This window comes from Colius striatus, chromosome Z, assembly GCF_028858725.1.
Source record: "Colius striatus isolate bColStr4 chromosome Z, bColStr4.1.hap1, whole genome shotgun sequence".
Taxonomy (NCBI): Eukaryota; Metazoa; Chordata; class Aves; order Coliiformes; family Coliidae; genus Colius; species Colius striatus.
Genome location: NC_084790.1, coordinates 76,608,111 through 76,893,164, shown reverse-complemented (window position 1 = coordinate 76,893,164; position 285,054 = coordinate 76,608,111). Strand labels below are relative to the sequence as shown.

General features: G+C 50.4%; 1 protein-coding gene across 1 annotated transcript; it reads left to right on the top strand.

Moving 5' to 3' along the window:
* Window positions 1-48,773: 48,773 nt before the first annotated feature.
* On the top strand, window positions 48,774-260,187 carry CNTFR (ciliary neurotrophic factor receptor). Its single transcript, XM_062018915.1, has 10 exons — window positions 48,774-48,809; window positions 70,986-71,068; window positions 107,079-107,183; window positions 176,145-176,226; window positions 202,916-203,146; window positions 239,635-239,752; window positions 241,012-241,178; window positions 247,684-247,847; window positions 258,832-259,012; window positions 260,042-260,187. The coding sequence occupies exons 4-10, from the start codon at window positions 176,145-176,147 to the stop codon at window positions 260,185-260,187; spliced, it is 1,089 nt and encodes a 362-aa protein (XP_061874899.1). The 5' UTR covers window positions 48,774-48,809; window positions 70,986-71,068; window positions 107,079-107,183.
* The last annotated feature ends 24,867 nt before the right edge of the window (window positions 260,188-285,054 follow it).

Here is a 285,054-nt window from a genome sequence, read left to right as displayed (position 1 = left end):
AATAAAGCCAGTGCAGCACTTTACCTTCCTTAGCTTGGGAGAACCAGACTGAAGATCTTCATCTGGCTAAGATGGGAATGGGCAGCTTGGCAGACAGCGCCATTGTGTGTTGCTGCCGTTATGGATGTGTACCGCAGCGAGGAGTCTGCTCTATATCAGTGCCACTGAGCCTTCTGCAGGAGCCGCCTTGGGCTGGGCAGCCATCCCACTGGCTGTGCTGCATGAGTTAACACAGTCCCTCTGGTCCCTGCGGGAGGGTGTTGGATCTGTCTGCAGGACAGAAAGCAGCAGACTGGTGGCCACCGTATGACATTTACTGCCTGGAGAGATGCTGCAGCAGCAGAACGTATTTCCTCCCCACTCATCAGAAGTAACACAGCCCAGACCCCCTATATGAAAACCGTGAGCTGCTGTCACTGCTGGCTTCCTACTATTTTTGCATGCTACTGCAGAGTGATACTAGCTAGATTAGCTAGAAATGTAAGCAACTTAGGACATGTCTGTATGTACTCAAGAACATAAAATCAACTCCAAGGGAGTGTTGAGAGGGTCAGCTGGGAAACTGGAAGCAAGTAACCTGACTTAGCTTGTCATAGCACAAAACTATTTAGCCCTGTGCTGTGTTGCCTACAATGATGCAGCCTCTGGCTCCAGAATGAGCCGCACTGCATGATCCATGGGACCTGTTATGTGCAAGGCATGCTCCAAGCCAAGCCTGCCCCCAGCATGCATTTCCTTTAGCGTTGCATTTAATTAGTCTCTCAGCCACTGTGTTATCCCCTCTGTCTCACAAGGCTGCCTCTGAAGCAGGCCTATGTGATGGTTTTTGAAGGGCTGTGCAGGCTGACATAAAACAGATACAGAAGCTTGCTGTACCTGAAGAACTTGCCAGCTGTAAACTTTTCCTTGATACTAGCCTGCCTGGATGGTTACTGAGTTTTCATACCCATTTTCGGTAGACTGAGCACCATGAGAGATGACTGAACCAGCATAAAATGGCAAAGCCACTGAAGCTTTCAATGGGGTCAAACTGAGCATCTACAGCTAAGAGATACATAAACAGGGCACTAAGGATGCATTTAAAGGATTACCTCTGCTCGCGATCACAGGAAGTTGCAAAGAGGAGAGATTTCTCCAGCTTTCCTTCTTTTTCATATGATTCCCTGAAACTCTTCTTTGTGTGAGGAGATAGCAAGTCCTGCAACAGGTGCGGGGAACACAGCACATCACATCACATCAGTACTTGAACAGGACTAGTAGCAGACAAAGGTTCATGCTGTAACCCAAGTGCAGGTTCATTAAAGGCTGGCAACTCTGCTGAGTGCTAATTGCTGCTGCACCTATCTGGTTGCAGTGGTTCTGGTATCCTTGAATAGGCATAGATGCAGCCTCTCAGTAGCCCTCACTCCACCTCTCCCTGCTCACCACCTTGCTTCTCTCTGCCCTTTGGTAAATCTGCCCTGAACATTTGGAATGATGAGTTAAAGCTCCCAAAATGAAGAGGCTTTGAGCTGGAGTTGGTTCTATTGATTTGTCTGCTGGCCTTTCAGTTGGCGGGGTTCACATCTTCAAGCTTAACCATGAAATCACAAGGACTATAAATAAAACAAACAGGCTGAGATTTTTCACAAGACTCTAGTTGCTAGCAGCTTTAAGAAAACAAAGTACCAAGTAGTATAGAAGTCCCCGGGACGTACACCAAGTGAGTCAGGCTGCAGTCCATGAGCACTTCTCTTATCAGCTGTACAGATGAACACATCTCTCATTGTCTCCTCTGCCTCCAGTGGCTCTTTCTCCCCTCTCTGCACCATTTCCCCAGACACTTTTGGACAACTGATTGTGAGGCCAGATGATGGATTGGAGCTGACCTGGCTTAAGAATAGGTGTTTATTTTTTTATTTTGTTACGCCTATAGGCAGCTTGCTTTCTGTCTATTCTCTATCTGAGGCTATCAGAAAAGGAAATGCCTTCCCATCATGACCACGATTTGCCATGAACAATCACTGTGATCTGTCTAGCCCGCCCTTAAATCACTAAAGCCAGAGTCCTCTATACTTTCCTATGGAGAAGTTTTGATATCCAGAACCAGGTCTCTCTGAGAGCGCTCCTGCCTGATTGGTCTTCAGCATAAATTTCCTTTTGCCTCTGTTTTTTGCAAGAGAGTTGGGTTACAACGAGTGTTTTATTTGTGACAGATCTTTTAGACAAACTGTCCAGAAGTTAAAAACAGCAAAAGTGGCTTGATGCAGTGGCAGAAGCTGCAGAGAGGGAACCGAGGGTGGGCTTCCCACTGTGGTAGGGGCTGGTGATCTGGGGGAGTCATTAGTGCATGTACGGGGAGCAACCTGGTCTTTTACAAGAAGAATGAATTCAAATGAGCACAAAGAGACAAAGCTCATCAGAATAATCTACACCAAGGCTGGAAAGCAATGTTAATGGCAAGGAACAGTTTCATGCCATGATTCTGAAGGCAATGGGAAACTAATAAGAGGTGTTGAAGATCACCTCACTTAACCTTCCGTTTCCATTGTCAAAAATATTGCTAAGAGACAGATATGGGTGAATATTTTGGCCAGGGATCCTGGGCTGCTCCCTTGAGTGCATTTTATCAGGTTAAGTCAGCAGAGCAGGTTGGTTTGACTCATCAGGGCATTGTATGATGAGTTGTGTCAGCTGAGAGAGGTGCAGCAAGGCTTTGCAATCGAGCTTCCTTCTCCCCAGCCTTTGCAAGCTCAGTGCTGCGTACAGGATATACAACCAGGGCTCCTGCATTTTGGTAAGGTGACTTTCCCGTTACTCCCACTGGGCTGGAGAAGCGGGGCTTGGATTTGCAGCTGAGTGGGTTCTCCTTTGGCTAGTAAGGTGTGAGCACCATCACAGGGCCTTTCTGTCTACAGGAACATTAACAGGATTTCTATGTGACTTGATGGAGGTGAACCTGCTTCTACAGGAGGGTTGGACTAGATGATCTCTAAAGATCCCTTCCGACCCCTACCATTCTGTGATTCTGTGATTTCCTTTTCTCCACTTTGTCCCAGAGGCTTGTCTTTTTTCTTGTAACCTCTCTCCTGTCAAATGGGTTGAAACTAGTCTGCAGTCTCCTAAATTGAGAGGGGAGGCACAGCAGACCCCTCATCTATGCAGAGGCTTTACTTGAGCAGACACCTGTCTCAGAGGAAATTGGACAGGACAGTGCAGTGTGCCTTGGTCTGGGGAGCTGGTGTCCTCTGAAGGGGTGAAACTTGGCAGAGAAGGTACAAGGACAATTTAGCAAGGCAGGTGGTAAAATGTAAATTCAGAAAAAAAAGAGAGACTGAAAAAAACAAATAATTTGCTAGTTTGCAGTGCTTTGGAATGCTTAATTTTTCATCTTCTCTGAAGCATTTGCACAATCTTGTGTGTGTGTGTGTTTTTTTTTCTTTTGTTTTAGTTATTTGATTGGGATTTATTAATGAAATCTTTCTTGTCTATGCTACCTTGGCAGCCCCTGTTTAAACATCAACAAAACATTCTGTGTTTACCGTCATTGGAAAACACCAGTGAAAGCAGCAGAACACAACACTTCCTGTGAAGCTCTCAATGCAATTACAACTAACATCTTGGAATGGCGGGAAGCTAGGTATGAGGAGGTCATCACTCTCTGGAGCCACCATCCCCATGGAGCAAATCCTTCCTGCACCCAGCCCCACCTCCCAGCATGCATGCACGTATCCTCAGAGTATCTCCTCCTTGCAGGACAATCATGGGTCCCTTTGTCTTTAAAGCCCGTGGCTCTGGATTCAGACAGGGGAAGGTTTCTAGTGTTCTGCAGGTGGAGGTGAGTCAGACAAATCTTGCTTGTCTTTGGCTCATTCAGCATTTCTCCTGGTCATAAGGTACTAAAACAGTGAGTGAAACACTCTGTCCAGAGCGTTTCACCTAGTTACGGAGATCTCTCTGGCACATTGTCAGGCCGAGAAGCACAAGCATTGTCGAAAAAAATGGAGAAATGTCATTTAGAAATTTTGCTGAAACCCAGCATTCAGCCTTCTCTGCAAGAAAATGTCATTACATATCCCCTCTTTAGCTTGGAAACACTTGGCAAGTTTAATCTGAAAGTTCATTACACTCTCTCCCCGCACACATTTCCCAATAAATAAACTATATATCTCCCCTTATCTAAAACAAACAAAAAAAGTACAATCTGTCCCTTACTGTAAAACCAGACTGCACTACTCATGTTTGGGTACCAAGCCAGAGTTGCTCTGAGCCTCTCTGTTGCCCTGCACACCCAAAATTGTGCTGAAAATCTCCAAACAACTGGCTTTCAGTCACCTTCTGGGAAAGGGAGAGGCTGGTCTCAGAAGGAAAATTGAGTTAAATCATCAAAAAAGAAAACCAAACCAAGCCAAAAGCTCTTGGGGAAAAAAAAATCAGCAATCTTCTAGCCCACTGGTTGCCTTGAAGCACAAGGGAAGCAATCCTCGATGGCTAGCACAGAGCTATCCAAGCACTTCAAGTCCTGATCTCCCCAGCCTTCCTCCTGATGAGGAATATTTATTCTGTGTTGACAGAATTGTGCTCCAGGGTGTGAGCTAATATTAATTATATGACAAACACATCCTTGGGCAGTGATTTGCATGCAGCCTTACATCAAACAACTCAAGGTCCTATAAAAGAGGAGCATACTCTGTTCTCGCTCCCTGCTGCACGTTGAATGAATCCAGGCACGACATTTGACCACCGTGACCTTCTAAAAGGCGTGAGCCCATTTCCAGCCCCTGCAGACCCACACAGGTGACTGGCTTTGTGGATGTGGCTAGCACAGACCTGGCAGCCTCTCCCGATGAGTCTGTTCAGTTTGTTTTGAGGACTTCTTGTGAAATATTCACAGGGGGTGCAAAGGCATGCGGTGTCACAACCTACAGGCTGCTTCCTTAGACCAGCATCATATTTACAGCTTTATCATCTGCAAAGAGCAGCTGGTGCCTCATCCTGCTGCATACTCTGCAATGTGACTGTCTAACTTGCAGGTTGATTTATGTAGTGCGTCTTGCTTTTCTCAGAAAATAAATATAAACAGCACCAAAAATAAAAGCAGGGGAAAAAAAGAGAAAATAAGAAGTAACAGGGTCCCTTCACTTCAGGCTCTGCCATCATAAATGACAGGCAAAAGGACAGATGGGAAAATACCTGCTGAGAATGAAGGAAGATCTACTAAACAGAGATCTATCTCAGTTCCCCATGAGGTTATCAATGCCTTGGTGATCAGAATATGAAAATATCATACTGCCAAAGGCAGAGGAACAGCAGAGGAATAACCCAGCTACACAGGGCCTCGTAAAGAAACAAATCTGGGGTGTTTGGAGTGGCCCAGCCAGGCGATATCTGATCCCGGAGCTGTCTCTTAGTGTGCTTATCCATTTCATTACCCGTGGTTGCCTTTTACTGCCAGAAGACTAGGAAACAGCACCGTGAAATCCTCTGGCTCAAGGGGATTGGCTTGGAGATGTTTGGGAAATCTTATGATTTTTCCCCTCATCCAAAAAATAAATAAATTCTGATTCTCAAAACCAAAACTTGCCTTGGGAGATGGTTGGGATTGATGGATTTTCCAACTCTAAAAATAATTGTTTCCAATACCTTTTGGAATTGTAAAACTAAGAGTCTCTGACTTCTTTCAGTGCTCACTTATAAATGCAACCCCAGGGTAACAGAAATGTTTGTGTGAGACAAGAGCAGAGCAGTCGGCAGTGACAGGAGTGAAATATTTCGATTGTGCCAAACGGGTCTTGAAGGATTATTATTCCTGTTCTAGCCCTATCTGAAATAGACATTTTGTTTGTTTTCTTTTTTTTTAAATTCTTTTTTATTATTATTCTTTTCTTTTCTTTTTTTTCTATTTTAAAAATATTCACAGCATGGGAAAATAACTATGGGCCAAGCTCCTGTTCTGACAGGACAGCACTGGTGTGGGATTGCATGGATATGCTACAGGTAGGAAACCACTGGGGGTAGAGGATCAAGGAGGTCTCCAGGCACAAACAATCTGAAGCTTAGGAAACCCCTGACTAAAGGAAGAGAGAGGGAAAGTGAATATTCATCAAACCAAGTGTGTCTTCTGAGTGGTCCAGCACTGTGTTGAAACCTTAGTGAGCTGAATTATAAAGCATTTTTGTGGAGTGCCTGAGAGGAAACCCTTTCAGATGTCTGTCACCCAGAAATGAGAGCTCAGTGGCTTTTTGTACCCCTATTTTCTTTAAACTGTTTGCTTCCAAAATCAATATTTGCTGGTCTTTTGTTTTGCTTTTAAGTTTCCCTGAGCTGCAGCTGATGGGAGCCAGCAATGAAGCTTGTCCAGGCACGCTTATCCCGTAACTCACCCAGAAAGGGCAGAGTGCTACAGAAATAACCCTCAGGACATGGGGGTATTATCTTTTCCTTGCTGATATAGAAAAGCCCAAGTTATACAGGAATCTCATTTCCTGGTGATCCTGAGACAGGGTCCACCAAGGATGGAAACAATTTAAGGGAGGCTGCAGAACAAAAAGGAGGGAAATGAAGGGAAGATGTTGCCTGATGGTATGAGCACTCTGGAAATACCAGTATCAGGTGATAGATTATAGGAAGGGGAGGTTGAAAGGTGGAGAGCAAAAAGAGAAAAATCTGAAAGAGAACAGCAGATGCAGATACAGTGTGGCTTTGATGGAGAAAGGATATACACAGCTGCCAAGTTGGTTTTATTCCACCTTCATGTGTCACAATTCATGTGAGTTGTTTAATGAGTGGATTTACATATTTTCAAATAATTTGCAGTTTCCCCTTCCATCGCTTCTCATACTGTTACTGTTGCCAGAAGCTGCTGTTAATATCAGAGATGTTGTAAAGCAAAATCTTGTGTAAGGTTTTGCAAGAGATGCCCACTGAGATATTGTTGCCCCTTTCAGGAACACACCAGGAGAGGGAAACACCCAGGAAAGCGACATGATTTCTCTTAGGACCCACACTGATGTCCTATTTCCCAAGGAAAACATAACCTTTTACAGACTTCATGCTCCTTACCATCTGGGATGGGAGGAAGTGGAAGATGAGCTTGCAATGGCATGAGGACCAGAGGAGTTACAGTGTGAGGAGAGATCAGGAGTCTGTGTCCCCCTTATAATGGCAGGCCAAAAGAAATTGTGGTGTATTAACAAAGATTGGGGATGGTTTTCTATAAATACATCTGGAGACTAAGCACCATGAAGGGAAGAGAGCTATTTCAGCCAAAGGACAGTGCTGGCATGAGAACAAATGTATATAAACTGGCCCCGAATAAACTGGTCTGGAAATTAGTTGAGGGCTTCGAACCATTAGAGCAATTGGGTTTGGAGCAGCTTCCTAGTCAGAGCCACAGGGGCAGAAATCCAAACAGATTTTAAGAGAGAACGGACTCCAGCTCCAAAAGGGCATTGTGATGTGTTGCTGCAACAGCAGGGACTGGATCTGGCAGGTCTGTGAGTCCCTGCCAGCCCCATGCTATTATGTTTCAAGAATTTGGGAGGTTTGATTTCTTTTTTTGGTGGATAAATATGGCTTTGTGAACAAAAGCAAATGAATTGCTGCTGGAAAAAAAAAAAATATTTGAGCACTTTTCAAGATATTTTGAGACAAAAAGAGTTGAAAACAGAAGTTGAAGCCAGCTCTCACCTCTCCTGTTGGTGCTGTGACAGTGTGGAGTGTCCTGTCCCAATAGGAGAAGATGAGAAAATAGGACATTTTGAAATGTCACCAACGTGTGGGCTCACAGGAGGAATGGAGAAGGGGCATGTCCCACACAGTGCCTGCCAGGCTGCAGAGAGATTGCCGAGTCTTAGGCAGCAAAACTGTCCCACTAGGGATTATTCGATACTGTAAAGGTTTGAGCTCAGTTTCTGTACCAAATTCCTCTTCACCAGTGTCTTGACAGCCCTCTCATCAGAGGTTCTGGTTCATGTCCCAAACCAGCAGCAGATTTCCTGTCCTGCCCCAGCCCATAGTTTTTATTTGCTAGTTCTCACTAAGATGTGGGAATAGCCAAAGGCCAACAGCAAAGCCTAAAGAAGTAAACAAGGAGAAGACCACTCTCCTGGACATCTCTCCTCAGCCATTTCTGGCATCCTTGTAGCTAACAATCACAACAAATTTACCCACATATATCTTTTACATAATTTAATCCTGGACCCCTGTAAATGTTTCATACCAACAATATCACAGTTTGTGGATCAACGACCTCATGTGCCAATGTGTTGAGGACCACCTACCCACAATGCAGAACAGGCCTTGTGGTGCTGCTAGACACCCAGTTGGCAATAAGCCATCACTTTGCCCTTGCCACAGAGACGGCCAATGGTATCCTAGGCTGCATTAGGCGCATCAGTATAGCCAGCAGGTTAAGGGAGCTGATCCTACCTCTCCACTCAGAACTGGTGAGGCCACATCTAGAGAGTTGTGTCCAGTTTTGAGATCCTCAGTATGAGAAAGATATGGATGTACTGGAGAGAGTCCAGCAAAGGGTGACAAGAATGGTGAAGGAACAGGAGCATTTCTTATGAAGAAAGGCTGAGGGAGCTGGGACAGTCCAGCCTGGAGAATGCTAAAAGAAGATCTCAGCAATGTACATAAATACCTGAAGGGAAGAGAGGTTTCTTCTCAACATTAAGAAACACTTTTTTGTCGTGGGGGTGACGAAGCACTGAAACAGGTTGCCCAGAGAGGAGTCTCCATTCTTGGAGATATTCACAAGCCATCTGAACACAGATGGGCAGAAGGGCTGCACAGGGTGACCTCCAGAGGCCTCTGCTAGCCTTAGCCAGCCTTTAATTCTGTGCAAGGAGTTCCTCCAGCAAATGATGTGTTGTTTTAAAATATTATACTCCTGAGCTCTCCAGTTCAAGAGTGAGAGAGAACTTAGAATCATAGAATTGTTTCAGCTGGAAGAGAACTTTAAGATCATCGATCTCAGCCTTTGTCCCAGCCACTAGAGCATTTCCCTAAGTGCAACATCCAACTGTCTCTGAAACACCTCCAGGGATGGTGACTCCAGAACCTCTCTAGGCAGCCCGTTCCAATGCCTCACAACTCTTGCAGGAAAGAAATTCCTCCTCATATCCAGCCTGAACTTCCCCTGGCACAACTTGAGGCCATTTGCTCTTGTTCTTTTGCTTGTCACTAGGGAGAACAGACCTTCCTTGCTACAACTTCTTTTCAGGTAGTTGTAGAGAGTGATAAGCCTTCTTTTCTCCAGGCTAAACAGTCCCAGAGCCCTCAGCTGTTCTTCATATGAGACATGCTCCAAAACTTTTACCAGCTTGACAGCCAGCCTCTGGATCCTCTCCAGCACCTCAATGTCCTTCTTGTAGAGAGGGGCCCAAAACAGGACACAGTATGCGAGGTGCAGCCTCACCAAAGCCAAGTACAGGGGAATGGTCACCACCCTGCTCCTGCTGACAAAGAGTCCTTTTGAAGAGAGTCCAGTGCAGGGTTACCAAGATGAAGAGGAGACTGGGACAACTCTCTCATAAGGAAAGACTGGAAGATCTGTGTCTGTTTAGGCTGAGGAGACTGAGGAGGGGTCTTGTCAACACATAAATACTTAAAGAATGGATGTTGAGAAGTTGAGGTCAGTCTTTTTTCTGTAATGTCCAGTGACAGGACAAGAGGTAACTGTCACAAGCTGAAACACTGGAAGTTCCACTTGAACATGAGGAAAAACTAAGATCTGTGCAAGAGAAAGCTGAGATCAAGTTTGGTTGGGTAATGAGTCAGTAGCAGAGTAAAGTTCTCCGTCTCCTTTGGCACTGGTCAAGGGTGTACGGTGACACAGGTCACTGGTCCTCCCTCTCTCCTTCCCTCCCTAACACATTGCTTTCCTCTCACTCATAAAAAGCTGAATTGACAGGAGAGGAGAGGATTAACCTTTGCCACCTGTGTAGGCTGTTGCGTACAAATATTTCTCTCCAAAACATCAAGTAATAAATGAGTCTTCATCTTTGTCAAACACCTTGGAGTCCATTTGCCATGTCTCCCCAAAGGCAGCACAGCAGGGCAAGGCAGTGTGTGAAATACTGGAGGACTATAAATCTCTCCAACACTGTATGGGCATTTTACAGCTTGCAGTTTTCACTGAGAAGTGGTTGTAAATAATAGAGGAGGAAATCTGCCACCTGTCTCCAAGGGAGAATTTATTTGGGTGTAAGTGCTATAGATCTTCATATGTATGCTGCTGCTGTAAATAAGTGAAGTTTAAGCAGTGACCAGGGTCTCTCTCTCTCTCTCTCCCTCCCCTACCCTTTCTCTTGTTTCACCTGTTTGTTCCCTTGTCTCCCTGCTGTTACAGACTATATCTCCCTCCTGAGGTGGGCATATGCCTGGAGAATCACTAGAGGAGGAAGAAAGTGGGTTGCTGTGACTGAACATACATTTTGTTTTCATGTTCCACCCATGCAAAGCATTTGAGGGGAAGGGAAGCTGATAGGATTCAGGACCTTCTCCTATATACTCTTCAAATGCTCCTTTGAGTTCTTGGTTCAGGATTTTAATGATGCTGTTGCTCTTACGCAGAAGCATATGGTTTACTCCAGCCTTTGCCATTGTTGCAGTGCAGTGGGCCCCTGTTTCAAGTCACCATGCTCAGGGAACTGTTGAGACTATCTGGAGGGAAGTTTACTCTTTGAAGACCTCCTCAGACACTGAAGCTGCCCATCCATAGGACGTGCTGGGGCCACTCCTGTGCTGTGACATGCACACTGGCTGCCATAGCCAAGAGGCTCTGTAAAGGACTGACCCTGTCAGGACACACCAGGGAGACATATCTCTCAGATGTATGGGGCCCAGTTGCAAGGAAAGCCCATGCATGTGTAGCTACACTTGTAGGGATGGTGAAGGACCCAGAGTAGTCACTCCAGATGGACATAGTGGAGCAGCCCACAAAGGAACCGCAGGTGTAACACTTGGTTTCCATCAGCCACCTACAAACCAGTTGGTTGTTGTCCCCTGAAACCAAGATCCAAGCAGAAGGTGACCTATTGCTTAGGTTGTGTCTGAGAGCAGAGAAGCAGATCTTGGATTACCTAGCTATAGACTGCAAAAGGCTGCCCTCAGGCTGTGCCTGCTGTGTTGGAAGAGGAGCATATGGCCTATGGGTTTTGCCCTTAGGAGAAGGTGTCTGTGCTGGCAGTGTTGCAAGAAACACACTCACCTGAAGCTACCGGTCACTGGCAGTTCAGAAGGACCTTCCTTCCACACCTGGCTCCACATGTTCCTCAAGAAGCTCTCCAAACTCCTTTCACACTCCAGAAGAGGAAATGCAAACATACAATCAGAGCCTCCCAGACATTCAGAGGCCCATTGATGATACATTTGTAGCTCGTATCAAGCCAGAAAGAATCAAGAAATCCTATGAGTAACAAAAATAGTCACCCCACTGATGTGGGGTGTGAGCAGATGTCCACTCCCTTTAGCCTGGAAATGCATACACATGCAATAAAAAGGCAGACCCAATTCAAAACAGCTTGTAGTAGTCTCTGTGGTGCAATATTGAGTACTGACCTTCCCTTCTCCTTCAGTATCTTTATAGATTCTACCCTCCCTTCCTGCCCGTGCAGTGTCTCACTGAAATCAGAGAAGAAACAAAGAGAGAAACAGAGGACAAGGAGACCTGGCATCCCGCAACAAAGGGCTCTGCTGTTTCTTCAGGAGATCCCCATAGCGCGATTAGCATCTCTTTACAGCAACATCATCTCTCCTTCTTTTGTGTCCCCAGAGGAAGATAAAATTGTCACTAAGCACCAGAGAATGAAGGTTGATGAATACTGAACAGACATTCACGTGCAATCTGGGTTGGGCTGGTCCCCGACAGGGACTGGTGGGCGACCATTCTTAATTAACATTTTCAGAAGCTGGGATGAGAAGAAGGAGTATCAGGGGTCAGAGCTGCAAGAGAAGTGCAGGGAAACAGGGCTGGCATTAATGAGGAAGGACAAGTGGTACTATCTGAAAAGAGACCTTGCATCCTATGCCAGGACACATGTCCTACTCCCCTCTGCTCCCATAGACTCAAAGCAAAAATGGTTTCAGCATGGTCAACATGAGTAGTGGGACACAGCCCTGCCCCAGGGCACTCTTCTGGGCTACCACACCATGCATTACTCTAGTCGTAAGTTCGGGTGCTGAATTGTGGCTTCACCTTGTTCTTTGTAGAGACAAGGAGCTCCCAGTCATCTTTATCATCTTCCATGTCTCCATAGAGCAGAAAACCTTCCAAGGGAGGCAACAGAATTTCTTTTGCTAATTTTGTGTCCCTTGGCTTCGGTTTGTTTGGTTTTTGTTTTTTTTTTTTTAAACCAACAGCTCTCACAAAAGTGTTAAAGGAAGTTGATTTTATGAAGTGTTGCTGCTGAAGATAAATTTGCAGTCTGTTTGTGGGCAGCTTTGCCTCTGGCTTGTCCCTTCCCGTTGACTTCTCACATTGATGTTTCTTATAGTGGCTCTGTGTAAGCACCCTGAATGACTGGAGCAAAAAAGGCTCAATTACAGATGGATTCTGCTACAGGTATTGAGAAATTACAGTGGTTTAAATTGCTGCCCAGCAACCAGGAGCTAAATTACAGTGCTTCAGCACTCCTGGCAATTGCTGTTTCTCCATTCACATGCCAGGAACAGATGAGTCCAAACAAATTGAAAGGAGAATAGGAAATGCATAGAATAGCCATGGAGTACCTTAGTGACACGTTCTAGCCCTCCTATCACGTGGAGTCTCTGTTGAACCCCAACTACATCATGCTTAGGGTCTATTAGAGGTGAATTTGAATAGGTCTCTCTCTGGTCCCAAAGGGACAGGCAGTTTAACAGGATTTGGCTGTCTTATGTGAGTGAGGAGATACAACCTTAGGACTAATTTAGGAGGTCTATCTGGAGCTTCTCCACAAGGGTGATTTGCCTGGGGGAACCAAGTAGGCTCAGGATCTCAAAGCTGCTTGACTATCAGCTCATCAGTCAATATTGCTTCTCTCTGGTCTCCATATCCTCAAATTCATCTTGTATATATGTCTGGGGCCTATAAATGCATTGCATATGTATTCTGCTGCTTGTGGGTTGAAACTTGCCAGTTCTGTGACGCTCCCCCAGTGTGAGTAGCTTTGGGAAAGATTTAGAGAAAGGCAAAAATACCAAGTGAAGCACTAGAACTGCAGCTGTGTGTAGAACAATCAAACAAGCTAAGTGGAAGATTTGGTGAGCTGATAACCAAAGTGTGAGAAAGGTCTGCAGAGACTGTGAGGTGGAAGAGAGGAACAGTAGTCAGCTCTTTTCTGTTCCTTGCAACAGAAGGAGGCATCAAATCAAAACTGTAGGTGACAGACTGGAAATAATGTAATCATAGAATCACAGAATGGGGTAAGAAGGGACCTCTAGAGATTATCCAGTCCAATCCCCTGCTGAAGCAGGTTCACCTCAAACGGGGCACAGGAACACATTCAGGTGGGTTTGAAAACTTCCAAAGAAGGAGACTCTTCACCCTTCCTAGACAGCCTGTACCAGGGCTCCCTCACCTGAACAACACCTTAGTCCTACAGGAAGGATACTAATGTCTTCACTTCTCTGCATCAGGTGGGATTTCCTGAACCCTGCTATTAGAGAAGACTTGCAGGTCAAAAGCATGCTTGACACTCAATGCCCTGAAATCTCAGTGTGGCTTGTTCTGGCACAGTGATCCACAGGAGCAGCAAGGCTTTTCTCAAACTGGCCTTCACAGTGTCTTAGCCTAGCTTGAGGCCCCACAAAACACATCTTCTCATTCTCTGCTGGCAGTGCCAACAGTATTGCTCTAAAAGGTGATCTAAAGGTGATCCCTGTGAGTGGGGTTGAGGCAGAGAGCCAAAGTGGTGCCAGCAGTCTACAAACACACTGCCTTCTCTGGATAAAGACAAAGATCTTCAATCTCCGGGGCTGTCAATAGAGTGCTTTTCAGAAGCACTAAATTCTTGCTAAAACTCGAACCTGAAAACATAAAAATACAAACACAGTGTAAAAACACACACAATAAAAATATAATACCAAATATATCACTTAACTAAAACCGCTGATCCAGCGGCTTTGATGTTAATGCATTGTCTGTAACAACGTGGCATTCCAGCTGAATACTAACTGGCTGCAGAGCCTCAGCCCAGCCTTGCTTCCAAGGTTTCTGATTTTACTACCCTGATTTCTGCAGTCAGGCTTCATCTCCTGGGGTTTATTAGGTCTCCTCCCCTGCCACGATCAACTAAGAGCTGTTTTCACTTTCTCCCCAGTGTTAATTAAAGCTGGGGTGGAATAACCCCCAGAAGACTCATCAGAGGAGGAGGAGGAAGAGGAAAACTGAACTCAGCATGATGGCAGGCTTTGACCAGAGGAGAGCTATGTTAACAAGAGCCCTATGGATGTGAGAGGGATGAACAGTCAGTGGGGAAGGCAGGAACAGATGGTACCCAGCTACATGCAGCGTGGCTCCTGGGGTCTGCAGGATATGCAGAGGTTTCTGCTAACTGTACAAGCTGCCTTGTGCCTAACAACAGCACCAGACACAGACTCTGAAGAGTCATCTCTACCTATTCCTGTATTCATGGCAAGGAGATACCACAGAGGAGATTTCTCCCCATCCAGCTCTCCCATGCTGCTAGCATGGGGACAGACAGAAGTCACTGACTCCTCTTTCATGACATGATACAGAGGTGTTCCTGTGCAGTTCTGATGTAAAAGTGGTAACTCTATACAGTTATTCAATGCCCAGGTGCAGGAGAAAGGCTGAGTGAAATCCTGGCACAAGGCAAGACAGAAGGAGAGCCTCCAGTTAGGGACAGTGTTGAACTCTGAAACCTGGAGACACATCCTCTGTCTCATACTGGAAGATGTATCAGATGTATCTTACTCCAAAAGATTGAAGTCATTTTGTTGATGGAAAGCCCGGTGTGGCTGAGCCCAGCATTTTAATCTCATCTGCTGTGGTCAATGCTGGCCACTGCCAGTCAAAGAACAAGGGACAGACAAGAGTAAGGATGCCCTCCACTACAGTAGTAGTTGAGGGACAGGAACTAGGGCAGGACACAAGCTGAAGGGCTTAACCCTGAAGACTTTCACTGAGGACAATCTAAAGATGCTGTTTCAACTACAGCTAAAAGTGCCAATCCCAGAGATTGATGGCCCCAGGTGTCCCTGACCCGGCTATGCTGCTTGCTGAGACAGCATTTGCCAAACGGACAGCTGGGGATAGCTTCCACTGTGAGCCCGTACATCCACAACATGAGCAGATCCAGCCATGCTGTGTCCTGGGGTTACAAAAGGTGGAGTAATGTGAAGCAAAGTAAACCAAATTTTTCGTTCCTGGAAGGTCATGGTGACCATTCTCTCTTCAAAGGATAGTATCCCATCTGTGCATTGCTGCTTCATGCTGCAGAAGGCAGGTGGTTCCTCGTCTATCCCTGCCTTAGCCAACATTTACTTCCACATTCAAGCCTCTTCCAAAACACATTTTTATTCTCTAACATAAATCCTAAGACAAGCACCATCAAAACTATCACTGTGTTCTGTGGCTGGGCTACATCTCCCTGGAACTTTTGCCTTGGCCGGTTCCCTACTGCTGGAAGGAGGACGTGTCCTTCACTTCTCCAGCTTCATACCCTCCTCCTGCCTTGGTACAGATGGTAGTGCTGGGTTGAGGCCCATGGTGAGCAGATGGAGATGTGTTCACTTTCTTTAATCACGTGGCAGAGAATAAGAGCAAAGCTGCAGCTGGGACTTGTGTTGGCAGCAGTGTGGCCTCTTCCCAGCTCTCTGGGAAATTTGGATGCCCAGCATGGCTGGCCAGTGGGAAAAGGAAGGCACCAGTTAGCTGAGATAAAGAAAATCTATTCTGAGTCAGGGGACAAAGTGTGCCACTTGACCTACTAGAATGAGAAAGGAAGCTAAGAAGGGGCTAGAGCAGCCAAGGAGAAACCTAAACATTACATACAAAATTGATAGTCTGTTTTCGGAATATTTTGGCAACTTGCTCATCATTGCAAGTTGCTCTTGCTATAATCTAGGTTTTGGCCTCAAGTGACCCAACCTACATGAAGCTTCTCTCACACTGTAACACAATGTGCCTAAAATCTGTGTAAAATACTTTCATTCCTCCAGGTACCCCAAAGCATTGGGCACTGCTGCTGCTGCTTGTCAGCAAGGGGTAATGTGGCACAGGAGGAGAAATGTTTCCCAGTAATAAGTGGTGAGTAGGGAAGCTCCTTCAGTAAGTGGATCTGTCTACTCACTGGTGTCATAGAGCAGGAGAGAGACTCCCAACAGTCTCCCATCCAGGCTGTGATGCTTATCTGCCTCTCACCCAGCCCTGGATCCGGTACTGCTTCCTGCAGCAGCTTCTGGAGCTGTGGTCCCACTCTACAGCCCATGTGCCTCCTTACAGCTGCAGAGGATTGAGATGACCACCTCCTCTCTGCTCTCTCACATTCCCTACTCCCATCAGAAGTCTGAGAGGAGCATAATGCTCTCCAGAGGGCTCCAACCTGCCTTGCTGTGTGTTGTCTGCAATGTCTTGCATTGGAAGCACTGGAATGTTGGAGCCCTAGCACAAGTTTCTCAGGGAAGATGTTAAGTCTCCTTCTCTGGAGGTTTCCAAATCTTTCTGGATGTGTTCCCGTGTGACCTGATCTAGGTGGACTTGCTTGAGCAGGGGAGGTGGACTAGATGATCTTTCGAAGTCCCTTCCAATCTTTACCACTCTGTGATTCTGTGAAGCACTCCTTAGTTTTAATTAGGGCTTTGAGGACCCAAGTCAGGCAGAAAGAAGAGAAAATGCTAAGAACAGCTAATTTCTTAAACTGCTCTCTGGCACCTTTTTAAACTTACCTCATGTAGCAAATTAAAAATGCTAATAGATGGCCAATAAAAAAAAAAAAACCCAAACCCCTTTCTTCCTTGTAATTTGAGTGAGCTGAGTGGCTCTGTGCATCAATTAGTGGTGGGAAATTAGATTTTCTCCACTGGGGAAGGACTGAGGTAGAGGCACAAATCCACAGGCTGACTTCTGAAACGGTTCACTCCAGAATATCTTCAGCAAAAGCACATGAGGCCATGCTGAGCTGCCCCTCTCAATTTTATAACAGTTACAGGCTTATTACTCCTTATTATTTTTTTCTTTCAAGGCAGATTGTAAGTCTGGACACTTGGATGGAGATGAAGACTTGGAGCTAGCACACTCTTTTGTTTTTCAGAGGGTTTGATCTCATCTGAGTCCCACTTTAACAGCAGTAATTAAGAGAAAATCAGAACAGGGACATGTAGGTGCTACCCTTGTATTTCCTTAACTTGTCTTTGCAGAGATGCTGTTATGTTTCCCAGCTGCTTACTAGCAGCACTCACGGCTACAGTAATCTCAGCTTTTGATCATAACAGCTTTTTTAGTTTAGAGACCAAGTGGGTTTTGAAGGCCTTGCTGATCTTAAGGTTTCAGAGATGGGGTAAATCTGAGTTCTCTCCTACCCACTCTCTGTCATGACAAGATTGCGAATGAAAAGTATATATCCTCTTTTGCTCCTATCAGAGACCTAAGTACCAGGTTTCTGGTGGCCAAACAATAATTATATTAGTCAAGTCCAGAGAGCTTTGAAGGAAGGACAGAGATTGCTGAATACTGAATGATTTACCCAAAGCAGGACAGCTACCAGAATAGGAAAGGCAAAGGACGCCAGCTGAAGACCCTGTGTCACGTGTACCTGCATCAGATACGAGTGAATCAGAGGACGGATCGACCTTGGGTCCCCACACCCAGAAGACTGCCCAAACATCAGGATGACTGTGAAACATGTGAAAAGGTTTGCAGTCCCCTGAATCCTCCAGATCATGCATCATTAGTGTGTGATTCCTCCTGGAGAAAGAAGGGGAACTACGCTACCTCTACTCAAGAACATGACCTTATGCTCTTCTTGCACCAATTTCCACCTGTTTCAGTCTTGTCTCCCAGTTGTCTTTTTTTCCAGAACTACCTAGCAGTGAGCTACATCTTGGAGGCCTTGGCCCAAGACAAGCACTCAGTTAAATACACAATCCCAGCATATTGATTTTACAGGTCAGCTGGAACACCTCAGAGGTAAAAAGTCCAGGGAGCCTGAAGGAGGTCATGGACAGCCTCACAGTCACACAATTTGGCCCATATCCAGTGGCTCTGTACTTAAAAGCTTTCAGACAACTAAAAGCCACCTTGGAGCACCAGGTCTGAATAATAACTCTTGAGCATGGTTAATGAAGCTTCTGGGTTTGATGTATTTCAGCCAGATCACATGTTCCTTCTCCTTCCACCCTCCCATTTCAGCAGCAGAGCAGATGGGAAAGGATGAGAAAATTGCAAGTGGAGGTTTCTGCTTTCCTTCTGAAATTGTCTTGACTTTTATGTCCCTCGAGGGCTATGTGAGTTTGTCGCACAGCAGGCGCAGCCAAATGAACAGTGACATCTCTGTAATTGCACAGGGCAGGGGATGCTGTTTGCTGAGAGCAGGGGGAGAGGACAATGGGTTCCCAGGGGTCCATGACCTGCTTCTTCCACCGTCACAGCAGGAGAAGATAGAGTGGGGATATAAGATAGCATTGCAGGTCCTGGAGGAACAGAGAACATTCCAAGCAGCAGATGAGGTTTGAGCTCAGCTATCACACACCAGGTGCTTCACAGGATCTGAAGGATGTCGTGGTCACGGAGCCTCTGTGCAGTAGCATAAGGCAGGAGAAAAATCTGTATGGCTGGGAAGACAGGCTGTTCCTTCTGCAGGGCAGTGTCAATGCAAAGGAAGGGCTGCAGCTGGTTTCCTAGTTGGATGCAGGTAGATTTGCAGCCACTAGTCCCCAGGGTAGAGGGAAGGAAAGCTGTTCAGATTTGGTATGTCAAATATTTCTTCTCCTCGTGACCAAAAGACAGGACTAATCTCTCTGCACTTGAAACTCCCCAGATTTAGTGCAGCACACCAAACACTACCCAAGGGCAGGTCTCCATGAGAGCAGAGCTAGCTTCCAATGGAATGACACCACTGTTTTTCTGCAGTTTTGTATTAAACATGCTTCAGGATCACCACTAACTTATTTACATTCATAAAGGGCAGGTCTTTAGCTCCAGTTGTACACAGTAGAGGAGACAGAGAATTGGACCCTTATGATCTGCGTGTCAGCAAACAATGGCTGGATGGTGATGGCATTTTCCAGTACTGGAGAGCACAGCCATGTGCAGTCAAGCCATTTTTTTTAAAGTGGTTTTGAAGCTTCATCTTCATTCATGGTAGGACATGGTGCTCTGGCTAGACGTCAATGGCTAGGCATTGATGACTTTACAGTGGTAGCTGATGTTTAGATAGTTGCCTTATTTCTGGGCACTTGCAGACAGAAACTGTCTCAAGAGAGGTGGGTTTGATTTCTAGAGTCTGAGCTTTTCATCTGTCACTACTTTCCAACCCTACACAGCAACACAGGTGTCACAGCCACAAGGATCACTCTGCCTAGCTAGGCATCCTGGGCAGGACAAGCTTCTATGGTGCTTAAAGTGCTTTCCTTTTTCCCTGCAGAGAATCATTGCCTGAAACTTGTTGAGAAGGCTATCTCTCACTGATTCCCTGGTGAGAGATGGTTGCACTGCAAGCATGCCATAGCTGGGCTGTCAGTAGCTGCAGCTGAGAGCCCAAGGACCAGTGCCCAAAGAGGAGAGGACCATGCTGCCTTAGGAAGTGTCCATAGGGAGCTAGAACCAAGACACACAGGGCTATAATGTTTTTATCTTACACAAACATTGAATTAAATTGAATACAAAGAAGGGGAAAAAGAGATTTATATCTGCGGGATTCTTTTGTCCTGGGACACAAACTTAATTAGAAAGACTGAAATGTCATCATCTCCTGAAGGAGGGTGAGCATCTTTTTCCAAACCCTAAGCATCTTTTTTGGAGGCACTCACTGGCCAAATAAATGTGATCCAACATTTCTTAAATGACAATGTTTTATTGTAAAGAGCGGAGAAATGACACCGTGGGAAAAAAACCCCAAAACTAATCCTCTGCTCATCTTGTAGTCCATTTAGGAAAAATTATTGGTATGTCCTAGCCTTAGCTAGATTGTGCAGGTTTGTCAGGGAATCCCAGACCTAACTGTGCTTTTGCAGCTATGGAAAGCCCGGGGGAGAGTTGGAGGCATAGCATCTCTGAGCTGAGCGGCTCCCGGCTGTAGCAGCAGCTGCACGCAGGGTAGAGAGCATATGGAGGAACACAGGTCAGTGCCTCTTGGTGCCTGCCTCAGCTGCGCAGAGCATGAGCTGAGCAGAGCCGCAGTGACAAGCAATGATCTTGTACTGGCAGATGCTGACATCTCCAAGAGGCCTGTGAATTTTGCAAGTAATTATTTAATCTAGCAGATGATGAGCAGTCTGGCCTTGCCTTGATCTTTCTAACGGTGTAGGTGGTACCCATTCTTGCAGGGTGTCAGGGCTGTGGCTCTCAAATGGTGACCTAATGTCTACAGCACGGCAAGAAAGTCACAGCGCAAGACCTGCAGTTGTCCTCAGGAGCTGTACGAGTCAGTATTTCTTCCTTAGGGGTACAAACAGCCTTAAAACATCTTGCCTTCGCCGTGGGACAAGAGCCAAGGTCAGACTGTTCCCATGGAGCAGCCAGGTCACAGCAACATGTTTGTGCAGTGTTTTTTGTTTTATGTTCCAGCTCTGCTCCACTCTTTGCAGCATCTTCCACAGCATGGGGAGGGTGTGTGCAGGATGGAAAATCAGGAGAGTGTGGAGTATAAGATAAAAGCAAAAACAGTGTGGAAAACAGGGTCTAAAGGAGCTGAAGCACGTATTAGGAGGCCGGGGGATGGAAATGGCTCTGGGGCTGGAAGCTTGATTTAGGGAGATGTAAGATTTTGGGAAAAGGAAAGATGGAGATGGAAGGCGAGAGGCTGGATGTGTAGGATAACCTCCAGATCTTGGTGGCAGTTTGCATTGTCTAAGGCCTGGTCCTATGGGTCAAAATATTTGAAAGTAAATTTACAGGGAACAACCAGACAGTGTTGATGGAAAACAGAGAAGATGAAAGTTGAGGACTTCTCCAGAATTGCTTGATCCTGCCTCAGAGGGAGGGAGAGAGGGAGAGATAAGATTACTCCATGAGAAACCTTTATGACCCCAGGTCATGCAGATCTGACAGGAATTCCTGGCTTTCAGGCAGCTTGGAGAAGGATATGATATGCAATCTCCATAAATAGATTTGCATTCAGAGATAGACAAGCCCCTTCTCCTAAGCAGGACTCTACTGCCTGGGACCTCCCAATCTCCCGGCCAGTTGAGGTGAGAGCAATTGTGTCTTACCATAGCAGGGGGATAGTATGCCACAATCTCTGGAGCACCATGGTGTAATAAGACAGAGTCTGTGAGCTGCTGGCCTCCATTCATTGTCTGGCTGTGCCAAAGCTTTGTAGAGCTCCACTCTTGTTGTGCTTTTGCAACACAGGCAGTAGGAGCTGCCTGAGCCACCCTCAAGTACCTTATGAAGTTGCTGACATTGTTCTCCCTGGGCTGTCAAAGAGCCACTCAGTGAACCTCATGGCAGTGGGGAAAGGCTGTGCCAGCACTGGGAGTGGAGTATCTCCTGCTCCATGTTGTCTGAAGGAATTACGAGATATATGGAGGCAGGCTAACTTGGAGCAAGGTTCAGCTTGACCTCTCTCCAGGTCACTCTGGAACACGCGCTTATTGATGACTGATCCCAATTTGCCTTGATGACAAGTCAGCCCCTGAGCCCTGGTATCCAGTCAGATTGTAAAGAGAGCTGGTCACAGGTGTATGCCAATGCAGGAACCTAGTCTGGACATGGACATGAGACAAGGAGCCCTTTTCAGAGAGGCGTCAAGCTGAACAACACAGACAAGAGGCTTCCAAGGAAGGCTGAGGGTACCTCTAGTGCTGTGAGGACATGTCCTAAGCCTTCTGCCCAACAGCAGTGGTCTCTCTGCCCCAGTATGTCCCACAAAGAACAATCTCCTACCAGATGAACCCCATTAAACCATCAATTTCTCAGTTTCCCCTCAATTACTGAGATCAATGACCCCTTAGCTCTGCTTTCCTCCATACATTTCCTGCTTCTTCCAAATGTGGAGCAGTTAATTGCTGTTCACTGCTCATCCTAATGTTTCCTCCCTCGCTCACTTTCTCTCTCTCCTGTAATTTACTGACATTTCCTAAGCACGTTTAGGCTATGTTGGCAGCTGGATTCTGTGATAAGGTTTTTTGACATCTAGTGATTGTTGGTCGATAACATTTCTATCCCATAATGAACAGAGGAGGGGGAACAGGGAGGGGAAGAGCAGAGAAGGAGCGATCTTCAACAGTTAGGAGATGAGATCATTATCTCCTGGAAATATGGGAAAGGCAGAAGTGAGAGGAGAGAGGCGAGGCTGTCATCATAGCTGAGAACAACCTAATAATTGACTTTCATGGGGCTGGCATTGCTCGATACACACACAGGTGCTCCAGATACTCTCTGCTCTCCTGAGTCCAATCATAGGACACCTTGGGGAGAGAGTCTTGATCACATTGCAGGAGACTTAACCAGGGAGGGGTTTTGCTTTCCTTCCAGCCAGCAGTATTGCTTACTGTTGTGTTGGCCTGTGTTGTGTACTCCTGGGTGCTGGTGGGCAGCCAGCTTGCTGCTGGGATCTGCAGAGTGGGAGGGTAAATGAGCCTTTTCTCCTAGCTCACTGGGAGACCCCATCTCCGTTTGTCTCCCTCTCTCTTTGATCAAATTTAAGGCCACATCTGAACCAACAGAACTGTGCTTGCAAACTCCAGCCTGGACGGTGAGCTCAGTGTAGGCTGAAGCAACAGGGTGTGGAGCTCTTTGTGTCTAGACACTGTTCAAGCAAATCAAGCCTGATAAAAGTCAGGATTTGTGTGCTTGGTTTATCAAGACCAAGCTGTGCCTGAGCAGAGATGGCAAAGTGGCAGAGTCCTCCACAGTGTGATGTGGACTTTCTGTTTACAGTCTGTCTGGGCTCAGATCTCAGCACTGTGTTGCAAGATGGACATGTTCTAAACAGGTTGAACGCACCTAGATGCAAACGCTGTCTCTGATGAAGAGGCCAAAGCATTTAACACAGTTGCTCTTCTGTGGCTTGGAACCACGGATAAGGAGTTATGTTCTGTCTGTGACACGGGCACTTTGTGTGGAATTGGCACGAGGACTCTCTTAGTCTTTCTTTTGTCTTTCAAATTGCAAAGTGATGATGCTTTATGGTCAGGACGTTCCTCTGGCCAAGGGCTGCCTATTCCCCGCCTGTCTGGAACACCAGAGTTTTCTCCTGAGCTCCCAGGGTGATTTTTTTTCAGCTAATATCAAAGCTAGAAATGTCTTCATAACCCTGGGCTTCTGGTATGGCTCTTGTGCTGCTGTTTGAGCCTTTCTGAGCACTAATCCATGCCTGTAGCACTTTGGGATGTGTGGGCTGAAACTGCAGCAGCATCTTGGACTAAACAAGGAGGTGCCACCCCTCTGGGAAGTACACGGTGCTTGAATGTGCACGTGGAACAATGTGAGATGAGAAAACACATTGCTCCTGACTCCATGCCCAGTTGGATTTTCATCTGGAAGACATCAGGTGACATATATAGCACGCAGAGGTTCACCACACAGCTGGGCATCTCCCTGACACTGTCTAATTTACAGTCATAAAATTAGTGACGGAGTTGACAGACACAGAACTACTTGGTGCTAAGGAAGTCCCAGAGCAGCAGATTGCTGGTAGCACAGAAGATATGAAAAGGAAGAACCACTTGTCCCACTGTATGTGTTTGAGGTGGGTGCTCCTGGCTGCTATCACAGACTTCTGATGAGCCTCAGTACTGCCATCTTTATCATCCACTCTCTAATGGTTCCTCCATCTCCACTGACTACAGAGAGGGCTGAAAGCAATGGCACATCTTGTCAAGGAGACGAGCTGCAATGCAGATAGGGTGATGCTGGATGTGGGTTTCTTCTGCCTTTTAATCGCTGCAGCCTAAATAATGCTCACCTCTGCTTCTGCTCATGAGCTAGCCCCATCCTTCCCCAAATTTCTACCAAAGACAAGGGTCAGAACCAGCTGCCTCCTCCCAAATTTGCCCTCTGCCACTTCCCACTAGTGAAAATCTTGAGAGGAGGACAAGAGACAAGGCACATATGGCTATATCCTCTCTGGTCTCTCAAGATGGTATCTTTGCCCTTAATAGCTCTTGATGGGATATTTTTTTTTTCAACTCACATTGCTTTGTTGCGTTTGGAAACAGTCAGAACTCTTGTCTTCTGCAAGATCCGCTAGCAACAAGCTTCACAATTTAAACACATATTGAAGATGGGAAAAAAAAAAACCCCAAACAAACCACTCTTTGTGTTCATTTTAAGGCTGCGCATGGTGAATTTCCTGGATGCCTCTTTGCCCTTGCCTTGTAAGCAACAGCAAAGAGAAATACTTATTTGCTACTTTCTTTTAACCTGTCAGGTTTCTCTCAGCATCTCCATTCAGCTCTTTTCTCCTGAGCTGCAGAATCCTAACCAATTTAGTCACTTTGTGCCCAGAACTGTTCCGTGGCTCTAATCAGTCCTGTCACCTCTCCCTCTGCTGTTCCCAGATCTGTGTCTTGTCTGAGACAGAGGTCGAGGCCACAGAGGTCAAATCTGAGATGCGGCTTCACCATGGTCCGCGCAATTGCAGAGCCAGCTTCTCCACTCCTCTCCTAACAAGGCACAACTCTGTTTGCTGCTTTGACTGCTAATGAACAGGAAGCCAAGACTTTTGTAAACCTCTTCACACCAAACCCACTTTCAGGAGGATAACTGCTTGTTCTCTGTTGGATACCTCTGTGTGCATCTCCTGGTTTTTCTCTGGCTGCATCAGTTTGCATTTGCACAAGCCATGGTAAGAGCCAGCAGAGCTACAGGCTGTTCGTTGCAACCTTCATAACCGAGCCAAGCTGTGCTATGGAAGCAATAACCTAATCCAGCTGCAGGGTTTCTGCACCCGAAATCAAGCAGAGTAAGGTGGGACAGAGCTCGCTTTGAATTAATAAAATATTAATGTCTACTGGTTCCTAAGCTGGTTTTTCAGGCTGTCTTAAGATACTCTCCTCTTCCTGGAAGACACCTTGATACACCCTTTCCTCCTCTTCCTCCTCCCATTGCTCATTAATTTGATCCCTCATTTATTTGGTCAAGGAAAGGGAGCATCTCATATGTTCTTACCAGACACTCTAGATAAAATTAATGGGATTTCAGGCTGACAAAACTCTGAAAAGGATATTTCATCTGACTGAGAAACATAACCACATGCACCAGACTAATGAAGAATTACCTGTTGAGAAACAGAAATGAACGAGAGGAGCTACTGGATGCTTTCTTTAGTTGTTAATATCATCCAACTTGTAAAACCCCTTACTCTCCAGATTCTGCAGATCAGCTTCAAAAAGAGTTGCAAGATCTGAAAAATGGGAAGCATTTGTGCTTTGCTATTTCAGGAATACAGTGCCCAGCTTTTCTCTGCAACTAGGAAAGTGAAGATTCTACTCTCGAAACTGAAAAAAAAAAACCAACAAGCTGAAATTTCCTGGAAATAGCCCATTTCCACCATGGGAGAGGATTGAGGGAAAATTAATACTGTCAAACTAATTAAATGGAAGAAACATTCTTGTTCCATCTGTACAGCAGGACAGCAAGGAGAAAGGGAAATAACACCTGGGGAAGGATATTCCTGGAGGTGCTTGTGGGGAAGATGCTCCAGTCATGGAACATCTGATTTTTGCATCCTCCTCGAATGGGGAAAGGAACTCAAAGGCTTTTCTTCACCGTCCTCCCAGCAGAGGGAACTATCAGTCCTTGCTGGAGACAGGTCATTTGGAAGCTGTAAGATTTTGTAGATCTTCAGGACACAAGTATGGGAGTAGCTGCAGTATGCATTGGGTGACAAAGTGTGCTGACCTGGCAGGAGATGTCTGAAAACTCACAGGACTGTTTCATCCACCTGAACTGAAGTCCACGCAGAGGCCAAGCCTTGACTCATCTTGGGTAGGGGGATGTTGTTTCCTGCTGCCTCTCAATCACCTCCTGCACCAAGATGGTTTTCTCCCCGTCTCTCCACCCATATCCCTCTAAGAAAGCAAAGGGAAGATAGATGCTCTGCCTCTCCCCTATCACAACCCCTGCCTGTAGAAATCCTGATGCCCAAAGCCCTGTTGGCTCTGCTTTCCTCCCACCCTGCAAGTATCACTATAAGGTGCTAGACTGCTGCACCTATAATATAACCTAATTTTTATTTTAGAGCCAAAAACCAAAAATCAACCACACAAAATCCCCAAATCTGTAAGGGAAAAGCTGTATCTAAAGCAGCAAAGTAAAAACTCCATCAGATTTGCTGTTGCTAGAGTACATATTCTGCCCCTTCACACCTATGCTTGTCTTTTATAGCACTCAAATTTACTATCCTTTATAGGTCCCCATACTTCATTTAATCGAGAGGGTAGATGCATAAAGAGGACAAATTAAAGTAGCCCAGATAATAATGAATTTTCCTTTTCCCAGTTTTTGCCCGCTTGACCCTGCAGGCTGAGGAATGTACTTTGAGAGCAGTGCTTTATGCGATGCTGCTGTTGCTGTGCACGCAGCCAGACACACACACAGGCACAGGCACACACACACAGAGGGATGCCACGGCCACTCTCGCAGCGCAGGCAGTGTGCTGGGGGTCTGCGGGGAGGGGAGCGGCTCCCAAAGAGCAGATTATATCTCTCTTCACAGGCACGTGAAAACACTCAGCGAGCTTCAAGCACAGGCAAATGGCTAATGAGAGGAGGAAGCTGGCGTTTTATTGTGCAGTATAATAGAACAGCAGAGCAAAACACAATAAAAGGCAGACAGCCATATCCCCACAACATAAACCTGGCTGAGCTTTAGAGCACTTGGGGTCTATTATATGAAGCTCCACGGCCTGGAGAAGGCAGAGGATTTCAGGTCCATTTACTGACACTAAACAGGCTGCTGCTGGCATCGGTTCACCCCGTCACAGGCACCTGGCAGGCTCTCCTGCGAGTTGTCTCTCCCTGAGATAGATATCCCTGGAGTCATCTCAGGATGCTAACCCAGGATTGCGGGGTGGTCCTGTAGATGCCACAGCAGTCATGCCCAGTCCTTCCCAGTCTGACTGACTGTTGTCTTTTTTTAGCACAGCTTTTGTTCTGTCCCCAACTCTGCCTTGCACGTGTCCACTTGTAGTCCAGCCCCAGTGGATTAAATCTCCCCAGGCAGCTGGTACAGCCCAAGTGTGTGTGATCTCACAGTGCTCTGGCTAAAGGCTCTGTTTGGTTTGACTTCTTGCCAGCCTGGTTCAGAAGATGGATAAGATTTGTTAACCAGCAAGTAGCTCCAAGGAGGGGACCAGAGGGCTAACATATATGCCCAGAGCCAAGAAACTAGGTTGTCTTCTGCCTTCTGCTTTGATGTCTTGTCATGCATGTCACATCTTAGAGAGGGAGACTCAGAAGTCTGCAATTAGGGCTCACTCTTTAGCATTCACGAGGCATATATCACCCCTGAGCTGCAGGAGCTCTGGGCCCTTTCAGACTGTGCTACTTAGCATCTCTGTGAGCAAAATCTTTTTCTGTTTTCTTTTCCCAACCTGATGTGGTCCTCCCCCTCTTCTAACCATTCCTTCTCTGATGCTGGGTTGCTGATGGACCTTGACACCTCCATCAAAGATGCAGGAGAAGTCCCCAGCTGCACACGAGCTGTCAGGGCAGAGGTCACCTGTCCTGGGGAATTTGGATTTGCTTTACTGCAGGGACCTGCCCACAGCTCCAGAAGCAGTGCAGATGTCATGCTCTGCTCAGATAAACTTCACATCCCCAGGTATTCACAGGCTGCCTCCTTCCCCTTTCACCCACCTCTTCTGCCACAGAAGAGCCCCAGCTCAGGTAGGTGCTCCCCATCCATAAAAACAGCCCTCTGCTCATCTTTGCCAGTATCCTCTAAACCTTCTCCACCTTCATCTCACTTGCTGCTCCACAGTAGGCTGCCCCAGGCAGAGGTGTATGTGGCTCTATCCTGCACCGTAATGGCATCAGCAGATCCTTCCTAATAATTCCTGCATCTCTTTTTGCAGTTTTCATCACCACAGTTCACCAAGCTGACAATTCACAGAGGCGTCTGCAGCTGCACGGTTTTGTTCCTGAGTAGCAATCCCTTGATCAGAACAAAGGAAGTGCTCTGAAAATCTAAGGAAGTCTTTTTAATATTCTTCCAGACGGCTGATAGGGCAGTGAGAGGACTCCTGACTAACACCTGTTGCATAATATACATAAGTACAGGCTCCAGAATCTACTCTTTCATCCTACTGTCTCCCCATTCCCCACAGCCAGGTTTCACATGGAAAGCAACGCTCTCCATAAACTGCTCCAAGCTGCAAGGACAAAACTTCCCAGCAGGACAGAGTTTGAAATCAGTTGATATTCTCCCATATTTTTCCCTCCCTGGGAGCAATGAGTCCTCCACAGTGGTCCATGCCTGTGTGGGTGTGCAAGAAGGCAGCGAAATGCTAACAGCAATGCTCACTGTAGGAAGGTGGCTTTGCAGCAGGGCTTCTTGGAGCAGAGTCCCACTGGGAAGCAAGAGATGTGCAGGGAAGAGACGTCACTGCTCTCAGATGTGGCATATGAAGCCCAGGAAAGAGGGGGTAAACATCGTCCAATGCTTTCCCCAGGCATCCTTGTGGAAGCATCTCACTATGTGTTGTCCAGAACCTGTCTTGGCACACCTGCTGCCCCACAGTAGGCTGCAATGTCGTATTAGAGAAGCACAGCTCCACACATGACACCTGAAGGGTGAAAGGCAATGGATTGGTTCTAAATCAATGAAGCATCCATAAAAAATTCCATATCATGGATGAATGTGAATGGGAGAGTGGAGGCAAGGCTGTGGGAAAGAGCCAGACAGTAGCTCAGGCATTTGCTTGCTGAAGTATCTAAGGAGCTGGCTGCCCTGAAGACCAGTAGTGAAAGGAAGCATGAAGCCTCAGAGACGAGGATGGGGACCAGTTCAGATGTGCCCAGATAGGCAACGGTAACTAATAGGTTAATAAGGCAGAGGCAAAGTCCTGCCTAAATATAACCACCCCGCTGCAGGGTGGTTAGGCCGTGTCCCCAGCAGGTCATTCCGGTCCTAGCCTGACCCAGTGGCAGGGACACGAATAGCCATCCGTGAGTGTTGGTGTGGAAAATATTACTAATTAAAATTAAAAAAAGGAAAGCAAAACATCTGTAGTCGGCAGCATCTGTCATTCTTGCTTCTTCAGGGCATCGTGCTTGGAAACTTTAAGATGAGAGCGTATTTTTAGTTTGAAAAAAAATTAAAAGCATAATTTTAAAATTAAGGAAAAAAAAAAAACCAACCCAACCATCTTTCTTTCTTTCTTTTTCTTTCCCCCCAACCCCCCCGCCATTGCTTCCTGTGCAGCTGTGGAGAAGCTCTGTGAGCACCCGTGGAGGAGCTGAGTGTGGGGAGGGAGAGGAAGGGTAGGGCTAGGACTGCCAGCCCTCCGCTTCGAGACCTGATTTGCTTCTGCAAACAGGAGAGATGGCTGAGTGGGGATAAGATCTGGCTCCAGGGCTGCCTCTGTCCCTCAGCTTGCTGATGGCGTTACGTGGGTTAACAGCAGTTTTGTTAATTAGGGCAGGGCTGGGTGGAGGCAGGGGGAAACAAAATGGGTAACTTTAAGAAGTCTTCTCTGCTGGTATAATGGAAGCAAATAAATAAACAGATGTCCATAGCAAGCCAATGAGGGACACTGTTAATTTGGTGGAAAAGACACTGGGAGGTAGAGAAGCAAGCAGCTGACACCAGCCAAGGGGTAGGTGTGCTGGTGCTGCCAGGGTGGTCACAGCCCCACAATGCTCCCCTCATGTCCTTCCATACTCCAGTGCCATCCCAGAGCCTGGTCCTGGGCTGCTGTCCTGCAGTGTCCCTGTCTGAGGCACCATGCACTGCCTCTAGCCTCCAGACCTGTGGAAAACAGGAAACAGAAGCCGAACTCCTGCCTAAGCATCATTCATCTCCTCCAAATACACACATGCCCTTGCCATCCTCCCTTTCTCCTGCACTGTAGCTCTCACTGTCTGCTCACAGGAGCCTCATGCTTTGGGGGAGGAGGGCCACTTGCCCACGAGACAGTCCCTGACCAGTTCTGCAGGTCAGTTTGATTCCTGCAGCGTCTGAGTTGAGCTATCTGGGAAATAGCAAGGCTTTTCTAAAGGGTAAAAGAATTGGTTTTGGTTTTTCTCATGAATATTTTCTAGATTGATAGGTTTTTTTAGCAGATGGTAAAATTACCCTAGGGCTTGTGTGGTTTCCTGCTTTAATCTCTGAGAGTTTTGCAGTTTTTAATTGGGAACCTGGAAGACTGTGAATGAAACAGAAATCTGGAGACACAGTCTGGAGAGACAGACCTGCAGGAAGCACAGAAGGCATAGGAGACAGGGCTGACAGTAGGGTTTGGGCTGCTCTGTAATGCCACTGAGTGCTGCAGGATGCTGGACCAGGCAATGAGTCTCTGTATTGTCCAGGCTATCCTGTACCCCATAGATCACTTGCTTCCAGGAGTTTTACCTGTGGTGGTTGTGGCCCTGGCCCTTGAGGCTCATTTCTTGGCAGCTAACAAGATGAAGGGCAGTCATCCATCCTCTCCACCCAAGGCTAACCTAAAGCTAGGGAGATCCAGGACTGATGATTGGATTGATGCAAGGACCAGGCCTAGCATAGTTCCCTCCACCTGTCAGCCTTTCTTTATCAGGTAAGTGCAAGAGAAATGATTTTTAGGAGCAGCCTGGAAGGTACAACTGGATTTTGTACATATTTAAGTGTCTACATGTGCGCTGGAGTCCAAGTGCCACTGTGGAAATTCCAGAGAGATGTTTTCTTCCTGGGAGCACAGTGGGGACTTGATCAAGTGTCTCCTATCCTGTTTCCCTCCCAGAATAATTTTCCTCTCAGAAGCAGCATGCATTTGCCCTGTGTCCTGCCCATCACCCTTGCCATAGCTGTCTTTGCAATGAACAGGCAGAGGGGGACTATGGAAGAGCAGTCAGGTGTCTCGGGAGTGCGTATCTTGACCATTACTGCCTCCAGAAGACAAACAGAAGAGACTTGCCTCCCAAGACGCTGGAGTGCTCTGCCCTTCTGCAAGATGCAATTTGCCTGTCTAAGTCAGGAGGGAAATGAAGATGATAATTCAAGGCATGGGCGATGGAAGGATGGGCAGCGAACACAGGGCAATCTGTGACTCCAGAAGCCTTTGCACTTCCCAGACAGATGGCACTTAGTAGAGGCTGCTGCCATACTGCTTGTGCTTGAAGACTGGACTTGGTTTTCTGAGGGAGGGCAACCTGTGGAGGCGAAGTCATGAATGCTCCCAGCCCCAAAGTCTCCCTGATGTCAGCCTAGAGCTCTGCCCAGAGCCATAAGATGCAAGGACTATGCTGCACTTTGGGTAGCAATCACCAGTTTGTCATTTGTCATAGGGTCTCTTGGGAGCAGACGGAGCAAAGGCAAGGCAACGTATGCAGGGACACATGGCAAGTGCCAGAGGGGAAGGTCACCGAGCTGTTCAATCTCTATTTCACAACAGCTCACATGGAGTGGAGCTGCAGCTCAAACGGTTTGGGGATTATTGCTGATTTCTCAGAGAGTTTCCAGTGCTGCCTGGCCAAGGAGCCAGGGTGTGCCAGGTGTGCGTGGGCACGAGCAGAGGCACCGTGCACACAGAGCTGGGGAGCCGCTGCAGGGACAGCAGCGTAGCCCCACGTTGCCTCAGCTGCAGCCCATTAGCTGACCATGCTCTCTGCTCCTAAATCATTTCCTGAAGGGCTCTTTTTTTTTCTTTTTTTTTTTTTAACCTAAAAGGGGAAAAAAAAAAAATCTCCTTCAAGATAGTAGGGGGGCAAAAGAAAGAAACTGGTGAAAAGTTCAAACCCAGACTGGTGTCCTGGAGCTGCTTCGTCTACCAGGACATTACCCATGTGTGCAAAAGGTAAGGTGAAGCATCAGCAAACCCTCCCCTCCACGGGGGTGGGAGCCCAGGGACCCAGAATGAAGCTTTTGTCCTTTTTTTCTAGTCTTTCTTTTCTTTTTTTTTCCCCCCCTGCTTGTGACTTTTTAGCAGTCCTTAGGGGACATTCCAAGTATGTGGCCAGGCATGGAGATAGTTTAAAACACATTAAGTTCACGGACAAGGTGTCATTAGGGCTTCTTTGGAGGGGGAGAGCGGGAGGAATTATTTGAAGTTCATTTGCCCAGAGGGAGTGTTCTCTGAAGAGGAATGGTTTCGGGGCACGGCGGGTCTGTTTCAGGGTTTTTGCTCTTCCTGCGACTTCGAGGAGCTGTTTCTTTTGAAGACATGGGCTGTTATGGTGCAGGACGGGACAGGGAACAGAAAGCATCAAGCGTATTTCTCTTGCTCTGCCTTTAAAGTTGCTCTCCCCAGACTGTCTGGGAGGAGAGGGTCGGAGCCCCAGAGCCCAGTTTCGTGGGAAATATCGACCTCTTTGTTGTTGTTGTTCCAAATAGGAATGAAAAATGTAAATTTCTGGTCAAGCAAACATTCCTCAGGGCTGTTCTGGAAAATTGAAGTGACACTTTCTCAGCATTTTTGTTATATTAAAATTCAGCATGCAAATTGGGTGTGTGATATATATTACATAACATATTGTAAGCAAGTTGCAATAGAATAGAATGTATACATTTAAGCTTCAAGTTGAATGGTTTCCCCTAAATATGCTACCAAAAGTATACCTTTCTGGCAAAAGTTTTAGACTCTACTGAAACAGTTTCTTCTCCTTTTGTTTTGGAAAACTTGTCTGTTGCAAATAAATCTGAGCTGTGTGCAGGCATCGACCCAAGCCAAGCCTGCCTTTCCTCTGGGCCATCTTTCCATCAGGGTCATCTCCTCTGGGAGGAGGAAAGGGCTCCTTCCATCGCTCTGGCACAGATTTTGAAAGAGCTTCTTTGTGGCAGGGGCTGGACTTTTACCTGGTCTGCTGGGCTCTGGATACCTGTCACACTCTTTCTGGAGGAGGCAGGAGAGAATTGGCTGGAAGAGTTCCTCTATTTCTTTTCTGTAATAAGCCTGCAAAAAGTCCTGTAACAGCTGATTTGTAAGGGGTTGTTTTTCTTTTCTTCTGGTGCTGTTGTTCATTTGAGGACTGATGCAAGAGTACAGAGCTTTTCCTAAGCCCTCCCAAGCAGAAATGCTACTTCAATACATCCACTAAAATGTGTTCTAGGTACTGAGGAAGATGAGGAGGGTGGGTAAGCCTGGGCTGGCAGTCCCTGGTGGTGCAGGAAAGGCTGTCAGAAGCCTAGTGGACTTGACAGGAGCTGATTCAGCTCATTACACGAGGTGATGTGCAAGCTGACGTTCCAGCCAGACCTCCAGCCAGTGAGCCTTTGCTCTGCCCTGTGAGGCTGGAGCACTAGGCACCAGCTCAGCATGATTTGCCTGGGTGTCTTACTTCCATGAGCCCTGCTGGATGTCGTCATTATTAAAACACAGATACAACAACAAATCAACAAAAAATGAATGTGGACATTGCCCTGCTTCCTTCAAGATAGGATATGGACTTATTTGGGTTATAAACTGTGGAGACCAATAAATCTGCTTGCAAAGACTTTATTCATGCACTTCCTGGGCTGGAGCAATAATAACCCAGCCTACAGCTCAGCATGCCTTGTCAGCACTGGAGAGGGATGGCACATGGGGACAAGGACATAGCCCCAAGAGAGGACCAGGCTGGGCTAACACTGTGTTGGCCAGTGCACCTGGCTGAGACTCAGCAGTTCTCCCTCCTGTACGTGCCACTGAGTCTCTGTGTGGACTGGGACATGTCCTGTACACAGCTCTGCCTCGCTTCTCTGCATCTGAGACACAGGAGAGGGAAACCGTGAGCCTGCACAAAACCTTTGGAGAAATACTGTTGCTAGAGCATCACTGAGAAGGGGTTTCTACCTAGCCTTGCTCAGGAATGTCTCTGATTCTCTAGAATCATAGAATCACAGAATCATTTCAGTTGGAAAAGAGTTTTAAGATCAAGTTCAACCACTCACCTCACACTGCCAGGCCCATCCCACGTCCCTCAGCACCTCAGCTACATGGCTTTGCTGTATGTCCAGGGATGAGGACTCTACCACCTCCCTGGGCAGCCTGGGACAGTGCCTAATAAACCTCTCACTGAAAAAGGTCTTCCTAATCTCCAACCTAAACCTCCTCTGGCACAACTTGAGGCCATTTCCTTTTGTCCTGTCACTCATTAATTGGGAGAAAAGGCTGACTCCCTCCTCACTACAACCTCCTGTCAGGTAGTTTTAGAGAGTGCTCGTGTCTCTCCTCAGCCTCCTCTTCTCTAGACTAAATACCCCCAATTCCCTCAGCTGCTCCTCATCAGATTTGTGTTCCAGACCTTTCACCAGCTTCATTGTCCATCTCTGGACATGGATTTAGGTGTCTATTCCCAGACAGACTCCTGTCTATTCCCACGGTCTTGCATCAGTCCTGCAGGAGAAGGAAAAGGCAGTGCTGGCCCAGAGGACACCAGCAAGTTGTGCTTGCTCTTGCCTCTGGGCAGAACAGGCCAGTGGTAGGCACAAGTCCTTGAGGCATACATAGCAAGATCCTGATGGGCTTGTAGCATCACCAGCACCCTTCATGGGATAGCACTGAGCACAGGGCTGGCATGCCACGGGCTGGTTGCATTGCTCTGCCTTGCCTCAGTAACAGTCTGATCCATAGCAGTGCCCAGGGCTGGAAATAGCCCTGGTACACGCAAAAACTCAACAGAAGGCAGCAAAGGGTTGTTTTGCTAGTCATAAATGAAGGAGAGTCACCTGGAGTCACTTGGAGTGACATCTGAGAATTCCACACAAGTACTCTCCCCAGAACTTCAAGAAAGAAAAAAAACCCCAGCTTTTAGAGGCACAGCTGACTTGGTATTTGCATGGCACACGAGATTGACCATAACTGATGTGACTCTGCCCCAGGCTCAGAGGACACACAAAACTGAGCATTGCAGGCTGGTACTGCTCTTCCCCCTGCATCTGAGTGAAGCTGAGGGGACGTGGTTCCATGGGGAAGGGACCTGGTGCAGGCTGCAGTGCAGAGCTTAAGCCCACCTGCTGCGGAGCAGCTGCAGGGCTCCAGAGGTGCCCCAAAGAGGGAAGGAGCACGCCAGCTCCCCCAGCACCTCTCCCTCTTATCCATCATCCTGCTGGTGACACAGACAGCATATGAGACAGATCTAGAAGTATATTTGGTTGTCTTTTTAAATACACAAAGGAGTGAGGAAAGCAGGGCTACCTGTGTCTGCGGTTGTGGGATGCTTTGGAGAGTATATTTTTCAATGACAATCACTCAAGTGAAGGCTGCAGGAGAAATTCTGTCCTTTGCCTGTTTTTTGGTCCTCCCTAAGTAAGCCACCAAACTGGCAGGTTAACTCTGTGGCAGGGTAAGGTGTGCCTACAAAGCTGGAACTGAGTGAGGCCAGAGCTGAGCCCGAGCTCTGTGGGAAGGAGAGGTGTTAGCTCTGCTCCAGGAAGGCACTGGTTTAAAAAGAAAATGTAACGGCAAAGAAGAAAGCAAGAGGAGTGTAGGGTGTGGGGTCAAACTGTCTGTGATCAAAGCCTCACCTAAAATGCCATTAAACAGCTAAACAGTGCTTGGATGATGTGCTGTTCGTAGAGAAGCAAGCAGGTCTCCCCAGAGCAGACATCACCCCCAGCTCTGCAGCACTCATGTCGCAATAGCCTTGCTGTTGGTGGGGCAAACCATGCCATGGAAGAGACAGCTCAGTCACCAAGCTGGTGTCCACAACGTGGAAACAGGTCCTGTGCCTCTCCATCAGGTCTCTCTCCAACATGCCAGGGCAGAGCTAGCAGCTATGAAGGTGCAGACCTCACATAGAGCAAATCCTTGCTAGTCTGCTGTGTTACAGCCAGCCTCGCTGAGACAGAGGCTACAGGGAGAAGGGGAATGATGTTAGTTAACTCCATCCATTTCTAAAACCAGAGGGTTCAAATTGTTCCCTTATCTCTGCCAGGGAGAACATCTAATCTGATGGGTTTACATGGGGAGGGTTTACATTGCAGATAGAGAGGACCAACAGGTAGCCAGGAGATAACTATGAATAATGTGACAAAGCAAACCACCTGCACATGTAGGAAGAAGGTGATTTCATTGCTGTGACAATTCAAGCATCTAGGCAAAACCAGAATTTAAGGGGAATTTAACATCTTCTTAACTATTCAGTAAAAAAGAACCCGTTTTGGGGACACACCCGACTTTTTCCAGGTCTCAAATACATGGAGCAAACTTCAAAGGCAAATGCAAATGGAGAAGCGTGGTTGGCAGTTTAATTGGACTTGTTAATCAGCTAGACTGTTGGAGTGAAGTAACTTGACACCTGCAGCACAGCGCAGAGCCTGGTCCCTGCACCACCAAGCTAAGGATGCAAGAGCACAGGCAGCTCAACAGACTGCATCTGATCGACTTGGGAAAACAGTTTTGAAATCAGAAATATGGAATAGAAAAAAAAAATCTGGCAAATTACCCACTCACCTGCCCTGTTCAGGCAGCACATCCCCCTGAGGACAGGGGCTGCCTGGTTTTGCTGGTGTTCGTCCCCACTGGGAGCCAGGGACATGGCTTGGGTATATGGGAAATGGCTGCACCATAAGGAGCTGTAGAACTGAGCTGGAATGGGATGGGTGGCCTCATGGGGCATTACAGACAAGCCAGAGGTGACCAAAGATGAGAAATTTCCATTCTACTGAAATCTCAGATCTTTCTCCAGCAGAGGCATCAGAGACCTCACTGAGCTGTTGCTTTGAGGAAAATCTGCTGCAGGAAATCAAGAAAACACCCTATTTCTGCTCAATGAGAGCCCATTTGGGGATTGCAGCCCCAAGGCTGCTGATTGAGGGATGAAGAGGGATTCGTGCCTGGCACTCCTGAATAGAAATAAGCATGTCTGCCTGCAAGGTGGGAGAATCACAGAATCTTAAAGGTTGGAAGGGACCTCGAAAGATCATCTAGAACAGGAACAGGCAGCTGTAAATCCCAGAAACACCTGCTCCAGATAGGGAATTATGTTGAAAAGCTCCAGTTCTGAAAAGCCTGACAGTCTTTCCAAGTCTGAAGTACTCTGTTTTAACTTCCTCAATTCATCCCAAGTGTCTGGAGCTAGGTTAGCATCTCCTTGGAGCTTTGAGGGTGTTTCTCTTTGAGAGCCCAACCCTTGTTGTTCTCACTGAGACCTTTCCCTGTCTATGGGCTTTCACCTTCCAATGTCTCCCTGGGTCACTGGGAAGCTTTTCTGGAGCAGTCTGTGCTGCACTGTGAAGAACAAAGCTTCTTTTGGGGAAAACTATTGATGCCATAGGAGACACTAATTCACCATCTCCAGGAAATGCAATCCCCTGTGGGACAATGCTGGTAGATTTACAATTCCTCATCCCTTTTGCACAGCAAGAAAAGTTGCAAGACAATGTCTTGCCAACCTTGAGATGCAAATCACTGGCATTTCTGGAGGTAGCTGAGGTCAGAGCTTCGTGCTGGATTTGTGGTAGCAGTGGCGGTGCATGAGTGGCAGGAACTGATTTGAATAATTGGGTGTCACATCTCTATTTTTCTTTCAGTTTAGCTACATGTGCAATTAATTAAAATAATAACCTAAATGCTCTCCTGCAGGGGTTGTGTTTGCTGCTTCGCTTCAGTCTGCCATCAGCGCTGCTGAAAAGAGTTTTATCGAGAGATGCTTCTCACTGAGAGGAGCTCAAGCAGGGGAAGGCTCCCCCAGCAGAAAGACCTTTAATGCTTGTGGTGTCTGTGTTCTTCCCACACATGTTGTTAGGGTGGTGGATACAGAATAAATAGAGCTTTGCTGTATCGCCTCCCACATCCTCTGCTCACCCTGCACTTTGCCTGGCATGAAGAATTGCCTCATCCATGTCATGGGAGATGGGGTGTTTATGCTGCATCCAAGGCAGCCTGGCAGTGCTGCAGGAGGGCTTGTGGGGGGGGTGCTTTGAAATCAAGGCCTCTCAGTTGTAAGCATAGGATAGTTCTGCATATATCTGAGGACAGACACAAGGCAGAGGAACACAAGAGCTGTGCTGTTGAGAAATCCCCTAGGACCATCCCATTGACCATCAGCGCACCCAAGGCTCTGAGCACTGAAGTTTTCCTGTATGTGTCATCTCCTCATCAAATTAACTATTTGCACAAACTTATCACATGCAGAGCTGCCTCCAGAGCCCATCTGTACTATTTTGCTACCTGTTTCCAACGGCATTCCCTTCCTCATCTCTTCTCTGCAGCAAAAAGCTGGCAGATGCCTTCAGCAGCCTTTGCAAGAGAAGAATGCTCTGGTCCACGAGGAAACCATCAGAGCATCTTTATTCATTCACAGTCTTCCCTAAGTAAAGGCCAAGATTTTGATATGTGCTGTGCTGACCATATCCCTTGCAAGATCATGGCACAGCTTATGCTGGCTGCTCCCACACTGCAGATCTCTGCAGAAGAAATGAAATTACCTGGGAAACTGTGCTCCCACTCCTCACACTCCTCCCAAACACCCTTTATCTGCAGGCACGTGCTGCTACAGCAGGAGTAGAAGCATACTTTTAAAAATCAGGATGTTTATATCCAAAGCCTTTTCCTGATGTTCCATGTTCATTGCTGGTACAAGAAATATCGTTCCTCTGCAGCTGAGTGCATTTACAACTTATCTTGCTTCTTTTCCAGTTCTTTTTCTTGCCTGGCTGATTCCTTCTCAGCAGCCCACATTCATATATCCCTGGCACTCCTTTCCCTCCCTGCTTTAGTTTTAAGGATGTTGAGCCTACAGGTTGTTGACCATGGTTGTGAGCATGGTGCTCACCGGCCCCTCACTCCACAATGCCTGCCTTCTGCTGGTAGAGCTGACATAAGGTCTGGGGGCAAGCTGGCAGGCAGAGCTGCCTGTCCTGAGATGGCCCTTTTCATCTGGATTTGCTTGGAAAAGGCTGAAGCAGCCTGAGCTAGATGGGCAATGGAAGACAATGTGGGAGATTAAAGCGCCTGGCTGGCAGCAGGAAGGTGATAAACTTGTCCAGAAGAAATTGAATTGGGATTTAGCTGAATAGGAAAGCAATCAAAATTCAAAGGTTTTTTGCTTAAACCAACTGACCGAAGCAGGGCTGCCAAGCCTTTAAACAGCATTCATAAACTTTAAGGCCAGCAAGGACCTTTTTCATCATCTGATCTGGCTTGTTGCTTAGTGCAAACCTGGTCCCTTCTGCCAGGCTGACTGCTGCATCAAGCATGGGACTTCTGTACCTCTTCTAGGAAAGTAGCCCATACTGATACAGAGAGGCCAAGAGAACAGCAAGCCTCCCATACTCTCCTGTGGTCCATAAGGGAAGGTTAAGTTGACTTATCAAGTCTTTGAATAAAAGAATATTTCATGCTTCCCCTAGAGATAGTGGGGACCCACTTCTGCACCCAATTCAGTGTGCAGGGCTCCCAGAGCCTGAAAGATGTACCAAGATGGAAAGACAAAACACTGATCCAGAAGATAAAGAAAAAGAAACATTCCTCAGGGCTGTTCTGGAAAATTAAAGTGACGTGATCTTCACTGCTTGGCAAAATGCTCTCACTGCTCTCCTCTCAGGCCATTACCTGAAAATAAGAGTTGATGTGCTTTTGTTTCCAACCCTACTTCAATTAGTGCTGTGGGGACAGCCATTAGTACCCAGCACACCTCACCCAGAGCCCTGACCTCCACAGAAGCCTCCAAGTACAGCTGTGGTCTACAGGGGAGGTCACTGCAATTATTCATCACTCATTACCACAGCGAGTGACATGGCAGGAGCTGTTACAACCTATGAGCTGGGGTCACAGCACTGTTCATAGTATGGACTTGAAATGCTGTTGATTGGTAGCGGGCAAAGGTATCTTTTTCTCTGATCCCAAAAGGATCGGGTGCTTGGGAGGTGCTGAGAGGCAGAAAAAGGCAAAGACACAAACTGGGATTCCTTTCTCTGGCTGGCTCAGAAGCAGCAGGATCCCATGGGTATCAACCTATAGGATGAACACACAGGACACTGCTGACCTGGGTATAGCCAGAACTGAGTGGGACCACTGATGTGGGCAAGCTGGAATCTGGCATATTGAGATCTCAGCTGTTTCAGCCTTGTGAGGAAATGTGGCTGCCTTTCTGTTTCGTAATCTTTCCTCTTGCCTCTTCCTGACTTACCTGATGGGCTGCATATCCTTGGGGGAACACTGTCAGCCTTACCAGCTGGCTAGAAAGTGTCTACTACCCCTCCACAATTGTCCCAGGGCCATTTCACATTGGGAGCCAAGTCCTGAGTACACTCCTGTGGCAGTAGCCAGATCTCAGATGAGAGCCCCTACACTCCTAAGTATGCACTCTCAGAAACAAAACTCATGCTCAACACCTCCAATGGTACAAGAGCCACTTCAAGGGCGGATGCTTCTCTACTCTTCTCCTCCTCCATATCACTGCAGGTCTCCTCCTCCATATCACTGCAGGTATCCCAGGAGTGCCTGCAGAGCCAAGGACCCACTGTCAGATAATTTGCAGGCACGGGAGAAGGATGAGCTCTTGCTTCCCCACATTGCTGCAGAACAGGCAAAACATAGGGGAAGAATATAGAGACAGCACACAGACACCTTGAGAGATTCCCAGGGACATTCGTGTTCACACCACCCTGCAATGACCAGCATCAGTCCTCCTCTTTGAGAGGAAGCCTGAGGGGAATTTTGTCTCACTGACAGGTAAGGCATCTCTTACATTAACACAGGGAAAGGTCTGAGAAATATGGAGTATAGTGGGTTTTGGGTTGTTTTTCCCCTGCAAGCTCAGCCTCTCAGTGCTCAGCCCTGCCACCGGATCCACCCGGGGAGAGGGGAAGCAACTCAGCCTGAGCGTTGCCCTCCCCGAAATACATGGCCATCCTGTCGCCCGCAGGCGCCGGGCAGGCGAAGCGCATCCGCAGCCGGTCCCCAAGCAGGCCCTGCCGGGAGATGGCACTGCAAGCAAGGAGAAACATCCCGCGGCGCACCGACGGTGAGGGGCTGACGGAGACCGAAGAGGGGAAAAAAGGGGGGGGAAAAACCACAAAAGAGTCCTTTTGTTTGTATTTTCCTCTCTTCCCCTGAGACCCTGCTGGGAAGATATTCCTCTTGTCACCCGTGATGGCTGCATCATCGCCGCTTAGTAGCGTTTCTTTCACGCCAAACCAAACTCGCTGCTAACGAGGCAATGGGTGTGAGAGGGATGGTTGGAAACAGGGGACACATCTCTATCAACATACGAGCAAAGAGGGACGGGGAAGGGACGAAAAGGTTTGTGCGTGCCCTTAGGGGATGAAGACAGCCCTCTCCATGCAGGGGATTTGCAATCTCACACCTCACCTCAAACCCTCCAGAGCATCAATACTCCAACTGCAGCCTTCCCCAGCTCCAAAATCACCCAAAACTTGCGTCAGAGCTTTTTTTTTTTTTTCCTCCTTTTTTTTTTTTTCCCTTTCTTTTTTTAGTTCAAACAAAGAATCTGTGCAAGTGATTTCCCTCCCTAGGTGGGAAATTTCTGCTAAAGCGGTTGTCAGGGAATCCAGATTTACGGCACCTGAAGTTTCGCTAACTCGCTGTTCTGCATCGAGGTGTCAGGGGAGATGCAGATTTCCTTATTGCTCATGAGAGCTTGATTCTCCACCTGGGCAGAACTGAGAATATTCGTCAGCTTTTGAGATGCTGGTCCAATTTCCCAATGAAATTTCATGGGCTTTTCTGCACCCTGACAGACTTTTCGACACCTTTCAGGAAGTCACAGCTGAACAGTTTTGGTCAGGATAATTTTGTGTTTCAGAGAGAATATTTGGATCATTAGGTCTTCTCAGCAGATAGTTGCTAAATGCTCCCAGGACCCCTGCGTTTCTGTTTCTCAGCAGTCTATTGTCCCAGGCAGCAAGGTGTTTCCAAAACAGGCAATACCATGCAAACCCAGTGAGAGGATACCCATTTGTTCTCTTGGGAAAACAGATGTGTTTGGGCTCAGATAAAAGTCTCCGACTGAGGCTGTTTGAGACGGGGTTTTTTTGGGGCGGGGAGCGGGGATGCTTTTCAATTGGAAATCTTCATAACTGAAGTTTTGGGAACAGGAATGTGTTGATGTCCTTCCCATCCTGAAGAGATGATAAAAAGCAGTTATGCAATTTGTCTTGATGTCCCATTCTGGCATTTAAAAAAAAAAAAAAAAGGTGGTGGTGGAGGGGGAAGTCTGCCTCAGTTTTAAGCAGCAGTCAAATGAATCTATACTGAAAAAAAAAATCAATGTTGAAGGGTCACAACTGAAATATTTCAAGGTGGGGTAAACAGGCAGATGTGCTTAACACTCTGTGGTTTTGCCAGGTCATTGGAGAGAAAAAACAAACATTTATCCAGTTCTGGTCTTGGCAGCAATAAGGCTGAGGGAAGGGGTGGCTGGGACATGGCTAAAGGAGAGTACATGGAGGAAGAGGAAAGTGGCAGAGGATGCAGGAGCAGCAAGAATAAGGGGTAATTCTCTTCTGCTACGTAAGGGCTGTATGTTGCATAGCTGTGTCCATACTGTCTTCGTCGGTGACCACATGAGACACATATCCTCATGGTATAGACATGACACACATAGAGACACTAAGGAGCTATGGGATGAGGATGGCGTAAGAGCATTTCACTTGTTCGGTTGAGCTTCTGGGCTGTGAGGAGTTTAACCCAAGGAGGAGAAAACCAGCAAGTCATTACAAGAAATGCATTTTTGAAAGGTTAATACTCACTGAGAGCCAAATACCAAGGGCATAGGAGTGGAGATGGTGGCGGCTTCTCTTTCTAGGCATCACATTTGGGATGGTGGTTTCCCACTGTGGCTCTTATTCCCTGAATGCAGCAAACAAAAAGTATCTCATGGGGGCTGCTGGCAGCAACCAGCAGCTCTCTCTGCTTTCCTTCTCCTGCTCCCCGCACCTAGTGCTGATGTTTCCTAGGTGTTTCTGATTTGCAGAGTTTGAAACTGAGTCACCTTTGATTTTTCCTGACATTTCCCAGATTTTTTTTAAACTGCAATATTATATTTACCCCAAATGTGTGTTTCTGGGGAATTGTGCTTTTCAGCTAAAGGCAAATAGAGAGAAAGTGAAACAAAATTAATCTCCTACCCTCAAAAAAAATCCCCTTTTGAAAATCATGGGGGCGGGAGTTTGCAAATTCCTCTCCAAAAGACATTCAAAAAGCAGCTCTTTCACTTTTTTTTTTTTTTCCTTTAAACCTGACCTTTTCATGCTAAAAACTTCAAACTGGCTTCTAATCCCTGGCTTCTGTTTTCTATGCAAGGAAGACGATTCGTGATAGAAGCCAGTCCTGCAAACAGAGCAAGGAGCCACGCTGGAGCAGATGCTGGCCTGCCTCAAGGTGTTAATCCCCAGGGGGATAGTGGGGGATGAACCAGCAGTGCCAGCATGGGCCACAGCTTGGGTTGGGCTCACACGAGGCTGGCAACTTGTAGGGTTTTGTGGCAGGAGCTCCTAATCCAGGCAAGAGCAACAGCCATCAGGATTCTCAACAGCAGTGAGAGCACTCCTATCGTGTAAAAGGCTGCAGATCCTAAGGTGGTTTGGGTGTAATCCTGTCACAGGAGGGGCTGGAGGCAGGATGCCTTGGTCCCCTCCTACAGACCTGCCCTAGCCTGTGTGTGCCTCATGATAGCCCCATCTCTCTGGACACTTCCAAAGCACCCAGCCCTGACAGTGGGACAGCACTAGCCCACTACTGTAAGATGTCTTGATTTAAACGGCCCACTCGGCAAATACATGGGATTATGGTGCAGATTTCCCAGCTCCAGGAGCATTGCAACACCCATCCTGTAACTCAGGATATCCACAAAACAGTGATGCAAAACACGTCTGTTTGTAAGGTCTCGGTTCTTGCCTGAGATTACACGGTGTTGTGCTTATGGCACCAAGTGAAAAAAGAGTGCCGGGGGAAACCTTTTCCAGACCCCTCTCTGTTGCTCCTCGCTCAGAAAGACATATGTGAAAATGCATTTTAAATATGGCTTTCATTCCACGCTGAGCCTCTTCCGAGTGAGGAGCTGGCAGCAGCGGCCATGTGCTGGGGGGTGATGGGACGGACGTTATTTATAACAGGTGTCAGGTGATACTTTGTCATCGAAATCTTACCCGGCAGTAGCAGCGAGGGGTCTCACCATATGCCAATCTCTGTTTTCCAAGAGCGGTTTGGTAACAGAGTGCACCAAACCCCACATCCCTGCTGCACGTGGAAACTTTACTCAGCATTTTAGCTGACTCCCGGGACCTCATTCACCCCTCTGCATCCCAAATCATGCTCATCACTCGTGTCTGAGCCGCTTGGTGCCTGTGACCAGGGTTGCATCCGAGGACAGGACTTTCCCCCACGCACGTATGGCCACGTTGCACCCTGCCCAGGCTCTGGGAGGTCCCCACCGCCTCTCCTCGTTTGCACCTTGCTGTGTGCACACACACAGATGCTCACCACCATCAGCCTTCCCAGGAAAATGGGTAACAGGCTGGAGAGCTACCGCCAAGTCCTGTACTTATTATCTCCATCTTTGTGTTTCGCACGCACCTCCCGCCGTTCCCCGCTATCTGCACAGGAAGAAGTTTGGCAAATGTAATAAAGACAAGGTGAAGTTTTACATAAAATAATCTCTCCTGCCATGAGTCCTGAGGAATTTTAATCAGTCCAGGAGTACCGGCAGAATTCCTTTGCCTGCAATCTTTTCATGATCTTGCTTTCCCCTCTTGTTCCTCGTGGGGAGCATTTGCTGAGAAGATGATTAAATCGGGCTGGTAAAAAGCTTGTCGGCTCCATAGCTCCCATCTTTTCCTGCGTCTTTGCAAGATCATTTGTACTTTTTTTCTGGCCTGTGGCATGCCAGGTCAGCTGCTTTCTTTGCCTACCCTGTACGTTTCCTCACCATTGTTGTGGGGTTTTTCCCCCTCTGGAGAATCTCTTTTGTGCAAAGGAAAGAGACAAGGCTTCTAGCTCAGCCTGCTGTGTTGTTGTTCGCCTGAAGTCCAGCAGGAATTCAAGGAATGGTTCCCCACGTCTCCTATTCACCTTGCTCCTTCCAGTGGCAAGGGGTCGGGGAGGGGGCGGATCTTTAGGGGAGGCTGTGAGCGAGGAGCACAGACTTGCGGCTGATGTGAACTCAGGGATTTTGGAGGACTGAAACTCCTCTACATGTTTCCTGCAAGTAGTTCAGCATAAGAATTTGGGCATTTTGCTTTGAACAAATGATTCACCAGTAACTGTTCAATCAGCTCCCCCGGTGGTTGAATAATCTGTGAGTAATTTAGTCAGATGTTTGCCACGAAGTATCGAACAAATGGTTTGAAAAGACACTGGCTCAGACTCTCACCTTATACATACTCAGCTTTGGGATACAACCAGGCATATGCTGCCTCCTGAGTGCTGGCCCCGGGTGTTTGAGTGATCTGTTTTGCTTTACAGCTGGCCAGGTTCAGCTCAAAAGGTTCAGTATCAGACCATCGCTCAGCCCTGCTGTACTGTCACCAAGCAGCTGTGAAGCATCGGCTCTCCTGCTTGGGGTACCACTGCTGCAGGAGGCAGGTGAGCAGCACATCATGGTGTAGAGGGAGGTATTTGGTGCTAATCTCCTGGTCAAACATCAATATACAGGCTTGTGATGAGCCCCTTCCTTTCTCTGAGTGGCTCCCACTAGGACACAGTGGATGAGGCAAGCAGCCCACAGCGTTGGCCTGATGCTGGCTCATAAGGTAGAGGAATGTCATTTCCCTGGGTCCAGGTCTCCTCCTGCACCTATTGCTGCTGCAGCACCTTTCCATCCCTATCTCCACAAAACCACCTGCTTTCCTGAAGTGATTCCCAGTGGCACCTGAGGGCTGCTGCCTCCCATGCAGCTCTCAAACCTTGTTTTTCAGACCTGATCCTGGCTGACAGCAGTGCTGAGGGGGGTGAAAGCAAAGAAAAAAGGGTTCAGATTCTCTTTCCTCTTCTTCCATTTTGTGACTTTCTCAATCTGGTCCAGATTCTCTGGGCAGGAGAGTAATTCTCCCATGTCTGCTGCACTCTCCTCTGCTGTTAGTATTTCCTTCCTGTTCTCTCAGGACTTGCTACTACCTATCACAAACTCTCCTAGAGTCCCAATGTGCTGGTTATTCTTCATGGACAAAACCAGTAACAATAAGCAGATAATTTATTATGGACCTTCAGCTGAGACAAAATATCATTATTTCTCTCCAATTAATAGTAGCTTTTAGTAGCATCAATGAAAAAACAGTCGAAACCTGGCTTCCACCCAGCCCCCTTCTCTGCCTGTGTGACATTGTCCATGCAAGGCCAGGACTGCAGGGAGAGCTGGCATCTTAAATCTGACCAACGTTAGACCCAGTTGGAACAAAACAGATCAGCTTTTGTAGGTTTGCCCAAAGACTACCTTCTCCTTTTGTCTGCTTTCTTTAACAGGAAGATCAGGAAGAATATTTTGGTGGTGTTACTACTGTTGTTTTCTGCAGCCCAGGAGAAGTCATGGGATGCCAAGGAAAGTGGGAACATGCCAATGGGAGTATTTCTCCCAAGTCCTCTCTGCAGAGTTTTCTCGCATGCGTTGTTTCCTGAGTCACGGGGATTTGTGCTGGGAAGGCTTGGCTATCTGGAAGCTGAAACAGCCCTCACTGCCGACCCAAATGCTGATGTGTGGGGACCAGCACCCTGGCCTTGCCATAGCCCCTGGGCTACAGGTCAGGGCTGAGGAATTCCATATAATTAGTTGTAGGGCTCTGCAGGGCTTCCCAGAAAGCCCTTGTCAGCACCGTTCTCTGCCCCTCACTAGCACCTAGCCCCTGGCACAGAGCAGGATATTTCTCCATGGGCATTTGTCTCTTCCAGTCTGGGGAAACAGAAGTATTTATCTGCACGTTGGCAGCCAAGCAGGGAATGTGGCTGGGAAGGGATATTCTCCCCCCCAGACCCGCCAGCCCAAGGCACTCTCCCAGCCAGTGTCACCACAGTGCCTATCAGCCTCTCCCCAAATCCCCATCACGAGGTGTTTGCAATTGCCTGTGCAAGTGGCAGGAGCTGGAGGGAGGCAGGAGCCCTGTGAGGGTGCCTTCTCTTCGGCCTGCTGCCCACCCTGCCCTTTCTCGCCCTGAGGCCGTTCGGCTGTCCTTGCTCACCCTTCCCTTTGGCTTCTGCTCCTTTGGCCTCGCTGCCGCTTTAATTTTAGCAATTCCTTGGAAAGAGTCATTTTCCATAACTCAGCTCGCAGCAAAGCCCTCTGCCTGCCAGCTCTGCCTTCTCACACGTGTTGCTGGCGTGCCCCAGCAGCACACGCCTGCACCTGCCCAGCCAGGCCTGCCTGTCCCAGCTTTTTGCACACCAAAGCCTCACACCCGGCTCCCGTCCCCTCTTGGCACGTTTCATCCTGGCACTCCCGAATTCCATCATGCCATGGCTGGCACCCTGGCCTGGCAACCCTGGCTCGTCTTCACGGCCACCCCTGTGGCGTCTGCCTCACCAGGAGCTGTTGTGCACAGCACAAGAGGACGCCTGTCCTCTTTGTTCTGCAGACCCCCACTCTCTCAACCTACATGTGTCAGAGCTCACGTTTTTTGCCTGTGATGGGAAATGGAGTGACCCTATAGGCCATGGAAAACCCCACAGCTCTGGGGGTGGGATGGATGGACAGTGTGGGCTTGTTTGGTATGGAGGTCACATTCGAGTGGGAAAGGTGGGTGTGCAGGTGGGTGGGCTGCCTTGTTCATCAGTTGTGCAAGAGGGTGCAGGAGCAGAATTTTGGGCTCTAAGCTGGGTGTTTAGTTCAGCAGCTTGCTTGTGCACAAGGGATGAACGTGGAGCTTTTGCTCCAGTTCCCTCGTGCACTCTGAGAAGGTGCTTGTGGTGCTCACGAGTGGGCTGTGTGCAAGGACATGCACTAGAAGTGGAAATGTTGAAGCACTGTCTTCCTTTGGGTCCGCATCTCTTGACTGGGCGGAGTGTGCAGAGGGTGCATTGTACCAGATGAGTGTGTGCATGGGGCACATGTGCACGTGTGTGTGCTTGTGCGTACTGGGGGTGCTGCCTTCGGCTGGGTCTGCACCTCGGGATGGTGGGGCGGGGGGGTGTGAGTGTGGCACGGTGTCCCCCTGCCCGCCCACCCACGCCGGGGCTGTGCTGTGCACGGAGTGTGTACACGGCGCCGTGCTTCCACGAGCGTGCATTCGCAGAGGGGGTGTGGGGGTGTGTGTGAGCGGAGTTGTGTGTGTGTGTGTGTGTGTGTGTGCGCTCGGTGCCTCCCTCCGCCTCAGCATCCGCGGGGAAGGTGGAGAAGAGGGAGGCGGCATGCCCACAAAGGCGTGGGCGAGGGCTCACGCGTGTGTGTGTGAGGGCGTTTGTGTGCGAGTGTGTGCGTGTGCGTGGGGCGGGTGCGCGCGGCAGGGCCGGGAGCGCGTCCCCGGCGCTGTGCCGGGGGGTGCGGGCTGAGCTCATCGCTGGCTCCCCGGCGCTCCTTACCAGTGGCTTCTGCGGTCACATGGGTTATGTGCTGGAGTTTAAAAGAGCTTATAGCCCCCGAGCCGGTGCAGAAGCAGCCGGTGGTTGCATGGGGTAACGCCGGGGAGCGGCGGCGAGGAAGGCGCCGTGAGTACCGGGCGGACGGGGGCGGAGGGCGGCGCAGGGTGACCCCCTCCCTCCCCCTCTTTCACTCCCACCCGCGGGACTGGGGAGGCGGGCGCGCGGGGGGTCAGCACAGGCGAGACCCGCTGCCCGCCGCCGAAACGCTGCCGCCTTTCTGGGAGGCGAAAAGGGGGAAAGGGAGAGGGGGCGGCAACGCTTGCTCGCCCTTCGCCCCCTCCGTCCGTGCTCCCTCCCGCCCCGCAGCCGTGCACCTTTCCCCAGCGCGCCCACGCGTGTCCGCGCCCCGCCGTGGGCCGCGCGTCCCGCCACCGCACCGCACCGCACCGCACCGGCACCCACCCCACCTCCCCGCGGAAACAATTTGGGCAACTTAGTTTCCTGCTGCGCCGTGCGTCCGTGTCCGCCCCGGCCGGGCGTTCCCGGCGGGAGAAGGATGCGGAGACGCGGGGCTGGGGCGGCCCCGCACCCCTCACACCGGGCAGCGGGTCCGCGCTGGGCAGGCGCGGCCGAACCCCCGTCCTTCCCCTGTATTTCCCCAGCGGGAAGGGCATCGCGGCCGCTGCGAGAGGCATCAGGTTGAGGGCTGGGAAGGGATGAGCCCTCCTGCCTTGCTGCATTGCATGAGCAGGGCTGGAGCCGAGGTTGCAGGGTGGCTCTTTGTAAACCGGAGCCCGTGGGTTTCTTGGGTGAGAGAGGGGACTTTTTTTTCTTCGTTTCTCCGAAGCCTCAACCAGCCCCTTGCTCTGCTGTGGCAGTGCTGATTTTTTAAATTACTCTTATGATAATGATTATTATTTCTTTTGAGGGGAGGGTGTGATTTTTATCAGAAAAGCGTCTGCATGGCGCTTCTGTGGAACTGCTCTCTCTGGGCTAGGCAGTTCATCCCGAGCGTGAGTACGAGGGCTGCTTTCCAGAATTGCATAATACACACCGATCCCTTTGCTGCACAAACTCCCTGACATTTCCAGATCTTGGTGACTTCCCCAATGCAATCTTAAAACCGGACTGGGACTCCAACCAGCGCGTGAGCTAATTTGTGCTGCCTTCGCTGGGGACAGAACCTAGTCTGCATGCTTCGGCTTCCCTGGCTCCTCTGGCAGTTGTTTCTTAATCCACCAAACTTTTTTTGGTATAAAGACTGCCACTTCTCCTTTACTCTCTTAGAAAGCCCCCTTCTCCCCCATACCATGCTTATAGAGGTATGTGGAGGGTCTGTACAGAGACCAGGTTTCAAAAAGGGGATTGCCTGCAAAGCTATTTGATTTCTTTTCACGTCTCTTTGTGTTTTAATTTGTGGGACAGTCCAGGAGGTCCTTTCCTGAGATTGCTTTTTGCTCGGCAACTTGCTGACTTCGGCTAGGGTTTTGCTAATTTAACTCTGACTGTGCCTGCTCTCAGTGCAGGCATGCTGTTGTTCTACCTCTGTGAGGGACAGGACCCGCACACGCCACTGCCAGTCCTGCTGGCCAGCCGTGTATGCAGACAGCTTGGCAGGGACACTGTCTGCTTCCTGAAAAACGTGCAAATATGTGGGAGCAGCCGTTCCGGCTCCATGCTCCCTACCCTGCCACTCTGTGCAGAGTTAGACCTTTGCCGTGATGGCTGGAGATGCACAAGGGATGCTTGTGTCTGACCGGGCATCAGGCTGGGACCAGGTGCAGGGACCAGAGCTTGCTGGGGAGGGTGGACTTATTTTGAGTCAGGCCATGCTTTGGAAATGAGAGTGCTGTGCCTGGCAGACTTCTTTGCAACAGCCCTTTAGGATAAACTTCATCACAGCCCCTGTTGTCAAGGCCAAGCCACGATCTAATGATTGTGCGTTATCTTTGGTCTGATTTACACTGGGAGGATCCAGTCCTGCCAAGGTGCTGCCCCCCGGTATCCATGGAAGGTGCTCAGCACCTCCCGAACTTGGGAAGGAAGAAGCCCAGGTACCTCTGAGAGATCCAAAGGTTGCAGTGCACATGGACATGAAAATAACTGTGCAGCCAAGACTCAGCTTTTGGAGACGTGGCTGACTCTCTGAAGCCGGCAGCAGGAGTTTTGTGGTTGCAAGCCCCAGCTCCCGGCCACTCTCAATTAATTCCCCGGCAAGCCGGAGGAATGCATCCTGCTCCAGCTGAGGCTGGGGCTTGGTGTGCGCCTGGGGAGCCTGTCTCTCGGCTCTGTCGTTTATTATTGCTGCCGCTGCCATTATGCCTGACAAATGGGAGTTGCTGAGTAATGTGCTGTTTGTGTGTAAATATCTGAGTGCTCACAGCTGAGCTCACTCCTGCGACTTTGCAGGAAGCCATCTCAGCACCTTTCCTCCTGTGAAGACCTGGGAGTGCAGTGGCATCCTTCAGTGAGGACCTTCTCACCACTCCCAGCAGCGTTACCCTTCGCTCTCAGCCGCTTTTCCTGCAAATGTGAAGCCTCCATCCTCTCGGGTGAGCATGGAGGCCCTGCTGCTTTCCTGAGTGGGAGTCAGGGTTGGGAACGGGCCCTCTGTGTGTGTGTGTGTGTGTGCGTGTGTGTGTGCACACCTTCTTAGGCGCCGAGGCATGTTTGCTCCTAAGGGTCCTCATCCTAGGCAGAGAGAGTTTGGAGGACTTTGTGTGTTTTGATAGAGACAGTTCTGCACAACTAGGAAAGGAGTTTTATTTTGGGTTGGTTGGTTGTTGGGGTTTTTTTTGCCTACCTTGCTCAGCCCCGAGTTCCTCTTAATTCCATCCCATTGCTGCTGAAGATGCTAAATTATTTCTTCCTATATTGTTTTCATCCCATTTGCAGATTAGCATCCGACTGCTTCTGTCAGTACTTGTTCAGCCCAGCTAGACTGATCGCAGCTCTTTTAATCTCCCCTTGTAAATCAATCCCTTCTGCCTCCTGATCATTTTTGTCGCTCGTTTTTCTGAAATCCCTCCAATTTGTCTATTTTGTGTTGGTGACGTATGCCTGGCCCTAAACATGATCTATACCAGGCATGGCAGCGTGAGGGAAGGACACCTCCTCCCCTTCCACCCCGCTGGGGCTTGTGATGCTTTGTCAGCACTGAACTGAGTTACTTCCCCATTATTCTAAGCTATAGTCCCTGCTCGGTGTTGCAGAAGAAAGCAGCATACCCAGGTCAGTGCCTTGGGGAGAATTCCTCCAAATTTTGGTGATGAGTTGCCGAGGTTTACTTGCATGCTGCTAGCACATGCTGGAAGGGGCTGGTGCTCTGGGTGCTGCCCATGGGGTGCCTCCCACAACGAGAGCTAATAGTTGAATGAGGAGGGATGAGCAAAGTAAGAGAGGCAAATAAGAGGACAGACAGTGAAACTGAGGCATGTGCACAGACTCAACACTACGTGTCCTATCCTCCAGTTCAGCACATGCCTCTTATTTAGGTGCTCTGTGTGTGAGGTCCTATCCCTGTTGCACCCATTAGCATTGCAGTCAGCATGAGCATTTTCACAGGAGATACTGTGTCTTTGTCGCTTGGTCAGAGCCCGCAGGCAGGCAGGGATGCTGCGAGGCTTTGTGCCTCGCTTCTCATGCAGATGGCCAGAATTCAATGCCACAGGTGGACTTTTGCAAGGGCAGTAGTTAGTGTCGTGCATTCGTGCACTTTGAAGTTTTGTGATCCCAAACCCTGAGCTCCTAGCACCAAGCATTCCCACTCCCTGGAAGGGCCATGCCCTTCTAGGGACCATCTATTTTTAGGAGGAGTTGTATTCTGGACAGTGTCCACAGCAGATGCTCTCTGCCTCCTCCTCTTGGCCCCTCGCCAGGGACACTGCTCAGGCGATCTGCCGGTGGGTCAGATCTTGCTGAGGCTCTACAGGAGCATAACAGAGGTGGCACTGGGCACGGGAGCACTTGAGGGGGCTATCACTGCTCCGGGGGTGCTCGGGAGGGACAGCGAGCTCACACTGCCCTTTTGCTGAACTGTTGGAAATGGCATTTAACTGTGCTGTAGGTACCAGCAGGAGAAAGTGCTGGCTTTACTGTGGGACAAGGCTCAGTCCGGGTGGTACCCGGTGGTACCCGGTGCCGGTCCCTTCGCCAGGATGACACTAGGGGGCACGAGATCTGCTGGAATCCCTTGGTCGAGGATGAGGACAGAGGATGCCGAGCCACTCTTGACCCTTCAAGCCGGTACATTTTCCCCCCTGCACATTTTGCAGGAACGCGAGCGTTAAAGGCCAAGGAGGTGCCCCGGGTAACTGGGTCCTGCGGTGAGGGCAGGACGTGGTTCTCCAGCTGCTGAACTGCCGGATCTCTCGGCTTCAGGATCCCTCTGGGAGCAGAAGGAGTGAGGATGGGAGCGCTCAGCCGGAAACATCTCTGAAGCAAGGAGGAGATGGACGCAGACAGTGTGCCAGGGAGCCTCTGGGGCATTTTGGAAATCCAGGAAAACACCCAGCATGGTTTTAATTCCTCTCCAGAAGCACTGTCCAGAGCAGGGATTAAGTTAGATTCAGGGATGAGCTTCAAGATGCACTGTGTTACAGTTTCATTTTCTGCTGGATGTTAAGTTCACGTGTGAGGTGTCCTCAGGGTCATGTGTTCCCAAAGCAGCAGGAACTTTAGAGAGTCTGATTTTAGTGAATGGTTCTGATCGATCTGAAACATGGTGGGAGCGTGTATGTGTGTGTATGTATATATGCACATAATACCTATTCATGTGTTCATGTATATGTCTGAGTAGGGTGCAAAAATGTGTTTTTGAAGGTATGTTTATGCATTTCTGCATACATTCAGCTGTAATATTCAGCTGTCTTCTGTCCTTAAAATCTATTATTCCAGCTGTGAATGCGTGTATGTATATTAAAACACTGTATACCAGAGTCTCTCTCTCTCTTGTTATAACAAACCTCCCGAAAAGCAAATAAAGAGACATTGTTCTGAGAGCAGGCTTGGAAGGACTCAATATTTATCTTCTATGAATTTTGATAGTTTTTATTCAGCGTGTTTGCAGTTAGGATGGTGGGTGTAGAGTTGTTTTGGGTTTTTTTTCACCTATTGACTTAAAATTTTATGCTAGTGGGAAACTGAAAACATTCAGATCAGTTCAGTTTGTTCATTACTTAATGAAAACAGAAATCAAGCTTCTGGATTGAAATGCTGATGCTTGGTAATATTCTGGCATATTAATTTCTAAATGGTTAGGTTTTTTTAATGCCTTCTCTTGCCAGATACCAGGCTTCTTTGCTGGAGCACTGCTCCTCTCGCAAGCCCCCAGGCAATATCTTTAGCAGGACACAGACGCATTGCTAACACTCCTGTTCTCCTAGAAAAGGCTTTGGTGACTGTTGTTGAAAGTATCACTGGGATAGCTGGAAATGAGAGATCAGAGAAGGACGATGCTGCTGCGTCAGTGCATTCGCTCTGTGCCTCTGATGGAGGTTTTGTGTCCAGCCGTGCGGGTGTGAGGACAATTCCCCGGCTGGTTTCTGAGCCAGGGCTGAGGACAAGGGCTTTGTTTATTTTGAAATGCCTTGTGAAGTGGAAGGAGGTCGGGGGGAAGAAAGTGCTGGAGTGTAGTGTTAAGTCAATTAGGGATCATATCCGAAGGCGTGGTGTGGTTTGAAGAGGAGAGAGTGATTTGTCTGAAGGTGTTGCCTAATTAGAGGGTATAGTCAGGGCTCTAATTAGCCGTAACACCCTAAAGATGTCATCAAAGCCCTCTCGAGGCACTGCTGACCCGCCCGGGTGGCTGTGAGCTGTGTCTGGGCAGCATGGCAGTGTAGGGCCAGAGCTGCTGCCCTCCATCTAAGAGGCAGCCCAGATGCCAGTGCTAGAAGAAGCTGTTTTCTTGCATGTGACTCGCAGTGCCCTCTGGGGCTGCTGCCAGCATCGAGTGATGTTCGTACAGTTGCAGGATGAAAGGAGAGCTGCAGCAGTTGGACGAATTAATACTGGTGCCCATTATGTGGGAAATCTCCTGTTTCTTTTACCCAGGGGGATTGCTTTCTGCTGCTCCCTGCTCAAGAAGGGGCTAGAGGAGGTTTGCAATAAATGAGGCTGTACTGCAGTTGTGGCTGCATTAGCAGCAGCTGGAGGAGGGATCGCGACCCCTCTTTTAGTGTTGACTTACAGAGGGGACATGGGATCAGCTGAAATCTGGCTTGCCTGGACCTGGTTGCATTTACATACTATGCAACACACCCTGTGAGGGGGGAACTGGTGGGGGAAGCAGCACAAGAAATGCTGGGTAAGAGGGAGAGGCTGCTGGGAAAGCTTTGCCTTGATGTGGGAGGTGACTCGCAGCCTGGACCTCTACTGGCCCAAACCTGGGTGGTGGGTGATGGGATCCCCTCTGAGAAGAGGTACTGGCAGCTGCTCCAGGGCTGCTCTCACTCCCTGTGTTTTTATCCATAGAGTGGATTGGTATTTACCGAGTCAGTTCATTCCACTCAGTGAGAAAAGTACAAGCCACCACTGGTGCCAGGAGCCAGGTGGAGCCGGGGAGCTGGCTGGTGGATGAGTGTGGAGTGGAGAGCAGGGCTTGTTGTCCTTCCCAGCATCAGTGAATGAAGGCGTACTCTTGTCCATCAGGAATGAGGTCTCCACCGCTGTCAGAACCGTCTGTATTGCCAAGAGAGTTGAATCCTGCCCTTCAGCACCCAAATGTCCCCTGAAGGTAATGCTGACCTCCAGGAGTAGCCATACATGGCTCAGACCTCCTTGGGAGGTAGAGGCTACCCCCATTTTGATGGGAAGAGAAGGAGATCCCTGGGGACTCCACAGGGTCAGCTGCATGTACCATCGGTGCTATAAGCAGCCTCGCTCTGAAGAGGGACTGGTGGCCTGCTTTGCTTTTGTAGGTAGTATCACAGGCCCCCTAAAGCAAACACACAACCAGGCACATCCCTTTGCTAGCTGTTACCGAGGGATGAGCCTGCTTTTAATTATGTGGGTGTTAAGCCAGTGAGTGTGTTTTGTTCACAAAGCTGCAGCCTGGTATTTTCCTACTTCTCATGGTCTCTGGTGTCTCTCCCACTCTCTGGGTAAGAATAACTGGGAGACTGGACTTAGTAACTTGCAGGACCCTGCCATGGCCACACAGGGCTGGCCCACCAACTATCCCCACTCCACACTATTTCCACAGCCTCCCAGTGCTGCAGAGGGACATTCTGCGTTTTAGGGTACCATGGTGCCATGTTTTAGGTGATAGATGGGGAGATGCAGAAGGTAGCTGTTTTTTTAATGACTACATCTCTTTTTTTTGCAGAAATAGCTCCTTTCAGGGTGACCACCAGAGCTACTTGCTTTGGAAATGCCAAATGCCACAGCACAGCTGTGGACAAGCCAAGCTGAGCCCTGCCCAAATCCCGTGCAGGCGCAGGAACTGTTGCATGCTGCATGGGATCATCTGGGAGAGGTGTAAAGCTCCCTTTGCTGGAGCTTTGTAAGCTGATCAAGGCTGAAGGAGGGATCTGCCACAGCTTCCTGCCGGCTTGGAGAAGGCAGGCTGAGCTAGGTTCCTCGGGGCCATGCACAAGCGTTCGCTTGTGAAATTAAACGATATTACAAGTAATAAAACAACCTTATGTCTGCGTGGAATATAGGTACACTCTCTGTACCATAGTCCTTTTGTTCATGGCCTAAAAAACGCTGGTGATAATGAGAACATATCCTCTCCTGTGGTTAGAAGGTTGTTCTCAGATGCAAAGGGCAGGCAGCCTGTGCCAGGCTTTGCCAACGTGTGATTTACCCTCTTCTGTGCATCTGAACTGAGGGCTGAAAAATGAGTACATTAAAAAGACGGAGAGAGAACAAAACGCTACTGCTGCTCTGAGATTCGATCAAAAAAAGCTCTGCCTGGTCCTCCGGGTTTCTTACTTAGCAAAAATCTCTAGAAATAACAGCGTTACGGCAACGGTGCACCCAGAAATAATGATGGGGTTGGGGAGGGGACGGTTTTGTTCTGGAGGCACAGCTGGGATGGGTTTTTTTGGCTCCCAAAAGGGTAGGTTATTCTCGCTCTCTGAATGTGAGGCCTTTCAAAGCCACTTGGGATTGCTCAGCTTTGAAACCCTCATCTAGCCTGCCTCGTCTCTCCCTGTCATGTTAAACGCCTGTATTGGTGGGAGGCTGTTTGATTTGGGAACGTGGACGAGGGTAGGGGGGAGGTGGGAGAAGTTGCACCAGATAGCATCCGTGTCTTCTCACAGCTCTCCCGCTCTGCGGTTCTCCCACAGCGGTTTCCTCTCATCCCATACCCCGGACATGTGCGTGGCGGCCGATTCCCCACACGTGTTGCACAGACACATTTCCGCACTGGCTCTTTGTGCCTGCCCACCTATTTGCAGCTGGGGGAGCTGAAGCCGCTCTTTCTTGTGATTCACAATTAAAAAAAAAAGTCTCTCTCTTCTCTCTCTCTCTGGATCGAGTTGTCTGTGCTTTTATTGACCTGGTTCCGGGAACGACAGAGGCTTTTCCGTCTCCTGGATGCACGATTTCTGCAAGGGCTCTGGAGCAGGGGCCGACTCTTGCTGCTGGTGTGTTTCCAGTCCTTCTAACATGATTAGTTTGACAGGCCCATTGGGTATGTTGGCAAGTCTAGTTTTTATTTCGTGCATGGAAGTGTGATGGGGCACAGAGCATCAGCTCATGCTGAGATCTACGCGGGAGGGAGCATATTGGCCAGACAGTATTGCTGGCCGTGCCACAGATGTGTGATGCTACCTGGCAGAAAACCCTTGCCCTTTCAAATGGGCATTTCCTGACTACCAGAACATTTTGAGGGCTCCTTATTTTTGGCCACAGCTGGGATTTACTGTGCCAGGAGAAGGTGTAGTAGAAGGAGCTCTGTGAAACCTGAGTGTTGTGGGACAACCCAAGCACACATCTAGGCAGTCGCAGTGAGGATGTCCATCTTTGAGAAGTCCACCAGGCTGCCATCAACCATTTCCCATCCACTGACCCTGCTTTCTGGAATCTGCCATCTCTCACCAATGCTGAGACATAACAAAGTTCCTGGGACTTGTTTAGATGGGATGAGGACTGGGAGGGCGATTATGGACGGTGCATATCCCTGCTTTGCGCAGTGTTTTTTCTTTGCTGCATAGACACATCTGCTGCAACCCAGACCTCTTTGCTTTGGGTCAGCTATTTCAGGTTCACCCTAGCTTGCTCCTCTGCAAAGCAAGGACAAAGAGTAACTTCTCCAACAGCCATGGTGGGTCCTTGACTTCAAGGGCACATGGTATTTGCACTTTCTAGTTTGGGCACATCTTCACCTGCAGTAAGGCCAGCAATGCTGGCTTTCTTCCAAGTAGGACTGTCTCATGCACAGGGGAGAGACAGAGGTGCACTGATGGGCTTGCTGTTTCCCCAGGGCTGGCAGAGGGAGGGGTCAACAGAATTACAAAATTAGTTAAGCTAGAAAAGCCCTTGGAGATCATCAAGTCCAACCATTAACCCAGCATTGCCACAGCTACCACTAAACCATGCCTCTAAGGAGAAGATGATATGACTCTCTCAGGTCAGCAGTGCCTGTGGCCAAGGAAATGGCTTGGATGATTTTGACATTTGCTTTTACAACAATGAATTGGGATGGTCTGACCTGTCTATGGGTCCAGGATCCAAACAAAAGGTTTGGCTTATTGCACATCTGCATTTAGGCTTGGAAGGGTCCCCAAGGCTGCTTGCTGTATAGCACGTTATCAGGGTCAGCCTTTAACCTTGCCACCACCTGAGGCTGCAGAGAACCATCATTGCAAAGAGGGGAAACTGAAACCTGGAGTGGCTTTGAGATTTCCTTGAGGTCCCAGAGCGGAGCTGGTGGCAGAAAACCAGATAACTTGAGTTGCTCACAGCTCATGCCAACTGCAGGACACATTAGTAAATACTCTGCATAGAACAAAGCAGGGCATCCGGCTCTCTGTGCAGCACTGTGTACTCATCTGTCTGTCTGTCTCTAGTCCTTCTGGCAGCCAAACCCCCGAGATGACATTTAAAGGCTTTACATTTTTTTGTCTCTTGCCAGTTCCAGATCAAATTTGCTGAGTTGTCAAGCTGAAGACGCTTTTCTTCTAAGTGCTGGCCCTGCAACAGCTTGCCTTGCTCTATCCCTGCCTTGGAGGAGTCCAGATGGGTTCCTCCTGCCTCTGCTGTCACTGGCAGTAACGCTGGGGCCTGCAGCAGCAGCTCAGCTGGTGCATGCGTGAAAAGAAATAGATTTTAGCTTCCTTTTCACCCTGTTGTTCAGTCCATGCTAGGATCAGCTGGCAGTGGGTGTTCAGAAGCAGCTGGAAGGACAGGGCTTGCACTAGAAAAAGAGGTGCTGGAATGGAGAGGGCAATAGTAGGGACTTGAACACAATCCTCACCTCCTCCTCCTCGAAACTGCATCTGACCTAGGTCTTAGTGGTGAGCATGCATGTAATGAGCTGGCGGGTTCTCAGCAGAGTCCCAGCAGGCTGGGTGTCTGCCTGGAGACAACCAGGATGAATGATACCGGTCAGTGGCTCACCTTCTGGATTTCAGCAAGGAAAGTGAGCACTGGTCTGTACACAGTAAGTAAATTTCTCTCTTGTCCCCAGAGGCTGTCACTGCTGTACTCTTTAGTACCAGAGGATGCCTCTGTTCCTGCTGTCCACCTTGGGGACATAGACATGTGTCTCCAGCTGCAAGTCAGCTTGGGGAGAGGAGAAACCTTCCCAGAACATGCAAGCTCTGGTGTATTGTAGTCCCTCCTCATCAGTCATAACTTTTTCCCATTGTGTAAGCTGGGAGGAGAGGTTGCTGGGCTCAGTGCCTGTTTCCTGGCATGAGAAAGAGATAGTGTCACCTCTGCTCTGGAGCAGCTGGTGCAGAAAAGCAGGGATAGCTGCAAGCCTCCTCCCTGACCAGACCTAATGATGCCGTCAATCCTGAGATAGTTGTAGTTTAACTTTAACTTTTTTTGCCAGGCTCTCACCTCCCACTTCATATCCACCAGGCTCTGCATAGTGTCTGTCAGGAGCTGTCTCAGCTGTCCCTGAGCAGCATTTTCCAGGAGTGATAGCAATCCAGAGAATGCCACATAACTCAACATGAACATCTGCTAGTCAACAAAGACACATGAACTGGCCTACATCTGGGCTTTTAAGGGCAGAGTCAGCACATGTGGATGCAACAAGGCTGTGACTCTAGCAATTAACAGTGTTGGCTTCAATGACCAGAAGCCTGAGGTTGCTCCCAGGCTAAGAGATGGAGGAATTCAGTTATCATTCTAACTTCTTCCAGGAGTAGCTTGGATACCTGAGCAACAGTCAGCTTTCTTTTTATCAAATCTTGTCCAGTTAACCCTTTGAGTCATACCATGCCCAGATGGTGTGACTGGGCTCCCTGGAGCTCAGGATGATCTGAGACGCCTTTGGGCACAGCCATGTCTGCAGAGCAGCAGAGTAGCACCTCCTCTTTTCTGCAGAGAGGAGATGTGCTCTAGGAAGGGCCTCTGCCTTGGTAGTGCTTGTTTTCAAAGCCCTGCCTGCTCATTGTCCCCTGCCGCCGTGGACATTAATTTTTCCCAGATTTCTGCTTCCCTTTGAATATCTCTGCTATGGATCATTTTCCTTGCATATGTTAGCTGATATTTTCCCAAAGTTTAATCTTGTGCTATTTCCTGCCTTGCTGTTATTTTGCTTGCTCTCTCTTCTGATATTCCCAAACCCACCTTGGTCTTTGTTACTTCTGAGAGGAGACTATTCATCCCCCTTGTCCTACAAGATTGTTAGAGAGGAGGATTTGGCCATTTAAAAGATGAGAAGTACTGTTCACTTGTGCCTTGTTTAGCACCTCTCCAGGTGTAGAGAAGCAACCCAAGTCTCATGACAGCCAGGGTGGGAGGGTAAGGTAGGTGTTTCAGAGGTGAGGAGGGCCTTACAGGGCAAGAACAGAGGCTAGCTGCAGTTTGCAAGGGCTGCAGGGTGAAGCTCCTGGCTGCAGTGGCAGTCAGAGATAAGCTCAGAGCTTCTGTGCAGAGAATTTGAAGGACTAAGAGGCAGTAGGTGTGTAAAAGTGAGGTTGCAATGGACTAAATCAGTGGCTGCTCTCTGGTGTTGTAGGTGGGACTTAATGTTGGGGATACAGCAGCATGAAACTAGTCATCTTGTCCTTCAGCAGTGTTTTTCCATGGTTCTCTGTAGCTTCCCAAGTGGAAGTTTATCTTAGGCTTGAAGTCACCCCTATGCAATCTATTCCTCTAGCTGTATGTGCTGCTCAAGCTGAGTCCATGTGTGGAGTGTGTGATAACTTTTTTGTGGCTACTTGTTTTGGTCTTTACTCCTTAATTGCTAGTTACAGCTATTTTCTTCCAGCTGCCACTCTTTTTTGTCTCTCCTGAAGGTGAGTGGGACTGTAATAAGTGGGGCAGGTTAGCTGCAGATCCCCTGGCCCCTTCACAATGTGTCCTGAGCTGGGGACAGAGCATCCCCAGTGTTGAATCCTCTTGCTTTGCCCTGTAATCATGCAGCTGGCTGCCCTGTGGTACCTCCAGAGGGGCTGGGCAGCCCTGCTTGAGGGAGGAGGCAGATACAGAGAGGTTTCTGGGAGGATGGAGTGCAAAGGATGGCTTTTTGCACCTGTACCAATGATCTTACTTATGAATCCTTTATTTTAAACCTTGTTTTCCTCATACCCTTTGACAAAGTAATAGGACAATGCTGCTTTTCCCAAAGCCAGGTGCCAGTGGTCCACTACCTTGTGCTACAAGCTCAGGAGCCAGACAGCAGCTTGAAGACTAAATATATCTGCTGCAGCTCTTGGCTTCTACAAAAATAAATCTCACAGAGATAACTTTTTGCTATGCAGTTCTCAGGGCTGGCTCTGCTGTGGTTTCCACTGAGATAGCATTTGGCTAACACAGCCAAACATGAGTGGAACAAGCCTGGAGCTGTACAGAAAGTGATTAAGATAAGGCAGGGTTATGATTTGTCTGTCTGATCCTGAAGCTTTGTGCATTATTTAGTGTGTGTAGCAGGAGGTCAGTAGCTTCCTGATAATGTTCATTAGATTAGTCGGGCAGGATAATCACCTGCTCAAGAAAACCCAACTTGACACTCTCTGTTCAATAGTTGGGGTTTAACTGAAAATAAATAGTCTTGTAATTATAAGGACATTGTCAAGGTCAAGAGGCTCAAAGACTCCCTTTCTTTTTTTCCTCTGGTTTGTTTACAGAGATCCTGCAATTCTTTGTGAGATTTATTTATTTTTCCTCCCTTAATTTTAAACTGAGAGCTTCGGTGCTCTTAAAGGAAATTCAGCACTTCCACAGGGCTGGACGTGAGTGGTGTTGCAATAGCCAAGTGCTGCTTGTGCCCTGCTGCAGCTGAGTGACTCCATGCTAATGACCAGGCCACTCCTGGCTGAGCAGGGAGTGCCAGTAGACCAAGCAGACCTCACTGGGCCAGAGATGCTCCTCCCCCCTCATCTGTGCTAGCTGTGGGCTGGATCCATCCCAGAAGAGCAAGCGGTGCATTGTTCCATGTTAATGTGGCAGAGGGTATCCCTCCTTGGGAGAGCCCAGCCCACTTCGAGTGCCATCCTGTTGAAATGAGAATGTGAGCTAGCTCCTGGGGGTAATTTGACTGCTGTAGTTAGCTGCTGCTTCAGAGAGCCCAGGAAGGATGAGGTGGAGTGATGCTGACTCTAATGAGTCCCTGCAAAGGGGACTCTGCAAAGGGAGCAAATAGGTTATTAAAGCTGGGATTGGTGTTTTTGCATTTCTAAAATGCCTGCCCTTTTCCACCCTAGAAGTGGCAGTGCTTGCTGCTTATCTTTCTCAACCATGTGCAAAAATAACGCCTGGAGGGATCTTTGTAATCTTCTTATCTGTCTGGCTGCAAGACTGGTGCCTGCTGGGTAAGATCTGGGCACCGCTTGCAGGTGCCCAGGGCAGGCTGGGAGACGGTCGTGCCCAAGGTAATGGAGAGCTCACAGTGCTGGGTGCTGTATGTGGTTCCTTGGGAGTGCACTGTGGTGGCAGGTAGCCTTGCTTTGAATCAAGTAGTGGTATGGAATATATATGTGGGAAGCTCTCAGCAAGCTGTCCTGGGCTTGGCCAGGAGTGCTGCTGCTGGCTGTGTGGGGAGACTTCAAGCCCAGTAACCGACATGGTAGGAGAGGCAGTGTTTGCACACTTGTGCCAGCTGTGTGTTTCTCTGCCATGGAAAAAGTGAGCTGCTCACGTGGCCAGATGAACTAGTGCATCGAGCCCTTGCTACTCCTGAGTTTTGTTTTTCCCCAGCCTAATGGCTCACCAGCAGGGATTCTCATCAGCAGAGCTGGTGGGGCTCGTGCCCAGCCCGCCTCTAACAGGCGTCTGCTGCTTTCGTTCCCTGTCACAGACTTTGACAGATGCCCAAGGGAAGGCGAGGGCACGGCTCAGCCTGATGGGCCGAGTGAGTGATGGTGTGGTCCGATGACTGATGCCACACGTCTGTGGCAAGCGCACGGGTGCTCCCTTGCTCTTCCTCCGTGGGAGATGGGGGCAGAGGGGGCTGCTTTGACAGCTTGTTTTGAAAGCAAAATTACTCCAGGGCTGGATTCCTTGTTTTTCCTTTTTTTTTTCCCTCCTCCTGACATCATCTCCCCCTACCTTTTTCTTTTTTGCTTGACAGAAAAAGCATAACTTGTCTTTGTTTAATTGGTGCTTTGTGCCTGTCTCCTGCCAGAACTCAGTGGAGAGGGGGCTGGATGGATGAAAACAGCTCCAAGTTGGGAGGCTATTAAAAGTCTGGCCTGCCCATTTTAAAACAAAACCAAACCAAAAAAAAAAAAAAAATCAACTTTTATTTCTGCCCCCTGCTCCCAGTCACAAGCCAACTCCTTGTGCAAGCAAAGCAGGAGATGCTGCTGCAAGCCCTGAAGCAGGGGAGCCCTGTCACAGACTTTGACAGATGCCCAAGGGAAGGGCATCTTCCTTTGTGTAAGGCTTCAGACTGTTCTATGGTCTTACAGATAAGATGTGCCAGTGCCTTAAACACAAAACAAATGTGTGGTGGATCAAGCAGAGAAACACCCTATACTCCTTGGGCAGCGCTGCAGTATGCTGGTAGTGGGGTGAGCAGACCTGGCCGTGCTGCCTTGTTTGGCAGTGCTTACTACGCAAGCATGGCAAAAGCAGGGTTAAAGATGTGCCCCTGGCTCTCTGGGAGGGTCTCTTCAGTCACCTTGTTTTGGTTTCCATCTCAGTTGAAGGTCTGTGATGATGTGAGGCCAGGTAAAACATCTCCTTTGGGGTGGTGGGAGGAGGTCTGTGCCCTTGTGTTGTCTTCAAGCTCTAACTCTGGCAGAAAATCGCACAGGGTTGCCTGTACTGTGAGACCTGCTGGAGCCTTTGCAGGCTGGGCTCGCCCTGGTCTTTGCAGAGCAAAACCAGCCACATAGTTTGCTGCAAGGTGTCCCTCGTGCCTGGCTGAGCACTTCTCCCTCCAAGGGGCTCCAGCTCCTCTCCTGGAATTCTGGAAGGGGCTGGAGATCTCATAGTGCTGCTTGTTCTAGCCCTGCCTTTTGGGATGGATGGGTTTAGAGCCCTTTCCCCGTGAGGTAGGGCATGAACTAGGTGTGTCCCCTTGAGGCCCTTTGCAGATGAGTATGTGCTTGTGTTAGGGAACAGCAAGAATCTAATTGCCAGAATGGGGCTTTTCTTTGTCTCCACTGTGTAGTTTGCAGATGCTTCTCTCCTTTCCCAGCCAGAGGCAAGTGCAAAGCAGAAACTTGCAGGTTGTTCTGGTCTGGGGGCATGGCCTGCTCCTGCTGAGCTGTGCCTCTAGCTCTCTGCCTTGTGCAAGCACAGGTAGCCTTTGGTGCAGACCAACCCTGGTGTGTGTGGGGCAGAGGAGATGGAGGTGATTGCAAGTGGCTCCACAGCAGTTACTGGGTCACTTCTGTAGCATCAGAGCAAACCCAGTGTTGGGGTGATGCTTCTGTAGGTGTTTCTCCGGCTCCTTCTCAGGGTGATGGGAGCAAAGCATAAAGTACTATAATGTGGTCTTCTTGGGAGTCTTGCTGGAGGTAGTGCTTTGCTTTGAGGGAAAGAAGATCCACAGCTTGGAGAAGAATGCAAAGAGTGGAGTATTTGCTGCTGGAGGCTGGTGAGATCTGAGTTGGGCCCATTTGCCTGAGGAAACACAGCTACAGTAATTAGCATGTGAGAAAGTGGGAACTTGGTGATGCTGGGTGGAGCTGGAGGGACAGTGGTGTTACGGCTGATGTCATTTGGCCAGGGAGGTACTGGGGTGAGTAGGTGATGGTCAAGGTGGGAGTATAGTTGCTGTGGAGGCATCTGGAGAGAGAACTGGGAAACTGGCTTTTGCTGGGCTGAATTTGAGGTGACAGCCATGAGGAGATGTCTGAGTGATACCGCTACAACTTTCATTGCACAGCCACCAAAGGGTTCTAAGTGGGGGCATCTTAATGATTGGTAGATGCTTGCCTACACAGGAGGAGGGAAAGAGCTGGAGCTGGACTGATGCAAGTCCAGTTGCTTTACTGCCAGTGGTGAAAGTTGCTGCTACAATGATCTTACCCCACTCTTAAGACAGGCAAGGAGGTGAAACACCATCTGTGAGAGACCGAAGCCCTGATGGGCTGCACATGTTGTGAGAGATGGAGATGTTTAGGTTGTGGACAGGGCTGGATGCCCAAAGGAAGAGTTATTTGAGGAAAGCAGACCCTTGGGGCTTTTTCCTTATTATATCTTCTATGGGAGCTTTGGACACACTTTATGGGAGCGAAGAAAAAAATAAATAGCAGCGTCATCACAGTAGAATCCTGACTTGCCAAATCATCTTGTCCAAGACTGCCTGCAGTCTGCATACAGGATTTTTCTTCACTTTTTTGAGGGCTGTTCCAGTCATCCTCCCATCCATGGCCTGTCTTGTTCCAGGCACCCAGAGCCTTTCCCAGCTTGTTCCCTGCTCCAGGCTGAGCGAGGCACTGATGCTTTGAGTTAGTATTGCTTCTGAATCTATGGAGTATATTCAGCAGATCACTATTTCAGACCCTCCCTCGAGCTGGCTGTGTCAATCTGCAAGCATGGGGGAAGCTGACAGCCACTTTTGTTGGCCACTTCTCCCCAGCTTTTAGCTCCAGGTCTACTGTTGGCAGGGCTCTCAGCCCACCATGATAACAGCTCTGGTTGCCCTTCTTGGGGACATCTGGAAGGGATCAGGGCAAGGTGCTCAAACTGGTAGTTTAAAGGGTAATGCAATGAGCCTTTTCTGCTTTTTCCCTGCTGATCCTCCTTCTACCTCAGTGTTAGTTACTGTTTTCTTGCCAGTTGAAAATAACTGGTATATACCTATTCTTACCTTCCTGAGGAGCCTTAACCTTATTTTTAGGCTGGAAATACCATACTCCATAGGGCAGAAACTGAGGGCTGCAGTAACTCCAGCATTGTAGCCTCTGTGGAGCAGCCTGCCACTTCCCTGGGACAGATGCTTTGTTGATATCTCCTTGTTTCCAGGTGTGTGATGGACAGTGGCTCCTCTGTCTGGGACATGTTCCTGTGCACTTTGATCTAGGTAAACTTAGTTTTGCAGGGGACTGGACTGGATGATCTCTAAAGGTCCCTTTCAATCCCTACCGTTCTGGGATTTGGTGAGTTCTGGGGACAGGGCTGTGGGGAGAGAGAGAAGTAGGAAGGAGCAATGACTTCCAGGAAAAGAGATTTGGTTGTGCCTTGCTGTTAGGACCAATCTTCTGCTTCTTCAGCTTCATGAGAACTCGACCTGCTGCAGGCCCTTGATGTTTGTGCCCTTAAAGGTGGAGAAGGTGCAGGAGGCAGAGGAGGATGCATCCTTCTGCTCCATCAGGAGGGTTCAAAGCTGGGGTGGGCGTCCCTTTTGCAGAGGTGACTGGGGAGCCCTAATTGTCCCTCTTCCCAAGGCTCCCATGTGTGTTAACAACCTGTAATGGGATGGGCTGTGTTAGCCTATTAAGCCCCAATGGGGTTCCTTGTCGACTTAAGTGTGAGGAATTTCACTCAACCATGTTAAAACATTTCCACCCCCCTTAATAGCTTCATGCACTGATTTAACCCTATGGCAGCTGGGGTTGTTTGCTGTGGAAAGCCATCTGGCTCTCCACAGCCTCCTGTCCTGCCTTCGTGCAGCTCCTTTGGCCAATATTTTGCATTTCTGGGGGATCTTATTAGCAGGAGGGCTGCTCTAGCTCTTGCCTTTGCAGTCCTCCCAGCAGCTGGTGTGGGAAGCAATTTTCCTTCCACCTCACTGAGCGTGGTCTTGCTTTGCTGCTTTTAATGAGAGTAATTTTGCCCTGGCTTGTATCAGCCGCAGCCCACCTGTGCTGCCAATTACAGCGGCAGATTTGGCGTGACCTGCGGAGCTGGGATCAGGGTGTCCGAGGTTTAAGTGTTTCTGAGCTGCAAGGTGTGAAAAATCTCACCAGTGTTGAAATGGAGAGGGGTTGGGGAGGGGAGCAGCTTTCAGGGTTATGAAAGACCTAAGGACATGCCGGTGGTATCAGGTGCTGTTGATCTCTGGGGAATTTAGAGAATCAAGGGCTTGCTAATTGCAGGAGTGTTGCCAGCATGCTGGGAAAGAAATTCTCCTTAATCAGAGGCTGTGTGCCTGAATATTTTGTGTGTGTGTGTGTGTGTAATTGAATTAGTTAAATGTGTAGTGTAACACCTCGGTGCCTGGGTATGCAGGGAACGCTCCTGGTGTGCACCTGAAGTATATGTGCCTGTATGCAAACACACCAACGAGGCTCCGTGGGAGCGAGAGGGGTGGTTCTGCTACATGAACACGATGCATCTGTCACATGTTTCCCATTTCTGGAGATACAGGCATGCAGGTCAGCGTGGGCAAGGCACCCAGGAACCATCCAGGATGGGCTTTCTGCAGTGTCCATGCAGCAGTGACTCCCTTCTAGTTGGCGGCTGGTGCTCAAATTCATTCCTATTCCCAAGAGTAAAAACTGTTCTTGTTATTGTCACGGTTTCAGTTGCTGCAGGTTGGGTTTGAAGGAGAATATTGTCTGGATGGTGTCAGCCTGTATCCTTTTAGGGCTCCAGGCAAAAGGCAGTGGTGGCTGTGTGGAAGTCTGGGTACCTGTAACACCAGGGAGCTCCGTCCTGTGGCTCAGTGCTCGTCCTGTGGGGTTTTTTCACCAATGGCAGCCCCTATGTGCAAATACACTGATACCTCAGGCATCCACTTAAAAGTTTGGCTAGTTCAAGATGCTAGGGCCCAGCATCTCTGAGGTTTAGGAGGAAACAGTATTTTGGAGGCTGTGAGAAAAGAGAACATTTTGGAGGCTGGCTGGGCACTGCAGTGACTTGGAGGGTGCTGTGGTCCTGCCCTAGGGCAGAGCAGGAGGTGTAGCCTGTGGGGATACTGGTCTCTGGCTGTGTGGCTGCATGTAAGGTACCTCACAGCAATAACAACTGCATCAACTCTTACTTTGTAGAGGTTCCTGGTGTGGGGACCAGCCTGTGTTGTCGCTAGCAAGCATCGCTCAAGGAGCTGCCCACGAGGGTACTCAGTGAATTCTGGGGCAGAAGGCGTGCTGGCTGTCTCCTTGGTGTGTCATTCAAAAGTGCTGTGCTCTGTAATACCTTCTGCACTTAGGTGCAGGGAAGAGAGCTTCAGATTTTCAAGGTGTGGGCAACTGGAGGGAGAACTGCAGATGAATGAGGAGAATTCAGGCTCTGCCCTCAAAGCAGGGGAAGGAGGGCAGTGAGAATTGATGCACTTTGAAGAAATGTTAAGATGCTGTTGATGAAATGAAGGTATACTTCTATTTCAAAAGGCTTAGACCTTTTCTGGACTTTGTGGTGTATCGTGGCCTGGATCTGTTCTTTCTTGGCAAGGATATTCTTGTAAATGGAAATGCTGGCCTGGGTGACCTTCTGTGTCTGGCTGTTGAAGGAAATGTACTGAGCTGAAACAAGCCTTTCCAGTTCTGGGTTCTCAGGCTCTGAGTCTGTTGATCTCCCTGCTGAGATGCTGGGGTTGGCAGACCGGCTGCAGTCCTTCCAGAGTGCCTGGGCTTGCTCCCAACCCATCAGGCCCATCAGACCACTTGTGATATGAGCTTGCTTCTGACTCTGAAGGTCAAATGGCTTGCAGCAGGGTGACAAAGGAGTCCTTGATCTGAAAGCGAGATTGTTCTTGTGCCTCGCCCCAGGAGGGGTCTCGTGGGCTGGGATGCGTGCTGGCTGAAAGGAATGCTTAAAATGCTCTTTCTTTGCTCCTGTCAAAAGCCCTTGCAAATGTGAATCAAAATATCTGCCCCATTGCTTTCCTGCTGCATGCTTCAGGCTGGCTGATTCCCCGAGAATGGCTTGATCAGTACAGCCAAATGTCCTGGGGTCCTGTCCCTGACAGCAGACAGTGGTGGGCATGCAAGGAAAGGCATAAGAACAGGGTGAGAATGCACTGTGCCACTCCAGCCTCTGACAGCCTGTGGCTGAAATGTCTTCAGCCAGAAGTAAAGAGATTTATTTATTATCTATTTATCCATTTATTTATTTATTCCCTCTGGTGTGATACTATTTTTTACCAAGTGCATGGGTTCAAGACAGCAAGTGCTGATGGCCCTCAGCATCCTCCAGCTGGGTGTCCCACCTCTCTGCTACATCTCTTGTGAAGAGCTGGTCTTTTCCAAGTTGGGAACCTGCTGGTGGCTGGCTCTATCTCCTGTGCTGTGAGGGGCTGAGTAAGAGAATCGTGCCTCCCACTACACCCCTGAAAGCCCTGTGCTTGTACTTTGAGCTCTGCAGCTGTGAGATATCTTCCAGCATGCCTCTGTGCTATAAGGAGTCTTGTGTGAAGCTGTGCACCCCAGCCACACACTGCATCCCCTCTCTGCCAGGCCTTGTCAAGTGTCTCTAGGCACACGTTTTGTGCTGTGCCACAGATGCTTGGTTGCTTATCTCCAGTGCTGATGTGTGACAGCTGAAAGGTCAGCTTGCTTCTGCAGGGCAGCAGTGACTGCAGCCAGATGTGAGTTGCTGCTGGGATCCCAGTGAGCCTAGTGGCTATGCTGCAGCTGGGAGGCACATCCCAGCCACATCTCTCCGAGATTTTCCCTGGCTCTTTCTGTTCTTGGAGCTTTGTTCAATTATGTTTTGGCAATAAAGCAACTGAGGGCTCTTCATAGTGGGCAAATAAAATGTCAACATCTCAGCCTGAAAAAATACCTCATAAATTTCTCTATACACTTTTAAATTACAAAAAGAAAAGCTGTGAACTGGCAGCACCTATTCTGGTAAGCCTTTAGCAGTCTCCTTTTGATCAGGAGGAAAAGGGACTGGGGTGACTTTTGCATGGCAAGAAGTTGTGCTGGGGCAGGAGGGAGGCTGTGATCACTAGATTGATCATCCAGTCTTAAACATGGGCAGTGGTGTGTTAATTACTGTCATCATGTGTTAATGTGACAGAGTAGGGGAGACTGTCATGCCCTTTGCTTCTTGCAAGCAGTCCTGATGGTGACTGTCATTCCTGTCACATAAACTGCAAGTTGAAAGCACTGTGCAAGTTCTTGTGAGGCAATGAGTCTACTTAAGCATGTTCAAGGGTTTACCAGTTGTAGCAGCATGGCCATTTGTAGCCTGTTTTGCAAGCTGCTTGTTTTGTAAGCTTCTTGCTCGGCTTCTGCTGCAAGTGTGGCTTTCTACCATCTGCTTGCCCTTGAGCTGCAGCACATGGCTCTTGGATGGTGCAGTGATGTGCAAGATTGTTTGCAGAGCAGGAATTAGCTGACTTGTGCCAAGAGGGCAACACCAGCAGGAAAGATGCTGGGAGCTCCCAGTTGTACCTTGTGCCTGTTGAGCTTTGCTGGAGTGATGCTTAGGCTATTGAGAGCATTTGACTTGAGCAAGGCTTTTGACACTGTCTCCTATAACATCCTCATGAGAAAGCTCAGGCAGTGTGGCTTGGATGAGTAGATGGTGAGGTGGATCAAGAACTGTCTGAATCTGCTGGTCCAGGTGCTCTTCCTTGAGGGACAGGAGCCTGCCAGAGGGCACTTGTGCTTTCCCTTACAGTTTTTCCCCACAATGAAGGACATTCAAATAGAAAGCTGCTAGGTTTCTCCAACATCTTCCATCTGCCGGGGGACAGGCTAGTCCCAGCGCTACCTGCAGCCTACCTGCCTGGCCTCAGTGCCCCCCTGGAAAGCCGAGGAGCATAGGAAAGAAATGACACAGGATGCAGAGAAGCTGGCTGATATAATCCTCTCTTCTCTTAAACAGATCGTGCAGCTGACCAGAAATCCTGGCAGGATCCTTGTTCAAGCAAGTCACAACTGAGAGGTCAGGGCTCAAATCCAGCAAAGGTTAGTGTCATGCTGGCCTCTCCCAGGTGATATGGGTGGATTTGCAGGAGGATATGGGTGGATTTGCAGGAGGATATGGATGTTGTGTGGGCAGTGGGGCCAGAGTTACTGTGATCTCTTTAACATGACACTATCAGAGACACTTAAGAATTCGGTCTCTGGCCTCAGATACAGCACTTGGTGCCCTGTTGTCTCTAGGCTGGGCAGAGGACAGCCTGGAAAAAGGTTACCTCGTGGCAGAGCAGAGTGGGTTTATCTGAAATGCTAAGGAAGGAAGGCTCCTCTCCTATTTGTTTCCAAATCCTCTTGTAATCGAGTGGATTAGGCTGATTGTCAGCATGGCATGGCTGTGACCGTCTAGGTGACAACTACAACTTCTTTTAGTTACCAACAATGGAAAATAACAGGAAAAAAAAGTCTATTTGCAGGAAATTAATTAAAAAAACCCAATTGCCTGATTTTTTTTTTCCCCCAAAGCTGGCTCTTTCTCATCTGACCTTTGGTTGTACAAGAGCTTAGACCAGTGGAACCTCAGGTGGAACAAGCTCCCATTTTGGCACTCTAATGCATAAAGACAACTTGTCCTACTGTTAAGGCCAGAGTGTGGGTACATCACCTGTATCCCTGCTGCATCAGGGAAGCAATGAGAGTTTTAAGGTCCCATTGATTATAAGGCTTCTTTCTTTCCTGGTCTTGCTGAGGCCAGGAAGATGTGAGCCTTCAGGGCAGCATTCCTTGACTTTTAAGGGATACCTCACCTCTTCTGAGAAACATCCGTAGGCTGTTTTTGAAGTGTTGCAATGTTTCCCTGCTTACAAACTGCTGCTGTATGGGTGTGAGGTTTTGCCTTTGCAGCTGCACTTGGGCTGCTCTGTGATGCCTTTGGTATCTCAGGTTGAGAAGTGCTGGTCTGAGGAGCTCCACACTGCTGCATGGGGCTAAGAGGGGAGAGCAGTGTCGGGAAAACCTCTCCTCTCAGCTTTTTCTCTTCTTTTATCAGTCAGTAATGCCCGACTGAGCTCATCTTGTGCAGGAGAAGTTTGTTTCTGCCTTGCTAGCTCTGAGCCTTTCTAATACACTTCTGTGGGCATTTATTTCTGTGCTTTCTCCAGAGCTGTCACCATCTCAGAGCACAAACCTCTTCAGTATTGTGTTACCATTTGGAAATATATGAGGGAAAAAAGGTTTTTCTGGGGGATGGTAATGATCTTGTGTTTGAGGTCAATGAAGCATCAAGCTGCCCCTGCCAGTGTGCCTATGGCTCACTCTGTGTGTGAAGCCGAGCCCTTTCTTTCAGGGAAGGATCTCTTGATTGGTCCCATCTTCCAGTGCTATCTGCATCCACCAACCTCCTGTGATAGGTATTCATCTTAGGAGATGAACTTTTCTTTGATTCAGTTATCTTTGTACTAATGATATTTCTTATTAGGAAAAGATGTGGAGAGAAGGGAAAGAGCTTTCTTTTTTCCCCCAACTCAAAACTCAGGCCTTCAATGTTGAAGCATCCTGAAGTCTCTCTAACATCTTGGATGCGTTTATGCTGAGGGTTGCAGGTGATTCATGGCAGTGTGCCTGTCCTTGGCTGCTCCTGAAAGCCAGAGTCCATAGTTCCAGAGTCCAAGTTCAGTCTGGGATCCTGCTTGCCTTATGAGCTGTGCCACTAGCCAGCAGACTCCAAACCTGGTGGTCCATTGGGGTGCAGCACAGGAGCTTCTCTTGGCACCTGCTGCCATGATGTTGGCAGCAAGCCCTGTGGTGTCTGTCATCTTGCTTGAAGAGGATAGGCATGCTGAGGGTTTGATCTTGCCAGCTGCTGGCAATAGCTCATTTTAATTTCCCTAATGGACCTAGTTCCTGTGGAGATGGTCTGGAGAGAGATAATTCACAAGACTTGGAGAAATGGGGGCACCAAGTTAAGGAAGAGCCCACCTAGTTCCCATCCAGTTTCTTCCTCTGTCTCCTGTCTTTGCCAAAGCAGACCTACTTCCTGTGGTCCTGGATCCTCTCCAGTATCTTTAGTTTACCAGGCATAAATCACACTTGGAAGATGCTGAACCAGAGAGTTTCCTGATCCTGATGGGATCAGGGAGGAAAGAAGATGAGCAAGAAGGGCTGACAAGGGGAGGGAGCTGAGGCTTGAATGAGTGGGAGATGATTTCTGTGTAAGGGTGAATATTAAGCAAGCAGGAGTCTGGCTCAGCTTGCACTGAGGCTGTCTGGAAGGAAAGTAGTGTATTGATGCAGCATGTCACTGCTGTTTCACATCACTCTTTCCCCACCTGTCCCAAATGCTCAGCATTTGGCACAAGGGTTGCAGGAGATGGCTTGGAGGTGGGTGATGGTTCCAAATCTGTGCATCCTGCTATCAGGAAGAGGAGAGCAGCATTGCTGTGGAGTAGTTCTATATGCAGCTATTCTGTGTCCAGGTTGGTCAGAGATCTTCTGCTACTCTGACTGAGGCTAACGCTGTAAAAAAAATGTCACTCCAGTCTTCAAAAAAGGCAAGAAGGATGACTCGAGAAACTACAGGCCGGTCAGCCTCCACTCCATCCCTGCAAAGGTGATGGAACAACTTATCCCAGGTGCCATCTTAAAACACATGAAAACCGATGGTCATCGGGGGACTCAACATGGATTCAACAAAGGAGAAATCCTGACTGAACAACCTGATGCCTTCTATAACTGGCTGGCTAGATGAGGAGAGAACAGCAGATGTCATCTCCCTTGACTTCAGCAAGGGACCGTCTCTCATAACATCCTCATCAGAAAGCTCAGACAGTATGGCTTGGACAGCGAGGTGGATGGAGAGCTGGCTGAATGACAGAGCCCAGACAGTGGTGATCAATGGCACAGAGTCGAGTTGCAGGCCTGTGGCCAGTGGAGTTCCACAGGGATTGGTTCTGGGGCCAGTCTTGTTCAACATCTTCATCGACAACCTGGATGAGGGGACAGATTGTACCCTCAGCAAGTTCAATGATGGCACCAAACTGGGAGGACTGGCTGATTCCCCAGAGGCTGTGCTGCCATTCAGCAGCATCTTGACCAGATGAGAGATGGGCAGAGAGGAACCTCATGAGGTTCAACAAGTGCAGAGTCCTGCATCTGGGAAGGAATAATCCCAGGCACCAGTACAGATGACCTGCTGGGGAGCAGCTCTGCAGAGAGAGACCTGGGAGTGCTGGCTGATAATAAACTAACCATGAGCCAGCAATGTGCCCTCGTGGCCAAGAAGGCCAATGACAGTGGGATGCATCAAGAAGAATGTGGCCAGCAGGTTGGAGGAGGTTCTGCTCACCCTCTGCTGTGCCCTGGTGAGGCCTCATCTGGAGTCCTGTGTCCAGTTCTGGGCTCCCCAGCTCAAGAGGGACAGGGAACTGCTGGAGAGAGTCCAGCGCAGGGCCACCAAGATGATCAGGGGACTGGAGCATCTTCCTTGTAAGGAAAGGCTGTGGGAACTGGGGCTGTTCAGTCTGGAGAAGAGGAGACTGAGAGGGAAACCTCATTAATATTTACAAATGTTTGGAGGTGTATGTCAAGAGGATGAGGTGACACTTTTATCCTGCTGTGTACACTGACTGGACAAGGGGTAATGGGATGAAGCTGAAACACAAAAAGTTCCATTTAAACATAAGAGAGAACTATTTCACTGTTCAGGTGAGGGAGCCCTGGCCCAGACTGCCCAGGGAGGGTGTGGAGGCTCCTTCTCTGGAGGTTTCCAAACCTGCCTGGATGTGTTCCTGTGCGACCTGATCTAGGTGAACCTGCTTCTGCAGGGAGGTTGGACCCGATCTCTAAAGGTCCCTTCCAACCCCTATCATTCTGTGTGCGGCATGGCTTCTAGAGCTTCTCTCCACACCTCTTCTGGAAAAAAAGGACTTGCAATGTGCTGCCAAAACAAACTGTTTTTCAGTAAGACTTCCTGCTTATCTACTCTTTCTCTGCCTGTCTACTGATGCCTTCTGCTCTACCCTGCTTCCAGCATTGCTGCGCATAGGGTCTTTCTGCAGCGAGATAGTGAAATGTGGTCCCTGAACACCTTTTTGAAGATCCTCTGAGATGCCAGAGGTGGGACAGTGAGTGACTTGAGTTCCACATGTCTATCTAGTCACGGGCTGGGAGGGTTCAGCCTGCCATAGCAGAGTAGAAGTAGCCAAACTTTAGTAGTAGAGAAGACCTCCCCTGTGCTCATGCAATGGCCAAAGAAGATCCCAAACCTTAAAAACAAATTACTGAAGAGGAAGGAAAACGTCCCATTTCTAAGTTCTCTCTTTCTTAGTCTGACCAGCAAGGTAGTATTGCCAAGGTGAGGAGGCAGGAGAAAACCCATGCAAGGCAATAGGCAGATGGGAATTGAGCTCTGTCTCTGGTGCTCTGGCACTGCCCAGTTAAATCCACTCTTCTGCATAAGCTCTAGGAGGCAACTTGGGCTGTGCAAATGACCTGGGGCCTTTTATGTCCTGGCCTGAATACAAGCCCATGTATCTCTGTGGCTGCGGGTCCTTCAAGAGCTATTAAGTGCCCGAGTTCGGTTTGTAGCATTCTCAGCAGCAATTGTGCCCCTGTGCTACAGTCTTTCCTGTTTGCTTGGAGCTGGTGGAGGCTGGAGCCAGCTTCACAGCTTGTAACGAGCATGGATAATACAGATCAGCAGTGCTCTGGGAAATGATGTTTTCCTTCAATTATCTGTGCTTGTTACGCGTGGCAAGGAGAGGAAGTGCCCTTGAAGGTTAAGGGTGGGTTGACATCCTGCAAAATGAAAGCAGCCTTTTCTTGGCTGATGCTTCAAGTCTGAATCCCTCCCTCCTTACTCACACAGACATTTCTTCGCACTGACACCTGAAAGCCATGCTTGTGCAAAGATGTTTGAGCTGTTTTTCTCCAACCTCCTCCAGTCCTGCAGAAGTGGTTGCAGATTAGCACTTCAGGCAGTGGAGAAGGGGGGTGCAGCATGATCTGCTCAGTGGCCTGCAAATTCTCCCTTTCTTTCTGCTAACCTGTGTTTTTGTTTGTTTGTTTGTTTGTTTTTACCCCCACCTGCTGTATCTACATAACAGGCTGTACATCTTTCCAGGCAGAGCCTCTTGCTGTGCATATGGTGTTAGAGCTACTGTCTCAGCTGGAGGTTCTGGACACACTGGAGACATGAGAACAAATGGATGGTGGGGACAAAATGGCTTGTAACTGCCCCATCTGATGCAGTGAGTGTAGGAGTCTGCTGTTGAGATGATGGTGTTGCAAGCAGACAGATGTCTGGGGACTGAAGAACTTGTATTGGTTCTAGCTGCCTTCAGGAGAAGATGATGAAGGTGGCTGTGACCCAGCAGTGAAGGACTATTATGTGGTAAGAAGTCTCTGGAACATGATTCTTGCTGGGAGGCTGTAGGAAGCTTTATAAGCTCAGAATACCTTGCCCAGTTGTATTTTTTTTTGGTGAATGAATCAGTACCTGAGGAAACTGAAGTAGATGGTGGGCTTACAAACGACATACTCTGGGAGGTGTGAAGTTGGCCCTGGAGGAACTTGTCAGGGAAAGAACAAGGAAAGGGAGAAATTTGGGAAGCAAATGTGCAGCAATGAGCAATGTGAAATGGAGAAGAACAGAAATGTGCTCTTATATGAATTTCTGAGGACACTGGGAAGAGTGGCCAAGGTATTCAAAATGCGTAATGTCTACAGGGATGCTGCTGGATGCCAGAGGAGAGGAGTGTCGAAAGCTGGACCTTGTTGAATGCAGCAGGATGAATCTGTGATGTGGAGATGTCTGAGCTGTATGATCTCAGCCCTTCCAACTGGTGATGGAAGGAGGGAGAATGGCTTTTTCACGGTACTGACAGTGAGAAGAAAATACAAGGGAGACAATAGCTCTATTAAATAGACCAATTTCTTTTCCTTTCTCAATGAGTGAGATCCACTGTCAAGATTAAAAAAAAAAAAACCCAACCAAAGAGGTGTGGGAGAGACTGGGAACAAAAGATCTCTCTACAGAAACAGCTATTAAGGAAAGCTTGAGGATACTTTGCAAGGATCTCAAATGCTTGGCTAACCTCAGTAAATACTCTTCAGGGCATTAGGGGAATTAGTGATTGAACGCAAATAACTGTTGTCCCTTTGCTTTAAAAACAGAGAGGAGGCTGGTGCCAGGGCTATTGACGATGCACAGTGGGTACCAGTCTGCAGGAGGAGATATGTTCACAGAGGTTGTCCCAGTCCCTGCAGGAAGCAGTGTGATGTCTCTGTCTCTTGCAGCTTGACTCTGAGATGCAGCTCTGCTATGGGATTACAACTCCAGTCTGGCAGCGGCTGATCTGTGCCATTTATTACTCAGCTCAAGGAGGCATCCTGGGCAGCCTTGCTTTAAAGGTGAAGTGAACACTGTAATTGGAGGGAGGAGTTGGAGAGCAGGTTTCAGTGTTGCAGCTGGATTTTAGAGCGGTGTTTGATGCAAGGCTTCCCTAGTGAAAATTGTTTCAATATGGAAGCAGGAATGAAAGGACAGTGAAACTTCAAAGTGCAGCAGAAGCACATAGGATGCCTGCTCTGACCTCTTAAGGTTGCTGGTCTGTCCTAATTGATTCTCTTCCTGATCCAGTGAAGACAGCTGACTTGCATTTTATAAACAACATAATCTTCCTTCCTTTTTTTCCAAATGACAATTGGCCTGACTGCTTCTAGTGAGAACATGATCTGTCTCCTTTGGTAAGCCTTGGATAGGAAATGAAGGGCTAAAGGAAGGTGCAAAGGGAAATCTTGGCATGGGCTGTCAATAGGTGCCCTCAGTGTTGCTCTGTGTCTTTGCTTCTGTTTCATCTTTGTGGCTGGTCTGGAGAGAGGGGACCAGGGCACCTCCACTGCTCCTTTGCTCTCCTGTTACAGCTTGGGGCTGAATCCTGGGGTAGCCTGCAGTAGGAACCGAGACCATAGCATATTACTTCAAAGCACAGGCTAGTTCGATTACTCCCTTATAGTGACCTACAAGCTGAGTTGTCTCCTCTGCCTTCACTGTGTGGGATACAAGTGATTCCACTGCCAGCATAAATATTCTCCCTGGTACTTTTGCAGAGGGCAATTAAGTCCTCTCCTGATTGTCTCTTGGCTTAGTTGAACCAAATGAGCACTTGAGCCTGTGGCCTCACAGCAGGCTTTCCAGTTCCCAACTCATTCTCCTAATTCTTCTTGGAAGCTATTCCACTTCCATGATCTCTTTTTTCTTTTTTTTTGGGGGGATGGAGGGGAGAGTGCGGACACCAGCACTGAAGGCAGCAGCCAGGAATAGTCTCACTCAGGTCCAGCAAGAGCAAATACTAAGCTCATGCTCCTCAGGGTGCTCCCTGATGCATGCAGAGTATTTTTCCCCCTTAATTATACCACTGCCCTTGAACGTTCTGACTCGTGTGTAGAAGCCACAGAGGAGATTGGGAACTGCATTTTAGGATATATGGGGCTCATTTAGATCAACAAGTGTGTTGCAGTATTTGGCTGTGCTGCGATACACAGTGCTCAGACTGGAAGATGAGCAAAAGGAACATGACAAGGGGAGCTAGTTGCCCTTGTGACACTGGGTTTGCAGCTGATGCAGCGGAGCAGGGTTTTGCTTGTGTCGTGGCCTTGCATCCAAGGGTAAGGATGAAATAGTGATGATTATTTGGGAGGATCGGTTTTCCGCTGAGCAAGTAGGTGGAAAGTCAGGCAACAAAATTAGCTGAATACACAAACAGTCTGGGCTGGAAGAGGTTCTCTCCCTGGAGAGAGATTAAGGCATGTGGTGTCTTACGTAGCAGTGATGGCCTGTATGCTCTTGCCGTGCCTTGGCGCTCTGAGCTGACAGTTGTTGAGCTGTTGGCTTTGTGTTTTGTCCTCTGTGCTCCCAGCTCCTTTCCAGTGACCATCTGGGACAGAATATCTTGTGACACATGCTCAGTCCTTCTTGCTACTCTTTTCCTGGAGGTGGTTGGGTGCTCTTCCCTAAGCCCTTACTCCGTGGGACACTTGAGCTCAGTTTCATGTCTTGCCTGGATCCATGTATGCAACCCTCAGGGTGTTAGTGGTGCTGTGGGACAAGCAGGGCTCTGCAAGCACTGTGCCCACAGGTTTGTGACAATTTAACAGCAGGGTTTGTACCTGTGACCATCATATTAATCTTCAGAAATAGTTTTGATTGTGCTTAGACAACCTCCCTGAGCTTCAGGGTGCTAGTCAGCACTTCAGGCCCTGAGCTTGGAGCAACTGGCGTCTCTCAGCCTCTGCCCTGACACATGGGATTGCAGAAGGAAGAGGCTGGGTGCAGTTGAGCATAGCAGTAAAAATTTGCAGGTCCTTGTTTTTTTGCTCCTGGAGATACAGAAATCAACAGGATGCTGTTGGTCCTGGCAACAGGCCGGTGTGCAGCAATTTTCCTTGGCTCGCCATAGCCGTGGCCTCTGTGGGAGGCTGTAGCTGACTAGGGCCCTGCAGGCAGTAGCTCAGTTTCCTGTGAAGGTTTGGTAACATCCTACCCAAATTCTGTGAAAGGAAAAAACAATCAGTTGTTGCACATTTTTCCTGTAAGTGGGTCATATCTGCTGTTCAGTGTCAAAAGTGCTTAGCAGGTAGAAACTCTTTTTGCAACAAATTTGATGGAGGAGCCAAAAGTTATCAGCAAGTTCTCAAGATTGCCTTATTTCTGAGAACTATGAGAGCTCTTCTCCCATTGTCTTATTTTTGAGAAGGATGAGAACGTTTCCCTCAAATCTACCCAACAGGATTTAGATAAACACTTGGCAAGGTCCGGAGCTAAAGACCTTCGATGGGTCAGAATTCACAGTACAGTACGTGGCAAGGCAATAAGAGGCTTGAAGGTGTCTCAAATGGTATTGCACACAATTTCTTTAATTCTTCTTTTAATTTATGTCTGCTAATAAGCTGGGAGGAGTAGCAGAAGTCTTAAATTCTGCTCATGCAACTTGGAAAAGAGTTTGGACTAGATAATCTCTTGAGGTCCCTTCCAACCCTTAAGATTCCGTGATTCTGTGAAGAGAATGAAACTTGAGGAGGTGCCAAAAAAATAGCAAGCATTTTGGAAATGAAGTACAGGGGCCAGGTTTTCCTATGCAGAGCTTGGGGTGCCCTGCGCTGGGTTCCTGTCAGCTCCCTGACTCCAGATGTGCAATTGTCCTGCTCAGGCAGGAGTAGGGATGGGAGGAGAGCTCTCTGGTGTTCTCTTCCTTTGGTGTCCATCACTGGGAATTCTCCCTGCCATCCTCTGAGTCTGCAGAAGCTGATATTGTGTGAGTCTTCCGGGTTCTTGCAGGTAGCAGCTTGGCCTGGCTCTCCAGCTGTTGTTGAATAACAAGGCAGCTCTTGACTGTCATGCTACTTATTTGGAAGCATTTATCACAGGGTCAATAGCGTTGGTGTCTTGTAGCTCCTTTGCCATGGATGTATGTCACCGGAAAAGAAATAAGAAGGAGTAGGGAGCATGGGAGGATGTGGTGGTTTAGCCAGGTGTCCACAAAGTCATAATATCACTTACCCTTCTAAACTGGATGAGAGAGAGAGAGAGAAATACAACGAGCAGTTTATGTGTTAAGGATGGAGAAATCACTCAGTGATTATTGTGACCGGCAAAACAGACTCAACTTGGGGAGAAAAATGTTTGATTTATTAATGGAACAGTAAGAACAGGGAGATGAGAAATAAAACTGATTCTTAAAACCTCTCTCCCCTACCCCTCCCTCTGCCCAGGACTCTCCTTCCTTCCCCCCAGCAGTGCAGGGGATGGGGGATGTGGTCAGTTCATTACAGATGGACTTTGCTGCTGCTGCTTCTCAGGGGGAGGCCTCCTCACACTTCCCACTGCTACACTGTGGGGTCCCTCCCACAGGAGACAGTCCCTGAAGAACTTCTCCAGTGTGGGTCCTTCCCACGGGCTGCAGCTCCTCACACACTGCTCCAGCACAGGGCCTGTCATGGGGGCAGCTCCTCACACCCTGCCCCAACATGGGTCACCCACCAGGAGAACAGTCCTTCAGGAATAGACTGCTCCAGCCTGAGTCCAAGTCCTTCACAGGATCACAAATCCTGACAGCAAACCTGCTCTGGCATGGGCTTCTCTCTCCCCACAGGCTCCCAGGTCCTGCCAGCAACTTGCTCCAGGTTGGGCTTCCCACAGAGTCACAGCCTCCTTCAGGCATCCACCCGCTCCAGCGTGGGCTCCTCCACGGGCTGTGAGTGGGTCTCTGCTCCTCATGGTCCTCCATAGACTGCAGGGGCACAGCTGCCTCACCATGGGCTGCACCACAGGGCACAGGGGAGTCTCTCTTCCAGGGCCTAAGCACCCTCCTTCCCCTCCTTCTCCACTGACCTTGGTCCCTGCTGAGGTGTTATCACATTCTCACTCCCTGTTGCTGCTGCAGTTCAGCAACTGCTCGGTGACTTCTTCCCCTTCTCTAATACGTTATTCACAGAGGTGTTAACCTCAGTCACTAATTGGCCGGGCCTGGGTCAGCTGTGGGTCCATCAGCTACAGGGGAAGCTTCTGACAGCTCTTTGTTTAAAGAAGCCACCCCTGTAGCTCCCCGCACTGCCAAAAAAACCCAGCCCAGGCAAAACCACTGCAGAGGGGTTTTCTGTACCCTCTGTTTTGTCGCAAACTCCGCCTGTAAAACCTTTAGGGAGGTGTCTTGAGGTGGAAATCACATGCTGCAAAGGACTTGAATTATGTTCTGCAGGGCCTGAAGGTGGCATGCGGCTCAGACACCAAACCACACCAAAAAATGGGCTCTCAGAAAAAACAGGGCTGTACAACCAGGGCTTACTTTTGCCCTGCCTCCCCCAGACCTGCCAAATGCAACAGGGCTTTGCAACCAGGAGCCAACAATTTGGTCTCTGTCTTCTCATGGTCAGTGTTGGACAAGGCAGATGTGGAGTTGCATGTCTTCTCTTCCATCTTCACCTGAAGACCTGTGCGGCCTTGGATAGTAGATTACCAGCCTAAACTTCTCCACAGCAAACTGTAAGGTAAATAAAAATTCTCTTTTCGAAACCTCTTTGCCGGTTAAATTGACCCCCTTGGTACTTTCATGCATTTCAAGAAGTCGGAACAGTTCCCAATTGAAAACAAGCAGAGTTTAGCTCCTGCTGTGAAGGGAAAGAGTCAGGCACCAGAAAGCCTGTCATTTTAGCCATGTTCTTACAAAAGACGGTGTTACAGTAAACTTGCTTATTTCACTGAAGGAGAATTCAGCAGGCTTGATGGAAACCGGATGAGACAGGCATGGTAAATGGATTTTTTTGGCCAAGTTGAAAGCAAAGAAACATGCGTGTGCAGTGGCTGGTCAAGAATTGACTGTATCTTGCAGAAACCAGGAGTGAATTAGGGACAGAGAATTAGAGAGCCCTGAAACAACATCTTTCTAGCTGTATTCAGGGTCCTCTTCGTCTGTGGTATGTTTCCAAGGGCAGTTGAGTGCAGTGAATGGGGTGGCTCAGTTAACTACCTTGCTGCCTTTTAGCTCTATATGTGTGCTTAGAAAGGTTAGAGGTGCCTGCCTGGGGTCTGCTCAAATGGTACCGTTGAGCCCCAGCAAGCTGTGATGTTGGTGTAAGGCAAGCTGAGAGGCCTTTGTTTGGATGCAGCATCTCATGTATGAGGCCAGCACTAGCTGCCAGAGGTGGCCAGGGGCCAGTGGAGACCACTGGGTTAGAGCAAAGGAAAAAGGTGGATGTCTCCTGGTCTCAGATCCGCAGGGGAACTGTGATAACCAGCCTTGCTTTGGGACTGGGGTTCCCAGTGTTTCACCATCTTTTAGGGGGTTGATTTAACTCCCCAGGGAGCACTGCGTAAGAATTGAAGCTTTTCACCCCTTGTTGGCAGAAATCATTTGCTCCCTGTTCTTGATGCAGCATCAGCAGGGAACCTTCTGGTGAACTGAGTCTTATCCTGCCTTACTGACAGCTGTGGAGGGCTGGGGAGATTGAGAAATGGAGAGATGTACACCATCTTATCTGTGGCCTCTTCAACGGTTTACTAGCAGCAACGCAGGAGCAAGTCTCTGGTCCTGCAGGCTTTCATCTCTCTGAGCAAAGCTGCTTGTCGCACCGTTATACCTACCAAAAAGGACTGACACCGTGTTCCCTCGCAGGCTTGGGGAATTAATTGGATTTGCCTAACAAAGCTTTGGTAGCAAGAGGCTACAGAGGTGGCCTCTGTGAGGAGCTGCTAGAAGCTTTCTCGTTGTCCAGCAGAGGCAATGCCTGCTGGCTCCAAGGCAGACTTGCCTGCCAAGGCCAAGCCCATCAGTGATAGCAGAAGCACCTTTCGGATAATGTGTTTAAGAACGGGAAAAAATACCTGTGCAACAGTGATTGCAGGCAGAAAGAGGAGTGAGAATGGGAGAAATGCCTCGCAGACACCAAGGTCCCTGAAAGAGGAGAGAAGGAGGTGCTGGATTCTCCTGCAGCCCGTGGTGCAGCCCCTGGTGAGGCCCTGTCCCTGCAGCCATGGAGGCCACGGGGGAGCAGAGATCCACCTGCAGCCCATGAAGGACCCTACACCAGAGTGTGTGGATGCCTGAAGGAGGCTATGATCCCATGGGAAGCCCAAGCTGGAGCAGGATCCTGGCAGGAGCTGTGAACCTGTGCAGAGAGGAGCCCAGGTTGGACCAGGTTTGCTGTCAGGACTTGTGACCCTGTGGGGGACCCACACTGATGCAGTTCATTCCTGAAGGACTGCACCCCATGGAAGGGAACCACACTGGAGCAGTTCATGAAGAACTGGAGCCCATGTTGGAGAAGTTTGTGGAGGTGTCTGTGTTGGGATGGACCCCGTTCTGTAGCAGGGAAAGAGAGGAAGGATCAGTAGATCCTGTGATGATCAGTAGATCCTGTTTCTCGTACCCCCTGCACTGCTGAGACAGAGAAAACTATGAGTAAGGAGAGGTGGGGAAGGTGTGTTCAGATCTGGGGTTTATTTCTAATTACTGTAGTCTGATTTGACTGGTAATAAATAAATTTCCCCGAGTCACACCTGTTTTGTCTGTGACTGTGATGGGTGAGTGATCTCTGTCTGTCTTTATCTTGACCCTTGAGCCTTTTGTTAAATTTTTTTTCTCTCTTTTGTTCAGCTGAGGAGGGGAGTGACGTAGTGACTTTGTTGGAACCTAGTGTCCACCAAGGGTTAACCCACTGCAGGGGACTCCTTTCCTCATGGGGCCTCTAAGCTTCATCCCCTGGCAGTGACCAGCTAGGAGCCAGGCAGGGTAGTGGGCAGCACTGTTGGGTGTCCTCTGCTCCCCTCATTCAAATGAGGGGAGCCCCATAGCTGCTGGTGGCTCTGGTTAGTATGTGAGGACAGCTACAGAAAAACAACCTTTCTGGTATTGCCCTAAGGTAAACCAGCTTGGCAGGGAAATGTCCAAATGCCAGGATGAAATGTTCTCCTTAATCCCACCCCAACATATTCCTTTAGCCGAGACTCTTTCTGAACCAGGAGTGAAATTGGCCAGGTCTAGTGCACAGTAGAGGGCTTTTGTTTAGTAAGTCTGACCCAAAGTGTTAGGAAGGTGACTTAGTTCTTTCACGTTGCCTCTCTTGACACCCCACTAAGTACTGGGGCAGAAACCAGCTCATTAATTAAAAAAAATGCCATGCTCTGCCTCTCAGTAGTGGTTCTGTTTACGTTTGTTAAGTGAAGTTATATTCTTCCTATAAATCAGGAAGAGTTGCCAGTGCTGTGTCCTTTGGCAGCCTGCTGAACGCCAGCTAGAGATGAAGAGCAGAGGCACTCAAAGAGTGGGCTGTTGTAAACAGCTGAAAATTGAAGAAAGAGGCAGGAATTCTCTAGATTTGGGAGGCTGCTTGGATACAGGTGGCTTGGGAAGTGCTTAATAAGCGCCTGTTTAACATGAGACGGATACATGCTACACTGTACCCCATGGTGCATTTTGATCTGTGGGCTGATAGTCCAGAAATGGCTCTTGGACAGTTGGTTTGCGTTTTTTGTGCATTTGAAGTCAGAACACCTGGAGTCCATCTGGATCACTGATCTTCTTTATGAGGTGCAAACTGGAGATGTGCTTGAGCCCAAAGCCTTGATTACCTGGGTCTTACTTGCTGTGTTGGAAATGGCAGGGCCAAGAAGCCTCCATTTTTACTCTGGATGGATGCTGTCTGTCTCTATGTGTTGGTTAGTGACACAGACTGGCTCAGCATCTTGGTTGATGTTATGGTTAAATAGAAGTTCCATAATTCAGGATGAGGATGGGGCTTCTGTTGGATTTTACACTCGTCTCAGTGGCAAGTCAGTGTCCCTCCTGTTTCCAGGGTAGCTTGGTGCTACGTGTTTCTCTGTTGTCCCACTACCGTGTTTCTCTGCTCTTGTCTCACACCAGACTCCTCTGTGCACCCCAGACACCATGGCCAGTGCCCAGCTTTCCCCTTCCCTTCCAGGATGCTGCCTGCATCCCCCTGCACCTGGCTGCCCCTGAATGGAAATGGAGCTTGCTTCCCTGGGGCTCCCGGGAGACTTGAAGGCAGGTGATGCCTTGGGGAGCAGGAGAGTTATCACTTTCCAGCTGCTCTCATGTGAGAGCAGGCTTGCTATGGAGCTACAGCTGCTGAGGTTTTCTGTCTTGCTGAAGGGTTTGTTTTCTTTCAGCAGCCCCCTTTCTGGCCCTGAGTTAAAGCCATTGACCTGATGAGGTCTTGAGAAGCTAGGCTCCTCGAGAAGTATTTTCCGGGAAGGGGACCTCATGGTATTGGGTTGTGGCTGCTTATTGGGAGGTAGTAGCAAGATTTTTACCTGTTGGCAATGTGCCCAGGTTTGGCAGCCTGACAGGAAGTTGCTTGAACCCAGAGCTGTGCTTATCCAGCTGGTCTGGTGGCTTTTGCAGCTTCTGTTGAGCTCTGTGCTGCTGCCAGTGCCGGAGGGTGCTGTATGGGTTGGCAGAGCGACAGGTGGTGGTGCGTGGCTGTCAAGTCCTGTCCTCACCCAGTGTCTGTCTCATGGTTCCTTCTGCTACAGCAGAAGGACAGGCAGGGACCAGAAGACAGATAGTGTCCCCCAGACACTGAAAGACCAGCGTGTTTTCAGTGTGAGATCCCTCTGTGCCCTTCAGTGACTGAAGAAATGTCATACTTTTCCTGTTAATGCTCTCCATGCACTTCCTTGTTATCCAGCAGGTCAGGACCCTGCTGCCTCACACCTCCTGATTTATCCTCATCACCTGCCCATCGCTTAGCTTAGATCTCCCACCCCAGCCTGGCAGTACCGTGGGGTGAAACAGCTGTCTGGGAGCAGGTGCCAGACAGCGGTGGGGGTTAGCAGACATCTCCTTGGTGCATCCCATCAGTGCCAACTGCAGATGTCACCATCCCCTGCCAGCCAGATGCTGCCCATGGGTCCCATCTCCCATGGGTGACAGGAGGCAGCATCAGGCATGGGGAGGCCGCTGAGTGCCTTTTAGCAGGGGGGGCCAAGGCTATTTCTCGAAGCCAGAAGGACAATGAAGGCGCTGAAGCAGCCAGAGCAGGGCCGGGGGGCAGAGGGGGACAGGCAGGCAAGGGGAAGCCATGCAAATGGAGACTTTGATGTGACTTCGAGGAGCAGGGCTGGAGCATTGTTCCTATCACATCACATCAGTTTCACATTCCTCATGCAGGAGTGATCAACGCTTTCAGGGCCAGACAAAAGAGCGAGGAGATGAACAAAAGCGAGGGGGGGCTTTACCTACTGCAGAATAGAGGCAGAGGATGAATTGCTCTCTTGGCAAGCCATGGAGATGGGCTGGCGGTTGCTCTGCTTTAAAGCACCAGCTTAAAATTTTTCTCTTTTATTTAGAGGAGGAAAAAAAAAAAGGTGAGAGAAAGGGTTTCCTGTGTGCAGGAGGGGAATAAATAAGACAGCATGACATGTGTCTGTGGTCTCCTTGCGTTTCCTTCCTGGTCTCTGCAAGTGATGACTCTCAGCTTATTGCAGAGGTGCATTGTGTCTCTTGAGATGAGGGGCTGGCAAACATGGGTTTGAGCCAGACAGAAAGGTGAGGCTCTTTTTAAGGGAACCTTCTCCCGAAGTTAGCAGTCTAAGTGGGTTTGGAAGGCTACAAACAGCTGAAAAGTGGGCTTTGCAGACCCATAGAGAGGGTTGTCATCAGCCCTGGTAGAGGGAGAAAAGAAATGTTGTAAGGAGGTGTGTTATGCCCGTCTCCCCTAAGCTAGGGTGTGAGCAAGAACAGGGTAGAGATGAAGGCACTTCATTTTCTCTACTGGCTGTTCTGGGGATGCTGCCTGTTGCTGCAGGGGAAACTTGGTGGTGTCCTTTCACTGGATTTTGCTGAGGCTGGAGAGCAGGAATGGGGCATAAGGCAGAATATGGCACAGGGTGCACATGTCCAGATGTGCATGCTGATGTGCGTGTTTCCATGCTGCTGTCTCAGCCTCCCTGCAGCCTCAGTGGCTGAGCCCAGGGTCACTGCTGGCTTTGCCCCCTTACTTTTCTAGCTCTGATCCCTCTTGGCTTTTGCCTGTCACTGACCCTGCTCCTCTCTCTGAGCCTGGAGTCCTCTTTCTGCCTTGTCCTCAGCTCCCTGCTTTTTGTGTACACTGCTCTCTACTTACCTCAGGAAAAAGTGCATTAAACAAGTGTCTTTTTTTTCTCCCCCCTTCGTATGTACTATATCTGCAGTTTGTTTTTTTGCCAATGTTAAGTGGGACTGCATCTCACACGTATGCTCTAGTATTTTTCATCCTTCTCTAGAAACCTTTCTTTTGTGTATGCACAAACCTTGAGCACCATCCCCACCTCACAGACATCCCCTGCTCTCCCAGCGCCATGCATGGCTCTGTCTGCCCCCCCTTAGCCCTGACCCATGGCCCCCTCCCCTCCCTGCAGCCTCTGGCCTCTCTGCTTGAAAGGCTGTCAATCAGGCTGAATTGTCTGGTGGTTTTGTGATGTGGAAAGACTCCCACCAAGGAGTCAAGGGCCAGGCTGAGACCTTTAAACTCGATCCTATTTGTGTCTTAAATCAAACAGGAATCCAGGTTCTGGGATGGAGGGGGAGGTTTACGGGGATGCAGACACTCAAAAGCCACCGCTACCCCCCTGAGTTTTCCTGGAGCCCCTTCGCCACCTGCACTGTGTGGAGCGGAGATGTGCCCATGGCCCTGGAGTTCAGGGCTTGTTTCCCTCTCTAGCCCTTTGCTGTGGGACTGTCTCAAGAGTCTGGGAGTTGGCAGCAGTGATTCCGTTAGTGCTGGCTCTTTGAACAAACCCTGCTGCTACCTGGGGCACATGGCAGGGAGGGCGCTCTGCACTAAGCCGGAGGGTGGGCTGGGGGATGTGCTGGGAAATGCAGACTCTGTTCTGGAGAAGAGGAGGATTCTGAGATCTGCTGTTGAGAGCATGTGGGGCTGGTAAGAGGAGCAGAGCTGGACTCCCAATGTTTCTGGTCACACCAGCTTGTGGTGGCTGCTGATGTGTGGGAAGGTGTGGATGCAGAGGACAGATCTGTGTCAGGCTGATGTCCTGCAGATGGTTACAATGTTAAAAGCAATGTTTTAGCAAGTTTGCCCTACTTGGACTGTTGTCACCGCAAAGGAGGGGAGTGCCCTGCTCCTGTCTTCGGTATGCCCATGTCTCAGTGACTTGAATCACACAGTGCCTGGTGCTGCAAGTCATCCACTGGTGCCCTCAAAGGAGGGTAAAACCACAAGACAGCATGTGAAGTGTCCTGAATTCCCAGTCTACTGACAGAATAGGACATCAGGGCAGGTGAGGAGGCTTAAACACCCTCTGTGTTGTCCTTACTGTCTATAGAGATGGGCTCAGTCTCCTGTCTGCAGAAGGAGCATTCTTTTAAATGCCAGGTTGATCTTTCTCTTTTTTGTTTTTTTCCCCATCTTGTGGGAGTTGCTGGGGGCCTTTGACCTAGTGCTGCTGGAGGAAGGAGAGAGAGCTGGGCTGGATGAAGAAGCAGCTTTTGCAGCTCAACTCGTGGCTTGCTCTGCCTGCTCATGAGCAAAGAGTTTGCCTTTTTATTTTTTTTTTCTTCTTCCAACTTCTTTCCAAAGTCTATGTAGATAAGAGATTTCATTTTGTCTTCCCAAGGGAAAGTTGCAAATCTTTCTTCCCCTGACCAAGCTGCGTTTTCAGGAGAAGCCTGGAGCTGCTTCAAGACATGTACAAGCTCAGAAATGCAGTGGCTGTGTTTGTTTTTGCTTTCTGGGCAAAGCCAGGGTTGCTGCCAGTCCTAAGTAAATACAGAGCTACCCTAATGAGTGACTGCAGTAGCCAGGGCCATGCTTTCTGCCTGTGTGAAGCCAGATGGGTCTATCTGGGGACTTGAACAGCAGCCTTCTTGCAGCTAGCAAAGACAGAGCTGCTGGCGTTTGGATTACCAGCTCTCCTGTGCTTTTAACAGAGTACCAATGTTTGACAAAACCATTAAGTTAAATTAAGCCCTACACATTTCAAATGGATTCTGAGACTTCTGGCTGACTGGCTATTAGCAGAGCTGTCTCTTCTCTCTTTCGTCTTTCCTTTTCTTCTCCTTTTTTGTTTTTTTTTTCTTTCTCCTCCTCCATTTAATTCCCTCTGCGTAGTTCGTTTTACTGCTGACATTTAAAAGCAACATGCTGGGACTAAAGGGGAGACTTGGCATTGGGAATGGCCCTGCTGTGAGCTCAGGCGTGCCTGGTCCTGCTGTGGTGTGCAGGGAGGGTGCTTGGAAGGTGTTTGTTTGGGGCCAGCCCCATGTCCCACAGAGCCTGGGCATGGGTTGGGCAGGGAGGCTCCACTCTTGCCCATTGCTAGTGTTATTTATGGCACAGGCCACTGATTTGCTGGGCCTTTTCCAGAGAACACAGAAGGATGCTTTCAGCTCCAAGGGCCTCACAGGGTAAAGGCAGGGGATGGCAGACAGCATAGGTAGGAGCAGCAGCAGCAGCAGCACAGTCAGACCAAGTCACTTAACTTGCTTTGGGCAAAAGTGAAGAGCACAGGGTGATGACTTTGCAAATGGATGCATGATCCATCTGCTCCCTTGTGGCATGGACTGCTTTGTGTCCCTGATACAACTCTTCATAGCTGTGGGGAGTTGGTGGGGAGAGGGTGGTTGATGGGGTCTCATTTGTACAGCTGCATCTCACAATGTGTGACTGACACGTGGGAGGGAAGGGCTGGCACCCAGAGGGGCCTGCACAGGCCTCAGAGGTGCAGCCATGAGAACATTGTGATGTTCAGCAAGGGCAAGTGCGAGGTCCTGCATGTGGGTTGGGACAATCCCAGGCACAGATACAGGCTGGGGGATGAGTGGATTGAGAGCAGCCCTGCAGAGAAGGACTGAGGGTGCTGGTGGGTGAAAAACTGAATATGAGCCATCAATGTGTGCTCACAGCCCAGAAAGCCAACCGTATCCTGGGCTGCATGAAAAGCAGTGTGGGCAGCACATCAATGGAGGGGATTCCTCCCCTCCACTCTGCTCTGGTGAGACCCTCCCATGCAGTACTGCCCATGGCTCTGAGACAGCAACATCAGAAGGACATGGAGCTGTTGAAGTGAGTCCAGAGGACGCCACGAAGGTGATAAGAGGGCTGGGGCACCTCTCATGAGAGCAGGCTGAGAGACTTGGGGTTGTTCAGCCTGGAGAAGAGAAGGCTCCAGGGAGACCTTATAGCACCTTCCAATAGCCTGAAGAGGCCACCAGGAAAGCTGGAGAGGGACTTCTAAAAAGGGCTTGTAGTGATAGGACAAAAGGTGATGGCTCAAAACTGAAAGAATGTGGACATTAGGAAGAAGTTCATCCCTGTGAGGTTGGTGAGGCACTGGCACAGGTTACCCAGAGAGGCTGTGGCTGCCCCATCACTGGAAGTGTTCAAGGCCAGGTTGGACGGGGCTTGGAGCAATCTGGGCTAGTGGAGGATGTCCCTGCCCATGGCAGGGGGTTGGAAGGTTTGGAATGAGATGATCCTTAAGGTCCCTTCAAACCCAAACCATTCTGTGATTCTATTGTGCAAGATCTGCTGGTCACTGGTATGATAAATGCTGTCACGTTCCTCCTGCCTGTCTAATGTAGCCTTTCTTGGGTCAGGAGAATCCCTGTGGGACCTCAGTGTGGCAGCCATTGGAGAAGCTGCTGCCCCAGAGCATATTTTGGAAGTGGGCTGTGAGATTAACAAGGGCGATCAGAAAGCACAAAAAGGTGAGTGTGGGGCACCAGATCACTGATGTGTGGTACGTGGGTGGATGGATGGCTTCTGCTTGGGGACCTGCATCACTGCAGCTGTGCTAGAGTGTGCATGGGCTCAGGAAAGAGGGAGAGTGGTGGCATGGAGTGGGCTTAAAGGCCAGGAATAGAGAAGCACTGAATGTTACAGTATAGAAGTGAAGGTTTTCCAAGTAGTATGTGTGCTGAGGGAGACCTAATAGAGCTCATGGGCTTGGGAGAAGATATAGCAGTTGTATGGTAGACCAAAGCTGGAAATGACTTGCTGGTGTCTGAGGCTTGCACCACTGTTCTGCTGCACTGTAATCCTGGTCTGTGGAAGCATATTGTGCCAAGTGCTCTCCTGGCAGACAATGTCCCACATAGCAGCTCCTGTTGCTCCGCCTGTAAGTTTCAGAATATTAATTGCAGATGATGCGGGGACTGCCAGCTTTGGAGAAGCTGGACTGCACTGCTGGAGCAGCCTTCCTGCTGAGAGGGTTGCTGCTCCTTGCACTTGGATGCCCTCAAGGACCTCTGCTCCTGTGCACCTCTTGCCCCTTGTGTTTGCTACCTTAGCTCTATGTTTATCCGGTCACTCTAAGATGTAGTCTCTTGTGTAGCAAGCTCTCTTACCCTCTCTGTCACAGCTTGCCTGGATGGGAGCCAGGAGCTGCTGGAGGAGAGACTTCAGCAGAACAACAACATGGTTGGTCTTGCATGTGCAGATCTGGACTGTTAAACTGTGGGGAGTGCCTCTGGGTGAAGACCTGGATGAAGTTCATCACTATGGAGCCCAGTCGCATTGGCACCTAGCACAAGATGCCTGTAGCTATATCTTCCTGCAGGTTTCAGCCCACACCACCCATCAGTGTCTTGTTTCTCTGGGTGCTCTCTTGTTGTTTCCATGATCATTAATGCTGATAAGGTGAATTGCATCATCTCGTTTCCAGGGATCAAGTTCCTTCATTTGCATCCCCACTGCCTAGCTGTTGCCCAGGCAATGCCAGGTGCTTTGACATCATTACCCATCCGACTGGCATCCTCTCTGCCCCATTAACCCTGCTGTAATTGACTTCAAATTGAAGGAAGGCAGGGGTAGGGAGGGGGAGCTGTGTTGAAATTGCAACTGTTTGCGTGGATGTGGAGCAGAGCTCTTTGTTTTTTTCAAGGGAAAACTGTGACAGTCACTTATGGCTGTGTCTAGCTTTAGGAAGGGTTTCTTGCTCTCTAAGAAGCTGCACAGACTGACATGCCAGGCACTGTTTGCCCTTCCTGGTTGTTTGGGCTCCTTGGGGAGCCTTTAATTCCCCCAAGGTCGCTGCAGCTTCACGTCCTGGCAGGACCATCCCCTCACAAGAGCTGCCAGCTCCTGGTAGGTCTTTTCACTTCTCTGCTCCCAGTGCTTCAGCCTCTCAGCCATAAAAAACAAACCTTGCTACTGCCACGTGTCCCGTCAATTGAATCAAGGCTTTTGACACTGTCTCAATAACATTCTCATCAGAAAGCTCAAGCAGTGTGGCTTGGATGAGTGGAGGGTGAGATGGATCAAGATCAACGGCACAGAATTGAGTTGGAGGCCTGTGGCCAGTGGAGTTCCACAGGGATGGGTTCTGGGGCCAGTCTTGTTCAACATCTCCATGAACGACCTGGATGAGAGGACAGAGTGTACCCTTCAGCAAGTTCCCTGATGGCACCAAACTGGGAGGACTGGCTGATTCACCAGAGGCTGTGCTGCCATTCAGCAGCATCTCGACCAGAAGCAAGTTGGGCAGAGAGGAACCTCACGAGATTCAACAAGGTCAAGTGCAGAGTCCTGCATCTGGGAAGGAACAATCCCCTGCACCAGTACAGGTTGGGGATTGACCTACTGGAGAGCAGCTCTGCAGAGAGTGACCTGGGAGTCCTGGCTGATAATAAACTAACCATGAGCCAGCAATGTGCCCTCATGGCCAAGAAAACCAATGGCAGTGGGATGCATCAAGAAGAGTTTTGCCAGCAGGTCGAGGCAGGTTCTGCTCCCCCTCTGCTGTGCCCTGGTGAGGCCTCATCTGGAGTCCTGTGTCCAGTTCTGGGCTCCTCAGCTCAAGAGAGACAGAAAACTGCTGGCAAGAGGCCAGTGCAGGGCCACCAAGATGATCAGGGGACTGGAGCATCTTCCTTATAAGAAAAGGCTGTGGGAACTGGGGCTGTTCAGGCTGGGAAAGAGGAGACTGAGGGGGGAACCTCATTAACACTTACAAGTATGTCAAAAGGTGCATGTCAAGAGGATAGGGCAACACTTTTTTCTGTAGTGTCCAGTAATAGACAAGAAGTAATGGAAAGAAGCTGGAATACAAGAAGTTCTGTTTAAACATAAGGAAGAACTATTTCACTGTTCAGGTGAGAGAGCCCTGGCACAGGCTGCCCAGGGAGGATGTGGAGTCTTTTCTCTGGAGATTTTCAAAGCTTGCGTGGACGTGTTCCTGTGTGACCTGAGCTAGGTGAACCTGCTTCTGCAGATGATCTATAAAGGTCCTTTCCATCCCCTACCGTTCTGTCATTCTGTGAAGCTCTACAGTCTGACTTGGTTTGCAGTATTTCTCCAGCACCATCTCCCAGGGGAATGTGATGTCAAAACTTGTTGGTGGCTTTTAGCAGGAAAACCGAGGGTATGGGGATGAGAATACTGGTGTCAGAGATGCTGACAACATTGAGTCTGTGCAGCTTGGGGAAGAGAAGGTGAAGCAGGGTGTTGGGGAGGGATCTTACTGCTGTTTTGAGCCCCTTGATAGATGAGATGCAGGAGATGCAGTGATTTTTGGAAGCACCAAGGAACAGGGCACCAGACAGTAGCCCATTTTTGAGCATCTGGTTTGCCTGTCAGGCACTGAGGAGTATCTTGTCCCCGTGAGTGTGGTCAAACACTGCAACAGGAATAAGAAATAGGAAAGGTCCAGCCTGAGATGCGGCAGCCTCTGTGTGACCTGAGCTTTGACAGTCATGCTCCTCCTGCATGGCTTTAGGTTGAGATCTGGGCCAGCCCACATTATTCTATGTTATTCCATTCTATTCTGATCCTATATCCTCTCTGGTAACTAGCAGTATTTTCTTTCTTCTTCTTGAAACTCTTTGTTGGTTTTTTTTAATAAACTTAAATGTTGAAATAGCATAACCCTTCTCTGATGTTTTTCCCATTTAAAGGTAGAATTGGCTTTTGTCATGTTTTCTTATTGCCCCCTTTTGAGCCAAAGTCACCCAAACAGATGCTTCTCTCCAGGATCTCTGTCACTGAATTGGCATCTTCCAACAAGCTTCACTGTGAAGTTTTCTGTCAACTTGAGTCAATTTTATTTATTCACCTTCTGCTTGCACAGCACTGTGGGCGCCAAGTCTTCCTGCACTTGCTCGTGTCTTGTGCTGGATGTAATTCATTAGGCTTAATCGAGCTGCCCAATGAAAAGGATGGTGTGAGAGCGGAGGGATGGAGACTTCGGCATCAACTGCTTGATGGCCAAACACTGTGGAACTAGTCCTGCTCCTGCAGAGCCCCTGGATGAGAAGGGTCTGTCCAGCATGGGCAAGCACTGCTCTCCCCTGTGCAAGAGAAGACCTTCCCATGTGCTTTAAAGTTGGGGCAAAGGGGTGCAAGACTCCAATCTTTACTGTCTCTTGTTAAGGAATTACTATTCATTATTTATATTACTATTTAATTACTACCCTTTACTTATTAAGAGAGGGGGTAATTCTGCACTGTGTTTCTGAACTTTTCAAAAGGCAGAGCTGAGAAGCTTGTGGCAGGAGAGGTTTCTTCAGCTCCAAGATTTCAGCTAGCCAGGTCTTACCTCTCTGGCACAAATTGATACTTCCATTGCTTCTGTTCCTCATCCTCTGCAACATCCAGGCGAAATGCCAGTCCCCAAGCAAAATGGGGACTTGTTGCTGTACAAACCTTTAAGTGCTGCTGGGATGTAGTGATATTCATCCCCTCTGAGCAAGGAGACCTATTCATCCCCTCTGAGCAAGGAGACCTTTTCTTGAGGGGAGCCCTGGGAGTGTCACCTCCAACAACCTTATAGAAGTTTTGCATTATAGAAGAAGTCTGGTGGAAACAATTGCTGACACTTGTGTTGACTTTGGATTTATTCTTGGCTCTGCCCATCAGCTGAGAGAGGGTGTTGGGACCTTTGATTTTAACAGCGGTTGGAGGCAGGTCAAGGCTGGAAGAAGTGAAGTATTGAGAGATCTGTGGGCTGGTGACTGCAGCTTTCCCAGGGAGCTCAGGTCCCTCGTATCACAGCTGCAATCAGTGAGACATGGTATGATGGGCAAAGCTCTGCCTCTGTTTCCCCTAGAGCTAACAGAGTGTAGTATCAATTAGCAGCTTAATTTGTAATTAATAGCTTTCTTTTTTTTTTTCCTTAAATGAGTTGTGGAGGGGGCTGACACAAGGGGCTCACACAGCCTGCAACATGCAACCATCAACTGCTGAGACGCATCCTGAGATTTGAGGGAGTGAGTTTGGTTACAGAGGTTGTTGGAAAGCAGAGGGATGTGATGCAGGCTGCCCTGGACATGCATCTGCGGGGCTCAGAAGTTTAATGCTCTTCTTTGTATCTAGAAGAGCTGGCTGATAATCTGAGACAAATCTGGCTTTACTCTGTGATGCCAACCATACAGGGATCCATGCTGGGAGGGTTTGGACTTGCCTTGGGTGTCAAGAGGGGCATGCAGAGGAGCCTGGGTTCTTCACTGTCCTCCTACCCTTGCAGTGCTACTGTGACAGACAGCCCATCAGTGCTGGAGGTTGTCTGTGTGTCTGGCAGGTGCTGTGAGGGGCTGTCAGAGCCTCTCTCAGCATTGGAAACTCCTCCAGCAGCATACGCTGTGTGCCCTGGAGCTGCCATCCAGCTCAGGATCTTCCTTTCTGGGGTTGACATATGTCACCTCCCTTGCAGCTCTTGGTGGATTTCCCTTCCCTGTCCATATGGCTTATTGCTTTCCTGGCTGCACCAGCTCACAGTGGTGTGTGAGGACTCCAGCCTCATGAATGCCTTTTGCACAGGGAGCAAAGGTCACTGCAGTGAAGAAATTGGGGCTGCACTACCAAAAGTGGTAGTGAGTGAAGAGAGGGGCAGCCCAAAGAGATGCAACCAGCTTAGGGCCACCCAGCAGGGATGAACTTGGCCTTCCTCCATACCCTTTGGCTATCTACCTGCCACGTTGCTCTCAAAGTAGCATTCCTCATACTCTCCTACAAGGAAAAGCTTGATGTGATGATGATGATCCCCCTTTTTCCTGCTCCCCATTCTTCTCCATCCTTCTCTATCAGGCCTGCCTCATGGAGCAGTCCAGAGGATTCCTGCCTTGTGTGTTCCTCCCCTGCATGGTCTGTCCCTCTCACTTTTCTTGGTGTCTGTACTCATCATAGGACAGGAGTGCTGTATTTCTTTCTTTATTTATGAACAACTGGTTCTTGCTCCATTTTCTGAGGACTCAAAAAAAGCAACTGTGTCTTGTACAGGGAGAAAAATGCTTCTCTGCTTCACCTTGCAGAAGAGATGGCACAGAAAGCACAAAGTAAGAACCATCAGAGAATCGTGGCAAGGTGACCGTGCTGGGGAATGCTGTGTGTGTTCCAGGTTGGGTGAGACACCCTTGTCTGAGGGGCAGCTGATGTGGTGTCACTCTAGCCTTGCCTCCCACATACGAGTGATGTAGCTGAGTTTGAGCTGGTTTTCTTTTTTCTCCATTTAAAGGCTTCTCAGTGCTCGGCTCTTTGAGCCAAGTGTTCCCATAGCATTTTCGTGCAGGGAAAGATTTGCATCTGAGTTGCTTGGCATTCATTTGCCATCCAGTGGATCTGATGTCTGGAAAGGTCTGCTGTCGGGGCAGAAGCTGAGTTAATTTGCACTGGAAGGCAGGCATGCTTTGTTTTGCATTTTAGCTTCTTCTCACAGGAATCCCATTTGAGGTATTTGTTCTCTTCTATTATTGAAGCCATGTTAGAGGGCATGGCAGCCTCCCTGCAAGGCTGGGAAAAGAGTAAGCATGACTGAAAGGTACACATTAAACCTGTGCTCTGCTATGAACAGCTATTGCACTGTTAACATGGGCCCTTCTCCAGAGTTTTGATGCTTTCTTCCTGCAACTGAGGAACAAATGCTCACAGAGACAGGTTTGTGGGAAGCAAAGCAGGCTCTACAGTTTCCAGCTAGATTGGATGAAATGCTTCTAAAATTCAGGGGAAATAAGTGCCAGAATGTCTTTAACTTGAACTCAAATCAACTCATGAAATGAGCATTCTGGTACAGCTTGTCTAGGAAGAGGGATGCTTGGGAAGTGTGGATGGGTTCCTCTGTGACCTACTCTAAGTGGTCCTACTCTGGCAGGGGATTTGGACTAAGATGATATTTTGTGATCCCTTCCAACCCTTAAGATTCTGTGATTCTGTGGCTGGGTCTGAGCAGTTCTAGTGCTGCATTGAACAAGGTGGGAGTGTGGGGAGGTGGCTGCAGCGCTGCACAAGTTGGAGGTGTTTTGGCCAGGAACTTCATTACACAAGAACTTTGTTCTCCCTTACCTAAGTTGCCAGGCTTGGAACCTGTGGGTCATCTCCTCTGTCCTCCCATGATTGCTTTCTTCTGGGCTTGCCCCAGAGCCTGCTGCCAGCTCCCATTGCTCCCAGCTCTGTGCATGCTGGGGAGCTGTTGTCACTGACCATAGTTGCAGTGGGAAGGCTGGGGCAGAGACTCCTCGAAAACATCCCTGTGGGGAAGGAATCTTCAGCTATGATTCTGGAGGAAATTAACACTGGGAGAGGCCATAAACTCCAATCACTATTAAGCAGCTGCTGGTAACTTGCTGCTCCTCTCTGCCTTGGAGATGCCATTTGCACAAACCCCAACTCACCCCAACCTGCAGCTGCCACTGAGGCCCCAGATACTTCTTTTTCATGCCCTGCAGCAACATCATCATGGCTTTGACAGGTAGAAGGTGATTCGCTGTGGGCCGGCATCAGCACTTGAGCTTTCCTTCACCTTCCCTTGCTCCCTGCCCACCCTGGGAGTGAGCTGGGACAGGCACTTCTCAGTGGTACTAGGGCTGTGCCGCCTGCGGAGGGGCTGGGGCGGGTGGGGAGCTGGCTGTGGGCTGCATAGGGTTAAGCTGACATTGACAGTAAACAGGAAGAGAGGACAAAAGCAAGTCTGCTGTAATTATGTAGCATTTATTATTAATACCCTGGAATTGCTGGAAGCAGCCTCTGTAATGTGAATACTGATACAGAGGTTCAGAAGACAATTTAGCTCTCATCTGTCTGTTTATTAGCTCCCTCAGCTCTGGCAGGCAGCAAACTAAAGCCTCATTTGATACTGCCTTGTTGCACCCCCTCCTTCTACCCCCAGACTCCTCTCTGTTTCCATAAAGAAACCTGTTCTTTGTTCATCTTCCCGCCGGGCGCTGCAGCGATGCGTGGCATGATCCCAGCTAGCAGGGCGGACTTTAATCCTTGACCAGAGCCTTCCTGATTGCAAGGCAGCGCCTGAAGTGCAACACTGGGCTGTGCAAAGCTGTTACCTTTCTGAGACAGGCATAGCCATGGCTGATGTTGGCTTGGGGTGTCCCAGCTCCCCATGCACAGAGAAGCTTATCCTTAGGGAAGAAGCTTTAGCAAGACCACATTGCATGGGCTGACACAGCTCAGGGTCCCCAGTTCATAGTGGGGTTGTGATGAGGGCAGAGGGCAGGTGACCTAGGTGCTCCTTCAGGGAGCTGGCCAGGGAATAATTAAATGCTGCTGAGGTGAAGAGAGCAAGAGAAAGTTAAACCAACTGTCAGGTGGTGCAACAGGTTTCCTTTTCCTTTCATGGCTTGGTAGGATGTGTCATTCTAGCTTCCGTCAAGTTTCTGAGCTTCAGCCTGGGTTTTTTCTACATGTCCCAAGCACATAGGACATCCATTCCCTTATGCATTATACAGTAGTTTAAAGAGGATTAAGACAATAGCTAATCTAAATGATGAATGATGTATATTGCTCAGCCTGTGAGCCACCGGGGTTTTTCTTGCACAGAGATTAGTCAGCTCAGTAGCTTAATATCGGGGCAAACAGTATAAATCCATGCAGATAAGCCTTTCTGGCTTGAATAGGATAGAAGGATTTCAAAATGGGCTTCAACACCACTCTGTGTCTTGTCACAGCAGCCGCAGCCGTGTCAGTGACACAACAGATGGGGAAGGAGGCCCAGTGGCAGCTATTGCACGGCCCGGGTGGCTGAGGAAATAAAGCATCCAGTGCTCCTCAGTCGATGTTGTTATCAGATACAGATGGTGGCGGGAGAGGGAGAGGATCAATGCTGTTTGCCTCCCTGCCACCAGAGACGGCTGTTTGCTTGTTGAGCAGAGAGGGTCCTGATCCAGCCTTGAAGACAGCAGCCTGCAGAGGGATAGCATGGGCTGGTGAGTTTTTTACTTGCATGAACAGGCTGGTATGGCTGGTACCTGCACTCCATCCCAGCCAGGATGGTGCTGGCAGCTCCATGACCCATAGGATAGGCCTTTTACTGCTATGGGCCTGACAGTAGGTTTCTCTTAAGCTCTGAAGCAGAAGGGTTTAAATCTTTTATTTATATGTCTGGTCAAGTCTGTCAAGAGTTGTGTCAAATATTTTTGACAAGCAAAAATGCCATTTGCTTCAGCTTAATGAAAAACGATTTTTTTTTGTCCCTAGGAACTAGGAGAATTGTAGTTTCAATTCAAACCCAAAAAGCTCCTCAGGAAAAAAATCCCACAAAACAAAGCCAAAAACCCTTCCTGTTGTAGTGAGAATTGGCTTTTAGAAGAGACTTTCGGATGGTGTTTTGGGTCTGTGTAGAATGAGGGTCTGGAGAGCTCTCAATCATATGGTATCTCCTTTTATGAAGCTTTCTGGGCATATTATTCTAATGATGTTTAATGGCACTGATTTCTTCATCTTAACTGAGTGCTTCTCTTCCCAGTCCCACGTCATTTTAATTCATTCCTCTTATGACAAGTGTGAGAGCCAGGACTGGCTTGACTCAGTGCAGACGAAGAGCTATCCCAGTGCTTGTCTTCTCCCTCCCCATGGGGATGCAGTCCGCCCAGCATCTGGCTGGCTAAGGCTGAGAGTTGTGTTGAGGGAAACTATGGATCAGGACCAGAATCTGTCAGAGGACCTGTACTCCTTGAGTTTTGCCTGCTTCTCTTGAAATCAATTGTTTTCTGCCGTTGAGCAAGGATCTGTGGGAACATCATGGTTTGGCCAACACTGTGTGTCCAGTTCAGTTTCCTCTCCCTTCCGTTTCCCTTCTCCCAGGCTGAAAAGTCTTGATATGCTTGGTGTGGACTGATGCAGAAGCTCTTTTGTTCCCCTTTCCCTGTACCTCTTGTGGTCTCAACACTCCCTTTCTGAGATGTGAGCACCACAGCCCTGTGTGGTGTCCAAGATACAGTTTCATTGTAGACTTGTACAGTGGAAACATGGTCTGGTTTGGGGCTGAGGGGTGGTAGACATTGTGTGACAGCTCATTTTCTCTGCAGGACATGGGTACAAGCTCCGCTCAGAAATGCAGGGTGGACCTGTGTCTGTATTTTATCTGTTCTCCACACTATGTGAGGTTTGGGTTAAAATTCAGACTGGGTCATGACTGTCTGTGGAGGAGATCCAGGTGCCACAGTGAACCTACCAGCTGTCTGAGTACTGTGGAGCTGAGACATAAGATGTTGCAGGTATGGGAATAAAGGCCTTTTATTAAATTGAGGGGTTTTTTTTCCTTCTCCTGAGATTCAGGCAAGACTGGCTTTACCTGAGGCCTCCTCTTTGGAAGCAGATCTCCTTTCTCCATAATGTAATCCAGGGGTCAGTAAGGGAGACCTTTGCTTGTGTATGAGCTGGCGTAAGGCAGTGAGACAAGCCTGCAAACACTCACCACTCATCCCGTAGCTGAAAGGTTTGTCTTGTGCATCCTGAGTCAGGATCAGGCTGTGTCATAGCCCAGTCCCCTGCCTTGTGGTGCATCCCCTGGGAGCTGTCAGGAGACTGCCTGAGTTGTGCAGTAACACGGGTCTCAGGGATGCAGGCAAGGTCAGATGTCTGCTCAGAAATGAGATTGGTGATGATGCTACCAGTGCTGACAAATGGCCTGTCATTAATCTCTGACTCATGGCGACAGAGAGGGCAGTGGTGGAAGAAACCCATGAGGTCACTCGCAGCCTCCCTCCCCAGGGAGCTACATACAACTTCCACCCTGAACCTTTCCAGACAGGCTGGGTGCCCATCCCCAGGGATGGTGAAACTCTTCCTACGTGTCTGCCCTGAGTGTGTTTGTGTGCAAGTGAAGGTACATGACACAACTCCAGTCTAGCTCCAGGCAAGCTCCTAAGTGTCTGGGAACCAGCCTCATGGTGCAAATAGTGTGAGCCCTCCAGATTCTGCTGGGGACTGGGTTCTGCCATGTGACATAGCTGTGGCTCAGCAATGGTGTAAGTAGGTTGAAATAGAGGTTGTGTTGTCATCAGTGTGTTACAATACTGTTGCAATACACGAGGTGCAGTTCTGCTCAGAGATGCTGCAGAAAGTTGGCAGATACCAGACATGGGATGCTCAAACCCTGGCTGTGCTGCCTTGTGCCAGGGCATGGCAAGGAGCCAGCTCTACTGGGGTCCTCACAGAGAAGACTTCATCTCCTCTCTTGCTTTTTTTGTTTCTTTCCATGCTTTTTTATGGAAAAGAGGTATTTCCTCTGTTGCAAAAGCCTCCTTGGAGGTTGTAGCCAGAACAGCCAGGACCTCCCATGGTACTGGAGCTGCATAGCGCTAAGCTGCATTTTGGGGCTGCCATTGATGCTATGAGTACAAGCTTTGTGTTCACCTGGGAAACAGGTGACTTTCTCCTCTGAATTATTTGGGTGTTCTTTAATCTCTTTCAGGAAGAAAGGAGACACAATTATTCCACCTATGACTCCCTCCATATGCTGGATCCTTTCAGCTAGCACTGGGAAGTTTGATGGGTGTCAAGACACAGGGACACGTGGGGTGAGGCTTCGTTGCCTTTAAGGAAGGAGGAGAAGGGTGCACTGATGGGAATGAGGTGCTGGTTTCCAGAGTGTGAGAGCTGCCACCAGCATAGGCTGCTGCAGCCACCACACAGCCCAAGCTGTGCCTCCAGGATCCTTCCCTTCTGCCACTGCTGAGCTATATTTTCATTTTTCACTTCTATCCCTTCTTTAACTGGAAGAAGTCCTAAATAAAGTTGCTGTCATTTATTTATGGGCACAGGGGAAGAGGCAGACAAAAAGCCTGTGTGCTCCTGACAGCTACAAAGCAGCTGGCTGTTTTTCTTCTCTCACATTGGCAAAGCAATCGATCCAGGCGCAGGTGAGCACCCTCCTTGGGTATGTGAGGGCTCCTGTGTTCCTCTGACTGGGGCTCTGCATCCTGGCTGCTGGGCATGCAGCTATCACAGGGCCAGGCTTGTCCAAGAACACCTGTCCTCAAGTCCTGGACCCCCAAAAATACAGATGCTTGAACTCTCCTACATGAAAAATCTGTCACAGGCTGCTTGTATCCATCTTGATTGGTTCCAGCGAGGTCAATTTTTTTTAATAACTCCTGGACTTCGGCAGGGAAAACTATTTCCTTCAGGAAATAATATAATTAAGGTTGCCTGACACTTCTGATTATAAGCCCCTGTCTTCAGTTGCTTGAAACTATGCCAGCCTTTAACCATTTGGACTGAAACTTCACATGTCTCTGCCTCCGGCTGAATTTTTTTGGAAAATTATAGCAAAGCGGGTTTTAAGCTGCTCTCAGAACACAGTTCGGGGAAGGAAAAAAAAAAGGCATTAGTTTATCCACAGCTTTAAAAAAAAAAAACCCAAAAACAAAACTCAAGAAAAATTCTTGCAGTTGTTGTGCTGAAGACACCAGTACCTTTGCACTGTGAGACTGGGTCCGATAGTTCTGGGGAAGGTTTTCAGCCAGGTGTTAGGGATCTGCTTGTTGCTGACGCCATGAAAATCTACCTTCCCTGCGCCAAGCTGAGCGAGCCTCTGAAAGACGCTGCTGTGTGGGTGTATTATATATAGTGTGTGCGGGGAGGCAGCGGCCGCTCTGCTCCCACGGCAGGAACTGCGTTGCTTCCAGCACGTGTGAGCGCAAAGCTACGTCCCAGCTCTTGCACGGGATGCCTTGCTCCTGGGAAACTGTGGGCCCCTTATCTTGGTATGGGTAAAACTCATCGATCCCTGATCGACATAGCCCTGGCTTGTGCTGAGGATTAAGATTTTTGACAAATACTGTGTGCTTGACTTTTTAATTTCAGGAAGTGCTTCAGTTGTCCCTTAAGCCCTTACTGCAGTGTGCAGAGGCATTGTGTGGGACATGCAACATGCAGTGGGTGCTGGGCTTCCTTCAGGATTCTGCAGGGACCAGTTTTAAACAGTTAAGTGCTTTTGCATGGCAGTGATGGCAGGTTCCTTCTAACTCAACTTGTTGCTACAGAAATGACCCAAACAAGAGTGTTTCTGGAGGGCAGCCCATTCAGACCCTACGAAGCAGGTCATACTGATGAAGTGTCTTGACCGTGGCATTTCTGGTCGTCAAGTCCTGGTAATGTGGGGTGAGCTCAGGACTGGTGCAAGCTCTCCTGCAGAAATCTACCCATGACTTGTCCCTGCTCTGTGACTGGTAATGCTTATAGAAGCATAGAATTGTTTCAGTTGGCCAACTGCTAACCTAATATTGCCAATCCCACCACTAAACCAAGTCCCTCAGCACTTCATCTACATGGCTTTTACATATCTCCAGGGATGGGAACTCTACCAATTCCTTGAGTAAGCTATGCCAGTGTCCAACACCTTTTGCAGTGATTTTCTCTTGCAGATTTTCATGATACTCAATCTAAACCTCCCCTGGTGCAACTTGAGGCCATCTTTTCTTGTCCTATCACTTGTTTCTTGGCAGAAGAGACTGACCCCCAGCTCATGACAACCTCAGGTAGTTGTAGAGGGTGCTCATGTCTGCCCTCAGCCTCCTCTTCTCCAGACTAAACACTTCGAGTTCTCTCACCAACTCCTCATCAGACTTGTGCTTCAGACCCTTTCCCAGCTCCAGTGCCCATCTCTGGACACACTCCAGAACCTCAGTGTCCGTCTGGGAGTGAGTGGCTCAAAACTGAACACAGTATTTGAGGTGCAGCCTCACCAGCACCAAGTACAGGGGGACAATCACTGCCCTGGTCTTGCTTGTCACACTGCTTCTGATACAGGCCAGGATGCTGTTGGCCTTCTTTACCACCCAGGAATGCTGCTGGCTCATGTTCAGGTGGCCGTCAACCAACTTTTCCTCCAGGCATCTTTCCAGCCACACATCTCCAAGCCCATAGCGTTGCCTGGGGTTGTTGTGACCCAAATACAGGACCGGGCACTTGGCCTTGTTGAACCTCAGACCATTGACCTCAGCCCATCAGTCCAGCCTGTCCAGGTCCCTCTGAAGAGCCTTCTTGCCCTCAAGCATACCTATGCTCCTGCCCTACTTGGTGTCACCTGCAAACTTACCAAGGATGCACTTGATCTACTTGCTCAGATCATTGATAAAGATGTTAAACAGAACTCACCTCAACACTGAGCCCCGGGGGACTGGCTGCTACTGGTGACCAGCTACCAACTGGATTGAACTCCATTCCCCACCACTCTCTGCACCCAGCCATCCAGACAGTTTTCACCCAAAAAACAGTATGTTTATCCAAGCCATGGGCAGCCACTTTCTTCAGGAGAATGCTGTGGGAAATGCTGACAAAGGCTTTACTGAAGTCCAAGTAGACCACATCCACAGCCTTCTCCTTGTACACTGAGCTCCCCTCATCCATGTAGGCTCCTTAGTGGGCCTGCCTGAGCTATGATCAGGGCTGTCCCTTGTTTGTGAGGCAGTCTAGCTTACAGACCTTCCCACCAGCTCAGCAGTAAGCTCATGCCCTAAACCAGGACCTTCAGCTGATGACCTGCTTTGGGCATGCTGAGCTCCTCTAAAACCCAATTTGACCTCCATTTGGGGTCCTTTAAAAGTAAATCCATGCTTCGACTTCATGGGGAAAGCTGGGCTGCTGGACCTGTGGCATAGCTGACTGGTCCCATCAGGACAGGGCACAGAGGAGGCAAGGATCTTTGGTATGAGCATGTTCCAGGGACAGCTCTCAACAAGCTCAACAGGATTTTGAGCTTTGTGCTCAGCATAATGCACTGTCCCTGCAAGAGTCACGTCCTTACAGCTGGAGCAGAGGATGCTGCAAAAACCTCCCCAAGGGTGCTTGATGCTAAAAACATCTCTCTTGTCATATCCCTGCCAAGCTGGAGCGACAGCCCAGGCATGTCCCTGGCAGGCAGTGACGAATGAGCCTCGCTGCTCGCTGTAGCCTTGTCTCCTTCGTTCTACTTCGTCTGCAGGTGAAAAAAATCAACCTAAAAGTTTCATTGTCATTGCAGATCAAGGGAAGGCTTGGTGGGGAGGAGCCCTGTCCCCCCGCCTTGCGAGTCACTTGTCAGATCTGGTGTGCCTGGCACAGCAGCTTTTGAGTGATGGGGTGGTGTGGTTGTTGGACTCGGGGCAGCTGGAGTTAAATTTCTCGGTGTCTGACACCTGACAAGCGTGATAAATTGCGGCACACTGTGGCTGCCGGCGTGACAAACAGTCTGTTTCCCTCATTTTAAGCTCTGGGAAAACTTTTTAATTATTTCCCAGCACTTTGCAAATGAGGATTTCTCCATCAGGCACCCGGTGTAGGATGGGGGCTGCTTATTTAGCTGTTTATATTTGTACATGTTTTGTAGGTGAGTGGGGGGATGGAGGGGGTTTGTAGTCTGGGTTTGTGTAGCATCCTCCCGCTCACTCGCCTGGGGTTTGGATGGAGTCCCGGGAAGGGCTCTGGTGAGGCTCATCAGCTGAGAGTCTGGTGCTAATTAAAGCACGTGTTCCAGGCTTGGAGTTGCCACTTGGGAAAACATCTCCATAGGAGTGACTCCCAGACTTTCCCCTTGCCAGTGCAGTTTGGGTCCTATTTTTCATTTTTAATAATGCAGACCCATAAGCCTTTTTTTTTTTCTTCACCTTAAACTCAAAAGCATTTAAAAAGGCGAGAGGGAGTGTGTGTGGAACAACACAAACTCAGCCGCAAGAGCTAGGTAGTGAGCACAGATCTTGACTCATAATTTGTTTGTCTAACACAAAAGGCATATTTACCACTGTAACTGAAGGCACTGCTGGTTACAGTAATGCCTCAGACTCCATCTCACTAGGCAGAATGTCAGATGTAGCACAGAAAGTCTTTCCTCTTTCCAGTCCTCAACGTCCATGCTTCAGAGCTGTATGTGCGTGCTTTCCTCTTCGCACTCCCGGGTTCAGTCAGACTGGCCTCTCCCTGCATGGTTTAACACGTGTGTAAGGCTTTTCAGGATTAGGGCTTAGGCAGCACAAGACCTCATGGTCAAATGCCATAGTGTTGGGCTGACATTTTAGTGCTGCTGTACTCTTTTGGCTGGGAAGTATTGCTATCTGTCTTTAAAGAAGATCAGAGATGCCTCAACCTGCAGTACTCTTGCTGTTTCACCTCTCCCCTTTCATGTCTCAAAGTCAGAATAAGTAAGCAAGTGTGTGGTTTGGGGCTGGATTGTGATGCTCACGTGGGAAGGTTCTTCATCTAAACTAGCTTCTTGTTTACATCAGTTATACCCAGCCGTCAGGGCTGAAAAACAGATGCAGCCCTCCCTCACTTGTTTTCTAAATGGGAAGTCATGCCAGAGCTCCACCTGGTAACCTGACAGGTTGTCTCTTCTGTTTTGTTGAAGAGAATCCTAGATCTGAACGGCCAGAGACGGTCAAGCAGCCCGAAGAATCCCCTGGACGTTGATGAGAATTTGGGGACACCCCAAGGACTCTGAACTGGTGGAGAGGTAAGTGGTGGGTTAAAACACTTTGCTCACCTGGTTTGTCCTTGGCTGTGTGCTCTGAGTCACCTGGCTGTGGTGGCAGTTTGTATTTTGGCTAGGATGGCGTTTATTATGGTGTGGAAAGAGACTGCTCCTGGTTCTGGCACGTGAGCAGCCCCATGGCTTAGAATAAAGAATCTTTGCTTCTGTGCAAAGAGAGCAGATGCTGACAGTGAATATTTAGGTTATAGAAGACCAGGTTTGGATGACCATCTTGGAAAATGCTTGGGCTGCAAATAGGAGGTTTCTTCATAGAGAGCCCTTACACTTGAAAGCCCTTAGGACAAGTCAGGGATGCATGGTCTAACTGTGGTTGAAGAGGTCCTGTGGTGGCTAAACCACTCTGGAGCAGATAAGTGTCATCCAGCTTTGCTTTGTGGTGGGACATAGGTGCCACCTCTTACAGACAAGGACAACTTCAAGTTCTCAAGCCTGCTGGATATTATTTCTACTTTCCTGCAGTGGGTCTTGCAGCATCATGGATGTGATGAACTTCCCTGGGCTCTGCTTTGCTGAATCGAGACAAGGGACCCTTAGGAGACCATCACCATCGCCAGCCATGGTCAAGGGGCTGCCCTACCTCTGAGACCTGTGCATGTGTGCTTTGTATGAGACTATGATAACAAAATGTTGCTTGAGGAGAGGTTTGGGGTCATCTTCTCCAAACCACAGGGACTCTGGTAGAGCATGGAAGGGGTCTGTGGATGGGGCTGCTCCATCTGGAGATATAGACCCCATGTAGCTGTGCTGGGGAAGCAGCTGCTTGCTGGTGTTGTGCTTGAGGAGTGAAAATGATGAATTAAAATTTAACAAGGACATCTTAAGTAGGAATTGTCGCTTTTTGACTAGCGCAGCCTCCCACTTAGATAAAACTGCATGGCTTTAATTACGTTGATCTTGGAAAAGCAATAGCTCACACTGAAGAGGATTTGCTGTTAGCTAAAATAACATGAAATATTATGAGTTTTCCCTGTGCAGCTCCCCAGCCCTCTCCCTCTGCATCATGCTTCCCAGGGGTGTTTTGCAGCCCCTTACACCCTGGGTTGACATAGTCCTGCATTCTCTGAGCCACAGGCAAGAAGAGAAACGTTCCCCGTATGCAAGGCTGAACACGAGCTCTGGACTTAAAAGCTCAGGGTTAAGGGGCTACAGGGGTGAGCAGCACCTGACGTAGCCACAGTGGGGAGGGAGGTGGGGTCTCAGTGCACAGAGATGCTCTGCAGGAGCACGACCCTGCCCTCAGCATTGCCTGGTGGTGGCACCCATGGACTGGTGTGGGATAAAGACTCCTTCCCTCCCCATGCTTGGTGTGGACCAGGCCACCCCGGGGACTCCTCACAGCTCTGCAAATAGAGCAGCTCGAGGAAGGTACGTCGCTAATAATACCAATTACTGTTACATGCTGGCTACAAGGTACACTGGCAGTAATGGGATCCAGGGGGATGAAACGAAAGCTATATAATATGGTGAGATAAATTAGCGTTGTAAAATTAGCCATGGGTCTAGTCAGGGATCTGACAAATGTGTTGCAGCTTCCATACAAGCTCTGAGCACTGCTGAATTGGATTTAGTGGCCCAGAGCAAAGCAGATGGGAGCGAGGGAAAAAAGAGTTTATGAGGGGTCTCCGTACACACATGCTAATGGCTAATGCTGCTTGTTTCTTCCTCATCTTTACTGAATGATATGTCTCCCAATGCCTGCTCCTGAGCAGCAGCAGAGGAATAAAAGCCCAGCCCCATCATTGGAGAAGCTTGGGCCTGGCAGAGAGATGAGAAAGGGGACTGGAGAAGCAGACTGGTGATGCCTGGTGCCTCATCTGCCAGTTCTTGCCCTGCATCATGCCCACTGACTTCCTCATCCACATTTTTTCCCAAAGGAAGCATTGATGCAGTTTGGGTGGGATGTGTGGCAAACATTTGTGTTGGATGCACAACTGGGCTCTGAGGCAGAAGGATGTCTGGAAAGGGGCATCCCACAGCATGGAGGCTTTGCTTGTTCAACAAGGGTGTGCAGCCAGCTCTCTCCAGTTCAAAGACACGTTATCCTTCTCCCTCTAGGCAGGGAGTGAAAGCCAGGAGGTGCTTTTTTGTGGCTCTTGGAGGCTGGGAAATAGATGCGTTTGGTTCCAGTGAGATTGGCCTTCTGGTGGCTCATCAGGACAGGCTCTGCCAGAGGTACCCGAGCAGTCCTGCCTGTGATTGATGGATGGTTGAGGAGAGCCTCTCACAGGTCTGTAAATGCAGCCTAGTTGTATGTTAGTGGGTGACACATTACAGAGGATCCAGGGAGGGGCAGGTATGAGTTAGGTCTGGTTTGGTAATGCTTGTCATGTGGCTCACTGAACGGTCAAAAAAAATCAGGAGGAGAATTCTAGATGTGCTTCGTAGTGCTCTGTTGTGGAGCTGGGGGCGGGCACAGAGGGCAGAGGGCTTGCAAGGAGTCTATGCAAGGCCTCTCCAAATTGTGCCACAATGATAAAACAGCTCTGGTGGATACATGGCACACGAGTCTGCAGGAGAGGCCTGACTTGTCACATCTCTGTGCATGATATTGCAGAGGGCAGGCTGCTGCCACGTGTAATTCTGCAACACCACCAGGCTGAGCAATGAATCCCAAGCACTGCTGGGGGCATCCCAAGAGATGTGAGTGAACTTCCTAGAATCATAGAATGGTAGGGGTTGGAAGGGACCTTTAGAGATCATCCAGTCCAACCCCCCTGCAGAAGCAGGGTCACCTAGATCAGGTCACATAGGAACATGTCCAGGTGGGTCTTGAAGACCTCCAAGGAAGGAGACTCCACAACCTCTCTGGGCAGCCTGTGCCACTGCTCCCTCACCTCAACAGTGAAACAGTTTTTTCCTATGTTTAAATGGAACTTTTTATGTTCCAGCTTCACCCCACCACCCCTTGTCCTGTTGCTAGCTACTATAGAAAAAAGGGATGTCCCAACCTCCTGACACTCACCATTTAGATATTTGTAAATGTTAAGACTAAACAGCCCCGGTTCCCACAGCCTCACTTGTGTGCACAGACCACATGGATGAGGAGATGAGCTCCAAATATGTGCCTGGCCACCACCAGCTGTCCCCCTATCCTTGTGCTGCAAGCAAGGCATGAGGTGTGGTGGTGACACTTTTAGATGTTGGCACAGCTGAGGGTCAGGTACCACGGGAGGTAGGGGATGTCCATGCTTAAGTTGTGTGAGTGCTCAGCTAAACAACCATGCTGATCTGATGTAACATAGGTAGCTGTTCTACTCTGGAGATTTCTGAGGTTCCCATGGTTCTACAAAGATGCAAGAAAAAGATGAGATTCTGATGATCAGACTTTATCTTAGCCACTGACTCCATGAGCACCTACAAGACCTCTCAGTCACTCCATTCTTCCCATCTGAAAACCAGATTCCTACTTGGAGGAAAGACAAAGCCCATCTAGAAGTAGTACCACTGTGGGCTGTGCCTGGAAGGGATGCACCTAAGACAGAAGGTAGAACAGATTCTTTCAGCCCCAAACCCTGCTAAACACTCCAAAACTGCATAACCAAGTGACAGCAGCAGAGTATTGGCAAGACATCTGTCCATCTATAAATAGAGCTCAACTGTGTGTCCTTATCGCAGGGCTTTGATGCGTTTCAGAGAGTATTTTTTTCTTCTTTGCCGCCAAGTCCCAGGCAGCACAGATAATGGGCTTGAATCGATCTACCTCAAGTATTACTAAACTTCCTACCACGGTGGCAGCATGCCAGCCTCAAATAGGACAAGAGAACATGTGTCTGTTCAGAGCCAACCACAAGGAGCAGGCAGAAAATTGCTTCAGACTTTACAAAAAAACACAAACCTAGGTGCTTTTTGCAGATTTGTAGATCAATCCACGGTGTATTTTAGAGGTTTAAGAAAGTCAATAGAAACAAGATATATCATTGCTGCACAAGAACCCAAGGAGCTGTATTTCCATTTATACTGCTACTACCACTCCAACTGCGGGCACATTGTCCTGCTGCTCTCTGCCACTGTCCCACGTTGCTGCTTCTCTGGCAGCAAAGTTGGGGAAGGGGCTCCCTCTGCCACTGAAGTTTACTACTCTGTTGGTTTTGCCAGGATAACTCAGTCCTGGGGCTGGCTGGGGTCTGAGATACCCTAAAAGTGTCACTACCACACCTGATGCCTTGCTTGAAGCAAGAGGACATGGGAACTGCTGGTAGTGGCCAGGCACACACTGGAGCTTTTCTCCTCCTTCAGCAGATGCTGTCAGTGACAGTGGACTTGAATTGGTACCAGCCATGCAAACTGCATGTTTGGAGTGGTTCCTCAGGCTTGCAGCGTATGCCCACACTACATCTTCAGTGAGTGTATGGTTTTTGAGAGGATGGTGGCGAGTGTGGTGTGAAATGAGTTACCGACTCCAGATTCAGTTCCTGCCATGAACCTGTGCTCATTTGGTAGAGTTGCTTCCATTTATTTCCATACATTGTTCTGCCACAATAGTCATGAAACTGGTAATGGGAAAAGGGCAAAGGCTTTACCCTGTTTAGCTCTGAGTGTTGTTGTTAAAGGTGCTATGTTGGTTTTCCCTTGATCACGACCCAAGGAAATAGTAGCCTTATGCAGTGTTGCAGCCACAGTTTTTCACCACAAACTTACAAAACCAACTGGTTCCACCTGGTTTGGAAGGAACCCTGGAGGTTTCAAGTCCAGCAGACTCTACTCTGAGTAAAGACTGTGATGGGATGTGGCTGCTCAGGGCTTTATCCAGCCTGCCCCTGAGTATGGAATGGGCCTAGGCGGTTTGGGCCACTGTTCAGTGCTGGTGGGCTCTCGAGAGGGAAAAAGTTTCTCCTTGGATCAAGCGAGAACCCTTTTTTTTTCAGCTGCTGCCCACTGTCACTCATTCTCTTGCTATGTGTTGCTGGAAAAAGCCTGTCTCAGTCTTCTCAACAACTCCCCTGGCCACCTCAGCGTCCCCTGCTGAATTTGCTCCAGCTAATCAACATGTGTCTTGCCTGGGGGCTCCCAAAAGTAGGAGCAGAGTCTTGATGTAATCCAAATGCTGTGTGAGCTGCTGGCTGTGCCACTGTTCCTGCAGCCCAGCATGCTGTTGGCCCCCTTTGCTGCCAGGACAGGCAGTTGACTACCACGGGGCTCGTTGCCCCTATCCCCGAGCCCTGCATCACACCATGTAGTGGACTGGAGATTTTACTGTGAGTGCTTTTTTTTTGTACCAGGCTTCAGTGGATTATGGCTGCAGGAGGGAGGGAGTTGTCCATGGACAGGTTTGGGGACAGAAAACACCTGACTTCTTGTTTTTTTCCCCTTTTTACACATCCTCTGGCTTCTGGCTGCTTGCCATTTGTGAGCCTGGGAGAAAGGCTTCTCTCCAGGGCGTTGATAATGTGTTCGTCTGCACAGCTCCAGCAGCGCGCTCTGAGCATCCCTTGCTCTCCGCTTGGTTTTAGTCTGTCTCCAGGGTACTGCTTAGCTTTGCTCATATATTCCTCTGACGAGGGCAAGACAGGAAGCAAATACCTTTGTTACAAAACCGCATATGGGCTTTCAGCGGGTGATGACACTTCCCCAAGCTATCTGTCTAGTGAATGCACTTTCCCCTGCTTGTTTATATTCACAGGAGTGTTACTTAGCTGCTCAGGTGGGCCATAGATGTCAAGAAAGATGTCAGTGTGAGGAGAAGGCTTTAATGCAAGTCTTCCTGCTGTTCTGTGTGATGGGTGGTGGATGGGACCCCAACGTGCTGAGGACTGGGAGAGAGACTGTCTACTGGGTCTGGCACAGGAGCTGTGGCTCTGGAGAGAAGCAGCGGTAGTACTGGAGGTGGCTTTTTACAGTTGGCCCAGGGTGAGCTGCAGTGTGACCAAGATGATAATTGAGTAAATGAGAGCTCTGTTGAAGGCAAGTAGTGGTTTCCAATTGAAAGAAAGAGGGGCTATACTCCCTTTGAAAACATTTGAGATGATGTCACTGCTGCTGTGGATCTCGTGGCTCCTAGAGGACCACAGTGATGAAGGCCCTATGCTCTGCAGTACAGCTGGGGTCATGGGGCCACAAATGTGGGATGTGTTTGCCTGGGGTGGGAGCTGCCTCACTGAGTCCTGGCTCTGAGCCGTAGGGAACCATAGGGAACTGTTGTTGTGAGGTGGGCACATGACTCACTAAAGCAGGGATCCACTGCCTCAGACGGATGGAAGAAAGGTGCAAACCTGCCTCTTCCTGGTCCTCCATAATGCCCAAGAGGAGTGGGTGCAGGTGGGGATCCACTGGAGAAGCTGTTCAGCTGCAAAGGTAATAGGCAGGATCCCATGTCTGGCTGGGAAGATGAGCGAGATGCTCATCTGCAAACATGTGGATCCCTTCCGCGGAAGTGGTCCTCCTAGGGTCAATGAGGCTGTTCATACGGGAGGGAAAGTGCAGCACTGATGGCATCCCTTAGCAATGTCTATTGTATTGTTTTTCTATTTAGAATGACTCCTTCAAAGCTCTGGATAGGTCTAGGAAGCCTCCATTGAGTCCCCATGTCTCCAGGGCAATTTACAGCTCACACCAGCCCCTCCACATTTGTTACAGCCCCTAATGAGGACGGCTCAGTGCTGCCCTTCAGTAAGATCACATATTACCGCCTCTTTTTTCTTCCTCTTGCCCTAAATTGTTGCACTTTACATCGAAAAGGAGGGGCATGCACGTGGGGGCCAGCACAATTTATAGATTAGAGATTTATACGCTGCTGCAACGCTGTATTTTTTCTCCACAGTGACACTTTATTGCCACAAATTACCAAACAGGCAAGGTTATGCAAGTGACAGCAGGCAGAGCTGTAAAGGACAGGAACAAACGGCAGCAGGAAAAGTACCCAGAGGAGAGGGGGAGGTCGGGCACCAGGCAGAAATTAAACAAGGCAAGAGGCAGGACAAACTTCAGAAATCAGCTTGCCTTGCTGTGGGTGCGTGGGTGAAGCCTGGGAATCAATGTGCCATCTCCAGTGCATGGGCATGACATGAGGTTGGGAGAGCAGCTGGTGGTCTGAGTTTGAATGCTGTAAATCTTTGATTTTTTTTTTAAACTGGCTTTTTTTCTTCCCCCACAAAGTTGCCAGGTGTTTCTGCAGGCTGCTTTTTGCTGGGGAAATGGTGAGGGTTTAGTTGCTGAGGTTTTTTTTTTTCCTTTGTATGCTGGGTGATGTCAGCAGGGAGAAGCATCCTTAGAAAGTGAGATTTTTATCTTCTTTCTAAACACCCTTCATCCCTAGCAATGTTTAGCTCATGGTAGGGGTACTTGGGGAGGTGGTGATGTCTCTCTGCTTACCTCCATATCAGCAATCTGTAAAGTCCTGAAGTGACCCACACCAGTCAGAGCAGGCAGATCCAGCTCTCCAGAGGTGCAAAGCAGCACTCTTGTCTTCAACTGGCGGACGTCCTGTTGTCATCTCAACCACAGCACTGGTGTATTGAGCCTGGGCTTCTCTGGGCAAATCCCAGAATCATTGTGATTTCCCCTGAGAAAGTAATTTACAGTTTTGTTTTGTCTGTTTGTTTCTTATCACACTGCCTGTATGCTGCAGGGACATTTGGTCATGTCCTGGCTTCATTTGGACATGACTCCATGATCTGGAGGCTGAAGTCTAGTGGCATCAATTTTTCTGCCTCCTTGGTAGAGGGAGAGAAATGCTGCTGGGAATAGGCAGAATTCAGAGGGTTAATACAAAGTGATCTGCCTCAAAAATGGTTGCTCTGTTTCCTTGCTTTATATTTTAATGGTTGCTCTGCTTCCTCACAGGATAGAGGGAAAGTCTCAGGTTTGTCCTTTGGTGGGACAGGATGGTCACAGAATCACAGAAGGGTGGGGGTTGGAAGAGACCTCCAGAGATCATGTAGTCCAACCCCCCTGCTAAAGCAGGTTCACACAGGAACATGTCCAGGTGCGTTTGGAAACCATCCGAGAAGGAGACTCCACACCCTCCGTGGGCAGCCTGTGCCGGGGCTCCCTCACCTGAACAGCAAAGAACTTTCTCCTCGTGTTCAAGTGCAGCTTCCTGTGTTCCAGCTTTTACCTGTTACCCCTTGTCCTGTCACTGGGCGCTACAGAAAAAAGACAGGCCCCATCCTCAATACATCCACCCTTTAGCTATTTATCAGCATTGATAAGGTTCCTCCTCAGTCTTCTCTAGGCTGAACAGCCCCAGTTCCCACAGCCTTTCCTCATAAGGAAGATGCTCCAGTCCCCTGATCATCTTGGTGGCCCTGCACCAGCCTCTTGCCAGCAGTTCTCTGTCTCTCTAGAGCTGAGGAGCCCACACAGGGCTCCAGATGAGGCCTCACCAGGGAAGAGGATAGGGAGAGCAGAACCTCCCTTGACCTGCTGGTCACACTCTTCTTGATGCATCCCAGGCTGCCATTGGCCTTATTGGTCATGAGGGCACATTGCTGGCTCATGGTTAGTTTATTATCAACCAGGACTCCCAGGTCTCTCTCTGCAGAGCCGCTCTCCAGCAGGTCAATCCCCAGCCTGTCCTGGTGCATGGGGTTGTTCCTTCCCAGATGCAGAACTCTGCACTTGTTGTTGAACCTCAGGAGGTTCCTCTCTGCCCAACTCTCAAGCCAGTCGAGATCCCGCTGAATGGCAGCACAGCCTCTGGGGAATCAGCCAGTCCTCCCAGTTTGGTGCCATCAGGGAACTTGCTGAGGGTACACTCTGTCCCCTCATCCAGGTCGTTGATGAAGATGTTGAACAAGACTGGCCCCAGAACCCATCCCTGTGGAACTCCACTGGCCACAGGCCTCCAACTCAACTCTGTGCCATCGATCACCACCCTCTGGGCTCTGCCATTCACCCAGCTCTCCATCCACCTCACTGTCCACTCATCCAAGCCACACTGCCTGGGCTTTCTTGTCGGGATGTTATGGTTATGACCATGGATATCAGTGCATTTAGCACAGGTGGGTGGTGTGTGGGGGACGAGCAGTGGCCCTTGGGTGGAAGGGCATCTGCCGTGGTGCTACTCGGCTGCGGCAGCCCTGCTGCAATGTGCTTCGGTTTTTTTGTTGAGTGACTCCATCTGCGCCCACTCACCCGAGTTAGATCAGCTTGACTTCAATTGAATGTTAAAACTGAAAGGCTCAGGATCAGCAGAGGTATTAAAGCTGCCTTTGAGCTGGAGATGCTACTCAAAGCTGCCAGGGAGCTGTCACTCTATTGTTCTTGTAACAAAACATGACCGGAGGAGTTGAGAGCCGCAGAGACTCTGGAGCCACTTCCAAAATTGCATTTAACTAGCAGAAATGTACTACAGCCATGGGGCTTGCAACATCAGCCCTAGTAACAGCCAGCACTGCCATGGGCCACCCTCCCTTACAGCAAGACAGAGGGAATTCAGGTCACCTTTGCACCATGATGAACCATTCCACAAGGCAGTTTGACTTGTCTATTCTCGTGCTTGTAAAAGATAATTTCCCTTGAATCCCAATGCCAAAAGCCAGGTATTTAATCTTGCTTGAAGGGAGCATGTCTAAGGCACACAGGGCATCACAAACAATAGTAAGCAATCAATAGGCTAAATCCTTAGGTCTCTTACCCAGACTTTGCTGGAGTAAAGGTTGACAAACTGCTGAGTAGTTACTCGAGACTTCAACCCTGCACTGAGGGCAAAAGAAGTGATTGACTGATTTATTGATGATGCATTTCACTATGAGTCTAGCCTGTCTGTTAGTCACAAATGCTCATTTGAGCATAAATCCTGGGCTGCAGTGAGCAGATAGCTTCTCCTGCGGCAGAGCTAGACAAAAAGGATTTCAGATGAATGGCTTATTTGGTGAAAAATAGTTTTGGATCAGCGGGAATAGCTTGTGTTTCTGTGTTGTGCTTGGCAAATAGCCTCAGCAGAAGAGAGTGAAAGCCCACTTGTGAAAAAGATCAAGCTCTGAATTCTGTCACGATGTTTAGATCTCCTTTCAAAGAGGTTTTAGGTTTTCTTCCCAAATCAAAAAGCCAAACGAGTTTCAGAAGATTCCTCAGAACCCCTTTTTCCTCACTCCCTGTGCCTGCCTTCTGCAGTGAAGCAGAAAAACGTGGCATTTGTCAAATGTGGCACTTGTCAAACCTGGTGCTGACTTGCTGCGAACTCATAATTCATTTATTTTCAGTTCACTCAGTGGCAAGAAGGCTCAGAGTCAGGTTTAGGCTTAGGCTCGGGCGGGCATTTGCTTGGTGCTGCCAAGCTGGGGCCTAGGACGTGTTTGCCCTGAGTTTGTTCCCATGCAGGGAGACTGGGCTTATCCTGTCTCCCCAGACCTTTGGAAGGCTCAGGATGTACAGAGCCTCATCTCTTGAGCAAGGTTAGGTAAAACGTTAACTGTTTCTGCAGCAAAATTGTGTGCAAGCCTTTTGGAGGGGTCCTATGGAGAAACCCTCACTTCAAAGCCTCAGTAACTGGGACATGGCTTACTTGTCCCCCTGTTCTTGAATTACCGCATGTTTTTTGATCCCTTAAATAAAGTAGTTTCCTATTAACTCAGGAATAGAGCCATACTATTCTAGCACCATAGATGAGAGGTGTTTCTGTGTAATGTTGATTCTTCTTTGTTTTGAGGCTGGCTGCTACTGGCTAACTGCTGCGGCTCCTGGAGCCTATGCTCACTGTTGCAGCACATGGATACGCCTGCAGTAGGTGCCATAGGAAACCACTCAGACAGATTTGTGCGTGTGTATATGCCTCTCTAAGTATTTCCCATTAATTAATGGACACTGGAGTCTGACGTCTGTAACGAGCGCTCACTGGTGGGTGATAAATTGCTTGTATGACAAGATGGCAGTGAAAGCTGGACAAACTGTTGCTGTGTGCGCTCATTTTAGAGCGAGGGGCAAACGCTGGATAAGAGGAGGGATGCCAAAAAGCCGTCAGCAGCTGATTGCAGGATCCTCGAGGTATCCTGCCTGCTTGTGCTGGAGGAGCCCTCGCTGTGGGCTCCAGCAATGCTGCACCCATGATTACCTGGCATACCCTAGTCTCATTGCTGGTTTTTGACATGGACGGAGGAAGACAAAGGGGCTTGCACTGTGGTGGCCACTGCTATTCCACAGAGATGCTGGCTGGAGCTCATAGGGGTACATTCAGAGCAACTCATCCCAACCCACACTAGGTTTTGCTGCCTCCCACATCCCAGAGAAGGCACTGTGTGCCAGGGCCTGGGATTTGTGCTACAGCAGTGCCACAGCTTCCATCAGGCTGTGCTTGGTGACTGGAGTGCTCTGCGATGGTGCCAGCACCAGACATCCCTGGCAGGTCTCATCTGTTGGCACATCATACAGACAGTGGCACAAGGCTTGGCAGGACTCCTCTGTGAGATTGCACCGCTTTTGGTGGCCTCACTGGGCAGCATCCATGGAAGTAACTGTGTCTATACCACCAGCAACTAGGTCTCAAACTACCAGAAAATGGTGGTTAAGGTGCCGTGTCAAAAGGCTATTCCTCATGGATGCGCTGGAGTGCAGGGCTGGGTGGATGGATCAGAGTTGCTGGTGTTCACCGCCTATTAAGTCATAGTCTGGTACTGAGCCCAACATCTGTGACCCATCCTAGGGAAACAGCACCAAAATCTCCATCCTCCAGAGTGACAGGCACAGACTCAGGCTGCTTCTTGCTGCTGATGCCCGCTGCAGCCCTCTGGAGCACACCAAGCAAGCTGTGTGCTGTAGATCCATCTCTATTTTGACTGGCACCGTGAAGCTGAGGTTCACTCACCTGTTGTGCTCATTAGGACTACAGTACTCAGAGCAGGGATGGACAGTGTGGGCACTGGGCACTCTGTGGGATCCCCCATCCCCTGGGACCTGTCATTCTTGCCACGTTGCAGGGGGAGCAGTCTGCTTTTACTGGGGAGCTGAATTATCTGCTTCCCCAAGTGGGGAAAATAATAATAATAAAAAAAAGTGCCTTCCACTAGGTCATGAGCCATTACCTCGAGGGGCCCTTCATCAGCTGATGAATTCTACTTAATAAAATAAATACTGAGAGAAAATGTAATTGGATTTCATTTATTACCCAGTTCCGCCTAGCAGCCCCAGATTATACAAAAGCAATTAGAGAAAGCTCTCCATTAATAGCTATCTTCAAGCCGCCCAATGGGCTCATTCCATCAAACCTTCTGGCTCGTGTAATTTCCTTTCTTGGAGCTCGCTTCTGGCTGGGGGAGGATGTGGGGTGCGCAGCACCACTGCCAGCGGCCTGTAAACAAAGGCAGCCCTGTCTCTAACGCTTCCACTGGCATTGTCTGCCCGAGTGCGTGGCTCTGCCAAAGGGTCTCCTGGTTTGGGGCGAGAAGCCAGAGCACCTGGGAAGTTTGGCTGCAGACTAGGGCTTGGTTGTTGCCTTCCCTGGGCCGGGAGCATCCTTCCTCTGCTTGGCATTGCCATGCATTGAATCTGCCTGTGCTGCTTGGCAGTGGGTATGTGAAGTCCCGCAGGGATGTTGGGTATAATGCTGTACCCCAATGCCCCAGGATGTGTCTGGTTCTCTGGTGGTGATCTTTCTCCTAGTGCCAGCAAGCTGTGTAGCAGCTTCTGTCTATGCCAGCCTCCAGGGGCACAGTAGAGCACTTACTGCTTCCGTGATTTTGTTTTTGTTGCTAGGAGGTGGAGGAGGGCCTGGGACAGCTTGCCAAGGTTGAGCAGAGGAACACATCTCTCATAGCATCCCTCTGCAACACAGTCTTACAGCATCACAGGGTAGGACGTTTGAGGCCAGTCAGAGGGCAAAGACAGATGTCTGTCACATTGTCACTGAGGACAACATGCAGGTTAATCTGCAGGAAGGGTTTAGCTTGATGTCATTAGTCCTAATCCCTGTTTACAATAGTGGACGAGGAAAGACAGTTATGGTGGAGATGGCTTGTGAGGGGAGAGATGCTGACTGATCCTGGCGCGTGGTCAGTAAGGAGTGGACCAGTCTGGAGAGTGAGAATAGGAAGGGATGTGCAGTATGTGTACGTGCAGCGGTGAGAAAGTGCAGCCATCTGGCACTGTACACTTGCAGCCCTGGAGGGAAGTTGTCCAGCCATGCTGCCTGCTTTTGGGTCAGTGGAGTGGCCTCTAACAACCATCACAGCAGACCTAGAGCTGGATGGAGCAAAAGGATTTTGAAGGTTGGTCCCTTTGCAGTTTGAAGAAGTAGGATAGGCTTTAGGGGCTAGGACTCTAGGCTCCTGCCTGGCAGTAGCCTTGCCTTCTCATCCCAGTTATTGTTACCTCAGGGAGAAGTCAGAGCCCTTTCTCAGCTCACACAACGACTGTTCCAGCTGCTGGTTTGATGGAGCCGGAGTGGCTCAGCAGGGTTGTGCTAGACCCCCTCGTGCGTGGGAACCTGCACTCAGCTCTGACGTCTTTGATCTCCCCTGCTGAAAACGCACTGTCTCCCTTGCTGCCTCTTGCTGTCACCTTTCCTGACTCAATTTTCATTCTCTCCCTGCCATGCCTCAGTTGGCCTTACCATCCTCAGCACGGGGTATGGGCGAGGGGGAACAGCACAAACAGGAAGGAGCTGATGTTTGGATTCAGACAAGAAACAACATAAGGTGTAATGCAACCGGAAAGCTGCGGGCAGATGGAGGGGGGGCCACAAGAACATGAGGCTCTTTATCTTCATTATGAGGCTTGTGTCTGTGGTCTTCCTTCTGTGCTGCTTTTGCTGGCAAGACAGAGATGGCCAGCAAGCAGAGATGTGCAGGGAGAGTTTTGTTTGCAGGCAGTGGGGCTGGTTCCTGCTGGATGGTGAGGCAGAGAAAAGTAAAAGGGGATTTATTAGGGGAAGTGGGTGTGGGAGCAGGGAGATGCAAGAGGGTGATGTCTTGGAAGACCCAAAAGGGATAAAGAGGGATGCCCGGGAAATACCTTGCAAGTGCAAGCTACCTGTTCAGCCTGAGCACTCTGGCGAAAGGAGAAGTGAAGGGGGTTTGTTTGAGAGCAAGAGGGAGGATGGTTGATGCTGATACAGCTGCAGAGGCAGGGGATTTGTTTCAGCTGGTGAGACAGAAGGTGGTATGGGGGCTCCTTGCTCTGAGAAGGAAGAGGTAGAATGTGAGATGATGAAACTGCAGGTCTGAGAAGAGGGCTGAGGTGTGGAAGAAAGTGGAGAATTTTCTGGCACAAAGAGTGTGGAAATATCAAACACAGGCTGCTGGGCTCCCTCCTGCCTAAAGCAGCAACTTGTCTTTAGCGTGGCAGAGAGGAGGCTCTGGGAGGTAAACCTGGGCTCGGCTCTGAGGTGACAGGACAAACTCTGAGAGAATTAAATCCATTTTCCAAAGAAAAGAGAAGACCTCAAAACTTTTTTTTTTTATACCCCAGAGCCAACCAGATGCGATGATCACATGAAACCTTCCTTTTTCTTCTCTTTGTTTGTTTTTAACAGGGGGCTTTTATTTATACCCTTTAACATCTGTGCTGTTAAAGCAGCCTTATTAGGATGCTGCCCTTCACGAAGGAACTCTGCTCTCAAAAAAGAGCATTAAAGATTCAACAAATAGCTGAGAATTGGGATTGATCCTAACCTCCCATAAATGGGAGTACCTTCCCCCATTAATCAGCCTTGGTTTTCACTTACAGGATGATGGCCTCAGTACTACACTTCTTCAGGACTAAAAGCACGTTAAATATTTATCACAGCTGAGTATTCACTTCCCCCTCTATTGCCAGCTAAGATCCACTGCTTAAGCCTGTGTCAGCTTGACAGGTTGCATAGCGAGGTGGCATGCCATTAGGAAGACTCTTGTGCCAGTGTGCTCCACTCATTTGCTGTGCTAAGCACAGAGAGATGGTGGCATCTCTCATCTTGAAGCATGGTCAGCATGGGACTGTATTATAAAGTCTTTCTGCTGGCATTTGCGCTAGTAAATTAAACATGCTTGGCTTTGCTCTCTAGCAGAGGCAGGAGCATCCAGATACCCTCACTTCTCCTTCAACCTCCAAAATAGGATGATTGTCATTGAAACCACTACAAGGAAGCAGCCCCTGGTCTGTGCTGAGTCTTTGTCCCATGCCAGGGACCACATTAGCAATTTGGTGCGCAGTTGCTCGTGTTGCAGTGCCTGTGGACGTTTCCCAGCTTACGCCCATGGCTCCTGTGCCATCCTGGTGTGCTGAAAGGATGCCAGCGGTGCTCTGCGTTTCTCTGGTGTGCTAAGAGAGCTCTTACTGCTTTGCAAGGCTTGAAGTGACAGCAGGTGCGTCCTCAGTAATTGTGCCAGGTGTGCCACGGCGTTTCAGAGAGCAGCTCTTTTAAGGAGCATCTCTGAAAGCTGCCTTTCCTCTCTGCTGTCTGGTCTTGCACTGACATTTCTCCAGAGGTATCTCCGACTTTGAGATGTTACTGATAACCTCAGTGCTTGGAAGAGGCATGGGTTGCTCTGCACTGGTGCCCTGGGATGCTGCTGCGAGCAAGCCCTGAGCCCTCCCAAGCAATAGCTCTCCCACCCTGTGTAGCTGCTAAGGAAAAGCTCCCTGGGATGCTGGAGGGAGTTTTGCTTCTGCATCAGGCTCAGGGCAGACTCAGCTTCCCTAACTCCAGCAGCTGAGATTGAGCTGTTGTTGCTGGGTTAGTGCTTATGTTTTTTAATATATTTAACTTGTTGGCATGTATCTCCCTGTCTTTGCACTACCCCCCCACCCCGCCCCAGTTTGAGTTACTGATGTGCACAGCCTTGTTATAGCCGTTTACACATACAGGAGCACAATGTGTTTCATTATCCTTGTATCAAACTTGTTTTGCTGCTGTCACGCACCAGAAAAGTTAAACACGTCTGATCAAAGGCATGTAAACACAGCTTCAAAACAAATGCCCTCGAGTCCTGCCAAAAGCACAGAGCTGTCTCCCAGCAAACCATGTCTCGTATTCCCCTGTCTGCGCCTCCCGCTCCTTCTCTGAGCGGGTCTGCAGTGCCGCCTGGTCTCAGAGAGCCTCCTGGGCTGCTGTTTGCAGCAGGGAAGAGTTGCCCACTGGTTGAGCAAACCTCTGTGGGGTTTTAGACCGAGTAGGGCAGCTGGGGAGAATAGTAGAGCCCTGGCCACAGAGCAGGGGGGAGGGAGAAACTTACTGTGTCTTTGCACATGCGAGATGGCAAACCCCAATGGTCTGCACTTCTCAATGTGCTGCCGTTCTGGTAGGTTGAGGAAGAGGAAAGCATGATACAAGTTGACTGGAAATAAAGGCTTAGTGTGATTTTTTCCAGGTCTCCTGTGGGGCTCCAGCTGGTGTATTATCCAGATGCAGGAGATGCAGGACCAGGAGCACGCTCCTAAGGGCACTGCTGCCTGTGCTCCCAGGGCTTCGCTGTGGTGTTGAGGCTCAGCTGGAAGCAGGGGCAGACAATTGCATCCTTTATCCCTTTCTCAGCCTAAGTGGGAAAAGAAGGGCTAAGCAAAGAGGTGGTCCTAGGCCAGGAGCTGCTTCCACACAGACCAGTTTCTCACCCTGGGTGGGCAGGGAGGGATGAGGTGAGAGTTGCACGCCTGACTCAGGGGGCCCCGGTGTCACTTGATCCCCCATGAGATTGCTAAAAGGTGGAGGATGCTCTAAAGTTGTAGACAAGTCAAGTTTTCATCTTATTTCGGCTTCTGGGAGGACTAGATGTGCATCTTAAATGGGAATGGAAATCTGTGGGCTCTTGCAGCCGCTGAAGGCAGGTGTTTTCAGAAAACACTAGCAAAACACTAGCTCCTTTCAGTTCTGCCAAAATGCTATTCAAAGCTTGGCTATGGGCATGACCAGCGAATAGTTTGGGAATTCATGAGCTTGTGAACTGACCCAGACTCCACAAATGAGTTGCCCAAGGTCTTTGCCAAATGCCTGTGAATAATGGACATGTCAGAACCAGATGGGGTTGCAAATGGCAGATTATTAGTACCCAGTGGCTGTGCCAAGCAGTGCTGCGTGTGTGTGCGAGCGGCACTGCTGCGTGCAGGGCTCACAGGGGGCTGCAGGTGAGCTCATTGGATGAGTCTCTTTCAAAGTTAGCAGTTGTTCTAACAAGGGAGATAAAAAGCACAGACATCCCTGCCTGGTACTGCTGGACAGTCCCAAGCAGCCTGCGAAATGCCCTGTGGGCAGTGGGGACATGGTCAGAGGTTAGCGACGGTGTCAGCCTTCATAAATCATCCCTAATGAGACTTGGGAAAACGTTGGCTTGGAGCCTCTGGTGCACAGCTGCCCTGTTTTTCCTTTACTTTGGGCTTTTTCTTCCCATTAGGTTTTTAGGGTTATCTGATTGAAACCTCTGTGACTCTGAAGGTGCTGGAGGCTTGCTTTCTGCTTTTGGTGACGACGTGTTCCTGGCAAAGACTGGCTGATGTGCTGGAGTCTGAATAAATTTCCCCCCATTTTTAGTCCCCCGGGAAATAGTTTTTGCTCCTCTAGGGTGCCAGAAGTCATAGGCTGGAGGATATTGCCCAGGTCCTGGTGCAAAGGAGCTCGATCATGTTGAGATGGCTCTGGATAGAGCCTGAGTCATGAAGCCAGTCTGTGCCAGCAATGTCTGTGGACAGTTTCCTGGCCAGCCACTGGACAGCCAAAGGGCTGCAGGGATCTTCTCTAGAGGTATTCTCCCAGACCTTCTCACCATTACGAGGACCACGTTATGGGGGTGCCATCATGTCCAAACACTGTGCCTGGGAAAAGCCTGTCCAAGAGACCCCAAATACAAGGCTTGCAAGGTGGGAAAAAGAATCAGAAAGGAGATTATTGAGGTCCCCATCAAAGGCCACCTCTAGGGCTGGTGATGGTGGGCTGCTGTAGACCGTGTGTGGTCCCTGTGAAAGCTGCCAGCCACTGACTGGGACACTATGGGGAGTGAAGCAGGGTACAGTGAATATTCCCTCTGACTTATTATTTATAAAGTACTGTCACAGCTCTGGAAGTGTTGGGACTCACAGAAAAGCTGTAGGAATGTACTAATTAAAGAACACAATGGGAATGTAAATTGGGAAAGCTCCCCAGGGGGAAGCAGCTCTGGGGGGAGCTAATTTACCAGTCCCCACTCCTCCCCTGCAAGCTGGCTGAGACACTGGAGCAATTAAGGAAGAATTTGAGTGTTAAATATAATCTGGAATTGTGTTTTTTGCTTTTCTTTCTTTTTTCCCCCCTTTTTTTGGTAATTGGTTTATTTTTCTCTTGGGTAACTGCATTTCCAATTCTGTAATTGGGACTTTAACCCTCTGCTGTGCTGTAATAACCCTCTGCCTTAACCCTCTCCCTTTACTGCTTTGGGTTTTTCTGTTTTGTTGCTTCTTTGGTGTTGAAAACAGATTCAGATGACTCTGACAGTGCCAAAGGAGCACGCAATGTCTTTGGAAGTGGTAAATCAGGAAGGAGTGGTGGCAGAGATAGCACCGTGGGATCTTTGCAGCCCAGGACAAATTTGAAAGGCTCCCAGGTGGTCACTTTGGGGGTTGCTGTAGCTCTAAGCTGGTGTAGTGGAAGAAACAGGGCACCACGGAGGTCTAACCAGAGGCAATCTGGTAAGAGACAATTCCTGTCTTTGGAATAAAATATCAGTTGTCCAAGTTATCTTCTGAAACCTATACTAAGAGTATGGCTTTTTTGATTGGTCTCTTTGCTTGCACATTTCTCTTCTGTGTGGTCGGGCTTGATTTTTTTGTGCTGTTTTGACACATCTTGCCCTGCTTGGGAAGTAGGTGTGTTTGACATCACGTGAACTGTGGCCAAGTAGGTTGGGCTCAGGGTAGTGGCTGTGATGTGCTTTCTTTTCTTTCTATAAACTGTTTTTTATACAGTGCAGGGTGAAGTAAAGACATGCTACGGTGGTCAGCAAGGGGTGACCATCAGCTCATTTGCTGCTTAGTGTTGGGTTTGTAGGTCATCTGTGTCCCTGTGGCCAGGTTTGCAGTTGAGTAAAAGGTTTGTGTTCTTGGATTTTGGGATTTTTGGTTTCCATCATCCTGAATGGACCTGTTAATGCACTTTTTATTGGAAGATGTCCTCTAAGCTTGTAAAAGTACTTTGAGAAGAGAAGCCTTGTGATTACAGCTGAGGTTTTGTGTGATGTCTTCATTGTTAGTTTATGATGGTGCTCCCAGTGGCAGGCAGAAACTAGTGTATTGCAGGGTCCTCCTCCCTCTCTCATTTTCATTTTTCTGATTGAGTATTTGTTCTGGGGTTTTTTTTTTTCAATTGTCATCAGTTGCCTGAGATTCTCATCCATTGCTGGCTCCTCTTGTCTGCGGTTAGAAGGCTTTCTAAGCTGAGACAGGAAAGCATGGTACCTGTACTCATGTGATATGCGTGCCCTTGGAACAACAGGATTTTTGGTGGCTGTGGGGGCTGACTTGCACTGGATAAACTACTGCTTTGTTGTACAACAGCAACCCTGATCCTAACTCTGAAGAGCCTGAATTCATCCTAGCCTGTTGTACAGCACATTATCATTCCTGTGCCAGGGATACTGTGGAGGGACGCTCCCATTCACCCAGCTCTTTCCAGCTGGCAGTTTCGGTGGCAACCAGACCAGGTTCCATCCCCGAGGTCAAGCCAGGACACCCTGTGACCTTGTTGCTGTGACTGCTCTGTCATAGACCTGAAGGTCTTCACCTCCTCTCCAGCTGCATGTGGTGAGAAGACATACCAAGCCCAGGAGCTTGGGGATATCGCCTTCCCAGCTGGGGCTTAGCAAGCTGCAAACTGGCCAGGGAAGGAAGGCTGCCTGACTGGGCTGCCAGCACGGTCCACATTGCCCATCATCTCTCACTATGGTCCACACCATGTCTCACCACGGTCCTTGTCTCCCACTGGGGAGAAATGGTCCCTGGGATTTCAGTGGCATTGGGTGATCACCACCGTGATCTGGAGCTCTCCTGACAGTTTCCCTCTAAGCCCAACTGCATTTATTGCCGTTTGTTCTGGTTTATTTTTCCAAATAATGAAAGTTGGTTGAAATAGTACGGAAGCTTAGGAGGAAACAGACTTGAGGGAGCCTGGGGAAACAAAGATTTATAGAGTATGCTGGATTCCCCCTCCTCCTTCTCACTGCCATCTCCAAAAAATATATGGAATTGTGAGATTAAAACCCTTCCATTTTTATTTAGTGTAGGACCTACAGACCCCCTCTGTTGCCTGCAGTAGCCAGTCTGGAAGGCAAGTGAGGGGAAAATTAGCATTTTCCTATATTTGGTGCTCAGCAAGTCAGAGCTGAGAGCATCTTTACCCTTCTTGAGCTCGGCACTACCAGAGCCAGGACTGGAAAGCTGCATTTGGGCCAGGAGTATGGCCCACACCTCCCAAATCACTGGCCAAATCTCCCGTCTCCTGCCTACAACATCAGAGATGGTCTTTTGGGAACAGGGCTTGGGTGACACTCAAGGTCACATCGAGGTTCCAATGACGTGTTTTCTTGTGCAACCTCTGGCCAGCCCGCCCTCAGGCAACCCCTTCCCCCTCTCTCCCCCTGAGATCTGGCTTGGATCATTCTCCCTTCCTCTCTCTCTCGCCATCTGAAGTTGGTTTCCTCTAGATGACAGGGGTCAGGAGTACTCAGGTGCTGACGGATCAGCATGTGCTTTCCTGGGTTGGGGCCTTGCATTCCTCCTGCCTGTCCAACTGGATGCGATATCCTTCCTGGGCTGCAATGCTGGGGGGATGTTGTGGTGAGGGATGAGACACGAGCAGCACAGCGAGCCCTCTTGCCTGCAGTGGCTGCTGCGGATTTTCTGCTGTCAGAGAAACTCACTTCGATTGCATGGATAAATGAGGAGCAACTCCTATGTGCTAGGCTGTGTCAAGCTGATGGTGGCTATTGGTACTCGGTCCTAACCCGAGACGGCTTGTTTAATGCACTGGTCTATGAGGCGGCAGCTTCCCGCTGGGAAACAGCCCTCAGCTCTGTTCGTCCCGTCTTTGGGCAAAGGAAGAGGCTTCCTGGAAGGCGGGGGGTCTGCGATCTCGGCCAGGGGCCAAGGTAAGTCACCTTCTCAGCAGGGTTGTTTGCACAGCTGCGGGTGGCCATGCCCGCTCCAAGAACTCCACATTCTTCCTCGCGCGAATATCCGGGACAGGCATCCCTCTGCGCTCAGTGTGCGCTCATTTCCATCAGCGAGCTCCGGGAGCATCACTGAGCATCCAAGTGCCGGGACTGACCCTCCTGCCCTCCCACCGGGACCGTTTGCCTGGCTGATGGCAGTGTGATGCAACCAGCTCTTGGGCTCTGCAAGACCACCATCGCTCCATGCCTGCAGGAAAGCCGCGTTCAGAGGCCGCATGCAGTTGCTCCTCTCTGTCTGGCGGGCTTTGGTGGGGTTTGCTGGTGGAGCAGGAGGCTCTCCACCACCTCCGGGCGCTGACAGCCTCCCTGCGCAGAGCCTCCGCTGTCACCCGCCGTGTTGTTTTCTTTCTCGCCAGCCCTCCCGTCGACCAGCAAGCCCTGAGCTGCGTGTGGATTTTATGGCGGTGCCTCCGAGACACTGACAAGCTGCTGACATCCCTGGGTTGGGGGTTCTCCTTTTCTATTTGCTCGTTCTGCCTCCATCACCCCAAAACCCCAGTGCCAATCCCATCTCTCTGCTAGTGGTAGCTGTGAGGTTTCAATGGTTTCTCTCTGTGTTTTTTGCCACTCTACAGAGAGTTGTAACACTGTCCTGTTTGTCCTGAGACTCTGCGAAGGGGCAAGCCTCATGCAGACAGCATACCGGGGCAGATGCCCATGCTGGCCCACGGATTTACTACAGGCAATTTATTTTCCCAAGGAAGTTAGTTTCCAAGATAGCATCTGGGTTTTATGAAGTCTGATCAAATAAGGTGGTATGTGTACGAGCTGGGGAGGGTGAGGGGTGGCATTTTTATGTTTGTACATGTATTTTTAAAGTTTTATAAATAGCATAGTGATTAGCTGATTGCTTCTTCCAAAACTGCATCTCTTAACGACCATCATTTCTCTGAAATTATTACTGAATCCGGAAAACAAGTTGTTTCTCTGAAATGAGAAAAGGGCAGTATAGGTCCTCGCACCTTGCAACATACAAGTAGTAGCAGTGGGTGCTGTTATTTTCAACACCAATGCAGAGTTTTTCTTTAGGTGTCTCATACATGGCTCAGGAGTCAGTCAGCCACAAAGCTTGTGGGTGAAAACTAAACAGTTTCACAAGCAACTTCCTGGCCCATTGAAGCTCTTTGACAAAGAGTAAGGGAGACATAAAGTTTCCTGGGGAGCCTGAGCTCAATTTATAGATAATCTGCCTGGAATATAAAAGGTTAGAGCTTTGAGTGGGCTTTTGTGGGCAGAGATGGAGATCTCCATGTGAGTTTCCAAAAAGGGCTCTGTGCTTTCATCAGTGTGCAACAAATCCTGTGTGTATAAAGGACTAGATGTGCTAAGGCACCTGGTCAATAAATGGGTGACTGGTGACAGACAGTATGGCTTCATGGGGGGCGAACTGTGCCTGACAAACGTGATGGCCTTCTACAGCAGGGTTACGGCACTAGCAGATAAGGGGAGAGGGTTCGAGGTCACCTACTTGGACTTGTGCAAAGCATTTGGCACTGTCCCGCACAACTTCCTTGTCTGTAAATTGGAGCGAAACGTGTTTGGCAGATGGAGCACTCAGTGCACCAGGAGCTGGCCGGAAGGTCACACTCCCAAAGCTGCGGTCACCAGCTCAATGTCCAAGTGAGGATAGTGAGGAGAGGCGTTCCTCAGGGGTCAGTGCTGGGCCCGTGTCTCTATCAGTGACACAGACAGTGGATCCTCCTCAGCAACTTGTGACACTGAGCTGTGTGGTGCAGCCAACACGTGGGAGGGAAAGGTCAGCACCCAGGGAGTCCTGCACAGGCCTCAGAGGTGCGGCCATGAGAACACCATGATGTTCAGCAAGGCCAAGGGCAAGGGCCTGCACGTGGGTTGGGACAGTCCCAGGCATAAACACAGACTGGTGGATGAGTGGATTGAGAGCACCCCTGCAGAGAATGACTGAGGGCGTTGGTGGGTGAAAAACTGAATATGAGCCAGCAATGTGTTCTCACAGCCCAGAAAGCCAACCGTATCCTGGGCTGCATGAAAAGCAGTGTGGGCAGCAGGTCCAGGGAGGGTATTCTGCCCCTCTGCTATGGCGAGACACCTCATACAATGCTGTGTACAGCTTTGGGGGCCCCCAGCATCAGAAGGACATGGAGATGTTGGAGCAAGTCCAGGAGAGGCCACAAAGATGATCGGTGAGCTGGAGCACCTCTCTTATAAGAACAGGCTGAGAGAGCTGGGGTTGTTCAGCCTGGAGAAGGCACTGGGAACACCTTAAAGTGGACTTTCAGGACCTGAAAGGGCTTACAAGAAAGCTGGAGAGGGACTTTTTACAAAGGCATGTAGTGAGAGGACAAGGGGTGATGACTTTAAACCGAAAGAGAGTAGATGCAGATTAGCTATAAGGAAGTTTCTCCCCATGAGGATGGTAAGGCACTGTAGCAGGTTTCCCAGAGAAGCTGTGGCTGCCTCATCCCTCGAAGTGTTCAAGGCCAGATTGGATAGGGCCTTGAGTAACCTGGGCTGATGGACGGTGTCCCTGCCCATGGCAAAGGGATTGGAACAAGAAGCGATCGATCCCTTCCAAGCCAAACCATCCTGTAGTTTTATATAAGTTTTGCTGTGGAGCCACTTCTGTTGGTGTGCGTTTTTTTTCTTCTAAAGCTTCAGCTGAAAGAAAAAGAAAGAAATCCAAGCACACCTCTCTGGTGTTAGCTTTTGGAGGATTTTCTTGGAATAAAATTGGAGAGGGAAGGAGGAATGACTGAAAAATACTGTAGTAGAAGATAGGGCTCTGCTGTCTGCAGTCCTTTTGTTAATGGGTGATTAATAAGTGATGTGCTAATGGCGTGTGGGGACCAGGTTACTTGTGGCTTCCCATCTGGATAGATTTAAAATTATCTATACAGCCATCTCGTCTCATTTATATTTTAATACTATCATCTCACCTATTCCTTTTCCCTTTCTTCCTCCTTGTGCATCTCCTTCACTTTTCCCAGTTTGGCTGTACCAAACCAGGTGGGCATCATCCTGTGGCACACAGTTATCTCCTCCATGGGAAGACTGACTGGCAGAGTCCAGCCAGGAAGACCACCAGCATGTTCATCTTCACCAGGTCCCACCAGTACTTTGTCTAACCATGCAACCCCCTGGGGTAAAACCATCCCAGTGAGACCTGCTCTCCTGTCACCTTTCTGAGCAGTTTCCTCTTTCCCCCTTCTTCCACAGAGGCACATCCACTCACTTGGATGCCACTACCTAATCCCCTCTCCAGTGATGACCCCAGCAGAACCCACCCTGCTGACAGAGATAACACTGTGCCGCAGCCCCCCTCGGCCCATCCTCAGCTCTGGGATTTGTTTTTCATTTCCTCTGGCTCTTCCCTGTCTCCCCCTGTGAGTCATAAGGGTTTGGCAGCAGATCCTGTCGCCCCGTTTGTTTTCCTGCAGAGAATCATTTCTTCGGGGTGTTGTGTTAGCGGCGATGGGAGTCTGAGCTGAAGCCGCTGGATGTCGTTTTGGAGGAGGCATGAAAAGCGAGTCTGTGCTTCATGATCTAACTAACATTCTACCTCCTCACCATTCCCCTGGGAACCACCACCAGCTTCTCCAGCTCCTTTCCTATTTGCTGTTCTGTCCACTTTAGTTTTCCTTGAAAATGTTTAACCTATTCCTAGAAACTTACACAGAAATAGGAGACAAAATGCCACCTCTGTGAGGCAGATTGAACTATGTAGCCAGTATTTCCAATACCTTAGAGCAAGCCAGGATCAGCTGGAATCAGGATCTTCTTTGCAATATTAGAAAAGCATTACCTAGATGTAAAAAAAAAACCCCAACCTAACAACCTGAACAGACGCCACCTTCTTGCTGAGATACAAGATTACCGACTGATTTAATGTCTGCACTCAGGGTTTGTTGCTCGGCTAAACCTGCATGCCAGTGTCATTGCTGTCATTTCCAGTTTGGCACCAGCTTTCCTGCGGGCATCTCTGAAACATTGCCCACGTTATAAGAATATGATGCTGCATTCAGGCACTGGCCTTCATGGTGATGGGAGATGCTGGTCAGGAGTGGGTGATGTTTGACACAATGAATTTCTCCCCTTTCTCCTCTAGGAATTTTCAGGAAGCAGCTCATGTACAAGGGAGGATTTTGGGGACCAGTTGCTCACGTGTGTATGTGTGTCTATGTGCATGTTTATAAGGGAGATGTAAAGTCTTCTAATAGCTCAGTAAGGGCACTAAGAAAATGTGGCCTTCAACTTTGATTGAAAGCCTGGGTGCTGCTTTACCAAGAAAATGCTACTTGCTGTTGTCTGCACTGCTGCAAGTTATTTACCCAGTGCCCCTTGCCAGCAAATGTTTACATCTCTCAGGAGCAGCTTGCCCAGAGTTTTTGGCAGCAGCAGCTTGCCCTTCGTTATTTTTTCTGCTTGCCAGTGAGGTGCCCAGCCCTGCCGCTCAAGGATGAGGATAACAGGATGAAGGTGCTAGGCTCCCTGCAGTTTCTGGGAGGGCAGCTGATGCATAAGTGGCTACTGCTTTAAGTTTTTCTAGGAGCACAGTGTTCTCCCTAAAACCTCTGCAAAATCTTTCTCAGTGCAGGCAGCAGGAAAATACCTCCTCCTTTTTGTCCCTTTGTTCTGCCTCCACTTTGGCTTGCTCAGCTGTGGTCCTGCTCTCAGCACAGGACAACTCCAGTGCCACGAATGAGTAGCACAAGGGTGAGGACTGTCTTTCTGCACTCAGTCAGCTGAGTGCCTGTTCATGGCTAAATTCAAGCCATCTTTCCATGCACATTTCATAAGCCGTGCTGCTCCCATGCACATTTCATACCTTTAGCTGAATTATTTCTGGAAAACAGAAGCAAACTTCTTAATGAGAAATTATGGCAAGATATTTGCTCAGTCCTGGCCATGCGATGCCAAGGAGCAAGCAATGCCTTGCTGGGACCCAGGAGTCTCTGCTCAGTCATCTACCCATGCAAAGCAACAGAGCAGATAAGAGATAGCTGCCTTAGGCTGCACACTTGTTTTTTCCCAGCCTCTCATTTGGGATGAGGTGAGCATAAGCAGGGATTAGTTTGTTAAGCTGCGACAGTTCATTAAACTTCTTGGACTTTTTCTCTGTGTTTCCTCTCCAGACACCGCTGATGGCAGTGCTCTGTGTGTGTGTACGTGTGCAGATACTGTGGGACAAGAAAGGCGGTGGAAATTGTCATTATTTTGGTTTCCGAACTGCCTTATCTGTTTGCAAAGCCCACCAAGTGCCTGCACAAACTGTTGTGTTTCAGATGCTTCTATTTCAAAAAGCCTCTGGAAGCGAAGTTCATTTTTCTTGGCTATTTTTTGGCTTTGAAGTAAGCCCTTTTTTTTCAGAAAATGATGGCTGAAGCTGTAAGGTAAAATCAGAGATGTGATCGTAGTGTAGGGGAATAGAGGAGTGAGTGCAGTGTTTCTCAGTTAATATCTCATTGCATTAATCACTGCACAAAGAGCGAGGTCAGAGCTTGTGGGCACCCCTGGGTGAAGAACATCAGGACATGGCAGGGCCGTTGTGGTTGCTATCATCATTGCACCAGTCCCTCTTGGCTTTGGAGCCTATTTGGAGGCTTTGCAATGAGACCACCGCTTGCTGGACTCTCCTTGGCTCTTGCAAAGGGTTTGGGTCACTGGCTGGGTAACCATGTGTGGGAATGTGCTCCCGGTTGTGGATTTTTTCCAATGTGAAAGAGTCATCATAGAGGGGAAATTATTTGCATGCAAAGCTGTGCCACCCCACGGCGGATTTCAGCCGGCGCGGGGCACAGAAGGGGCAGCTGAAGGGAAGGCATGTGAGCATCTCTGTGTAGCCACAGAAATCTCATTTGATCCTCAGTGGTGGGAAAGGAAACGGAGCAATAACCCAGGACAGTTTAATAGAGTTTGGGTGAAATACGTTTGTTTTTGTAAGCTGGTCTCTGTGCAGTGAGGGTTCTTTAGCCCGTTTGTTGTGCTTGGCTCTGCTCTGGATGTTGGCACCAGCTGCTCTGCAGGTGCACATGTCTTTGGCAGGAAGGAGCTGGGATTTGGGGATTCGCCTTGGTTGGGGTGGGGGGAGGGGGCTTGGGGGATGGAGGAGAGGAAAAAAGCAATGAGAGATGATATTTGTGTCTCGCAAATGAGGACAACAGGTTGAGGAGCGGGAAGGTCCCAGCCTGGGGTTCAGTCCCATCAAAGAGCCGTCTGGAAAGCAGAGTCCTCTCCCGGTAGCTACATGTCCCATCTTGGGATGAAGCAGAAGCAGATCCTACAGACTCTGGGGCTGCAGAGCCCGGATGAGGCCAGCTCCTGTGAGCAGAAGTTTACCCCAGAACAGACAGGGTGAGATAGGAACTATTGCCTGTAGTGTCCCCAGAATCATGAAAGTTGGGGTGGGGAACCATTTCCAGAGATGAGCCCATAGGGATACAGAGAGAATACTTTTTTGGGGGCTGCTTACCCTGCACCTCCCCATTGTTTTTACTGCTGCAATTGCTCCCTCCTTCCCATCTTGTGCTGTGGCAGTGAGTCCTGGGGACCAGCACCCTGAAGGCGCCAAGCCCAAGCCCCAGGTGCCCCCGAGGAGGTGGTGATGCTGAGCAGTCCCTGCTGTTTCATCCTCTTGGCCAGCCATGGGACAGCCTTCCCAGGGCAGCTGGCAGATGTTGTTTGTGGGGGGAATCAGTGCCTCAAGTGCCCCAGGCATGCCCAGTTTTGGAGCAAAGGGACCAACAGGAGCAGACTAGGGGCCCCTGCAGCCCCTGGACAGGGGCTGTTTGGTCCAGCATGCAGAGAAAGGGATGAGGCTGATGTTTCCCTTAGCAAAACCCTGCAGTTGAGCCAGAAGCAGCAAAGCTCCACGCGCTGGCACTGGCCCAAGGCATCTTTGCTTCCTGCCACCCTTTCAAATTAAGCAAACGATTCATTTTATTTCTTTAATTTTCCAAATGGAAGTGAATTGGCCGTGCTGGCAGGTGCTTGATTGACGTTCCGGAGAGGATGGGAGCTGGGGGCCAGCCGGGGGGGTGCTCGCTGCTCCACGCTTGCCATTGCCCTCCCAGCAGTGCTGGTGGGGACTCAGCCCTGCCTGCCACTTGGGCACGGCCACCACTTCGTCCTCCCAGGAGCAAGCAAGAGATGCCCGGGTTTCACACCATGTGTAAAATGATCGCAATGCTGGAGCTCCTTCGAGGTCTTTTCAGGGCACAGAAGAGACCCATGGCACCCCTGGTGCCCCCCATTAACTCCTAGCGTTGGGTGTTTTATGAATGCGGCTTTCCCTCCTGTTTTTACTACCCTTTGCATGTTCTTTCTCTTGCATCTGCTTGGTCCCCTGCCTGCCTCAAGGCGACACTGTCAGTAAATGATACTGGTTTCACCAGTGAAGAAGACCGAGTCCTCCCCTGCAAGGAAGTTTTGGGGTGGGATGCTCCCACAGGGGACTCTCAGACAACCATGCACCCTGCCAAGCACCGCCACAACGCACCCAATCTGGGTGCACATATCTGCACCCCTAAAGCTTCCTGGCTCTGCTCTTGGTGCAGGGCTCTCTGCAGAGCCAGCTATAACTCTCCCTGCAGCAAAATAAGTGCCAGGCAATGGCAAGGGGAAGATTATCCCCGCTACATGGCAGCAATTATCAAATCTATACGCTGCATTGTTGAAACGAACAGCAGCCGGTGTCTCGCTGCCAGAGTGTGTGGCGTGTAATTAGGTCTAGCTCCCCAATCTCTGTTAAATCTCAAAGATCCCTTCCTAATCTCTGACACCACAGTCTCTGTTGTGGCTTGTACCCTCCACTGCTGTTTTTCTCAGTGCTGTTTTCCCCCTTCACTGCCCTCTTGTCTCGTAGTGAGCAGCAGCGGGACAGAAGTCTTCCACCTGAGCTGGGCTGGGGCACTAGAAATGCAAAATCTCAGGATTTTCAGGCACTGTTGGCTGTCCTGGAACTAAATCCCACTCCACAGGGCTACTGCATGCCCAGGGCTTTTTCATCTTCTTTCCATTTTCCCTTGGCTTCTCTGTGGGGTTGCTGGGAGGGCCCAGGGAACACAGCAGCACTGCCTGAGCTTGTAGACCACTCAGACACTCCACTGAGGAGCAAAACGTGTTTGTGTCATGGTGATGATCCCAGCTGGCATATTGACATCAGCAGCTTAATTGGCCTTCTGAAGGAGGAAAAAGGAAGTCTCATACTCACCTCACCTGCTCTCATGAAAGAAGTCTCCCCTTGGTTGCAAACACACCGTGTCCCTAGGACTTGTGCCACTGTTCCTCTCCTTGGCAAGCATGCCAGCAACACCCAGGCTGTCTGCAGTGATGGGTACACTGAGGCACAGCACACTAATGTGATGCAATTGGGGCTGCTCAGCCTGTGTCCCAGCAGGGCAGTGATGAGCTGTGGGACAGGGGAACGCAAGACATCCCTGTGCCAGCCCCTCGGGGCGATGGGGTGCTACAAGCCGCACACGCTCTCTGCAGTGTGCCACTCTGTTCCAGCAGCCAGGCATTAGCTCTGCAAGGGGCTACAACCCTCAAATAATTAGCTGCTGCTCTCCCCAGTGCCCTGCACGTGGAGATCACCCTCCTGGCTTTTGTGCAAAACCATCGGCAGCTTGGAAGGGGACGGACAAAACCCGAGCTGTCTGTGAGCAGCGTCACAGCCGGAGGGATGCAGAGAAAAGCTCTGCTGTCTACTGCCGAGATAAATTTCATTTCTGGCTAATTCAGGGGTAAAAAGGAAACTTGGCAGCTGGGTTTTGTAATCCTGCGCGGGCGAGGTTTTCAGGGAGATGCTGGAGCTGGCTCATTTTTACGTGGGCATTAGGGATGTGACAACTTAATTGCGGAGAGTTCTCCGGAGAAGGAATAGGAATCAATAGGTGCTGGGTAAGGCACTCGTTTTGAGATAAAGTCTATTTGTTAAATTATAGTCATTTGTCTCCTTGCAGCCTCAAAAGCAGCTAATTGCCAGCAGCCTGGAGGCGCTGCGTTGCTCTGCCCCTGCTTGAAGCCCCACTGCAGGCCATGCCCTTCGGATGCCCGGGCTGGAGATGGCTGTCGGTGCTGCCGGCTAGTGGTACTGCTGCCGCAATTCAGGCGGGAGGGACCAAGCTCTGGGGGGGGCTGAAGGTTATGAATTCAAGCCCTTAAGCGTGTCCTGTAATCCCTTTTCTGGCCCAGAGGAGAGACGGCCTCTTCAATTACCAGGGCATGGAGGGCTGCAGGGTATGCATTTCCCAAAGGCCAGCCTGAGGCTGCAGGGAGAGCAGCCAAAAATACTTGCTTATTTGGGCACTGTGAGGACTCGCCTTACAAGGCTGGAAAGTAGTTTGTTAAACAGAAAAAAATCCAAACCCACAACAGCCTAACCTGGGACCAGAAGCTGAGTTTTGCATGATGAGGTATCAGAGAGGCCTGCACGAGATCCCAGAGGCCAGCTCTGCCCCAGATGTGCATGCGCAAACCTCCCCTGTCCTGGCCCTGCTGGCTCACGGCTCTCTTGGAGCCGGTGCTGTTAAGCCTTTGCTCTCCTGGGACCATGGGCTGACATGGGCTGAGATTATAGGTGTGTTGCAAACAGGAGAAGCTTCAAGGGAATGCTGCTGTGTCGGTTTGGGGAAGGGGCTTTGGTGCTGCGTGGTCAGAGACATGATTTTCCCTGGCTGGCACGTGCTGCTGATGTGCTGTGTGTTTGCAGTAGTGTCTGAGTCCACAGCTCTTTGGATCATTTAGGTAGGGAGGGAGTGGATCTGGTCAGAGACATGATTTTCCGTGGCTGGCACGTGCTGCTGATGTGCTGTGTGTTTGCAGTAGTGTCTGAGTCCACAGCTCTTTGGATCATTTAGGTAGGGAGGGAGTGGATCTGGTCAGAGACATGATTTTCCCTGGCTGGCACGTGCTGCTGATGTGCTGTGTGTTTGCAGTAGTGTCTGAGTCCACAGCTCTTTGGATCATTTAGGTAGGGAGGGAGTGGATCTGGTGGGCAACCCTGCACACCCATGCATGAAGGAGGTTGAAACAGCTGGGGACACTCACAGGAGCCATATCCACCAGCCCTGTACGAGATACTGCACCCCCAAAATACCGATATGTGTGTGTGTGTGTGTGTGTGCATTTTTGCAGGAGGCAGGAAAGTCTGGTCCAGTGCCGTGTGTTTTCTATTCAACACTTTCCGTAAAGCATCCTTTATTTTTCTGTTTGCTTTCTCTGTCTTCTCTGGATCTTCCTCCGCTCTCCAGCTGCATGAGCACAACCTGCTGCCACATAGTGAGACCTGCCTGTCTGATGGTACCCATCCCCCTGGGCTGGGAAACATCCCCAGGCTGCCTCACTCCCTGCCCAGCTTTGCCCTGCCTGTCTCTTTGCAGGTGTGTTCACATGGCCATCCTCAGCCCTGGTCCTGAAAACAGCAAGGGGCTGGGAAGAGCAGCACTGACACAAGGAAATTAATCAGGGAAAGCTCTCTCTGGAACTAGCAGTGGAGTATTCTCCCCACCTGTGACTGTGGATATCTGCTGTGTTGTGACTGGATGGATGGTGCTCAGAGCATCCTCCAGAGCTCTCAGGAAAGAGCACACTGAGATGGTTTAGTGTTTTGCCATGGCTCTGTGCTGCTGTGGTCCAGTTGGGGGTCGGGAGCTGGTGGATCTTGGATTCCACTCCATCTCCAAAAAGGGACTTTAAAAAATGGAAAAAGCCCCCAGTCAGTCCTATGGCTCAGCCCCTCAGCACTGCATGGAGTGAGTGCCTTATGACTGTGGAACATGGACAAGCAGGTTCCTTGCAAAAGGGACAGGTTATATTTCTCCTGGGAGATGGTGGGGGCAAAGAAGGAAGCAGGGAGTCTTAACCCATGCAGTCACACCAGCACCCCTTCCTCAGCACCCTGGAGATGGCTGGGAAGCCCTCTAGGGAGAGTCATTCAAAGCTCCTCTTGGTCAATAGGGAGTGTGGATCTCCTCTCTGCAGGGAGCTCAAGGTAGTCTCCTTTGCAGGCCAGCTAGCCAGTGGGCTAGCTCACTTAGGGCTTTTAGCCTTCTGCATAGGCTGCACCATGGTCCCCTGTCTGCCATAATCTTCCAGTTATGCATCCAAGTGTTGGCCCTTGGTTATGTTTCTTGAGGGCTAACAACTGAAGTCTGCCTCCAGCCACAGCTGGACTTTGGGAGCTCATGCTGGAATCAGGGCCTTCCCACTCCCATGCCCTCCATAACCAACAGCGATCCTGGCAAGAAAGGTTCACGCACTGTTCCCTGACCTGGGATCAGCATCCAGGCCTGCCTCAGGGCAGGAACATCTGGCACAGCCGTGTGTGTGTGTGTGTGTGTGTGCTCAGAAGCAAAGTGGGTGAGGGGGTTGGTGGGTTACAGGGTGTTCGCAGGCAGGTCTTGCCAGGACAGCCAGGAAAGTCCCTCACGTGTGGGGTGAGCACAGCAGCTTTGTGTTTGCATGTGCAAACAGACACATATGTGCACGTGCATGGAGGGATGAGGAGGATGACCACACCTTGCACACCTGGGGAGAGGAGGCGCTTGTCTCTGCTCGCAGCCTCCTTGGAGGGAATGGAGACACACACATGTGATGGCCTCTGCGCCTTTGCATGCTGTCCGTGTTGATCTCATGTGCTGGGATTCTCTCAGGCACCCAAAGGAGTCATCGAGCCGTGAGCTGATCACTGCACGCTGCCAAAATCCTCTGGAATCTGCTCCCCTGCGTCACCCCTTCCCAGGTCAACATCGGGCTTCGCAGCAGCAGGTGCTGAAACCCGCCCCTCCTTGCGACCTGCCTCCCCTGCTTTTCCAGCACATTTTCCAGAGGTCAGTCATCCCCTCCCTGCCTCTGGATTGCTTTCCTGCCCCTTCCCACCTGCTCTGTCCACCAGCAGCTTTTTTGGAGCTGGAGAGGAGCTATGGGGGGAAACCTAGGGGGAGGTGGAACATGAGTCCGAAGGAGAAATCAATCCTATCCTGGCTGAGGCTGAAATCTTGGAAACACTGTGCTCTGATCCAGCAGCTCTCGAAGAACCAGGGCCGAACATGGCACTTACTATTTCTGGCCACTGGTGGCTATTCCTGGCCCCAACCCCAAGGTCAGTCCTCCTTCCTCGCCCTGTGTGCTCGGGTGAGCTCAGTGTAGCGTACTCAGTGAGCTATAAATTACAGCAGCCGTGGGCGGCCTCCAGGAAGGGCATCAAGGGGAGAGCATCCCCGGCTCCGCAGGCAGCTGGGATCCCCTGCCCCAGCCCAGCCTAGTGGGATGCTGCAGAGCCATTGTTCTGCGTTTTCCATGGGGTTTGAGTCCCAGAGCCCTGCTTTTCCCTGTGAGCAGACAGTGTGGCTTTAAGGCTGGGCAGTAGCTCAGGAATGAGTCGACTTGTTTTTAATATCCCTTGTGAAAGCCTGGAGCAGAACTTGCTGTCCTGCAAGGCACCTGGATTGAGATACTTTTTTCCCTCCAGATCTCTCTTTTCCTCTGGGGAGAACCGAGGAACCAAAGAGATGAGGCAGAAGGAGCATCCAGGCAGAGGCAGCTCTGTTGCATCCTGCGGCAGCCACAGCTTAAAGTTTCCTGAGCACTCTTCCCTTTCTCGCTCATCTCTACACCCCCGTTTTTCCCTCACTTTCCTCTTTTTCATGCTCTTGCCTTCCCTCTCCCACAGTTCCCTTCTGTGCCTTTCATCCCTCCATCTTTTGCTCCATCGCTCCCCTGTGCTCCTATGCCCTCCCCTCCCTCTCCCACTATTTTTTCCCTCCTCCTACCCTATCCCCTTTCTCTCCTCAATGCTCCCCCAGCCCCTGTCTGCAGCAGAGTAGTGTTTTGCTCTGCAAACACCAGCTGCCTTGTTTTTCTTGCGGTGCAGCAAATGTTTCCACAGAGCTGTGGAGATTGCCAGAGACACTGAACAAAAGGACCATTTCATTTTAGCAGCGGGATGGAGAGCAACTGTACTGCTGGCTTGAGAGGTCGTCACTCAGGTGGCCCCCATGCCTACATCCAGCCACCTCACCAGCGTCCTCGCCACCATGTCCCCATCCCTGCCTGGAGAGTGCAGGGGGAAGCATGGTGGTCTCAGAGTTGGTCTGGGTTTATTTGGAAACAATCAGCTTATTTTCGTTTGTTCCCCCCTCCTGCCTCTCCTGCTGCAAAACCGGTGTAATTGGAGCAGGAAATTAAACATTTGAAGCGTTAACGTGATAATCTGCTGGTTTAGGCCTTGGCGGGGAGGTGGGCAGGGAGCTGGGAGCCGACTGTGCTGCGGCTGTCTGGCATTGTCAGGAGAGAGAGGGGACACAATGTCAAAGGATTCTCCTCAGCCCATCCCACCCTCTTGCCCAGTCTGGGGAAACCTCAGCGAGGGCTCCCCAGGAGCTTATCTGGCCTCAGGTGGTCAGAGGCTCGTGGTAAAAACAGTTGTGATTTTCCATTGGTCCTGATAGCCATGCTCCATTGCCCGTGCTCGTGGGATCAGGACCAGCGCTGGTGCAAGACTGCACCCATCATCTGTGATGAGTTTCTCAGTGCTTTTCTAGTGGTGGACAAACCAACCAGGGAAATCTGATCATGTCCCACATCCTCAAGGCCATGGTTTGAGAGCATTGAGATTGGAGAAAAGAAAAAAGCTGTGAGCTTTCAGAGGTGCAAAAATCTCCCTGGGAAACCAGCCTTTGTGTCCCTAGGGCAATAAACCCTGGTGTGAAATACTGCAAGAGCTTAAGAGAGAGAGGGAGGTGCTGGAGAGAGTCCAGCACAGGGCCACCAAGATGATCAGGGAACTGGAACATCTCTCATAGGAGGAAAGGCTGCAGGAACTGGGGCTGTTTAGTCTGGGGAAGAGAAGGCTGAGAGAGGACCTTGTCAATAATGCTCATCGATACCCAAAGGGCAAGTGTTGAGAGAAGAGGGGCAGTCTGTTTTTCTGTAGTGCCCAGTGTCAGGCAACGGGCACCAACTGGAACACGGGAAGTTGCACTTGAACATGGGGAGAAACTTCTTTGATGTTAAGGTGAGGGAGCCCTGGCACAGGCTGCCCACGGAGGGTGCGGAGTCTCCTTCTCTGGAGGTTTTCAAAGCCTCCTGGACACGTTTCTGTGCTCCCTAATGGAGGGGAACCTGCTTTAGCAGAGGGATTGGGTTGGATGAGCTCTGGAGGCCTCTTCCAACCTCATGATTCTGTGATTCTGTAATTCTGTGAGGGAGGCTTAGACTGAGTGCCAGGAAAGCAGATCCTTGTGGGAAGGGTGGGTGGATGTCCAAACTGACTGCCAGGCAAGTAGGTTGGAGTCTCCATCTTTAGAGGGATTGAAGAGCTGAGCGGACCCCTGCCGGGATGGCTGTGCCAGGGTTGTTCCCGGCCATGGTGGAGGGTGCATTGTTCAGGGTACGTTTGGGCACCAGGCAGGTGATGGGAGAACGGGTATCCAAATGCCTTTCCTGAGCTCCTCAGTGGTCTATAAAGATGGCTGGCACAAATGTATTATGTTTTTTTAATTTCTTTTTTATGTCAGGCTTGGATTGTCTAATAGACGCTTGCATTGTAATTTTTTACTTTAATAGGAATCATTTGTAGAGAGATCTGCTGAGCTCAGCATCCCGGCTGGAGCTTTTGCATTATCAAGAGTTGCTGTCTTTGCAGATGGATGAGTTTCAAGGATTTCTAAATACACAGGCCTATCTGTCTAAACAAAAGTTCAAATGCTGTGCAGTTCACTGGTTCAGAGCAAATGTCAAAGAGGCAGGATTGGGCTGTCGCTGCTAAACAAACCTCTGTCCCATTTTGTTTTGCACTTCCCAGAAAATCCTGCAGGAATTTGGTGTGATCAGCCTGTTTCTACTTACAGGGTGAAAAACCAGTGTGGAGCAGTGCTGTGAGGTTTTTTTGCTCTGCCTGGGATTATGAGAGTGTTGAATGGAGGAATGGTGACATAATTGCTATAAACTCCTTCCATTTACAGAAAGCCTTTCAGGGAGGAGACTTGTGATCTTTCCTGAGGAGCACCCGTCTGCATTGGTCTGTGGTGCTAGCAGAGTTGATGCATTTTCTCGAAGATCTTGGATGAAGGCAAAGGTTGTCCGATGTGCCCTCTTCTCCTGGAGCAGGACTGGACATTGACATTCTGTCCTCCAGCCCTGTGGATGCTGATCTCTCTTTAACTTAAGTAATACCTCAAATGGAGGCTCTGGAGCCATCAGCTGCAGAAGCAGGGTGAGGTCCTGGTGTGTCTCATGGGTTTCAATGTGCTACATCCTCTGAAAAAAAATGCAGTTGTTAGTAGACAGAGATGTCACCCCGAGATGCCTTGGGGTAATGTTTAGCTCCTGGCTGACCGGATGCCTTCCTCCTTTTGCTGCAGCTCTGAGGGCAGGGAAAGGGGACAGTGCTTTCCCCAGTGATATCTGCAATAAAAATGCTGCCAGTGATGTCTGTAGCTGTACAGTGAGATAGTGTGTCGGCAGGGCCTCATATGCACAGCTCTCCATATCGGCACAGACATATTTGAAGCCTCCAAGGCTAGATACGATCTCCAGATACCTTTTGGTGCCAATGGGCACATCTGGATGAATCCTCCACCACTTTTCCACCTGGCCTCGGTCACCGACAAGCCGGCAGACGGAGAGGGTCCTCTCCGAATATCAACCCCTCATGGGAAGGCTTTGCAGGATGGAGATAGCAGCCTGGCGTGGGAGACAGGAGACCTTTTTCCCTGACACCTGCATATGGTGCGACTTCGGCACAGCCTCTCGCATCCGGTGCTTTTTGTGTGTTTTCCGAGGCGTTTTGTGTTCACTCCTTGGCCAGTGCTGGGAGGACTGGATTGGAAAGGAAAGAGATTTTCATACTTCATCTTTTTCTCGATGGGGCCTGAAACGTGAGCGCCTCCGAGGCGTTGCCGAATGAGGTGGTAATGTGTTCATCAGCTGGGAAATCACCGGACCTCAGAAACATGGGGAGGGGAGAGACGGAGAGACTTGTGAGCATTTCTGTCTGCCCATCTGCCCCATGGCAACCATGGTTTTAGGATGTAGCTGTTGGCATGTAGCGTGGCATTGAGGAGCATCCCAATGGTGTTGAGGAAGGTGGGGGCTCTGCCTCAGTTTCCCCTCCCTGAGCAACAGCTGGCCTGCAGAGCCATATAGATACTATGATGTGCTGGAAGCAGTGCTCCTCATCAAAGGTTGAAGAGGACAAGTGAAGGAAGAGGACCCAAGTCAATAAATACCCAACATAGTTAAGAGGTGCAGGGGAGAGGCTGCCTGCTGCAGGACACAGGTTGAATGTGGGCTCTGCCCAACCAGGAGCGATCTCCTGCAGAGAGCAAGTTGTGCTTGCTGGGACTGGATGCAGGTTTTGTCCATAAAGACCTGTGGTGGTATTTCTTTCAACTTTAGTATTATTTCACTGGCATGGCTCTTCCTTCACCCACCACCCACCAGTGCCACCATGCACCTATGAGTCTTTGTAGAAATCAAAGTATTTTGTTTGTGCTCTTAACTGTCCTTGGTCGTGAATCTGCAGGATGCTCTGAGTTGGTACAGCTCATTAGCTGGCTGTGCACTGGGTGCATAAATAAAGCAGCTTCGAGTCTCCTTTTCAGCTTTGTGGTCTCTTCTTTTGCCCTTGCCAGATTCAGGGAGCATTTGCTGGCTGTCTTTTGTTGCTCTGTGCACCTTCTTCCCCTTCCTGTTTATCTGCCTCCTTTGTAAATTAAAGTCTCAGGCTCTGCTCTGTCTCTACATCTCATCGCTTTTATTACTCGTCTCTGAACAGAAACCCTTTTCCTGCCTCTTTTTTCAACTCAGGATATCCAGGATTGATATCCAGGAGCATTCCAGGTCAGGGCATACCATTGATTTACACCCATCACGTATTTTATAATCCTGGGACTTTATATGTCACCTAACATTTTGCTTGCCATTTTAGCTGTGGCCGCAGAGCAAAGGCTGACATCACTTTTCTGGCTGTTTTCAGCTCATTTAGACTGCAGCAATGTGTGTGATTAGTTCCAAATCTCCCTTGCAGCATGGGGTGCCGTGCATTTATGACCATGCCGGGCTTCCTCACTGCCTGGCCGCTGCTATTTTCTTTGATGGTCTCCCATACCCATCATATTCTTGATTAGCCTAAATAATATTGTCACCTGCCAATTTTTTCCCTCCTTGTTGCTCAGCCCTTTTCAAAGCATTAATAAACAGATTATAGCGCTCTAAGCCTTGTCCAAAACACTGAGACACTGGGAGTGCTGGCAGTGCCGCGCTGCGCTGTGTCCAAGCTGCTTTGGCTGCTTAGTAAATTCGGTGTCTGAGATGTACAGAAGGTAACAGCGAAAGGAGGCAGAGAAAGTACCGTTGGCTTTATTACAATTAAAAGTGTTTCTATTTTCTGACGTGGCTACGTCTCTGCCCCATTCACTTTGTGAATGATTAAATACCGATCTGTGTAACCAAACATGCTCTTAGTGTTAGTACTTTGAAATGCAACCATTCAACATTTAAATGGCAAGGGCCTTTTTAGGGAAATACTTAGGACCTGGGTTTCATGGGAATAGCGTAATTTAATGTGGAAAAAAAAAAGTGTAGAGTATTATTGATGTGTGATATGGTAAAATTATGTATGTGGACATATGCTTGCAGTTAGATCAATAGATGTTATTAATGTGTAAAGATATCATTTTTATGTTTCTTTTTTCCAAAGGGTTTTGTGGTTAGCTTGTATTTTGAGCTTATTGACGAAAGAGTAGTATTTGTTTTGAAAAGTCAATGATTCAAATCAAGGCAATTTTTTTAATGGGCTGTAACTTTTAAGCAGTGTCATAAATTTTCTTTGTCATTTACAGAAGTATTTCCCTTTGTGTTCAAGATGAATGTGACAGTCTTCAGGTCAATGGCTCTAGTTTTCCCTAAGGTAAATTCTGGAGGTGCTGAGCTGGCCTCTTCATGCTGGAAACAGCTCGCAACTGAAATGCCTGTAAAAATTTGCATTATCTAGGGGAGGAAGCAGGGGAAGAGTGATCACAGCCACGTTCACAGTTTTCCTACATATTGCCCAAGTTGAAATAATCACAATTCTTAAAGAGCATAGGAAACGTGGCAGAAATAGTACGTCTGTGTTCTGGGTTGTAGCCTCCCAGCTTCTTGCAAGCAGCTGCCGCTCTGGTGGCTGCATCAGCACCAGCAGACCCGTGCTTCTTGAGGGTCCCTTGCCTTCTGCAATCAGGATGGAGTTTTTGCTCATACAGTATTTCCCCAGCAGTGACTTCTGCGTTTTGCTGCATGAAAGCACCAGGAGAGTTGTGTCTTGTGGTTGCGTCAACCAACTGGGCAGTGCATGATTGCCATGCTGGGTGGAGGAGCAGCTCCTTGCTCCCTCTGCTTCCCTAGCTTTTTTTGTTTGTTTGTTAGTTTGTTTTCCATATAACTTCACTATGGAGAGGTTAGGAAGTGCTCCGCAGCTTGCCTGCTCCCAAAAAGCTCTGCATAACCCACTTTGAAACACGGGCTGGGAAATGGAAGGGGAACACTTGAGGCATGCCCCGTGGGTGCCCCAAGCCCCCTCCACCAGCTCCAGCTGTCCTCTCAGCTCAGACAAGCTACACATTTTGTGACACTGAGCAAGAACTGCTCTGAGATGGGAGAGGTACTTGCTTGGTTTTATTCATGCCTTTGCACCAGGGCCAAATTTGTGCCCTGACTGAATTCAGCTTGTGTCCCTGCTCTCCAGACTCCCACCTCACCCCAGAGCTGTAGGGAGTACTTTTTCCTCCAAAACCTCTGTTTCCTCTTTTAGAAGATAGTGGTAGCTCTCTTCTGCTCTTATTTTGCTTGCTAAATAGGATGAAAACAGATGAGGTCATTGGTGTCTATACAGGCAGATTTGGCGTCCATTTTCTGTTTACTAGGACTGCATTAGTTATGAATAATGGCGCGTCAAACTACTCGCTCCAAGCAATTTATTCATGGGATTTGGCCCCGCTTTCTGTCTGCGAGTTGCCTGCCAACAGGATCTGATTTTTAAAAATACGTTTACAAACACGCAGCCGTTTGCCCGATCTGTTTGCAAATATCTCTGGGCCTCTGGGTGCTGAGCAGCTGCTCAGCCCCAGTGTGTCATGGCAGTGCAGCCAGGCTCCAAAAATCACCTCCCGGGGTTTCAGTCTGTGGACAGGCACTGGCAGCATCCTTTGAAGCAATTAAAAGAAATGGAAGACAAGAAGTCATGGGAGGTTTTAAATAGTCTTCCTTCTCTTTTTGCGCCGGTGGATATCGTTATGTGAAGCTGGAGACACACATTCAATCCCAAACCTTTGAGACAGGATTCCTTCCCTGACCCATGAGAGATGTCGACAATTTCTAGGCTTGTTTCTTGCCGTCTGGCAAATTTTACGTCTAATTTTTTGCTCTGTCATGTCCCTGCAGAATAACCATTGATTTATGTAGCGGCCAAGTCCAAAACAAATGCTTTTTCTCGATACCTGTATTCTCTCCAAGAAAGGGTCTTGCTCCCCAAACTGGGATGAAAAGGCCAAAACCAAATAAAGAAACCCCCACTTGCTGTGGTGTTGGTGGAGAAGGGAATACAATAGCCCACATGTGACGGGAGGCAACCGCGGGTCAGCTCTGCTCACCCGCTGCCATTACGACGTATGCTGCTATTTTCCAGGATATTGCTTGTTTGATTGATTGCTTAATTTGCACGCTTGTGTGATAACAACTGTCATTCGATGGCTCTTTTGTCATGCTGGACTGAAGGATTTTGTTCTTGGGAGACAGTTCAGGCTCCGAGATGCTTCCCAAAAATGCCTGGGCTGATGTTCCCATGGGCCATATTTGGAAATCCCAACCGTTTCTGCTTGGCCAAAAGCACCAGTTGATTTTAAGGGACATTTTGTTTGTGTTACTTGTGCGAGTTTCTGGCCCCTGATGGTCTTGAAGGGAAAAAACCCCCAACCCGACAACATTCCCAGATCACAAGACATTTGTGCTAATTAAACAGCAGGGGATTTGCTTCTCTTCACCGCAAGTTTGTTTTTTAGGTTTCTGTCAGGCATTTTGCACACAGATTTCCACAAACTTTGTTAACATGAGTGGTAGAAGTCGCACTGAGATGGGCAGATTTTTCCTCTTGAGGTAGGTGAGATGCAGACCGAAGATGAGAGATGTATTCCCACCAGACGGCTCCATTGGCTGAAGTTGCAGATGCCCTCCATTACCTGTCCAGAAAGGAGGCTCCTCAATTTATTAGCAGGTGATTTATGCCAGGACCCTGTCCTAGGTCTCTTGAACTGCTGCCTCGCTCCCTGGCTGTGGAGGGATTTGGAGAGAACTGCATCCCAGATGAAACAATGAAAAGGATGCATACTCTCTCCTAGGTACCACAACAAAACTGAAAGTCTTAATTAATTTTTGGCCTTTTCTTTCACCTTCATGCCCGTGGTACAGTCTTAGAGCATTTGCCCTCCCTACTTGGGAAGGTTGTAAATCTAAAGCCTAGTCTTACTTCCCTCCTTTTTGAAGTTTGAGTGATTTGTTCATAAAAGATGTAAATCCTGGAGCCACTTGCGGACCCTGGAATTCCCCTTCATCCCAGGGAAGCAAAATGGTCCCTGGAAAGCCACAGATGGATTAGTCTTTGGCAGTTAACCTCTGGTTAAAGCCTGCCGCCAAGGCAGGAACCCTGCTCAAGCTTTCTCTGCACTGGGAGCTCATTGTGCCCACACCAGCCTCCCCTTCCACTGAAACTCAGCAGCTTTGCTGAAGGGCACCTCCAATGTCCAGCGCTGATCATGACACACCAAGTATGGACTGAGAGATTGGAGAGAGCCCAGACATGCCTCATTCCCCCTTGTGCCTCTGTGGTTTTGCTCCGTTAGTCTCCCCTGGTTTAAGTTTTGACTGTAGGGAGCATGAGAGAGGATTTGGAGGGAGGAGGACTCTGATCCAGGACCCCCAGGGTTGTGATAGATGCCCTGATGTTGCTAAAGGCATGGAGGACCACAACTCCTGCTCCCCTCAGTTTGGAGGAATACATCCCACATCCCACAGCAGGGCAAGGTGTCTGGTTTTGACCACGAAATCCCCTTCATCATGCAAGAGATTTGCCCTGAAACACCTCCCTTCCTTCCAGGGAATCAGCAGGATTTTTTCTTCTCCCCTTCCTCTGCAAAGTCACACAGCCAACAAAATCTTTTCCAGCGCTAATCCTCGGCTATGCAGGAGGACTCCTCCGGCCCTGCGGTAGTAGGGGGAGAGACAGATGTTCAGCAGATAATTAGTGCAGTTGTGCAGCGCCTTCCTGCTCGAAGCCTGGATGCCAGAGCCCTCGAGTAAGTCGCTGCGTGTCTGGCTGCATTGCCTCGTGCTGCGAGACTGCTTTGGAGTACTAGAGCTGAGATAACTCGCTGCTTTAGGAGACACCGGGCTCCCCAGAAAAGTCCTTTCTTGCTCTGTTTCCTAGAGCTGTTTCTGCTGCATTATCCATTTAAGTACTGCTGAGCCTCTCTGAAGCCTTTTTCCTAAAGATTTCCCCCAGAAAGGGCTTTTCTTTTCCTCTTACGTGGGTTTTCTGAAGGTAAGGGTTAAGTTCCGAGACAGAATTTGTTCTTTCCTATCGAGGACAGCAGCGCTGAGTACAAAGGGCAGTGATGATTTCGGCATAGGGCAGCGAAACAGGAACAGTTTCTAGAGGTTTTGCATCCTAATGTTTTCAGGCAGTTTTCATATGCAGCCAGAATCACGTAGACTCGTTTCCATTGAAAATGGGGGAGAAAAAGAGTCCTTGCTCCCATTTAACAGAAGATGTGATGTTGGGTTGCAGATCTTTGCATAAACTGGACCTTACACTGAGCAGATGACTCCCTGTCATACTTTCCCATAGTGATCCCGAGATGCATTGCCAGCTTGTTTCTCAGTATTTGGATAGCATGGGTGTGATGGCATCTTTTAAAAACTCGGGTTATTTGCAGAGCACTGGGGTGCAGCTGGGTGGTGCAATGCCATCCCTGTGTTGCCAGCAGGACTCCTCGTCTTGGCCGTACGTCAGAGTGTGAGGATACTTATATGGAGAAGCTGGCAGCCAGGGTGGTCAGAAGTGCCTGCCCTGTTGGAAGCGTTAGACCTTCCTGCAAAGACCTTGAGAGGTGTTTGTGGCTTATTTCCCCAGGGCTGGCAGGGAGTGAAGATGGAGAATGCAATTCGTGTTTTCCAGGGCAGCAGCATCACCCCCTGAGGATGTGCATCCCAGCTGGGGTCAAAAGGACCTGCCCATATTGCCCTTGTGGTATTCCACCTCTGCCTCTCCATCCTGGTCACCATTTGATTTCAAACTGGAATTGGTTTGTAGAGCTCCAGCTCTCTGGTTCTGACTCCCCGGTGCACACTCACCAGGAGGGGGTGAGGCAGGGCCGTGCCTGTGGTCATCAGGTCTCTGTTGAGACCTGGTAGCTCATTGCACCCATGTGAAGGCAGCCTGGCATGGGGAGACCTACCAGGGCACACTCTTTTAACATGCTCACCAGCAAATCTAGTATTGTCTTTTAAAAGCTGTATTTTCACTAAGGCACTGCTTGCTTTCTGTGTGCACGGGGGATGGGGATGACCTGCGGGGAGGCTGGCCATGCTCAGCCCCAGCAGTTGGAGGAGTTTGCAGGTCGGTGAGTGGGATAGCAACTGGAGAGCCTGAAAATGGAACCAAATCACTTCTCTTTGTTGAGCTTTCTCAATATTAATTCTGCAGCACGAACTGACTCCATACACAGCACCCAGTGCTATGAGATTAGTGTTTTGCGGATTTTCTTTGTTTAAAAGAAAACCTTTCAACACAAAAAATTGGTAAGTTTTGATGCGTATCATTCTTCCCCTCTTGCATATGTTCATTTTTGATTCAAACGCTCTGCTGAAACCTTACTTCCCTCACAGAGCTAAACCCCCTGGAAAAGAGCAGAGGCTGCTTGTGTGCATTTATTTTTACCAGATCTTGAAATAATTTGTGACTTAAAAGGAGAGAGGGGGGGAAAAAAACCCCAGCCTGTTCCTGATTGAGGCCACTGAGCGTTACTGTGATAGAACCGAAAATAATAAAGTAACGAGCAGCTCTAACCTTAGCTTAATTAACACATCGTTAAGATCAAGTGCACAGAGAGGTAGCAGCTCTGCCGCTGTGCCTGGTGCACCATTCTTACAGCTGAACTGAGAGGCTTGGCGACCCCAGAAATGCGTTGCAATTTATTCCTTATTTAAGTGTTTGTTCTCCAGCCCCGTTGAACAACCTAAGTAATTTCTCCAGGGGAGACCTGCGACACACTCATAGCAATTTTCAGGTACGAGTGGGAAGAAGTGAGCAATGTGAGAAAGAACAGCACATGATGGGGGAAGGTTTGCTCAGAAGGATGCATGGCGTGAGCAGGTCCACATCTGAATCCTCGGCTGCTGAGAGCAGTCAGGAAAATGGGAGATGACTGAAGGCTTTTAGTGCCAGAGCTATTTGTTGACGTCTGAGGCAGATCGCTTTCTGATCTCATCTCCCCTTGCGCTGAGCTTGGAACCAGAAGGAGAGGTAAATGGGTCAAGATTCCCAGGGGGACAGTGAGAAGGGCCAAAAAGCAGGCGTCCATGGGGGGAAAACAGTCGATTTGGCAAGTCTGGAGTTCATTGAGAAGTTATTGCTTTGGAAGGCACAGGAATATCTGTTGGGAGTCATAGAAGAGTTATTGGTGTTGGAAGTTATGATGTAGAATTATGGTGGAGGATATAGAGACCCTTATAGAAGCTCAGCAAACCTGTGAATCCATCTATCTAAGCACCCTCAATTCCCACTGAAATCCTCTTGGAACAATAATAATCATTTAACAAAGGAAATGGTTTTTGACCCAGACAACTAAATGCATTTCCGCTTAGTGCTTCCCAGCCCTCGCCTGATGCTCAGCCGTGTGTTGAGGTTGCTTGTTATTTTCCCAGACATCAAAGGCCTTGAAGGGAAGAAAAAAAAAAAAAGGCAACTTGGGAAAAATTGCTCTTTGCCATGAAAATCTCCCCTAAAAGGAGCAGTCTGGAGAACAATTAACCAGAGGCATGCAAGCAGATTGCAGAGGAAAAATACATCATCTCAGGGCATGGGTGAGGATTCCCCCAGGACAGGTGGTGCAATGCCCTGCTGGTACTGGAGCAGTTAAGGAGGATAAGGGCTTTGCAGAGACTAATTGTTTCCTTTCATCAGGTTTTGTTACAGTGAGTAGAGGAGGGAGATCTGCTGCCAGATGAGGGCTGGCAGGAGGGAATGAATGAAACCTGGAGCTTTGCTCTGCCTCTGACACACCAGATCTTGTCTAAAATAAAAAAAGTCTAAAGAGCACTCTGCCCTGCAAGGAGGAACTGATCAGGCCTTGCCCTTTCTCCTTCAGCTGGGGAGCTGGGACGCCAAAGCACTGCTTATCCTGTAAGTGGAAGTGATGGTACCAGTGCACTACTGCTGCTGGAGATCTCTAGCCCAGGCACCTACATGAAACAGCTATCCTGCTACAAAGTGCTGGTTGGGTGATAAGTATTTAAAGCTAAATGATAATTTTAGGTCGTGAAAGCTGACTTTCCACCTGCAAGCCACAACACCTCTTCCTTGATGATGGAGAGGGATGGAGAAATAAATCCAGGCTCATACAGTTGTGTCTGCAGAAGACATCACGAGCAGCTGGGAAAGACACAAGTTCCCCTGAACTGTTAATGCCCTAGGGCCATGCTCAAGTGCCGAGTTCATTTTGCCATCACTAGCTCGTTCTTGTATTTTTGTGTGTATTTTGGACCCAAAAGAATGATTGTTCTGAGAAGGGATCAATAGCTCAGCCGAGCGTCCAAGTTATTAACTCACAAACAAACAGCATTGAGGCTGATGGGAGGAAGAGGAATGTCAATTTTCTGTGCAAATGTTATTGCAGGGAACCTTCAAGGAGTGTTTTATTTAGCAAATCAGGGCTATCAGAGACACCTATTCCCTTGCTAGGAGAAGCAAGAGAGTCGGGGAATCGAATTATATACCTGGTAAAGTGTCTCAGGGGAGCAGACCTTCAGGCTGAGGGTCAGTCTGAAGGGACCAGATGGGGTAGGACATAATGTGTGAGAAGCATTCCTCTCTTTCCCTGTCCATCTGCCCACCTAGCTTTACTCTCACCAGTGGAAAAGGCTATCTGCTGAGTCCCTGCAGTCCTCTCCCCTTGTTGTTTTTGGGTTGTTTGTCTTCACAGGCAAAGGGCATGAACCTGCCCTGACATTTTTTCCATGAAAAAAAGCCATCCTCCCTTGCAGGCAGGTGATTGGGAGTCACCCACTCTGCCAGACACGTCATCCTTAGGGCTGCCTGCAGGGTATGTCGGAGGGTTGAGCCCCATCCTCATTCAAATCCTGATTCTCTTGTTGCTTACTCCGGTGTGCCAGTGCTTTACATTGCCTCAGTTTCAGTCTCACTGCCTTGTGCTCATAGTGAAGAGTGGCAGGGGAGTGGAGGGCTGGACTGGCAGTCCCAGTCCTTAGCAGATCCAGCCATGCATGAAAACCTTTGAAATCCCATCCCTTTTCCCCTGTTATTTCCAGTGTCAGCAGTGACTCGATATGTAAAAAATATTAGCAAGCTTATGCTTTGAAATCTCAGCTGCCACAGAGGAGGTGGTTTTGCAACACATATAAAGTGCAGTTGGTATCTTGCCACATCCCAAACTTGCAATGTACCGTGCAATGTGCTCCCTAGTCCAACGTTTAGGAAGTAGATGAAGAAAATAGCTGTTTCTTTCCACATCACTTGGATTTGTACTGCTGCTGCTAAACCCTGCAACAAAACCAGAGAGGTTGATTATTTCAATGTTGTCGTACAGATGTTATTGAAGGTTTTGCAGCCCTTGTGTTTAAGCTTTGTTCCATCACTGTAACACCAAAGGGCACTGTGAGGGCAGCAGCAGGGGAATGCCAGGACCGTGTGCTGTGTGAGGTTAATCACAGGGCATTCCACACAGCAGTGTGGCCTGCCAAACTTGCAAAACTCTGGGTTGGTGTCAGAGGAGCGTGTGCCTGCAGCTACAGGTGCCACCCTCTCAACCCCTTTCTGCACGGGTTGCTAATTCTGGGGAGGTAATGCCCTGACCTGGCATGGGTGTGGTGGGCAGAAGGGCTCATTGCAGTGATACCTGCCCACACAACCCCCTCGCTCAGCACTCCCAAAGTACACCCTCCTCTCCTTTCCTCTGGTGCGACCTGACAGATGGCAGGTCCTCAGGAAAACAGAGCCTGACATTTCCAGGGAGCGTGCAGCCACTTTGCCTTTACAAGCCCTTAAAAGCAGAGTGGAAAAGCACCCTTCTACTGCCATGCAGCCATCTGACATTTAAGAAAACAGTATGTGATTGAAGTAAACATCTGCCAAGGTGGGTCAACCCTGCATGGTCTAGCTCTTGTGATGCCTCCATTCCCATGGGGGTCTGTGGATGTACTGGGAAAACTCCTGTCTGTTCCAAAGGCATCTGGCTGCACCAATGCAGAACAGCCTGGGAACTTCATTACTTGACAGTGCAGCCCCAAAGCAGCCAGCCTGTATGGGGGATTCAGGGTTGTACAGTGCTGATGCTATTTGGGTGAGTAAGGCTGGAAAGTGCTGGAGAGAGTCCAGTGCAGGGCCACCAAGATGATCAGGGGACTGGAACATCTTTCATATGAGGAAAGGCTGCAGGAACTGGGGCTGTTTAGTCTGGAGAAGACGAGACTGGGGGGAGATCTTATTAACATTTACAGATATCTAAAGGGTGGGTGTCAGGAGGTTGGGACATCCCTTTTTTCTATAGTAGCCAGCAACAGGACAAGGGGTAATGGGATGAAGCTGGAACACAAAAAGTTCCACTTAAACATAAGAAAAAACTCTGTTTTCACTGTTGAGGTGATGGAGCCCTGGCACAGGCTGCCCAGAGGGGTTGTGGAATCTCCTTCCTTGGAGGTCTTCAAGATGCACCTGGACATGTTCCTTTGCGACCTGATCCAGGTGAACCTGCTTCTGCAGGGGGATTGGACTAGATGATCTCTAAAGGTTCTTTCCAACCCCTACCATTCTATGATTCTATGATTCTAAGGCAGAGGGGCCTGGTGCTCCTGGCCCCAGCCTTTGTTCCTCTGCTTGCTGAAGCACATGTCTACAGATGGATTTTTTAGGGCTATGCCGTCCCAGTTGCTAGAAGGAACAGATGTCATCTTCTCCCCATGGCTGAAACAACTTGGCTGAACCATCATTCCTTTGCAGTGTTTTAACTGCTGATGAAAAGCTCTTTTCTCAGCTAGAGTAGGGTGAAATAGTGAAGACTGGCATTGGCTTCACATCTAGTGGACTCCCAATAGTGGTTTGCAGTAAAGCATCATGCTGGGCTCCTGTGACAAAGCACCTGAGGTGGATGATGCCTTGCTGAGAAGCAGTCATATCCCAAAAAGCAGTTATCTGTGGTTTTGTGCCACATTTATCGCTCCTAAAAGCTCTTATTTTCAAGCACAAGCTGGTAGCAACTTGCTGTCCCATGCATCGTGCCCTACCTCATGTGCCAGAAGAGTTCTGAGGAGTGGTTGTGGGGCAGAAGAAGCTGTGTCTGCAGGCAAAGCAGCAGATATTTTGCCCTGGGGTGAAACAAGAAAATGTGACTGTAAAGCCCAATGTTTTATTCCACATCCAGCAATCTCTTATTAAAAAAAAAAGAAAGCTGAAAAAAGGACAACCCTCCATATTTTTGCAGAGCTCTGGTCCCAATCAAATAGCTGGACTGGGAGAAGCATTAGAAAATGGGGGAACAATCTCATGTTAGTCCATTGGGAAAGTTAATAGACGTTTTCCATCCCAAGTTTGTAAGATTCTAGGCTTTTCGCAATAGCTGCTCCACTTAAACCGCAGCTCTGTGCATTGCCTCTCTCAAACTGACGGCTCCTTCCCCTGCAGCGGCCCCGCTTGTCTCATTAAAGCTCCCACCTTTCCGCTGCTCAACTGAAAATCAACAAAGGGAAATTTAGGCTGGATATCAGGAACAATTTCCTCAAGTTGACTGTGAAAGTGCCTCCAGGGAGGAGCAGCAGAGGCTTCGTTGCTTCCAGCGTTTAATGGGTTTCCCATCTCGGTGTGGGAGGGAGGGCAGCCCGGGCTCAGAGCCATCTGGATGGTGCTTGGGCATCCCTGGCTGCAGGTGATGGTCTTGCTCTTTTTGTGGTCATTTCCCTAGGGAGGACCAGAGCAGTTGTTGCTACTCCTCCTTCCCCACCACTCCCACCACGATGCTGCAAGCATGTCAGTGAGGTGGCTTTCCCCATTAATAAACCCTGAGACAACTCCCTGCATGGGAGAGTGAGCCGGGCATGTTTGGCTTGAATCAACGTGTGTTCTCTAACTGTCCAAAAATTGATTTCAGGTGAGAATAGCTCCACATATGTGCTGGAAACAGCATACACCTTCGTTCAATGACTTAGATCCTTTCTTCATCTCATCGTCTGCCTTGCGACATTTGCCAGAGGTAGATTTCACTCCCAGTTTTGTTGTCCCAGACCATCTTTGCCTGTCTCTTCCCCATGTCGGGGTGATCCACTGGGTATTGCTGCTCTGGTATTTATTTCACGACTGGGGAAGTGTTTTCCCAAATGAGTTGTAGGGTCCTGCTCTGTATCCCAGCATGAGAAATGCATTGGGCATGGTGTCTGCTGGATCCTGGCACAACATTGCACCTTCTCTGCAGACTCTGAAGGGCGAACACTCGAGAGGCTTCCAAAATGGTCAACTTCAGAAGGCTGTTTGTGGCTCATCGCTGGTTTGGACCTTTAACTTCAAGCTTTTCCAACTGGAAATGCAATGTCTCCTGTTGATTCCCTGGTGAAAATGAAGGGGGCAGGGGATGTGGTGAACCTACCACTTTTCTAAGGTCAATTTGAATGGAAAAACCATCTTATCCTGGAGGAAATGCTTGCCTCAAGATTATCATGGGTGACACTTTGGGGTGGAGGAGGCCTGACAAGAGGCAGGGCTCGCAGGTTGTTCCTGGCTGCCAGCACAGGCAGGAAGGGCCCACAAGCAGGCAGCTGTGAATTAAGGTGAAGCAAACATCCAACACAGCTAAGCTGAGAGAGCAGCCGGGGAGAATAGTTGAGGAGGAAGAAACAAAGAACTAAGGGGAATGAAACCCTTGCCCAAGCAGCATGTTGAGGCACTCCTTGGAGGCCAGAGGTGTTGAGGAATGAGGTACGTAAACATCTCAGAAAGGTATTTAATCTCCCCTTGGATCACTTGTTACATGGAAAGGGGCAAAGAAAGACCTCATAGTTTGTCATCCGTAAATATATCGCTGATCTTTCCTTGACAGAGGAAAACATGTTAGTACTATGAGAGAGATGAGTGCTTTTGCAGTCCCTATTCCTCATGGTGCCATGTGAGCATCTTACAGCTGCTCGTGGGCTTTCCTCTTGCAGTGACCTTATGGACTTGGCAGTGTTAGGTTAGCGGTTAGACTCAAATGGTCTTAAAGGTCATTTCCAACTGTTACAATTCCATGATTCTATGACCTTGTGAGGCCATAAATGCTATGGAAAAAAAAAAACCAAACAGGGTTTCTGGGGACCATCACTTTGGGATGTTGGCGTGCAGTATCATGCCGTGATATTTCTGGGTCGCGCCTCCTTCCCTTCCCAACCTCCCTCCACAGCTGGTGGTGAACAAATGCAGAGAAGGACGTGTAATCCTTCCCTCGAACTGTTTCATAACCTAAGGCTAAAGGGCTACAGATGAGCGTGGCCTGTAGGGGACAGGGAACAATCGAATGCGCTGGTCAGCATGACAAGCAGTGGTGTCAGCGCAGCAGCCGCCAGGCTGTTTTAAAGCAGAACCCTCTCTAGATAGCTTTTAAAAATGTACGTGATATCTCACAAAAACATGGTCGGGGTGTGGATTCCAGCTGTGCACTTCAGAGATTTCCGATCTTTTGTTTCCCGTGCATGAACCCAACGCACTAATCTGCAATTTGGGGTCTGACTCTGCTCTTTGCTCCAGCCGGCGAAGCTGTGCCGGGAAGTGGGACGCCACGTGTGACCCGCAAGGGCTCGGCAGAGAGCAAGCCAGGAGCAGTGAGGGGGAAGGGGAGCAGGTTAGGCTCGATTTCTATGGCTCAGTTTGCAAAACAGTGTCCTGCTGTGCAGAACGCTGCTGGGAGATGGGAGACCCATTTGGATGCTCTTCCAGAGACCGAAGATCCTTGCAGAAAGTGCCACGGTGCAGTGTCTGGGCTCTCTTGGGCTGTATCCATGTCCCAGCTGTCTAAGAAGGCATCGCTTGGAGGCTGGCCTTTGGTGTAAAGATGTGCTCTGGTGCTGCAGGCTTTGGGCAGCCTCCCCATGAGGGGAAAGCTGCCACCAGTATGAATGCGAGCTGTCTCTTAGTAGATGCAGAGCCCAGAGTTCCCAGTTATGCACCATGGTGGACCATAATGAGGGTACCTTTCCCCAGGCTGTTCTTCCACTTGCATTGGTATTAGCACCTCTGAGATTCCCCTTGGGTGTCTGTGCCATTCTGGGCACAGGGTCTGCTATTGTGCTGCCCATGGTATCGTTGGGATACCCATGGAGAAGGATGAGTGAAGTCACACAGCCCACTGCGGGAGCCAACACTGGCAGCAGCTGGGTCAGACAGTTCCAAGCGCCCTGGAGCCAGAGCATACAAGCCATGCAGGCAGTTGGGTGCACAGGCAGGAAGGGTTTCATTAGAAGAAGAAGCCAAGGCCATGTAACACAAGCAGAGCTGCTCCTGTAGCATGCTGTGGGCTCAGAGCAATTCCTTTCACGGATCTCAGACCCAACCCTGCAGCCTTTCCCAGGGGTTTCTTCATTTCATTGCTGTCTTTAGCAGAGTCAGGGTTTGCCTTGTGCTAGCTTTTTGCTAGGTGCTGGGTGCACCTTTGGCAACTCTGTGCAATGGTGATGCTTTGCCCTCCCAGAGACGGCTGAATTCTGACTAATCCTCCCCTCCCTCCTTTTACACATTTTTTCCTGCATTCTGCTCCTAGGCCATGGTGCTTTGCTACGCGTCACAGTCAGCAGCAGGTAATTTAAGCACACATCTGCTTGCAATCTGGGAGGAAAGAAAGAGGCAGTTTGTCTTTGTTAGAAGCCTGGCGGTCGTGGCTCTTTGCGTACCTGGTGGCACTAAGGATTTTTAGTGTCTCTGTGAGGGCCAGTTGGGAACCAGGGGCCAGATAGGATGGGGACAAGGTGCCCTGCCCTGGTCCTTCACCCAGGGGTATCGTTGTGGATGTTCAACCAGGGCTGATGGGCCGTGAGTCACACAATTCAAGTGCAGATATCTGTTGGGTTTGGCTGTCTTCGTCTCTCCTACCTTTTGGTCCTCTTCATGTGGTCTGTTGGGCTGTCAGCCTTCCTTGACGAAGGCCCACCATCATCCTGCTGGCTGATTGCAGATGGGTGTGATAGGCAGAGAAAGCCACTGGAATCAGTGGCGAGATCCATGGTCCATGTCATTTTAGGAAAGCTGTGGGCTTTGTGTCCCCTCCTTATGGGTGGGGCAAGGTACATAGGATGAGCAGGAGGAGATTGGGACAATTGCTGGGGGTACAGGGGGATTAAATGGCACAAGTTTATAGGACACTAGAGTTTGTCTCATTCCAGTGCTTTGGGGCAAACCTTTTTTCAGTGAATCCTCCATCTTCTACTGCCATTTTTTCTGCTGAATATCCTCTTAAGGCACTGCTTGTTTTATTTTTGGAGCTGCCTACTTCCCACGGACAGCACAGAGATGCCGGGGCATCTGCCTGTCGGAAAGGCAGGTAGGTCACATTGTACTGCTGATTTTCCTGGGCAAATGGAGACACATGCCTGAATTTTTCGAAGGAGCCAGAGGAATAAAATAGTGCTGTAACGGTCCTTCTGCTATAGAAGGAGACTGGCCTTGTAAAAGGATGCTGCAACCCCAAAACACTCTTCTCCAAACACTCTCCTTGCAGACTTGTCCTTTCCAGTTCCAGTCCTTACAACTAGTTTTTAAATGCATCGAAGCCTTTCTTCATGTTTTGCTAAGTTTAGACCGCTTGCCTTTTCCCTCGGTGTCCCAAAACAGCTGCTGAATGAAAGGCAATCGTTTTGTGATATTCAATACCATGAGCAGGAGTGATTTGAAAATGTGTTGATTCCTTAGACTGTGGGAAAAAGACCTGTACTGCTGGCAAATCCAGGCTGAAAAGTAACGTGGGGTTTTTAGGGTGGAGTGGGGTTTTTTTTCCCCTCTTTTTCACTGGGTTCATTGAAAAACAACTCATATTTCTTCATTGCTTTGGATTTTCCCTGGAGGCTTCCAAGGGGCTGAAGTCTTGTATTTCTATACACTTGTTTGCAGAGACGGCAAAATGTGGTGGATTCACACAAAAGCCTCGGATTTGGCAGAATTGGAAAAAGGGGATCTGCGTAATGCCCTCAAGCGTCGTTCTTACAGCCCACAAAAGCCAGACATCCCGAGGGAAGCCTGATGCCAAAATTAGCTGAACTTACAGCCACATCAGTGGGGTGAAGGGTTATGTGCCACCACCCATGCCAGAGGAGTTGTGCTCCCCAGCCCTTGCTTTGACACAGATGTTTTGTGTCACGCTCAGGTCCTCTGGCAGCAGCACTGGCGCTTTCTTCTCTCCATGTCTCCAGGGCATCTGTGAGGGAATTGCTTCCACCATGAGGCTCGATCCTCCTGGCCAAATGTGGGGTTGAGATGCCGATACCCAGGCTCATTCCAGATGCTGGCTCTGCGTGGGCTTTCCTCCGGCCGGCCGGCAGCCTCGGGTCCTCTAAAGATTGTATGTTGGAGATATGTGTAATTTTAGTCCATGCAAATCACATCAAGCCTACGGTTTCCAGTGCTGCTGGCTTGGTTCTTGCAGACTAGCTCGCTGTCACTCAGCCGCAGGCCGTATAGGTTAGCTTAATGAGGAAGCCAGACTAAGATGAAATAATTAATGCAGCTGTAGAATGGAGATGTAGGAGTCTTTTGGGAGATAAGAGAGCTGGCCCAAATCTTCTTCCTCAACTAGAGTGCTCCAGGCCTTCATGAAGGTTCGGAAATACTCCATTTCCACTGGGTGCTGAAGGTTGGTCTGTGGTTCTTCCAGCCCAGGGTGCTCCCTGGAGCTTTCCGAATCAGCTGCATAGGCACAGGAGTCTGGACAAGGTTCAGGGCAGCAGCTGGGCTGGAACTGGGAGCGTCGTGGGGGGCCATGGATGTTTTGAGACAGTAAAACCCCTGTGGGTAGGGGAGGGGAGAGCTGTGCCAGGCTCCAGAGGATGCTCAGTTCTTGGAATGTTCTTGTTACCAAGAGTGAGGAGATGGACTGGCTCAGTCTGGCCTCTCTCTGCCAAGGGCAAACAGGCAGAGTCGTAGGCAGGCACCCGCTGCTGCTGCGAGCTGCTGCCGCTCGGCGTGAGCCCGAATTAAAGCGGGTTTATTTAGTAAACCCATTGCGGGATAAAGCTTTTGATTTATAGGCGCCCCGATAGCGCTCCAAGGAGGACTTGTACAACTTTAACTGCATTTTCTCAGCATCACACCAGCCCAATAAAAGAGAGTTCATATGCGCGGCACAAATTCTCACTTCTAATATAAAAAAGGTTTTATGAGACTGGAAGTCTCGCTGGCTCTGCGGGGCCGGGTGTATTGGCGGATACTCCGCATGACAGACCCTCGATTCCTCTTTGAGTTGTCAGACTTCAGTAGCATTTACAGCTATTTAGCTATCAAATTTTATGTGCGGCTCTGAGAGAAATGTGTCTTTTAAATACTGCTCTGTCTCATAAACAGCAGTCTGTTAAACCATGTCAATGGTACAAGTGGTTCGTGAAGCCCTCCGATGCAATCGCCTACAGCTCTGCTCGTTACCTGAGTGGCAAAGTGCTGAACAACTCACCCAGTTAATTTTCCAGGCCGGTTGTCTTGGCTGGGGATCAGCTTGCCGAGCGAAAGCTGTTAATAACCGTGCTCCAGGAGCCCAAATTTGGGTCTTGTTTTACACCGGAGTACATCTCCTTCCTGCTAGCCTCTGTAAAGCTCGGCTCACTGTGTTTGCTCGGGCAAGGATCTCATGTTTGTCATCTGCACTACAGTTGCATCAAGAGGCCACCAGTGAGATCACATCTCTAGTTTTCCAACCCAAGGTTTGAAGCTCAGGATCCTCTCCTTTCCATGAGAAGAGCTTTTGGTCTTCCCTTTGGTCCTCCTCCTTGGAGGAAGAGTTTGGAGGCAAGAGGTTTCTGGGGTGCTAGCCTTAACCTTGGCCATGACAAAATCCCTTTGTGTTCTGTGAGACCTCCCCCTAGGATATCCCCTTCCTCTTGCCTTGCCCTTCTGTGTCTTCCCTGGCAGAGGTGCATGGGAACTGCATGTACCACTTTGCATCTCCATGCTGTCTCTTTGTTGACCCAAGCTGAGCCGGCTGAGGAACAGAAGTTTCCTTGCTGACTTTGCTGATAGCGCAACTGCACCAGCTCCAGCTCTTGGGATATAATTTACAGACTCTGAGCAAGGTTTCAGAGCTGAGCCAGGCTTGAGCTTTTGGTCTCTTTTATTATTGCTTACTTTTTTCCCTCTTGTGATTTTAGTGTGAAATGGTGACTTCAGGTACATTTTCAAGCCTATGCCTCTTGGACGATGCAAGCAGTGCAGGTGGTGCGAAGAGCCCAGGTTGGCTTCACCCAGAGGTGTGGGGTAATGAGTGCTTGGATGTCTAATTGCTGCCGTGCACCGCAGACTGGGAGGTTTGCTCTCCCATCGCTGCCGTTTCCATGTGCAATGAGCCGGGGGCCGGGGAGGGAAAAAAAATAGATGTGCGTGTGCAGCATGGTTATTTTCAAATATGAAATTGCACCTGCAAAAATAGAAGCCAGGAAGGGACTGGTGAGCAACTCGGAGCTGGGAGGAGCAGTGCGTGCGGAGCAGGGACGGGGACAGCATCTCTGAGTTTCTTTCCCATGCTTGCACCGCCCGATAGTTTCAGCGGACATTACTTTTCCTCCCCCTTGCGTTTCAATTAATCATCTGCTTGTCAGCGCTCTTCCCCCAGCTCCCCTCCCCGCCGAGTCTCAGGGAGCGTCGCGCACGCACAGGGCGCCCATGCACACAGCCTGCGTGCTGGCGGGCTGGGCCGCTCGTTAATCACTTATTGGTGTCGTGCGATGCCGGTCCCCACAGAAGGAGGGTTGGGAGAGGGGAAGACAGCCATCTCCTCCATCTCCACTGCATCCTGAGCACAGGATCTGGCCCTGCGGCATTGCAGCCCCATGGTCTCTGTCCCTCTCCATGGTCTCCACCCTGCTCCAGGCAGAAAGCTGGTCAGATTTGTTCAATCAGATTTTGTTTTCCAGCATGTTTGAAAGAAGCACTGAGCAGAGCCATCCACCTCCCAGAATTTTGAGGAGACTTTTTGATATTTGTTTTTTCCTGGCATTGGCATGCTTATCCATCCATCCACGTGGTAAGTGACTTTGAGAGGTCTCTAGTTCAACCTCCTGCCCCTAGCAGGGTGACTACCGAGTGTGGACCGCTTTAGTTTGCCCATCTGGACCTTGGAAGCCTCCAGGAATAGAAATCCCACACCAGACTGGGTTCATCTTCCAGCAAGTGACTTGTCATGGAAAAACATCCTCCTTATAGCAAGCCCCGAACTCTCTTGATGCATCTCCAGCCAGTTGTCTCTCATCTTCCCACTACAGGCGGAAATGGTCTGGCTCCATCATCCCAGTAATCTCCCACTGAGTCCTCTCAGGTTGCTGTCAGATTCCCCCCCAAACCATCCCTTCTCTGCGCTTGACAAGCCCTGGTTTCTGAACCTATTCTCATCCACATGTTCTTCAGCCTCATTACCACCCTGACGGCCCATTACTGGACTTGCTGGAGGTCAGCAATTCCTGTCTTGTACTGGAGTCCCCACACTGGGCAGCAGTGCTCCAGATGTGACTTAAGGATTTTGTTTTTCACTGATTTTTTTTAGCTGTAGTGGACCTTGCAGACACTGCCTATGCATATACCCCTCACATCACACCTCCCTTCTGCCTGGGAAAGGTCACTAAAAAATAACCAAATTAGTGAAGTGCGTGTGTGTGTGTGTGTGCACGCATGCATCTTTGTGTGTACAGTTATTCAGGAATGATTCCTGTTTTGAAGACTCAGTAGATTTTTTTTTTATTAACACTTTTCAGAAGTATATTTAAGGACTACAGTTTGACCCCTGCAAATGCACTGCAATGCTCAGAGGCTCCTTGTCAACCCCAGCAAGAGCTGTGCTTTCTCACTAAGCTGCTTTCAGCTTCACTTCAGCCACAGAGATAGTGAACTCAGGTGGTTTCTTTTCCTACCTCCTCTCCTGGCCCAGAGTTTCCTTGAATTAGTTTTCATCGGCCAGGAGGAAGCTTTTTTGGGGTCAGGCAGGATCTGCATCAACAAGGGCTGGTGGATGAGTGCTGGAAGGTGCTGGAGCTGCGGAGAGTGGCTCAATGGAGTGCAGCCAGAGCTGAAGAAAGGAAGCACAAACTCTTTAGGAAAAGTTAAAGAAGGTCAGAAAGCCCAGTTAGGCTGCAGGGCAGGAGGCAGAGCATACTGGAGGTGAGGCTCATGAGATGGCAGGGGCTTAAGAGAGCATTTGCTGGAGGTCAGCATCCCTGTGAGAGGGCAAGAAGATGCTTAGTGTGAGGTTGGCTCCTTCCAGAAGAGCTTGTTGGCTTCTGGCAAAAAAGCCCTCAGCCCAAATACGGCTCGGGCAAAAGCTGAGGGTGAAAGGGAGAGAGCCGGGAGTGCCGGTGAGAGATGAGGGACTGCATGGCCATGGCAGTCATTCCTTCACCGGGATTGTCTCGGTTCTGAGACCACAGTGGGTGTTTCCACCCTCCTTGAGTTTTGCAGAGGGGCATTAGCTAAAGGATATGCCTTGTGGCAGGTCCTGGATGAGCCAACTCCATGTCCAACTCCATGTCCCCATGGCTGGGGGGATGGAGTTTGAACTGAAACCTCACGCCATGCCAGGGAGGTGGAAATTATGCTCCTGCTCTTCATCCAGGCAGCATGGCAAGAAGCTCAGGCAAGCAGAAAGGAGCAAAACCAGAGGCAGAAATGTGTTCTGCCGCGTTTGCTGCTCATCTGTGTCTTTATCCTGTGGTGAGCAAAACAAGCTGATGAGTACGAGTAGATCTGACTCTGGCTCAGCTTTTCTTTTGTTCTGCTGTTGACAAATATTTAGGGATTTAAAGTGAAATACAGCACTTTCCTCTTCCAAAGGAAAAACAAAGACCAAAAAAACCCCACAACAACCCAGAAGGGAAGGAGCCCCTCTCGCTCGCTGCACCGGCGAGCCCTCGTCATCCTGTAGCAGGCGGCCAGCGCACATGGATATTCCCGTGCAACGTGCACGAGTGATGAGCCCCATATGCAGGCCTTGGGAGAAATTAAATATTTGCTATGGCGTTTTCCAAAGAGCCTTTCTATCAAAGTGCTCGGTCAGGAGCCAAAAGGCCCCGGCTTTCACGGCCCCAGCTGGTTGACAACTTTGTTTTATTGTTTTATTTTTAAACACTGATGAATATTTTCTAATTAAAAAAAAAAAAACCTAAACCAAAAACCAAACAAGCCGTCCCCTAAAACTGAGTCTTGCCCCAGTGAGTGGAGCTGAGCCAGAGTTTGAGAGGGGGCTGGAGGCCGCTGGGGACTACACGGCTGCTTTTGACTGCTGGTTTTTTTCCTCCTTCAGTGCTGGAGCTCACAGGAAGGGTCCTGAGATAAAGCAAACAAGTGGTCCACAAGTGTCCTGGGAGCTGGCCAGGCAGGGGGTGGCAACCTCCCCAAGAGAGGGGAGGGATGAGTGCAGGCTCTGGCCAGGAGGTTTGAAGAGCACCAGCCTCCCAGGATGGAGATCACTGGGGTGCAGGTGGGCAAGAGGACTTGCCAAGCAGGCAGCTCTTCACATTCCAGCTGTGGAGGTGAGAAGGAGCAAAGGCACAGCACAGTTTTGAGGTGGAAGAGGTGGAGTGATGACTGTAGGGAGAGAGAGCCCGAAGAGGAGCAGGATATATATACAGGATGAGACCTTGTCTTGAGTGCAGGGAGAAAACCCTTTGCTAGTTTTAAGGTATATGACTATGGTGCAGAGTTGGAGAGGAGCTGACCTGTCAGAGTCACCGGGATGAGAGACAAGTGATGGTTCTGAGGACTGGGAGAAAAGACAGCCCGAAGAGTTCAGCAAGAGCCAGGCTGGTTAGGGCAGGGCAATGGGCAGCATAGCCATGGGCAGCAGGGTGATATGAGCCAGTGTATGAGCACTCTCCTGCTCGCTCCTGGGGTCTGGCAGTGTGTCCACCGTAGAGCCACAGTCTCTGCTTTTCCCCCAGGATTCATTTAGGCTTGGATCTGTACTCCCTGGATGTGAGCCTTCATGGCAAGCCAGAGAGGCCACTTGCATTCATGTTCAGCAATTGATGATTTACTGGTGGAAAAAGCGCCTCTGGTAGAATAATGCTGGCAGCAGCTGTCCTTGTCTCCAAGAAAGAAAGGGAAGGAAGGAAGGAAGGAAGGAAGGAAGGAAGGAAGGAAGGAAGGAAGGAAGGAAGGGAGGAAGGGAGGAAGGAAAAGATTTGTGCAATTGCACGTCACTAAATCATTTCCAGGGCTTGGTACTAGTGTATGCATCTTCCCTCCCTCGCAGGGCTGGAAACAAATGGATTTTAACCTAATTTCTTCTATATTGAGTATTCATTTAATTTTACTGGCTTTACATAGCAAAATCTTCCTCTGAGTGTATGTCTTCTTGGCTCTTTCTTTTTTGGAAAGAGGCTGAGAACCAAAAACAGTCTCACGCCACAGCTCATCTGCCAGCAGCAGCACAGAGGGATGCTGGGCTTGCCAGGCTCTGTGGCTGCTAGTGGGAGCCGTGCTCAGAGGGTATCCTCTTTTCCAAAGGGGTGTTTGTTTCCTCCCCGCCGCTGAGCCCGCCGCACTGCCCCGGCACGCGTTTCAGTGTACGGCTGCTCCATACCCCTGTGCCCCGTGGGAAATGCTTGCCTGATGTCAGACAGCTAATACCCCCTAACAAACATGCTAATTTGAGAGCTGTTAAAGCCAGGGGGCAGCGGGAGGTCACAGTCCTCGCAAACAGATGGTGTTTTGTCCTTGATAATTAAATTTTCCTGTAGTTTTGGGTGAGAGACTTTCTTGACCTCTATTTCAGCACAGCTGCCTCAGGCCAACTCTGCTCCTCTCTCCGCATCCTCTGCTCGCTCTCAGCAAGCTCCATCTGCGGGGTTGTGGCAGAACCCCAGGGAGGGCGAGGGTTCCCAGAGACTTTTGGGGTGCCTTCGGTGGGCTAGCCCAGCATTCTCTGTGGTCGGAGACCACCAACGGGGTGGTGGTTGGAGGTCAGGTGAGCAGCAATGCTGATGGGAGAGACACCCTATGCTTTGGCTTCTCAAGGCTGCTTTTCCCCTTCCCCTAGGTCCACTCAGGCAGTGGGGGAGACAAGGGGGCTGGGGTCAGTGAGTTCCTGCTGAAACCCAGGCAGTAGTGATGGCAAATCAGCTGCTGGCATGTGGCAAGGTTTGATGTGTGTGGGGCCATATGCAGGTCAGACCAAAAAGGGATCAATTCCTCCCCCCTGCTTTCCCAACAGGGTCTTTGCAAGCAGGAGGGGCCAGGCACATCCCTCCAGTCCCACCACCAGCCCCAGGCTCAGCTGTGGGGCAGACCCTTGTGTGTCCCAAAGGGGTGCTGGCAGCAGAAAGCTCTCCCCAGCATCACTGGCCCCAACACGGGCCACCACCATCAAAGGGCAGGGAGAGTTCTTCCCTGCACTGACACTTTGGCGTCATGAAGCAGCCCTGTGCCTCTGTTTCCCCTAGGTCTCTGGTTTGCAGCCAGCTTGGCTGCCCACTCCAGAAACTAAGTGCTACTGTGACATTTGGGGACAGTCCCCAGCAGGCTGCACAGGGGTGTGCTGAGAGCCTTTGGGACAATGTGGTGTGGAGAAACAGGGTGGAAATGGGAAAAGCAATGAATGCCAAACCCTATCTCACTGTGCAATGGGCAGCATTCCTCTCCAGCTTGTGCTTTTCCCTGTCCAGGTTTTGGGCAGCATCCTTGCAATGGGGAGGGAGGCAGGAGGTACCCCTTATGCAGGTACAGGATAAATGTCACCACTGTCACATCTGTCTTCACTGCCTGGGGAGGGCTGTGTTCCCACAGCAGCTTGTTGGTGGTGTGAAGGGGTTGCAGGGACCACTGCCTAGGACACTGTCCTGTTGCATTGTTTGCAAATTCAAATCCCCAGTGCACTGTGAATGTTTGGACCTGGAGGTATGTGTGGTGCTCATGCAAATACACAAGCAGGCACCAACCACCATGGCACTCTTCCCTGCAAACCTTAGTGGTCAGCTGAGGGGAGCCTGGGGCCACAGAAGTGTAGGGGTCAGGATGAGCCAGGAGCTTCACAAAGGGCACAGTGGAGCAGGACTGGAAGTGTCTGGTGCATCTGAATGCATTTTGTGAGCAGATGTGTGCAGAGCAGCTTGGCAAGCATGCAGTCCAGTAGTGGTGTGGCTTTTGTGCCATTTGCCCACTTGCAGCAGCACTCTTTTGGGATAAACCCATCAGAAGACTTCATGGGGTGGTAAGTGAGAGAGGAGGGCTGAGGTAGCCTCACAGCCTGGCCAGAGCTGAGGTGCTTGTGCTGTTCCTGATGCTCTCCCCATGCTGTTTGCTGTCTCTGTGGTTTGTTGTGCTGGGAAGGACAGCCATATGCCAAGGCATGGAGGTGGCTCCTGGGGCAAGTGAACAGGTCCCAGAGTGGAGACTCCAGCATGTCCTGTGGGACAGCAAACAGACCAGTTGAGAACATGCTATCCTCGGCATCCTGAGCCCCTGTCTGCCTCCAGTGGCTCCCACTACCCTCCCTGGGCCCTGGAGGCTGCCTGGCCCATGCCTGACCCATCCTCCTACCAGCTTGTACTGCAGGCATTAGGGAGAGTTGAAGCAAAGCAAAGCAAATCGTCCTGAGGCTTCTCTGGGGAGGTGGCATCAGAGTCAGTGGCTTCCTTTGTGATGAGCACTGAAAGAAAAAAACCTAAACAAACAAAAAAGACAAAATTAAAATGCACAGCAATCTCTGTACAACTGGATGTTCCCCCAATTTTGCACCCAGCTGCTAAGCCAGTGTCTTGTTCCCTCACTGGACAAGATAGGCTGCCAAGATCTCTTCCAGCACTCTTCACTTCCATCCTGCTCATGTCCCTGAGCCCCTACAGCACAGGCTTCAGACTCTCATCCTCCTCCAGCTCTGTTTCAGCATGCTGGCAGAAACCAAAGCTGCCCTGCATTCTAAGCAGAAATGCTGTAGCCTCAATCTTTGGCTATGTTTGTTGATTTGGGAGTGAGCTGCAGCTCTCTCTGGCTTGGGGATATCACCACTGGGAAGTTTTCTGGGGCCAAGCCAGTGTAGTCTTGCCTGTGTCAGAGGGAAGCAGTCCTGCAGGCTGCAGAGTGTTGGTGGTTGGGCAGTAGCTGGCAGTTGCGCCCTACTTGCCTCTGTGCTTCTGCAGCAGGACAGTGCCCTTCACCTCTCCAGCACGGTAGCACTGAGGTAACCCAAATGCCAGTGAGCTTGAACTCTGCGCCCATGCTAGTGTCTAGACCCTTGCAGAGGTGTCACAGAAAACAGACCTCCAGAGAGGCAAGTTTGAGCTGCTAAGGGGTACAGCCTTCAGATTTCAAGCCAAAACTCTTTGAGAGACATAGAGAATGTCCCCAGTTGCCACTGAGGGGGATGTTAAAGATCCTGTGACCAGAACCCCTCACAAGTCTCCACTAGTATGGAGATCGGGTTCCTGAAGTTTGGAAAGGGTTAGAAACCCCTGCACCGTGCCCACTGTGCTATGGGCATGCAGCTGGAGTGTGGACAATGGGCTTTGTCAGCCTTCCCTTTGCTCTCTGTTTTGCTCAGGATGGTGTGTGACTATGGCACACTCTGGATTTTAACAGTAGGATGCTTTTCTCTGCCCTGGAGGTTTGCATCTTAAGGGGTGCTGGAGATTTCATAAAGCAGCCTGGCCACAGACTCTCCTTAAGGCAAAATACAGGATGGTGAGCAAAATCCTGGGTGGTGTGAAGGGCAGCGCAGCCCCACAGACAAAAATAGAAATATTGCAAGGGTTTGACTGGAAATCACAAACTGAACCTGTCATGAGGCAGCAGGACCTTCCTAAAATGTTTGGGGTTGTTTGCTCAATGTATGGGAGTTCAGTTTTGCTCTTGTATTTTGTTGTGGGTTTTGTTCCCCATCTTTAATATTCTGGTTTTATGAGTGGAGGCTGGGAACTCAAGTGCAAAATTCAGTGTGACACTAAGAGCTCCTTCACACAGCAGTCACAGCCTGGAGAGGCTGAGTGAGTAGGATCAGCCCCGAATGTGCCTATTTTGGGTGAGTTCTCTGGTTTCCAGGAAGGAGCACTGGGAAACACCCAAACCACGGGCATCTCCCGTCTCCTATCTATCTTTCAGGGGTTGGAAAGGACCTTTAGAGATCATCCAGTCCAACCCACCTTCCAAAGCAAGTCCACCTAGATCAGGTCACACAGGAACGTGTCCAGGCAGGTTTTGAAAACCTCCAGAGAAGACTCCACGCCCTCCCTGGGCAGCCTGTGCCAGGGCTCCCTCACCTGAACAGGAAAGAATTTCCTCAAATGGAACTTCCAGTGTTCCAGCTTTTGTCTGTTACCCCTTTTCCTGTCACTGGACACTACAGAAAAAAGTGTTGCCCCATCCACTTGACATGAACCTTTTAAATATTTGTGTTAATGAGATCCTCCCTCAGTCTCCTCCTCTCCAGATTAAACAGCCCCAGTTCCTGCACCCTTTCCTCATAAGGAAGATGTTCCAGTCCCCTGATCATCCTGGTGGCCCTGTGCTGGACTCTGTCCAGCAGTTCCCTGTCCCTCTTGAGCTGAGGAGCACACAGCTGAACACAGGACTCCAGATGAGGCCTCACCAGGGCAGAGGAGAGGGGGAGCAGAACCTCCCTTGACCTGTTGGCCACACTCTTCTTGATGCATCCCAGGCTGCCATTGACCTTCTTGGCCACGAGGGCACATTGCTAGCTTTGCCACTTCTATAATAAAGGAAGCATCCAATTCATTGCTGGGATCTGTGTCTGCAGGGAACAAGCTGGGAAGTGCCCAGCACAGAGGAAAGTTGAGCAAAAAGAAGAGGAAAATGACATTTGCTGTCATTGGTTCAAGCTTTCTCCGTCTTGGAGGTTGTCCAGGTGTGGATGTCAGCTGAGGAGCAATGGGATGGCATCTCAGCTTTCCACTCAGGTGTCCCTGAGGAATGGGCCTGGGGCAATGTTTCCCTGCAACCTGTGTCATGGGGATTCAGGCCCACTCCTGCCCTACCATGCTTTCTCCCAGCACCAATTTCTAAGACATGAAGTGCTTATTAGTATTCTATGCTTAGTGTTGGCTTTTATCACTGCTGGAGCAGATGGCTGGACTTGGACCACTGCCCTCCGCTTCAGAAAGGCCCATTAACATGATGGTAGTTGTGAGGACAGGTATAGGCTGTGGGAAATGTCCCCCTTCGAGGCTCCGAGCAGGAAGAGAGGATGGGCAGCCTCAAGCAGCTCCCTGCATGGCAGCATTGCCCTGCAATGGCTGTGGCACCAAGGGCTGTTGGTAGCCATGGTCACAGGAGAGGTTCCCAGCAGTTTACCTGTGCCATGCTCTCTCTTGCATTGCTCATGGAGGCAGGATGATGCTGACAGAGACCCACATCGCAGGGATCATTCCCCTGCCTGTCATCAGGACATGGAGGAGGCAGGTGTCCTCATGTGTCCCTTGTCCTACCAGGGATAGATGTCGGCTGCAATGTCCTAATGCATTAGGGCTCGGTCTGGAGAAGCTGCACAGTGTGGTTTTTGTGGAGAGGAGCCTCGCTTTCTCCCAGAGCAGAAATCCCTCAGCCCCTGCAGCTGCAGGGCAAGGGCTTTGCTCCTGGTCTTTCTGGGCTGTCCACAGGTCCCTGCCCCAGCAGGAGCACATCACTGTGATTCATAGGAGCAACAAGTTACCTGTCTTGAGAACCAACTCACCAGTCAGATAGGTCCCTAAACAGTCTGAGCCGTTTCATGGGTTGCCTGTTGCTCCCCAAACCATCCCAGCTGCCCCTATAGCTCCTGGGCTCTGTGGTACCCCGTGGAAGGCCCGTCTGTTTTCAGCTGGACTTACAATCCTTGCAGGAGAGCCTTTCTTTTCATCCCATGGGCATGGGGAGCAGCTTTGGTCACAGAGACATTGTACCAGCATCATCCAGGGAAGATGGAACAACTCCAATCTTCAGCACGGATGTTGGAACCAAGAGCTCTGCAAGTCTACAGCTACCTTCAAGGGCACATCTTCAACCAAAGTAACTAGGAATTTTTTGATACCCTCTGTCCATTTCTCCTGGACCACAGGAACAGGAGGGTCTACACAGACACCAAGGGATCCTGCAGCACTCCTTGGGCCTCTTCAGTCCTGCTTACAGGGGTCGCTTCTGGTCTTGTCTTCATGTAGATCTGCTCACAATCCCCTTCCACATAGCCCACTCTGTCTCAGGGAAAGGACAACTGGAAACGTTGTTTGGGCCAAGAGCTGCTGGAGGGGATGATACTCATGTCTGCATTGAGTGATCTTTTGGTAACAATGACCATGACTGATGTTCTCGTTACCGTTGGTGCAGAGGACAAAGCAGGGAAGGATCAATTAGTTGTTCTCTGTCAAAACAAGAAGCTGGGGACAGCAAGGAAGGCTGCTGGAGGTGGCTCCAGCTCCAGAGCTGCCAGGCCACTGCATCTCGTTTACACTCTTGCCTCCCTCCACCCAGGCTTCTCTTTCCTCTCCGCTGCCAAGAAATGATTCACTACAGGGGCAAAAGCAAATAGTCTCCAACTTCTTTTTTCCACAGAAGATTGAGTTTCCCACTGCTGGGTTTGCTGTGTAATAAATCCAGTTCCCCACTGTCACCTTTCAACTGGTCCCTGCCAGAGCAGGGACACGGCCCGGGGAGCTGCACGCCTGGTGAGCTGCTGCTTGCTGGCCCGTGCCCCCTCATGCTGGGGTGCTGGCTTTTGCTAGAGAAACCATTAAATGAGCAAAATACAGTGAATGGAAAATTGCATTAGAAGCATCTGTAGTTGCGAAGGTTTTGTTATGGGCTTAAAAAAAATAATAAATCAACATAGCTTTGGGCAAAACAGGCAAACAAAGCAAATACTGCATGGGAAATTGCAATTCAAGTGAGAAAAAGTTGAGTTTCTGGCTAGGTTTTTTGCATTAAAATAGCTCTGGCTCCTGGGTGTTGGCTGGGCTCATCTCTGAGAAGAAATTAGGCTTTGCAGGGAGAAAGTAGCAGACTGGTGAGGACTCTGTGCTGGCACTGAGAGTCTCTGCCTGTGTCCTTGCCATGACAAAATCCCCAGACACTTCGTCTGGGTCCCTCCTCTATATTTTTCCACCTGTAGCATCATCCTTGAGACTGTCAGTGCTTCAGGACAGGAATCTGCTCTTGCCACTTAACTGTGGTGCCTGTCTCATGCTGGTGGTGAGACTGCCAGGCACACGGGCGGGAGCAGCAGCAATTATTTTAACAATCGATAACAAGAGGAGCAGCAGAGGAGGGCGGGTGGCTTTGCTCCCTGGCAGGACTGAGATGCAGAGTGTGACAGCTGGTGATGATACAGGCATCAGCATGAGCCAAACCAAAGGCTACAGTGAGCAGATCTCAGGCTTTTCAAAGAGCAGGCTGATTTTAGGGGTGTTGAATGGACTTGTGTGCTACCTCCCATCATTGCCACTGTCCACAGGGATGGGATGGCTGCGCTACGTGGACTGTGACACACGGTGGGCTCCAGCCCTGGTGCAGTTCTCTGCCTGCTTCAATTCCTAGTACCACTCAGAAACCTTTGGGGCTGTTAAGGAGATACTATTCAGTGGGAAGTGAGTTTGGGATTGTAAGGGAGAGTCAACTTCTGGTTTGCAAGCAACTCCCAGGCTATTCAGGGCCCCATATGTCAGCACTTTCCCAGGACATGGCATCCTACCTGGAGTGTGACACCTACCTTGGGTCCTGGCCATTGCCTGCTCCCCAAGCTGCAGGCACAGTGGGGATACTTGGAGGAGGCATAGCAGAGAGCAGGCACAGGGGAAAAGAGGAGCTGGAGAGAAGAGGCAGAGTAAATGATAACGATTTAGTAATTAGCGCTTAGCGCGCTCCTCGCTGGGAGCTTTCAGAGGAAGGTCACCTTCATTATCTCTGTTTTACAGGCAGAGAAACTGAGGCATGGGGGAGGTAGTGAGAGCAATTTTCTCAAGGTGACCTAGGAGGGTTGGGGATGAGGTGGGAGTGGGATCTGGGGCCAGCACATCTGTGTTATGCAGCTGCAGTTCACTGGATATGGCTCCTGCTGCCAGCCCACACTCAGCACTGCAAATTCAGCAACAAGGCTGTGGGTGCTTTCTGCCCATCTGCAGGCTCCCCATCTTCAGAACCTCCATCTGCCACAGCATGCATGACCTTGAGGGGCATTTGAGGCCAGGCTGCACCCCAAATTCTGATCATGATATCGCTCACAGCCACTCTTGCCTTCTCCAGCCTCATGTCCTGCTGCGAACCCAAGTCCATATGGGCTCCTGGAACAGCCATGTTGAGTAATGGAATATGTTTTTCTGGTGTTTTTTTTTTCTCTGGCCAGTACAGCTCCCCCTTTATTTAGGTTTAAATGGATGCCATCTGGCTAACGAGCCCATACTCATGTTCTAGATTAAAAGGCAATCCTCCACGCATTACTGATATGGCGCTGGAGATTAAAGAGGTTTAAACAGTTTTGAAGGTGTAATTTGCTTTTCATGCATGCTGCTTTTTACCTCCTGGTGGGTGGTCCAGCATCCCTATGGCTGTCTCCAGCAGCTCCCTCCCACCTCTGGTCTCCTCTACCAGCCCTGGTTGCAAGCTCAGGCATCTCCAAGCCTGGCAAAGCTACATGGGACATCCTTTTATGCCTGCAGTTTGTCGACTCTTGGGTAGGCTTGGTAGTGCAAGGAGGATGTTTTCTTCGCGTCCCTAAAGCCCAACATGTCTCTACTTGCCTGCTTTCTTAACTGTCTCAACCCCAAACACCTCTACACCTCAGCATCCCCTGGGACATGGCATTGTGCACTGGGACGGAGCAGCTTCTGCCTGTCTCCCAGCCCAGAGAGCAAGGGGCTGACTGTAGCCCACTGGGTTGATGATGACAGATTCTGCAGCCATTGGTCACTGCAAAGACACTGTTGCAGATTACTCTTTCCCTGGCATGCCCAGAAGTGCTGCTGCTGTTGCATCGGGCTGATAGGCAGCGGTGTTCAGTGCTAGCCTCAGAAGGGGCCACACCAGAGCAGCAGCAGCATCTCCTAAGCTGGGATTTGCACCTTGCATATCCTAAGCCGTGAAGTGCCTGGATGTGCTTTCACCTCTTCAGAGCTTCTGCAACCCATGGGTGGGCAATGTCTGATCGTGGGGTGATGGCACAATTGCTCAACAGCAGGACTTGAGTTTCTTAAGAGAAATGTTTAAAATGAGATAATGAAACTACAGCATTTTTGTAAGGAGTATTGTCACCTCAGTATGATCAAATGTGCACCGCCCGAACGCCTCGTTTTGCAGCGCGTTCCCCCATGGCCGAGACGAAGTCTCGCTTCGTGGCCATCTCCTTGCAGCTCCCATCACACCCTTTGGCTGCCCGGGAGGGACTGTCTTCCTGCACGCTGTTTGCCAGGTCTCCTGGGGGCAAACCCTGACTGCTCCTGCTTGTGTTTGCTTCCACAGATGGCTAACCCTGTCCCGTCAGCCTGCTGCGTTGTGCTCGCCGTGGTGGTGGTGGTGTATGCCCAGAGACACAGCCAGCAAGGTGAGTCTCTTCGTACTTCCCCCACCTTGGAGGTCACACAAAATGTGAATGCCACTCCTCTGATCTCTCTCCTGGAGCGAGCCAGGTGTGCTTTCTGAGCTTGCCTGATGTTAGGTTTCTGGATGCTAACACTTTTCTCCTTTTTGTGATACTTGCGTCCTCTCCTGCTCACTACCCCGGGGTTTGGGTGTCCTCAGCACTCTCTGGTGTCCCTTGCCCTACCTACACCCCTGTGTGTCCCAGGGTGCCCTTACAGCCACGACACTGCTTCCCATCCCTCCACTCCCCCTTTTCTTCGTGCTGTCATGTGCGAACCACCTCTGAAGGGATGAGCAGTTGGGAAAGAGCAGCAGACCCATAGCTCAAAGCCCCAGCACCCTCCTCAGTCATCATGATGGATGCCTCATCCTGCTCTTACCTCCTTGGGGTGACTTTCTCCTCATTGTCACCACACATCTTCTCAATCCTCTCCTGGCTGGCAGAGGACTGAGGGCTTACCTTAGTGATTGGTCTTAGAGAGACTACATTTTAGGGTCACTGGTGGCATTGGGAGCTGGTGCACCCCACATGGTCCCGAGTCTAGTATCAGGAAGGTTATGGCAGGGCACAGTTGGGTTGCTCTGTGAGATCACCTGTGAAAGCCTTGTAAAAATGAAACAAAATGGAAGACTGTCAAAAGTCACTGGTTTTCCTGGCAGTCAGCCTGGCTGTAGTGGCTTTGGGTTGATTACAGAGAGGAATTTTGCTGATTTACTCTAGAAAGGATATCTGTGCATTCATGGGATTGAGGAACCCAGGCAGAGTGCCCCACCAAGCTGCCCTAAACTCACCCAGCAGGTTTACATTGCTGGAAGCTTCTAGCTTGCACACAAAGCAGCTGGGGTTTGGCAGCACATCCCCATTGCATAGGGACAGCTGATCTCCAGACACAGAGGGAGTTTGCTGGGTGATGTTGCAGGAGTATTCCCAGCACCTTCCCAAGGTGGCTGCTTGAAGCATTTTGATGCAGTGCTGCTTCTGGTGGTGTGATGCCTTGTAAGGAGAAGCAGTGCTGCTTGGTCTTGCTGTGCTTGCAGGACTGCTGCTCTGCAAGCCTTTAAGGACCCAGTGCCAAGGCTGCCAGAGCATCTTTTGCATGCACCATGCTGCTTCCCTCCGTGCTGTGGGGATGGCAACCCATATCTGTTACACAGGGAGATGCACATAACAGAGAAGTGCCAGGTACTTCAGGGCTATACACACTTGAAATGTGTTGTCTAGACAGAGAAAAAAATGCTGCTCATCAATACTAGCCAAGGCCACACGTTTCATCACTGGCAGCAGCACGATGGTGTGGGTAGCACAGCTCCAGCCAAGGATCCTGGCCAGGCCAGCTGCAACAACTGTAATCTTCTGCTCTGTGATCTACCACAAGGTTCAGGGATCTGGCAGCATAGACTCCTCATCTCTGTGTCCTCCCTCCTTCTTTTGCCTGGCTAGGTGTGGGAGGGAGATTTCTGGGGCACTAAGTTGGAAACAGAGCTGCTGAGACATGAGTGCATCAACAAGCTCCTGAACAGGGTGCATGGGCAGAGGCAGGGCTCTCCCCATCTGCAGGGGCCAGAGAAGCTGCTCTGGGCTAGGGGAAAGGAGAGGGGAAAAATTGAGGCTGGAGGAAGGCTAGTAGGGCACTTCCAGGACTGTCCTCAACCTTTTCGCTAAAAGCACCATGAGGTGATGTGCTGGATGCATTTTGGAGCAATAAGTCTCCTGTCCACCTCACCATGCCTGGCTTGGAGAGGCTGCACACATGCAGATGAAGTCCGGGAGTATCTGCCCCACGTTGGAGACCAGAGCAGTGTGCTCCATTCCCCTCTACTTTCCAGAGCTCACTCCGCTGCCTCCCATCACCAGCCAGCCCCAGGCCTCATTGCCTGACAGCCAGGTGCTCCAGCTGGGAAAGCGCAGCAGGAATGGGGTGGGAGGATGGATTAATCCCACTGGTGGCAGGGACAGGGTGGAGTGGGGGAAGATGCTGGCATGGAGTCCATTTATCATGCACTTGAGGCACACTCGACTTTAATAGCTCATGAAGCACTTTAAGAGATGCATTAGCACTGAATACTTGAGTGAGGAGGATGTGACAAGCTGTTAAGTGAGCATGAGCACAGCACAGCAAGCCTGGCCACCGCTGCTGGCTCTCACATGCACCCTGGTGATTACTGGAGCATCCTGCAAAATGCCACATGAATTCATAAAAGCACTGTCCAGCTCAGTAGAGGTGAGGCTGCTCATGCATTAACCCCTCTACTGCTCATCTTCAGTCCTTCTCCTCAGAACTGGCTGAGCAAAGGGTGTATTGTCCTGGGATGCGGGAGCCCAGGATGATCCCTAGTGTGGGGAGATGGGATAGGATGAAGGGGGTCAGAGCTCAGTGGATTTGGGTACCGTCTCTCCCTCTGGTTGCAAAGCTCTCTCGCTTCATGTGTGTGGCAGGTTGGTAAAGTTACACCTGCACCGTCCCGCTGGCACTATTGCTTCCAGCTACCCATGGCGGTGGGCACTGTGGGGTGTGGGACCAGAGCCATTGCTCGGGGCAGCCCCAGGAGTGCTTGGAGGGTGGCACTAATGTGCTGGCTCAGTTAGCAGGTTTTGGATGTCCTGCTGCAGAGGGGCAGCAGAGCAGTGAAAGAAGGTGTTTGTGAGGGGCTCTCCTGTGGTATGGCCACTTGTGTCACTCCAACCAGGGGGCATGTGGATAGAGCCAGATGGGAGGCAGCTGCCTCCAGAGACCAGCATTACCCTGGGCAGCCCGCAGGGATGTCCCTGTCCACACAGTTCTCAGGCAGCACAGAGGGATGGACAGGAGCTGCAGAAGAAATGGAAGAGGACAGAATAGGAAGAAGTGGATGAAGACCGTACAGGAAAGCCCAGTGCCCTTCCCATTATCATGATTAACTCAGTTTTCCTTCCTGTATTTCCTTCTTCAGGCAGTGGTTGCTGCCAATTTCTTTGATTAGAGGAAGGTGACAGGGAAAGCTCAGTGGAGCGCAGAATCAATGCCGCCTGCTGTGGCAGTCACACCTTTGCTTGGCCAGGGGCACAGCGGTGCTAGTGGGAGTCCCTGCAGTGCTGGCCCTCAAAGGGACAGGCCATGGCATGAGTCCTGGGGCTATGACAAAGCTCCTTAAGTGGGAAGTGTGTATATGGCAAAGATACCTAACTGTGCGTCAGGCTATAAAGCACATGTGCATGGATTATTTCAGCTCTTTCTATTCATTGCCATAGCTGCCCATGGCTGGACTTGGCTGTACCTAGTAGACCTCTAAGGCCTACTGCAGTCTTGGAGAGAGGGAACTCTGCTTCTTCTAGCTCCTGCCACAACCAAAGCATCTTCTCCATCTGTCAGCTCTGCCAGAGTTATGTCCACATCTGTCCCAGATTGAGATTTCTCTGTTTTTAAGAGAGGAGTAATTCTGCTTTATTGATCCTCACCTTGCTGAATTAACTCATGTTTAAACAATAATTATGTTTTCACCCAGGAGAGGAGACAAAGAGATAAACGTCTCTGGAAATTAATGCATTTCAGATGCCACACGCTGGGGTTAATTTATTGATGGGTCCAGAAACTGCTATCTCCTCTCTTTCTCACCAGCAACAAGCAATTAGCCCCCATCATCCCTCAACCACGGAAAAAAAAAAAAAAAAGAGAGTTTGTTTCATTGCTTTCCCTTCTCTCTTGCTCTTTTAAGCCCTGGCACTAATCTTTTGCAATGGGTTCTGCTGCAAAGCCTCGCGGGAGCTCCAATTTGCATGTGCCTTGTTAGAAATGCTGCCCACAGTTCAGCTAAGACAAAGCCTGGACCAATAAACAGCTTTCAAAATGCACAGCAAAGCCATGCAAATTGGCTTTTTTAAGAGAAACCAACTGTAGATATGTCACTCTCCTATCCCTACATTGCCCAGCCTGCTCCATGTAGCATTTGTTGTCTGACAGGGATGAGACCAACTTGTCTGGGCTATGCTTCCTCCCACATCAGTCAGCCTATGCAGCTCTCCAGGGCACTGGTCTGGCATGGTTAAACTAGTTGCTTTGCATTTGGAGGTATTTTCTATGTAGGAGATGGGTTGTAGATCCACACAGGAACACATGGTTGTTTTGTAGACATCCATGTAGGTTTTCATTGTTGTGTAAACACTACTCAGCTAAGGTGTCTGAATTCAAGTGGTGCAAGGGGCTACCAGGGTCTGAAGTCTTGGTCTTGTGTGCACAAATATGCAGGGGAAATGTGCATCCAACCTAAGATAGCACTGCAGGAATGCTCTCTCCAAATACATATGCAGAACATCCTCTCCTCTCCTCTCCTCTCCTCTCCTCTCCTCTCCTCTCCTCTCCTCTCCTCTCCTCTCCTCTCCGATATTGAAGTGCCCTTCAGTGATGCATTAAGTGACATGACTAGCATCTGTCATGTACTGTTTGTTTTTCCACTCATTCCCCAAGGCGAGATGCATGTGCAACAGAGTGTTTTGGAATTTCTATAATTGCCTGGTGCAGGATCTCGCTGGGGAAGGAAAGGTCAAAGAGGCTGCCTGTGTGTGTGCTGAACGGTCAGCTGGGAGGCTGGAGATGGTGCATGCCTCCCACAGAGGCTTTTTCCATGTTCAGGCTGGGGCCAATGGGGGAGAAAGATTTCTCTCCTCATTACATAGCACTTTCCCACTTCCCATGACACCTCCTTGAGTCTCAGGCCAAGTTTTGCTCTCGTCACAACACACTGGCACTTCATCTCTGGGAGGCTCCTGCCAAGGCCTTACTGGCGTTGTCCTACCCAGGATATAGCCCTGCCTTCTGCTAGTCTGACCTACATTCCTACACTGGAGATGAATGGACTTGTGTTTGGCTGCATAAAACACATGCTCTTGTCGAGGGAAGGCTAGTATATTAACTGCTTTAGAGCTCTACATGCGATGGACTCGTCCTTTCCATTATATACATCAGCCTTTTTGTCACTGGAAAACTTTGCCAGCAACAGTTTTATGTTGCCTTCAAGATAATTGATAAGACGAGCAATTAGCAATTGGCCAAGAACAGATCCCTGTGGGGCCACACTGGGAACACCCTCTTGCAATGATGATTCCCCATTAACAATTAATTCCCCATTAGCAATTACATTTTTTAATCCTTCCTGTTATAACTCTGGATGCTCTTATTATCCAGCTGGCTGAAATACCAGCCTCACTCCAAACTGCAGCCCTGTTCAGTGTGTGAGCTGGTTTTGGAGAATTTCCAGGACCTCCCTCGGGTTAGGAAGTAAGGTTTGGGTAGCCTTTACCTGCTGCACCATCCTTTGCTCTTTGCAAGCCTTCTTGAAACCAAAATGCTCTTCAAATTTGCTCTGTGGCGAGCTTGGATAGCCAAAACTAAGGCATGAAGCTGGATCCATAAAAAGACATGATTTGATCTTACAAGGATATTATCAGTGCAGTCATAGTTGGGGAGCTTAGCTCAGCCTGTCCTCTGGCTGGATGGGATCAGTTCAAGGTGATGTTCACAGAATCTACTGAAGGAGCTGGCTGTACTTGGAAAACCTCTAGACCCAGAGCATGTCATGAGTAGGTGCTCCTGCCTTGGAGCTGCGAGAGAGGAAAGGCACAAGCACTGTGGCAGTGGGGGAAGGCATTGAAAAAAGGTGTAGGCACCTCAGGCAGAGCAGCACTGCCTGCACCTCTGTCCTCCCCAGCAACCATCTCACTTCTGTAGGCAACTCATGTCCCCAGTGGGTGAGTCAGCCTGACTTCACTGGGGACAAGATACCCCTCATATGAAGGCTCCAGTGCCAGCAGCTTATGTGCAGCAATTAGGATTCGAGCCTCTTCATGTGACAGAGCATGTCTAAATCAGTCTGAAGGCTGCTGTTCAAGGGCACTCTCTGCCTCCTTTGCTTTGCTAATTGATGCTCAGGGCTGTGCTAGCACAAGCCTGTGGTCATCCACTGGAGACCAGCATCATCCCAGGAGGATTCTGATATCTGCTGGGGGCCAGTCTGCTGACGCATCTCAAACTGGCCAGAGGTACAACCTGGCAGTAGTTCTCTGATGCCTTTGAAGAAAAGTTCCATCACTTCCATCCGTGGGCATTTGTTGCTTTGGTGGTTTCCCCATTGCCTCCCATCATCTATGACAGCTGCAGGGAAGCAGCAGAGATAGCAACTCACCCCATCTACCATGACACATCAGCTGCAACCCATTAAGCTCTGCTGCATGCTGTTAGGGTATTTAAGAGCCCATCAAGGTCTGGTGTCTCCCTTGCTGCTCTGATCTTTTCCTGCTTCTTCCCTGCACTACATGGTAAAGATGAATCTGCTTGGTAAGAACCCCAGACCCAAACGAGCATAAACTCATGCACTCCACTGCTTTTCCTTCCCAGCCCTCTATGTGTTCCAAGGCACCTGGCTTGGCTGGTTTTTTTCAAGCACAAGATGCATCTCCTGAAAGGTTCTCTCTCTGCAAAGTAAAAGAAAACAGCAAAAATAGCCCCAGGTCCTGGAACATCTTTTTCTATTACTGGACATCCTTCTGAGCTCAAGTAGATTTCCTGCCCAGACACAGAGTGAATTATGGCCAAGCTCTCAGAGGCTGACCTTGTGGTCAGCCAGAGCACAGACTTGCTAATAAATGTGGTCAACCCCTACCACAAGCAGCCTATTTTTAGTGCCTATGTTTCCTTGCCTGCTGCCTAGTCATGGTGCAGGTCCCAGAGCAGAGCGTCCCCTGGGGATCCAGCGGGCAGTACAGGATGGCCCCAGAGGGAGCACGTCCCAGGCTCACTCCTCCCACCTGGGAGGTGGGAAATCGAGCACATTGATGTCCATGCAATGTCTGTTTGCACCTTAGAAAGTTGCAGCTGCATGGAATGGGGTGGCTTGTCTCACTGAGGGATGCTGCAGCGAACATGGCTTGTGTCTGTCAGGCAGGGAGTGGGGAGGGAGCTCATAGCTCTTGGGTAGAGTCTGTGCTTGGAAAATAGCTGCAGGTCAGCATGAGACAGATGTTCCATTGTGCAAAGTGCTCTCAGATGCATGAGGAGAGATGTTCTTAAAGAGCTGGTGAGGAAGAGAGAAGGACAGGAAGCAAAACAGAGAGACTGGCATTTGAGAGGGAGCACAGCTTGGTTGCTTCAGGGCTTGAAAGACCTGCTCTTTGCAAGTAAGCAAAGGCTAGAAACATGCAAAGGACATTCACTTTCCTGGACTAGAGTAAGTTATTTAAAATGGAGCTGATGGTGATGAGGTTCTGGAATAAAGTGGGGATCTGCCCCCAGGCCAGCATGAGCCATCCGAGAGCATGGAAGGAAATATAGTCGGCAGTATCTTCAGTGCTAAAAACGCAAACCCTTCCTTCAGTTGCAGGTCCTGTATACTGAAGCAGGTCACAAAGCTGTAAAAGAGAAAATAAAAAAAGAAAACATCTAAAGAGTAAGATTGTGGATCTGGCAGATTTTGGACAAGCAAAACTGGTGCAAATAGTTCACATGTGGTGAGAAGAAGCTGCTGTGGGGAGGACAGCAGTCTGCCAGGATTCATTAGTTCTGCTAGTGGCAAGGAAAACCATGTCTCAGTAGTCTCTTAGACTTCATTAAACATGTTTACAAGCAATGAAGGAGGAGGAACAGGGTTTGTAGTCCACCCAGACACCCAGAGGGGCTTGAATGGAGAGAGTTCAACCCAGGATGAAGCCCTGGGAGTTGCTGCTGACGTAGCCAAAGCTGACACAAACTGTGGGGAAGAGGCAGGGCCTGCCCCTGTGGGTGTGCAGAGCGGACAGCATGTGATGGAGAGCAGCACCTTGTTCATGGCGCATCTGCCTAAGCCAGCTGAGTCCTTGCTAGCAAATCCTTGCTGAAAGCCACTGCTGGATAAGCCCTGCTCAGTGGGCAGAAGCAACAAGGAAGGATTTGGATAAAGGTCAGTTTCTTCTTGGGATGGCACCATCCCGTTGTGTGGAGCAGGAGCATCGCTTGCTCTGCTGGTGCTCAGTTATAAATTGAGGCATTGGCATAGCATCTAGGAGTCCCCAAATGATGGTGGAAGCCAAAATCTCATTTGCACAGAGTCGGAGAGCTGAGACATAATGCAGCATGCAGGGAATAGCTCTGAGCTTTGCTCTTTGCATGAGCTCTGGCTACTGAAGAAGGTCTCTCACCTGTCTGAGCACTGAGCTCCTTTTGGTGAGGGAGGAAGCAATCCCCATTCATGGGTTATGCCTGTTGGGTTTTTTATGCCTGGTTTTACATTCTCAAAGGCTTTCAGAAATGGAAGATCTTACAAAACTGCAGCAGTTGGAATGGAAGCCTTTAGTGCTTCAGGGACTTGGCTTCAATTAGCCTCCAAAAGCTTGGAAAGGTCTTGCCTTGGAAGTCATACATGGCCATCCCAGGGAGACAGCCATCTCACATTTCCAAAGCAGCCTGGTCCTCACCACCCTATTCGAAGACATGTGTCCAACTGAACTTGGGCCTGAAGGCGCCACTCACTATTTATCCCTTTTGATGGGTTTCCAGTGTCTGAAGTCCTGGATCCTAGGCTGCTCTGACACTGCAAAGCCAGTCTCTGGTCAGGCTGAAAGAACAAAGTTTTGCATCTCTAGGTGCAGCTTAGCAAAGGGTGAACCCTTAGCAAATCCTGCTACAAATCATCCTCAGAGAACCTCAGAAGAGCTGCATGTGGCAGCTGCTAGGACTAAAAGGGCAGGCAGGGCTAAGGCTGAGACACTCAGGTCCTGCACATCCATTAGAAGTGCTGGGCATGGAGTGTCACTCACTGCTGTCTTCAGGCCACCTATGACATGTCTGTGAGCAAGCAAATGGGAGCATAGCCACAGGAAAATACTGAGCCCAAACATGATCATCTCTGCTTCTTGGGGAGAGGATTTTACTAGGATGGGAACGGATCAAAGGAGCAATGAAGCATGCTCAGGAGAGCAATTGCTGGGGTACAACACACACAAACCTTTATTATAAAAATCTTTGAAGGGTTTTGTTTCTCTGAACAGACACTATGCTTCTGTGCAAAGGGAAATGCCTAATACCAAGATTCCTAATCCAATGGGAGATGCTGAGTGTAAAAAATGAGCAGAAAAACAACTTGTAAAATGTGCAGGCTGTCCTGTGGATGAAAAGAACATATTTCAGGTTAAGCAGTCTTGGGCAGCACTAAATGGAGTGGATCCACGCAGAGAAGCCAATGTCATTTTGGCATATTGAAGGGAAAAAGAGGAGAAGGATTGAGGAGGGTCTGTAACAGTCTCGTTACAGAGGAGAAAAGTGATGCTTGGCACCTTGTAATGAGTGTTCCAGGAAGGCCAATCAGGTGGAAAAGTGAAGTGAAACTGCAAAGCAGTGGGGGTGATGGAAGCAGGAAGAGTTACAATGGTATTAGTCCTGTATATGGACCACTAACCTCTTGGTGTAGGACTTGCTGGGAAGAATTGTTGTTTGTGTGTAACTGTCACCAGGTGCTAATTGAGGCTGAAGAGTCTGGAGCCTCATTGCACCACCTTCCTTTGCATAGAGCCATACTGGAGAGGCCAGTGTTGGGGAAAGGGGCTGTATTCCCTGTACAGTTGCATGCACCTGTGAACAGGATAAATGCCTAACGAGACACATCCACCTCCTGGAGCAAAGTTCTCTGTGGATGAGGCAGAGCCCTGCAGAAGGGTGCACATGGCTGGTAGAGCCACACACTACCCTTCTTCCCAGGTTTTGCACCCTTGAGAAGTTTTTTAGCTTGCAAAGCCTGAAACATTTCTGCAGAGCAGATCAGTGTTAGCAGATTTAAGCCATTTGGCAGTAGCCAGGCTCTTCTTAGTTATCTATTCTGGAGTGTATGCAAAGCAGACAGAGGTCTGCAGAGCTGATGCTGAAAAAGGCTGACCTGCAAGGCTTGAAGCCTGGAGGACTTCTGCCAGTCACACTGGGATGCACAAGCTAAGGCAGAGCTGCAGCATGCCGCGTGTCTTGCTTGATTCCTGCTGAATTTGCTAAGGTGTAATGAGGTGTATGTGCATTTCTGATGTCCAGGTATTAGGTGCACTGATGGAAAGAAAGCACAGCTGGTAGGGAATGGATGTTTTGTTATGCTGAGGTGTGCTTCTGCTTTCTAGAGAGAGATTCCTTCTCTGTTCTGCAGTCTGTGCTGCTCACAAGCGGCCACACTTGCTGCATCCAGGATCCAAACTGAAATAAAGCCCAGGGAGCTGCTGAGCATCCCACACAGAAGTAAGGGAGTGATGGAGGGGGATCAGGGTCCCATCCTGTTGTGAGTGGCAGGAAAGCATGTTCAGAACAGCAGCAGGTGGTGCAACTCTGCATCCTGCAGACCACAGGCACTGCGCTCTGCTGCTGGGGGCTTGTTCTGGTGGCCCCACATCCAAACATCCATCCAAGTGCAGATCTTCACTGAGCAGGCAGGTGAGCACTGCTCACCATCTGTGGTGTTTATGTGCAAACCTGCTTCTAGGAGGACAATAAGCTGAGCTTGGAGCATTCCTGAGGGAAGTCTCTGGCCATAGCCATGAACTTGAGACTTTGTAGGATGAGTCACAGAGAGCCTCTGACTCCAGCCAAGCCACAAGCCCTGGCAGGTCAGACTCTGCTGTGTCTGTGGCTTGCCTGCACTGTAGTGGTGTTGCTCCAGCTGACAGTGTGCTGTGCAAGTGAGAAACTGAGGCACACAGGAGTGAGAGTACATTAAATCCAGAAGCTAATGTCTCTCTGTCTACTCCCTTCCCTGTGATTTCCCAAGGGAAGCCTCCACATCTGGCCATAACTGAGAGCCTGGAGATCTGCCACAGCTGTGCCTGCTTCTGGGACAGCCAGAGAGGCTTGGAGCAAAGCATGCAAATCCAGTGATGTTGCTCAGGAGTGGGAAAGAGCTACTGAGCCCTGCAGGACTCTTGCTATTGGGAAGGGATGTAACATTACCTGGGATGCAGCAGGGTGCCTGCCTCGTGGTCACATCAAAGGCCCTGTGCTCAGCAGACCTGGAAATTAGTTTCACCTTTATGAGGGGAAGAGTAGGGCCTTGTGTTTGTCTCTTTTTTACCTTTGGGTGAGGATCCCTGCTGTGTGGCAGAGGCAAAGGCCAGCACTGGAGCTCAGAGCATCTCCAAGCCCCTTGGCAGAGGGAAGAGTGCAGTGGCCACAGGTTCATGTGCTAGTGAGCTGCAGCACCTTTCCCACATGGCCTCCACCTGGAAGTCTGTTAATGTTACAGGGACTCTCCTCTGCCTTCTTTGCCCTTGAGGAGCCTCTCCAGCTTTGCCCAGTAACCCCCAGCCCTTGCCTTGCCCTCTCCAGGCATGACAGGACACAGCCCTTTCAGTGCTAAGAGAAATGCTGTTGCTCTTTGGTCTTGGAAGATGCTTCTGCTTTCTTGCTAGACCCATCACAAGGATCTTCTTCTTTGCCTTGGTTGGGTATAATAGCTCTACCAGCTCTGTGGTTGATGAGGGAGAGACTTTATGGAGACCTGCAAGCTGCCTTACTGCCCTTTCCATTGTGTCAATGGCACTGTGCTGATTTACAGCTTTGACACACCACGTCTACCCCCGCAACTCCTCCAGCTCTCAGCTCTAAGATGGACTCTTTGCAAAGAGAGTTTCTGTTGTTTTCAACCCAAGTCACTGGAGACTGACCCTTGCTTTTGTGGAGAGTGAGCCCTGAATATTCAAGAAACAGCTCTGAACTCAGTGTGACCATGGTTGGCAGGTTCTGGCCCTCAATTAATTAGCATTGATTGTACTTCACTTCCAACAGTGGAGGAGGGAGCTGCAGCTCGGGGAAGCAGTGAAGTGTTGCAGTATAATCACTGCAGCCATTTTCATGCTGCTGGTTGGTGCTCTTCAAAAGTTAAAGAGCTGCTGCATTGGCAAGGATGGCAGACAGAAAGGAAAATCTTGGGGGAATAGTAGTAATGTGGGACTTTGGAAGCTGTCACTTCAGAAGAAACACTATACATCTATGAAAGGTTTGGTTTCTTTTTCCTTTTTTTCTCTTTTTTTTTTTTCTTCTCGTAGTTCTTGGCATTGTCTTAGCTTTATTAAGCCTTCTCAAAGGTGCTGCTCATTTCTCCTGCATGGCAGCAGCATCAGCATGAGATCCATCAGTCCGTCCATCAAAGTGTGAGATCTCCATACACTTCCTTTGCTTTCAGCTTCCACATCCAAATGCTGCAACAACCCTGCACCTCCAAGGCCACAAAGAAGCCCTATTTAAGAAGTTAAATGTGCCTTGTTCCCCAAAAATTTTGGAGGAAATTGAGGATTGGATTGGTTACTTGAGAACTGAGGTATCCACTCTGTCTCAGCAAGGAGCACAGTGGCCAGTCATTCTTTGTGGGTGAACCTTCTTTCCACATAAGGTCTCCCACCCTACTCTGTGACCTGGGCAGGTTTTTTCCACTGAGCTCTGTGAGTCCATGGGCTTTTGTACCTGTGATGGATTTCTTTCTGCATATTTTCACAATTTTGTTCTTTGCAGCTCCAGAGAGGTGGCTCTGGGCATCATTCTGTTGATCTAGGAGTAGGACTTTGGGATATAAACCCAGAAGGAAAATTCCAGAGTTTAGGTAGGCAGATGTAATCCCATTATATTTTTCATCTTGCCCTAAATCACAGCTCCAGAGTGAAGACAGCTTAGCAAGAGCCACCAAGAGCACATCAAGACTGTTTTAACACGTTACATGATGTCACAAACATGTGTCCCAGCCTGGTGAATACTGAACACTCCTGCAAACGTTGGGTGTCTTTAATTCATGCTGTGGTTTGGGCCAGCAGCTCCCAGGCTTGTCCTTGCACAACTCATGGCAGGGAGGTCCCAGCTGGCCTATAACTGTGCTGGGAGCCCTGGTCTTTAGTGGACTTTCTCTCCCACACAATGAGTGTGCATGGCTGCCTTGTCAGCATGCTGGGAAGTACAGTGCAGGAAGAGGGGTGGGAGATGGGTGTCAGCAGGCAGAGACATCCATGTCAAGCCTGGTGGCACAAGGGATTAGTGGATATGGGCTGTTAGCTGATTTAATTGTGTTTTCCTTCCTCCAGTGAGTTTAGTCCATTTTTCTTAATTTGCTTAGCCCTGAGGAGTTCTTTAGCATAGCCACTGTTTATGGAAGGCTTTCTCCTTTACTGCTTCAGCGAGAGTCTCCATGTGCCTCAGCAGCCCTGCCAGCCCCCACTGCAGCACCCCAATGCTGGCATCCCATGGGGCATGCAGGGCTTCGAGATGGATAAAAAGACACTGGATCAAATGAATCCTGTGCTTTGTGTGTTTGTATTTCTGTGGGTTCAGGAGAGACCAACCAAACCCTGATGTGGATATTCCAGGTGCCATAGGATCACAGGGGAGGAGGAAAATCAGAGCCTAGCTGTGGTGGAAGCAACTCTGGCGCCCTTGGGCTGGTCATTTAATCTGCTTTGGGGAGTCCAGCTCAGTCTGTAAGATGGGAGAGAACGAATCTCTCCTCATTTATCTTATCTGTTTGAGTTGTCAGCTCATTAAGGCAAGAGCTACATCTTGCTGGGTGTTGGGACAGAGCAGGGGGTGACAGGGTGCCTGTCCCCAGGGAACTGCAAGCAGTGAGGCAGCCTGAAAAAGCGCTGCCTCCACCCTCTGCACTGGGACCCTCTGCTTCCCATGAGGGACATCTCTGTTAGGAAGCCAAGTGCTTGCTGCCAATCTATCCTGAGCAGAGCTGACAGGGAAAATTCTCAGGGAAATCATTTTCCATTGGAAAATGAAGTCCCATCAACATCAAAATCACAGAATCACACAATGTTGGTGTTTGGAAGGGATCTGTAGAGATCATCCAGTCCAACCTCCCTGCTAAAGCAGGTCCACTTATATCAGGCCACACAGAAATGCGTCCAGGCGTGTTTTGAAAACCTCCAGAGAAGGAGCCTCCACACCCTCTCTGGATGTTTTACAAAATCATATTTCTCTGTCAAGGGAGGAAAAAAAAATGTAGGAGTGGGGGGAAGGGCTATATTTGTCTTTTCTGTATTTTTCAGAAGTGATTAGGTTCTTCACTTTGAATTGACATTCCTTTCCCCCTAAAAAGAAAAAAAAGAAAAGAAAGGGCTGCAAAGCCGTTTGTACAGCAGAGTGGAGCAGTTTTGAAAAGGCACGAGAAGACATGAAGCCTTTTGGTTTCCCTCTGAAGGAAAAAAACTTTGCCCTTTGGAGGGTTGGGGTTTTTTTGTTTTTGATGGAGAATATTTTTGAAGTTTGGATTTTTGCCTTGATGGGGCCAGAGGAGCATTTCCAACTTCAGCGCACCCTGGGCTTGTCCCAGGGGGCTGTGAGCACCAGGGCATCTGCTCTCACCGGTCCCCAGGCAGGCAGCTTGCTCCCCCCATCAGCGACTCCCACGGGCCGGCAGCCTCTCTCCCTGGGTGGGCTGCAAAGCATCCCCTTCTGCTGTGCTGCAGCTTGTTTTCTATTCATGGCCTCAAGCTGGACGTAGGGGAAGAGCCGCTTGCTGCCTGTAGCTGCTTTCCATGTGTGTGTGCATAGATTTGCACTGATTTTCTCTCCTTATGGACTTTCTTGTATTCCCCCTCCCACAGGCAACGTGTGTGCGGTTGTTTGCAGGCTGCTGCCTGTGGGCAATTTCCTCCTCCCCCTTACTACCATTCACTCCCTCGTTCCTTCTCCTCTTCCTCTCTCCTGACAGAGACAGCCTCTCACAGCCGACTCGTTTCAGAAATGCTTTTTCCCTGCCAAAGCCAAGATTTTTCTCTCTCCCTTCACGCTTAGTCTGGAAGTGGGAGGGGGAAGCAGGTTTTGGGTTTGGATTTTGGGGTGGTTTTTTTTTTGTTAGCAATAAATAGCTTCAGCATGCTGAAGAGGCAGGAGAGCAAACCCGGCATTAGGCTATGTTGAAACACTCCATTTGTTCTGGGAGTCTTTCCCCTCCAGAAAGCTTCCTCTAGTGTTTAATTTTAAAGCAAGTTACTATTATTTTTTGTTTTCTTACTTTCCAGAAGAGATTCCCGTATTATTTTGGCTTGTCTGGAGATTTCCAAGCACTCCAGAACTTTTTCCTTTGGCTTTTCTTTCCCCTTTCCTTTCTTTTTGCCGGGGTTAAAAGCCCCAAGTCAGCAAGGTACTTAAACACATGCTGAAAGTTAAGGGCTTGCCTAAGTGCTTTGCTGACTTGGAGCCAAAGATATTTTCTCAAGTCCTTTAAATGCTTCAGAACCTGAATTCAAAACGTTTTACAGAAATTCCAGAATTCAAGTATCTCTCATGCTAATAATGGTTGTAATACAGTAGTGCGTTCAGATAACTGGAGCTCTAGACCTGGTTAGCTTCTGTATAATCTTGCTTTCAGAAAATGTGCTTCCCTAAAATCTTCTGCTTCAAACCCAAGAGCTCTCCGGAGAGCTGGGCACGTTTATTTGTATTTCAGTCAATGAACATAACTGGCCTTTTAGCTGCTGTTTTGCAGTAAGACACTTGAAGCTTTTAAGTGTTGAAATTTAGGAAATAATGGGCAATTAGTTCAGATCACACTGAATGAATGTCTGCTCCTCAACTAACATTTGCTCATCATCCCCAACACAGAGGAAAAAAAAAAAAACACTAAAAAACTGACAAAACAACCCACCAACTTGAGGGCTGTCTGAAACAGCAGCATCAGTAACTGGAGCTTAGGAGATGCTTTCAAAGGCAGGCTGAGCTCCTGTTTCACAGAGCCTGAAAGCAGCTCAGCTCTCTGCTTTTGAGAGTTTAGTCTGAGCGCTGGCAATAAAAGCAGTATGGAGAAGGAACAGCAGTGGGTAGACAAGCAGGAGAGGCTCTGTGGAGGAGGAGGTGTTTCCAGAAATGGAGGGGCAGCCCACATTGAATAGAAATTATGGCGTGGCCGTTTGAGGCTCTGCATGATGAACCTAAGGGGTCTCTGCAACCCGCCAGTCAGTGGGGGCTGCTTAGAAACACTCAGTTGCTTAACAAAGAGCATCTTATTCGGCGTTTTTGGAAAAGGTGCTGGACACTGGTACTCAAGGCACCACCAAGGAAGCGGGACCAGGCAGGCGCTAGCTTAGTTCACAGCCCTCCAAGGAGTTGCTCTTCTGAAAGCATTCTGTGCTGCTGCCAGGAATAGGAAACCCAGATGAAAGCCTCCAGCTCACCTTCCTCATTTTAAGGGTTTTTTTTCCAGAGGTGTTATGACCTCTTGTGAGCTTCTGTGTTGTACACAACATCTGCACAGCAAGGCACGAAGAGCCTCTGTCTCTATGCCCCAAAGCATCGTGTGTGTTCAGTCTCTTACTGTCTCACAGACATACGTCTTGTTGCAAGGACCGTCCATGTAGTGAACAGAAGACCCCCATCTCTCCTACCTTCCCAGAGACAGGTAGGAAAAATTTGTGCCACTCTCAATGTCTCTCTGACTGTAAGTTGCAAATACTCATGCAGCCCATGGATTTATGGGGCACCTCAATAGTTCTGAGCCCCTTGAAGAACCCAGAAATCATTTTGCAATCATGACATCTGTGGCTCAGATACACCTTCCAGCCCATAACCAGAGACCCAGCCTCGTTCAACCCTCAGACAGAGTCTGCTTCCAAGCGATGCTTGAGATCTAGGAGGTCTGCTCTGGGGTCCTGTCTGTTCTGCAGTGCTTCTTGAGCTACACTAAGGTATTTACCTTGATGTCTCTGGTGGAAGTAAGGCCTTTCCAGTGTGCCGTGGGTCTGATATGTTGCCATCCTTCACCCTGGAGGTGCTTGCACCCAGCAGATGCTGTGTGTGACCTTTGGACCGTGTCTCCAGAGCTGTGCCATGGCTCAGCACACGCCAGTAATCATTGCCAGGCTCGGCTTTGCTTGAGGGAAAGACATGAAATGCAAGTGCAATATCTCGTTATTACCAAGGCAAATCCCGAGGCCTTGGTTAATTGTTAATACAGCTCCTGATGGGCAGAGTAGATGGCTGCCTTATTATTAATATTGCTTTAAAATTATCACCAGGCTCCAGAAGTGTATGTGTTAGTTGGGGAAGGGAGTGATGGTGACTGAGTCAGAAATAAACAAACAGACTTGGGGAAATGCTTCCCATTTTATCAGGATCTGTTCTTCCCACCCTCTGTTCACCGTGCTGTGCTGGCAGCAGCTCAGTTTCTCTGCTGTCCTGTAGCCTCATGCACAAAGAAAATTCTTGGTGTTGGTGTGGTGGGGAGAAACTCCTCTGCAGGGAAGAAAGGAGTCCTGGAGGGTAACCTCCAGTGGATGTAGGGATGGAGGGAAGAAGTGTAGTTGTTTCTGTTGGGAGTTCTTGGGCATAGGACATCCCTGGGAGTACTTCAGTGCTGCCCTGTCCACCTGTGTCTTGGTGCTGCAGGTTGCACCGCTGCTTGGTTTTCTAAATCTAGCTTGAGTGATGCCTTTGAGCCCTGGCCCTGTGTGCAGCATGCCCTGCACCTCCTCCTTGCTGGGGCTGGGCTATAAGGAGGAGGATGAACCTCTTGTACCTGTGGTTAGGGAAGCAGAGGAGTTTTTCCATCCCGAGACCGCAGTTCATGTGTTAAGTTGCAGCGGTCCCATCTCGAAGCCCAGCTGCTGCCGATCCAGCCAGGGGTGTGAGCATTACATCTGTAAGCGACAAGCCACTGGCCTACAGCAGGCAGAACCCGAGCCAGCAGACAGACAGAAAGAGCCTGAGGGGCTGAATTTTAGAGCTATTAAATGATTAAATGCAAGGGGGGGAGAAAAAAAAAAGTTAATTTAACATCGCGGTTGTGATTTTACACACCCAAGAGCCTGGAAATTGAGAGCTCTGCTTCTCACACAGGGATCGTAACTTGGCACTGCACAGATTGTACAGTATGTAAAATTAGACCGGAGAAATAGTAAATACGCTGCAGGGACCAATACTGTCTTGGCAGAGGCAAGCTGGACTGAGTGGGACCCAACAGGTCTTTTACGCCTCTGACTTCCATAGCTCTGTGCTAATAAAATACAAATAAATAACTAAGTAAACATTGCCCAATGCTGCTCCACAGCCCTGAGCAGGGTGAGGAGCCAGGAGCCAAGCTGTGACATGAGCAAAGAGCAGTTGCCCGCAGGAGGAAGGCTGTTGTTTGAGGGCTGTTGCATGGGTGCTGGCTGTGGTCAGCGGGATGCCAGCCTCCCCGATGTCTCTTTCTCACTCTGCCCCCTCCCCTTCCCCAAAGCACAATCAATTCCAGTGTCTTTGTCGCTGGGCCACAATAAGCTTTTCTTGTGTTTACGGCTGTGATTTGGGCACCTAATTCCAAATGGTATTGATTTCCCCTTAAACGGCCGTTGAAAAGCCCAATCTAAGCACTCTTTTGTGGCCTAGAGTTATTTGTCCTGTCTGCATGAAAAAGCAGGACCAGAAAACAAGCCTTTAATTCATCCACAGTGCTAGCACCAGTCACCTGGCAATGAAGGGCGAAGACCCAAGGGAGCCCAGTGGAGGATATCAGTGGGATTTTTCTCGGTGTGCTGGCTCCAATTAGTGCCATTCATCTCTCTATGATCCTCCAACACCTTCCCCTCTGTATTACACATGCTGGGATGTAGATGCAGTGGATTTGAAGAGCTGCTGTTTCCCCAAGATAAATCATCTCAAGTTGACTTTGCAAGGTCCAATCCCACCATCCCTTTGCCTTAGAATGAAAAAGCCATCTTAGCTCAGCCTGTCCCAACAAGGAAAGCACTTGGAATCCCAGGACAGAGGTATTTTTGGATCAGGAGAGCTAGGATTGCCAAGTGAAGGTCTTACCAAGACCTCTTGGTGCAAACCAGATCAACACATGAGCTCAGGTCCCTTCCTGGGCTGCACAAGGAGAATCTCCCAGGGAAAAAAAAGTCAAGATCACCAGCCCAACTGCATGAAGACCTCTCTGCTGCAGAGCAGCTGAGGCAGAAAAAGCACAAATAGCAGCAGAGATCCATCTTGTCCTGATGTCAGCACAGGATGGTCGGTGTTAAAGATACGACTGTTGCAGATGAGTACACACCAGCATTAGCACGCTCTGGCAGAGCTCTGTCCTCCCCGAGAGCCATGGGAGAGGTCAGCTTCTTTGGGGTATCCTACCCATACATGGCTGGAGAGTCTCTGTTACCGAGGCAGGATGGACTTGGTTGCTCTTTCTAGGTTTGCTTGTTCCCTGTGGCTGTGGGAAAGCTGGTGTTGGGACAGCACACTGCTGTACAGCTGCTGCTGCTCCCAGAAAGAGCTGGGTGTGATGGCAAGCAGGGAAACAAGGCTGCCTTGTTTCCTTGTGGAGCCTTTCTGGCTTGCAGTGAGGAGCACCGCCAGCATGATGCTCCAGGCAGGTCTAAAGAGCTGCCAAGAAAGGGTCTTTCCCAACATGGGGCTCCTAAAAATGCACCAAGACCGGTATGAGACACAAACATAGCAGTCCTGTGCTGGCACAGGGAGGGCATGCTCTACCCTGATGAGATCTCACCAGATGGGACCAAAGCTGTTGGCTCAGATAGTCTGATGATGTGTTTCAAGCAAAAAAAATGATGCTGAAGTTATTTGTCTGCTGAGGCAGCTTCCTCCATCTTGCTACCATGTCTGCCAGCCAGGACTCAGTGTGGGACCGCAGCCCACAAGGCACAGGGAGCTGCTGCATCCCTTGGGGCTGAGTCAGGGCTGCAGCAAGGACTTGGCCCTCTCTTCTACTATGAATATGTGTGGCTTCTGTTTCCAGCCATGGGTCTCTGTTCTGTGGTTTCTCAATGGATTTAGCACTGTGTTTTCTTCCCAGGAGGGTGTTTATGTCTTGCCACTGTGTAGACTTGTTGACCTCCATGTGTACACCATGAAAGTGCCACCATCCTGACTGTGCCACCATCCTGACCATACCACATCCTGACCGTGCCACCATCCCAACTGTTTTACCTGGAGCTGGGTCCCAGGGATGGCCTGCCAAGCTGGTAGCAGAGCAGGCATCACACCTCCCTCCCATCAGGTCCAGCAGGGTGCCTGTGGCATGGATTATCATTTGTGACAATGGTGTATTTCACTGCAAAAGTGTCCCTTCATCCTCAAAAAATCCCTGTAGATGCTGCATTAAAATTTTATGGAGGAAGCATCAGCCTTTTGCAGCTGAGCAGCTAGAAGGGCCTCAAAGGTCTTTTTCGCCTCACCATGGACATCTGTAGCTGGGTTTGGGGTGTAGCTGCAGAGGGAGGTATGCACACAGCTGCAGACCACAGCAGGAGCTAAGGCTGCTGTAAAGCTGGAGGAGCGCTTCTTCAGGGGCAGCAGGGCTCTGCATCCTCCTCACGGGAGGATGTTTTGTGGTCACATCCAGGCCAAGGGGAGAGCTATCCTTCCCTAGAGTTTGCCCTGAGCCAAGCGTGATGGAGGCGCAAAGTGCCTCCTTTACCACACCCCTGAAGTAAAGGAAGTCTGCTTCCAGGCTATCATGGAGTGATTGAGTACAAGTCCTTTAGCACCCATCTGTTATCTCTTAATTAAAGTTTCTTGGTAATTATTTTTTCTTGTCAAGAGAGCAAAGCTGCTGATTCTAGGGATTTACCAAAGCAGAGCAAACAAACGGGGGTTCTGCTTGCTGCAGTTCTTCATTAATGGACAAAATTAACTTGGAATGGTCCATATCTTTGGCTGCATCAATGACACTTAATTACGCTTGTTTCCTTACAAAGATGCATCTCGTTTTAAGTCACTCACGGAAGAGCTGCCTCCTTACGCATGAAATTCCTTCTCCTTGGAGGGAAGGTTTCTACTGGCAACAAAAGCCCTGCAAAGACCAAGTGGCACTAGAGGGAATAGATGTGAGGGTGCTGCCCAGGCCAGCAAGCATGGATGCTGGAACAAGAGAGAGGCCACAGGGTTATGTCACCCATCACTCCATCCAAGAGCTGGAGAAGGACATGAACATCCCTCCTCAAGATGAGAGATGGTCAGGCCACCTCTCTTTCCCCTTGCTCTCTCCAGCCTCTGGGGCTGCTCGTTCGTCTCCTGTGGGCTTTATCCATTGCATTTAGCTCAGGAAGTTTCAGGGTGCGAGGTCTCACTGGTTTATTGGTTTGGAAAGCTCTTGGCATAGCCCCGTCACTGTGTAAATATTAAATGTATAATTTATGAATGCATACACAGAGAGATAATTAGCTGCTGAGATAATTATGCATGGCTAGTTGCTTAGCTGTGGGGAAGGAGGTACAAAGGCTAATGAGGTGATGTGAAGGCCTCTCTGTCCGACGGCTTGTATGTAATTCTCCATTCTGCTCCAGAAGTGCTCAGTGTCCTTTTGGGGAAAATGAGGGCATGGCCTTTCTTGCTGCCTCAGTTTCCCCACCTGTGAAAGAAGGGCAGAGACAGAGTCTGTGCATCCTACAGAGAAGAGTGGTCATGTTTGTCCCTAAAAATGAAGTGCCTTCCTTTTGCTGGCTCACTGCTTATGCCAGTCACAACCCACAGTGCATTTGGACAGAGAGCTCTGGGGGGAATCTTTAGCCCAGTCTGCCTGCAAACCACCGTGACAGCAAGAGCATTTTTGGCCTTCATGTGTGTGTGCTGGAGGTTGGCTTGCAAGGGGCTCTGGGACAAAGAGCCCCACTGAGAGCCTTCAGTGAGCACCAGCACTGGGAATACAGAACTTCTCCACTTCCTCTGCTTGCTGTTTGAAAGACGCTTGAGGCATCTTGGCATAGACCTCCTAGACCACATCCATGGCATGATGCCTTGAATGGTTGCTTGCCATGGCAGCTGCCTGTGCTGGCAGGGTGGGAGCCTCAGCAGGAACAAAGGGAGAGAAGCCAATGGAGATGGAAAGGTCCTAAGAAGAGTTTTTCTCCTTCTCAGCCTAGGGAAGATGTTTCTATGGTGAGTTTTGAGAGGCATCAAACAAATTCCCATGGGCCCCACGTCTCAGCTGCTTTCCCTCCTCTTTGTGTCTCTCCATTGTGCCACTGTCCCATTGGTCCCTGTTGTGTTCCAGTTGCAGAAATTTCCAGTCAAGATGTCACTTGTCATCACTAAGGAGGGCAGCAAAGCAGCTCACAGCTTGTTTCACCAAATCCACTGCTGGGAGCTCTGTGTCTGTGCCATGAGGGGCTCCCGTCTTCCCTCCACTGCAGCTTTGCAGGGCTGTGGGTAAAGCTGTCATTTCTGCCCTTGTTACCCTTGAAGCTCCTCTCCATCTCTTGGGACTTTATATCATAAGCCTGGATGAACCTGACTGACATACCATGCTGCGGCAGAGGGTGTAACCCTTGGTAGGGTTGGATGCTCGGAGGCATTCACTGCTGGTTTGAGGTGCTGCATCACAAGCTATCCATCAGGTGTGCTTCACCCTTGTGCTGTCACCTGACCCAAAAAGGAGCATACTTTGGAGAAGCATGGTGGTGTAGGTGCAGGACAGTATTGCTTCTAGCCAGTGATCACATCAGTGCTGGTAGGATCTTTGAAGTTGTCTAGTTCAGTGTCCCTTAAAGTCCCAGGAAGAGATTATCATCAACAGTGGACTGGATCAGACTTGGCTTTTCAACAGAGCCCTGATAACATCCAAGGACGGAGATTCCCCCTTTCTGTGTGTACCTGCCCAGCGCTGCACCAGCTTCCTGAAGAATACATATTCTTCCATGTCCAGCTTGAAACTGCAGCCCCTGGCAACTGACCCTGCAGCATGGTCGCCTTCTTGGTCATTGATCTCATGTGTTATCAGTGATGTGATGACCAGCAGGGTGGGCAAACATTCCTCCGCTCCCCGTGTGAGAGATCCCTGAAGCTCTTGGTAGGCTGTCAGAGGGTTCTGCCCATGCCCAGGCTGTGGGAAGTGGAGACTACCAGTAAAATTCTGGTCACTCTTATCCATCTCCATCCTAAAGCGTAACTGGTATCCACAGTGCAAAGTAAGACTGTTCCAGTGTTGTGGGCAGGGGCTGTCCCCATAGTGGCGCTTCCCAAAGGGGCTGCTGTGTGCTCACATGGCAGTGTGGTTGGGTTGGACTCCTAAGCCTGGCACAGAGCCGGAGGGATGTGGGGACCTGGCTCAGCTCCAGTAAGAGCCTCAGCAAAGTCGTCTGGGAGAAACTCCTCCTCCAAAGCTGTGCTTTGGATTTCTTCTTTGTCAGGGGCCTTAAATCATTGCCTTGGAAAGGAGCATTGCTTTCAAAGACCTGTCTTCCAGGAATGGCTCCCTCAGCCCCTCTGGATGAGTGCCAATGTGTTTGCACTGTGTTTAAGGACAAATAGGAAATAATTCAAGGTGCCTTTTCCCCCTTCTCAGCTTAGTCTTGCTGCCAGCAGCTACAGACCACAGTCTTAGCCACAGTCCTGAGAAGCAGAGGTGGACACCCCAGGGCTTTACCCACTCCCAGACTTCCAATGTGGCTGGCCACTGGCAGGCAGGAGACAGGCAAGGAAGGCAGGTCTGGGGATCCACTACTGTACTGAGCCTTTCTTGGGTTCAAGTTGAGCCAGGGCAGGTTTAGATTGGACATTAAGAACTTTCTCATGGACAGGGTTGTTAAGCACTGGAACGGGCTGCCCAGGGAGGTGATGGAGTCACCATCCCTGGAGATATTCAAAAGACACATAGATGAGCTGCTGAGGTACATGGTTTAATTTAGTGATGGGCCTGGCAGTGTGAGGTGACTGCTTGGACTCAGGAATTCTTAAAAGTCTTTTCCAAACAAAATGATTCCATGATTCCATGATAGACTAGTGGGCTGTGCAGTGTCTCCAGTTTCTCTGCCAAGCAGATCCCCGAGTGGAAGGGTAGGAGTCAATGGCTTTTTATGAGCTAGCAGGAAAGGGAAAGAAAAAATGTCTTCATCTTATGCAGCAGAAGATATCAGAGGAGAGTTTCAGTGACGTGTTGGAATTCTTACTTTAGACCTGTTATCTGTTACTGTCTATTCACCCATCTGTCTAGTCATCTGTCCATCCATCCATCCATCCATCCATCCATCCATCTATCCTTTCATCCTCCCATCCTTCCATCACCCCCATTCAGCCACCTCCACAGCTGTTCCATCAGCCAACCATCCAACACCACTGCCATTCATTGCTCCCACTACCAATGCACCCATCTATCCACCCATCCCTCCATCCACATGGGAGGATATATGTTTATCTCTCCATCGTCTTACATCTCTCTGTATCCCCATATCCATCCATCTATCCACTTGCATAGTCATCCATCCTTTTGTCTCCATACACTTCCCTCTATCCCATCTGTTCCCATCCAGCCGTCTGTCCATCTGTCTGCGATCACACGCATTCATCCATCCATCTACTCATCCATCTTCTCCCACACTTCAGCCTATCTGCCTGTTTGTCTGGGCCCATTCCAGTTACCACTCCTCACACAGATGCCTCAGCTTAGATGTTCTCCCCTCTTTCTGCCTGTCAGTACACACTCTAAGCTTTTTAAAGATCTTGAAACACACTTGTATCAACACTGCAGTTTCTCAAAGATCCCAGGCCTTGGCTAGTGTCTGAGACAATCCTGAGGCATCTTACCGGCATCTTACTCACTACAACCCAGTTTTTCTCCTTTCCCAGCAGGGATAGCATCCCCAAAGGTGCTGTTTTTCTGTCAGATGTAGATGTCCTGATGGACTAACTGCAAGAGGACTCAGACCTGCCAGGGACTCCTCCCGGACCAGCTTTGCCCCGGAGCTTTCTCTTTGTCAGATGAGTTCAGGCTGTAGGCACAAGGAATGACTGCATCATGTCGATGTGGTCTCACCTATCAACAGGATCCAGGACCTGGTGTCTAGAGAGGGAGAAAAGAGCACAAGCATAGGGGTTGCTTCTCTCATCCCTCTCCACCATCAGCTGCCTGCAGCTTCCCAAGGCTGAAGAGGTTTTACCACCCTTCATGAGGTGTCTTCCACACCCTTTGTGTGGTGTCTTCAGCATCTGATAGGCATGAGTTTCGGTAATTCTATCACACTTTGTGTGAAAAGATGCTTTCTTTTGCTTGTTTTCATTTTCTGCCCCTAAGTTTATTAGGAGAAAGTGTAAGCAGTCTTTCTCTATTCATCCTCTCCCTGTCACTCATCATTGCTTAGCTGTCTATCACGTCTCAGCTCAGTTGCCTCTTTTTACAGATTAAGGGATTGAGTCTGCTAAGCCATCCTTACACGGGGGCTGTTTCCAGCCTTTGATACTCCTGTTTCCTTTCTCTGCTCTACTTTCAGCTGAACTGTACTCCTAATGAGATGGGGACAGATTTCAGTGTGGTTTTTAGGGTACAATGCTTTCCATTTTGTCCTCAATCCCTTTCTGAATAATTCCTAGCATTAGGTTTATGTTTTTCAGTCACAGCTGAGCTGATGGTTTCAGGGAAGTGAGCATGATGACTCCAAGATATGTTTCCATGGAGGTTGCAGCTCATTTGGAGCCATGAGGCTTCATTTTGCCTGTGTGCATCTCTGTGTGTTTATCAACATGGTGTCACTTTCCAGTGGGTTGGTACCGTGATGTCCTTCTGCAAGGCCTTTGCACTCACCTGTAACTTGGCTGCCCTGACAGCCTCAGCAGCACACTATCTCTTTTCTCTGCCTCAACTTTTCCTTTTGTCTGTGAGTTATGAGGGTTTTGGGCAGCTCTGATCCAGCTCTGATCTCTGTTGAGCTTCACTGGTGACGTCTTCTACTGACACGTCTGACCGCTTGTTCTCACCTTTGGTCTCCTGACCTTTAGCTGCTATAAATCTGTGCAAGGACTTTCCTCCTTGTCAAGTGTGGTTTTGAAGGCCAGGAGTATTTTGAGAACTGAACCACACTTGTCTGTGCACAAAGGCTCGATGGAGCCTTAATGAAACCTCATGCCATGCTCACCTGCCTGTTCTTGCTTCATCCTGTGTCATGCACACACACACACAGAGTTTCATCCTTACCACACACAGTTCAGCACAGCCAGTGTAGCAACACAGGAAGGATTCAATTGCTAAGGATCATTAATGAATGTCAACTTGAGCTCCTGTCCAGAAACCTGAGAAAATTCAATTAGGCAGCTGGTGCCCAGTGCACTGTATTGCCCCACTCGCAAGATGCTAAATCAAGCAGCTCAGCAAGGCATCAAGTTATTGTAGAGAGAGAAAAGCCAGTGAGAGAGAGACGAGCAGCATAATATGCATCAAACAGCTACCCCTTTGCAAAGCCCAGCACAAGCAGGTTGCAATCCTTCCACCTCATCACCTGGGCAGAAAATTGTAAGGGCAGCTGCCTGTTTCCCACCTCCACTAGTAAATAAGTCAAGGTGGTTAGTGACAAGTCCTGGGACTCTGTCATCTGTCTCCTGGGAGTTTCTGATGCCTGCATTTGTTTTGCATCCTGCAAAAAGTCACACGGATAGGCAATGACTTGCTGGTGAGTGTCTGGCCGCACTGTGGGGCATTTGGCTGGTGAGCCATATGTGCAGCCCTGACATGTCTTCCCCAAGGTAAAGGTCAGAGGAGAGTATCCTGAGATGGAGGTGGTCCATGAGTCCTTATCCCCTGGTGTTTGCAAGCTGCTCTCTTCCAGTCTAAGGTTAAAATAAATCATCATCAGCCTTCCTCAGCCATTCCTCAGGAGCAGTCCATGCCCTAGTCCTCTTGCTTCTTGGATGTGATGGTAAGGTCCTGTTTGCAAGGCAGCCATGCTCACGGGGCTCTGAGCTCACCTGTGTTTCTCCCCTTCCTCCCCACAGACAGCCACGACCAGTACGAGCGGGTGGGCGCGGATGTGACCATGAAGTGTGGCTCCATGGACTGGGATGCACCTGTGACCTGGACAGCCAATGGCACTGACATTGACGAGTCTCACCTGAATGGGTCCTTCCTGATCCTGAAGAACGTCGACCTTACGCAGAGCGGACAGTACTCCTGCTACGAGGGCTCCTCCTGGCACCTGAAATACCAGACCTACTTGAGGGTGGGAAGTGAGTACCCCAGCATCTGAGGTTCAGGGAAGCAGACCCGTACTCTCTGCTCCCACACCAGCCCCTCACTACCCGCTCCTACCATGCTGTGCTTTCCATACCTACGGTTGATTGCCACACAAGCTCCCCATAGCATACTAATCCCAGCAGCAGGATGCTAGAATTAGACCCTGCTACTCCAAAATTTGCATCAAAGTCAGTAGCTTAAATGATGCCACAGGGGTAATTTGGGAGGGGATGCTGCTTCTCCTTCCATCCCCGTGCCATGACCACCATTCCTGTAAGTGGAAAGAGTTAGGGCTGAATTGTCAGTGAATATTACAGTTGGGAAGGAGAAGTCCTGGCCGACGTTACTGCAACAGGGTTGTTTCAGAGGAGTAGCCAAAAGGTGGTGGCAGTTGCTGTGTGTTTAAAGGAGCCTCCATGCACAGGTGTGCTGGAGAACAGTTGCACATTTCACGGCATTTTGTATATCTGAAGCATAAGATGTACTGATTCACAGGTCTCAGAGCTGAAGAAAAGACTTGTACTGCATTTCACATGATGCTGAGAGCTGATTGCAGCTGTGTCTTTGGCAGGCAGTGATAGCAACTGTGTGTTTTGCTGTGTAGTGTCTACAACTGGCAGCAGTGAGTATCTGGTAGCTGTGGGGTGGTGACTGCTGCAGAGGGTGCTGCAAGGCACCAGCTGTGAGCCCCACCAGCTGGGGAAGCATTGTGTAGGTGGAGGTATGTTCCCAGATTTGAAGGGCCTTTCTCACTACTCTTTGTCTCACGTTCCTCACTTTGCATCAGAGCCAAGGTGATGTTTCCATCCTAGATTATGGTCTAGAGGTTTGCAGGAGGACCAGCCATGGTCTGCAAATCAGGCAGGAGGAGCTCACTGTGCCTGTAGGTCAGGCTGAAGAAATACAAGTTTCAGGGATGCTGCAGAGTGTCCAGCTCATGGTTAAGGGTCTGCTGTGAGGGATCTTGGCAAGTAGGCCAGGGGGAAGGGGTTCTGGAAGAAGTGGAGGGGCAAAGTGAGAAGAAGGTGAGGGAAAAGCAGTCAGCACAGGGCAGAGGGAACAGCAGTGAGTAGATGTCAAGGCTGCGGGCATAGCAGACAAAAAGGCAGTGGCGGATGAGTCAGGGGTCTCTCAACTGTGCTGTCAGGGAGGGGAGGTGTTCACAGGTAGTTCAGAGGCATGGAAGGCAGGAGCTGTGTGCAGTACAGGCAGCAGCAGCAGGAAGCTGTATAGCTCCTCTGCTTGGGCACGTGCCTGCTATTTGGGGAGAGGCCTCAGGCCGTGCCAGTGCAGAGGGGTCTGCAGCCCAGGTCTGGAAGAAACAAGGGGACTGGGGAGGAAGCTGCAGCCGCCAAGTGCCTCCATTGCAGCTGTGGCATCACTGTGTCTTTGCAATGGCTCTTGCATCTGCTAAGCACCTCACTAATAGTAATCCCTGTCAATCCGCTCAGGGACCCGTGGGAGTTACTCAGCATTAAAGCCCAAATCCTGCTGTTTCCTATTACCATGCGTCCCCATTTGCTGGAGGCTCACAGCCCCCTGGAGCACTGGGGAGCTGAGGAGCCCAGTTGAACACTGCAGGGAGCCACCAGCCCTGGGAGAAAGGGTGACAAATAAGGGAATGCCTGGTGTTGTTAACTCAATTAAGTACGCAAGGAAGTAATCAGGTGAGCCGCTTTTAGTAGTAATTAATTTAATTGCCTGGATTTTCATTTAATGTTCTCTATGAGGTTTCTTTTCCCACTGCCACCACCCCCAGCCCCTGCCTGCACCATCCCGTCCAGCTTCCCTGACTCTACAGCGCATGACTGACTCCCTGGGGCTGCTGCAGAGGTGCAGGTTTAGGAGCAGCCCAAGAGGGGATGGAGATGGAGGTGGGCATGGGCATGGAAGTGCAAAAGGAGATGGAAGTCAGCAGCTCACAGGAGGTTTGCAGTATGGCCCTGTGGTAGCATCCCTGCTGCAGCTGAAAACACTGGGAGCCCAAACCCTGGATTTGAGGGATCTTGGACTCATTTTGTTTCAATTGCACAGGAAGTTAAATGAAAACAGTCCCCGTGCCTGTATTTTCCCCTTTTAACTGGGGCAACAAGAAAGATGACGGCAGCAGGAGGATGGGGTTGGGGGCCACAGGCAGAGAAGTGCTGGGGATCTCATTAAGTAAACAACAGTACCTGGAGGTGATCCCCAAGCGAGACAGGGGCAGACAATGCCAGAGGAAAGATGTAGGGAGGGAGCGGGGAAGCATGGAGGACCAGAAAAGGGTGTCAGTTAGCAAAATGAGCTCCATCACGGGCGTCAGCGAGTGTGGGGATGAAGGGAGACCTGCCAGGAGTCACACTGAGTGAGACCTTGCAGAGGAAATGAAAAGGGAGGTTAGCCGTATAATACAGAGCAAACGAGGAGAGAAGAGCAGAGCTGGCTCTGCAGCCATGTTTCAGGGGAGATTAAAGGTAAACTCGGCAGAGCCCGATACCAAATGAACCCCGCCAGGTCTCGGTGGTGGTGCTGTGTGTGAGGGCAGCGCAGGCAGGGGGAGAGGAGGGAGGATAAAGCCTGGAGATGGTCCTTCCCCTGCGGAGGCACCTTCAAAGGAAATCAGAAAGGAAATGGTGCACTGAAGGCTTGGGGAGCACCTTATGCCCAGATGAGGACATCTCCTGTTCATTAGCAAGGCTCATTAGTGGCTGAGGGGTCAGTGGCAGTACCCAGTGCTGTGGGGAGAGGTGACATGCCTCTGGTCTTGAGAGGAGGAAAAATCCCCACCAGACAGCCTGACCCCACAGCGCTGCAGGGCACATTAGGAAGAGGGAGCAATTAAAGACTCAGAGACAAATGGAAAATAGTAGAAAAATAAAAGGAGAGCTTGCCAGGGATGTATCAAGCCAGATTAACCTGAGAGCTGTCTTTGATAAGGAAACTGATTTCCTAAGCCCAGAAATGTGGTCGATGTAATCTGTCTTGACTTCAGTGAAGAATTTGCTATGATGCCACGTGGGAAATTATGAGTTAAACCAGAGAAAATGTGGATTAGTACTAGAGTTGGAACACGGCTTAGGAAATGGCTAAAGGGGATCAGACTGTGCTGAAAGGGGAGAGATGGGGAAGCTCTGGCTTCAGCCGTTGGACTGGATGCTTTGGACCGAAACATTCTCAGCAGTGGTTCTCGTACTGATGCTGGCCCATAAGGACCAGGGAACTCCAGTGGGATGTAGCAGTGGCTGGGAGGGTACCTGGGGATTTCTGGGGTGGGAATTTCATACTGCAGGGGCCAGGGATGCTGCATAATTGTGCAAAAGGCACAAAGTGCATGAAGGTGTCTCATGGATGTGCTTGAGCTTGAGGGGGCAGTTGGGAGGACACGGTTAACTCAATTGGTGCTGGAGGTGAGCTTTGATACCCAGGTCCTTGTCATGGGAGACGTGTCAAAGATCACAGCAGCACCCTGTACAGGCTGGGAATAGTCAGGTTTTCATCCTCTGCAGAGACGTGGACACCAGCGCACATGCAGTGGGGTAGTGTGCATCTCGAGATGGGGTGACTGATGGATGGAGAGCCCGCCTTGGAAAGGAGGAAGGGCCCACAGATTTGTTTATCCCTGAGAGTCCCAGATCACCCATCTCCAGCGTGTGAGTCATCTGAAGCACAAACCAGCCCCTGGGAAGGTGACACTTCTCCAGGCAAACTCTTCCAGGGGACATCAAGCAGCGATGTGTTGCTCTGCCTCCTTTATTTCAGGCAGCTAAGCATGAGGGGAAGCACAGGGGAGCATCCAGGATGCTCTGTGCTTTTCTCCAGTGGATCACCTGCCCTGTAGGCTAGAGACTTGCTGGTACCGAGCGTGGCCAGGAGCAGCAGGCGATGGAGCTGGGGGTTTTTGCACATGAGTTTTGGTTTGTGCCCTGGCCTGGGCTGAGCATCAGGAGCAGGCAGGAGGGAGGGGAAGGCTCTGGGTACAGAAAGCATGGTGCTGGGATCCTGGCTACCCCCATGAGCTGCAGCTCTGCTTTTGGAAGCGCGTGGCCGGAGGGCCCGGGGATGGATATAACAAAGACGTTGGGAAATAATGCGCTCTTGAGGTTTGGCACACGGCTCCGTGCATTACAGAATGTTATAAAAATACTGCTAATGGGCCAGAGAGGAGTGGAAATGCTCAGTGGAAAGGCTGCCAGAAGCCAGAGAGCGCACATGGGAGCAGGGAGGCCTTGTGTGCAAAGAGGGGAGGGAGGAAGAGAGGGAGGGAGAGCATCCATCCGTCCACTGCCACCCCTTAGTCCCTTTCAAGTCTGCTTATCTGCTCCTTCCTGACCCAGCAGCTCTGCCCATTTGCACCTCTCCTTTTGCTCCTCTGCCCACATTTGGGGATGCCCAAGTGCTGCTGGTCCCTGTTGCTGTGCCTGCTGCCAAACAAGGCTGCTGCCCGGTGGGCTGGTGTGTGCAGGCAGTGATGGGGTCTGCACGGGACAGAAAATACAGCAAAATCCCCTCCAGCAGCAGAGACACGTGTCAGAATACAGGTAGTGGTGTTGCCCTCTGCATCGCAGGGGTAGCAGAGGGGCTCATAGCCCAGTGCCAGCTCCAGCCCTGCACCACGAGCAACACTGCCTCCCAGATGATAGTGGGAAAGGGACTGGCACTGGGCAAGCAGCCCCAGGCTAGCCTCCTTCCTCCGTGTCTGTCAGCACCGTGGCTGGCGAGAGAAAGGGGGAAAACATGTGGTTTGACGGAAAACAACATGGAAAAACAACCAAATTAACAGAAAAACAAACAAAGCAAAACCAGAAGAGGGGACAGGGGGGGTGGTGGCGGGAAGGGGCAAAGCAACGGGAACCACATGTGAGCAGGGAGGCCGGGAGAGCCTGAGTGTGTTCTCTGGCCTGACTAGAAAGCGATCAAACATTGGCCACTAATAAATAATCAGAGCCTCCCTTTTCTCTGCTTTAGAAGTCCCTTTCCTCCCAGCTGGGCTCCAGCTGCAACTGGAGGATTGGACTGCAGTTTGCCTCTTTTTTTTTTTTTTTTGGTCTTTGTTTTGTTTTATAAGTTTTTTTCCTTGTTCACCTATCTGAAATAAAGAGGAATCAAAGAAGGTAGCAACCTCTCAATGTGAGACATGCACCTCTGGCTCTCCCAGGAGAGGGATACAGCACTGGGGCATTTTCTAAACAGGGCAGGAAGGCAGTGCTAGAGACCACTGTCTGCCCACCTGCTTCCATAGGTTGGTGTGGTGGGAAAAACTGCAGGAAGGCACTGACAACACTCCAGACTGGGAAAACAGGTTTGTCTGGCTTTGGTAGCAAGGGTGTCTCTGCCTCAGGTCAGGGTGCCGCTCACTGGGCCAGTGCTCCTGCTCCTGCCAGCTCCTGGTGTGGATGCTGATGGAGAAGCACAGGCTCGGGGTCAGTGCGTGCAGATATTTCCCTGCTGGTGTCCAGCAATCTGTGACACAGAGCTTGGTTGGTTGAGGGGTTTTTTTTACAGCCTTTTTGATGGATTTTTCCCCTATGAACTTGTCCAATCCCTTCCCACAGCCATGTAAACTGAGGCTATTTCGAGAGCAGCAAGTTAAACAGGACTGCAACTGTTCCCTGGCACCAGGGCCAGCTGGCAGGCAACAGCTCCCACCCCTGAGATTCATCCCTCTCACCCTTCCAATGCACTTCTGCCCCTCGGGGACAGCCCTGTGCAAGGTCAGCCCTAAGGCTGTGCCCAAGAAGCGCTTGGGGCAGGACTACATTAACCTGGACCAAACTGTGTCAGGGATGAAGCTAATAAATCTAAGCACGTAGCTGCTAATATTCCATCATCAGGAGACGCAATCCAAAGCTGTGGGGTTGATTGCTATGGATTGGGCTGATTTTTTCCCCACGAGCCTGTGGCACTGGGGACTGGTGCAGTAACCATGGAGGCTTCACAGCCAAGCATCACCCCACAGTTTCCGAGCCACGGAAAGGGAATGTTACGGATGAGGTCAATCAGATTGCAGGACTGCATCATTCATCGAAGTCTGGCTTTATTTCACGAGGCTTGCAGGCTCTTCAGTCGCCTTCTTCCTGTCCTGAGCTGTTTGCTTGTGGCTGGGAAAACTCAACAGGCCAACTTTGCTGCCTGTGCACAGATTTCAGGTCGTGTCCCGGCTGGGAGCAGGAGAGGCATGCTGTGTAACGCTATGCAAATGGCCATCACAGCTTTTTAAGGAGAAGGCCAAAAGAATTAAAAAAACCCACTAAAAAAAAAAAAAAACCCCACCCAAAAACCCCACCACGCTCCCAAATGCAATTAGTCCTAATTGAATTAGGAGCTGGACTAGAAAAACAAACAGATTTACAGGCGGCGGGCGACCTTTGTGCCTCGTGGGGTGTGCTGGGCTCTGCCAGGCCGCAGCAAGAAGGGCTGAGAGGAGCTGTGCCCCGCGCCTGCCCGCGCCCGCACGCACCCGCTGCCTTCCTCCCACCCTTCCCCTCCCTGCACTGGGCAGCTTGCCCAGCTGCAGCATAGCAGAGTGATGCTTCTTTGGCTCACGACGTAAAATATGATAATCTGGGGCAGCCGGTGTCAGAAACAATAAAAATATCCCCTCTCCCATCCTCGTGGCCCCCAGCTTCACACGGGGGAGCCGGAGGCGGCGGGGAGCGTGGTGGCGTGGCAAGCTGAGCGGCACGTGGCATTCATTAGGTGCTGCAGCACAGGGACCGCGGCTCTGCCCTGGACTCGCCGCTGCTGTGGCCTGTGGAGCTGCTGCCCGAGGCGGGAGCGTGCTTGGGAGATGGCCAATGCATACAGGGTCCTGTGGTAGGTCCCTGCTGGTACCTGAAGGGATATGGTCCCACGCTTGACCCCACCGACTGATGCTCTCAGGCTGGAATGGACGCTATGGAGAACTCACAGTTTTGTCCTTTGTCTGAGTCGTGGCAGGAGCATCACCTGGCGTGAGGGCACTGAGAAGCAAAGGCAGCACTCACCCCTTGCCAGCCCACTCCCCAGGGTGATGATAGAGGAATTCTGGGGTTGCCAGTCACCAACCAGAGACAGGGATGGAGTGTCCATCAGAGAGAGTGTGCTTGAGGTGCAAGGACTCTCTTGGTGAGTACTTGGCAAGGTACCAAGCTGTGGACCTATATGTGAAGCAAGTCCAGAGCCTCCCTGTGCATCCTTTCCTGCAATGGGACTGAGGATGAGCTGATGGGATGGGGCAGCGCACTCTCTGCCCTGTCCCAGTAACAGCTGGGCTGGAGAGGAGGAAAAAGTGCTTTGAGGCTTGGCAGCTTCCTGAGAAACCCACTCTGTCCTGGCCTAGCAGGAATGCTGAGGGCTGCGTGCAGCACCAGCATGCTGTGTCCCGGGCGGATGGCAGTGCAGCCTCCTCCCGCTCTCCTGAGGTTTGTTTATCCTGCCCAATATGACAAAACCAGCCCTGTAATGAAAGAAGCCCAAGTCCAGTTTAAACAGCCTCCCACAACCCCCTATTTTGTGGTACCTGGAAATAGGGATGCCCAAAGCTGGGAGGACAAAACTTCCTTCTCTGGAGGATGGTGGCCATGGGCTGAGGCCATGCCTGCTGGCAGGGAGTGGACAGGGCACAGGCTGGAGCCATGTTTGCATTATCCTCTGCACCAGGAAGGATTTTGTCTTGGCTGCTGCTAAGTGCCTCTTGTCAAAACACTTGGCATGAGCTTCCTGCTACCAGTGGTTAGTCCCCAGCCTCGAGGGTTCTGGGAGGGACCAGTCAGGATGTGGCCACTTCTTGTCACTGCAACCATAGGACAGAGAGCAAAGGGCTGGATGCTCCATGTGTGGTTGCTGGTTTTCCTTCTCCACTGACAGCTCCACGTCACTGTGGCACTTAAAATCACAATCTGCTTCCCAGACAGTGCTGGAAGAGGAAACCCTGCCGATGTCACCAGCACAGGGTATAGCTCTTGCCTGTCACCAGCCATATATGCCTGCAAGGACAGGACAGCCCCACAGTGGGGATCTTCTGTGTCCTCGTCCTTTCCACCTGGAAAGAGAGGAGATGGCAGGCAGCAAGAAATACTCATCTTTTCCCACCTCCTGGTGCTCCTCCAACTCTGCAAATCTGCTGGCAGTGGTTGTGAGCCGTGGTGGGGCTGGGGCACACAGTGAGGTCCTGGCTGGGGGCTCAGCAGGGTCAGAACAGGACCCAGAGTACTTCAGTGTGAAAGACATTGTCATTAGCTATGTTTTCCTGAGCCAGTGCGTCTGCTGTAAATAATTTAGCAGAGCAAATGTGTGCTAACAGCAGGTCAGGGTGGGGAGAAGAGGAGAGGGAGGAGGATCTTGGGTCTGGAAAGCAGGGAAGAGCACTGAAAATAATGTGAGGTTATTTTCCTCCTGTTAGCAGTGAAGGGTGGTGTCTCCCCCCCGGAAAAGGAGTCAGGGGGTTCCCATGGCCAATGGATCCCTTCTCTCCCCAGTCCCCTCCCGAGCTGTCAGCATCGGTACCAGAAGCAACTGCAGGACAATTTCCAGTTGCTCTTGCTCCAAGCACTTTAATGCTGTTTAAACAATTACGCAGTTGATAAATTTTGACAAGAAGAGATAGAAATAGCCTGGGAGAGCCACGCAGTAGAAATACTCTAAACAGATGTCCCTTTTCTTCCCCTCCTCTGCTCCCTGGGGGTCTTTATCGTTTGCTGCCAACTAAACAAGACAGTGTTTGCATGAGTTCGGATGGTGGGGAGGGGAAGCAAAATGCCTTATTAAAATGGTTTATGATACCATTCCTAGGGTGACGGCTGCTTGTTTTCTCTCCAGGATGGTCTTCTCTGCACCGACAAGAGCCATGCACAGCCTGCTGAGTGCAGAGGTGGCTGACGATGGGCTGTTCATCCTCTGCCCGCTGGCTCACAGAGTACCAGACTGGGTAGCCTGGCTGCTGTTGGTGCAGGAGAGGGAGGACAATGCGGGACATTTGCCAAGAGCAAGTGAACAATGGCAACCTGCTGTGCCAAGCAGTATAGGGAGCCCAACAGTGCCCGAACAGAATCTCATGCAGCTGGGACTAGCAGCGGCTCCCCAGTGCTGCAATTTTGTCCAACTGAGAGATGTGGAGGACAGAGAGACCATGAAATCGGGGCTGGACTAGAGTCAGGTCCACAGGGGAAGCTTGATAGCTTGCATGGCTGAGCTGGGATGTGTAGGGAGGGGAGATGGAGGGGCTGCTATCCATTTCTATAGATGCCAGGAGATTGTTCAATGGATCCCTACCAGGAAACCATTGAGAGGTTAGGAGCTGGAGCCGAGACTTTAGTACTCAAGTTGGACTGCCTTGTTCTGAACACTCCCTACCCTAGAGGTCTTAAGTGGCCACAACCTTTGTGGCTGTGTGCTAAGCACAGCCTAGCTCAGTTCCATGAGGAGCAGCCTGGCACTGTGTGGGTTGTCATATGTCATGGGTGAATGCACCCTGTCCCCTCAGGGAAGAAAACAGAGGGCTACAAACTTTCAGCTGCTTTCTGGATGCTGTGCAGCCTGTGCTGGTCCAAGCCAGTGCTTGGAGACTCTGGCAAGCTGGACTCAAGGAGCTATGAAATATAGCTCTGTTTATGGCCAATGGAGTAGGATTTGTTGTCCATTGAACAAGATCCATTGAACCTCATGAGGTTCAACAAGGACAAGTGCAGAGTCCTGCATCTGAGGAGGAACAAACCTGCACCAGCACAGGCTGGGGGTGACTTGCTGGAGAGCAGCTCTGTAGAGTGACCTGGGAATCCTGGTGGGCAGCAAAGTAAATGTGAGCCACCAATATGCCCTCATGGCCAAGAAGGCCAATGGCATACTGGGATGCATCAAGAAGAATGTGTCGAGAGAGGTTCTGCTTCCCCTCTCCTCTGCCCTGGTGAGGTCACATCTGGAGTCCTGTATCCAGTTCTGGGCTCCCCACCAAAAGAAGGACAGGGAACTGCTGGAGAGAGGCCAGTGCAGGGGACTGGAATATGTCTCTGATGAGGAAAAACTGGGAGACCTGGGGCTATTTAGCCTGGAGAAGACTGAAGGGGGACCTTATCAATGCTTGTCAATACCTAAAGGGCAGGTGTCGAGAGGTTGGGTCTTTGTTCTCTTGTCTCAAGAGACAAGATAAGAGCTAAAGGGCACAAGCTGGAACGCAGGAAGTTCCACTTGAACATGAGGAGAAACCTCTTTGCTCTTCAGGTGAGGGAGCCCTGGCACAGGCTGCCCAGGGAGGGTGTGGAGTCTCCTTCTCGGGAGGTTTCCAAACCCGTCTGGACACGTTCCTATGCATCCTCATGGAAGGGAACCTGCTTTAGCAGGGGCTTGGGCTGGATGAGCTCTAGAGTCCCTTCCAACCCCCACCATTCTGTTACTGATTTGGTGATTCAATGATTCTGTTGCTGCCTCTGGAGTTAACATGGTGCCATTCACTTTTTTGAGGAGCAGCTGCCTTGCTGAACCCCTGCCTCTGATGACAGGGGAGAAGCTGGTGATGTGGCCCATGGATCCCAACACATGCTTCTTCCAGTGGTGTGCCCAAGGCAATTTGTGCTCTCAAAGCCATCCATGCAGCAAGGGGAAAGCTCAAAGCATCTAGTGCTGCACAGGCATCTGTGTGAGCGCAGAGCAGACGGAGCTGGGCAGAAAGATGCCCAAGCAGGTGTCTCTGTGCTGTTGTTGGTCTGGAGTGACTGTGTGCTGCAGCATCCCTGCACAAGCAGCAGCATTGTTGCACAGCCTGGCAGGCAGCTCTGTTACTTGAAAGGCAGCGTGCAACAGACTTGAATGTGCCTTTGCAAAGAGAGGATCCTGTCTGACATGGAGGGTTGCTGACTTTTGAGGGCACATTTCTGGCTCCCAATTGATTTCCTAATGCTCAGTCTTCCAGTGCTGGATTTGTCTGTACTCTCTGCATTTGAACCCAAGCCATTCCCTTTCTCTCTGTGCTTGACTTCCTTGAGTCACTAGCCAGGTGCAGCTGCACTCTGCAGAGACTCTTTAGTGTCATCAGCTTCTTCCCTCTCTTCTTCCTTTGTCTTTGACAAAACCCAGACTCCAGTGCCATACTGGTGACACAGGGCAGCCCTTTCCACATCCCATGCTCCTCCCTGACAGGGAGAAAAGCCCCAGCTCAGTGAGAAGCAAAGGACTCAGAGCCTAAATGAACAGGCAGAAGGGCAAACTTAGGCACAGACTAGAGAGTGATTTCCCAAAGCCATAGAACTGGGCTTAGATGGTGATCCAAGGCCCCTTTCACCTTAAATGCCTTTCCAATAGGACCATGCTGGGTTAGACCACCTCCACCCCAGGGCTCCCACCTGCAGGGACAAGGACATTTCAGTTACACAGGACTGAGTGCCTCTGCTTCTCACCAGAGAGCAGGACAGCTCATAGGCAGCCGGCCTGGAGGCATCACCCATGGGCCACCTCCACACATGCTCCCATTTCTGCCACAGCCTCTGTTGTCCAGGCCTCCCTCCCACCCCTCCTCCTTCTCCTGCTGCCAGCCAAGCAATCCTGAATATGGCTGGCCAACATATGCATTTACTTCTCCTTCCTTCTGCTACCTGCAGCAGCTCTTGGTCTGCAGCAGGGAGGCAGAACCATGAAGCTTGGGGAGGCGGCAGTTCCCATAGTTGACCTGCTGCCTTGGACATAAGTAGCAAAATAAGGTATGAAATCAGACTCCTGCACTCCTCAGGGAGAAGAGAGCGTGGAGGGAGGTAGCTGGCTCCGTGGCCACCTATGCTATTCACATTAATGCAAAGCAGGTGGGAAAACACTGATGAGCTGGGGACTGCAAAAGCACCGGACGGCTTCTTGTTGCAAGTGCCCATGGGGACACACAGCTTTTACAAGCCAGACTTGCCTTGCTGGAGCACACCAGCAATGCTCTCATCACCTTTGTAGGCTTGAGAGGGGAAACACCGCTCACTCACTTTTTTAGCTGCCAGGGCAGCATTCCTGGGTGTGGCTTTTGCCGTAGCCGTGCAGGGGCCGCTGCGTCGGCCTGTGGAGGATGCTGAGGGTTTTGTTCAGGAGTGAAAAGAAGCTGTGGGCTTTTTTAACATGCATTTAAAAGCTCACAAAGCTGCTGTGACACATAGCTATTGCAGGCATAATTTTGCTGCATTCCCTTCACTCACTTCCCTGGCTTCCAGCGACTGTTGGATCAGAGCAAACCTTGGGATGGTTCACTTGGGGTGAGCAGGGCAGCTGCCCGGGGGGCTGGCAGCGGTGTGAGGCCTGTGCTGACACACACCCCCGGGGCTCAATTATGACAGAAAAAAAAAGGAAAACTGCAGAGAGCACAGAAGATACCTTTTTCAGGAGAGTGCCAGGACGGAGAAGCCCCAAACTCAGAGTTTGTGTAGGAACAGGCTGGCCGAAGAGACAATCCTGGGGCTTTCAGAGCCAAGATTGAGCCAGCTTTGTCAAATGCTGCATATATGCAACAGAGACAATTTCACTTCCTTCCAGTTCGGTCCTGGGATGTTTATAGGAGGAGTAATGTGAGAAGGACGTTGGAAAACAGGGGAAAGTAAAGAAGGGTGCAAAGGGAGCAGAGGGAACTGCCCTAAGGGGAAAGACTTAAAATAATCTGTTCAGTGGCTTCAAGAGGAGCTGGAAAGATGCCCTGACTCCTTTTGGCAATTACCTCCAAGTGGAGAAGATGCTGGGTACTAAACCAGCAAGCAAAGCCATAACTAGAGCCAATGACTGGAAGCTGAGAGCAGCCACGTTCAAATTAGAAATGAGGCTCATATTTTTAATAGAAAAAATGATTAAGCATTGGAACAAACTGCCAAAAGCAACAGCGGCTCCTCTGTCACTTGTTATCTGCAGAGCAAGGTTGGGTGCCTTGCTGAAAGATGATTCAGTCACACAGGAGTTATTGGGCTCAATAGAGGGGTAACAAAGGGATGTAATGGCCTGTGCAACCCAGGAGGTCAGGTGAGATGAACTAATTTTCTCCTGTGGCCTTCAAGCTGGTGCGTTAAGGAAGGTGCATCTCCCTGTCTTGCAGATTTAGCTTCACGGTGGCTGTTTCTTTCATCGCATAATGTGACTCGGTGGTGCAGAGCGGGGCTGCAAGGACAAACCTGCAGCACAGCACACTGGGGGGTGTTTGGAGGATGTCCCCACTTGGGATAGGGCTGAGACCATGCCCCTCATTCCCTGCATCTTCTGAGATCACCTGCTTATATCTGGCCTGAAAGTCAGCAGGAGAGTGGAGTTTGAAAGGAGCAGGAGGGAGGTAGGGAAGAGCAGTGCTGTCCTCGCTGGGTCTAAACTGTCTAGTACAGCCCTGTGCAAAGATGCTGTGGTCAGTGATGGGATGGGGACAATGGTGGCTTTGCAGATGTCAGCCAGCCGTGCTCCCTGCAGTGCTGAGCTGCTTCAGCCAGCGCAGGGAGGTTAAGCAAGGTGCTGAGGGCCGCAGCAAACAAGAGGAGGATCAACAACAGTCCTGTGGAGCTCAGGAGGAGCAGGGCCTCTCTCCTGCTCCATCCCAGCTCCCTGATACCTCAGCTTTGTGGTACACCTTGCTCCTGGCCAGGAGAACTGAGCAGTGGCTCAGCCCTGGACTGTCTGCAAGACATAGGGAAGGCAGAAAAGCAAAATGAACCAAAATGGAATGAGATGGCTCAGAGGAGGGAGGAGCAATGGAGATAGAGAGAAAAGAGTCATGTGAGACATTAGCATGAAAGAGAGGAAGCTCCCGCAGCCCTCCTCCTAAGGAGGGATTGACTGAGAGCTTTTGATGAGGAGCTGAATGGAGATAATGTGCCATCAAATGGCGATGGGGAGGGAGCCGGGAGCAGCTCCCCATGAACCTCTGCCTCCAGAGTTCAGACAGGAGCTTGGCACAGCACACCCAGAAGCACTTACCTCCCTTAATGGCCAGGCAGAGCCTTCCAGGCCACCCCATTAGGAGCTGCCTTCCCAGCCAATCTGGCACAAATTGCTGGGCCAGCCTGGAGAGCAGTCGTGCCCATGAGGCTGGCAATGCCACCTCCAGCACTGGCGCTCCTGGCCCCTCCAACTGCACATAGGGCAGGCCCTGAGAGTGCAGCGGGGCACACACTGAGTTAGAAAGAGGTTGGCTTGTCTCTTTTTGAAGCTGTCTGACCCCAAAGCCACACATCTCTCAGGGGATGCCATGCACCATGCAGGTCCTGGTGCTACATCCTTGTTTGAAGGTGCTGACATTGCACAGAGGAAACATAGCCCAAGACAGCAGGAATCAATGGCCCAGGTTAGCAAATGGGCTGTGATGGGCTTGCAACTAACCTGGAGATGTGGTGTTTTTCAGGCTGGTATTGCTTGTGAGCAAAGCAGCACCCACAGCCCCAGGCTTTCCACCATCACCCTGTAGGCAGCGTGCAAGGATGAGCTTGAATGGGGTGGACAGCCCAGTAGAAACACAAGAGGAGAGGGATGCAGCCCCAGTGTATGATGCCAGGCAGCTTTTCCCCATGAAGGAAACTTAACATGATGTCTGCCGCCAGGCATGATCCAGAGTGCCAGGAGAGGTCCAAGTTGCCCTCACCTACCACTCAGGCAACACTCCCTGCATTGCATGGCAGAGGCACTTTGATTGCTGACATCTGTAGAGAATCAGATAAGAATTAGAGTTATTCCTCTCGGCATAAATGATATTTCTAATCTCATAATCCCTTAATATTGTTCTCACCAGGATGTGCCCACTGCTAATCCCTGAGAGTTTGTTCTTGGGCAATTTTCTTGGGAAGCCAGGGAGGTGTGGGAGGAGGGAGTTGGCCACCTTCCCTCCCTTTGCCCCCAGAATCCCACCCAGGGATGAAGCCTGTGCAGGAGAGCCAGTCAGGCAGCAGCCCCTCTTGCCAGCTGGAGTGTGCTGATGCTGGGATGGAGGTTTCTGCAGAGCCCTTTCAGCACTGCTGCCAGGAGCCCCCATGCTGAGCAGTTCTGTGGCACCAGGAGCAGGCTCCAGCCTGGTTTTGCCACTTGCCTGCTATCTGAAAGCAGAGGCTGATCCCTGAGAAACAGCCTGAAGCCTGATTTGCGACCTGATCTGGGTGAACCTACTTCTGCAGGGGGATTGGATTAGATGATCTCTAAATGTCCCTTCCAATCCCTAACATTCTATGATTCTATGAAGCCTCTATTTGTGTGCTGGAAATGTGCAGAGTGGGCAGCATCCTGCAGCTGTGGGGCTGCAAAGCCCAAGGTCCCCAGGCAACTGAGGGTGGTAGGTGCTTTTTAAGGACCCTGGGCTTCATTTAGCCCTAATTTTGCATCCTCCTCAGGCTACAGTGGGGAGAACTGCTTGGGTTACTCCTTGGTTACTGTACTGATGTTGGTGCACTGGGTACAGATGCACCTCTATCCAGCCACCAACGGTGGCCTTCCCTCCTGGCTACCTTGCAGTCATGATCAAGGTGGGAAAGGGGATGGAAGCCTCCTGCTTCCTCAACAAGGGTTTGCACACAAGCTTCCAGCCAGCCAGCATGGCTGGTGTCAGGCTCCCCTGCTGTCTGCAAGCCATGTGCAGCCCACTGTGGTGCAGGGGTGGAAATCCAACCCATCTCAATGCGCAGAGCAAAGCTGCCAGCCGCTCCACAGAGCAACTTGCAATGAGGAGGTGAACAGAGGGGCTGGGTGTTCTAATCTCTGCAGACACAGCTTTGTCCCTTTCCTGTCTTCTGTGTTCCTTCTCTTTCACAGCAGCTGTTGCTTCTCCTGTAGCCTCAAGTTTTTTCCCCTCCAGACAGGTTGGAGAGGCAGCACTACCACTTCAGCCATGTCCTGGGCATCTTCTTTATCTTGGCACGGTGAAAGTGTTGGAGGTGATTTAATAGTAATAAATACCCAACAAGTCCACGTCTATCCATGAGGTTTAGAGAGCTCCATGCTGGAACAGCATGCCTGTGATGTGAGCATGCAGCAGGGCAGGAAGAGGCTGCTTTCCTTGGGAAGCGTGCCCATCGCCATCCCCTCTGTGCTCCTCTCCCAGCATCCTACCCACCAGGGTACCAACACTCCTCCCTGCTGCCATGCTGAAACCTGTCCATCGTTGCCCTGCAGCTCCAAGCGATTTGTTACTATAGCTACGTTTTTGCATGCAGAGAGAACTCGGATCTCTGCCAGGCTGAGGTCTCTCTCTCATTTCTGCACAGCTGGAAGGAAAAGGAGAAGGCTTAGCCTCAAGGCCAGGTATTGCAGACTGTACCACAGGGATGCTGCATTGGTAGGGCTCAGGGCACGGGCACAATGGTGCAACTTGTCCAGGAATCCCTTAATATCTTGCAAACACTGAGACTCTGCAAAGTCCCTGGGAAGAGAGAGGTGGATGGTGTTGGCTTGTAATGAGCCACTGTAATGCCACGGTGCGTATCCCTCCTCCTCTCTGAAGGCTGGCAATTGGGGAAGGAACTAGCGGGTACCCTTATTGCACTGGGATATGATACGTTTCAGATTCCTAAGGGGTTTTGCCCAGAAAAGGGAAAATAAATAGGTTTTACAATACACTGACAACCTTGGAAAAATGCTGTGGAAGTGAGAGCTGAAAGTTTTTGGTGAATTGGGAAGTTAGAGAATTAAACATTTGGGTTCAAGATTTTTCTCATTTTTAAAATTTGTTTATTTGATGAAGTTTTTAATGAAAATGGAGGGAGCTCCAAAAGAAAAAGCCCTGGAAACACAACCTTTGATTTAAAATCACCAGAAGCAAAAAAACTGCTGTTGTTTTTGCACTACCATTGGAAACAAGTTGCAAAGCAGCCACAAATGTGTGAAACCTTTTGGCATGGCCAGATCCCTGGTGTTCACTGAGGCAAAGTCCAGGGAGGATGTTTTGCTCTGTCCCCATTTGGATGGCCTCTTGGCTGCACACAGACACTGCCTTCAGGTGTGCCCCCACTGGGTACTGGGGAAGGGACAGGTCTGCAACTGTGAGTGAGTGAGCAGACAGCCTCCTGGGCACCCTAGGTCTGCTGAGGATACAGAGCTGCCAGGGCTTACCAAGCCCTGAGACACAAGGGCAGGGAAAGAGATGAGTAAATGTGTCCACTGGCACTGGGACCATGCACTTCTGCCCTTCCCCGTGCTAGGACAGTGCTCTCCCTATCCTCGGGAGCTCCCTGCCCACAGGACCACCACCCCTCTGCCCAGAATTTGGCCTCACTCTATGCCAAATCCTGGACAGAGAATCTTGGAGGACAGCTTTGTCCCTGAACTGTGCCAGCATAATGAAGGATGCCACAGGGCATCACATCTTTGGTAGGAGAGCAGTGAAAGCATTCCCTGGGGTCTGATGACCTCCAGAAGCAGATTGTGTTGGTGTTATCTCCCATCCTTATGGACAGCCCGGTCCTTGCCTCTTAAAGCTTGTTCAAACCATCCCTTTTTCTCCTCAGGGTTGGGATAACATCTCTACACACAGCTGAAGGCCCTGCTGGCTCCACAGTAATCACCCAGAGCTACACCAGGAAAAGCAGATAATTAAATTCAGGCCCTGGCTTCTCCCCCAGCAAGCAGATGCAGTGAGATGACAGTCCTGCAGAGATTTTGGGACAGGGAGCAGAAGTTTCAGTCGAGATCTTGCCCACAGCAGCTGCCTGTATGTGGCTGCAGAGCCAGGGACCTGCTCCCCCCATCAGGCCATGCCTCGCTGGCTTATCATTTCCAATCCTATCAGAAACAAAACTGCTGCTGCTTTAATGCTTCATTACAGGCTGTTATGTGTGTCTTGCACTGCCCAGGAGAGCGGCAAGGAGGGCTCTGACTCTATTTAATAACTGTTTCATGGTTCCTAATTGACAGATAAAAATGCTACTAACTCAGTTTCATCGAACATAATCCATGGTCAGGAGCAGCGGTGCCGTTCTGGAGCCCGGGCGGCCGCCCACCCATGGTTGGATCCGTCCTTGGGACGTGGGAAATCCGTAACGCGCCGGTCTGCCGTCGCAATGGCGGGTTTACACCTCGCTTCTCCTCTGTTAGCGTCGGCTTTTAGCAACCTTGGGGGAAGCCGTTGAGGGAGGGATTTGGGGCAGGGCAACCAGGGCACATGGAGGAAGCTGGGTGGTGGCTGGTGCTTCATTTCAGGGGGCTGTTCCCACAAGGATCTGCAGCATCTCTTGCACGATGCTTGGCAGTGAGGGTTGGCTTTGGAGCACGTCCCCATGGAGCTCTGTCTCTAAACACCTTCGGGCTCTGCCTGATGCTGGCAGGTTTCCAGCCTTAGGATTGTTACCCTGTGGCTGTCTGCCATACTTGTACCCAGGGAAAATCCACCAAGCCTTTCAGCTCTCATAGGAAAGCACCTGTACTTGTCTGGATAAAAAGCTTTATTCTTGTGAATTCAGAGATGTCAGGAAACCAGGACATTTATCTGTGCAGTGTATGGGTAGCAGGATCTCATCCATGCCTGGGGCTTTCCTCTTCCCCTTTTTGCTGGTACAAGTGACCAAGTGACCCAGGCTTCCTTCATGCTCCACATTGAGGAAGGCCAGCCAAGCAAACTCCTGCTCTCCCCAGGGGTGCACATGCAATCACACGGCCAAAAATGCAGGGCCAGGACGTGCAAATAGTAATGAGGACTGTTGCAGAGGTGGGATTCAAAAGCCACATGCTGGACCTGAAACCTGCTATTCACTTGAGGGTTTGCTTTGTCAGTTCCCTCCTGGGGCTGGCCCTTAAAAAAATTCCAGTAAGAGGAGAAAGCCCTTTAAAAAACATCATTTCTAATTATAGTATATGGAAACTGAAATACCAGCAGGGAGTCCCACAGGTATTTGTGACCACTGGAGGGGTTGATCCGCACCAGGGGTAGAAGCGGAGTTGTTCCCAGGCGACACGGGCAGAGGTGGAGTTTGCAAAGGAGAAGAAGTGTTGAGTGCCTTGTGCAGATCACAGCAAATCTGACCGGGGCTGAAGGCATCCTGGGAGAGTGAGAGGTTTTTACTAGAGAGTGCATCAGGAATAACACTGAAGACAGTGATATAAATAAAATCAGTATAATGGCTGCACTAACAGGACCCTGTGGGTCACTCAGAGGAGAATCAGAGGCAGTTCCTATTTCCTAGCTGCAAATACCATGCTGGATTGAGGCAGGACTGCTGCCTGTGCTCTGAGTTGAGCAGGGGCAGGGATGGAGGTATGGGCATACACTGGGATGCCTGAAGAACATTGCTGCAGCAGGATTAGGTTCTTAGCTGTCTGTGACCCACAAGGACACACCAGACTATCTACATCGGTGCTCAGGAGCAGGAGATGGATATCCATGATCTCAGCCAGCCGCAGGGCCGTAGTGGAGGTCAGATTCCCATGGTGTGAGTCAGCTGCATTCCTCCCCGGGGTCAGCGAACTGCCCTGGGCTTGGGCAGCCTTGTCTGGCTCTGGCCTCAACTGGCTTGTGGTGATAAACTGCGCTGAGGATGCTTGATTTGGGTGGACAAAGCAAAGGCTAAGGGGCTCCAGCCAGCTGGGGCAGCTTCAGCTGCTGGTCTGTGGGAGAGGAGAAGAGCTGTTTCTTGGCCACCCTTCATACCAAGAGTGCTTTTCTCAATAGGGTGTGAAGGGGTGATAAAATGCTAGCAGCCATCTCCATAGACAGCTAATCCATTGCTATGGATTTGTTGTCAGGGAATCCAGCAGACCTGTTACAGTTCCTTGTAACGCTCCTACCATGATAGAGCCACCTGCAACACCAACTGCTCTCGTCACGATATAGAGCTGTGTCATGCCATGCTATCGGCAAACAGAGACATAATGCAAGATAATAGCCGAGCTGTCAAGAAAAAAGGAGTCTCAGCATGTAACACAAGGGTTTCTCTACTCCAGGGATTTTTCTGCTTGATGTTTTTGGAGTGTTTCCTCCCGATCACTGTGCTTCCACGGGAATCAGGCATTTTGCAGAGGAAATGTCCCATGCCCTTCAGCTTTCCAATCAAATATGATGGGCAGACCATCTGCTGGACCTGCAGCACAGACCACATGGGCTGTGCCAAGGTGGCTTTGCATTACCAGATCACTGTCACTGGGTCCCTTCCTGCTTGAGGGAATTTAAGCCACCTGGACAAGCTACCTCTGCACGGGCCAAGCTCACCACCTGGCACTTGCATTGAGCAGCATGTGTCAAGCACAAGCCTCAATCTAGTGTATTCATGCATTGAAGTGGGTGGATGGAGATGTTGATTCAGTCCAGATGCTGACCACTGGGTTGTCTCAGGAGCGTTACAGACCCGATTGGGATCAGCTGCTCTCTGAGGACAAGAGAAGATGGGCAAACTCATCTACTTGATATAGCTTCTGGGAGTGGGCAGATGCCAGGAGCTGCAGCTGGGAGCTCTTTGGTGCTTTCTGTGGGGTTTTCCTTGGTGCTGCAGTCCCTGCTTGCACTCAGATTCTTCAGAGAGACAGTCATTCAGGCTTAATGTCTCCATAAATATGGTGTGGGGCTTTTTCCCAAAGCGATGTGTCCTCCTTACAGTCATGGAGTTCTCAATGCAGTGCTGCTGTTGCATCACAGCCTTCCAGCAGCACCCCAGTGCTCTGCAAGGAGCTCATTTCCACACTGAAACCCCCACATGGCACAAAACCAACAGCGATGCTACAAAAGGCAGCCAAAATCCAGCTGTCTTCAGGCTGCACTATTGGAGAGTCCCAGCCAGGAGTGCTGTGAGCTTGCTTTCAGGCAGCATCCACAGCAGGAATAAGGATATTTCCACCACTCTTAGAAGCAGGTTTACAGTACTGGGATACTCTCTAGCTAAACCACTTGGGTGCAGATTTCCACTAACTTACCTCATTTCCTGATTTGTTTTAATCTCCTAGTGAAAATGAAACTGTTGGCTGCTTTGACAAGCTCCCTTCCTGGTATTAAATGAGTAACTCCTAACCACTGGTGGTCCTGGGCTGGCTTGTCCTAGATAGAGGGTAATAGAGAGTAAAATAGCAACCAAGGAGCTGTGGCAGAACAAGCAGCCTTGTCTCCAAGCAGTGTGAGATAACTGACCCCAGTGTCCTCATACCACAGGCAGACACAGGTGTGCGCATCTGCTGCAGCATCTCTCTGGTGTGGGATGCAAGAGGCACCACTGCTGCTGCCTGACCTTCTGTGTGGCCTCTGACAAGGCACTGCACTGAATGAGTCCCTCTTTGAAAGACAGCAAAGCTGCCAGGAAATCATTCAGTCCTGATTTAAAGACTTCCAGTGGCAGGGAATCCACTGGAGCCTTTGGAGAGGTCTTCATAAGGTTTTAATTACCCACATGTCAAAAACGTTCACCATCTTTGTTGGCGGCATCTGTGCAGATTTTGCTTTGCCTGCTTGGGTTCGTGCTGGCATTTGGACGATCGGGGTGGTGGGATCAAGCACACTGCTCACACCACTGAGCCACAGCCAGCCTGGCTTTGCACGTTGTGCCCACCATGGGCAGCAAAGGCATTTGGTATCATATCTGCAAAGTTAAGGGGCTTTCTAGCACAAGCGTATTGGATACCCTCCCTGTACAGCTGTTAAAATGCTGCAGGCAGTCATGTACCTCATCTAGAGGAAAGGCTCAATTTGCCTTCCCCAGGTGTCCATCTGTCCCGACTGAGCAGGACAAGAGCAGACACAGACTGCCCAGCCCAGCCATCTCCCTTCCAGGTGGCTGAAGATAGATAAAAGCAACCCAGAGGTCATCAGCCCAAGCCTTCAGAGATAAATCCATCCAACTCCCTGTACCTTCCTCCAAAGCCTCTCTCCCTGGGCTTGGCTCCCATCAGGCTGCCCTCTGATCCCACTGGCATCCTCCTTATCAGGGGCTTAGGGAGGGCAGTATCTGTCCCACAGGCCTCCATCTTTGGGGAATAGCATCACAGAGGGGATGGCTGAGTTGAACAAGCACAAGCTTGTGAATGTTTGAGCAGAAGCAGGTTCTGGGCCAAAGCAATCAACGTGGGGGCATTTAATTAAAGCCACATGGGAAAGTCCCTGTGATTGTCCAGGCATGACCCCTATGAGAACACCGTTAGCATCTCTCGCTCCTCATAGAACATCATCATGACTGACACCTATGGAGTACCAGCAGTGCAAGGTCTCTAACAGCCTGATTATTGCAACAGCCAGTTATCTCAATACCCAGCAGCCACTCCAGCACTGGGCACAGCCTTGCCCTTGCACATCAGTGCACAAGAGCTGAGCCTATGACCCAAGTTTTCTTAATCCTGTTGTGTTTCTTGCTGTGAGAGGCATCCCACATCTTGGGAGGCTTTTGACCGTGCTGAGGCCAACATCCCCACCTTCAATGTAAACCCTCAGCTCAGGCAGAGCTTTCCTTCCATCTCCAGCTCTTTGGGATTTTGGGTGGCTTTCCTTGCTGAGATCTATTGGTAGGGTTACTTTTAATAGCATATACGTGACGTGGAGGGGGATAACCCACTCTGGCTCCAACTGGCACATTATAAATCTCAGTGAGAAAAAAAATGGAAAGGGCCAGGAGGGTGGGGGATGGAAAAAAAGCAGAAGGAAGAGACTGTTTTCCCAGAGCCCAAAGCAGGCAGGAGTGGGGAGCAGGAAAGGCAGGGTCGTATGGCTCGCTGGGGCAGAGTGTGCAGTTGTTTATACTGGAAATGAGTTTCTGTTTATTGCAGGCTATGGTGGGGAGACCACAAAGTGAACGTAAAACAAAATGGGAAGGGTGTGCAGAAAGCCAGGAGAGGGAGAGAGGGTGCCTTTGACGAACTCCAGAAGTCACGTCCAGTAATAAATCAAGCGGGGATCCATCCCGGGATACAGGCCCCAGAACATCTGCTTGGGCTGTGGGGTGAGGAGGACTCTCCCAGCCCTACCTGGGGCCAGACAGGGGAGCAGGGGCAGCTCAGTCAGCCATGGGTGCTGAGCCGGGAGATGCTTGTGTGCGGTCAGAGCTGGGCTAAGCACCCAAGCTCACAAGGGCTCATGGGGAGATGCATACAGGGCCAAGGGGTTTAGCAGGCATCCTCAGCCAGCCTCCCCAACCTCAGTGGTCATCTCCTGGCTGCTCTGTACCTCCGTTTCCATGACTGTAAGGCGGCACAGGGAGATTCTCTCCCATTTTTTACTTTTTGTAGGCTTTGCAGCAAATACCACATGCAAAGGCAACTCCTGCAACATCTCAGAGCTGGGGCATGGCATAGGTGCCACCAGGCAGGGAGGTCCCCTGCCCTCTCCAGGGACGGCAGGAATCCATGTGTTGATGGGGCTGCTGGGGAAATCAGAGACAAATCTCCTGATAACCCCACCGGGGCCAGCATCCCATCCATTCTTTGTACAGACTCTGGAGGTATTAAGTGCTAAGGATTTTGGTTTGACATCTGAATCCAGCTGCATTGTTGTGAGAAGCCTTTGCAGATTACTGCTTTAGGCCAGCCTTTCGTAGATAATGTATTGCCATGGGTTTAGAGCATTGGAAGGGGTGATGGACGTTTGTTTTGCAGATTTAAGCATTCCCCTTCTCTTCATCCTTTTCTCTTCCTCTTCCTTGGAAAATGGATCCTATTAAACGCTGCAGATGACACAACACATGCCAATACATTTGTAACCCATTTGGCTCTCAGCAAGGGCTGCGTTTGAGCTACAAACTTCCCCAAGGGTCCAAGTAAACCACTGCAGTAGGGAGGAGAAACAAAGACCGTGCATCTGCCCTCCGGGTCCTTGCCCAGTTCTTGCCTTTCCAGCCCATATTAGTACAGAAAGCAGGAGAGACAGTCCCCAACATCTGTATATGAGCTATGACCCCGAAACTCATTTGCACTTCATTATGAGGGGCCATGGCTTAGCTGCTCTGCCATAATGCCATGGGTGCTGCTGCAGGAACTGCTCCCCAGAAATGCCTGTAAACAACTTTCTGGGCACGGGCCAGGTACCAAGCTGTGCCTCCAGCTTCTCCTGTGCATGTTTAGCCACATGTCACTGCTAGAAAGGTCAGAAACTTTGGCAGCATCACAGCGCTTCTCCACTCTACACCAGACATGCTGCCTTCCTTCCCATGCTGCTGGTGGCTTATGCTGTGGGACAGACCTAGCTGCATTGTCATTAATCCAACCAGAGCTGCTCTCTCTGCTCCAGGAGAGGATGGCAAGGTATTTGGGTGAAAAACAGACTGCTCTGCCCTGTCTATTTTTCACCAGTACATGCAGCTCTCCTCCACAGCTGAGCCCCTGCTGCTCAGATCATCTCAGGAGGACACTGAGCTGTCTGTGTGCATCAAAGGGAGAGTTGTCCCTGTTGCAGGAGGCATGTGCAGTGCACCCAGCAGGAATGTCCATGACAGGGCAGCAGGGCTTGTGTGAGCCAGGACACCACAGCATCCTGCTGCTGCTGGCAAGGTCCAGGCCACAGTGGACTCTTCTGTGCACTCTTCTCCTGCAATTTTCTATGCAATGCTTCAGAGAGTGCGGCACAATCCTTCGGTGACTCTAATAATATTTCCCTCCAAAGCTCTAGGGTATTTCCCCCCCACACCCCTGTGAAGTCACGCTTCAGGTCTGCTGAAATCCTATTAAATACCTTCTGAAATCCCCTGAAGCCCCTACGACAGTTTATTGAGAGTCCAGGACTGTTTGACCTTGTAGGGGGTGAGAAAGGCAGGGGAAGAAAGAGCAGCCTTTGGCTTCCCTGCCAAACTCTTTGATCCCATGCTGAGTGTCTTAGAGAGACCGTTACCCAGCCAAAAATCAGTCCCAGACCATTGGTGGGGTATCTGGGCACCATGCTCTCCCTTCTGCCCCACAATCTCTTGAGGATCTCCTGCTGTGCTGGGCATTGCTGCTGGGTGCTCATTGTGGTGCTTCCCCCAAAAAAGCAGCAGTGGCCTGACCACAGATGTGCAGAGCCCATCCTGGCAACCTGCTCTCCTCGCCCTGCCCAAAAACGATTTGGGTAGCTCCATTTGACAGCTCAGTCCCCGCTCTGGTGCTTGGCATTTGCCAGAGGGCGGTCTGCCCCGTGGGAGCGCTATGCTGGGGGTTCCTGACAGCCCTGAGGGAAGATTTAAAATATTTATAACAATACATTTAATGACAATAGCTGCTTGCTAGTTATTCTTTGTTGGGAGCAAATCAGAGGGTGTGTGAGAACCCGCTGTCCTCTGTGAGGAGGGGTGGGCTGTGCTGAGCGTGCAGGTTGTTGCAGCTGGGATGGGGCTGATGGCAGTGTCACTCTCACCACTCATCTGGTGCTGATGAAAAGGTGCGTTGGCTTCTGGGGGTTTCACTGTTAAAAGGCCATCGATAGATTACATAGAGTCCAGGGGGAAATTGATTAAAGGATTAGAAGACAGCATATGACCTAAAGGGGAGATTAAGGGAATTTAGTGAGGTGTTCACTGCAGAGCAGAGCTGGGGGAAGCGGGGAGGGAAGAAAATGAAAACAACCTTGCAAAGATTTCACAGGTGATGATTATAGAGAGTGAAAACCATCACTGTGAGTAATCAAATCGGTTTGTACTTCACACCTCGTTTCGCAAACTCTGGGTTCTCATGTGGAGGGGAAGGAGTTCCACAAGCCCCTCAGACAGCTCAAGCTGCCCTGGCCATACATTCCAGGAGCAACCCATGGGGGTTCCTTGTTGGGGTTTAAGCATTGAGCCGGGACTGGGGGAAGATGAACGTCACTTTTGTAAAGCAAAGAGCCTTTTTTAAAATCCATTTCTTTACAGATGGACTAAATAATGGGACCTCCCTTGAAGTCAGCTGAGTTAAGGATGCAGCTATTACTTCCAAATGCGGTGAAGGCTGGGGTTGTGTGACTTTCATAGTGCCAAGGATCTCATTGACAAAAGACAAGAATGAGGCCAGGGCCTTATTCAGGCCCGAGAGTGAAAAAGAAAAAAAGGCATTTGTAAAGAGAGTACCAGTGTCAAGCAGTGGTGTTTGTTAGCTGAGCTGATATCTCAGCCCATGCCTTCCAGCAATGCTGCACTCTGGGTTTCGTCCCCTCGAAGGATGCCTTTTGGGTGAGCTGCAGAGGCTGATGCAGCTCGCTCCTCCTTCCTGCCTCCATCTCATGGTAGTAGCAACAGAGAGGAGGATTTAGACTTGATCTGGGGACCCTCCTGCTATTAGTGAGATGCCTGACTAGTACTTTGTTAAAGCCAGAGAGCGGGCAGCTAAGGACTGATGTGGAAATCTCATTTCCTGGACCAAATTAAGCATCTTCCTTAATACATGTCATTAATGGGCTTGGAGCGTACCTGAGCAGCCTGAACCAACTAGAGCCACCCCTGGGGTGCCTGTCTTGGCCTCCTTCCCACCAGAGTCCAGTGCTGTGATTTTCCAGAGTATATATGATGCAGAAGGACGTATGGGACAGGCCAGGTGGCTTCACCAGACATGCCAAGGAGGCTCACTGCTGCTGTGGGGACTCACATGGATGCGGGGTGGGAACGGCATGGCAAGAACCCATATCAGGCTCCTTCTGGTCCTCTGTCAGCTCTCTATAGCCAACTCTGGCATCTGTCAGGGGACCTCTGTCTCCATCCCAACTGTTTTCACGAGGTGACTGCAGTTGGTTTCCCAGCAGGACTGTGCTAACTATACAGATCTGGGACAAGCCATCAGCACTGCAGGGACTGGGGCTTTCTCACACGAAGGCCCACGTGGTCCCTGGGGCAGAGGGACAGGCAGAGGCTGCAGATCAGCCCTGCTGGGCAGCACAGCATCTGCCCAGGAGAGCAGTAGTGACGGGGCAGAAGGGCAGCCTCGAGGATGTAAGTCAGTGGCCAGGGGATGGTGAGTCTGCCTGAGCAAATCTGTGTGCAGTCCAGATGCCCCAAAATGCAGGGGTGGCTTCAGAATGAGCAAAAGTCTCTGCTGCCTTCGCAGGTACCTGCTACACAGGGCAGTACCTGCACAAAGATGCCCACTTTCATGTTCCTTGTCACCACTGAGTCCAAGGTGGAGCAGCTGGTGTGGGCTGGAGGCTGTCGTGTGCTCTGCCTGGCAAGGGGATGGAAGCACAGCCTGTAGCATTTCTTTTAGCAAGATTTGTGTGAGAAGAGACAGGAGGGTGTTTTTCTGTAAACACTGAAGGAAAGGAGCTTTCCCTGCAAAAGCCAGTGCCAGTGCAAGAAGGAAGCAGGTATGGGATATGTCTAGTTACTAGCCACTCCTGTCAACTTATCCCCCTATCCAGGCAAAAGAGGAGCATAAAAATATCCCTTTGTCTCCTCTGAGGAGTCAGAAATTTCTTACTTCTTCTTGTTCATTTCCCATGGAGTGAGAGACTCCTTCTTCCAGCAGGTACGCCCCTCTCCAGGGTAGCACAGGGAGCAGCCTGGGGAAAAGCAGAGCAGGGAATGAGGATGTATTCAGTCTGTATCTGGAGAGGAATGAAGAGAAAAAAAGCGTTTTTTGGAGAGCTTCAGGCTGTTAGAGGCAGCCCATGCTCCCCTGCTGGGAGTGATCGCTGGTAATATTCGTGGCTAGTTTGTTCCTCAGTACATGACAAAGTGCTTGTAGCTTCCCTCTGGAGGGTCCTCCTGGATAAATATACAATTTCCAGGAGTTCTGGTGGGACAGCTTTGCTGAGGATACACGACCGCTGATGGTCCCAGTTGTGTCTGTTGCACCTGGTATTTTCTCTGTCTTCTCCATCTGGAGAGGCTGGGACGACGGATTGCTTTCTTGAAGCCTTTAAATAAGGTGATGAGGGGGGCAGCGGCATTGCATGTCGTTGATTGTGTAGGGGATTTGTGCCTGCAGCTGAGAAAAGAGGGAGAAGGGGATGCTGAGTTCTCTTCTGTAAGCCCCATAGTCTTGGAGCTGCCATGGCACAGATCCTCAGGCTCCTCAGTACCTGCCCTTGAGGACACCTTTCCACCAGGGAGATAGGGAAGGTATTGCCCTCCTGCACAACAGGCAGGGATGTTCCCTCACTCTGGCTGACAGCCATTCCAGCTGAGCTCCTGCAAGAGATTTCCAGGGCTCTGCAACACAGATTCAGGCTCCGGGGCTGTGTGTTGTTCGTAGCAAGTTTGGGCTGAGATAGGGCACAGCAGAAACCAACACTTAGAGCAGTTTTGGACTGTTCCAATCAAGTCTTGTATCAAAGGATACCAAGGAAGGTAGAAAGTCTTCTATGGAGATCAAGGCTGTGGTGTGCTCTCACCTGCAACAAGTACAAGCTCCTGCGATAAGGGGCAGGTGCTGGGTGCTAGGAAGCATTTTCCTCCTGCATTGCCCCACATCAAAGATGAAGGTCTCCTGGGCACTGAATCCGTTTTGTCAGGGACTGGAAAATCCTACACAGTTCAAGCCCTTCATCTTCCTTGGCATTTTATAAGGGATAGGGACAGCATTTGGGTGGGAGCTGGAGAGACCACCAAGCTCACCTCCCCAAGCCCCAGCAGTGGAAAGTCTCATGGCTGTGCTGAGAAAGGAAAGAGCACATCACCGTCTCTGCATGGGAGGCTGCAGCCCCTTCCCCTGCAGCTGGACATGACAACCCAGTGCCCCAGGATGCTCCCAAGGGTGCTCTCTGCCCCAAGCTGCAGGCAAGGATGCACTCTGCCTCCCTGTAACCTCCTTTGGCTCTGTTTGCCAGCGCCTTCCCCTGGGAGCTGCACAGTCCCTCACCTCACACCACTCCTCAGGTCTCCAGGAGCTGGACTGGGGCCCAGCACGCTCAATCCCAGAGCATCCTGTAACGAGGTTTGGTCATTACTGCCCGGGGCTACACTCGAACCAGTGACCTGGCTCTGAAATGGTTTATGTTACATGCAAATCCCCTCGCCAGAGGTGTTGGGGGAGGAAAGTCGGCCTCGCCGTGAACTCCCTGGGCTGGAGAGCAAACCCCAGCGCTGCACAGGGCTTGCGGTGCCCAGCAGGCTCGCCGGGCTGCTGCGTCCCACGTCGCTGGCGTGAGCCTCCCGCCTGTGCCGCACCGAGTACCGTGGGCCCCGGCCTCGCTCGGGGCCTGGCCCTGCTACCGGTATACACAAAACAATAATCAGCTGCCGTAACAAGGATGCAGAGTAGCTGAGCTGGCTTCCCTGCTGCTGTGCCGGCTCCAAGTAGAAACAGCTGCATTTGGTTTGGTTAAATGTTTTATTTACTCCCAATTATCCCAGATAACAGGTTTGCTTTCTTTTGTTTAATATTTAATACTGTGTTTTTTTCGGAACAAAGCTGCTCTTTGGCTTTCCAAAGGAGGATGGGAAGGTTGGAAGAGACGTTCTGAAGGCTGGAGGCATCCGGCATCCCTGCTGCACATCAGTCCCTAAGTCATCCAGACCACTATCCCTTCACTTGCACGAGCGCAGCCGGGTTTGGTGTGCCAGTGTGTTGGGCAGGACCTCTGAGGATCCCTGTGGGCATTGCCATTGGGCAGCAAAGCTGCCCAGCACCAGCACAGCTGGAGGGAGTCAGCTCTGCAGCTGGCAGCGAGGGGGATGCCTGATGGCTTCACCCGCCTAAATCAGCTTCCTAAACCACTCCATGCCATGGCTGCTGAAGCCCCTCTCCTCCTGCTCTTTCCTCTTGCAGCTTAGCCAGGCTTGATGGCTCATTTTCTGAAGTCTGATAGCTGTGAGGTTTGAAGAGCAGCTCTGCTGTGCTGTGAATAGCACAGGCTCTCTCTGGGCAAGATGAAGCAGGCTCTGGCGAGCCTGTTACCACAGTGTCCAGCTGTGAGGCAGCTTTTAGGGCTAGGAGCTTGCACAGCAGTTTGGGCTCAAAGCAGGGCTCTGAGCTCTCTCTTCTCTATGAGTAATGCCTCGCCCAAAAATTTACAGCGCTGCCTCTTGATGCGCATGTTGAATTTTCTGCAAGGGAAATGAGAAAATCCATAGCTTGGTTTACGAGCCCCAATCAGTGTAAAACAGGGCCTTTTAGAAATTTATCTTTTGCTGAGTCCTCCTTTTTCTCCAGTGCCTTCTGGGGAATAAATTCTTGCTCTTTGAGGCTGGGGAACTGGCTCCTTGATGGCAGTGGGGACTTTGGTTACCGCTGCAGGTGTCCTCAGCCTGTTTCAGGAGCTGATGGGAGATCACAGAATAATAGAATGGTAGGGTTGGAAGGGACCTTTAGAAGTCATCTAGTCCAACTCCCCTGCAGAAGCAGGTTCACCTAGATCAGGTCGCATAGGAACATGTCCAGGTGGGTCTTGAAGTCTTGAGGGTGTTGAGGCTAGGCTAGGTGCTGGCTAGATGTAGGCAACTCTGGTGTTCAGCAGGGAGGGCTCACACTCCAGAGGGATATATCTTTGGTCTCTCATTTCAAGATGGAGGAAAATTCCGCTGAAAAAGTGCCTTGCTAAGGTTGTAGTGGCTTAGACTGACTGGGAGAGATCTAAATCCTGCCACCATCACTTGCCCAGGTCAGCAAGGGATAAGCCCACGTCACCCTGAGCGCCTGCACCCCTGGGCTCTCTAATTGACATTAATTTTGTGGCATTAATTTAAAATTAATAAAAAACCCACAACACCACGAAACTTGCTTTCTCTGTCTTGACAAAGGGTTGGTTGTGGAAATTATGTTCCTTGCTAGTACAAGCTGGCAAGGGGCAACAGAGCAAAATCAGAGCTTCACCTCCTTGTCCTTCTCCAGCAGTGAAACACAGACACATCCCAACATCTGAGGTGGTGGAAAGGCCTGTCTCCATGCACAGCCCTGCTGTCCCTCTGGCACAGGTGGTTCGTGGCAGGCAGATGTTCTCCTCATCTGATGAGCAGCAGAAATATGATTTATTCATCATTGTTTTCTTTGTTGTTTCTTACCAGCCCGCTGTACACAGACGACTTTAGGAAGCAGTGTCAGATAAGTAATACATGATGCCTACAGCAGGTGTGTGCATAACAAAAGCATCTGTGTAGGTGCATGTAGAGACTAAAGGGGTGGGGGGACAGGGCTACTGTGCAGGGCTGACATCTCACACCCCCGAGGTGCTGTGTCACCCAGCCTCTGCATCTTTGGTATCAGTCACTCAGATGCCTTTTTACTTGTTGGCACATACCCATTGTATGCAAGGTCATGGCTGTGGTGCAAATAAGTCTCCAAAAGTCAGTGAGGCTACTGAGATGATCAGAGGACTGGAGCATCTTTCTTATGAGGAAAAGCTAGGAGAGCTGGGGCTGTTCAGCCTGGAGGAGAGAAAACTAAAGAGGGAGCTCATTAACAGTTATAAATACCTGAAGGATGGATGTCAGGAGGATGGAGTCAATCTTTTTTCCTTAGTGTCCAGTGACAGGACAAGGGGAAATGGGCAAATGCTGAAACACAAGAAAGTTCAAATTAAACAGAAGGAAAACCTTCTTCCCTGTTCAGGTGAGAGAGCCCTGACACAGGCTGCCCAGGGAGGGTGTGGAGTCTCCTTCTCTGGAGCTTTCCAAAACCAACCTGGACATGTTCCTGTGCCCCCTGATGAAGGGGAACCTGCTTCAGCAGGAGGTTGGACTGGATGATTTCTAGAGTCCTCTTCCAACCCCCATCATTCTGTGATTCTATCGTGTGGAGGGCATGGTAGGCACAGGCAGGAGACGGGGTAGTGATCCTGCCATGGGCACTGGGGAGAGGCCAGGATGCTAACAGCAGGAGTCTGGCACCAGACCAGCATCAGTGCTGGAGCTGTCCCTCAGCACGGGGATCCTGGCCACATGAAGGCAGGCTGTGTCCTGGCTGTAGCTCTAACACAAGCACACACTGCTGTCATGGACCTTGGAGGCATTGCTAGCCCAAGACCAGGATGTTGAGTTATGCAGGTGACCTCAGAGGCGCGCTGTAGGATCAGTATGCCCCAGCAGCCCAGTGCCTGGATGTGCCCTGAGTATACCAGAAGTGCCTCCTGCAGAAGTGTTTGAGAGGCCCCTTAAAACTTTTATTGGTGCTATTTTTTTTTATCTCTCCACCTGTGGAGTAAGGCAACCTTAGTACCGTCAGCCCTCAGCAGGAGAGTAAAATTATAACTGATCCATTTCAGAAACCTCTAAAAATGACCTAAAATAACTTTTCTATATATAAAGATGCCACGATTTTAATGTCCATTATCTCATGACCTAGCACGGCTAGGAAAAGCTATTGTAGATCATTTTTAGTGGTTTCTAAAACAGATTGGTCACACTTTTCCCCTGCACAGTGGGACTCAAGGTACAAGGACAACTAGGCTTTAGAGATGAGGAGGAAGACAAAAAGCTGTGTCTGTAGTGATGCATCCCATACTGCTTCATCCTCAAGTACTTCTTCTTGTGCTCTCCCCAGCTGAGCAGAGATGCTGGAGCTGATCAGGTAACAACTATTTCCTATGAGCCCGAGAGTGGTCAAATGTATGCAAAGTCTGGGGCACTGTGTTCTGGGAAAGTCATCCCCATTCCTGACCCCTGCTCTTGTATGGGGTCTGCAGAGGTGATCGTGGTACCAGCTTTTGCTGCCCCTTGCAGCTCTGAATTTTGCTGGAGCGAAATACAGCTTGTGAACCAGGTGGGATGTGCTCAGCTCTGGTACAGCCTTTCATCCCTTTGCCCCAAGCTCTTGCAGCAAGGCTGGTTAGAGCCCAAGCTGCTGGGAAGCCGCCAGGGCTGGGCATTAAACACGCTGGGTTTGCAGAGAAGACATCAGCAGAGCACATGGAAGAAGTGGCTTCCTGCCATGCGAGAGGTTAATAGACAGATTAGAGAGGGCAGGCGCTGTTTTCAGCGAAAGGAAAGGAGCTCTGCTTTTACAGAGTTCAGCAGCTCCGTGAGGCGACAGGGAAGTAAATATTTACCAGGATTAGGGAGGCTGCGTGCAGGAGCTCGGGCAGAAGTGCTTGTGGCAGGGGAAACGTGTTGCTCGGGTTGTTTTCAGCATGGGGCAGGGACTGAGAGATGGACGTCAGCCAGGGGAGGATAAAGGAGGTTGAAGCGGGACACCCCGCACCCAGAGGCACTGCCCAAAGCCTCAGGGCAGAAAAAGCCTTTAGTACTCCCTTGATGGCTTTGTTTTCCTCCTCTGCCTTGCCTGGCGGACTGGCCCACCTCCAAAGACAGCATTATGGAGCGCCGGATCGATTGGAGCGTGCAATTTTATTTGCTCTCTTTAAGAGCCTCTGATGGGCAGGATGAGCTGTGCCAACAAACGCCTTTCCTGGGAGAGGAGGGGACTGGAACGGGGTTACAAACCACCGTCTCCCACAGGGACACAGGCATCCTGCTACCGGCTTGGGGAAGGCACCATGGCAAGGTGGGCAAAGATAGCCCTCCCAATGCACCATAGCAGGTGAGAAGGGGCTCGCAGCCCTCTCCTTTGTGGTGTCTGGTGACCATGGCCACGATCACCCGCATGGTGCCACGGTCACAGTCCCCAGTGGTACATCACACCAGCCTTGTGCTCCCCGGTGGGGTGGGCTTTCTGCTCATCAAGATGGAAAGTGTGCAGTTGCATGACATCTCCCTCCCAATACACCTGGGAATGATAGCTCATTGGAGAGATGGAGGTGGCAGGAGTGACCCTGTGAGACAGTTTGTCCCTGTAGAGAAAGAGGGGGAGATGGCTGGGGCATGAGAGGCTTCATGTAGCAGCATCCCTTCAGCTGCATGGGCACCCCTGAAGATGCTGCATGGGCACCGGGGAGGCAGAAATACAGTGGTCATTTTGTCCCCTTCCTCAGCCTCTCCTTGCACCTGTGACTTACTAAAAGGCACCAGAGGCTGAGAGGTGGAGGATGCTGTTGGCACAGCGGCTAGGAGTTGCGTTTGAGGCCTCAAACTTGGAGCAAAGGACAGGATCTTCAAGTCATTCAAGGCTGTGAAAATGAGGCACCTTCAAAGGCTGCTGCCGAGCGGGGCTGGAAGCAAGAGGCAGCTTGGGCAGCATCCCTTCACCCAGCAAAGCAAACCTACCTCAACGGTTAGCACAGATCACCAAGGGCTAGATACGGCATAATACTGGAGACAACAGCGGCAAATTATCCTCAGACGGACTAATGGTGGCTCAGCAGCAGTGCAGCGCACTCCGTGTTGCTGTTGGTGTGGCGCCGGACCGCTGAGCGCGGGCAGCATCCCCGGCATCCCCGCGCCGCGCACCTCAGCCCCGTCCGGCGGTTAGCCCACACTGCCACCGCGCGGCAGGACCTGTCCCTACAGCCCCTGCACCCCGTCAGCACCTCCCGGAGAACTCACCCTCCTAGTACCTCCTGCAAAGGACGATGCCGCCCCCCAGGGTGCTCCTGCCTCACAGCCCGGGGGCAGCTGGGGGGCAGGGAAAGGGTTAAGGAGCCAGCGAGGATGAGGAGGATGCTGTAGCAGGCATCAGGCCCTTGTCTCTGGCCTTGCGATTAGCCACTCTCTTTTGCTGCAGAGAGTCTGCTTGAATAATTTAGCTGGGAGGCTCATTAACCAGGCTCTGGCCTTCGTCTGCTGGCTGCTGGCTGAACTAGCCATTAGGAGCAACACACCTCACAGACCAGCACAACCTTGCCTCCCTGCCCACTGCCCCCCTCCCTCTCCCTCTCCCCTTCTCTCCCTCTCCCTCTCCCTCTCCCTTCTGCCTTTGTCTCTTTTCATCTGCCCATTGCCTTTCCAGCCCGTCTCAGGGGAGACAGGGTATGTCCAAGCCCCGTGCCTCAGTTTCCCCTCTGTAGACTGCAGTAGGGTGCTGTAGCTGGCACACATGGCATCTCACAGGAATGTTTTCCTAGCAAAACCCATCGTTATGTCCTGGCTGTGGGCTCTGCTGTGCAGTGCTGGGCAGGGATCCGGCAGCCCATCCCAGCTGACCGTGTTCACTGGATGAGTCTTGCCCTCTCCAGAGGGCATGATCAAGCTGCTGTTTCTCACCAGAGTCTTGCTCTGGTCCCAGACACTTCCCCAAGTGTCATACACTGGTACAGCCTGGGCTATAACTAAGTGGGGCCAAGGAGACCTCCAGGAGACCAGCAGCTCTGCAGGGCTGTGTGCCACGAGGGGATTTGCATAGACATGGTTGTGCAGGGGTGTCTCATTTTCTGTTTATGTCTTGAGGCTTTGGTATCCTTTAGGTGCTGCCAGCTCACTGGTGCAGCAAGGGTACCTTTAGCCAACTCACTGCCCTCTTTACTTCTCTGGCACAGCTTGCAGAGAGGTGTTAAGCTGGTGCACCTGCACCAATGTCGGTATGAGCTGCTCCACAGCAAGACATATTTCGTGTGGGTGTTGTGATTTGCCCTTGCAGCCCTCCAAGTGCTTCCCAGCTGAGGGGTGCTCTCTGAACTCTCGCATCACTGCATCCCAATTTGTGTCTCATTTTTGGTGATGGCCGTGGGTAAGACATCTGCCTGAGCAGCAGGGAGGAGAGTGGTTATTAGCTCTGTGGTGGGGAACACTGCCAGGACTGCAGTGGGGTGATGAACAGCAATGTTTGCAGTGAGGCTGTCAGGTCTGCTAGGTTTGTTTCAAAAGCTCTTCTTGGAGAGAAGAGTGTGTCCTGGACACCTTGGGGGATGTGTGGGGATGAAGGCTAATGAAGGAAGGACAAGAGGGACTACTGTAGGTTCAGATAGCCTTTCTGAGGCAGCCCTGGTGCACATCCAGAGTGTATTTTATGGCCAGGCATTGTGCCAAGGTGCTGCAGTTAGAACCAAACTCTGCTCTTAGCAAATGCAGGTGTCAAGGTACTGAGAAGAGCTGACTTTGGTTTCAGTTCAGATAAGATTTTTACCAATGTTCAAGGGCAAGATTTGAGCAGCTGAGAAGTATCACTTCTAATCCTCTGGCACCCACCAGCCCTCAGCATTTTGCAGAGTCTTCCTGCACCTCTGGCTGTCCTTCTGCAAAGAGCACAGCACATATGTATGCCTGGAAAAGTCAAGTGCAGTGTGATCATTTTAAAATCCTCTGCTGCATCTAACCTCAAGGACTGACTGATAAAGCCAGAGGAAAGCTGCTTCCCACTGCATGCTCTCCTCCTCTCTCTAATTGCCTCTGTGTCTCTTGGGAGGCAGAGACCTGGGATGGGATGTTCTGCCCCACTACTGAAAGCATTAATGCCACCAATCTCCCCACAGAGTTGGATTTTCTCTTTTGGTTTCAAGTTGTTGCTTCTTGTCTAGCCATAAGTGGTCCTTCTTCCTCCCTTTGAAGACCTTCCTCCATTTGAAGACCTCTGGTCTTTTGGAGGATCATCACTCAACAAGTTAGTCACTCCCCAGGGACATGGCAGAGAAAGCCGTGAGCACTGTAGCTTAATGGGGTCGAGAGAACGGCACCTCCTCCCCATCAGCCATGTCTCTGTCACAGCCTTGAAGACAATTTCCCAAGGTACCTGTCAACCTCCTCTGTTTCTCATTAGACCTGGTGAGCTGCCAGGGGAGAAGGTGAGCTGCTATGCACAGCCCAGTCCAAAGTGAGGTCTCGTGGAGGACCTCAGCAGCAGACATGGGACAAAGGTTCCTAGATGCTTTGAGCAGTTAATGAATGCAGACCAGGTTCCTCTTGCAGATTGTGTCCCCTCCCAAGCTGGCAGCAGCTGAGAATGGAGGGACACCCTCTTGTTCAGAACTTGGTGATAACCCCACCTCAACATATGATTTCTCTTTCCCTGGCAGCCCCCCCGAAGGAGCCCGTGCTGATGTGCCGGTCCAACAACTACCCCAAGGGTTTCTACTGCAGCTGGCACCTGCCCACTCCCACCTACATCCCCAACTCCTTCAACATCTCTGTCATGTAAGTGCCTGGCAAGGAAGGGTGCAGTGGGGTGAGTTTTGTCCTTGCAGCCTGGAGCAGATCCCAACTAGTGTCATAAAGTTTGAGGGCAATGGGTCTGACCTGTGCTGAGTGTATGGCATTGGTGTCCCAAAAACAAGCCTGGGGAGGATGCCTCAAGGACATCCAAACTGGGTGCTTGGCACTGGGGACTGGAAACTGAAAGTTCCAATTTCCCCAGAGGGGACCACAAAAGTCCCCAGCTCACAGACCCCCTTCCCCACCAGGTCCATTATCTCTGCGCCACTTGTCAACAGTGGAGGTTGTGCCCAGTGTTTTTTGGCACATTTGGCACAGCCATACTCCCTTCTGCCTTACGCTGGCTGCATTCAGGCAGCAGCAGTGTCCATCACCAGCTGGGAGCTGGAGTTGTTGCAACCTGAGTAGAGATGGCTGAAGGCAGACAAGATCACTCTCTGCAGCTACCTGAAAGGAGGTTGAAGTGAGTCCTGCTCTGGCAAGGGGGTTGGACTAGATGATCTTTCGAGATCCCTACCAACCCTTAAGATTCTGTGATTCTGTGGAGGTCATCCTCTTCTCCCAAGTAACACATGATGGGACAAGAGGAAATGGGCTCACGTTGCACCAATGGAGGTTGAGATTGAACATTGGGAAGAACTTTTTCACTGAGCAGGTTATTAAGCATTGGAACGGGCTGCCCAGGGAGGTGGTGGAGTCACCATCCCTGGAGATATTCAAAAGACACAGAGATGAGATGCTGAGGGACATGGTGTTGTTTAGTGATGGGACTGTCCATGTGAGGTTAGTGGTTGGACTCAATGATCTTAAAGGTCTTTTCCAACCAAAATGATTCTATGATTCTATGAACTGATCACAGGATGGCATCGTCCCCCACTCTGTGTCCAGATCCTGGCACAGCCCTTATACAGACTGGTGTCACGCATTTTCTTCTGGGGGTAGCGTCACCAGCAGAAAGGAGACCCTGTTCCTCTCAAAGGAGAGGCAGGACCAACTCGGACCCCAAGCCAGGAGGATCTCATCCTTTCCTCAGGGCCAGTGTGAGGACATTCACCACAGCCTCTGCAGGCTTAGCATGAAACATTAAAACACACGAGCCTGCGAAATTCAGGAGGAAAAGCAGCCCTTTGGCCGTGAGAGGGGATGGCACACGGGGACCATAGGTGTGACCATAGAGTGGTGCATCCCCAACCCCGAGCACTGCTCCCTAGGTAACAGCTCTTCTCACCTCTGCTTTCCAGACACGGCATGAGAGAGATGGCCTGTGAGAAGGACGTCTTTCTCAAAAACAGGTGTCACATCAGATACCTCCAGCTCTTCTCAACGGTGAAGTACAAGGTGACTCTGACAGTCACGAATGCTCTGGGCAAAAACTCCACCACTGTCACCTTTGACGAGTTTGCCATAGGTAACTTCTGCAGCAGCAACTGGCCTCTCTGAGCTGGTGTTGGGATTGGTTTACTCCACATGGAGTCTCTGCCTACCATGAGATGTAGCTGGGGTCTGAGCCACACTGGCATCCCCCTCATGCCTCTGCTGATTCTCCTGGCCCCACTGTAATTGGTGCTGGCAACTGGGGGAGCCAGGCAGGATGCCCACAGGCAGCCCACGTGCTGGCTCCATCCCCAGTGGTCCAGGTTTCCCGTGGTTGCTGAGCTCCTCCCTGTGTGGAGACTGGGAAGGAGGCTGCCACATACCGTGGCAGGCAGAGGGCTGTGAAACTGATGTGGTGGGACAAATGGCTTTGCCTTTCTTGCCACTCTGGGTGTTCCTCAAAGAGAGGGTTGGTGTTTGTGCTGGAAACGGAGTCATGGGAATTAGGATTGGAAGAGAAATTAAAATGTCATGTCCTCTTGCCCCGATCCCTAGGCAGGATAAAGCCCTTTCAAAGTCACCCTCCACCACTTCCACTTTACCTAACATGCTCCTAAAAACTCTGTTTCCCCACTTTGCTCCCCTTCACTGTCCCACCTGGGCAGTGGATGCTTCGCAATGAGGGACAGGGAGCAGCAGGCCCTGGGAGCCAGGCGTCCGTGCCACCAGCTACACCAGGCAGGGATGCTGCCTGCCTTGGCCAGACCCATGATCCGGATGATTCTCCAACTGTGAAGGACTGATGTGGATTGAGCAATTCAGTTCCAGGCATTGCAAAGCAGGGAGCTAGGCACAGACCTTTTGCCACCAGCCAAAGCCAGGTTACTGCCAGCGCTGTGACAAAACTGCCCATCCTCAAAGGATGGGAAAAATGGGAGAGAACAGAGGTCAGGAACACATCGGAAAAAAAATTGCTGGTTATATGTGGCAGTTGCCAGACCAGAAAAACAATAAATGAGTACTTGAAGGGCAGACAGCAGTCAGTCTTTGACTTCAGTGTGTTGCATGTGCCAGTCCTGAGCGTCTGGAAGAACCAGAATGCAATACAAGAAGCTCCGCTGCTATCTCAGATTTTCCCTTTCTACCCCAAATCCTGGAAGACATCAAACAAGGAACACGGTGCCAGCCCTGAACAGAGAAGGAAAGTTATTTTGGAGCAGGGACTGTCCTGCCATGTGCCTGCAGCTGCAGTCCATTTCCAAAGCTTGTGTTTGTCGGTGCATCGTGAGTGTTGATAACAAGGCAAGGCACTTAGCAGGGAAGTGCTGGATTTTCAGTCACTTGGGTGCCTTTAAATGGAAATTATTGTGTTTGTGGAAGATACACTCCTTAAAAATGAAGGTAACCTTCAGCCTTCCAGGCCCAGGGCAGCAATTAAGCTGCATTTTCTGAGTTCTTTGCATTCCCTCCTGTAGGAGTTCAGGGCATCATCCTCTAACATCTGCATCCCACCCATGCCCTGCTTGGCTTCCCAAACATCTGGTCCTCCATCCAACACACAAGGGCAACCCGCCTGGGAAGCACACCCAGCCCCGGGCATCCCTGCACCAGCACAAGCCGGATCCATCCCACCAGTTTGAACTTATCAAACTGGGTCAGAGGAGCGGTGAGCAGAGGCCAGTAATGCCCCTAGACAGCCATTACCGTGGGTGCAACACTGCTGGCTCTTGCAAGAGTGCCTGGAGGGGTGCAGGGTGCCTGGACATGCCCTGCTGATTGTGGTGGGAGATAAGACCCCTTGGCACCACCTAGCAGATACTCTAACACCCTCTGGGATGGCATTTGGGGAAGAGATGATGGGCTGGTGTCAATAAGACAGCCCAGTCCCATTAACACTTCAATACCTAGTGACCTTAAAATCTCCATATTCTGCACAGCTATGAAATCCTCCTCTTCAGGATTTGGTACAGCTACTGTGTGTAAGAAGCACATGAACAGAGTGACTGAGTGTTCAAGCAGGCAGTCACAAGGCTTAGCAGGATCATTACAGGATGAACTCAGCTGTCACCTTCCCCAAACAGAGCTTCTCCTTGTGCCATCCTGGCATTTCCAATTAAAAAAAGTGTGCTGTGTTAGAGTATTTTGCCATGTAGCTTTGCCCCAGGATGCTTACTTTCCTTGGAGACGTTTCTGTGTTTCAGTGTATCTTCTGGCTCTCTTCTCTGCAGCTGCAAGCCCGGGGCTGTGTCCCAGTGTGGTAGGTGCTGGCAGAGTGGCTCTAACACCAGCAAGCTGAGCTGAGATCTCATCTTGGGAGTCATGCTGGGTTTCACTCTGCTAGATGGAGAAGTGGAAAACCTATGGCTCAGCCTGTTGAAGAAAGGCTGCATGGGAGTGTTGCAACCTGCTAAAATGGAGAGACAGCAACAACCAGCAACTGCACCGTGCTTCTCCTAAAGTCCCAGGGCTGGGGATGGCTGAGCTTGCCTTCTGTTTGCCCGTTAGCCTAGAGAAAACCATCACACCTTCTGCATAGAGATCGAACCCCACATGAAAAACCCTCAGGACTCGTGCCCTGCTGGGGACAGAGCAGCCTGGAGCCAACATGACAGTCATGCAGGGCAGGCTGCTCTCCCTCCTAGCACCATCTGAGCTGGGAGCAGACCTGCAGCTGGGTCAGACCACCCACCCAGCCTGGGTAAACACAAAAAGTCCCCTGGAGTGATGTCTTTGGGTCTCCTTCCTCCTTCCCTAGAGCCCCCAGCAGAAAATCCCTGTCCCAGCTGCTCCGAAGATGGGCTTTAATTGAGTGGAAAATGACTGGTACTTTCTTTTGCTATAGCGAGCCCACGCCTTACTGGCAGTCATGCCATACTGGCTATTAGCAGCCAGCTGTAAGGGGTCACTCTGCATTCCCATTTTCAGTGATGACTGGAAAAGCTTTTCCAGCCCTCTGGCCCCATCTCTCATTGGTAGGAGGTCTGGGCTGCCTTCCTCCTCGTCTTGCTCCTAGAAATTGTTTTCGTAATTATGCCTTCTGCAAAGATATTGATATCAATAAAGGTGAGTGTGGGGAGGGCAAGGCTCTGCAGAGCCCTGTAGACATCAGGGCTCCAGCCAGAGGCAGGAGGAAGTGGGATAGGGGCTGAAAGGGAAGGGTTCTGGAGCAGAGGAAGGTGTCAAGGGGGAGTGAGGTGGCATGTCAGGAGCTGCCACTTCCCTTATGAGGGCTGGAACAGCTTGGGGACATTTGTGGCCTCCAGGACACAACTCCACCTTCTTGCCTGTGCTTCAGCCCAAGAACCAGGTAGCTGGCATGTGCATACCCCAGGACACCACAAGCATCACCACCCTGCAGCAGTACCAGCATCTCACCTCAGTACCTTTCTCCTCGTGTGGGGCAAATTAGAAGAAGTTGTACAGCATTAAAAGAAGGAGCACAGTCTTGGACAGAGGCTTGCAGGCATGGATGCCTTCCCTAGTTCTGCCACCTATTCCCTGTGTGACCTTGGAAAGGCCACCTGGTCCTCCCAGCTCCGGCTGTAGGGCGATTAAGATGCAGAGCATCTCGGAGGGGCTGCATGAGAACAAACGTGCCCCGTGTCTGTATGAAATTCAGAGTCTCTGGACACGGCTATACAGTTGCTTAGGCAGAAGGTCAGTTCAATTCATACTACTTAGGGAGGCAGAATTAAATTACCTAGACTGACATTTGGCTAAGACGTGGAGTTTAATATCCCTCTGCTCACGTAAAATGCCAGGGGATATTTAGTGGCCGCATGGGACCCATTCTAGTGCTCGTTGGAGGGACAGGACGGGTGACAGGCCTCTGCGTGCCGCCCTGCCTGCAGCTCTCTCTCGGCTGCCTCTCTGGACCGTCAGCTCCATTCCAAGGCCTGTCTGACAACAGCCAGGGGCGATGGTAGCGGCAGCTAAGGACTGGCAGTTAAGGTATGAGAGTGTGCGAGGCCTTTTGGAAGAGCTGCTCTCCACGTCTGTCCTTGCACACTGAGCCCTCACTTGGACACAGCAGCCGAAAACCAAGTGAGAAGAGCTGTGAGTTGCCTCCCTGCCAAGCCTCCTTCCCAGGAATGTCTGATGATGCTCCATCAGCTCTGCAGGATAATGTTACATCTGGTTTTCTAGCCGCTTAACCAGTACTCAGCCTAATGCCCATCGTCCATTATTATTATTACTATTACTGCTTTTATTACGTTACTGCCTGCAGGTCCTCGCCGGGGACAGGGCTCTATTATGCTGGCTGACGTACAGCGAGAGACCCTGCCTCGCCATTTGCAGGCTAAATGGAGGCAGACAAAGACTGGGGAAGGAGGAATCCTCATCCATGTGTGCAGAGCAGGAACCCTTGAGGCTGCATAGGATGAAGGACTCCTTCAAGGTCACATAGAAATCAGGGAACTGGACACAGCCCCTCTCTCCTCACTCCTCAACTGGCTTCTGCAGGAATGGTCCTAATGTTTCTCATGAGGAACATCTGTCCTAGGAGATGTAGGTGTGTCCTTGCTGGATCAGCTGCTGGAGGTGCTGTCTCCTCTCCTGTCTCTTGCATCCTGCCTCTCTTGGAGGGACGTGGCAGGAGCAGCCTTGGCTCTGTGCTTTTGGAGGGACTGGCACTGCAGCACTTTCTAGCCTGGGCAGGAGTCCCATGGATGGGACACGTGGGAAGGCAGAAGGGACTGCTGGTTTTCCCATTAACCCACAGCCCCATCTGAAGGCTTGCAGCAGCTGGGAGGGCAGCTTGCTTCAACAACTGAGCTCTGCCATGCTCACTTAGAGCCAGGGCAGCCCTTCCCGGCATGCCAGAGACAGTCTCCAGCCCCTACAGGAGTAGGTCTGAGGGTCACATCCCTGCAAAACAGGCAAATGACTCCCACCTCAGCATTAGGGCACCTTTTTTTTTATTGCTTTCCTCCAACTCACCACAGTGGCACCTCTCAATACTGCCCAAGCACAAGTGCATCCCTCTGCCATGGCTCCATGGCTCCTCTGGCACTCCAAAAACCAGGGCCAGACTCCCTGTGTTACCCCAAGGAGTATCCAGTCACACCTGTCCCCAGCCCGGTGACTTCCTTTCCACCTCCTCAGCGCAGACCCGCAGTTCACAGTCATCTGCATTCCTTTAGCCAAACAGGCTTTTGTTTTGCAAACTGAGCCCGCTGAGCCAGCGCTGGATTTATACTTTTCCATATGCGTTTGGACTCCAAGTCCCCGTCGATGGAAGCTGATGTCCGGCCCGAGTACAGGGATTCAAAGCGAGCAGAGGAATTACACGGCCATCTGGAGTAGCTCAGTACAGCACGGCCTCAGCAAGTCATCCCTCCTGCCAAGGAGAAAGCTCTAAACGGAAAATTGTATCCCACTCTGCCACAGGGAGGGGTCAGTGGAAGCTGGGAGGTGGCACTGGGCACCCACGGTCAGGCCAGTGGGTCTGGGAGCATCCTCTGAGCACTGAGTACAGTGAAGACGGAAGAAGCTGTCCCATACTCTATCAGGCAGAGAGGGACTCCCCACGATCCCAGTGCCCCTCCTCCATGCTTGGGAGTCGAATTTGATGGTGGTACTTTCACAAGCTATTACTTGAAGTGGCTGGAGACGGGAGACCATGACACAGTCCAGAAATTTTCAGGCCAGGAGGGATCCACTGGTCTGCCTGTGGGCTTTAGGTTAAGAGCTCTCCTGGGACATGAAGACTCATGTGCATTGCTAGTCTTGGAGTGTACAGAGAGCCCTCTTCCACCCCAGGCATAGCTGTGCACCCAGCTCCCTGTGCCCACCTCCTTTCTGGCCATGAGGAAAGGAGAAGTGTGGGTATACTCTAATCTCAGTCTTCTTGTAGTTTGCTATTGAAGATTGGAAGTTTAAGGTGTCGGGAGCTGAGCAAACCCTTGGTAAGAAGCAAGGCTCTCTCTGCAACAGTCGATGTCATTCATCACAGCCTGTCTGTGGATTGCTCCCAGCACTCTAAAAGCAGCTGCAACTTCACAGTACATTGCATAGTTCACAGCCAATTAATATTTGCTTGAAATACTTATCAAGTAGCAAGAAAACATCGCTGTATCCCAAAAGCAGAGCAGAGATGAGATAGAGTGCGCTGGGGTGGAAGGTGACCATGGCAATCCTTTGTCCATGGCAAATATGATGTGACAATGCTTTGAATCACCAAAACTCCAGCCCTAAACTAAAGGGCCAAAGTCTGCCACATTACTGAAAGGTAAGCAGATTTGAATGAGGGTCAGACCTCCAGAAATCAGGTGTGAGGACAGTGCAGGATTTGGGCTTGGTGGGATCCTTGGTCTCATCCAAGTAGCCCTGGGGAGGAGGGGTGCTCCCTGACTCAGATAGGTTATTTCCATAAGTCTCCAGACCTGGCACCTCCTTGACGGTGATTATTTTGAGCCGGGACAGCCATATTGCTGACCTGGACAAGAAGAGGTGATTTTGTGTCTAATTAGTTTGGGAAAAGGATGTTGGCTGCTCCCCTTGGAAAGCACACGGCTCAAAGCCCAGCCAGCTGTGCCGAGAGGTGTATGGAAGGATGCCACATGCAGAGCTTTACCAGACATCCTCTTCTCTTCCAGTAAAACCAGACCCTCCGGAGAGCGTGGTGGCTAAACCTGTGCCCAATAACCCTCGGAGACTGGAGGTGTCATGGCAAAACCCCTCGTCCTGGCCTGACCCTGAGTCTTTCCCGCTCAAGTTCTTCCTGCGGTATCGGCCCCTCATCCTGGACCAGTGGCAACACGTAAGCAATGCTGAGCTGGTCGGGATGGGAGGGCATGGGGCGGGGGGGAAGCTGGTGGCTGGGAACAAGTTGCACTGGGAACAAGTGACCAGGGATCAAAAAACACCAAAAAAAAGGCCTGTTTACTGCCCAGACAACCCAGTCCCTTTTCCACTCCTCTGTCTCTTCCTCTCTGTCTTTTAACTCACATGCTGCCTACAAATGGCTCTGCAGGCTCTCCACATTTTCATCCGCGGCCCCTATCTACTTTCCATACATATGTTCTATATAAAACCTGCCAACGAGATGTAAAAGGCATTTAAAGTATAAATGTCACCACATTTAAATGTGCCTCTGCCACATTTAGATTTTGAACTGAAGATAAAATACCGCTCGCCATAACTCAGAGCACAGCCGTGGAGCAATCGCTGCGATGTTATCATATTTCTTGCTTTTATTTCTTGTTTCTTTAAAAAAAAAAAACAGCCAGTGAAATCCTTGGCAGCCTGGAGGACGGATTTCATTTGTTAGCTGTAGGAAGATAATGAACAGGCTTTTTTCCTACTCCCCTTCCCCAACTCTTTGTGCTGCTTGCATGCTCAGCTTGTGAAGAAAAGTAATCTGCTGCTCGAGGAGAGGTGCTGCTACACTGGCACGGCTCATCCAGCATCCCCTCTGCGCTGAGCTGGGCCGGTTGAAAGCCAATTAGCTTTGACTGATAAAGCATTTTGCCTTCCCTATCCCAAAAAAAAACCCCAAATACGAGGCAGCACTCAGTCCCCGGGGAGCTTGCCTGTGTCCTGAAGCCAAGCAGACCTTTCTGCCAGTCAGCTCTTCCTGGGGAGAGAAATGGATGAGAGAGGTGACAGGAGGCTTTGCTTGTGTCTCTGCAAGATATCGATGTCTCGGCGACTTTTTCTTTGTGTTGGTTGGTTTTTTTTGATGAGGCAGAACCGCAGGTCGTGTTTCAGATTGAAGCGTTTGCTGACGGCTTTGAAAATCAGAGGAGGGTTGGGAGAGGGTTTTCCTGCTTATCTCTTTGCCCTTCACTTCACTCCTGGGAGCGGGAGAGCATCTGCAGAGCATCCCAAATGGTAAGAAAGCAGAGGTGGAGTCTGAGTATTAGTTTGCTGTGGATATATAGTTTTTCTTCACTTGCCGGAGAAATGCTTGAATGGTAGAAGCTGTTAAAAAAAGGGAAAGAATTAATTGGAAATGCCGAACAGAACATCAGTTTTTACAAGGTGTGAAACTGATGTGGAAAATACTGGTGCTTTTACCCTGCCACAGCCTGATCCAGCCAAGCACCCTGCAAATGCAGGGCTTTGCACCGAAAAGTGATGGGAGAGCTAGCGAGCTGCCTCCTACCTCAACACCCTCAGGGAGGCTAGTCCCTTCATCACTGGGTATTGGGTACCATATCCACAGGGTCAGTCATGGCAAGGGGCAATGAGGGGACATTGTGGCCTCTCCATCAGTGCTCTCAGGCAGGCAGTGGTGTTGGGAAGTACATGGAGGTGACGGTGACACTGTGGTGGTGCCCACTCTGGCTGGAAAACACAGTTCTGGACCAGCAAAAGCTTGATTTCTCCTATTCCGAGATATCCTGACTTGCAGAGAGAGCTTGAGGTACCAGCCCTCATGGTGTGTGAAAGGAGGACTGGGAAGGGCTCATCTCCCGTCATCCCAGGAGGGCACAGCCATCCTGGATACCTCTTTTAATCAATATCCCCTTGCAAAAGACATGTCCTCTGTCACCAGCTGATGGAAAAATGTGTTTGGGGAGTAATTTGCTCAGTGAACAAGTGCAAGCATTCAGCGAGTGAGGTACCAGCCTTGTTTTCCAACTCTCTGCCCTGCCGACTGGGTAATGAAAAATCTGATTTGTGGATGATTTGAGGAAAACTGCCACTATTCATCAGATGAATTATTTGCGAAGCCTAATTCAATCAGCTCCCAAACACCAGGGGATAGCAGTGCTGCAGCAGCCAAAGCTGCTCCGACCCCACACCCCTTGGCATACTCAGCCTGCTTAGCCCAGCCCTCCACCCCACAAATGCAGGGGTTTGCAACCAAAAATGAACCCTGCCAATGCCAGCATGCTGGGAGAATGCCTGAGCCACACTGAGCTCTGCTTTGCTTTGACCTATTGGTTGTTGGCATCTTGGGGAGTGTCCCTGTTGGCCTAAATCCAGCCAGAGGGAAGGACACAGTTTGGTAAGGCCAAACCTGGCTGAAGCCACCAGCTCGTCCTACGGTGATGGCTCTGAGTCTCTCCTTGAAGGGGCAAGTGCCCTGAGAAAAGATGCAGTGGACATGCATGCCACACTTGCATGGGGGTGTCCTGCCACAAGCTGCCCCCTATTTTGGCTCCTACTGTCCTCACTGGCTGCTGGCACGGAAAAGCCCTTGCACACAACTTGCTCCCTGACAACGGGGCAGCTCAGGAGCTCAATAGGGAAAGGAGAAATGGAAAAAACTGACCATCTGCCAGGAGAGACTGGGTAAAGTAATGCTCCAGCACATCCATGTGTTCCCAAGATCCCCACGCTGAGCCCTGCCACATCATAGTGACCCATCTGTGCACCGACTGTGGATTTTAGGCATCTCCTGCCACCCCCTTGAATCCCCCGGGGTAGACCAGCATCTCTGTGGGAGCAAACCCACACGGGAGCATCAGAGACTGCCTAGAGCCAGGAATATCCACGCAGGCCCTGCTCACAGGCGCTGTTTCTTGGCAGAAGCAGCAGCTCCCCTTTCTCCTCTCTGCCTGCCGTTATCTTTGCAGGGTCTGATTTATGCACAGCGCCTCGGCGGGCAGGACCGAGTGAGCACTAATAGGATCAGATGGATGTCAGAGCTGTCGAATACCATAGGGCCTGATTCAATCAGCGTCTGCTTTCTCCCAGGCTCATAGTTTCAGGATTTTAATAATGCCAGGGCTTGGCACCAGAAGATGAAGCCATCCGTGGCGGGAGTGGTGGATCTTATCAAGACCGCTGCTGCGCAAGATAGCTATAAATGCAGTTCCCCTCCCAACAGAGAGCTGGGCAATGCTTGGCCCAAGCATCCACCCACATCGACGAATATCTGGGGCTGACCCAGAGCCGGGGAAACACCCACATCCCCTTCCTAGCACTTTGCAAAGGTGGGTTTGAGTGCCGGTGCGCTGTTTGCACTCCCTCTCCCCTGCTCAGCACCACTTTTAGCAGCTCTTGTGTTGCAGTTTGCTCTGGGAATTGTGATGGTGTGCTCTGGGAATTATTACCGTGGAGAGATGAGGATGAGTTTCCACCTGAACGTGCGGCCGGGCATGTGCCAGATGCCTTGCCTCATCATGCCACCTTGCAGCAGCTCTCAAACCTGGGCATGGGCATTCCCTGGCTGTTTGGGATGCAGCCATGTCACATGTGGTCACCTACTCCCCTCTGCCCCACCAACAACGAGCTTGTTCTGAAACTCCAGCAGCTTTAAAGTCAGGCTCCTCCCTTTCTGGAAGAGGAGCTGGTGATTTCTTTGCTGCCAGAAGAGAGACGGGATATTTGTAGCCTAAACAGGTTTTTTATTCTCTCCTTTTGGCAGAATCTCCCCTTCTGTCTCCTAAATATAAAACATTAAATGTTTAGGGTATCCTTTATTTTTCTCCTGCTTTTAAGTTTGTAATTCAAGCCAGATTAGCGTGGTTTCCTCTTCTGTTTTATAGCCCCATCCTGGCCCCAAGCGAGCTCTCCTAATGCTCTCAGATGTTCCTCTAATGGCTTACCTAGGCTGGAACTGGATACCCTTTCCTAATGGATCGCTAATAGCCTGTTTCTGGTTTTACAGGCTCCTTCAGTTAACTCGCAACAGCAGCGGTCACCATGCTCACACATGCGATCTCCCCACCAGCACGTTCACCCCTAGAAGCAGGCGGGTGGCTAGGCACCATCCCCAGCAGCTTTGGGGAATCCAGGGCAGCTCTTGCACTCAGTTTTGTCCCACCTCATAGCTTTTTTCCAGAGTAGGATCTCCCCTCTTCTCATTTTTTTGGTGGCAAGGAGTGGCGGAGGATCTCGTGCGCTGGGCACCGACCAGCTCAGTGCACGTCCCAGGAACGTGGCGAGGCTCAGAAGGTATTTCTTAAGCAGCGTCGGAGCTGGCGGCCAGGCCAAGGGAGGATTTCCTCCGGTGGGCTGCCAGCGATTTGCAGATGCCGACGCAGAGTCTAATTGAACCCATTGGCCGCGCTGACAACATGAAATGTTAACGAACCGTGAGGCGGGCTGCGCCTCAGATCTCGAGATTTGCAGTAAAAGGTCATGAGATATTTAAAGCTAATAATGTGGTTGGGTTCTCTCCTTCCTCTTCTGTTTTGGAAGCATTAGAGACATGTCTGTGAGCAGTCGCAGAGGCTGGAAACAGAGGTGCTCCCACCATCCCAGGATTTTAGGTGCTAGGGGCCATAGAGCCCCAGATACAGGCATCTGTGCTGGCTCTGATGGTGAGCAGCTCTGGTCTGGGCAAACGATGGGGAATTGGGGCAGGAATGGGCAATTTGTAGAGAAAGACAAATATTTAGTGGTTGAGTTGGTTGATGAGGAGGACGTGGTCCTCTGGGCTAGCCAATGTCACTCACGGCTCTCAGAGTGGGCTCAGGCTCATCTCTCAAGGTAAAGTAACATGTTTCAATCAAATACGTGAATCTCATGGGCTGTGGGTGGAAGTTCCTGCTTTGGGGCAGCCTGAAATAACCAGAAGGTGTGTGCTAAAGCATATGCTTCCTGTGACAGGCAAGGAGTGGGGAAGGCAATTAATGCCACTGCTTCCCACAGCTGTGTTCCCAGCAGCGTGGCAGCAATGTCCCCGTGCAGTGGGCACTCCATGCCCGTTTGCATCTCCCCACATCTCTGCCATTTTACCTGCACTCTCTCTCTTTGCAAGGCAAGCTTGGCAGGGAGGTCACCCTGAGCGAGCTGGGTTACAGCTTCATGCCTGGTGGATTTTATGGCGGCACTTCTCTCCTTTCCCCTCCTGACTGCAGAGTCAGTGATTTAAAAAAAAAAAAAGTGAAAGAAAAAGAAAAATAGTGGGGAGCTGTAAAAGTGTTGCTTGCAGCTCGGCATGAGATGGGCAGAGCTGGAGTAGAGAGTGCCTTGGAGGAGGATGTCGGTGAGAAATGCTCGGAAATCGTATTTCCCATCTCCCCACAGTTCCAAGGATGAAGCTGGGCTCAGGACCCTTGACTGGCTTTGTCTGGGTGCTGTCAGCCACCTTGGGAACCGCTAGTGATCTAAAAGTACTGAGCACCCAAGAGGATCAGACCCCCAAAGGCAGCTGTCAAGGTGCCACAGAGCAGCAGAGCACTCATGCACACACCCACACTCCTGTGCTCACCTGCATGCTCACACAACCACACGCAGATAGGACGGACAGCAAGCTTAGTGTTCCCACATAGACCATGCCAGGCAAGTGCCTTTGCCCGAGGATGCCCACACACAAGCTTCACCCATCTGCTTTCACCCCCAGCCCACTCCATCAGCATGGTAAATGCATCTGCAGGCAGCAGATGCCAGTGCCAGGCAGGGTTGGAGCTGATGCTGAGTGCCCGGAGCATTCCTGACCCCATCCTCCCAAGTGAGCTCTGCTAGTTGTCACTTGGCAGGAGGGGACAGTGCATCTGGAGAAAGGGGCTCATTATTAATGAGCCTACAGCTCCACTTTCAAAGATGCTCTTTTTTTTAAGCCAGAAGGGAACCGTTCAGCCACATCTGGTGTGATACAACCCAGGCTGCAGAGGAGCCCTGTGATGGCTCATCTTCCCAGATCAGCAGCACGGCTGGATTACATGCAGCAGCAGCAGAGCAGCCTCTTTTTTTTGGCAGGGGGTGACAGCAGGGACCACCGCTCAGACTCTGCTGAGCTCCTCTGCTGAGCAACTCCACTACCCAGCTGGCAGAGAATAAGGCGGGATTTGTTCACTTTTCACAACCTTTCAGTTATTCCAGGGTTCAGGCAGAAAGTTTTGTTTGGAGTTAACCCAACTGATTCCTGCAATGCTGCATAAGGAGGAGGTATTCGGGGGCTCATTTATTAGTAATGAATGTCAGACCTATTTGCTCTCCAGAAGTGGCTTTGAAAGGGAAAAAGCAAAACATTTCTTTTTCTGCTTGGTGACATGTTTTGGGGGGCTGCAGTGGCTGTTTGCAGTGACCCTCCTGCATTTCCCAGTAGTAGGATGGCTTGTATCAGAGGTTACTCCTGCTTTGTGGTTTAGCCTGTCTCCTAGGGCAGGTGGGAGCCTGCTGGCATCCCCCTGTGATAGCAGAGACCAAAGGCACCTGAAACAGCACCTATTTACATCACACAAGTCCCTCCAAAAGTCAGGATCTGGACACTTGTTGCCAGGAAAGAGTCTGTGAAATCAAGCCTGGAGGCGTGGGCCTGTCGCTTTCCCAAGTCCCATCTCCCTCATTATCCAGCATAAGCTGAGAAGCATCCCGAGGTGGGGGAGGCTGTGAGGACATGGGATGTGTGGCAGACCAGGACTGTGTACTTATGAGAGGGTTTCCTTCCTTGTTCCCCACCTCACTGTAGGTAACACGGGCCGTGTGAGCAGATCAGGTGCCTGGCAGCAAAGTCCTCCCTTCCCATGCTGGGAGCAGCACTGACAAGCAGGAGGTGTCAAGAAATGGAAAGCAGAGCCACTGCTGCCTCGGGGCAGATGGCAAACACATTTTCATGTAGGATGCAGAAAAGGAGGCATTGGAGCCCACCTTCTCTCCCTCCACCTCCTTCCAACACACACCAGACACCAGCATAGCTGCCAGGACAGGGAGGGGTGGGGTTTCCTTTCACTCCATCCCCTTCTAAAGGCTGTCTGGGTTTCAGACCTGCCTATGCATCATCACTCTTTTCACAAGCAATTGCTACCTGGTCATGCCGGACCAGGAGCAGAGTTCAGGCGTGAACAGAGCACAGTGACCTTTATTAGTGCTGGGGCATTGTGGCAGGGTTGGATGGGGACAGCAGGAGCAGGGAGAGCCCAGTGAGGGGCTAAAAGGCTTCCTTAACCCCCACTGTGCTGAGCATTTCAAGTGCTGCCAGTCTGCAGGCAGGGACTGGGATGAGGGCAGGGTGGACATCTCCTGTGGTGGTGCATGGTGCTGATGGCTTGTGTGGGTGTTCCCAGGCCTCCAGTACAGGCAGGGTGGGTATGGACAGGGGGAAAGCTGAGCTCTGGAAAATCCTCCTCTCTAGCTGCCCTGGGTGTCTGTCCCCATCCCATCACTGTGACACCAGCCTCTGGGCTTGGGGCTGTAGGTGGGCACCGTCTGTCCCTCACTCCGAGCAGGCTGATGGGGACATGTGGCCACAGCAGGGCATGGGATCCCAGCCCACGCTGTCCTCAGTGAGCTGTCAGATGAATTGTGTGGTTCAAGGGTTGGGGTTTTTTTCTGTTTCTCTCACACACTTTTTTTTCCTTTCCTTTTCTTTCTTTTTTTTTTTTTTTTTGCTATGCTAATAGCTCTGTGTTGCACTGGCTACTGATCCCTCATTAATCTGGGCAGCACTTCACAGCCGGACACAGTGACTTTTGGCAGGTGCACAAAGGCAGGCAGCGACACACAGACACCCCCCCCAGCCAAAAGAATTACCGTGCACAGCCTCCCTCCAGCTTCTGTCTCTGTGTGGCGGGGATGCAGAATTTCTCCCTCTGCCTTTGATGCTGTGTGTCCATCCATCCCCCCACGACCTCCCTAGTGTCCCCCTCCCAGCTCTCTGTGTTTTTGTCCGGCTGGACCCAGTCCCTGTGTGCTTTCACATCTGCTGCTGCACCTCTGTGCTGAGCCACAGGCACCCACCCAGCAACTTTCTCATCCACCATGGCAAATGTCCCTATGAGAGGAGAGTGCAGAAGTTGCCTCCTCAGCGCTGCTGGGTGTGGCAGTGAGGGCCAAGATCGCTTCCAATCCAGCTCAGGTTTAGGTCCTGGGCTGAGGAGGACTGGAGCTTCGTGGGGTTGGTGGGATGAATCAGCTACACCACCCGAGGTGTTGGAGGATGCATAGCCGTGTCCTGCAGGAGGCACTGGCATCCTCGTCTTCTTTTCCCCAACCTCCCTTCTGCTCAGACCTCATAGGATTTTAGTTTTCACCCATCCCAGAAGTGAAATGCTCCAAACCCCTTTTCCTACAGGATGAGATGTGTCCAGCCTCAGGATGGGAGCAGCCACTCCCCTGCTATAGACTGTGCTGGGGACATGTGAGCTGCTAAACAGGAATTTCTAACCCTGATTCCCTTATCCAGGCAAAAGGCAGCACCTGTGACCCCAAGGCTGGCTCTCAGCCCCTTCAGCATACTGGAAACTCAGGGAAACCCTGCACAGACACCCACCAGGGTCACTGAGCTCATCTGCCACCCATGCCAGACTCCCTCCAGCCAGGTCTGACCTCAGGTCCCCTTGGCAGGTGTTCGGAGTAGCTCTCCCCATGACAATGAGTCAGACACAGTGGTGAGACCCATGGTGTGGTGCGAAGGAGGCAGGGATGGACTCGGGCACCCAGTGTCTGTGTTTGTCTTATTGAGTATCAATTAAATGAACAGAGGCTTCTCAAGCTAATAAGGACCTAATTACACATTGAAGGCTCATCCCTGATCTTTGTCTGAAGAAAAATGAACTGTGAAAAGTAGTTTTGTCCCTGAATTTACTTGCAAACGTGCTAGTTTGGTTTCGATAGCAATACAGTAGGTTGCTAGTGCTGTTTGCCCCGGTTGAACAGCCAAGGACAGCTTCAAGCAGGAAGAAGAAATAGTGCTGAAAACCAGAAGCCAGCTCAGGCACTGGGCACCATGAAGGCAGGGACACTGGGAACTGAATCAGGACGACAAGTCCAAACAAGACCTACGGCAGGACTGAGTATTTGCTGTGGACTTGTGGTCAAGCCTGTGATTACTTGAGGAAAATGGTCAGGTTTGTTGTGCATCTGTCCCAGTGTTTTAGCTAAACTGTGAACATCCCTTGTTTGCATCCCACCAGTGACATGGGTGTCAGCCCTGAGTCGGTGGTGTGAGGGGAAAGCCAAGTCCTCTCATCTCCGTCTCTCTCATCATCCTCTCCTCTCATCCATCCCCAGTGGTGACAGACACACACTTTTCTCCATGCTGCTCCCCCGATGAGGTTTGGTAGCAGCTTCACGCCTCATGGATGGCAGGAGGCCCTTTGCTCCCCAGTGGCAGAGGGAGAGACTGGCCAGGTCTGCCTCCAGATGTGCTCCAGATGTGGGGCTCCTGTGGGCTCAGGCAGCATAAACAACTGGGAGTGCACAGCCCAGGGACCTGCTGTGCAGGGCAGCAGGCTGGATGCTGCTCTCAGAGAGGGAATAGGGAAAGAAACACTGTCCCCTGGACCAAGAAAGCAAAAGTGTCCATCTTTGTGGTAGGGATACTCCAGAGCCAAGGGAGGCTGCAGTTTGTGTGGCAAAGGGTTTAAGTCTGTGCAGCGGTGTTACACACACTGTACCTGGAAAAGGTCTGGAACTTTCTCAGGGTGGGTTCCTGCTTTTCTGATACTCCTGCAAGCAGCAGGGCAATGGGGTCAACCACAGTGGCCAGGCCATCACACGCATACCTGGTGTGCACACCATCCCTGTGTGTGCAAAGCCACAGTACCAGGGCAGCCTTAGCTCTCAGGTACATTGACTTCCAAGCACCCCGACAGCTTTTTGCTCTTTGGGCTTTGGGATGTGATCAAGAAGCAGGCAGAAGCTTTTTATTCCATTTTGGTCCTGTTGTTGAACTGAGTTCTTAATAAAACTCAGCTGTTGGTTCTCCCAAGGGCAGTGTGGTCCTGTGTCTGACCTTATCCTGGGTGGCTGGGGAGATGTGGAGGACCCCACACAGGTTGCACCATAAAGTTCCTCCCACCTGAGAAGTGTTGCTTGTTCTGCTGGAGCGTGAGCCCCTGACTGAGCACTGGCACTTATAGATAGGCTGTGTCAGACCTGCACCATCCCTCATTCACCCAGCATTTTATTATCCATGTGTGTCTGGGGAGAAGGTGGTTTGTGTCAGCCAAGGCATAGGCAATAGACAAGAGATGGCCCATGTCTCTCCTTCATGCCATGCACAGGCAGTACAGGGGGAGAATGAGGCTGGCAGTGTGTTGGTCCTCAGCCTGGAGTCTGAATGGAGGGTGATCTCACACATAGCCTCTGCAGGATGGTCCAGCCCTGGTCCCATCTATGCCCTCAGGACCCTGAGGCCAGGCCTGGCTCCATCGCTGGAAGGCCACCTGGGTGCTTAGCCCTCCTTCTCTGTCAGCCTGGCATATTTCCTCACTAGTGGCCTTGCAATGTGGGTGTATTTCGGCCTAGAACCTGCATCCCCCTGTCCTTAAGCGGAGCCCGAAGAGGATGAGAGATCCTGAGGAGGTGGGAACAGAGTCTGAGGTTAAACCACAGCAGCAGCAGCTGCATTCCCAGGAGGACAGGAGGACCTCCTGTGGCCCAGGCACCAGTGACAACAGGACAGAGGGCATCTTTCTAGGAAAGACAGCTGGTTTTGATCCTAGTCCAAAGGCTCAGCCAGAGGGATGCAAGCCAGGCTGGTGGGATATCAGCAGCTGTGCTGGTGGGAGAAGCCTCCTCAGCCCTGGCAGTGATGCCCCAAGAGCATATGTGCGCAGTGCAGCCGCTGCCCTGGATGTCCAGCTCCAGCTGCCCCGATGCCAGGGCGCAGCCTGCCCATACATCTGCTAGTTTCTGGTGACCTCTAGAGGAAGCTGATCTGCTCAGAGTTTGGGATCGGGATGAGTCCCACCAGATCTTCGGCTTAGCTGCAGCTGGAGCATCTGCCCCTGCACCCCTGTCCTAGACTCAGGTCTCTTCCCCAAACCCTGTAGCACTTCCCAGAGTGCTGCAAAAGTCTCATTACTGTTCTCTAGCCAAGCTAAATGCTCGGATTGTCTCACAACTGCCAGAGCCAGGGGTTCCTCTGACCACCCTCCGCTCCCTGCCGCTGCCCTCAGGTTGAGCTGTCGGATGGGACATCACACACCATCACGGACGCCTATGCTGGCAAGGAGTACATCATCCAGGTGGCGGCCAAAGACAACGACATCGGCACGTGGAGTGACTGGAGCGTGGCAGTCCATGCCACCCCCTGGACAGAGGAGCCCAAGCATCTCACCACAGAGGCCCAGGTCACAGGTGAGAGACCTCCTCTGAGTACAAACACCCGGTGCTCTCACTGGAGGGGAACCCAGGAGTCCTGTCTGAGGGTCCTCTCTGGCTCTGAGCAAGTTTTATGCCCAGCCCAGGAGATCCCCCCCAGCACTTGTGGGCCTGCAGCCCTTTACCCTGCACCCTGAGTGGTACTGATTCAGTTCACCTGGCTCCAGCATCCTCCTCACTGGGATGCTTGAGGTGTGACAATGAAGCTGGGGTGGTTGTTACTGTTATGAATTTTTAATACTTTTATTTAATTGTCTAATTACTTGCTATTCCCTGGAGTTTTTCTCCCCTCTAGCCCTCCTTCTCCAATCCTACCCCATCTGCACCTCTGACCCCGCACAATGCCTCGGAGTAAGGCCAATTTGAAATAAAAGCCACAAAGTTAACAAGCTGCTGTTTCTAGGAAGGAGCTGGGACTGTGTCCAAGTGGACGTTATCAGCCCTCCATTTCCCAGCAGGGCTGGAGCAGCCCCTATGCCAGTTCCCCTGCCTGGCACTGCTGGCGGGATGGGGAGTTTGAAAGATGCTGAGACAGACCCCCTGCAACTCCCTGGGCAGGGACACTCTGGGAGCCTCTGGATATGACCAAAGCTGCCCCAGCCTGACTGCCCATCTAAGCCCTCCCTGCAATCCTGCAGCCCTCCACGGGGACAGACAACCCATCAGGTCCTGTGCCTCCTTAGGCAAAACTCCTACAGAGATTATGCACAGAGCAGCCCACCTGGGCAGGATGAGACCTGGAGGGATGCTCAGTTCTGCCTGGTGGTTCAAGTGTCTCCAAGAAATTGGTCTGGTGTCAGGAAAGTGAAAGTCTTATGGACCACACCATCCCCTGTCTTGTCATCCCAGCCCCCCAGCTCAGACCAAGTAAGGCATGGCAGTAAGGGGGGCAATCTGTGGACAGGACGATGCCGTGTCGTCTCTGGTGGGGGAGCAGGGCTGCCCCTACAGGACATGCTCCAGGGCACCCTGGCTCCCCTCGCCATCCTCTCTCCTTCCCTGCAGAGACAACAAGCGCTAGCACCTCCTCTTTCATGCCACCCCCCACCACCAAGATCTGCGACAAAGGGGCCGTGGTGGGCAGCGGGGCCGTGGCAGTGTGTTGGACAGCTGGACTGGTCTTGGCTGCCTATGGTGTCCTCTTTATTTAGTGAGTATCTCCCAAACTAGAGACGTAAGAGATGGAATGTGGGTGCTGGGAGGAGGCAGGGATATGGGACCCCAGGGGCTCTAGGATGGTTGGGAAGGGATGCACCAACTGGGCTGTGGGTGAAAGGAATTGAGAACGAGCCATTTGAGATTTTCTTGCCGTTTTTTGTAAATGCATGAGATCTGGCTGCTTTTCCAGATTGGATGTTCTGGTGTAGATCTTAAAAATGGCTTTTCAAACACTTTCTGCAAAGCCTGCAAAGGGGTCTGTCTTTGATGCCTTGTCCTCAGCAGCCCTCGCTGTTCCCCACTGCTGATCTTTTAAGAGGCAAAGAAACCATGTGAAAATCCGAGGCCTTTGTGTAGTGATGGGGGGGGAAAAAAAAGGAAAAAAGAGAGCCTGAGATCAGAAAATTCAAAGATGCATCTCAAAAATGTCCTTGGTTTGGTTTAGAATGGAGCTGGCAGACTGGGGAGACCATAAAATACCCAGTTCCTCTCCAAGCCAGAACACCTCTCATGGGTGTCCCCTGCCACGCCCCTTCACTGCACCCACACTGCCCAGCCTGAGGGATCAGTCTTGGCAGCAGCCACCTGTGTCATTTGGGGGGATAAAGGGTGTGCCACTCCTGCTTCTGTGCCCAAGGAGGAGCCGTCACAGGGCAGCTCCCCAGGGCTCAGGGTCCTGTGTCACTCCACATGTGACATTAGTGGTGGCAGTGGGAGAGGCAGTGGCATGCAACCAGGACCCAGCCCTGCGAGGAGGAGGTGGAGGTGATGGGTTTGGGCACCTGGGTTGTGGAAAGGGGTGAATTTCCCCTCAGAAAAAGGCCAAATTCTGGTCGGTGGCCAGGCATGGCTGAGTCTGCAGCAGGACCAGTGACCCCTCTCCTCCCCACCGGCAGATCCCCATCCGTCCGTCTGCCGCAGCCCAGCGCAGACGCCTTCCCACCGCCCACCACCGCCACCAACCCCCACCCCGCTCCCGGGTTGAGTCTCTTATCTCTTCGATTTTGCACACGTTGAGGACGTATCACGCTTCTCGCCATCGCTTCGGAGGAGGACAGAGCTGCAGACGTCCCCCGGGGAGCCACGAAATCCTCTCCCAGCCCGGAGTGAGGAGACGCACTTGTCCTTCCCCTGCCCCTCCCCGGCCCCCTTCTCCCCAAACCCCAGCAAGGCGAAGCGAGCCCGGGCACTGTGCCGCAGCTGAGGACCCTGCTCATACAGCTAACCCCCCCACGCCAAAGACGTGCCCGCCGCCCCGCCACCCACCCGGGTGACGGGGAGCCTGACGGCGCACCGAGAAAAGGGGATATGAAAATGGGGGGGGGGTGGTGAGGGGAATGATGCTCCCAGCTGTGTACCCCCCTACGGCAGAAGAGGGGGTCTCCCAAGGACCAGACTCGCTCCCTCAAGCTCTCGATCACATGGTGAAGCCGGGGGGGGTTGCACGGGTCGGGCAGTCTTGGTCTCCACTAAGGGGATGATGGAGGGAAGAACTGGTGGCTTTCACAAGTGTGATGGGGAGCAGGGAGCTGGCAGGGCTTTATCAGGGGAAAAAAATAAATAAAGGAAAAGGAACACTGACAAAATCCCTCTGCCCTTGCTAAGCACCGGTGAGACCTGCCCCTCCATTCCCCCAGCTCCCACAGCGCCCTGTGGAAGTCTTTGCCTACCCCATCCCCACAACCCCTCCCCCCGCCAAAAAAAAACCCACTTTTAACCATGTTGGATACAGGGAATCACCCCCGTTGACGTCTTTGTCTCATTCTCCAACAAAAGCAGAATAGCTCTGCTGATGCCTTTAGAGCTGGAGCCCTGCAGACCTGTCCCCCGCTGTCCCCGGCTGTCCCCGTGCCTGCTCTGCTCCCCTCCTCACCCTGCCCCCAGCCCTGTTTTGTAAAGACACCTCCTCTCGCCCCTGCCTGGACCCAAGCGCAGTATTTAATACCGTACGTCCTAGTACTCCCACTGTTGACATGCTGTATTTGAATTTTTTATAGATGTATATATATAAAAAAAAAAAGAATCAAAAAAAAATAATAGAGGGGATAAAGAAAAAAAAAGCTCATACAGAGACAACGCACACACACGCACACACACACGCACCAGGAGAGACGGTCTTCATTAAACCATCATTTCATGACGACTGGCAGCTCTGGGTGTTATTTCCTCTTCGGCTGGAGTGAGTGGGGTCAGCTGCCTGCTCACGTGTGCGGTGCTGGCTGAGGATGGGCAGGACGTGGGGGTGGAGGTGAGGGGACATAGAAATGCTGGAGCCTGCTCCAGGGCTTGAGCCCATAGCGTCAGCTCCCCAGAGGGGTGGGGGTTCCAAAAACTGGGCTTTGGGATATCCTGAGAATATGTGAGGGGGATACCCAGCCCTGGATATCCTGAGAATGCCCAACCCTGGAAACCCCTGTTGATGTAAAGGGAATGGCTGCCACCACCCTGTGTGGTACCCACACCATGACAGGGATCAGTCGTCCCTATTCATGATCCCTCAGTGATCTCATGTGTCCCTGAACTCTGGCTGCACCCTGACACCTCTCAAGCTGCCAGGAGGATAGAGGCTCGCCTGTGCCTCTGTGCAGCCCAGAAGCTGGAGGCAGCACGTACTCTCAATTAATGCACTTTCCTTGTCTGATTAATAATTTCACGTTAGGAAAATGTCACTGGCTCATATGCTCTGAATTCAACTTCCATCAGGGCAGGTCTCTGAGGGACCTGGTGCAGGGACAATGGGTGTAGCAAGGCAGACTGTGTCAGGATCTAACCTCTACCCATGTGCCTTGCCTGTGAGCGCCAATTGGAGCAGAGATGTCATTGAGCTAGAGTTCATCCCAGGGGTAAAAAAGAGCCAATATGTTGGCAAATTTGCTGCCCAGTGCGCCAACAGCATCTCTCCAGTTGTGGGGATGATGGATGGATGGATGGGTGGATGGATGGATGGATGGATGCTGGTGGAAGGAAGAATGAGGCAGCCATGGCTCTGGCTATGCAAAGCCAGAAGGGAGGACCAAGGTGGTCACTAGCTCCTACCAGGCACTTGCTGTGTGCTGGGCCTTTACTAGAGGAGCGCTCAGTCCCATGCAGCCCTGCCTCCAGCTTGACCGTGTCGGCAGCAACACTGCCCCACGTGCTTGCTTGGCTCACCAGTTAATGTTCCATTACCAGACAACATGCCTCCGTCATTTATTAATGTTTCATTAGTGTTAAAAACATCTGGTAATTAATTATGCACTAATTATGGATTCACAGTGCTAAAAGCCAAGGTAATCTACCATAGCAGATGGCTCTTTGGGGTGGGGGAAGGGACAGCTCTTAGCAGAGATTAAAATGTCAGGCCCAGCCCTTGCCTGGGGGAAGCATCCCAGACAGACAGATTGCCTTCTTCTCCACCCAGGATCTCTGTTCTTGGGCCGGAGGCATTCTATCTCAGGTTGTTAAGCAGAGAAAACCTGTCCCTTTCAAGCTGTTTCAGGGACCAAGGGAGCAGTGCTCCCACTACTTGGGCCAACAGCATCAGGAGCCATCCAACAGCAGTGGCTTTCACACACAGCCCTGAGCACTCTCCGGCACCTGGAGTTGGCATGCTGGCTCTGGGATGCCGTTTATCAGCCACTCTGTAATGCCTGGCTGGATTAAGCAGCAGTCCATAAAGCAAGGAGTGTCATAAAAGCCCACTCACGAAGTGCCCCAGCGATATTATGTACAGATGTGCAGAGATGTTTCGAACTGGGGATGGTCCCAGGGGAGCGTCCCTGCCAAGCAGAAAATCCATCCACTTAGCAGTATAAATTCATACAGGAAGAAAGAGGGAATTACAGAGCTCAGAGAGACCTGTGCATCGCATAACCTGAAATCCAATACATCAGCCGGGTGCAACAGGTCCCTGCATCTTCCCAGCACATACGTGGCAGTAAATCCCACCTTAGGTGCTGCTTTCAGCTGTTGCTGATGTGAGAGCAGCCTTGCACTGAGCTCCCTGGGCTCTGCAAGAGGGATCAGAAGTGTGGCTGGAAAGCAGGAGCTATTTCCTGACCGTGAGGCCTCACAGGAAGCAGAAAGCCCCTTGCTTGAGCAGTGGGTTGAACAGAAGAGCAAGTGCAAATCACATCACATCCCACCTCCTTTCCTGAGGTAGGTGCCAGCAGAGATCTCATCTGTCCCAACCCAATCGTCAGAGAAGCTCCCTGCTCCCTCAACAGTCCCTCAGGAGCTTGGAGCCACCAGGTGATAACAACCATCTTATTTATCACAAATTAGGCTGACACGGGTGAAACAGTCATAGATGGGACATCATGCTTTGGTGGACAAAGGAGGAGCAGCTGGCATGGTGTTGTGCATTTCAGCTCTCGCTGAACCTTGACAGTCTCAGATGAGTGCGAGGAGAGGTGTGAAGGCAGGCTCACCTACCAAGAACCCATACCAACAGCTGCACAGCCAGACCCAAGTGTGAGAGCATCCTGACAAGTCAGGTAGAAGTGCCAGGTGGGATCCATGAAGCCAGTTGACAGAGGAGAGCTGCTTCTTATTTTGACATGGTTAGACCTGGTCACCAAGGAGAAAGCCACCTCACCCACTGCAAGAGGGAGAGGTGGGACACAGAGGCGAGAGCAGCAGGAGCTGGCAGAAAGGTGATCTCCAGGGTGAGAGCAGGGAGCATGCTGTCTGCAAGGGTTGAGGGTCTAAACAGTCATCTTGACTTGGAGGAGTTCAGATTCCCCTGGTCCTCAACCTGTAATGGTGTCGAGCCCAGCAAAATATAAGAGCCCACTCCAAACCACAGGATATTGGATCAGAAAATGTCTACAACTCCTGTGTAGAGATGTAGCTCTGGTTGTCCTTGACAGATTACAGACTTTCTCCCAGGAATTTCTTCCTCCGTGGCAGGAGAGATGGCTCATGCACCAAGGTCCTGCCATAAGGAAAGTCATCTGCCTACTACCAGTGGTGCAGGAACAAGCCCAGGAGCTTTGAGTGATTCATAGAATTGCTAGGGTTGGAAGGGAAATCTAGAGCTCATTCAACGCAACCGCCTAAAGCAGGTTCCCCTCCATCAAGGGGGACAGTAACAGGTGGGTTTGAAAACCTCCAGAGAAGACTACACCCTCTTGGGGCAGCCTGTGGCAGGGCTCCCTCATCCTTACAGTAAATAAGGTTTTCCTTATGTTTCATTGGAACTTCTTGTGTTCCAGTTTCTGTCCATTACCCCTTGTCCTGTCACTGGGCACTACAGAGAAAAGACTGACCCTCTTCTCTCAACACACGCCTTTTAAATACTTGTAAATATTAATGAGATTCCCACTCAGTCTCCTCCAGACTAAACAGCCCCAGTTCCCGCAGCCTTTCCTCATAAGGAAGATGCTCCAGTCCCCTGATCATCTTGGTAGCCCTGCGCTGGACTCTCTCCAGCAGTTCCCTGTCCCTCTTGAGCTGAGGAGCCCAGAACTGGACACAGGACTCCAGATGAGGCCTCACCAGGGCAGAGGAGAGGGGGAAGAGAACCTCCCTTGACCTGCTGACCACACTCTCCTTCATGGCCCCCAGGATGCCATTTGCTTCTTGGCCATGAAGGCACATTGCTGGCTGAAGTTTGCTGCCCACCAGAACTCCCAGGTCTCTCTCCCCAGCAAGTCAGCCCCCAGCCTATGCTGGTGCATGGGGTTGTTCCCCCCCAGGTGCAGGACTCTGCACTTGCCCTTGTTGAATCTCATGAGGTTCCTTCCTGCCCAGCTCTCAAGCTGGTCAAGATCTCGCTGAATGGCAGCACAGCCTCTGGTGAATTCTGGTGGTTCAGCCACCACCACACAGAGAAGGAGACAGCACTGCAGGTGGAGATCCCCAGGGGTAAGAACAGGCCCAGGCATCTCCACAATGCTGTAGGGCAGAAGCTTGTAGCCACAAGAGGTGACAGATGGTCACAGCATACCACAAAGGACAGCCTTGGACCATACTATTCTATGGTGGCTCCAGGTTAGGACTTGATGCAACTCCAATAGAGGCCAGTGGTTGTTTGAAGAGCTTCAAAGCATTGACCCTCCTCTTCCTCATGTCCATCCTGAACAGTTCAGCTTCTGCCCTGGCACCATGTTGCTGGGCCCCAGACACCTCTGCCTGTAGCCTCATGCTCTATCTCCCCACCAGAGCTTTGACAGCTCCTTACCTCTCCAGATGCACTATGGCTTGGATGGGCAGCACCCACCATTGCCTTTCCAGATCTCCATCTCCTCCCCAGTGCTATAACTTTCCTGCTTACCTCCAGTCTGACCCAGACATCTGCCTTCTCTGGCCAGGGTGACCCACACAGACCACCTACTCACAGCATCCCAAATCTCCCTGCATGCAGATACTGCAGCTGAGCACAGCCCACCCGCCTCAGCTGCGGCGCAGAGACCAGACCACACCAGCATCCCCTAATAAGCAATTGACTCTTTTTTGTTCCTGCCTTTCAAGAAAAAGCCAAGCATTAATTTGGCTTCTGCCACTCTGTTTATCTAATAGCATCACTGATTGATTGTCTTATTTATAACCCAGATCCCGTGTCTGGGCTGTTCGTGGAGACGGGGTGATTGATGGAAAGAAGACAGCTAGAGGGGGACTTAATGGAGCCATGTGGCTGAGCAGCAGAGTAGTGGCTTAGGCACGAAATGCAAGTGTCTCCCAGAAGTCTGGCCCCCTCTTCCTCTTTCCTGCATGGCTCCTGGTGAAGCTGCTAAATGCTGGGAGAGAGGAGCGTGCTTCCTACACCCTGCCAGGAGTGATCGGGGACCATACTCAGGTCAAGGACAGGCCAAGGAAACATGGACAGCAGGGACTTGGACTGCTTCCCGAGAAGGCATCATACAGTGTCTGGGAAGGTTTACCCCTTCCAGGATGGTGGTTAGAAGGCAGCCGGTTCCTGACCAGTCATGAGCCTGCTTCTCCTGCAGACTGGAAATCTTGTCCTTGCATGGAGAGGAGCTTTTCTCATGAATGACAAGGTGCACTTCTGCAGCCCAGCAGGATCTACCAGAGGTCTCAGTTTTGTGCAAGGCTGGTCTGGGATGTACCCACATCCCTAGGGGAGATTTCTCTGTTCCTCACACCTGGTGGGCACAAACCCCCTCAGACCTCACCGACACACGCGTGAATCACCCCGCAGAGACAATTGCTGCCACAAAACACCAGCAAAGAGGGAAGCAGCCGCAGCCCCAGGAGGTGACATGTCATTATTCGGGGTCATGCTGAGGACGTGTGGCAGCCTGGATGTGTTCCCAGACCTCCAGCCTGCCCACTCACCCCAGAGCAGCCGGTCCCCCGGCCGCAGGGCTGGGTCGCGGTCAGGAGACAGCTGACAACTCCAAGTCCCTAAGAAGGCGTTCGGCTTTGATCTGAGCCAGAACTAAATCCTCCTCTTGTCCGTAAAGATCAGTTTGGGAATGAAAAACAACATACTGGTTCAGTCAAAATATTTCATTGCTGTTTAACGGTCTTCATTTCATGTCTGATTGTAACAGATAATCTGATACAAGCCTAGAGCAAAGCCAAACACAGTTGTTTCATTATGAAGGACCCCATCAGCCAGCTTTGACATGGCCAGACCCCACTCCCTTCCTTTGTTTTTGTTTTTATTCCTTTTTTTTTTTTCCCCACATCTGAAATTTGAACAAAACCATAGCAGTGTCACGAACACTGCTGTTCTAGTAGACTGAATGAAACCAGCCTGGGGACAGGTCTCCAGCACAGGATATATTGGTGTTCCCACCACCAGTGCCTGGAAAACTTTATCGAGTGTCTTACGATACAGTTTTACTGCTTCCAGGAGGATCTCCCCCTTGGAAGGCCCCTGGGACCATCAGACACAACCAGGCTGATGCACAGTCGCTTTGGCTGAGGTGTCCCCAGCTGTGGTGCTCCCTCCAAGGATGATGCCACTGACACCTCAACATGCACCTGGGGCTGGGGGAGGAGGAAGGGACCAAGGCAGGGCAATCCTAGCAGGATGTTAGAAGATGGAGGGGCCCCCGAGCTGCAGGAGCGGAAACAGCTTTTGATGTGGAAGCTCTCCTTTCGCAAACACAATGAGCTGCAGAGGAGTATTATAAACATGGCTATTGTTGCTCCATCTCTTTGGTGGGAACAGATGGTCCGAGTGCTCTCTTCAGCCCCCCTCCCCTTCCCTCACCCCCCACCCCCATTAATAAAACCAAGCAAGTCCAGCAATGCTAAGGTTTTCCCAAGGGGGATCAATAAATAAATGTAATAACAACAAAGGGGCCCATGCAGACGAGATTGGGTTACAAAGAGGCCTTGGCCCCCCTCCTCCTTTCTGAGTGAGAGTCATTGTTCACAGGCACTCTGGCCAGTTAAGGGAGAGGTTTCTCCATCGTCACTGAATGGTGGAAGCAGGGACAGGATCTTCCAGCTAAAAGGGCCAGGCACATGGAAGTCCTTGTCCTGCAGTCAAGGATGGCAGTGTGTGACTTTGGTGGCCACCTCACAGTCATGGGACATGGATGGCACGTGGCTCCCAGCTCCCCCCAAGCATCTCCTTCACCTTTGGAAGTGCCCTGGAGCCATGGTGGCCCTGTGGAGAGGCTCAGCGACTGACCCTGGGTGTGCAGCAGGCAACTGTCTACTTCTTCCAAGATTTCCTGGCTGAGCAGTTGCTCCAGGTCCTTTCCTGGGAGGATCACACCCAGTCCAGGCTTCACCTTATCTCACTATCTGACTTATTCTTGCCTGAGAACAGACCAGGAAATTATCTGTCACCATCTGAAAAGCAATGGTGACTCTCACCTGCTTCTCAATGGCACGGTGAGGTTTTGTGCATGGCTTGGAGCTAAGGTTTGCAGAGATTAAACCAAGGCAGAGCAATCTGCAGGGAGGGTACCAGTGTAAAAACCACTGGCATGCAACAAATGCTGCCCATGAAGCTGTAGGGCAGAAGAATAGCTTCTCTAGGAGAATCAGTGGAGTTTGAAAGTGGCCATTGCATCTCACCAAGCTCTGGTTACTGGAGAAACTGTGCTCAGGCACTTCGTTCAACAGGGTCTCGTTTGGGGCACGAGGAGACCAGCTCAATAGAGCCTTCCACAGATTCATATAGTGAGGAAGGGGTTGAGATTGGAGCAACCCCATGGTTAGGTTATGGAGGGGATGTTGGTGATGTTTAGGAGGGGATGAGCAGAGAGTTTGGTCCAGAGACACAACTCTGAGCTCTGCCACCATACCCCTGCTTCAGGAAGGCTGCTAGCAGCCATTATCCAACCTCCTCCCCAGCTGCTCCCCGCTGCTCAGAGGTGATGGGATGCTGTTTTTATCTGTGCAGGACTCCTGCAGCTGGGGGTCAGCAGGATGAAATGTGTCTCACACACGCACATGCACCTCCGCCTCCCCTCCGAGCTGCCCTGGGAATCCCCTCCTCCCCACAACCCCTCGCTCATAAAAAATGAAAACTCTCAATATCATCTCACATAAACGTGGATTTGAGGCCCCGTCAGTCACCAGACACGTCCCACAATCTGCACTGGCTCCAGACAGCTGGAGGGGTTTGCTGGAGGACCAGAATGACTTCATGCCGCCTCCCGCAGACTGGGCGTTACCCAAAGTGCTTGGGGTGGGGAGGGGAGCCAGGGGCCAGCACTGCTCAGCCTCATCCCCACCATGCTGCCACCACACCATGCCCTGAACCCACCGGGATGGGTGCAGGTCTGGACACCGCCCCAGGAAGCGGTACCGAAAGGCACCCGGGCCGCAGAGGCCGTCCCTGTGGGCGCGAGCGAGGCAGCTGGCCTGGGCCTCGGTGCCGGAGAGCTGTATGAGGGCTGACCCCTTGCACCGAGCGCCTGGGGCAGGATAAATCCGCTCTGCCTTGGAGTGCAGGTGCACAGGGCTGCCGGAGAGAAGAAGGGACTACAGATGGATGTGAGACCCAGTGAGGAGGAACTGGGGCCAGCCTGAAGATGTGTTCTGCTTTGGGTCCATCTCTGCGGTGGGAATGCTCTTGTCCACCGGCTCCAGAGCCCGCTGCATTGCCCTGTCGTTGCACACAGCCTGCCACAGTGAGGTCCAGGGATGGAGACAGACCTACACCAGGCCCATAGATGTGCTTGCAGGGGGCCCAGAGGAGACATGTGACATTCTAGGAGATAGCGGGTGACTCTCCTGGGTATCGCAGAGGCCCGGTTTCATAGCTGTGTGACTCACGTTTGTCTCTCCTAGAAACTGTCTCACCCTTATAACAAAGGAAACAGGAAGGATTTGAAGAGATCATCTAGTCCTCCTTCCTCCTGCCATCTCAGCCAGACAACATGTGTCAATGTGTCTCAAGACAGGGTTCTGGTCACATCCCTGGGCATGAGGGCTCCTGCCATTCCTCCAACACAGGGAGACGGTTGAGACCTGCGCTGAGAAGGACACTCGGGATCAGGCAGATCCCACAGTCCTGCAAGCACCACCCCAGGTGATGGGTCCTGTTGGGCCTGGGATGTAGCAACTATCGTGTGCAGGACTGGCAGGGAGCTTTGCAAGAGCAACAGGGATTTCAGCCCATAGTCCACCTCCCCCATTTCACATAGCACTGATCTGAACCCTTGCCTCAGGCGCCAAGCAGGGGGTTGGGAGCCTTTCTCCAAGTGAATTATAATCATCTTAAAAAAAGAAAAAATAAAAGAAAATAACAGAAAGCATGCGGCTGAACTTGAAGGTGGATAAATGCCCAGCACAGAGCACCTGGCTGAAGCCAAGTGCAAGAATGGCTTTGGACTCTTTGAAGTCAGTGCATCTTCGTGCTCTCAGCAGGTTTGGGTCTCAAATCCTCCGTGCGTGCCTTCTACCAACACTTGGGTAATTTATAGATGTGCAAGGCTATCCAGAAAGCTCCTCTGTAAACCTCCAGCAGTCCAGCTGGCCAGGTCATGTTTGCCTCCCATCAGCCTCTCAGTAGGAGCACTGTACAGCATGAATCACCTCCAAATGCAAATGCTAACAGTGTCCAAATTGCATTCACAGACCTGCTGCATCCCTCATACACCCATCCCCATCCTGCACTGGGGTAAACCATTGACTAACAGATGTGTGCATCCTTTAATTACAGCACAGTGAATCCACTTAGTGCTGTGTCTTCAGATAGCTCGTCTGTTTGAGGAGCTGGAGCGGTACTTACTCAGCTCAGCAGCCCAAGTATCTGGATTTTTAGGCCTTTAATATTCACTCTGATCTGTTCATAAGTTATTCATAGGGAATGGGAAATGCCTCACAGGAGAACTCACTCCAAATTGCAAGTGCTTCTGTGGCATCTTGCAATCTGCTTGCACAGGGAAAGGAGGGGAAAGTAATAAATAAATGATTGTTTACAAATTATTTACTTGTCTCCACTAATTTCCACGCTGTTTACCTGGCAGCAGTCTGAAGTCAGGCACAGTCAGAGAAGACTTTCGCCTGGCATATCAGTGGCTGGAACTTGTGCAGCACATGGCACAAATAAAGCCGATGAGTGGAACAGCAAGAAGGAACTAGTTTTGGCTGCCAGAATTGGCCATCAAGTGCAGTCTCTCTTGGCCTTCACACTCCAGAAGGGATCATCATGGATAAGGTCTTAGTGTAGCACAAGCAGGTAGCTCCTTCAGCCATTTTTGCTCAGCTGGCTATCTCCGCCCCAACCTAGCAGATGACGACTTCTCTCCAAAGTGTTCCTCTCTGCATGACAGCAAAGTCCCCAGACACACCACACTGTGGTACATGTCCCCAAAATCTGCCATGAGGCAAAGCCATCTCAGCAGACAGTAGCTACCCAAGGCAGGCAGAAGAATGAGCCCATCCTCCTACTCAAGATCGTTTCAGACTTCTCAGTTCCATCTCAAACTAATTTCCCACAATAAACCAGAAACAGAAAACGACAGTGAAGAGAAATGAGGAGAAGCAAAGGTAATGTGTAGATGTCTTTTGGGAAGGGAAAAGACAGTCTGGCAGTGTCAGGAGAGGCTGGAAGCTGGTCAGTCCCAGCAGGGCTGTTGTGTCTTGCAGACCTCCCCATGTTTCATTCTCTTCTTGTTGCTCAAGAGTTTGTGAATTCCCTTTGGCTGAGCATTTAGGTTTTTCCAGGCTGGTCCTGTAGCATCCTGCGCTGACGTTGGGGGCGGGATACTGTGGGTGATACTACTGTGGGAGTTTGCTACAGGGCACCTGATCAGGAGGAGGATGTGGATGAGGCCTTCGACGAACAGCTGAGAGCTGCCTCACAGTCGCAATCCCTGGTCCTCATGGGGGACTTCAACCACCCTGATATTTGCCGGCAAAACCACTCAGCCAAGGGCACACAGTCCAGGAGGTTCCTCGAGAATGTTGACGACAACTTCCTGACACAGGTAGTTGAGGAGCCAAGGAGGAGGGGTGTGCTGCTGGAGCTGGTGCTGATGAATAAGGAGAGTCTGTTTGGGGTTGTGAAGGTTGGAGACAACCTCAGCTGCAGTGAACATGAGATGATAGAGTTCAAGATCCTGTATGGAAGAAGCAGGACACCAAGCTGGGTTGTGACCCTGGATTTCAGGCAAGCTGAGGAAGAATCTTGTGGGACAGGGATAGTAGGGAGTGCCCAAGAAAGCGGGTTGATTTTCAAGTGCCACTTCCTCCAAGCCCAAGACTGGTGTGTCCCCAGAAGTAGAAAGTCAGGAAAAATAAGCAGGAGGCCTACATGGATTAAAAAAGAACTGCTGGAACTACTCAAGGAGAAGAAAGAAATCTATGTAAGGGGGCAAAAGGGCCTGGTTGCTTGGGGAGAGTATAGGAACACTACCAGAGTATGCAGGGACAAAATCAGGAAGGCTAAAGCCCTTTTGGAACTAATGAAAGAAGTAAAGGAAAACAAGAAGAGCTTTTACAAATACATCAACAGCAAAAGAAAGATTAGGGAGAATGTGAACACTGATGAACAAGGAGTGTGTCCTGGTGACAGAGGATGCAGAAAGGGTGGAACTACTGAGTGCCTTTTTTGCCTCAGCCTTCACTGCCAAGGCTGGCCCTTGGGAATCCCAGTCCCTGGAGTATAGCAGAACAGTCTGGGGAACGGAAGACTTTCCCTTGGTGGATGAGGATGGGGTTAGAGACCTGCTGGGCAAGCTTAACACCCATAAATCTATGGGTCCTGACAAGATGCACCCATGGGTGTTGAGGGAACTGGCTGATGTTATTGCTAAGCCACTCTTCACTTTCAATTGAACCTGAAGGACTGGTGGGGTGCCTGAGGGCTGGAGGAAGGCCAATGTCAGTCCGGTCTTCAAAAAGGGCAGGAAGGGCTGACCAGTCTGTAGTTTCCTGGGTTGTCCTTCCTTCTTGCTCTTCCACTCATCCTGAATGTCATCTCAAAACACATGAGGTAAAAGATTGTTGTCAGGAGGAGTCAACATGGATTCACCAAGTTTGAACAACCTGATGCCTTCTATATGTGTATAACCGGCTGGCTAGATGAGGAGAGCAGTGGATGTCATCTACCTTGACTTCAGCAAGGCTTTTGACCCTGTCTCCCATAACATCCTCATCAGAAAGCTCAGGCAGTGAGGCTTGGATGGATGGACAGCGAGGTGGATGGAGAGCTGGCTGAATGACAGAGCCCAGAGGATGGTGATCAATGGCACAGAGTCGAGTTGGAGGCCTGTGGCCAGTGGAGTTCCGCAGGGATTGGTTCTGCAGCCAGTGTTGTTCAACATCTTCATCAACGACCTGGATGAGGGGACAGAGTGTACCCTCAGCAAGTTCCCTGATGACACCAAACTGGGAGGACTGGCTGATTCCCCAGAAGGCTGTGCTGCCATTCAGCGGGATCTTGACTAGATGAGAGATGAGTCAAGAGGAACCTCATGAGGTTCAACAAGGACAAGTGCAGAGTCCTGCACCTGGGGAGGAACAACCAAATGCACCAGCACAGGCTGGGGATTGACCTGCTGGAGAGCAGCTCTGCAGAGAGAGACCTGGGAGTACTGGTTGATAATAAACTGAACATGAGCCAGCAATGTGCTCTCATGACTAAAAAGGCCAATGGCAGCCTGGGATGCATCAAGAAGAGGGAGGTTCTGCCTTCCCCTCTCCTCTGCCCTGGTGAGGCCTCATCTGGAGTCCTGTGTCCAGTTCTGGGCTCCTCAGCTCAAGAGAGACAGAAAACTTCTCGAGAGGGTCAAGCGCGGGGCCACCAAGATGATGGGAACTGGAACATCTTTCATACGAGGAAAGGCTGCGTGAACTGGGGCTGTTTAGTCTGGAGAAGAGGAGATTGAGGGGAAACCTCACTAATACTTGCAAGTATTTGAAAGGTGCATGTCAAGACGATGGGGCAACACTGTTTTCTGTAGTGTCCAGTGATAAAACAAGGTGTAATGGACAAAAACTGGAACACAAAAAGTTCCACTTAATCATAAGGAAAAGCTTTTTTGCTGTAAGGGTGAGAAAGCCCTGGCACAGGCTGCCCAGGGAGGATGTGGAGTCTTCTTTTCTGGAGGTTTCCAAACCTGCCTGGACACATTCCTCTGCACCCTGATCAAGGAGAAGCTGCTTGAGCTGGGGGTTGGGCTGGATGATCTCCAGAGTTTCCTTCCAACCCTAGCTGTTCTGTGATTCTATGACACGGTGTGTAAGGGACAGCTTAGGTACAGAGAAAGGACAGGTAAAAGCCAGATTATCTGGCCACAGCCTGCTGCAGAGAGAGACAGCATTAGCTATCACAAAAAAGAAAATGCACCAAATGGATAGACTTGTGCCAGAAAGACCCATGAGTAGCCTGCCCCCAGTGCTCACACCTCTCTGTGTCATGACCATACCCCGGGCACACGTAACAGCACCCAAGCTCTCAGGCTGCAGATGACTGAGCAAGGATGAGCCAGGGGTGGAGGGGGGAATTTGAGATATGAGGACCAGATCCATGCTCTCACCTGCAACAGAAAGAAAAAAGGCTGTCTGCAGGCTGCAGAACTCCTTTGGGGCATCTATCTCCTCCATTCCCCTCCCTTGTCCCAATCATCTCTCTCTTCTTCCCACCACCCCTCACTCTTCCATGCCCCAAGCTGCTTGGCACTAGCCTTGCTCCCTGCAGCCTTCCAGCTCATCACTCCCTGCAAGCAGCTCATAAATCATCCCTGTATGCGCATCTCCCTTCGCCTTAGGGAGAGGGAATTTATCCCCCTGGCTCAGCTGTCAGAGAGACCTCCAGCTGCCAAGAGTCATCAGCATGCTCTTAATTCATGGTGAGGGGTGTGGGGCCTCCAGTGAAGGCTCCCTGTCCTGCTTCCTTGCCAAACCTTGCAAGCATAGTCTTCCCTACACGCCTGCATCCAGGACATGGAAACCGCCTAGGGGAAATTCCCCAGGATAAGTTAATTGCTGTGATTGATTGATGAGGGGCACATGCAACTGGGTGCTCTGGTCAGGAAGCAGAGAGGCAAGAGGGGAACTGCAGGAAGGGTTTACAGGCTGGGAGCCCCACACATGCTAGGAGTGGTGGGCATCTACATGATGAAGATGTTCTCAGATCCTTGGAGAGATCTGCAGCACCCAGACCGAAAGAAGGGAGGCAGATGATTCAGGATTGACCTAACGCTCACCAGTCACTGCCAAGTCCATCGTGGATGCTGGTAGAAATTAGGACAATTAGAATGCAAACATCTGGATGTGCAGCCCTGTTTGTCATTGGCCTAAAGAAATGGTGCAGCCAAAGAAGCCAGAAGGGAGACAGACATGGAAATGCCTGTAGTGCCTGGATCCAGTACAGAAGGACCCATAGCTGGGTGAGCTGGCTGGGAGCTGGCAGCAGTTCACTCGCTTACACCAGTCTGCTGATCTCCCTCCAAAGATCCCCAGAGACTGACTCTCTGGTGTGAGATGAACACTGAGCAAATACCCCTTTTTTTCCTGCCACAATAACCCTCTTTAACTTTTCAACTTATCACCTGCACAGAGATTTATAAAATTTTAAAGCTAATGGCGTCTCCAGTAATGATACTGCAGATGTACAAGCTGCATCCTGGGATGAATAAATTATAGGAGGCAGAGTAAATTGCAATGGGAAGGACAGCAGCTGCAGGATGGAAACATATGGCTCCGCCGTGCACCACAGCTTGGTCTCAGTGCAGGGTATGTTCCCAGGGCTGGCCCTTTTCTGGTGGCCTGAAGACCACCTGGGCACACCTGAGGCTGCAGATCTCCAGAGCAGCAGCAAATGCTCCAGCCAGTGAGGGGTTATGGGTAGGTGGCTGGGTACTGCTGTGGGGCTGGGCACCGTGGTACTCCATGGGTAGTAGGAGACCTGTCTTCCTTCTGATGCTCGCTGGGTTTTCATGCAGGAGGATTCTTGCAGACTACAGAAGCTGACAAGACACTTGAAGGCCTGTGGATGCCACTTCATTTGCTGCCAGGTCTCTCCCAGGAAGCCCTTTCCTGCCTTTCTCCATCCCTGCACACACACAGAGACAGTTCCCAGAACAGGAGCATCCATCATCCTTTGCACCATGGCATGAGGCAGTCTGACATGGGGTGAGGATGCATGTGGGATTGTGCATCAGATGCATGCCCATACTCTGGTTGGTGTGACCAAGGGGGTCACCGCACCACAGCACTCGTGGTCCTTCATACCCAGGGACAGCACAGCCCTGACTGACATCCAACTGTGCCATATTTCTCCATCTCTGATCCCAGCAAAGCTGGTGGCACCCTTGTCACATTCAGCAGGGTGACAGGACAGGGTTGTTTCTGTCCCAGATGGGGGATGGGGTAAGAGGGAGCTGCAATTTGCAGCTCTGTTACACCACACATCCCCTGGCCACACTCTGTGCCACTGCTGACTGCTGAAATGCCTGCCTTCTGCTGCATGCTGGTTCATGTCCCAGAGAAACTCATCCTGACACAGGAAGCTCCTATCAGGGCCCATTCAAGGCTTCTCAAATGCTGCTGCGATCATGGCTTCAGGTGTTGACCAGCCTGGCCTTCACTGCAGGACCGTGATCTTAACCACGTGCCTGAGTTCCGCTGCCACTTCTGAGGTTGTGGCTGGAGCAGCTCAGCCCTGGTGACACTGGGGGGATGGAGAGTGAACAGTGAGTGGCAGAGGAACCAGGGACACGCACATAGGCAGACCCTAAATTGCTCCATTCCCTGAATCTCCTTGAGTAACGTGGTCCTCCGGCCCCAGTCACACACTGTGGAACCTACCACTGACACAGAGACTCCAGCAAGGCTGATGAATGATGGACACTGCACAGCACAAGCCCTTCCTGTCACCAGAGGCTCTCTGACAGAAATACAGCTCTCTAATGATATGGCTTGTGCTGACCCACACTCTATATATGCTGCCAGTGCTCGGGGGGTCCAACCAGCCTCAGCCATGCTGCATAGTGCATGTACCATGCTATTCCATCTCATTCCTCACAGAGTGACCCTGTCCAGGTCAGGGATGTGCAGAGGCAATTCACCCTCCTCTGCTCCTGCTGCAGGAGTGGCTGATGTTCCAGAGGGTTGTGTTGCCATCCTGAGGGACCTCAAGGGGCTGGAGAAATGGACCACAGGAGCTTTATGATGTTCAACAAGAAATGCCAAATCCTGTGCCTGGGGACAAACGACTCCATGCACCAATGGATGCTGGGGGCCACACAGCTGGAAAGCAGCATGGCAGACAAGGACCTGGAGGTGCTGGTGAATGTGCCCTTGCTGCAGAGAAGATATCCTGGGTTGCATCACAGCCAGTATTGCCAGACGGTTGAGGAAGCTGACCCTTCCCCTTCACTCAGCACTGGTGAAGCTAGAGCTGTGTCCAGTTCTGGGCTCCCCAGTAAGAGAGATGTGGAGGTACTGGAGAGAGTCCAATGACTGGCCACAAGGATTATGAAGGGATTGGAGCATTTCATACAAGGAAAGACTGTGGACAGTTCAGCCTGGAGAAGTGAAGGCCCAGAGAGGACTTGTCATTTTACACAAATACTTGAAGGGAGGTTGCAAAGAGGACAGAGCCAGGCTCTTTCCAGTAGTGTCCAGTGACAGGATCAGAGGCAATGGGCACAGACGGAAACACAGGAGGTTTCCTCTGAAGATCAGGAAACACTCTTTTGCTGAGAGGGTGACCAGCCACGAGAGCAAGTTGCCCATGGAGATTGTGAAGCCACTATCTTTGCAAACACTCAAGAGCTGTCTGGATGAGTTCTTGATCCACTGACTCTAGATGGCCCTGCCTGAGCAAAGATGACCTCCAGAGGTCCCTTCAAACCTCAGCGACTCTATGATTCTGTGAACAATTTGGCATGCACTACAATGCTTGCATCACATGTTTTTGTATGCCTCCTAGTTGGAGTCCATCCAGGCTACACTCAGTGACCCAGCAAGGAGGAAGGTGGGCACTGCTGGAAATACAGTCAGGCCTCAGCAGAAGGGAAGCACTTTCTTTGAGGGGAGATCTTATTAACATTTATAAATATCTAAAGGGTGAGTGTCAGGAGGTTGGGACATCCCGCTTTTCTATAGTAGCTAGTAACAGGACAAGGGGTAATGGGATGAAGCTGGAACACAAAAAGTTCCACTTAAACATAAGAAAAAACTCTTTCACTGTTCAGGTGAGGGAGCCCTGGCACAGGCTGCCCAGAGGGGTTGTGGAGTCTCCTTCCTTGGAAGTCTTCAAGACCCACCTGGACATGTTCCTATGTGACCTGATCTAGGTGAACCTGCTTCTGCAGTGGGATTGGACTGGATGATCTCTAAAGGTCCCCTCCAACCCCTATCATTCTGTGATTCTATGGAAACCTGTTCACCCTCGTGAGCTAAGGCAGCCCAACCCAAGCAAGGCAGACATATCTGCAGACAGAAGGAAGCAACCCCAGTGCCTGGCTGAACTTCAGCAGTTCCTCCACCCATGCCCAGCCAGGGAACAGACCTCCTATCTGTGTGCCCTGGGCTGGTCCCAGACACCAAACCTGGGCTAGAACTGTCTAGAAAGTGCCTCTGGGATGGTAGGAACCCAGCAAGAGCAACTGCCAGAACCAGCCAGATGACTCTTGTAAGCAGCCCCAAACACTTCCCCAGCTCTAGGTCTTCAAAGCGCCGGGGATGCAGCATCCCTGGGGCTGTGGTAAGAGGGAGGGAAAAAAGGTCACAGTTGTCTTTTCCTGGAGAAAGTTTTACTGCACTGGGCAACACCGTCTAACTATACTTTATTTTGTGGTTTTCTTGCCTCGTTCCAGAGTGATTGCAAGGGCCAACATGTCCAAAAGCAGATGGATCTGCTAAGTGTTTCTTTGTTGCACATTATCTCATACAGTTTGGGTGCAATAAAACTTCCAGGCAGAACAAATCTTCAAGCTTGCGCCGTGCCTTATTTTTAGCTGTGAAGTACGTCTGTTTTAGTGCTCCTAATCCCTGGCTTGGTAGTAATTTATGGAGCAAGCTCTTGGCTCACTTGGGCCAGACGATTTGTAGTAAAACTTTTATAAGTTGCAGGAATAAATCCCATGGACTCTTGCAGTCTTGGGGGACTCTCTTCCAGAAGTGTGTTTTGCTGAGCACTGCTTCAGTGTGGGAGTATGTTCGGGTGAGAAAGCATCAGGTGGCTGAGAATAAACTGTCCTGGGTGTCATCATGATCTGCAGTTTGTCTGGAAGGAGAAATCAGGGAAGGCCATGGATTCCCCTGCCTCAAACAAGCCAGGTTTATGAGAGTCCCTGCTCAGCAGGAGCTGTTTGCCCCAGGTCGAGGCCCCTTGCATGGTACCTGGCAAGGCCTAGGGATGAATTGCACTGTCGGGCTGTGTCAGGTGGTGAGATGCCCAACCAGGAGTATGAAGGTTCCAGCTTTGATGATATTATGGGGAAGATTATATTCCTTTGCTCATGCAGTGAACCTGCATACAAATCACCTTGGAGCATGGACAAGGCCATGTCTTAAGAACAGGAGCAGTAGCAGGTGTCTTTTTCTCCATCCCTTCCCCTCAGGGAAAGGTTTTCAGGATGGATGACTACTTTATACTTCAGCAGAGCACAGGGTTGAGAAAAGTCAAGGAGAAGAGGAGGGGAGGGGGACCAAGACATAGTACCCAGTAGCAATTCCTTCCAGATCCCAGTGGAAATGTGGGGTAAGTTCACCCATCCAAGGGCAGTCTGCAGCATCAGACCTGGCACTTGCTGAAGCAGGTGGCTCTCAGAAGTGCCCTGTGTTGCGTCACCGAGGCCCGAGCAGGATGCAGAGACATTCAGTCCCACAGCTTAGCCAGTAGCTGCTGTGTAATTACACATCCTGGGGGGTGGCTGGTGGGTGACTCACCACCTGCACGTTGAGCTCTGATGGGGTGATATTTGCTTTGCTGCCATGTTTACATTCACTCAACCTGTATCCCCAAGTACTCCAAATTCCCAAGAGCACTTTTTTTCTGAAGAGAGTGATTTTTTTTCCAGAAAGGAAGGTCAGATTCAGAGAAGGTATGATGCAATTCTACATAAATTTATAACCTGAGCAGGTACCAAGGTTAGCTGCAGTTGAAGAGTATATGCTCTCCCTGTGTGCTAGCTCCTTTAAAGACAGAGCAACCCTCTCTGCCTTTGGCATAGGGGTATCTTTAGATAGGACAACCCACCAGATGCCACAGCCTGCTGTTACAATGTGGAGTATGGGTCTTTCTCAAACGTTTCTAGCTAATTTAGTCAAGGAGAAAGTCAACCAATGCCCAAATGTGTTTGGTATCTTTTGGCAGACACAGAGAGCAGAGTCTGTCCCATCATGACCCACTGTGAGCTGGTTGGGCAAGGGGATAGCCCTGGGAGGTGTCCTCCTCACACAGTTCTGGCTCTCCGCCTAGAAATGCAGACTTAGTCCAGTCTCTGTGTCCATCAGGGATCTTTTCCCAGGAGGAAAGCCCTCCAAACACTGCCTGGAGCTGTGAAACGTTGGAAACTGCCATGTCTCTGATGAACAGTGTCCACAATGAGGGATACCTTCCAAATTAGCAGCAAGACCCTGCACAAACCATCCCCTACCTACTCACCCTTCTGACTGCCAGATGGTTGCAAAAGCCTGCTGCTCCCTCTGGCAGCTCATAGGTCACACATCTGTCCTGTCACTTTCCTCGATCTGGCCTCTATCCCCATTCCTCATAGAAGTAATGCAGTTCTCTTATCACATTGGAGAGGCTCCTATGACCCTGGGGGTGTATCCTCCCCTCCCAACTCCTGCATGGCTCTCTAAGGCAGCAGTTTAGTCAGACCTCTTCCAGCCTCCACAAGGTGCTGCCAGCATGGCACAAACACATTTCCAGTGCCTGTACTCAGCGTGGTGCAGGGAGGTGGACTGGTGGTGCACAGAGCAAATTCTGGGTGAGCAGGGCTAAAAACTTTCATTTCTTTCAAAACTTTTATCATGTCTTTTCCCATTTGCAGATCCATTTTCCCAGTGATTGAGCAGGACCCCCCAGTGACATACAGCTAAAGCCATATGCACCCAACTCAGCTGCACTGAGTTCTCATGCACTGGATCTCATCCACTGCAGCAAGAGGAGCTAAAAAAATTCCTGAGTCAGCAGCAGTTCCACCTGACCCAGGCAAGCAGTGGTCTCCTGAAGGGGGAGAGCTGGGCAAGGGTCCCCAAAGGGACCTGCACATAAATCCTCATCCAGAAGGTATGCAGCCTCTGGTCTGCTGCTGCTGCTGCCGCCGCTGCTCCTGCTGCTGCGTGGGCAGCGGTCTCTGCTGCCCTCATACGGCCGTGCTGCAGGCTGATCACACTGCATGATACTGCACAGCCCTCTGGTCCCACCCATCCTGCTGATCCTCAGCTCATGGCACCAGCGGTTTCTCCACACCAGGGCTGGGGGATGCGCATGGAGTCCTCGCTGCTGCACAGGTCAATGAAGGTCCCGGTTTGAAAAACATCTCCATCCTCCTCAGAAGATGCCAGCTTCTCATTGACCAAGAGCAGTCAAACCTCCAGGCTGTGCTGCCAGACAATCACAAAGCCTGCAGATGTGGATTTACTAATATGTCACCCCACTGATAATGGATCTTGAGGAGATAACCACCTTGGTGACACTGCCTGGGAGCTGCAGCAGCTGCTCTACACTGGGGCAGCTCACACAGCCTCTCAATGAGGGTCAGAGTATCTCCTAAGTACCAAACTACCTCTTTTCCTGTTCCTAAGAACAAGGCCCAGACCAGCTTCCAGCAATGAGCTGTAACCCATGCAGACAGCAACCCCAGGGACTTACTGGGCACAATGCATAAACCCCTCTTTACTGCTCACAGACTCCTCCGTCTTCCCTGTGCACACACTCATCATGCTGCTCATGCCCCTGCGCCAGGCACCTACTGCTCCATGGGAACTGTTTCTCACAGAGAGGTTAATGACTCCAACTGTGCTCAGGGAAACATCAACCAACTATATCTGCAGCCCACAGCTTCTCCTTCTGGCACAGAGGTGGCTGCTGCTCCCTCCCTTTCTGTGTGGGTGGGCTGTTCCCCATCTAGGCTTGTCCCTGCTCAAGGGATGCTTGCTGTTAACTACCAGGTCCTTGTTTTCCCTGGTGCCCCTTGGTCCAGTTTCTCATGGCTCTGTGCCATAGAGCAGATGCCCTGGACTGTGCTGCTCCTTCTCTCTCAGGTTCTCAGCTCTGCCTGGAGCGCTGTGGAACAGCACCAGCTCAGAAACACTGCTCATACTGGATGTTTTTTTGCCTTTTTCTGGATTGGAAAGCTATTTTTCAGTGTATCATCCTTGAAGGATGTGCCTGCAAAGTTCAAAACCCTGTGCAAGTTTTGAATGGGGATGGGCTATGGCTTGTTCCTTGCGTGAGGAGACAGAGAGATCTTTTGTGAGGTCTGCTGGTCCCTGAACCTAGGCATGTCCCTGACCACACAGCACTTCTGCTCTCCCCACCACATTTTTGTTTCTGACTTTTACTTACAAAACTTGGGTTTTCTTTTTTCTTTTCTTTGCTTTGGAATCCAAACAGCTATTCCCAAAGCTCTGACTGGTTCAGAGTCCCACAGCAACAGGCGAAGGCACTGAGCATCTGAAACCCAGGAGACCTGGAGCATGGAGGAGAAGTGTCTCTGTCATCTGCTGTAGAACCAGCCTCTGTGACATCCCTGGCATTAGGCAACACAGTGCTCTTTGTCACCAAGTGGAAAGGAGAAACTTCTGGGGATTTGAAGCCTGATGATGTCCTCATCCCTGCCGCGACTTTCAGGGCAGTGAAAGAGGTGTCACGCACTGCCCAGGGAAGCTCCAGTTTGATGAGTGGGAGTTACCTGCAGCTGCTGGTCCCATGGAACAGGGAAAAGGGACAGAGAAATCCAAGACACGGGGCTGCAGCCAGCCTGGGGCCCCGGAGGAGGTGGGTGCTGCCTTGGGAAGCTCAGTTCAGCCCTGGTCCGCAGCCGGGAGAGGGCAGCCGCAGCCCGAGCAGTGGAGCTGGGAAGGCTGTCCGCAGCCTGTGTCCCGGCGGGGACTGCTCCTGCTCCCTCCCGCAGCCTCACAGCCCCTGCTGGGCATCTTCTGGTTCAGCCTGGAGGCTGCTACTCTCCCTGGGGCTGTGCACGCACCGGCCTCATGCCCGTCCCCGGGAACAGCTCCCCTCACCCACCGCCCAAAGGCACCAATCCAGGCTCACACGGGGAAGGACGAATGGGACGAATACATCAGTATAAACACCTTTCCTACCCCGTGTGGGCCACATTCAGGAGTAACCTCCAGGAGCATGAGCATAAGAAGAAATCCCATCTTGTCCTGATCCACAGCTGGTAGCAGGTCCCGGAGATGGGTCCCCTCTGAGTTTACACCAGCCTGGGAGGGATCAAGAAGGTCTCTCTAGAGACAACCTGACAACAGCTAGAAGCAGTGCCAGGGCTTTAGTGGAGGTGGTCCAGGAGGCAGGAGCAGAAGTATCTCCAGACAGACAAGGTGGTCCCAGGAGCAACAGGATCACTTTGACTGTGCTGAGATTTGGCTCTGCTGGAGAGATTAAGAGTTACTCTGACAAGGGACTAAGGAGCAGGTACCTGACTGATACATCTCTGGGTTTGAACAACCAAAAGCCAGCCTGTAGTCACTGATGGCTTTGGAAAGAAGTGGAGCTTTGTCCATGGGCAGAGTCTCCTTGTGCAGCACCCAGGGGGTGGTTCTACGGGCAGCATCCAACTGCTGAGGGCTGGCACCAGGAAGATGCTGCCCAGAGCCAGGAGACAAATCCACACTCCACAACAGAGGGAAGAAGAGGTGGAGTCCAGCAGTGTCTGGAAGGGAACATTCCAGTTTTTCCTTTGGAAATAACTTCTCATATTCCACTTCTCTGGTTTTATTCTTTCTTTCTTGCTATCTCACGCCATAAATGTCACGCCTTCAGACCCAAATATCGCCGTGGTGTTTCAATGAATCCCTGTCTGGACTTTGTCTTGGTGGAAAACACGGAGACTGAAGATATCTAAACACAACAAAACTAGTACTGAGCTCTAGAAAATCCTTCTCACAGGCAGCTCTCTGTGCCCTCGACAGGCTTAACTTTCTGTGGCTCAAACCACTCTGCCAATGATTTCAGACCAAGCACTTTGTCCTGTGTGATGGGCTCCAGCACCCAGCTGCCTGCTCCGGAAGGAGGGCTGCCAAGTCACCCTGGGATTCGTGAGCTGGCTGGCCTCCCCATGTTTATCGCCTCCCTGGCATTTTCTCCCTTTAATAGCCAGGCAGCCTGGTGAGCTGCATGACTCTGCAGGGACTGGGAGCCCTCTGAGTCTCAGGACATTTCATCTCATGTCCCCAGGTTGCTGGATGGTGGGTTTGGATCAAGCTCCCTAAACACCAGCCCAGCCCTTGCTGCTGCCAGTGAAGTCCTGGCTGAAGGGCAGTCTCTATAAATTACCATCCGTATAATGTTA

Excerpts from the sequence above, each read along its gene's own strand:
- CNTFR (XM_062018915.1), top strand. The coding sequence starts at position 176,145 with ATGGCTAACCCTGTCCCGTCAGCCTGCTGCGTTGTGCTCGCCGTGGTG. Across the intron at positions 176,227-202,915 it reads CCAGAGACACAGCCAGCAAG|ACAGCCACGACCAGTACGAG; the intron begins GTGAGTCTCTTC and ends TCCTCCCCACAG. Across the intron at positions 239,753-241,011 it reads TCCTTCAACATCTCTGTCAT|ACACGGCATGAGAGAGATGG; the intron begins GTAAGTGCCTGG and ends TCTGCTTTCCAG.